Raw genomic sequence first — 223859 nt, forward strand, 5'->3', positions numbered from 1 at the left:
GGAAGATCCACACTGGAGAGAAGCAGCACACATGGTCAGTGTGGGAAGAGTTTTTACATATGTAAGTGGTCTTAAGTCACATCTGCATTCTCATTCTGGAGAAAGATGATGCTACAGTAGATGAAAGAAGCAGTATAAATTGACCAGGATGTGAACTGAGCCCAACACAGGAAATTCCAATCCTCTTAATTAAAAAGCCATAAAAGCCTGTGATGTGGCACCCAGCCTAGTTTCAAATAAAGGGACAGTTGTGGAAATAGCACAAAGTAGATATTATCAACGGAAGGAACTCCTCCAGCATGGTCCGTTTAGGCAGTTAACCCAAGATAAATGGAACTTTGTGAGGAGATGAAAACATGGTTACACCCCGAACAGATGTGAAAATCTGAACAAAAACTCAGCTCTGCCACTTTGATGTATTTACCAAGTGCAGATGTAAGATTAACTGTCATATAGCTTTGTAACTAACTTCTGCTTTTCATTGTGTTGCTCTTGCAAGCCAATAAAGACAGAAAACTCTTTTGTTTTTAATTTTATTAAATTTTTATATTTGTTCACACAGACTACTCATTGACTGAACTTGTAACTCATTTTATCATACATTTTATTGTAAGGAAAAAATTAGAGACTGGTGAAAAACCCTTATTTTGAGTTTGCTTGCAGTTTTGATTTCCCCCAAGAAACTTTGTTCACTTGCTGCAGAACTATTACAAGTGAATGCACAGTTCCTCAGGGTAACACAAAACCTTTGCTAGCAAACATGTTTATACAAAAAAAGCATTGTCCAAAGTTGTCAAGTTCATCTAGAGGAACAGCGGTTTCAACTTTCATCCATAAGTTAGTTAGTTGGTCTTTGCTCTTTAATAATCGAAGGCTTATATGGTGGGCACTCAGGTTGATGTCAAAGTTCGGTTTGTTTGAATAATGTTAACGCTGTTTTCCGAACTCAGGTGTGCACCGTAGGACCGAAGCTGAGAATGCATGTAAGAGGTGGTCTGAATTTGTTTGCAATGTAAAGAAGGTGTTGGTGAACTAAGTTGTCATGTTGGGTGCTTCTCAAATGGAAGGCTGCATATCTTGGCCACGTCAAAAAACTCAAACTCAAAGTAAAATCTCAGTTTGAAGGTTCCTTATAAGTAGGCAGTCTTGTTACACATTCTTGATGTTTGAAAGGAAGCATCCAGTCTAGGCTAGACTTCCAGTCTTTCATTAATCCAAAATCCTTTTGCTCAGATTCAAATTCACAAACAAACAATAAATATAATAAAATAATAATAATCTGGAAATGATTGACACTTATATTATTCAATTCCATTTCATTGCAAGATTGCGGTGCAAGACAAAAAAAAGACAAAAAAAAAAAGGTAAATGAATCACTGCTAAACAGCACAATGTAAACAACTTGGTTGAAATGACCTGTAAGTCATTAATAGAAAGACAGGTAATGTAAACATTTTCAATATATTATAATTTTACTAATATTCTCGTTCCGTGACCGTGGGGAGGAAACATTTATGACACCAGACAGTCTCATTCAGGACTCGAACCTTGAAGCCAGATAATAAACCTAACATTACATTATTTAAAATTGAACTAAAGCATTACATTGAAGATTTACAAGATCTAAGAAATAAAAAGCAAAAAGGATATGTAGAATTATTGAATCCTTTTCCTATAGAAATGTTTTGTAAGTTATCCCCTGTAGTTTTTGTTGTTGTTTGTTTGTTTTTTGTTACGTTGATGCTATGAATGTAAGTGATAATAGTTGAATACAAGGTGATCCTCTATATATGTGTGTTGTGTTACGGTTCCTGTTATGCAATAAAAAATAAAAATAAATAAATAAAAAACCTTGAAGCCAGAGGGACTGCAGCCTCCTTCTGTTTGACAAGCACCCTCTTTTTCTTTCTGTTGGTGGCGGTAATGCACCTAAAGCTGGCCTGCAACCGCAAATGAACAGAACAGAAGAAGAACGCGGTGAATCTTCTGAGGTAAGGAGAACGGTTTACTGTGCTTATATTTATACAATCATAAAAACACAATTTGAGTAACATTTTCGAGGCCAATTGTGTACTGGTTTCTTAAGATATAGCGCCATTTGTGTGTCTTTCCTGGCGTCTGCTGACTATAAACAGTCGGGAGTAAGACCTGCAGGGAGTCGAATTATTGTTTGAATGTTTGATTCTATTCTCGTTTTTCTCCTGTTCCCTTTTTTAAAATACCTTTTGCAAAATAAATTTCAGTTAGACACTTTACGTCCTTTAAATGAATATATGTATTGTAATTACAATACTCAAATAGCTTTTTTTCAAGATATTCGAAAAACAAATCTGTGGTTCATTTACAGAAATGGTAGTTACTGCTATAAAGAGGAAGTCAGAAGTATTTTATTTAACTTTGAATGTCAAAGAAGAAAGAAATTTAAATTTTGATGCAAACAATCAACGTGTTGTTTTTTTTTTTTAGCGAAACAAAATGAAAAATATTCAATAAAATTAATTCAGTCAGTCACTCAGTCAAGTAAGTATGTTACTGAAACTCTTCTAGAGGTCCCACCCAACCACCCTCTGTGCAGCACAACTAAATATGATTCATATTCAAACTATATTCGTAAAGTAAATAGCAGTTCTTTTTAAGGCATCATTTTGATTCTATTTACTTTCTGCATTGTTCTCTTAGGAATCTCCTCCCTTTTGTGTTTATCCTTAACCAAAAGTTTCATCTTTTATATTTATTTTCATGATACATTATAACTACTATTTTTCTGCAAAAACATCAGAAAATATACAAATGTATGTAGTCATTGCATTTTAGAACACTAAAAAGTTCTAAAAAATAATACAAAGCATTTATTTAAAATGCTTCTTAAAGAGATCTTGTATAGATGTCACATCAGTGGACATAATCTGCCACTCCAAAGGATATTTCAGCCTTTTGTGTCAATTTATGACCTTGCTATTCTTAGCTGACCTGTCATTAGTAGTTAGCAAGACACATTTGCATAATTATCCATGCTTATGTACCTTAACACAGTTTTTAATTAAAAACATTACAATTTTCAAGCGGCACCTGAAAACTCATCTCTTCCGTCATCACTTGACTTCATATTAAAAAAAAAAACAACATCTGTGCTTTCTTTCCTTAAACCTCTCCCTGTCTAGCTAGTATTTACGCTGAACAATGCCTGAAACTTTGTATTGCAAGCACCACTTCCTGTGTCTATCTGCTTCTTTATAACGAATCGCTTATTGTATTCCCATTTGTAAGTCACTTTGGATAAACACATCTGCTAAATGAATAAATGGAAATGGAAAAAATTAATTAATGGTTGTTGTCGCACCAAAAGACAACAAAATGTAACACTTTTATAATGGTTCCAAAAAAAGTTAAATATTTGAATAATTCTGAGACAAAACCTACCATGTTAACATAACATGAGCCTCAAAGAGGGCTTCAGCAACATGACCTTGAATGGAGTACTTCAACTACTTAAAGTTGTCTGTGGAATTGCCCGATTTAAATAGTGTTACACCAAAGGACATGGTTTTCAGTGACTGGTGTTCAGCACTGGTTCTTATAGCACATCGGCCGGTCAGAAAAACTTATCAGCCTATGCCGATATTTTAAAATGCCAAATACCAGCCGATGTGGTGATATATCAGTTGACCACTCAGCTCTATTCTGCTGTCTGTTTGTTCTGTTGTCAGTGTTTCTTTGTGTAAACTGCACACACACTGCTTGGAATGATTTTTTTTGTATAATTTATAAAAATTAATCATAATTTTGCATAGCATTTGTCTACTTATATCTTTTATGTCTTTATCTTCACATTTGTGTTTGAATTTTTCTTTTTCTTTAAATGAAACCTTTTTATCTTTAATTTTAGACCTGATGGAGGAGAAAGAGGAGAGTAAATAACCCAAAACGTCATCATGTCAAAACTGGAGAAATCTTTGAAGTGTTCACTGAAAAGAAGAGCCAAAGAACCTTTCATCTGCCCTCAGTGTGGAAAGAGTTTCCCAAATAAAAGAAGTCTTACACCTCACATGAAAATCCACAGTGGAGTGAATCTGCACACATGTGGTCAATGCAGGAAAAGTTTTGCCCAAGCAAACACTCTTAAATTACATCTGCGTTCTCATTCTGGAGAAAAAACATTTAACTCTGATCAATGCGGCGATGAAATGCTTAAGGCAGAAAACCCGAAGAGGTGCCTGAAAGTTCATACAAAGAAGAAGCTTCACGTGTGTTCTCTGTGTGGAAAGAGTTTTACTCGGCTGGATAATTTAAAATTACACTTGAAAAGACACAACGGTGTGAAGGATCACATTTGCTTTGATTGTGGGAAGACCTTTACTAGATCTGATGCACTGAAAGGGCACCAAAGAGTTCACACTGGAGAAAAACCTTATAAGTGTTCACACTGTGACAAGAGATTCAGTCAGACTGGGGCTCTGAAAATACATGCGAGGACCCACACTGGAGAGAAGCCTTACAAATGTGATCAATGTGGTAAATGTTTTACACAAAAAGGAAGCTTTAATGATCACCTGAAAATCCACACTGGAGAGAAGCCGCACACATGTGATCAATGTGGGAAGAGTTTTGCATACACAAAAACTCTTAAATTACATCTGCGTTCTCATTCTGGAGAAAGACCATTTAACTGTGATCAGTGCGGCAAAACATTTCTGAGGGCACAAAACCTGAAGAGGCACCTGAACGTTCATACAAAACAGAAACCTTACATTTGTTTTTGTGGAAAGAGTTTTTCACGAATGGATTATTTAAAATTACACCAGAGAAGTCACAGCGGTGCAAAGGATCATATGTGCTTTGATTGTGGAAATACTTATACAACTGCAGCTGTATTGAATCGGCACCAGAGAATTCACACTGGAGAAAAACCTTACAAGTGTTCACACTGTGACAAGACATTCAGTCAGTATGGAAATCTGAAGAATCATGAGATGATCCACACTGAAGAGAAGCCACACACGTGTGATCAGTGTGGAAACAGTTTCAAACTAAAAGGAGCCCTTAAGTCTCACATGAAAATCCACACTGGAGAGAAGCCACACACATGTGATCAGTGTGGGAGGTGTTTCACACATGCATACACTCTTAAATCACATCTGCGTTCTCACTCTGGAGAAAGGCCATATAACTGTGATCAATGTGGTAAAAAATTTCCTAGGGCAGAACACCTGAAGGTCCACCTGAAAGTCCATACGAGGGAGAAGCCTTACATGTGTTCTTCATGTGGAAAGAGTTTTAGTCAGCTGGGTAATTTAAAAGTTCACCAAAAAATGCACAGAGGTGTGAAGGATCACATGTGCTTTCAATGTGGGAAGACCTTTACTGCAGCCGCGACATTGAAAAAGCACCAGAGAATGCACACTGGAGAAAATGAGAGGGTCCAAACTGGAGAGAAGCCTTTTACATGTGATCAGTGTGGGAAGAGTTTCACTCAGTTAGGATCGCTGCACCGTCATACTAAAAACAGCTGTCTGAAATTAAAATAGTTTATGTTCAGATCAAGCAAATATGACCCAATAACGCATTAATCAAAGCTCTCTTTCATATAAATCTGTCCCAACCAGCCTCATTAAAACATCATTAGTATAAGATGTTACAGTTCATCTCAAAGACCAGCTTTGAGAAACATTTCTAAAAAAAAGTTTTCTGCAGAAAAGCTGTTTTTGTTGTTTTTTTGGTTTGCACTAAAGCTGAATGTAATTATTGTGGACAGAGTTTCACATGGACAATGTCTGAAAATGAATTTGTATTTTCACTGTGGTCTTTCATCTGATTTTTGTAGTTGCTTAAGCAATTAATTTATTAAATCAATTTCTTATTTGATCAACTTTTGATTGTTTATTTTTTTTTATTGTTTGCTGATTCATCTTTCATTGAAAACAGTATCGTAATATTTGTATTTGAAAGCCATGAGGCAGCACAATTGATTTTTGAGATTTCTACCCAGGGGTTAGAATTCATCCCCCCCCCCCCCCCCCCCCCCCCCGCCCAACCCAACCATGTCATCGATGCGATCCTGCGCAATAGTCTTCTGAAGTGAGTTTCATATATTTACCATAAAATACACTTTACAGTTTAATTTTCAGCATCATTTCTTTAATGTTTTCTGGTGTCTGCTGATTGAAAAAAAAAAGTTTTGAAAAGTTTTCATCATTGCCGGTTTCACATACAAAAGAGAATTTAATAATTTATTTATTGATAGTTAGAAAATTTATCCATATTTCATAAGAAAATATGCTTCTTTTTTTTTGGTAATTGTGGCATTTAATAAAACTGTTTTAGATTGTTGTTGTTTTTTGCTGATGATCCTTTGTAAGGTTTAAGGATTGAGAGTATTAACAGATACTGCTAAAAAGCTTCAATAGTTCCTGTTTTTACCTCATTGTTTATGCTAATTTGTTTAAATCACCTGTAAACTGCCACTTTAAACTTTTTTTTTTATTTGTCATTAGAATTATACAAACCATACCATCAATATAAATCAGCATTTCATTATATTTTGTTATAAACCATGTTTCATAAAAAAAAAAAATTTTTTTTTTTTTTTTTAATGGGGATTCTTTTTATTGTGGTTATGTATAATATTTGTCTATATTGCTTTATCCAAATGTCCATACTGAAGATCGAAGAATGAAAATATATAAAATCATCTTAAAATTTGGAAAAATCATAACATTTTTGAAAATAAAACCTCAGATAAACAACAACACATGACATACCAAACCTTATCATTTATTTAACAAAAATAAAGACAATATGGTAAAACCATGTGTGAAAAACTAAGGACACAGTATGATTCGATTGCTTGTAGACACTTTTAGCAGCAATAATATGATGTAATCATTTTCTGTATGATTTTATCAGTCTCTCACATCGTTCTGCAGGAATTCTGGCCCACTCTTCTTTACAGTGTTGCTCTAGTTTATCGATGTTTGTTGTTTATGCACAGCTCTCGCCACAGCATTTCAGTCAGGATGAGGTCTGGACATTGACTGGGCCATTGCAGCACCTTAATTCTTTTCTTTTTCAGCTGTTCTGTTGTAGATTTGCTGTTGTGCATGCTAGTATAGTTTATCTCGAACAAGCCTACTCTTTTTTTGTTGTTTGTTTTGTTTAAAGTAAATTTAGTAGCAGAGCTACTGCAAGTGATTTTCAGTAGTGGAAATCTGTTTATCCTTTGTCACAGACCCAGTAGCTTCTGAGGATATGGCAAGAGTACTGTACATGAAGAATTATTACTCAATCTTCTTGTGCTCGCTACTGATCACATTTGGCTGAAGTTTCAGTTAAGGTGCATAGCAATATTAATCTAACAAAACGAGGAAAAATAGAGAATCAGTTAGAAGAGAAAATCCTGGAGTATTGGAGAAATGTAGCACAAGGCTCATAAAATATTTCCATTTCTTTATCTAAAATAAATGAGCTCTTGCTTGGCAAAGAAGAGGATATCCAATGCATGACTAAATATCTATCTGAGGTGACACTCACCTCTGCTGGTGAAAATTAGTTATTGGTTGTGGTTATGATATGACAAGTCTACAATATTGTCGGATATCTAAAAAGCAGGAGCATAAACATTAATGTATAAAATAATATTTCTAAAGACGTTTTTATTTGACACCACTTGTATACTTGACCCTCAAAGTGGTACAAATGAAATGAAAGAAGCCAAACAGACATGCAAGAAAACTGGTATGATAATTTGTTTTAAAAAGTTATTTAGCTCGTTTAGCTCCAAAACACTAATAATGGTCAATTAGCATAGTTGGTGTTGCTTAAGACCACCATAAATGCACTGCATTTATCCAATAACAGGGAATTTTTCCAAACGAGAACAAATATGTATTGAAGAGAAAATTGTGTGGACCACATATGTTTGTAAGTGTAACAAAGTTCGTGGAAAGGAAGGAGGCGGGAACCAGCAAACATTCAAAGATTTAATAACAAAAACAAACAAACGTAAAAGTACAGCGGCAGCCCCTCACGGACGACTGCCGCACACAAAACACAAACTAAAATCCAGGCCTGGTCCTCTCTCGTCTTCCCCTGTCGTCCCTCCTCCTTTTATCCTTCGTGGGACTCGAGACCGGTGAGTGTCGCAGGTGTCGTTCATTATCATTATCTCCACCGGCCCCGCCCCACTCACCACAGTAAGCTATTCAGTTAGACGAGCTTGCGCAGAAAGTGTGTTTAAATTGTATATGTATTATATTAGATATGTTACAAAAATACTTTACACCTTTTTTAGTATTATGTTTGTTTCATATTGTTGTGGAGCTTGTTATTGTCTTCTGCTGTCCGTTTATGTGAATGCAGTTTGAAAAAAAAACACTTGCATTTGTGAGGTAGAAATAATTGTGACATTTGATATTTTGATTAAGTTTTATCTACTGCTGTATTTATAATGTTGTGGGCCTATATTTCTGTTGGAGGTCCAGGACATCTTGTTTAGACACATGGCATCTTTGATTTTATCAAATACCAACAGATAAAAAAATCAATAAGTGACTGAATCTGTTAGAAATCTTATAATGGGCCATGTTTGGATCTTCCAACCGTACAATAATCCAAACACAAACCTCAAAAACAACACAAAAATGGGTCACTGAGCACAAAACCAAGCTTCTGCTGTGGCCAACCCAGTCCTCTGACCTGAACCCTGTAGAAAATGAGTGAGGTGAAATGAAGAGAAGAAGCACCGTCATGGAGCTGGGAATCTGAAGGATCTGGAGAGATTCTGGATAAAGGAATGGTCTCTGATCTCTTGTCAGGTGTTCTCTAAATTCATCGGGCATTATAAGAGAAAATTTATAGCTGTTAAACTGGCAAATGGAGGTTTAAAAAAGTATTGAATAAAAGGGTGCTTTTAATTGTGGCCAATGTGTATTAGAGAAAAACATTTATTTCATAATGATATTTCCTCCCATTTTAAATTCTTCTTATCCAATGAAATGTTAGATTTTTGTGAATTTTTTCAAATAAAAGATCAAAAGGATTAGCAATGCAGGTTAATTTTCACAGCATTCTTTGATCATATTTACCAAGGGTGCCAATCATTCTGACCACCACTGTATATATAGAATGAAAGAATAATACGAAAGAATAATGACAAATATAAATAATAATAGCATACAAATAATGAAAGAAAATGAAAAACTGTATGCAAATTAGAAAAACAATTAACAAAAAAAAATTCTTCAGAGTATAAAGATGCAGTGCAAGTAACAATAAAGTGACGATTTTAAAGTGTCAAGTGGTGATAAGTGTCAGTGTAAATTCTAGTGTTTAAATTGCCCATGATCAGTCTAATGTGTTATGAGGTGAGTGTATGATGGTCCAGCAGGTAAAGTGCAGAGTGCCATTGAACAGACTGAATTTACCTTGTTGATACAGGTGGAAGTGGCAGTGGGTTTTGACTATTTATCAGTCTAATGGTCTGGGGATATAAACTGTTCTGGCCACAGTGCTCCAGTACCACTCGCCAGACTTCATTAGGGTGAAAAAATTGTGGATGGCATGGATGGTGTCCTTAATGATGTTGCAAGCCCATTTTCAGATCCCTATTGTAGATGTCCTGCAGTGAGGGGAGATCTGTCCCTGTGACTTCCCATGCCAGCTTTATCACCCTCTGTAGTGCCTTTCTGTCATGTGTTGTGCTTTTGCCGAACCACACTGCAAGGCAGCAAGTTAACACACTCTCCTGTAAGAAAAAGTGAAGAGGACTTTGAAGATCTTGAAGAAATTTATTGCAGCATAGCAGTGACAAAGTACATGTAGTACCTTGGGTTCAACGGAGTCGGAATGAACCCAGAACATCATAAGTTCATACCTTTTATACATTTCCAGTTTACTACTCTACATGTAAATGAAGTTGCTCCTTTTGTAACAGCTGTAGTCTGTATGTTAATTAAGTTCTGACATCCCTTTGTCTGAGGTGGTTCTCAGTGTCCCACACCTGCTCCCATTTTACAATTGGTCACCTTTTGCTCAGGATGTGATCATCCCAAATGGTCTACAAACAACGGTTGACTTTCTTATTCTCTATAATAATTAAGCCATTTTGGGAAATGAGCATGATCAAACATATTGTGCAGTGGAAGTTGGGTCGAGGCAGACTATAGATTCTTACAGTCCACAATGCATCTGTAGAAGTTATGGAGTATTTGTCATGACATGTCAAAAAGTCTCCTCAGGAAGTACATTCTTTGATTGGCCTTACTTACTAGTTTCACTGTTTTCTGTCCACTTGAGGTCCTCACAGATGTGTACACCAAGGAACTCAACCTCAGCATCTCTGATCAGTAGAGGCTAATAAACACGCTCACTCCTCCTCATGTCCACAACCATCTCCGTGGTCTTGCTGATGTCCAGTGTTAGATTGTTAGCCTCACATCATGTGACCAGTTCAGACACTTCTTTCCGGTATGACCAATGACTGTGGTGTCATCTGCAAATTTTATGATGACTTTGTTGGGATGGGTAGCAACACAGTCATGTGTGTACAGCATCAGGCTGAGTGCACAGAACTGAGGAGAGCCTGTGTTCATAATGATGGTGCTGGAGGAGTGTTTTCTGAGGCGGACATGTTGAGGTCTGCTGATGAGGAAGCTCAGTATCCAGTTACACAGTGCAGAAGGCAGGCCCAGGTTGTACAGCTTGTTTATGAGTTTTGAGGGGATGATAGTGTTGAATTCCAAACTGTAATTAATGAAAAGCAGTCTGGAATAGCGGTCTTTATTTTCCAGGTGAGTTCGAATTTTGTTAAGGACAAATTAAATGTCGTCCTCTGTTGATCTATTAAACTGTAATGGTTGGTACACTGCTTAGAATGTTTCTTGATGAGACTCTCAAAACACTTCATGAGCACCAGTGTGAAAGCCACTGGTTTATTCAGACTTGAAACTATGTTTTTTTGGGACAGGGATTGTCACAGGGTAAGCCTGTGACTATGCACGGACTGAATACACACGCACATTTCATACATACACCGGCGTCATGTTAACACGGTCTGTTTGCCGGCACTGACAATCATGTATACACAGACTTGTGTAGAATTTGATGTTATTGTATGTTTAAAGGTGTTGTGGTGTATTATGTCCTGTATGTTGGTATTACCTGGTTTACGTGAGTTATATGGGGAATCAGTGGCTGTAACATCAGTGTATATAACATGATAGGATTGTTGTCTTATGTACAGAAATAAATCACCTCACCATTATTATTTGGTTTATATGGTTTATTAAGTACAGTGTTAAGAGTGATACAAATATACTTACGGCATTTGACGAGTCATTTGCCAAACCTGTTCAGTTAAAAATCCGGGCTATTTATACATGGTGTTTGCGCCATCTTGGTAGTCCGTGTGTGTGACGTCACCGGGGGTTCCATCCGTCATAGCTGTACAAAAGAAATGTTTTATGAGTTATTTGTATTATTATTTGTGTGTACATAATGTGTGTGTTATGTGTGTATCTGCAGATATGAGTTGTTATTATTATATGTATATGTGATTTATGTGAAACATAATTACCTTTTCAAATGGTATGTCCCGGACCAGGGGAGGAGTTAGGCCTATAGAAAGGCTCCAGAAATTTAGTATGGGGATGGGAAGTGCTGTTTGTGTCGTGCGGCTGCACGTACAGTGACTCATCGTGTGGCGAATAAAAGGTATTCTTGAACCTGACCAACAGCTTCCTCTGTCAATTTGGGCCTCCATCTGCTACTGCTATCTTAACAGGGATGATAGAGGTGGACTTGAAACAGATAGGCACTGTAGCCATTCTGAGGCAAAGATTGAAGATGTCAGTGGTTACGCTGGTCAGCTCTGAAGCACAAAGCCTTAATGCTAGGGGTGTGAACTGGCACTGGTTTCACAATTCAGTTTGATTATGATTATCATGTCAACGATTCAATTCGATATCACGATGCGTTCATTGCAACCTCAGTTTTCAATAATCCTGCACATGGCTACATTTTCATCAGTGAATAGTCTACAAGCAGTCAGATAGGCTATATGAACTCTTTGGAGCATTTAGAACTAACAAACACTAGTAAATACTAAAGGCACATGACACTGTCAAGTATAAAGGCATATAAAGTGCAGTGTACTACTTCAAAAAGTATTTAAATGTTAACAAATGTATAAAAAATTATTTAAATTATAACCCAAAATAAATAGTACAGTCTTCAAAAACAAAACTTTCTGCAGAGCTCTAATATACAACATACAATCCAATAAATATAAAATAACAGCACTGGCCACTTCCTGAATGTAGCAAACATTAAACAAATTTAAGTCTGCACACAGCAAACAACAGGAGCATTTAGAACTAATAAATACTTGTAAACACTGCAGTGCTCTAACATACAAAATAAAAGCAAATAACAAATATAAAATAACAGCACTGGGCGCAGAGTACTTCCTGAATATGCCAAACATCACAAACATGAGTCACTGCTTTGGGAATTGTTCTGTAAGAACACTAATTGCTCTGGTTTTAGAGTACTTCTTTTAGCAGTGACCGAGGGGTGGTTCTGGGGGGTGTTTGTCAACAAGCTTGACCCCCCTTTGGTCCCCTAAGTATATATATATATATATATAAAGAAAATCATCACCAGCAGCTAAATTCAAATCTGCGTTCACTGGCTGACACACAGCCAGAGATACGCACATTTTTAAAGCACCTGTGCATTATAACCAATCACATACGATTCTGTTGAGCTTATGAATGCAAGGACCAATGCTGTTCCTTCACCGCGTGCGCTGGCTTACTGAATTCTCTGACTAACGTTAATTCTCTCAGAATTCTCTCATCAGAAACAACAAAGTGAAGATGTACGAATGTAAGTAAGACATTTCTTAAGACATTCATTTCACAGTGTAAACAGCTTTAGAGATTATTATGGCAGTTTTTGAGAGTGCTTGAACTCGCTGGACTGAAGTAAATGTTCTTTGATAATGTAAACGTTCTTTGCTCTCTTTTTCTACAAATTAAGTGTCATAGACTAATTAACTTACAGTGTTTTGATTAATTCACATTAAATACAAAGTCAGTCTTATTAAAAGTATTTTATGGCATGACACCCATATCTGGTACTTAAGAAAAAAAGACAGGCTTTTATGCGTAGTTAATAGATTATAGTATTATGCTACTTTGCCTATCGCCCATTACAGACCAACTAACATTATCTATAAAGGTGCAAAATGCATTTACTTACACATATTTAAGAATCAAGATATTTCATGATATATTGTAGGGATATATTGAATAAAATAAATAAAAATAAAACCCCTGCTAAAAAAACAAAAACAAACCAAAAAAAACAATAGACACCATTACAAAATTAGTAATGTTTTTTCTGGTTATAATGGGACTTACACTGGCATGCGAAAGTTTGGGAACCCCTTGCAGAATCTGTGAAAATGTGGATAATTTTACCAAAATAAGAGAGATCATACAAAATGCATGTTATTTTTTATTTAGTACTGTCCTGAGTAAGATATTTTCCATAAAAGATGTTTACATATAGTCCACAAGACAAAACAATAGCTGAAATTATTAAAATAACCACATTCAAAAGTTTGGGAACCCTTGGTTCTTAATACTGTGTGTGGTTACCTGGATGATCTACGACTGTTTTTTTGTTTTGTGATGGTTGTTCATGAGTCCCTTGTTTGTTCTGAACAGTTAAACTGAGCACTGTTCTTCAGAAAAATCCTCCAGGTCCTGCAGAATCTTCAGTTTTCCAGCATCTTTTGCATATTTTAACCCTTTCCAGCAGTAACTGTATGATTTTGAGATCCACCTTTTCACACTGAGGATGATTGAGGGACTCAAACACAACAATTAAAAAAGGTTCAAACATTCACTGATGCTCCTGAAGGAAACACGATGCATTAAGAGCTGGGGGGTGAAAACTTTTGAACAGGATGAAGATGTCCAAATTTTTCTTATTTTGTTGAAATATCATATTTTTCCATTTAGTACTGCCCTTCTGACGCGACAGAAGATACTTGCATGTTTCCTGGAAGACAAATGAAGTACAATTTACCTTGATCTTCAAATTCAAAAAGTTTTCACCCCCCGGCTCTTAATGCATCGTGTTTCCTTCAGGAGCATCAGTGAATGTTTGAACCTTTTTTAATTGTTGTGTTTGAGTCCCTCAATCATCCTCAGTGTGAAAAGGTGGATCTCAAAATCATACAGTTACTGCTGGAAAGGGTTCAAATATGCAGAAGATTCTGCAGGACCTGGAGGATTTTTCTGAAGAACAGTGCTCAGTTTAACTGTTCAGAACAAACAAGGGACTCATGAACAACCATCACAAAACAAAAAAACAGTCGTATATCATCCAGGTAACCACACACAGTATTAAGAACCAAGGGTTCCCAAACTTTTGAATGTGGTTATTTTAATAATTTCAGCTATTTTTTTGTCTTGTGGACTATATGTAAACATCTTTTTATGGAAAATATCTTACTCAGGACAGTACTAAATAAAAAATAACAAGCATTTTGTATGATCTCTCTTATTTTGGTAAAATTATCCACATTTTCACAGATTCTGCAAGGGGTTCCCAAACTTTCGATCCCCACTGTATATTGTTTTTACTGGAAACTGTAATGGACTCTCACCAAACCCCCAACTGCTCCCCTGTGTTCATGTGTGTGTGTGCACATTGAATGGGTTAAATGCAGAGCACGAATACTGAGTATGGGTCACCATACTAGGCCGTATGTCACGTCACTTTCACTTTCAGTTGATGCATATTCATCAGTATTGACTGTGGAGTCCTGTTGTTATTGCTGATGTTCTGAATACATCCCAGTATGCTTTCGGTGTTTTTTCGGCTGTCTCAGACCACACTCTGATGGTTTTACTTTCTAGAGTACACTGTTTCCACATCTGTTTCTAAGTTGGGTATAAAAAAAATTGTATAGTGGTCTGAACGGCCAAAATGAGGTGCTTTGAGTTTTAAGCTCCCTTTAACTTTGTACACATGATCCAGTGTGTTATGTTCTCTAGTAGGAATGTTGATGTGCAGTTGAATGCAGTTTACTGATTAAAGTCCACAGCAATAATAAAAACAACGCCTGGATCTATGGTCTCGTTTGTGCTGATAGTTTCGTGAATAACACTGCTGTCTGCGTCACAGTTGTTGTTTATGGTGACTAGAATGGGACATGTTCATTTCACTTAGTTTTGTCATGGCCACAACATATTAACTCTTGGGAACGTGGTAAAATATCATGGTCATGAGATAATTTTGTCGAGGTAATGACATCCTTATGTTGTGGCCACGCAATGTGAAGTCGTGGCATGGAGATCCTATGTTGAGGGAACCACATCCATTTCTTATGTCAAGGGAATAACATAAAAAAATAAAAAAAATAACGTTTTCTCGTCTTGTAAATCAGTTAACTGATCGTGTCTTTTTATTTGATATTTGTATATTATTATTATTATATAACTATAATAATATTATAATATGTGACCCTGGACAACAAAACAAATTAATTTTTTTTTTTTAATTTTTGAAATTGAGATTGATACATCATCTGAAAGATGAATAAATAAGTTTTCCATTTATGCATGGTTTGTTAGGATAGCACAATATTTGGCCGAGAGATAACTATTTAAAAATCTGCTATCAGAGGGTGCAAAAAATCTAAATATTGAGAAAATCACCTTTAAAGTTGTGCAAATGAAGTTATTAATCAAAAATTAAGTTTCTATATATTTACGGTAGGAAATTTACAAAAAATCTTCATGGAACATGATCTTTACTTAATATCCTAATGATTTTTAGCATAAAAAATCAATAACTTTGCAAATGCTGTAAATGCCTGAAAATTATGCCAATAAAGTTTTGACTTTATGATTATTTACACCCATATATGAAGACAAATGAGCATATTGTGTTTTCATTTACAAATGAAACTACGCAAATAATCCATAATCCTCAACGAAACAGATAATATTTATAATTATACAGTCTATTAGCCTAAATAAGCATTGGATCATGAGGCCACAACATAAGGATGTTGTTATACCTTGACAAAATGATCTCGTGGCCACAACAAAACGAAGTGAACCGAGCCCTCCCGGTCACCATAGTTCTTCATTTTGAGGCAAATAATTAAATAAAAACAGTTGTAAACTTAAGCGATTAACTATGTTCAGGAGATCACACATGATTTTCCACCTGTCTGGATTTTTACTAAATTACAGTTCATGTATAATGCAATTTATATTGTTTCTAAAGGAAATTCTTTAGCATTAGAACATATAATGTTTGATATTTGCTAGTACATCTGTAGTTGACTAAAATGTAGTTATCTGTTTGTACACAATGAAAAAAAACAAAAAAACAACAACAACAAAAAAAAAGCACTTTTTAGACGGTCCCTCACTAGTTTTCCACACTACGTTAGACATTCTGGAGTCTGGACACACGGACGTTCGCAAGTAAGTAATTTTATCGTTAAAACAATGCTTAGCCATTCTGATCGATTGTGAACAATGTAGTAGGTTATAATTGACAATAGTTAGTCATTATCATGTTTTTCAATATCATGTCGCTGATTAGAATTTTGAAACATTAACTTTATTACACATATAATTAGAAAGTTCCTGAACGAGGAGAAGTTTGTGCGAATATAAAACCAACTTTACCCAAGTTTTTCGGATAGAGGAGTCAATAAACCCCAGCGAATATGTTCTATTAAACTTCTTACATTTACATTTAGTCATTTTGCAGACGCTTTTATCCAAAGCGACTTACAATTGGGGAATGCATAAAGTGATTCATCTTAAAAGAGGCAAGCAGACAGAGGCTGTGCTCTAACACCAAATCTCAGGCATTGCTCAAATAAGTACAAGCTCGCAAGGGAAGGGAAGATATTATTATTATTATTAAGTTTAGGATGAAGTCAAGTAATGTCGAAAGAGATGAGTTTTCAGTTGTTGTTTGAAGATTGACAGGGATCCAGCATTCCGGGGTGTATCGAAATCCGACCCCAGTGGAAAATCTTACCCCCCTCGCGTGCACGCGCATCACACATTAATAGAGGTATTCTATAGTCTTTGATAGAGTCTGGGAATCCACGTCACGCCGCATCTTTTAGGTCCCGCTCAAGCGCTCTCAGTCTACATCGCCTATTCTGGAATTGCTCTTACACAACATCATTTTGGTCTGACATTCTTGACTTTATCAAATGTTATGTGAATCCTAATTTTGAGTTTACTTATAGAAATGTCTTTTTTGGCTTTCGTGAATGTGAAAAAAGAAATTAGGTTTATTTTATAAACCTTATTTTCCTGTTAGCTAAATATCATATTCATAAATGTACATTTTCTAAAAGCAAACCTCTTTTTTAAGATTCAAAATTGAACTGAAAATGTATTTTGATTCAATTGAGTTCTCTAAGAATTTAAAAGCAATGAGAACGGTGGCTTTGCTGAAGGACTTGGCGCTTCCCTTGGACTGAGAGACCCTGGATTGTTGTTATTGTGAGTTAACAATGTTGACAATTGTTATTGTTCTTTTTCAAGTATTCAATAAAAACTTTTTTTAAAAACACACGCAAATCACCACAGAAAAAAGCTGACAGTTTACTATTAATATTTTTTTGAAAATCATCTTACATACTCTTAGAATAAAACTGACTAATATGTAAATCTCTTTAAAAAAATGTCTCTGTGGTTTGTCTGAGAGGCTGCAAATCTTCATTATTCAGTCTCCTTCACTACAGTGGTACTGATACAGGCTAACTGCTATAACACTTTGGTTAAAGTAGCAAAACCATGGCTATTTTTTTAAATGGGAGAATACATAGCTAGATCTTAAAGAATTAAGCCATTATAGAGATAACAGAACTTACTATAAGCTGCTTTGAAACGATGTTGTGGATGCTATGCAAATAAATAATGAACCAAGTTGAAGATTCATTATTATTAGAGATGCCCAACAATGATAAACGATCAAATAAATGAATGAATGAAACTTAATCCTTACAAACAAGTGGCCGGGGATCAAAGAGCTGCCACAGATAATATTTCCATATGATTTTCTTTTATTTGTAGTGTGAGGGCTTACAGTTTAATGCAAATCACTGTAAATTAAATCTACAGAGATCAATTATTAAGCCATATCTTATTTGAGTTGTTACCGAGTTTCAGTTTAACTTTCATCGGAGTTCAGTAGTGAATGTAGACATTATATAGACTATTATTTTATGTTTATGTGATTCAACTTAAGATCACGTTGAATGATTAACGCTTTATCAACATAGCATTAATAAAAAGCAGAGGTATTTCATGCAGACACTGATAAGGGCTATGGCATCTATTAATGTCTGCAGGAAATACCTCTGCTTTTTCAGCTTTCTTCGGTACAACGCCTTTTAGGGGTGCAAAGATCATTCAGGAATGGTGAACGAGAATATTCTGGAGAGTGATTTTGAGCCTCTCTGTGATGGTACCATGAGGCATCGCTCACTAGCAGATCTCAGACTTCTGGAGGGGATGTAGGTTCGTAATAGTGAGTGGAAGTAGGCGGGTGCTAAACCTGTGGTAGTTCTGTATGCAAGCATCAGTGTCTTGAACTTGATGCGAGCTGTAACTTCTTAAGGTTCTGTTACTGTGATTTTGGTTTGTTAAAGAAAAACAGCAACGCATCAGCGGCCATATGACTAAATAGCATATACATATTATATCGAGTACCTACGTCATAATTACTGGAAAAATTAAAACATTATTTTGAGATCATTTAAAGTTAAGTAAATTGTGATATAATGGTCAAAGTGAAAAGGACTGATACAAGAATTTCATAAAAAAAACTGAATAAATTAGTGTCTATTACTATATGTACTGTTTTTTCCCTACTTTTTTAATTTTAACACTGTTTAATCTCTGCATAGTAAACATATAGAGGCCTGTGTTGTGAGGAGTGATTGGATTCTGAAGTGATCTGAAGTAAACGGACTCCCCATCTGAGATGAGTCTCTCCGAGAAACAGAGGTAAGACTGCTTTATAGCCAGTCCTAGATTTAATAGCTAACTATCATGCAGTTCTTCTAATATGGCTGCAGATAGATGATAATAATAATAAAAATAAAAACATCTTAACCTCTTCAAAATCTGAAGATGTCGATAAGAACGGGGAAAACCTGAAACTGAGTTTAGTTTTAGTTATATAGTTGAGGAATGCATGACATAATTGGTGTTTTTTCCTTCATGATGGAAAGGCCGTTTATATTGTGGCAGAACAAAAAATAACAAGAGATCAGATTGGTGCATCTGGAGCAGGGCTGTACTTTGGGCAGTGCAGCTGGTGCGGTCGAACGGACCGATGGGGGTGATAACATTTGGAGTAATGGTGGTGGCAAGAGAACAAAGCAATGCCAAAGAAAGCTGTTTTATTATACATAAGTGAAAGTAAGGGTATATTACCAAGTGTTAACAATGAAAAATGAACAGAATATATACATATATTTACAATTCAAATCAATAAACTACATTTTAAACACAGGAGAAAAAGGGATGCAAGTGACACCAAAGAAAAGAAACAGAAAACAGAAAAATCTAATCTAACTCATAATTCAGCTTCTAACCAAATTAACAAACAAATAAAAATAAAGCAATTCTTCAGCACCAAGAACCCTAAACTTCCCTACTCTAACTAGCAAACAAAACTTACAAAGAGTGGCATTCACTTTCTTACACGGTGTCGAGTTGCACTGTGTAAGTCACGTGACTTCTCACCTATCTCTGTTTCCCTTGGACAGAGCAAACACCATCAAAACAATAAAAAGGAAGGGGGAAAAAACAAACAAAAAAAAGGGAGGGGGGGGGGGGTAGCAAAATAATAACAAAGTGAGAAGGTAAACTAAAAGTGGTAGGGATTAAAACTGTCACCAAACAAATGATACTAGCTCAAAGAACAAAAACACAACACAAGGCGGACAAGCAGGGGAGCAAGGATACTCTCTCTTTCATTTCAACATGCTTTTTAAATGCTGCTGGGAAACTTGATTGGCAGCGGAGAAGTTGACATCATGTCGATTTAATGACAGCATCCCAAACCTACTGGAATTCAGAAAAATTACAGAGAGCGAGGGAAAGAGAGAGAGACACAGACATGTAACACATACACATTATAATTTAAGGCTCCTAAGACATTTTAATTCCAGAACAAACATCTTGATCCCATCCCACTGAATCTATGTGGAGTGACAAGATTTTATTTTGATTTCCATTGAATCAAATATCAAACACAGAAAAAGTAATGTGTCCAAAACATTACATCTGTTAAATTTCTCTTCCTATGGTTAAGATGAGAATGATAAGGCTCAGTTATTGTTGAAAGTCAAATGTATTTAATTTCCCTATTTGCAACATCAAACGTCTTCATATGAGATTGATGAACCTCTTGTCGTAAAATATTTTTCTCTCTTTGTTCGTTGTGTCATTAGTGTGAGATCAGGATCACGTGTGTCCAGCTCTGTATCTGCGAAGAGTGCCAGTTCAAAAGGAGATGGCACACCGAACTTCAGTGAGAAAAAACCATCATCTGTTAAAAGGTACTTTATTTCTTTTACATGTATAACACTGTAATAGCTAATTTATGCACTGTTCTATATGTAAGACAACTTGATTAAATAAAGCAATACATCACAGAAAGACATGTCATGTAATCTGCTTCTCTCTTTATTGAACTCTGACTGGAGTTTCTTTCCAGTAATTCAGTTACACAGAAAGTCACTAGGGTACAGATATACATCCATCTATCCAGCCATATTCATGATCAAATTCACATTTACTGTATACTATATTTAATTATTGTATTTAATTCTTTACTGAGGATCCTCCTTTAATAAGGTGTGTTTTCTCTCTCTGTTCTTTGTGTTATTAGTGTAAGATCCGGCTCACATGTGTCCAGCTCTGTGTCTGTGAAGAGTTACAAGTCTCATGATCTTCCACCAAACTTAAGTGGGGAAACACCATCATCTACAAAAAGGGATTTTGTTAGTTTCTCCAACATTAGTAGTTTGTCAAGGTAGGTTAGCAAAGACTGTTTTTTTTTTCTAGCTGTTCAGTAGGCGAGACTGAACAGTGGAGAATCGGAAATCTGGGTTCCAAACCGTATGTAAGATGGATAAAGTGTCTTCTTTCTCTCTCTGTTCTTTGTGTCATCAGTGTAAGATCAGGCTCACATGTGTCCAGCTCTGTGTCTGTGAAGAGTGACCGGTCAATGGGTGATCCACCGTACTTCAGTGAGAAAAAAACATCATCTACTAAAAGGTATTTTGTTAGTTTCTCCAACATTAGTAGTTTGTCAAAGGTAGGTTAGCAAAGACTATATTTTTTTCTAGCTGTTCAGTAGGAATTGGAACAAGGGAGAATCTGAAATCTGGGTTTCAAACTGTATGTAAACTGGAATTTTTTTCAGGAACATGTTTTGAACAGATGTTATGATCAAAAATCAACTGCTCTATTTCTAGGTCAATCATTATATGAGTGACAATGACAATCAGGGGCGTCGTAGTTGGGTGAAAAGTGGGACTAAATTACCAGGGCCCCAAGTGGGGGGAGGGCCCCTGAGGAGTGAAATTTTATTTTCCTTTAAATATAATTTTAAGATCACAATAAATGTTGTTAACTAATGTAAATACTAATATTTTGGGTAAAGGCATCAGTTGATTGATGTATTAAATGGTGTCCAAGTACATATAGTGTCTGAGGACAGGCAACCTCTCCCTTGCATGAAATGGTTTAGTCCACCTTCACCGGACTTTATGACTAGGCGCATTTGAAGCGGCGTTCATTCTGCTGAAGCGGCAGACGGCAGTGCCGAACTGTGCAACGGAAGATGATATTAAACAAAGCAAAATTCGGTTCTCAGAAAAGAAAAGAGAGGTAGGAATGAGATAGAAAAAGAAATGAGGGAAAGCAACTGCTAACGGACTTCTTTTCCAAGAAAGGTGAGCCCAAAATGTGAGAGCAAATAGTCTACAAATGAGCTCCTGCTGTGGTTACAAAACACTTCAATACCCCCGCGATTATCAGTGCTAATATAACACAACGGCATAACACAAAATGAGAAATTACATGATGCCTTGTTTGCATAGCCTACACCATTTCAATAGTAACGTTATACTAATTCGAAAACTAAATTAATATTTGTTATTGGACTATAATAGTCTAACTTTGTAGGCTCAATGTCATATAGGTTCATGAGGATATCGGTCATATTAGTGGCAAAGCTAACTTGTGAAACGCATGGCACTCAGTTTCAGAAACTGTCTGTCACAGAGGGTGATGCAGCAGCAACAGACCCCTCATCATCTGATACTGTGGACTTATCACTTATTAAGTGAGCCTATACTGTAGTTTAAAATGAAAGCACATCATTTTAGCTGTTTATACTATAATGTGTTTAGCAACATGTCATGCTCTGCCTTTTACTGTAGTCTAGCTGTTTGGCTATAGAGACTATTTTTTTGACACATCCATAAGAAAAATAAAATGGCACTTAGTTTTTATTAAGTGTTATACAAAATATTTAAATGTTAATCAAGTTCAATCACATCCATTAGGCTACATTGGACTTTCAGTAAGATGAAACTGGTTAAAAACTACCTGAGATCAACAATGAGTCAGGATAGATTGAACAGCCTTGCCCTTCTTTCCATTGAAAGTCAGTTGGCAAGAAAACTGGACTTTAAGGACCTCATCAAGGATTTTGCCACCAAGAAGACCCGTCACTGATGGCACTAACTGGGGTATAAATTTCAGTGTTTAGCACTTTGTGGAAGTTTTTTTTTTGCCCCTTATTAATGGAAATTGACAAGCGAGTTAATTTTTTTTTATTATCTTTCACTGTAAATTAAGCATTTTGTAAGCATTAAAAAACTGTTCTCTTCAGCCAAATGAAAAAGTGTTTAAATTTTCATGCATGCCTATAATGTTAGGCTACCTTTGGTGGCATGTTAGCTTTTAAGCATTCTGCAAATAAAACAGAAATTCAGAGAAGTTGTGTAATAAGGCTTTTTTTGTTATACATATAAGAGTTCTTAGATTAGTAGTAAGGGTAGTTGTAGGTAGCTGTCAACCTCGAGCTTACGGGGGCCCATGGCCACTGCTTGTGCATAGGGCCCAGAATTTGGTGCTACGCCCCTGATGACAATCATGTGACTAATTGTAGATCAGATCTTTCTTCCACTGAAGCAAAAACGGTACTGTGAATGTCTATGACAGCGCACTGCTGATTTATAGCCAAAATAATTCTGAATTCACAAACTTAACTGTGGTTGCAAACTTGCTTATTTCTGTGGATGACAGGATAGCAAGTTCATGTGCAGATATCAGTCATGAAAACCTTCTGTAAAGTAATCTTCTGCAGTTTTCTTTCTGTTCTTTGTGTCATTAGTGTAAGATCAGCCTCACATGTGTCAAGCTCTGTGTCTGTGAAGAGTGACTGGTCAAAAGATCAACCACCAAACCTCAGTGAGACAACAATACCGACCAAAAGGTATTTCATGTGTTTTTCATTTTACCATTGCATTAGCAAATTTCTCAACTGTGGTGTATATGATAGAACATGGCTAAATAAAACAATGCCAGACTTCATTGAGAAAACACCATCACCTACCAAAATGTATTTTGTATGTTTCTCCAGCATTAATAGTTGTCAAAGGCAAAGTAAAGACTATATTTTATTCTAGCAGTTCAGACAGAATATGTTGTTGTCCTCATTAGAAATCTGGGTTTCAAAACCCAGAACCTTTTAAGAACAGTTTCATAAAAAAGGTAAAACAAATGTTATGTACTAAAATTAAGAAGAAAAAAAAATCCACTATTTCTAGGTCCTTAATCAACATTAATCATGTGACTATTTGTACAGTAAATCAGACTTTTGTCTTCCACTGAAGCTGAAGATACTTTTTGGATAATCTCAAATTGTGCTCAAATTTCACTCCAGTCCTGCTGTCGTTAAAGAGCCATAACAAATACAATGGTTTATAGTCAGGAGAAAGCACATTGTTTTATGTAAGTGCAAAACATTATCTCAACAGTTTTTGGTTTCCATTTTGTTCGGTGAGTGTTAAGGTTTTTTTCACCTACAGACAGTCCCACCACAGAGAAATAAGAGCACATAAAACACATAAGAGTAAACACAGTTAGAAATTACAACTGGACAAAGAATCTGCAATAACATTTTCAACATTGTGCTGCTTCCATCGTGGCTGATGAGAATTTAGCATTGAGGGACTCAACATTGTCCTCTACAACAAGATTTCTACCAGACATTATTTAAGCAGAAATTATATTCAGCACCAATTATTTTGTGTAGTGAAAATGAAGGCAGATGCAGTCAAACAGTGAAACTTGTGAGACTTTCTCAATCCAGGACAGTTCATTTATTGACACAGTCAAACTAAACCTTAGCAGTGGGTATCTGTATACTGAAGCACATTCATTAATAGATGTTAGAAACTGGATAAACATGTAATTTATTTTAAGTATCGGGTGGTGATGGCGCAGTGGATAAGACACACTCTCTTTGGTGTTCGAGACCCGGGTTCGAATCCACTGTGAGACACCAATGTGTCCCTGAGCAAGACACTTAACCCCTAGTTGCTCCAGAGGCGTGCGACCTCTGACATATATAGCAATTGTAAGTCGCTTTGGATAAAAGCGTCAGCTAAATGAATAAATGTAAATGTAAGTAACAGCTTTGTTGCAGGGACATTGCTGCTCTCCATTTTCTTTAGTAAAAAATATTTCTGTGGAGGACGAGAGAGTGTGTGCAGCTATCAGACACGAGTCGTCTCCTGTAGTAAAACATGTTTTTCTCTCTGTTCTTTGTGTCATTAGTGTAAGTTCAGGCTCACATGTGCTCAGCGCTGTGTCTGTGAAGATTGACCAGTCGAAAGAAGAACCACCGAAATTCAGTGAGAAAAAAACATTACCAAACAAAAGGTATTTCATGTGTTTGCATTATAGCACTACATTGGCTAATTTCTCTACTGTGGTGTATATGATAGAACATGACTACATATAATAATAAAACACAATTCAAAATGTCTGGCAAGCTGCTTCACTATTTATAAGAGTGTAGTGAGTGTGTGCATGTGTGTGACACTGTGGGTTTCACCAGAGATAGCAAAAAGTATGTGTAATAGATGTTTACAGGCTTTACACAACATTATTTAAAATACTACTAAGGTCTATGTTACTATTACATTACCCAGTTAAATTTCAGTCAGGTGAATGAATGAAATACACTTACAAAGCGAAATTTGTGTTGGACTCATGCACAATTCCATGCTAATTATGGCTTTTGTAAATGAGAAATGATATTTAAGAATAAACCATCACAAAAAAATATGAATAAAAACAAAGCAAGACCCATCAGTTAACTATAAAATCTATATACATATCTTAAAATGATTATGCCTATACACTAGTAACCTGTTGCCTACCTGGACAAGAAAAAGTAGACTTACACTTTATATTACTGTAAGTGTCTTTAAATACTATGTACTTACATTTAAATTAATCATTTAATACAATGCACTTACTCTGCACATACATGTATGTACAGTGTATAATATACAGTATATATATATATATATATATATATGTGGATAGTTAGACGAAAGTGAAGCGAACGTGGAGAGAGAGAGAGAGAGATGTATACTCATATGTGATGAGGGTACAGCGAACCAGTGTTGCCAGGGTCGTGGTTTTCCTGCACAATTGAGCTATTTTGAAAATAGTTGTGGGAAAAATTACAGAGCCGTGGGTTGCGATTTTTTTGGGCTACATTTATAATGTACCACAGCCGGCCAAAGTGTATATATATACACATGTGATCGCAAAAAGGAAGTTATTACAAACACTCGATGGTGGTTTAAAGTGAGTTCTGAGTAAAAGTGTACTATTAATCTCATAAATTGTCTATGAAGCATGATGCTAATGTTAGCTCTAATGCACCTGCAGAACAGGTCCAATTCTTCTTCATAATGCATTTTATCATAATACTTCATGTAAGGTCACAAGAAAATGTTTTGTTGTATTTATTTAGAAATACTTTTGATAATAGTTGGGTAAATGTATACTGGGATTGAAGCGATGTGGCTTGGTAAACGTTTTATTTGCCAGTATAAAGGCTGATAATGGCTGAAAAAAAAGAATAATAAGGATTATGTCTCATACCTAGCGGAGATGTGAAAGGTTATGTTTCCTTAAACTAGTTTGTCATGCATGCCTTTATTTCAACAGATTTACAGGTAAATCCTAGTATTTTAAATTTGCGATTAATCGTGATTAATCACAGTCCATGACTGTGATTAACGCGATTACAATTTTTAATCGATTGACAGCACTGATATATATATATATACAGGTCCTTCTCAAAAAATTAGCATATTGTGATAAAGTTCATTATTTTCTGTAATGTACTGATAAACATTAGACTTTCATATATTTTAGATTCATTACAACACAACTGAAGTAGTTCAAGCCTTTTATTGTTTTAATATTGATGATTTTGGCATACAGCTCATGAAAACCCAAAATTCCTATCTCAAAAAATTAGCATATTTCATCCGACCAATAAAAGAAAAGTGTTTTTAATACAAAAAAAAAAGTCAACCTTCAAATAATTATGTTCAGTTATGCACTCAATACTTGGTCGGGAATCCTTTTGCAGAAATGACTGCTTCAATGCGGCGTGGCATGGAGGCAATCAGCCTGTGGCACTGCTGAGGTGTTATGGAGGCCCAGGATGCTTCGATAGCGGCCTTAAGCTCATCCAGAGTGTTGGGTCTTGCGTCTCTCAACTTTCTCTTCACAATATCCCACAGATTCTCTATGGGGTTCAGGTCAGGAGAGTTGGCAGGCCAATTGAGCACAGTAATACCATGGTCAGTAAACCATTTACCAGTGGTTTTGGCACTGTGAGCAGGTGCCAGGTCGTGCTGAAAAATGAAATCTTCATCTCCATAAAGCTTTTCAGCAGATGGAAGCATGAAGTGCTCCAAAATCTCCTGATAGCTAGCTGCATTGACCCTGCCCTTGATAAAACACAGTGGACCAACACCAGCATCACTGACTGTGGGTACTTGACACTGGACTTCAGGCATTTTGGCATTTCCCTCTCCCCAGTCTTCCTCCAGACTCTGGCACCTTGATTTCCGAATGACATGCAAAATTTGCTTTCATCCGAAAAAAGTACTTTGGACCACTGAGCAACAGTCCAGTGCTGCTTCTCTGTAGCCTAGGTCAGGCGCTTCTGCCGCTGTTTCTGGTTCAAAAGTGGCTTGACCTGGGGAATGCGGCACCTGTAGCCCATTTCCTGCATACGCCTGTACACGGTGGCTCTGGATGTTTCTACTCCAGACTCAGTCCACTGCTTCCGCAGGTCCCCCAAGGTCTGGAATCGGACCTTCTCCACAATCTTCCTCAGGGTCCGGTCACCTCTTCTCGTTGTGCTGCGTTTTCTGCCACACTTTTTCCTTCCCACAGACTTCCCACTGAGGTGCCTTGATACAGCACTCTGGGAACAGCCTATTCGTTCAGAAATTTCTTTCTGTGTCTTACCCTCTTGCTTGAGGGTGTCAATGATGGCCTTCTGGACAGCAGTCAGGTCGGCAGTCTTACCCATGATTGCGGTTTTGAGTAATGAACCAGGCTGGGCGTTTTTAAAAGCCTCAGGAATCTTTTGCAGGTGTTTAGAGTTAATTAGTTGATTCAGATGATTAGGTTAATAGCTCGTTTAGAGAATCTTTTCATGATATGCTAATTTTTTGAGATAGGAATTTTGGGTTTTCATGAGCTGTATGCCAAAATCATCAATATTAAAACAATAAAAGGCTTGAACTACTTCAGTTGTGTTGTGTTGTAATGAATCTAAAATATATGAAAGTCTAATGTTTATCAGTACATTACAGAAAATAATGAACTTTATCACAATATGCTAATTTTTTGAGAAGGACCTGTATATATAGTATGAATCATTTTGTCAGTTTGCTAGAAGCAAAATTCAGTACCTTGCAATAAGAACTTATATTTGAGTAAAATATTTGTGACCCAATTGGCAAAAAGGTTGAAAGTGAATGTGTACCTAAATATTTAGTATTTAAATAAACAAAACTTAAGTACTTCCAGATATAAAACCCTATTGGTAATTCTGATTATTCTTTACTTTGTTTAACATGATCAGTAGTCAGATTTATTTTGCTGACAGGGTTCAACATGAGAAATTTGACACAAAGGTTCAGAAGAGCCACTTCCACAAGAAGTTCATAGAAAATCTCCACAGCATATTCCAGGTAGGAAAAAAAAATTCTTCTAGATGACATTTGTTCTATATGTAAATTATTTATATTTTAAGCATTTTTGATGTATGAACGTACAATTTGGTTATTTTTTGTTCTATATTTTTTCTTTTGTTCTTTTGTTTTTCTTGCTTATTTTTAGGAACTTGAGAACAAAATAATAAAATTTTTGAAGTATGAGCTGGAAAAGTGTAAGAAAATATTAAGAAAGGAAAACACACAATACTTTGTGAGAGATACAGAGGACATGTGCAGGATCAAAGAAGCAGCACTTGATCTCACACTCTACTTCCTGAGAGAGATGAAGCAAGATGAAGCTGCTGATACTCTAGAAGGTCAGAGTCTTATGAATGTAGACTGTCAGATTGTCACTTATAAATGTGTAAGATTTTATTGAAAATATATTTTTTGTTCTTGTGTTTAGATAAGCTGGTCTTCATGCATCTTAAATCAAACCTAAAGAAAAAGTATCAATGCGTGTTTGAAGGAATTGCTAAGCAAGGTGATGCTACGCTTCTGAATAGCATCTACACAGATCTCTATATCACTCAGGGTTGTACTGAACAGGTCAATACTGAACATGAGGTGAGACAGATTGAAGTTACTTCCAGGCGTCATGAATCACAAGAGATACAGGTTGAATGCACAAATTTATTTCAACCTGGAAAAGACAAGAAGATTAAAACTGTTCTGACAAAAGGAGTTGCTGGCATTGGAAAATCAGTCTCTGTGCAAAAGTTTGTTGTGGATTGGGCTGAAGGAAAAGAAAATCAAGACATCAGCTTCATATTTCCTCTTCCATTCAGAGAGATGAACTTAAAGGATAAAGAAAAACAAAGCTTGATGGACCTTATAACTCAGTTTTTCCCAGAGACAAAAGGACTGAACCTTGCAAAGAGGAATATGTACAAAATCCTGTTCATCCTTGATGGATTGGATGAGTTTCGTCTTCCTCTGAACTTTGAGGGTAATGAGACGTGGTCTGATGTATCGTCACCAGCCTCTCTGGATGTTCTCCTAACAAACCTCATCAAGGGAAATCTGCTTCCTTCTGCTCTCATCTGGATCACCACCAGACCAGCAGCTGCCAGTAAGATTCCTCCTGACTGTATCGACCGGGTGACAGAGATACGAGGATTCAATGATGCACAAAAGGAGGAGTACTTCAGAAAAAGATTCAAAGACGAGAATCAGGCCAAAGAAATCATTGATCATGTTAAAAAATCAAAGAGTCTCTTTATCATGTGCCACATCCCAGTCTTCTGCTGGATTTCAGCCACTGTTCTCAAGAACATTTTGGAAATGAAAACAAATTATGATCAGAAAAACAATCAGGCTGATGATGCCTCCAAAACACTGCAGGAATCAATTACTGAAGACACTCCCAAGACTCTGACACAAATGTACACACACTTTCTCCGCTTTCAGATCCTGCAGAGCAGACGAAAATATGATGGAGAATACACACCAGATATTTCCTGGGATATAGACGCCATACTTTCACTGGGGAAATTGGCATTTCAACAACTGGAAAGAAACAATGTGATCTTCTATGAATCAGATCTGGAAGCTTGTGGTATTGACGTCTATAAAGCATCAGTGTATTCAGGCATGTGTACCCAGATCTTTAAGGAGGAAAGAGGGATCATTCTTGGTACCATGTATTGCTTTGTTCACTTGAGCATTCAAGAGTTCATTGCAGCGCTTTATGCACATCTGTTTCTAGACATAAATAAGAAAAGTGTGTTTGTTCATGAGTCTACAGAACAGGACAACAAAAATGAAACCATGATTGATTTGCTCAAGACTGTAGTTGACAAAGCGCTTGAGAGTGACAATGGACACCTGGACCTTTTCCTTCGCTTTCTTCTTGGCCTGTCAATCCAGTCCAATCGGCTACTCTTACAAGGTCTGTTGACACAGCAAGACGACAATGACCAGAGCAAAAAGGAAATCGTTCAGTACATCAAGCAGAAATTTGAAGCTAATCTGTCTCCAGAGAGATCCATCAATCTGTTCTACTGTCTGAATGAATTGAATGATCAAACTCTGGTGAAAGAGATTCAGACCCACCTCAGCAAAGGAAGTCTTTCATCTGTTGATCTTTCTCCTGCCCAGTGGTCTGCTATGGCCTTTGTGTTGTTGACATCAAAGGAAGAGCTGGAGGAGTTTGAGCTTCAGAAATTCAAGAAATCAGACGAGTGTCTCATTAGATTATCAGCAGTCATCAAAAACTCCAAAATAGCTCTGTAAGTCATTTAATACATTTTGTTTATTTAGCGGTTTTTATTTGTTAGCAGCAGAAAAACATAACATTTATTATAAACACATCGTTCCACTGTTATTTTCACTCCACTATGAAGTTATTGTTAACTTCAACTTCCTTATTTAAGTCTTCTTTTGTTTGATAACACTTCTCAGTGTTCGAATAATTAACCTCCATATATTCCACCTCAAAAGACAATGGAGTGCTTTCAAATATTAAACTCATTGCCAATAAAGCTATACACCTTTAAATTATATTCTTGTTTGGTTTATGTAGCAAATTTGTCAGTTAATCAAAATACTAATGATTTTGTTGTTGCAATGTCAGTCTAGCCCACCAGTCTTACAATATTTTTAATGATCATGTTAGAGTAATAGATGGATAATAATAATACAATTAATGTTTGTGTTTAGCTCATGCATTTTACTATATTATACTGTATGTATTCAATCTAATGTGACTTGTTTTCCTTGTAGACTGAATGATTGCGACTTAACAGACAGAAGCTGTTCAGCTCTGGCTACAATTCTTGGTTCAGATACCAGTCTGAAAGAAATGAACATGAACAATAATACTCTGCAGGATTCAGGAGTGAAGCTGCTCTGCACTGGACTGGAGAACGTAAAGTGTGAACTGGAGATACTGAGGTAAGTTGTGTGATAACAAGACAAAAACTGATCTCAGGCAAACCTAAAGATTATGATTTTACATATTCTTTTCAAAATGTAAATTAAATAGACAAATTATGAATTTCACAGTTTACTATCTCCCTTGTTAAAAAATGTGGGCGTTATGCAAAATGATACATTTAAATCTCCTTTTGTTTGACTAATATGTCTAACTTTCATTATCAAGGTGTTGAAAAGCCAAATTTCGTAATATACGCTAAAAGCAACCATTAGATGCAGCTCTAGGATTGAGTCAGAATTCAGATCCATTTATTAATTTTGAGCTGGTTAATCCACCACAGAAAGGAAGGCTTAAATGTTTTAGCTCAGTGAAACGTGTTTGCTTTCCAGCTAAATTTGTATGTTCCTGGTCCTTCCACCCTAAAAGTTTGGACTTTAATTAGGCAATTCCAAAACTTAAATTTTGTTTTTGAACTATTCTGACATAGAGTTACTTGTATGTTGTGGATCATTCAGATGAAAGACTTTCACACCTATGGAGTTTTAGATAATTGAAACATTGGAAGTGAAAGTAAGATTATCAAGTGAGTTGATGTCTAACCTTTTTAAGGTCTCTGGGCCTTTTGCTTGCATATGTACTTTGCTTGCATATGTACTTGGTAGATCAGTTTTCACTTTTCATTGTAGAAGATGTCTTTAGCGATTTATATTTTTAACTCTTTCCCCGCCATTGACAATTTATCTTGTCTTTCATGAGAAAACGCTTCCCGCCAAACATGAGATTTTATAGCTTTCCGTGTTTTCACTGTTATATGCTCAGTGACGCTATTATGCATCTCTTAAATGAGACCAGAATCTCCCAATCAAAAACACAGACGAGGAAGATGCAGAAACGAGCGATCTCATGTGTAAGCAGATGCATATTAAAAATAATGTGATCATCAACAGTAAACAGCATATAAAGCAAAACTACCTAATGTTATAGAGTAAAATGTCAATCCAGGAAGTGGTAAAGGACTGTGAAAGCTTTCGGAGTGCTGATGGAAGCAATCTGCTTCCTCTATGCTTTGATCATCGTACTGAATATGATCCAGATGCAGTCTATGATAAAAACATGATTTTTTTTCAGCTTTTTGCTCAAAATGTTGCTTTTTTACAAAACTTACCTACATTCAAGTGTTGATAGAAAAACATAATTTTCTTTAAAATTAGAAGCTCTGTTCTTTATTTTTATGTATTGCATGTTCATATGTTTATAAAACTATAATTTTCGAGGATAATGGAATTTTAGTGAAAAATATCAAAAACACTGGCGGTGTTAAAAGAGTTAAATTCTAGAATAGCTGATTAATGATTTGCATTTTACATTTTCATTCCTGTTCTAGACTTTCAGACTGCAGTATCACTGAAGAAGGTTATAAAGCTCTGGCTTCAGCTCTGAGATCAAACCCTTCACACCTGATAGAGCTGGATCTCACAGGAAATGATCCTGGACAATCAGGAGTGAAGGAGCTCAATGACTTACTACAGGATCCAAACTGTCAACTGAAACTGAGGTGAGAGATGGTGACATAATACAAAATAAATGAAATGCAGGTGAATTATTTATAGAAATATTATTTCACTAATACAAACCTACTGCATTCAAGTAAATTCAAGATAAACTATTTCATACTTTTGTGAAATAACCATCTTATTTAAATGTTTTTTTATTTGGGAATTAAATTATATCCTTCTTCGTCTCTTCTGCAGGTTTTTGAGTCCTGATGCAGAAGAAGCCTGTCAGTATGTGACTGGAGTTGTGGGTAAAAACCCATTACTCCTGAGAGAACTGAATCTGAGTGGACATGAACTAGGAGACACACGAGTGAATCAGATCGCTGCTCTACTGCTGGATAAACACTGTCAACTCAACACACTACAGTAAGTTTTTTTAAATGTAGTTTTTATTGCATATTTAATCTATGTTAAAGAAATCAGGTGATCTAAACACAGTTCTCAGTAATCACTGAATGTTGGAATCAAGCACTTTGTGTTTGTAAATTCTCCCTCTCCTGTTGAACATTTTAGGCTGTGTGATTGTGGTCTAACAGAGGAAAGCTGTTCAGCTCTCGCTACAGTCCTGAGATCAAACTCCAGTCTGAAAGAGCTTGACATGAGCAACAATAATCTGCAGGATTCAGGAGTGAAGAAACTCCAGAACGCATTAGAAAATACAAACTGCACACTGCAGAAACTCAGGTGTTGTTATTTTAATAATAACAATAACTATCTCTTTTGAGTTTTACAAATTATTTATTTTGATCAAAGAAAAATTACTGTAGTAAACCAAAGAAGAGGGAAAGATATGCTTGTGTCAGATGATGAATCATGTTTCTCTCGTCTGACCAGAAGAGGAAAGAATAAACAAAATACATTAGACATTTTTTGATATTACCCGTTTTTGTAGTAACATTAATTATATAATACATTTGATTGTAATAAAACCTCTTCTGTAGACTTTCAGACTGCAGTATCACTGAAGAAGGTTATAAAGCTCTGGCTTCAGCTCTGAGATCAAACCCTTCACACCTGATAGAGCTGGATCTCACAGGAAATGATCCTGGACAATCAGGAGTGAAGGAGCTCAATGATTTACTACAGGATCCAAACTATCAACTGGAGACACTGAGGTGAGATGTGATGAAGTATTACAAAATAAATAATGTGCAAGTAAATTATTTATAAAAACATTTGTGTAAAACAATTTGTTGCAGTAAAGTAAATCAAGTTTAGTAGAAAACTGAATTGAATCCTGCTTCATCTTTCCTTCTTTAGGTTTCTGGGACCTGATGCAGATGATGCCTATCAGTATGTTACTGGAATTGTGGGTAAAAACCCGTTACTCCTGAGAGAGCTGAATCTGAGTGGATGTGAACTAGGAGACACACGAGTGAATCAGATTGCTGCTCTACTGCAGGATAAACACTGTAAACTCAAAACACTAATGTAAGTTTTTTTATATATATATTTGTTACAGTGACTCTTAAAATCTTGCTGCTAGATGTGTTTTATCTATCTTTTATAAGAGAGTGCTGACTGAAAGACCATATAGGACTTTTGTAATGTGCTTATCATCATCATCATCATCCCTACCAGCAATTTTCAACTGTCAACTAATGCATACTGGGATATATTAAGATGAAACTAAATCTGTTTTCTCAAATCTGCAGTCTGAATAACAGCGATATCACAGAAGAAGGTTGTCATGTTCTGGCTGCAGCACTGAATTCAAATCCATCAAATCTGAAAGAGCTGAATCTGAGTAAGAATAAACTGGGAAACTCAGGAATGAAGACTATTTTGACTCTGTTTGAAAATGTACAGTGTAGACTGGAAAAGCTGAAGTAAGTATTTTAAAAGTGTAACCCATTAATTACTCTGCTTATAACGGGCATTTGGAAGGTTCACATAATTTTACATTAGCAGAATTTCCAACATTTTTGTGGACAGATGTTTACAGCATTTCACCAGATTTGTAGCAAAGTGTTTATTACAGTGGTCGAGAGAGCTCAATGTGCTGCAACTTCAGAAAACAGATGCAAATAGAAAAAGCACCAGCAAATCAAGAAAACATCTTCATTCGGTTTGACAGCAGGTGCTGCAAATGCTGACAATACAAACTAATAAAGAAACGCGCTGCAGATACTCACAACACAACCAAATAAAGAATTTTATTTGCAGTGTGTTTCTTTATTTGGTTGTGTTGTTAGCATTTGCAGCACGTGTGTTGTCAAATTGATGAAGTTGTTTTCTTAATTTGCAGGTGTTTTTTTCTGTTTTCAGTGCGTTTGTTTATTTGGTTGTATTGTGTGCATTCGCAGCACGTGTGTTGTCAAATTGATGAAGCTGTTTCTTAATTTGCAGGTGGTTTTTTTTCTATTTGCAATTTTGCAATGCATTGAGCTCTCTCAGGCACAGTAGTTTATAGTCCTGATGTGAACTACGGAGACTTAAAGGTCCCTGTGCAGTTTTTAGCAATGATAACTCAATCAGGGTACCCTGCAGGGAGGCAGGGTATTTAATAATTTAACAATAAACTTAATTATCCAAAATGAGCCTGACATCGGTGCACTTAACAGTACACTTCACATCACTTATAAATAACTTTAAGACACAAAGCATCAAGCAACAAGCTACTGCCAGTCCAACAGGGGCAGGTTTGTGCAGGAAGCACAGCTTTTCCAAGCATAAACATCTAAAATGAATAGTAATGAATAATATATATTTTTTCCACAAATTCTGTGTTGTGTATTTTCTGGTAATCAAATGAACATGCAGAAGATGAGGATTCGTATTTAAATAGCCTAGTATTTTGCAGTTTAATATTCACAGACACTATTGCAATTTGATTTAAGTATACTGACCTGTTCTTTATTTATTCATCACAAATATGACACATTACGTGAAATTCCGCGTTATACAGTAAATTCCGCTGTTATGACTGGATCCGCACTTCCGTCCACGTTTTCTGCATCGAGGTTGAGGAAATCATAGACTCTACTAATGAGCAAACGAGTATGATATGCTCATTTTGAGAGTAAAAGACAGGGACAATTTTTATTTACTTTATAGCATTGGTCTCAAACTAAATTCCTGGAGGGCCACAGATCTGCACAGTTTAGCTCCAACCCTAATCAAACACACCTGATCCAGCTAATCAAGCTCTTCAGGATCACTATAAACTTCCAAGCAGGTGTTATTTTGGTGCTGGTTGGAGCTAAACTGTGCAGAGCTGCGGCCCTCCAGGAATTGAGTTTGAGACCAATGCTTTATAGCATAGCATCTTACCAACTAGGTGACAATGTAGCCTTAAATCACCATTCAACAGACACAAGCCACCACCGCATTGCCGTCTATTGGACTGCAGAAAGATACTAACTTTTCAATCTGCTACGTTACTGACAAACTATGCTTTGTAAGCATGAGTGATATCACGATGTAATAAGCATGAGTTCTGGGACATGGCGCGACTGATATAAGCACAAGCACTGACTGCCGTTATCAGCTCCGGTGGCCACAAACGCGTGCATTGATGCGCAGATCAGCTCTAATGTCTGCTGTTAAAAATGAACTATCTGTTCATCATATAATCATGCTAAACTAAGAATTAGAATCATTATAATGTGAAGATCAAATATAGGTGGGGTGGGTGACAGACGGACAATTTGAAGCAGCGGACTCGCGTGAAGTTTGAGCTCATCCGCGCATCTCTACACTACACTGACCTGGGTTGCCAGTAGCAAACAATGGAGCACGCTCTGCTGGGAAACTAAGTAAATACACCATTTATAAGAATTTCATCTGTGTAATGGCGGTGCACATCGTTTACTCAAGAAAAAGGTCTATATGTTCTGTGGGGAAAAAAAAAGTTAATATCGGCGGCATATTCGCATATACCGATATATCTGTGACAGGCTCATATCAGCCGATAAAATCAGCAAAACTATATATTGGTCGGGCTCTAATATATATATATATATATATATATATATATATTACCAAAAATATTATCCAATATATATATATATGTATATGCTACTTTACAGTATGATTATCATGCAAATCTCATATTAGTGGATAAAAGTAATCGCTAAAACAATTAGTTGCGTAATTGTGTGTATATGTATAGATTTGTTGTTCTCTCATCTACAGGTTGAACTGCATCAGTATTACAGATGAAGGTTGTGCTGCTCTGGCATCAGCATTTAATTCAGACCTCAGAGAGCTGGATCTGAGCGAGAATCAACTAGGAAACTTAGGAGTAACAGAAATCTCCAGTGTGCTGAGAAATTCACAATGCACACTACAGATACTCAGGTCTGAATTTGGTTAATTGAAACATGAATGAGTGTACAGCTAAAGCAACTGGTCTGTAAACCGGCATTGTGTAACAAGGAACAATTCATTAATGTTACTTACAGTAGTGAAAAACATGTCTGATTTAGAAAGTATTGACAAACAGATTGCATTTTTGAGGTGCTGGGAAATATAAGTATCCAATTGGTGTGAGGAATGCTAATAGTAATGATGAAGTCATGTTTTGAACTTTGTTTTTTACTTGGTTGTTTTTGTCTTTCTTCAGACTTTCAGACTGCAGTATCACAGAAGAAGGTTATACAGCTCTGGCTTCAGCTCTGAGATCAAACCCTTCACACCTGATAGAGCTGGATCTCACAGGAAATGATCCTGGACAATCAGGAGTGAAGGAGCTCAGTGATTTACTACAGGATCCAAACTATCAGCTGAAGACACTGAGGTGAGACGCGATAAAATAATACAATATAAATGACATTATGCTGAATTATTAATACAAATATTATTTCACTGAATCAATCCTTTGTGTCAAGGTAAATTCAAGATAAACCATTTCTCACTGTTTCCCATCAGAATCAGATGCTATTTTTATTGCACCCAAGTTTAGTTTAACTGAATCCTGCTTCATCTTCTCTTCTCTAGGTTTTTGGGTCCTGCTGCAGATGAAGCCTGTCAGTATGTTAATGGAGTTCTGGGTGAAAACCTGTTACTCCTGAGAGAGCTGAATCTGAGTGAACATGAACTAGGACTCTCAGGATTTAACAATCTTGCTGCTGTACTGCAGGATAAACACTGTAAACTCAACACACTGATGTAAGTTTTATCATTATCATGAGAATTTTTAATACTTTTGAACTTGCTTCTGGGTGTTATGAATCGTTTACCAGAGCGTGTTGAATTTTTTGGTAAATATTTAGTTGAAACTGTTTTTATTTGTATCTGTATTTTCTGTTAACAGTCTGAATAACAGCGATATCACAGAAGAAGATTGTCGTGTTCTGGCTGCAGCTTTAAATTCAAACCCTTCAAATCTGACAGAGCTGAATCTGAGTGGGACTAAAGTCAGAAACTCAGGAATGAAGATCTTCTCGACTCTGTTTAAGAATGAACAGTGTAGTCTGAAAAAACTGATGTAAGTATCTTAGTCAATGTGTACAACAAAGTCCAACTAATAAAAATATTTATCATGCAAATCTCATGTTGGTGGACTAAAATAGTAACATACACAATTGTATGTAATGCTTATTTGTTTTTCTCTTTTCTACAGGTTTAATTGCATCAGTATTACAGAAGAAGGTTGTGCTGCTCTGACTTCAGCATTTAATTCAAATCCTTCAAACCTGATAGAGCTGGATCTGAGTGGAAATAAACTTGGAAACTCTGGAGTGACTGAAATATCCACTTTACTGGGAAATTCACAGTGCACACTGCAGATACTCAGGTTTGAAAATGGAGAATTTAAACATGAACAGAAAATTTCTGTCAGTAATATATTTTACAGTAGTAAAAACCAGTAGTATGCTTTTGTCTAAAAACGTTTTGGCAACATTGGCACATGTTGCATTTTTTGGGCACAGACAATTATAAATATCATAATCTGAAAAATGAAATCTTGTTTTTACTCAATGAGCAACTGAATACATTTGAGACATTGTTTTTTGTCTTCCTCTAGACTTTTAGACTGCAGTATCACTGAAGAAGGTTATAAAGTTCTGGCTTCAGCTCTGAGATCAAACCCTTCACACCTGATAGAGCTGGATCTCACAGGAAATGATCCTGGACAATCAGGAGTGAAGGAGCTCAATGATTTACTACAGGATCCAAACTATCAACTGAACACACTGAGGTGAGACGTGATAAAATAATACAATATAAATGATATGCAGGCTCAATATTCATACAAAATATTATTTCAGTAATACAATAATCTGCAATTTGGTGCATCTAACTGTTCTGTGCTATTGGGGACAAATGTCAGCACAGTTTAGTTTTGGTTCAAGCTACAGCACAGTTTAAATAGACATTATAGCTGTGCTGATATTGCAGAAGGGTCTGGCTGCAGACTTGCACTTGCACTCTTAATACTTGTACTCTCCGACACTTGCGCTTCCGCGAGTGACGTCAACATTGCTCAACATTTTACAACAGTAGCCAGGTGGTGAAGACAAGAAAAAAGAAACTAAATTACAATGTCACTCGCAATCGCACTACCTGCGACGTCACTTGCATTCGACACAAATCGTGTGCGTTGCCAATGGAGACAAGACGCTGTGGTGCTTAAACGATTAAAACCAAAATAGTACAATAATGAACAGGGTCCTGCAAGTCATCTGTAGGAGAAAAAGACAAGACCCGCAAATCCGTGGCAGAACAGCAGAATATGAACGCAATGCAATTTAACGCATTGCATCCTTTTAATATCACTTAATGCATTTCATAATGCAGTTCATATCTGCTGGTCTGTATCTTTGTGTCAATAAGACTTATATGCTTATGAATTGTCTTTATCATCTTAGTCAAAGACTACAGAATACCCTTAAGTCGCTTATTATTATTATATTATTATTAAATTTAGTCCATTATGCCACAGTAAGCATTTTGCTGTGTGGGAGGACAAGTAAAAATTTGCATATTATGTTCATGGCCGTCTGCTTGCCTTGTAGTACATTTAATAATAATTATACATCGAATTTGATCTTTTAATTGCACTTACTGTATCTTAATACATTAAGCCATATTAAGTGTTTATGGTTTTCTACAAACTTTGCGCATTGCGTTCATATTCTGCTGTTCTGCCAAGGATTTGCAGGTCTTGTCTTTTTCTCCTACAGATAACTTGCAGGACCATGTTCATTTTTGTACTAAATTGGTTTTAATCGTTTAAGAACCACAGCGTCTTGTCTCCATTGGCAACGCACACGATTCGTGTCGAATGCAAGTGACGTCGCAGGTAGTGCGATTGCGAGTGACATTGTAATTTAGTTTCTTTTTTCTTGTCTTCACCACCTGGCTACTGTTGTAAAATGTTGAGCGATTCAAACAAAAATCAATAAATAGAACAAAATAAAAAATTAAAAAGACTGCAAGTGACATCACTCGCGGAAGCGCAAGTGTCTGAGAGTGCAAGTGCAAGTCTGCAGCCAGAACCTATTGGGATATTCAGTAGTTTGGTATTACATTTTTCTGAACGCATTTAATTTCCATCAAGCCCAGATTCTCAACACTGTATCACTCTGCAGCAGATCTGTGAGTCTCCAGTTCTTCTCAAACATGCAGAAACATGTCTAGAGCATGTCTAGAAAGATATTGAGACCAATCAGAATGCTAACGTCACTGCCCATATTTGTACTGAAAATCAATCTTTTGCCCTTCTACTTCTCAGGCCAATTGGTCTGTTACACTTTTTAATTAAAATAAATATTTGGACTTCAAAAAGTCATATTTTTTATTATCAAAGTAAAACTGTAACTAGAGCTTGTCAGTAGGAATAATTAGGAATTATGTCTTAACAACATGTTTTGTAAGGCACTGGATATTTATTTCAGAAATAAACTGAATCCTACTTTTGCAGGTTTTTGGGTCCTGCTGCAGATGAAGCCTGCCAATATGTGATTAACGTTCAGGGTGAAAACCCATTACTCCTGAGAGAGCTGAATCTGAGTGGAAATGAACTAGGAGACACACGAGTGAATCAGATCACTGCTCTACTGCAGGATAAACACTGTAAACTCCACACACTGACGTGAGTATCTTAAATCATTTAACATGTATTTGATAATACTATTTTATCATTTGTTTGAGCCATAGGTGTCACAATGGGTTCAGTATTCAGTATGGTATTAAAATTAAACAGGCCATTAAAAACACAAATAATTATAAAATGGTATTTAGCTTTAAAAGTAGGCCAAGTCAGTTTGATCTTGGGTAGTGTTGGGCAGTAACTAATTACTAGTAATTTAGTTACTGTAATAATATTACTTTTTGCATTAACTAGTAGTGTAACTAATTACTAATAAGATTTTATTAATAATATTACAGTTACTATCCATAAAACAGTTTAGTTACTTAGTTACTTTTGATGCCTCAACCCCGCTGATTTAAAATCTAACAATCAAATAATGATTACCAAAACAGAGATGTAAAAAGTACTCAAAACTTTTACTCAAGTGAAAGTAAAGATACTCAATTAAAAGTACAAGCATCTGGCCAAAAACATACTTGAGTAAAAGTAAAAAAAAGTACAACTTTAAATTGTACTCAAGTATTAAAAAAGTAGAAGTACTTTTTTTTTCTGACAGACATACAGAAGTTTGGTTAAAGGGAGAAAATGAAACAAAATGTAATGGAACAGGTCAAACACGTATATCTAGTGCAGCAATGACAATTAAAATGCAGCACAGTGGAACACACACACAAAAATTGCAAAGAAAGAGATTAAAAGGAAACTCCATCATAAACACCTACATTTCACTGCTGGTTATACTCTGTATAATTGTGTATGTGACAAATAAAAACTCTTGAACTCTTGAATCTTGAACATCTGGGACGACATGAGAATCTTACATTTTGGGTGAACTATCACTTTTAATAACAGTGTGATGCAGAGGTTAGAAACATATTCCAGACAGAATGCCAGAATGTGTTAAATTAATGAGGAGAGTCATAGAATTAAAACATACAACATTAATGTTTTGAAAGGCCACTTTTTTGTGTGTTGTCTACGTCACTGTCTTAAAGGATAATTTTGTTTATTTAATAATAATAATGTTTATTTGGGGCATTTTTTTTGGGGGGGGGGGGGTTGTTTTCTCAGCAAATATTGCTACATAATTTTTGCCACTAATTATATGAACTAATGAGCAAATCATGTAATTATGAAGATTAAAAAATATTAATTGAGAGTCAAATTCCTACTCAATGCGTTATATAATAACATTATTAATACAACTTATCCACTACCTGGTAAGAACATTACTAAACATGAATTACAATTAAGTAAACATACAATGTTCATTTAAACACTTTTTTGGAGATCTGTAACATTTAATTAAAAAAATAATTCCCACAAAAATATTAATTATATTTAAATTTGTATCACTGCATTTATAAAAAATATTGTGCATTCAGCTAATATATTACACAGCTAATGGCTCTATCAAAACAGAAAGAATACAGAAAGAAAACAAAAAGGTAGCAACTTTGCTACCTCAACATGCTTCCTCAGATTTGATGGTGAACTTTTGAAGCCAGACATTTACCTGATGGAAGTCATAATTGAAGTATAACTGTGTTTGTGCTTGATGTGTGAAAACAATGATCATTAGTTCTCACATCAAGCACACACTTTTGAGCTTCCATTTCTCATATTTAATGTGCATAAGATAAAATAAAAATGTAATGTACTTTTTAAGTTTAAATAAAATTGTAAGGAGTAAAAAGTACAGTTTTTTCTTCAGAAATGTAATCAAGTAAAAGTTCATATAGTCAGTTTAAATTGTACTTGAATAAAGTAAAAATCCACCACAATAATACTTAAGTACAGTAATCAAGTAAAACTACTCAAGTATTTTACAGGCAAGCTTGGAATATAGAAAAGCTTACATTCAGCAGATAGAAATATTGTATTATATTGATTTTGTCAGGAAAAAAGATGATTTAAACACTGATGTGTAAGTTGTGGCTTTACTTTACTCTGGCATTATATCCCACCCACATCCCTCTGATCAGCATGTACATTATATTACTATAATTGAAAATCTTTTTGGAAAATTAAACAGTTTCTTACAAACTTATGATTTTATAAAATACATAATGAAATATAATCGTATACATGGGTAATGGAAAAATTACTTCAAGCCTCACATGACGGTTAATGAGATTAATACAACACTTCTGCTTGAATGTCAATATCAATCACTATTGGGTGTTTGTAATAACTTCTGACTGCGATCCAATGTGGATTTTGGTCAAATGATGAGGAAGAAATATCTTATTAGTAACGTTCTAGAAGAATTTTATGTGTAAGATACACAGTTACAACTTCTGTGGGGCGTGAAGGAAAAGTAATGTAACTAGTAGTGCAACTAATTACTGTTGCCAGAAAGTAATAAATAAAGTAACATTGAGTTTGAAAGGAGTAACTTGTAATGAGTAATTACATTATTTGAGTAACTAGCCCAACACTGATCTTGGGTCAGTATTTAAAATTAAATGTCGTCGTGACGTATTGTCAAGTATGGTGACCCATACTCGAAATTGGTGCTCTGCGTTTAACCCATCCAAGTGCACACACACAGCAGTGAGTAGTGAACAAATGCACACACACACACACCGTGAACACACACGCGGAGCAGTGGGCAGCCATGCTGCGGCGCCCGGGGAGCAGTTGGGGGTTCGGTGCCTTGCTCAAGGGCACCTCAGTCGTGGTATTGAGGGTGAAGAGAGCGCTGGACATTCACTCCCCCCACCTACAATCCCTGCCGGCCGGAGACTCGAACCCGCAACCTTTCAATTACGAGTCCGACTCTCTAACCATTAGGCCACGACTTCCCCCATGATGCCCCCCTCCGGAAGGCGTATTTATTTCATTTACTGAAGAGGGAGAACAATGGTTTTCTTCCAGAACTTACAAACTCCTCAAAACAGTTTAATGCCCAGTTTAGAACAAAGCAAATTAGTGATCTACCAACTGATTGGCCACCAGTCTTTATCTGACGTTCACACTAATCCTTTAGTCCTGCTTAAATTCAGGGACAGTTTTTATTCAATTATTTTTGCAGCAAGCACACATATTAAACTACTTTAATGAATGAACACTGGATCAGATTAATCTTGGTGTCACGCTGTACTGGAGCAAGGAGCGAGGAGACACAGAGAATTCCAGTAGCCTGGTTTATTGAAATCCACAACATAGAACATGGAGCTTCGGGAATAGACGAACAATACAGGACACGGGAGACAGGGAGACACAGGGCTTAAGAACACTAGGAAATCAACGAGGAAGAACAGAAACAGGTGGGGAGTAATTAAACACAGGGCTAGGGACTAATCAACTAATGAACATGGAACGAGGACAGGAACAGGAAGGCCAAATATGGACACGAGAGGCGGGGAAACATGAGACACAGACTGACATGATGCCCCCCTCCGGAAGGCGTGTCCTCACGCCATACACCATCCAAAGGGGAGGGGGGGGGGGGGCGCTCTGGAGGCCTCCAGGGATCAGGGGGCAGGGCTACCGGCCTCCAGGGCGGGGCCCGTTCCGGGAGCCATGGCCGGACAGGAGACTCGGGAGGCCAGGGTGGATCAGGGGACCCGGGAGGCCAGGGGCCAAGCGGGGCGCTTCTGAGTGCCCCCCAGTGCTCTTGAAGCGCAGACACTTGGGGGCACTCTTGAAGCGCAGACACTTGGGGGCGCTCTTGAGGAGCTGAGCTGGACGGGACCAGCGGAGACGCAGGAAAGCTGGACGGGACCAGCGGAGACGCCGGACGGGACTAGCGGAGACGCAGGAGAGCACCTGCGAGGCGCAGGCACAGGAGGGCGCTCTGGAAGCACGGATTCGCAGGGGCGCTCTGGAAGCGCGGATTCGCGGGGCGCTCTGGAAGCGCGAGTTGCAGAGGGATTGGGGAAGCCACGAACGGCAGCGGGCTGGCTCGGGCCCGGACGCTTCCCAGACACCAGTAAATCCCCTCTCTCCAGCTCAGGCCGGTAGTGTCTGGGAGGTCCACGGGACGGTGGTAATTAGCCCCGAGCCAGAACAGCTTATTTAGAGTGGTCATCCAACGCCGCCACCGCGGCGATCTTGCAGAAGCCCTCTGCGAACTTGTAAAAGGGGAGATCCCTGCGGATCAGGGCGGCGAAGCGGGAGGCGGCGTCCATGCCGCGGAGCAAACACTAGAACAAATAAAAACACTTTTTCAAAAAACTAAAACAAAAAAAAGGTTGGACGCCGCTTACTGTTGTTCAGTCCTGTATTACTGTCACGCTGTACTGGAGCAAGGAGCGAGGAGACACGGAGAATTCTAGTAGCCTGGTTTATTGAAATCCACAACATAGAACATGGAGCTTCGGGAATAGTCGAACAATACAGGACACGGGAGACAGGGAGACACAGGGCTCAGGAACACTAGGAAATCAACGAGGAAGTACAGAAACAGGTGGGGAGTAATTAAACACAGGGCTAGGGACTAATCAACTAATGAACATGGAACGAGGACAGGAACAGGAAGGCCAAATATGGACACGAGAGGCGGGGAAACAAGAGACACAGACTGACACTTGTTGTTTTTTTCATGTTAGTTCACAGTGCACAATGTTAAGAGATACAACTTTTTATTTGAAAAATGCTGTAAAGTATTTTTCATCGTTAGTTCATGTTAACTAATATAGTTGTTTGTTTTTATGTAAAGCACTGTGGGTAACCCTTGGGGTTCTTTTAGTAGTGCTATATAAATAAATAAACTAAACTAAACTAAATTGGTTAACTAATGAAACCTTACTGTATATAGCTGGGAACAGCAGTCCTAAACATTTCCCCCATTGAGCCGAAGGGTGACATTAACATAGAAGAACCAGTATTAAAATTGCTGTCAAGTGAATGCACCTGGAATAGAACTAATGTTTCATAAATGCTGTTCAAGAGAATTTCAAGTGTGACTTTCAAATGACAAATTACAGTCATGCAAATGATCTAAATCCTCCAAAACCTTAGATGATCTTCATAGATGTGATTCATTGTTCTTTCTCTTTTTGTCTTCAGTCTGTGTGGATGCAGTATTACAGAGAATCAGTGTCTCATCCTGACTTTAGCTCTGAAATCAAACCCATCACACCTGAGAGAACTGAACCTGAGTGGAAATAAAATAGAAAACAAAGGAGTGAAGCACATATGTGATCTACTAATTGATTTCCGCTGTAAAATCGAGAGATTGAGGTCAGTAACATTTACATACAAGAAACAAAATGCTCAAAATCACTTTGTATAAAGTGACACTTTATACTTATCTTGTAAAGAAAATTTTGTGAGAGAGTATTTTGTGATCTAGTGAAATAAAGATGATCCCTCTTCATTTGTCTTTGCAGAATGTTTTATTTTATGCTTTTCTTCTTTTCCTAATGTAGGTTCAGAGGCTGTGATATGACAGATGAAGGTTGTTCTGCTCTGACTTCAGCTCTGAAATCAAACCCATCACATCTGAGAGAGCTGGACCTGAGTGAGAATAAACTAGGAGATTCTGGATTTGAAAACATTAGCAATCTACTGATGAACCCACAATGCAAGCTGGAAATACTAGCGTTAGTATTATTATACTGTACAGGAGTTACAGTGTGATTAAAAGTCACTGTTTAGCTAAACAGGTCCAGTTTACAGTATTTGAACCCTAACACTGCATATGTACTTCAACTGTATTTCTGTCACCTTTAATAATAGGTGTCTTAATAGGAAATAATTTAATTTAAAGTATTTGATCAAATGTTTTGGTTGTGTACATGTTCTGCAGAAATATTATGAGATTCACATTTGCTGCAACAATGGATAAGAGACAAAAAATGTATGTCTGTAGTTTAAAAAAAATGAATAAGAAGAAAACAGCAGATTCTTCATTCAAAACTTAAAAATCAATTAACAACTCAACTATAGACTATATGGAAGATTTGTCTACTGTTGCAGTTTTTATAAGACAGTCGTCAAGGATCTGAACCATTGTCCTCTGTTTTTGTCTTCAGGCTGTGTAAATGCAATATTAAAGAGAAGCAGTGTGTCTTTCTGGCTTCAGCTCTGAAATCAAACCCATCACACCTGAGAGAACTGGACCTCAGTGGAAATGTACTTAAGCACAAAAGAGTGAATAAATTTTATGATATACTCAAGGATTCACGTTGTAAACTGGAAAGATTGAGGTGAGGAACATTCACGTACAACAACGAAATTTGTATTTTGGTATTTTAATGAAACAAAATTAAAAGTTTATCTCATTTCTCTGAATGCAGGTTAAGGTACTGTGCTATAAAAGCTGAAGATTGTTCAGCTCTGGCTTCAGCTATGAAATCAATATCATCACACCTGAGAGAATTGGCCTTGAGTGGGAATGAACTAGGCCAGTTGGGAGCAACAAACCTCAGTGATCTACTGATGAGCCCACAATGCAAGCTGGAAAAACTAGAGTTAGTAACATTGTACTGTACAGCAGTTACAGTGTGATTAAAGTTTATAACGCTATTAGCTGATGGACTGATGATTCATGTGTGTCAGTAGAAAAAAATTAAAACAAACTTCGGAGGATTTGAAATTTGGCTGTAAAAATTTTTCATATGCTGAAAAAAAACAACAACAAAAAAAACAGACGAAAAACCTAACGTGACATGAATGACAGTAGATTATATTGACAGTTACATGGCTTTTACAGGACCAATAGTTCTTTTCACTAAATCAGTTTTTATTAAGCACAATTTGTATGGTTTCTTGGTTTATGGTCATATAATTAGGTTTTCAGGTTTTTACTGGTGTATTAGTGACAGTATGGTTAGGGTTACTAACCATACTCAAGGTGCATTCATGATGCATTTAACTCACATGTGAACTTAATGTTTTTGCACTTGTCTTCAGTCTGTGTGGATGCAGTATTGCAGAGAAACAGTGTCTCATCCTGACTTCAGCTCTGAGATCAAACCCATCACACCTGAGAGAACTGGACCTCAGTGGGAATCAACTAGGAGACTCTGGAGTTGAAAACCTTGGTGTTCTGTGTGGCAATTCACAATGCAAACTGGAAAAACTACAGTTAGTATCATTACACTGTTCAAAAACTTGCATGACAATAGATTATTCTGACAGAGTTACACTGATGGTGCTTTTCATGAAATCTAAGAGGTAATTAAATGCATGTTTCTGGAGGATTACTTATGAAGTAAACACAAACTACTGTGATTTTATAATAGCAAAAGTAACAAACATGCAGTAAATTTAATATAACTTTGCTTTCTTCACTTAACCCGTTTAATCCCAATTTTTTTCCAGACATGAAAATATCCAGATGATGTGTCATTCGTAACTCTTTGAAATAATCAATAATTATTTTTTTACATTTTAAACAGCTATTTTAAACAGTTTGATCATATTCTAAGGTTACTATTATGCATAAAAACACGTATATAACATTGATAGGAATACTGAGATAAACAACAACAAAAATACAACCATCAACATATTTAAAAATTGTGATTGTAAAATATATAATAAAATTGTTATATTAGTGCTACCACTATTACAACATCAATATTGTAACTTATTTGTAACATTTGAACTTAAAATTTAGTGCAATATTTTGTCATTGCAACATTTTAGTGCAGCCTAACTGTTATCCCACAGTCCCAATTTTGACCATCAACATGTTTACTGATTTTATGACAACACTCAAAAAAATGTAATAATTGTGAATTCATATATTAGCACCAGACACCTTAAAGATAATTTGGACCAAAAATCTTTATCATATCTTTAACATACTTTACTAGCCTTTTGTTTTGGAGCTTTGATGCAGTCACTAGGTGTGTTCGACTTCATGCTGTGCTGCACAGATTGATCACAATCTGACTTGAAGCAGTGCATGCTGGTTAGAAGTTTTGTCTGATTTGAGATGGCGCTGACGCCACGTCACTGTCACGTGTGGCATCAAAGTACCACGATGGCCCTCTGAGAACAGCCGGCTGACTCTAAATTTATTTATGGAAATAAATATGTCTGCTTGAAAGAATGAAGAGTTGCATTCACAAAAGTTGTTTTAAGGAATGCATAATTAGCCTATATAACCATTAGTGTTTCATTGAAAAGACCATGTTTTTGTTCTTTATGAGAAGTGGTTTTATTTCATTTTAATATAAAGGCATGTTGTGTGTCACCACAATTAAATCCGTGACTATCATGATAAAACCTTAATATCAAACCTATATAATGAGTTTGGAAATATTAGAGAAATGCAGTTTAAATGCATAGCACTGTGTAACGGTCAGTGGTTGTAGTCACAGAGGCGCAAGACGAAGGTATAAACAAAAAAGGAATCTTTAATAAACAGCTTCAACACACTTAAGACACTATATTTACTCAAGATCGGACAAACACAGAGGGAGAACTGAGGACTTATAAAGGGAGAGGAACAAATGAGGAAACAAGATGATTAATCAAACACAGGTGAAGAATATAACTTAATTAACAAAACTAGGTCATGAACTAAAACAGGAAAAACCAAATAAGGGCAGAAAGGAAACTAAACAGAAATGTTACAGTATCTCCCCCTCCCGGAAGGTGCGTCCCGCACCGTAACAGTAACATCGGGGAGGGGGGGGCGGGCGTCCTGGAGGCTGGAGCAGGACCAGGATATGACAGGGAAGCCTCCAGGACGGATCAGGAGCCTTAGGAGGCCATGGCAGGACTGGAGATTCGGGAGACCATGGCGGATCCGGGGCCTTGGGAGGCCATGGCAGGACTGGAGATTCGGGAGGCCATGGCGGATCTGGAGCCTTGGGAGACCATGGCGGATCAGGAGCCTCGGGCGACCATGGCGGATCTGGATCCTCGGGCGGCCTTGGCGGATCGTGGTCCTCGGGCGGCCTTGGCGGATCGGGGTCCTCGGGCGGCCTTGGCGGATCAGGGTCCTTGGGCGGCCTTGGTGGATCGGGGTCCTCGGGCGGCCTTGGCGGATCGGGGTCCTCGGGCGGCCTTGGCGGATCGGGGTCCTTGGGCGGCCTTGGCGGATCGGGGTGCTCCGTGGCCTTGGCCCTTGGCCTGGCCACACAGACTGAGACTATATGGCCCCCCCCCAAAATTTATTTGGGAAAGTTCCCCTCTGGGGGCCACATTGGAGGAGCGGACTCCTGGGGGCGCTCTGGAGGAGCGGACTCTTGGGGGCGCTCTGGAGGAGTGGACGCTTGGGGGCGCTCTGGAGGAGCGGACGCTTGGGGGCGCTCTGGAGGAGCGGACGCTTGAGGGCGCTCTGGAGGAGCGGACGCTTGGGGGCGCTCTGGAGGAGCGGACTCTTGGGGGCGCTCTGGAGGAGCGGACTCTTGGGGGCGCTCTGGAGGAGCGGGCACTTGAGGGTGCTCTGGAGGAGCGGGCACTTGAGGGCGCTCTGGAGGAGCGGGCACTTGAGGGCGCTCTGGAGGCGCGGAGCTGGACGGAACCAGCGGAGACGAAGGAGAGCTGGACGGGACCAGCGTAGATGCAGGAGGGCGCTCTTGCAGCGCGGACACTTGAGGGCGCTCTTGCAGCGCGGACACTTGAGGGCGCACGGGAGGCGCGAAGCTGGATAGAACCAGCGGAGACGAAGGAGGGCTGGATGGGACCAGCGGAGACGCAGGAGGGCGCTCTTGCAGCGCAGACATTTGAGGGCGCTCTTGCAGCGCGGACACTTGAGGGTGCACGGGAGGCACGAAGCTGGATAGTACCAGCGGAGAGACGAAGGAGGGCTGGACGGGACCAGCGGAGAAGCAGGAGGGCGCTCTTGCAGCGCGGACACTTGAGGGCGCACGGGAGGCGCGAAGCTGGATAGAACCAGCGGAGACGAAGGAGGGCTGGATGGGACCAGCGGAGACGCAGGAGGGCGCTTTTGCAGCGCAGACATTTGAGGGCGCTCTTGCAGCGCGGATACTTGAGGGCGCTCTTGCAGCGCGGATTCAAAGGGGCGCTCTTGTAGCGCGGACATTAGAGGGCGCTCTTGCAGCGCGGACATTAGAGGGCGCTCTTGCAGCGCGGACGTCAGAGGGCGCTCTTGCAGCGCGGACGTCAGAGGGCGCTCTTGCAGCGCGGACGTCAGAGGGCGCTCTTGCAGCGCGGACATTAGAGGGCGCGCTTGCCGCGCGGACATTAGAGGGCGTTCTTGCAGCGCGGACATTAGAGGGCGCACGGGAGGTGCGGGGCTGGACGGGACCAGTGGGAAATCAGGTGGGCTGGACGGGACCAGCGAGAACTCAGGTGGGCTGGACGGGACCAGCGGGAACTCAGGTGGGCTGGACGGAACCAGCGGGAACTCAGGTGGGCTGGACGGAACCAGCGGGAACTCAGGTGGGCTGGACGGAACCATCTTCGCCGCGGACGGCGTAACGTTCATCGCCATTTGCGGCGGTATCCTCTTCGCCGCGGGCGGAACATTCATCGCCGTCGAAGGCGGTGGCTGCACTGTATAAACCTCCTCCACGATGAAAGAGGACCCCGCGAGGGATAGCACCAACTCCAGGTATTGCTACAGGGAGCCCGGGGTAGAGGCAGGTGGTGCCTGGAGGAACAGGTTGTCATCAAGGCCGCTCCAGACGACAACCTTCAGCATGCCATCGTTCCATGGCACGCGGTGGGCGAGCTGGAGGAAATCTTCCAAATACTCTTCTATGGAGCGGCCCTCTTGTGCGATCTGGAGGAGTCTTTCTTCGGGAGGCAGGTAGGCGCAGTCCATATTCTGTGTTGGTCCGATCTTCTGTAACGGTCAGTGGTTGTAGTCACAGAGGCGCAAGACGAAGGTATAAACAAAAAAGGAATCTTTAATAAACAGCTTCAACACACTTAAGACACTATATTTACTCAAGATCGGACAAACACAGAGGGAGAACTGAGGACTTATAAAGGGAGAGGAACAAATGAGGAAACAAGATGATTAATCAAACACAGGTGAAGAATATAACTAATTAACAAAACTAGGTCATGAACTAAAACAGGAAAAACCAAATAAGGGCAGAAAGGAAACTAAACAGAAACAGATATGTTACACACTGTAACTAAACCCATTACATTTTAGCCGTCTAAATGTACTGTAGATTTAGTCGACTAAAACTAAAAACAATTTAGATGACTAAAATATGACTAAAACTAAATCAAAATTTGCTGTCAAAATGAACACTGGGGGGTCATTTTCATTGCATGATTTAGAAAAACCCAGCAGTTTGAAAACACCCACAAATTCAGAAACGCCCACCTTTGCTCTGCAGAGATCTAAATATCGATTCACTGCATGACAACGATCACGTCTGTCTCTGGTTTATTCTAACATCCTCAAGTCCAATAATGCTCTTTTACTGTAGTCGCAATGTAATATAGAGTCACGTTTATCATAAAACACTGATAAAAGCATATTTACCCCCACTTTGGAATTTAAAGAGTATATGTTTATGTTGAACTTTATTCTTGAACAGATGGTGCTGTATTAAAGGATTACTCCACCCCAAAATGAAACTTTTGTCATTAATCACTTACCCTCATGTCGTTCCAAACCTGTAAAAGCTTTGTTCATCTTCGGAACACAATTTAAGATATTTTGGATGAAAACCAGGAGGCTTGTGACTATAATAATAATAATAATAATTCATTACATTTATATAGCGCTTTTCTGCTTTTCTAAGCACTCAAAGCGCTCTACATTGTGAGGGGTGGTGTCTCCTCGTCCACCACCAGTGTGCAGCATCCACCTGGATGATGCGACGGCAGCCATAGTGCGCCAGAACACCCACCACACACCAGCTTATTGGTGGAGAGGAGACAGAGTGATGAAGCCAATCAGTGTAAGGGGATGATTAGGAGGCCATGATGGTCAGAGACCAATGGGAAATTTGGCCAGGATGCCGAGGTCACACCTCTACTCTTTTCGAAAGACATCCTGGGATTTTTAATGACCACAGAGAGTCAGGACCTCGGTTTAACGCCTCATCCGAAGGAAGGTGCTTTTTGACAGTATAGTGTCCCCGTCACTATACCAGGGCGTTAGGACCCACACAGACCGCAGGGTGAGCACCCCCTGCTGGCCTCACTAACACCTCTTCCAACAGCAACCAGGAGTTTTCCCAGGAGGTCTCCCATCCAGGTACTGACCAGGCTCAACCCTGCTTAGCTTCAGTGGGCAACCAGTCTTGGGCTACAGGGAGATATGGCTGTGGCCATTGATTGTCTTGGCCCAGAAAAGTCTGAAAAAGACATCGTCAGAATAGTCCATCTGCCATCATCATTGGTTCAACCGTAAAGTTATGAAGCTACAAGAATACTTTTTGTATGCAAAAAAACAAAAATAACGAATTTATTCAACAATTCGTCTCGTCTGGTTCAGCGTAGCACCATTTTGGAGAATATTCACTGGACGCAAGCAATGTACGCTCTTCTGCGTCAGCCGCACTACCGGATACACTGTTTTCCTTCAAATAAAAGCGTAAATACACGTAGAAGACATATCTGGTAGTGCGGCTGAGTGATAATTGTCCAAACTTGGTTTGAATCTAGTATCCTCAAATCCTTGCTAGAAATTTATTTATGGTTCTGTAAATAGGTTTTCATGTTTTCTGGTGTATTGTGCTATATGACATTTAGTTATGATGCATTTAACTCACACAAACTTAACATGGATCTGATTCATTGTCTTTTCTCTTTCTTCAGTCTGTGTGGATGCCGAATTACAGAGAAACAGTGTCTCATCCTGACTTCAGAACTGTGTTCAAACCCATCACATCTGAGAGAGCTGGACCTCAGTGGGAATAAAATAGAAAACAAAGGAGTGCAGATCCTGTGTGACATACTGAATAATTCACACTGTAAACTGGAGAGATTGAGGTCAGTGACAAAGAAAATGCTTAAAATCATTTCAACATTGCAATTTAACAAACGCTTTTACTCAATATCTCACAACGAGTCTGGGTTCACATTATATTTGTGGAAAATATTTCCTGTTGTGGTTTGTGATCTTATGAAAGCAAGATGTGAAATAAACACCTGAGATGTAACAAACTAAATTTCATTACAGATTAGTTTTAAAAGTGCAGTGTGGCACAAAGAACCTCAGTAACACTAACATCACTAACAGTCACGAAAAAATGTGTAAGTATAAGACACTTAAAAAAGTGGCAGAGGCCACAGAGCGAACAACAATGGGGTAACTGTTTCAGCAAAGTACATGTGCCTCAACCCAGACAGAGTGTAAGCAAAGGAGCGCAAAAAAAACATTTGATTGAATATTAGTTTAATGTAAGAAATTATGTTTGTGATAAGAGTAACTGTAATGGTAAATAACATTAACAGAAAATAATATTGATAAGTGGCAGAAGAGTGAATGTGTTCCTGCAGAACCTTCTATCTCTGACACTTTGATTGTACTTTTATTTGTGTTTTCTAGTTCCAAGCATGTTTGCATCAGACAACAAGGAAAATAAATGTAGGAATTAAGTGTTATTTTGTGAATTTTTGCACAAGATTAACACAAAGAGACATATGATAGTACTTAAATGTTGTGTTATGTTAGGATTTACATAGCTTTTTGTTATGTTGGTTTTGTAGTGTTTCCATTGTGGTGAAGAGTAGAGCCTGTGGTTAGGTTGAGGATGGACAGCAAAACTTCAAGACTATATATGCTCTACTAACTTAAAAAAAAAATTGAGTTTCTTTACTCAAATGTTTTGATTATTCTTAACTTATCAGGTTTTACAGTGCACCACAGTGAATACAAAAAGCTGAATGGCTGTTTGAAAACACGTAAATACTGTTTGACTTCCTTTCTTCTCTGTGAAACATGCCTGTCAGAAACAAAAAGTGCAGTCTATTTTATTTATGGGGTTTTTGGGGAAAGCGCTGTTCCTTGAGCACCATCTACTGTCAGAGAGTGAACAGCATTTTCATTCATCTTGTCTCGTTCACTCACGGTGGTTGACTGAGTGGGAGAAACGCATGTATTGCTGAAGCAACAGTGCAAGTGCACATGCGTGACTGTGCCCTCTGGGTGAAAGTAAAAATAATTTTTCTTCCTCTGTCTCTTTATCTTTCTCTTTCTAGTCTAAATGACTGTGCCATTACAGATGTTGCTTGTTTGGCTCAGTCTTTGGCTGAAACAAAAGCACTGCAGTTTTTAAAAGAGCTTGATCTGAGTAACAATAAAATAGGAGACTCAAAGCAGCAGCTCAGTGACATGCTGCGAGACTCAAACTGCAAACTGAGGTGAGTAAACATCCATTTATTGCAGTCACGTTAACACAAACAAACATCTTGTAAATTGTTTTAAATGTATTATATTTCAAACAAATATTGTAAAGTTTAAAATCAGTTACTAAACTGATTACAGAAATGTAATCTTTGTTACAGTCTATTTTGTACTCAAAGTAATTGAAATATACTGTAGTAACTTGTTCTACTCAACACCGTTGTTCTCTTCTGATTCCTCTTTACAGCCTGGAGAAAGAACATTTGCTCAGCTGGAGAGCTGGTGTGAACTACATTGGTAGCTTTGGTGGGTGGTTAACATCCTGGTCTAAAGCTCAGGAGGAACCTGTGGAATCAACTGAACAAGAAAAGGTCACCGTCAGCTGAGGAATCCTCAGAAGTTCTCAATTTTGTACTGTAATAAATCTATATGTGGTGGTAATTTTGCCGAGATATTGCTAAACTGCAATTAAAAAAACAAAAATGCTAAACTTACAACTACTACAACTTCAAATAGCTGCTTAACATATCGAAAGTTTACAGATGAAAAAGACCTTCAAATGAAATAATGCAGTATTAATAGAAGCACGTGAATAATGTTAAATATTTATTGTTCGTTTAGTATTCAGTTTAAGGTCTACATCATAAAGATGCTTGGATTCATTAATTAAGCAATTAAAATATTGCTCATAACGGTGCTCAAAACTGTTCAAATTATGAAATGAATGAATTATTTGTTAATTATTTCTTAATTATTGTGTGCTACATATACACAGATTCAAATAAGTATAATATAATCAATATATTATTTTTTATTTCTTTATAAAATCATTTTATACCAAATTTTACATTTGTTTTGCATATATTTTGTTTTTCTTACAGTCTATATACAAAATATATTTATTTAAATTTGTATTAAGTTATGTGTCATTCTGTCTCATAATGGACAAATAGCCTGTGTCTGTACACAAGACAAAGCTTTGACTGACGTAAGATGCAGTCTGTTCACTACATCAGCCACTAAGCAGTCTTTAGTATTGCCAGTTGACAGCATTTATTGAAGTTGTTGTTTTCACAGACAGCAGTCTGGATAGTATTATGCTTTTTGTTTAACAGTTATCATCTTTCTTTCTGCCATTGTTTTGTACTGTACTGTATTATGTATTGGCATATTGTAAATGTTGGATCGTATATACTTTTATTTTCAGTCTTTTTTCTTCTCATACTGTGTAACATATAATCATAGTTTTATATGCAAGGCTGAACTACCTCCTATGTTTCTGTTAAGAGCTGATCAACAAGTACATGGTGCATCCAGGAACTGGGAAGTATGCTAATGCTTGAGCAGGCACAGAGGGAGATATATGTAGTAGTGATTTCTGTGTTCTGGGCCACTTCTTCTCTTCTCATGAGCCATTTCTTATCTGACACTTGACTAGTAAGAGACATTAATAAAAGACTCTTCATCTCCACCCCAGGCTCATTGTCTCTTCTTTTCTGATCCAACAAACTACATGTCATGGCTGGGGGAATGCCTGTAATTTAATTGTGGTGTTTGGACAAACCATAGAAAATTAGGAATATGTGGTCATTAAGTTATTTAATTTTTTTGGTGCATGTTCATAGTGCTTAAGTATAATATCTCTATTTTCATTAAACAGATATGAATTTTACAAAGAGAAATATTGTGCATTGAATGTTCCTCCTCAGGACTGAGAGTTGATCACACAGGCTTCGCGACCTAAGTTAACATTGGAAGTCTCTCAGTTTGTTCTGTTCTTCGTTATTTAAAATTAATCAGTTAATCCAAGAGAAATGGGTCCAAAAACGAGGTCTATCACATGGAAATTTGTGAGGAGAGGAAAACATGGTTACACCACAAACTAAATAAGTTATTTAAAAACGGTTGAGTGAAGATCTAAGTGAAGTGAGTATAGATCTGATATTGTCTGAAGACCTGTGAAAAGATATATGATGAGGGTAATTTATAACACTGTTAACTGTTCAAATGAATTTTATTTATATAGGCATGCACATTGGTTGGCATCAGAGACGTGGATGTTAAACTTACAATGTTGCATTTCTTAAGTTACTTTGTATACTGCATGTTAAAGCTCATTTCATTGGTGTGAACAGCTGAAGCAAACCACACCATCACCATATCTTCATTCTAGTCTGATAAACCACGTTTCATGTAAAAACAACCTAAAACTAAGAGCCAGTGAACAAAAACTCAGCTCTACCACTTTGACGTATTTACCAAGAACAAGCCAATAAAGAGAGGAATCTCATTTGTTTTTACTTTTATTTAATTTTTATATTTGTTCACAGACTAATCATTGACTGAACTTAGAACTCATTTTATCATCAATGTTTTATTGTAGGACAAGGAAGAATTAGAGACTGGTGGAAAACTATATTTTGAGTGTGCTTGCAGTTTTGATTTCCACCAAGAAACTTTTAATTTTGCGCTCCCTTTATACATTTTTTTGCTCACCTGCAGAACTGGATGCACAGTTCCTCAGGGTAACACAAAATATTTGCCAGCAAACATGTTTATACAAAAAAAGCATTGTTCAAAGTTCTGAAGTGAACAAAGTTCATCTTCTGGACCAGTGGTTTCAATTGACAGAAAAACTGAGATGGAGTTCCTCCCAAAAGAACAATATCTAAGAAGTTATATTTTCATATGAAAATATGTATAGCTTAGTTAAATCATTATGCTCATTTACTCTCTTTTAAGAGGGAAAGAATACGTTTTAACTAGGAAGTAAATAAATTTTAAACAGTAAAAAAAAATATCTGCAGATCTTCAATTTCAGGAAACAGACTTTTGATTGTAAGTACAACTTCAGTAATAAGCAGCAGTGTGATCTTGTTTTTACTTATAGCTGACCTTGACAGATTGAAGAAATGAAAAAGACTTCCATGTCAAAAAAAAAGGGGGTTTGAAAGGGTTTAACAGCCATTGCAAACTTTTGGAACAACTGAAATAAAGTCCAAATTGACTTTTTGTCCAGATTTCAGAATGAAATCCCCCCCCCCACACACACACACACACTCCCCCCAATCAATTTCACTTAAGGTATATCAGGGCCTTAGCACTTTTAAGTGAGACATTTATCTGGTATTTCCTTTTCATGTTCTTTGTCTTTTAAATCTGGAAAGTTTTGTCTCAACTGTTTTCACATCATTTTTGTGTCCATGAACTTATCATTTAATCTTGTTACTCATTTAATCAACAACTTTTATTGTCTTTTTTTTCTTTTGGCTCATTGAATCTGTTTGTACCAAGAATAATTTCATTTTTTTATATATATCTGAGCAATGATTACATCTATATCATGATTACTTTTGGGGATTTCTATGTTTTAAATCTTTTAAATGCCTAATAAATAATATTTTACCCCAAACATAGATTGAATGAGGTGTCTGGGATTGTAGTGTTATTGTCTAAATGATTAACTATTTTAATCTTGATATCCAGTATCACAGACCCAATATATAGCTTCTGAGGATATGGCAGAATGGATAATCATAATCAATTGTCTTGTGATCGCTACTGATCACATTTGGCTAAAGTTTCAGTTAAGGTGCATATATTAATCTAACAAGGAAACAAGGAAAAATAGAGAATCAGTTAGAAGAGAAAATCCTGAAGCATTGGAGAAATGTTGCACAAGGCTCTTTAAATATTAATTTCTTTATCCAAGCATAAATGAGCTGTTGTCGATGATCAGATCTGAGGTGACACTGACCTCTGCTGGTGAAAATGAGTTATTGGTTATGACCAGTCTGTAATATTATCAGAATCAGAATTGTCTTTATTCGCCAATATGTTGTTTTTTAAGGTGATATTATAAGGTATTTAAAAAGATAGACAACTGGAGCATAAACATTAAAGGAAGACGTTTCCTACAGAAAGAATCGATGATGTTGTTTCTTGACGCTGCATCACAGCAATCTCACATATGTTAAATTAAATATTATATTACATGTTTAAATGGCCTAATACAAATTGTACTTTTATTTTATTTAATTTGAGAAAACCTTAACTTTATAAAAATGACAGGAGGTGAGCACCGGGCGACAACAATATTTTTCATTCAGGTTCAAATGAAGTTTGGACGCTTTCAGGGTCACTGGCTGAGTAAAAAAAAAAGTGTGTTAAGTAGAAAGCATATTGCTTTGCTATACTTTAATATCATGATGATTGCATTGGTCATTTTCTTAAATCATCCATAAAATACACACTGGCTAGTACCCCAAAGCGGATGAGTTCTGTCGGCGCTGAGAAGAGCTCCGTTAAACCTCGAAACTGTAATGTTACTCCGCGAGACCGTAATTTAGGAAAGGCTTGGAAAATAAAGACGCAGGATTGGCTGTCGTTGCTGTTCATCGTTCACAAAGTCTAGGAACACATAAACAGTTTATGTCTCCATCAACTTTGTTTTGTAATCGTACCACGTGACAAGCAACAAGCGCAAAAGACAGAAAAACATTGAAAGCCTTTGCATGTAAGTTTGAGCACCTCCTCGATTACAGTTATTTGGCGAAGCAGACGGAATGTAATATACTGATTTAGATTCGGATTAGAGTAGCCTGTTTTTATTACGGATGAGAACCTGATGGGGATTAGTTTACTTTTGTAGGCCACGGATATTAAAATAAAAATTTTAATTAAAACGATGCTATTTCTCTGAATGTGTTTCCCCTCTATTTCCTCATTCGGTTTTTATTAGGCTGTTGTTTTGTGATTATGTCAAATCCAAAGTAAATCAGACCGTTTGATTTGGACAGACGAACCTCAATATATAATGAATGTGCTTGCATGTAACTGGTCTTGTCAAAGAAGCATGTAACAAAAAAAAAAAAAATCAGCTTTGACTAAATGGAATGTTTTGCAGTATGTCAAAGGAGCGAGGAAAAGAGTCTCCCTGTGAGATGAGTCTCTCAGAGAAACAGAGGTAAGACTGTCACATTTAATAACATACTGTACTGATTTTCCATGGCTGTAGATGTTTTGAGAAGTTTTGTTTTGTTCCCTTTCTCAGCCACTCATTCACAAGTACATTCAGTATTAAAGGCTACTGATAAAACTAGTTACAATGTTTTTAGTATTTTAGTTGATTTTCTAAAAACACATCTGGACTCTTTCAGGTTTTGTGGTTAAATTGAAATTAGGTGCAGTTATTAGGATGAAGTCTCCAATCAAGACATATTGTGTGTTAAACTCTATAAACCAGGTGAGACTCAGTGATGTTGGAGAGAGGGGAAAAACCTTAAAACTTAGTCTAGTTTGTGTGAGTTCATAGATGAATTCAGTTCATGGAATAAACACTCAGGAATGATGTAGGTGGGAAATTTAGGAATGCAGGAAATAGTTGGTGTGCCCTTTTGCCTTGTTCTACTTGCGCAGATTGACAGAAGGGGCCGTTTCTATTGTGGCAGAAAAAACATGGAAAGATTTGAGCAAGGTGCCAAGTGTTTTGAAACAGGGTGAGCTGCTGGGAGAATGCAGTTCATGAGTCTCATCTGTGACTTACGATTAAGTGGAAAAATCTTTCAGGACGAGAAACCAGCATGTTACTAGCCTTGTTACTGTCTTTAGATTTGGCCACAATTTAATTTGCAACATCAAATGTCTTCAAATGAGAGTTAAGTATCTCCTGTAGTAATGTGTTTTGCTCTTTGTGTCATTAGTGTACGATCAGGCTCACATGTGTCCAGCTCTGTGTCTGTGAAGAGTGACTGGTCAAAAGATCATGACCCACCGAATTTCAGTGAGAAAAAAACATCATCTACCAAATGGTATTTCATGTGTTTTACATTACAGTAATGTGTCTTTCTAGGTCGCCACTAGGGTGCGTAAACTTACCGAGACACCAGGCAAGCAAACAGAAATACATCATCTTGAGACATGAGAAGGACTCAAGATGATGTATTTTGATGTGTGTATGAATTATAATGTATGAATATATTGACTTTGTGTCATTAGCGAAAGATCCAAACACTGATATTATTTGAAGTGAATTATATTTTTTGTAGTACCCATTTAATTCTTGTTGAAGTGCTGCACAGCAGGTTAAAATACCTGTTGTCAACACAGCAGTTATACACATATATTTGCAATTATACACCAGCCTCTGTGTTTTTTGCTTATTATAATAAGAGAGTTTTAAAATGCATAGTTCAATCAAGTTATTCATAGTTCGCTCATGTTATTCCAAAACCAAGACTTTTGTTCATCTTCAGAACGTAATTGTTCATTGATCAATGTTTATATGCAAATAATTAAAACTAAATTAAAATTGTTCAATCAAATAAAGCTCAACAAAATGAGCTAAAAAAAACAAACAAAAAACAAATTAGGTACCCAGATCTTACCCTTTAAGAGATTTCTCTACTATTATGCCTAAAATTTTGTTTTCTTTCCTTTACCAACTAGCATTCTATATGAGACATTAGGTTCAGGCATCCAGACTCACAGGAACCAAAATAATTTCAAAGAAAATCTCCTGTGGATTTTCCAGGTAGGAAAACACATTTATGTTAATAGCTTATTGAATCAAGTGCTGCATTTTAACTTGGATTTTGTGTGTGTGTGTGTGCAGTATCTGTATCATATATATTGTGGCGGGAGGAGCAAACGACAGACACAGTGGGTGTGGCGTCAGGCCTCGGAGAGGTTTTTATTAAACAATAATCAAAATAAAGTGTCCAAAGGGGGGTAAAACAGGGGATCTGGTGTCCTCTTCGTGCTACGGACTTGTGAAGGAGGGCAGTGTTCTGGAAGGAAGGGTCCAGGTAAGGGGCGGAGTCTGGTGGCCGCACGCGCTCCCCTCTCGGGACCGGGGCGCGTGGGTCGGCGGCTTCTTCTGAGCGGCATCATCCATCCTTTGCCCGCGGCGCTTCCGGGAGATAGAACGGCCCGGCATCCTGGCCCGTCAAACGGGTCCGGTGTTGTGCCGAATTCTGCACCCCTGCCAGATTATGCACCCCTTCGTTGAAGTCGCTGCCTGATTGCCTAATCGCAACCCCACCCCTAATCCTAACCCCTCCCCCACACCTACTCCTAAACCTACCAATACTAGGGGGTGCATAATCTGGCAGGGGTGCAGAATTCGGCACAACACCGGCAGCTCACGTCTCCGGTGGTGCGGGAATCCCTCAACGCTCCCTTCCTGGACCCACGAGGACACCAGCGTGCATGCACGGGGAAGAGACCGGTCTCTCGAGGAGAGGCGTGCTCAGCATTTAAACAGCGGCGGTGATGAGGCTCTATTCACATCAGGTGCGCCTCATCACACGCCGCCAGCCCTAGCTGTATTAGCGCCCCTCCTCTCTCACACACCCACTCCCGTCGGGAGCCTGGTGAAGGGCAGCGAATACGGGACGGGGTGGTGATGATAATAAGGGGGGAGGCAGCCGACTCGTCACGATATACTGTATGTATATATATATATGTATATATGTATATATGTGATAATGTACACACACACACTCAACCAAAGTTAAAATGCAGCACTTGAGAGATATATATATATATATATATAGATAGATAGATTTGGTATATAATTTGTTGTTTTGTCCCTCTTTTTTTTCTTGCTTTGTTTTTAGGATCTTGAGAGCAAACTAATCACATTTCTGAAGAATGAGTTAGAAAAGTTTAAGAAAATATTACAAAAAGAGAATACATTATACTTTGTGAAGGACTTTAATGAGAATAGATGCAGTATCAGTGAAGCAGCTCTCGATCTCACACTCCACTTCCTTAGAAGTATGAAGCAAGATGAAGCTGCTGATACTCTAGAAGGTAAGAGACTCATGGCCATCTGTCAGATTGTCACTTATAAAATGGAGAGAAAATTAGGATAAAAATGTTTTTTTTCTTGTTTAGATGAGCTGTTCTTCATTCATGAGCTAAAATGCAATCTGAAGAAAAAGTATCAATGTGTGTTTGAAGGAATTGCAAAACATGGTGACTCAACAGTTCTGAATAACATCTACACAGATCTCTATATCACTCAGGGTTGTAGTGAACAAGTCAATACTGAACATGAAGTGAGACAGATTGAGTCCTTTTCCAGGCATCATGAATCACAAGAGATACCACTTGAATGCAAAAATTTGTTTGAAGCACCTGAACAAGACAAGGAGATCAGAACTGTACTGACAAAAGGAGTTGCTGGCATTGGAAAAACCATCTCTGTGCAAAAATATGTTCTGGATTGGGCTGAAGGAAAAGAAAATCAGGATATCAGCTTCATATTTCCTCTTCCATTCAGAGAGATGAACTTAAAGGAGAAAGAGAAACAAAGCTTGATGGGTCTTCTAAATGAGTTTTTCCCAGAGACAAAAAGGCTGAACCTTACAAGAAGGAATCAATTCAAAGTCTTGTTCATCCTTGATGGTTTGGATGAATGTCATCTTCCTCTGAACTTTGAAGGTAATGAGACGTGGTCTGATGTATCATCACCTGCCTCTCTGAATGTTCTCCTGACAAACCTCATCAAGGGAAATCTGCTTCCTTCTGCTCTCATCTGGATCACCACCAGACCAGCAGCTGCCAGTAAGATTCCTCCTGAATGTATCGACCGGGTGACAGAGATACGAGGATTCAATGATGCACAAAAGGAGGAGTACTTCAAAAAAAGATTCACAGATGAGAATCTAGCCAAAGAAATCACTGATCACATTAAACAATCAAAGAGTCTTTTTATCATGTGCCACATCCCAGTCTTCTGCTGGATTTCAGCCACTGTTCTCCAGAACATTTTGGAGGAGAAAAGAAATAATGTGAAAAACGATCAGGCTGATGATGCCTCTGAAACACTGCAGGAATCAAATACTGAAGACACTCCCAAGACTTTGACACAAATGTACACACACTTTCTCCGCTTTCAGATCCTGCAGAGCAGACGAAAGTATGATGGAGAAAACAGACCAGATGTTTCCTGGGATACAGAAGCCATTCTTTCACTGGGGAAACTGGCATTTAATCATCTGGAAAGAAATAACCTGATCTTCTATGAAAAAGACCTGGAAGCCTGTGGTATTGATGTGTATAAGGCATCAGTGTATTCAGGCATGTGTACCCAGATCTTTAAAGAGGAAACAGGGATCATTCTTGGTACCATGTACTGCTTTGTTCACTTGAGCATTCAAGAGTTTATTGCAGCCCTTTATGCACATCTGTTTCTAGACATCAACAAGAAAAGTGTGTTTGTTCATAAGTCTTCAGAGCACAAAAATAAAAATGAAGCCATGATTGATTTGCTCAAGATTGCAGTGGACAATGCGCTTCAGAGTGACAATGGACACCTGGATCTCTTCCTTCGCTTCCTTCTCGGTCTGTCACTCCAGTCCAATCGGCTACTCTTACGAGGTCTGTTGACACAGCAAGACAGCAATGACAAGTGCAACAAGGAAATAGTTGAGTACATCAAGCAGAAATTTGACTCTAACCTGTCTCCAGAGAGATCCATCAATCTGTTCTACTGTCTGAATGAACTGAATGATCAAACTCTGGTGAAAGAGATTCAGACCCACCTCAGTAAAGGAAGTCTCTCATCAGCTGATCTTTCACCTGCCCAGTGGTCTGCGTTGGCCTTTGTGTTGTTGACATCAAAGGAGGAGCTGGAGGAGTTTGATCTACAGAAATTCAAGAAATCAGACGAGTGTCTTTTTAGACTATCAGCAGTCATTAAAACCTCCAAAAGAGCTTTGTAAGTCATTTAATAAAGTCATGGTTTTGCACTCATCTGGAAAACATATTTATCTATAGACATTGGTATGATTAAATTATTTATTTATTTATTTATTTATTAAAGTGTAATGCTAATATTTTATTAGGTATATATGCACAGTGGTGTGAAAAAGTGTTGGTCCCCTTCCTGATTTATTTTTTTGCATGTTTGTCACACTTTAATGTTTCAGATCATCAAACAAATTTAAGTATTAATCAAAGATAACACAAGTAAAAACAACATGCAGTTTTTAAATGAAGGGGTTTTTTTATGAAGGGAAAACAAAATCCAAACCCACATGGCCCTGTGTGAAAAAGTGTTTGCCCCCGACCAAAATTACCCCAAGAGCGCAGCGACGACTCATCCAAGAGGTCACAAAAGACCCCACAACAACATCTAAAGAACTGCAGGCCTCACTTAACCTCAGTTAAGGTCAGTGTTCATGACTCCACCATAAGAAAGAGACTGGGCAAAAATGGCCTGCATGGTAGAGTTCCAAGACGAAAACCGCTGTTGAGCAAAAAGAACATAAAGGCTCGTCTCAGTTTTGCCAGAAAACATCTTGATGATCCCCAAGACTTTTGGGAAAATACTCTGTGGACTGACGAGACAAAAGTTGAACATTTTGGAAGGTGTGTGTCCCATTACATCTGGTGTAAAAGTAACACAGCATTTCAAAAAAAGAACATCATACCAACAGTAAAATATGGTGGTGGTAGTGTGATGGTCTGGGGCTGTTTTGCTGCTTCAGGACCTGGAAGACTTGCTGTGATAAATGGAACCATGAATTCAGCTGTCTACCAAAAAAATCCTGAAGAACAATGTCCGGCCATCTGTTCGTGACCTCAAGCTGAAGCGAACTTGGGTTCTGCAGCAGGACAATGATCCAAAACACACCAGCAAATCCACCTCTGAATGGCTGAAGAAAAACAAAATGAAGACTTTGGAGTGGCCTAGTCAAAGTCCTGACCTGAATCCTGTTGAGATGCTGTGGCATGACCTTAAAAAGGCGGTTCATGCTGGAAACCCCTCCAATGTGGCTGAATTCCAACAATTCTGCCAAGATGAGTGGGCCAAAATTCCTCCACAGCGCTGTAACAGACTCATTGCAAGTTATCGCAAACGCTTGATTGCAGTTGTTCCTGCTAAGGGTGGTTCAACCAGTTATTAGGTTTAGGAGGCAAGCACTTTTTCACACAGGGCCATGTGGGTTTGGATTTTGTTTTCCCTTCATAATAAAAAACTTAATTCAAAAACTGCATGTTGTGTTTACTTGTGTTATCTTTGATTAATATTTAAATTTGTTTGATGATCTGAAACATTAAAGTGTGACAAACATGCAAAAAAAAAAAAAATCAGGAAGGGGGCCAACAGTTTTTCACACCACTGTATGTGTATTATGTAGAAAATTCTATAGAATACTATTATTTAGAAGAGAATAAAACAGAGAATACTATTATTTTAAGAGTAATGCCAGTACCGTTCATGTGTAAGTAATAGGTGAAAAAATTTATTTTAATATTTGTATTTAGCAAATTAATTGTCTAATCCTGCGATGTGATTTAATTTCTCTCATAGACTGAATGATTGTAACTTAACAGACAGAAGCTGTTCAGCTGTGGCTACAGTTCTTGGATCAGATAACATTCTGAAAGAAATGAACATGAGCAATAATAATCTGCAGGATTCAGGAGTGAAGCTGCTCTGCACTGGACTGGAGAATATGAAGTGTGAATTGGAGATACTGAGGTAAGCTTTTTGTTAAGATATGATTTATAAAGTGCATATATGGGATTTTTTTGTGTGTTTTAAATGACAAATTATGAATTTTCCATTTTATTTCTTAATTAATTTTATCTCTTAAAAAATGTTTAAAATATGGATAGTATGCAAAAGACTTTGAGGGACAGTTCACACAAAAATGAAAATTCTGTTTATAAATTACTCGCCCTCACGTCATTCCAAACCCATCATTCAAGACTTCCTTTCATCAACACAGACATTTTTAATGTAATCTAAAAGAGACTTCAGTCCCTTCACTGAAAGTCCATGCAACCAAAACTTTGATGCTTCAAAAGCATCAAAAAAAAAAAAAAAAAAAAGAAAAATTGTAAAAAAAGTAATCCATATGAATCGAGATTTTAATCTAGGTCTTCTGAAGAGGAACTAACACTTTATATGATAAACAGATTTAATGTAGTCAAATACATAGAACACATCAGATAAGATAAACGGAAGCTCAGCTGCATTTGACTAACTTTCTAGAATAACTGATTATTCTGCTAAATGTTACTTTTTTCATTCCTTGTCTAGACTCTCTAATTGCAATGTCACTGAAGAAGGTTATAAAGCACTGGCTTCAGCTCTGAGATCAAACCCTACACACCTGATAGAGCTGGATCTCACAGGAAATGATCCTGGACAATCAGGAGTGGAGCAGCTCAATGATTTACTACAGGATCCAAACTGCCAGTTGAAGACACTGAGGTGAGATGAAACAAAGACAAAATAAATAATACACAGGCAAATTATTTATAGTAATATTATTTCATAAATTCAGTCTGTTACATCTAAATGAATTCAGGATAAACCATTTCACATTTGATTTCCCCATCAGAATTGGCTGCATTTTTTCATTACACTAAGTTTATTTTAGAACCGATTTGAATTCTGCTTCATCTTCTCTTCTGTAGGTTTTTGGGTCCTGCTGCAGATGAAGCCTGTCAGTATGTGACTGGAATTGTGGGTGAAAACCTGTTACTCCTGAGAGAGCTGAATCTGAGTGAACATGAACTAGGAGACACACGAGTGAATCAGATCGCTGCTCTACTGCAGGATAAACACTGTAAACTCAACACACTGATGTGAGTATTTAATATAATTTACCAGAACTTGGATTTTAGGTAAATGGGTAGTAATTTCACTTATTACTACAATCAAAGTAAAAAAAAGTCGTGACGTATTGTCAAGTATGGTGACCCATACTCGAAATTGGTGCTCTGCCTTTAACCCATCCAAGTGCACACACACAGCAGTGAGTAGTGAACAAATCCACACACACACACACACCGTGAACACACACCCGGAGCAGTGGGCAGCCATGCGCCCGGGGAGCAATTGGGGGTTCGGTGCCTTGCTCAAGGGCACCTCAGTCGTGGTATTGAGGGTGGAGAGAGCGCTGGACGTTCCCTCCCCCCACCTACAATTCCTGCCGGCCGGGGGCTCGAACCCGCAACCTTTCGATTACGAGTCCGACTCTCTAACCATTAGGCCACGACTTCCCAAATATTCAATATTCTGTGCTATAAACATAATGTCTTTTCTAGCTGAGTGCTAAAATCACAATGCATTAAGAACTGGGATTTAGAACCTTTTAAAGGGATCCCCGGGTATTAAGACATGTATAGCTTAATATAACGTAAATGATGTCTCTTATTTAAATATGTAGTAGAAAACCCATGAAAATGTATGTTATTTTTTAAAAATCAACATCATTTTTGTACTATGGGGGGGCACCATTATTTTATGTGCACAGTACATTCTGCATCGATGGCGTCAAATGGTTGTACTCAGTGAGCTACTGACGCTTTTTACCGCAACACAACTCCGAATACACAACTAAGAAAATAAAATACTGATACGATACCACATTGGGTGGCTTTTGGTTGTAATTTTCAGTCAAAGGGCAACAAGAGAAGCAATGTAAGACTTCACTGCTTTCCTAGCAATAAGAAGAGGAGAAAAGAATGGGAAGATGCCTGTGGACGAATAAAACTTCCTAAAGACCCGCTTCTTTTTTCTCTCCACTTTAGCCCTGATGGCTTTGAGTCTTTTAGTAGACCACAGCTACTGAAAGAGCTTACAAACGGCTGAGACAAGAAATGCTAGATGCCATCTGTTAGGATATAAACATGCCGACGCTAATCATGACGCGCGGCCACTAGAGGAGTTTCTCAGCGCGGATTTCCCTTGATATCTGGGGTGTTTAGTCTCCTTGTTGGGAAAAATCGATGGTACAGCATTTGGTTTAAACCTATACTTATATCCATCGCCACTTGTAAGCTCTTTCAGTAGCTGTGGTTATCATATCAGTATTTTAATTTCCGAGTTGTCTATTCTGAGTTGTGTTGTGGTAAAAATAGCAACAGGTAGCGGCAGTAGCTCACAGTGCAACCATTATACATCATCAGAATAATGGCACCCCCCATAGTCCAAAATACGTATAAAACAATGTGATTTAAAAAAAAAAAAAATAACGTCAATCTTTAATGGGGTTTCTACTACATATTTCAGTAAGAGACATAATTTACATTATATTAAACCATACAAGTCTTAAGGGATCCCTTTAAAAAGGGTGAAGATTTGTGAAAATGCTACCTTGCAACAATTAGTGTCTGTTTCTGAACAAATCAAATGAGCTACCTTTCCAAAACATGTTTGGATTAAACATGTTATGGATAAACACATTTTCCCCAGTGAACAAGCCAAGAGTGACACTGGCAAGAAAAGAAAAACTCTGTTCTTGATGTGAAGTGAAACTAAACGCTGTTTCACACAGAGCACAATGCGAAAAAGTGAGGGGAATCGCTGACAAACGGTACTTTCACACAGAGCGCAAAGAGATTGATCGCTTTCTGCCAATTCACACCTGCACACTAGGTGGCATTGACTAACAATGTATTTTTCCTCAGATATGTAGCTTGTATATGTGACCCTGGACCACAAAAATAAGGGTACATTTTCGAAATTGAGATTTATACATCATCTGAAAGCTGAGTAAATAATAAGCTTTCCATTGATGTATGGTTTGTTAGAATTGGACAATATTTGGTCGAGATACAACTATTTGAAAATCTGGAAAATCGCCTTTAAACTTTTCCAAATGAAGTTTTTGGCAATGCATATTACTAATCAAAAATTAAGTTTTGATATATTTACAGTAGGAAATTTACAAAATATCTTCATGGAACATGATCTTTACTTAATGTCCTAATGATTTTTGCCATAAAAGAAAAATCAATCATTTTGACTCATACAATGTATTTTTGGCTATTGCTACAAATATATCCCAGCGACTTAGGACTGGTTTTGTGGTCCAGGGTCACATATGGATTTAACATCGTCCGCTGCCCAATGTACAGCATTAAATTAAGATAAATAAAGTTTGGTTCTACACCGTAAGCACAAACTATCTATAATGCTTGGAAGAATACATCTCAAAAATAATAAGATGTATAATTAGCATCAATCTACACTTGAAAATGTATGTGATTTATTAATGTTTTTGCTTAAAACCCACTTTAAACCATCATTGAGTGCTTGTTATAGCTTCCAGTTGTGATCTATAGTTGATAATAGGAAGACATGCACTCTTTGTATGTTTTATAATTGATTAAATGCTACACCTGCTTCTCATTTGTCACAAACATCCTTTATTGGTATGAAATAAAGAAAATGCCATGATCTGAATAAAAAGCATACAGAAAATATATTGTCACAATCATGTCTATTTGCTTTCATATTTCATGTGTAGAAAAATGTTTCTCTTAATTATTTTTCATACAGAAGGGTAGGAGATACTGCTTGACAGATCTAGAGTGAATGCGCTCTGACTCAAACACTCGTGCACATGTAAGAAAATCAATAGTGCTCTTCAGACCACATAATTCAGTGGAAAATGAATAGAAATTATATTTTGTATAAAGAACATGTAACAAGAACTCAGCATCCACTTCTCTCAGAATACTCTTCTTCTGTGTTTGATTACACTAGTTTTCGAAACCACGCCACCACTGTCGGCCTTTTGTGCAACAGCAGCTGCCACGGGCATGTGATCTAAGTTCAAATCTAATTGGACGGCCCGTTTCATCGTGGCACAACAGGGGTAAAAATGAACACACAGGATGAAAGAAATCCCTGCATTTTTGCGTCGCGAATGATCGAGCTAGGTGTGAATAACCCCATAGGAATCTATTGTTTTGATTCAGAACATGCCGAATTTTCACGTTCAGTGTGAAAAGGCCTTAACCAGTTGTGTGGAGCTGTCTGAATATTTGCATTAGTATTCTGCTGCTCAGCTGTTTTGAACTTATTTTTACACCCAAACAAAGAATGATTATATGCTCAATATCTCAGGGCCTTTGTACTCAATGACTTGTAAAGTCATTTTCACCTTAGTGATTTTGTGATTTGGATAATAATCTTGTTCTCTGTCTGTTTGTTTGTTTGTTATGAAGATGCTATAACTTTACAGAATGAAGAGTTTGTTTGTCTCATTTCTTCCAATGTAGGTTAAGATACTGTTATATGACAGATGAAGGTTGTTCTGCTGTGACTTCAGCTCTGAAATCAAACCCATCACACCTGAGAGAGCTGAACCTGAGCGGAAATCAACTAGGAGACTCTGGACTGAAAAACATCAGTGATCTACTGATGAACCCACAATGCAAGCTGGAGAAACTAGCGTTAGTAACATTATATTTTTACAGCAGTTAAAAGTGTGATGTATCATAATGGATTTGAGTCATTGTTCTTTTCTCTTCAGGCTGTGTGGATGCAGTATTAAAGAGAAACACTGTTATCTTCTGAGTTCAGCTCTGCGTTTAAACCCATCACACCTGAGAGAGCTGGACCTGAGTGGGAATGAACTAAAAAACACAAGAGTGAAGCACTTGTGTGATGCACTGAAAGATTCACACTGTAAACTGGAGAGATTGGGGTGAGGGATCTTCACATACATGGAAAAAAGTGTTTTGATATTTGAGTGAAACAATGAAGTGTTTGTTTCTTTTCTCCCAATGCAGGTTAAGATACTGTGATATGACACATGAGTGTTGTTCTGTTCTGACTTCAGCTCTGAAATCAAACCCAGCACATCTAAGACAGCTGAACCTGAGTGGAAATAAACTAGGAGACTCTGGAGTGAAAAACCTCAGTGATTTTCTGATGAACCCACAGTGCAAACTGGAAAAACTAGAGTTAGTAACATCATACAGCAGTTGCAGTTAGATTAAAGTTTATTGTTTAGCTGTTTATTTTAAGACAACAAGACCCAAAGATGGATCATGTATAGCACTGCACTTTGTTGCGTTTCACAATATGAAGATACACTGATAATTCACAAATGTTTTAAACTGTGTGAAGATGCACCAGACTTGGGTTGTAACTAGTATCCTCAAATCCTAGTTATGCTACTTTCTTGGTTTATTGATTATAATGGTTTATTACAATTACATTTGGTGGTGTATTAGTGACTGTATGGCATTTGCTCATGATAACTCACACATGAATGATCTGATTCATTGTCTTTTCTTTTTCTGTCTTCAGTCTGTGTGAGTGCAGTATTACAGAGAAACAGTGTCTCATCCTGACTTCAGATCTGAAATCAAACCCATCACATCTGAGAGAACTGGACCTCAGTGGGAATAAAATGAAAAACAGTGGAGTGAATCACTTATGTCACGCACTGAAGGATTCACACTGTAAACTGGAGAGATTGAGGTCAGTAACATTCATATACAAGAATCAAAATGCTTCATTTTGGTGGTTTGATAGTATGAGCATCACATTTTAGTGAATGAAATGCTTCTGGGATGCAGAACTGCACAGCTCATGCTCCCAGTGTGAATGCTGTATTCTGTTAATATAAGTGACGAAAAGAAAACATGCTTCTTACTAGAGGTCTTCACGGGTCCAAAGATTTGCTGCACAGAACCGACCCAGACCCATATTTCATTTGAAAGTGGGACCTGAACCCGTCTGGGATGACACAGACCCGACTGCACCCGATCGGCACATATTGCACAGCAAACTGCTATTAAGTCAATAACAAGTTGTGAAAAAAAAAAATCCCTTACTACTGTTAGTAGCCCTCTCCCTGATTACGATGCATACAATCCTCCTTGCCAATAAACTTCCATCCATGTTAGGCTGTTCCTCTCTCTTGCCGGCTGAAAGAGCTTTCTTAATCCACTCATTATTCCAGCTTTAAAAGTCTACTTGCTGTCACGGTTGGAGACGGATGACTAATGCAACTTCGCAGTTTTTGTTTTGTTTTGTTTTTTCTCCATCTCGAGTCAACTTCGACTGTTGCGTTTACCCTACAATAACGATACTTTTTGTTGGTTGTAATAAAGACTCGGCAAAAAAACTCACAGAACAAGAAGTGCATTACACTTTACTGCGTGTGTTTTAATAACAAGTGCATCTGTTCAGTTTTGTTTCAGCTTTTTTTTCGCATCACTCATAAAGGAATCCATGATCACCGTCTGCTTGCAGTAGCCTACTACATTAACTCCGCCCGCACTCTGCTTCTGGTGACTGAGGTAACGCGTGTTTTTTTCACCTTATTTCCCACTCACACTTTTCTCATCCTAATTTTACAAACTGCGAGTTACAAAAAAACGTGCATGCTGACTGACACTGATCACTGGAGGGTGCGGTATTCTCAGATCGACTCAGGTATTACACACAAAGTTAAACAGACCCGGGACCCGAAGTAATAGACTGAGACCCAACCCTGACCCGGCTGACCATTTAAAATATAGACCTGATCCCGTACGGGTCCCTGGTCCTCGGGTCTCGGGTCCTCCGTGAAGACCTCTACTGCTTACACTCAATGCTCTTCTACAACACCACACCCAGCAGGGTGGGAAACATCTGAATATTTGCATCAGTATCCTGCTGCTCAGCTGTTTTGAGATCCTTTTTACACCTGAGAGAAGAATGACTCAATATCTCAGGGCCTTTGTACTCAATATCTTGTAAACAGCCTGAGTTCACATTATATTTGCGGATGATTTTTCACCTTAGTGATGTGTTTTGTGATCTGGTGAAATAAAGAATCTCCTTCTCTGTTTGTTTGCCAGGAAGATGTTATAACTTAAAAAAATAAAATAAAATACTCTCATTTCTATGTAGGTTCAGAGGCTGTGATATGACAGAAGAAGGTTGTTCTGCTGTGACTTCAGCTCTGAAATCAAACCCATCACACCTGAGAGAACTAGAGCTAAGTGGAAATCAACTAGGAGACTCTGGAGTGAAAGACCTCAGTGATCTACTGATGAACCCACAATGCAAGATGGAAATATTAGTGTTAGTAATGTACAGCAGTGAGATTAACGTTTATAATAGATTGATAGCTCAGTATGTGTATCGTTAAAAAAGCATTAAACTTTACAGCTATAAAGTCGCTTTGGATAAAAGCGTCTGCCAAATGACTAAATGTAAATGTAAATTTTCACATGCTGAAATCTGACAAAAATATTTGCTGTAAAACATGACTGAAGTGGGAACAGACTAAAAACTTGCATAACGTGAATGACTAGATTAATTTGGCATAGTATAATAGTTTTTACAGGCCTAATGGTACTTTTCAGTAATTATACTTTTAATAAGCCAAATGTGCATTTAGTGATGTAAATTCAACTCTAAAATGACTAACTAAATAATGGTTTGTGTGCAAAATTGATTTAGTCACATTACGAATCTAAATCATTATTCTTTCTCTGTCTGTCTTCAGTCTGTGTGGATGCAGTATTACAGAGAATCAGTGTCTCATCCTGACTTCAGCTCTGAAATCAAACCCATCACACCTGAGAGAGCTGGATTTGAGTGGGAATGAACTGAAGAACACAGGAGTGAATCACTTATGTGACGTACTGAAGGATTCAAAATGTAAACTGGAGAGACTGAGGTGAGGAACATTCAAATACAAGAATCAAAATGATTAGCAATCCTTCAACAGTTTAAACTAAGACATTTTAAACTCTATCTCTTCCTTTGAGATGACTGATTTTGGCCACAACACTTTGCTTAGCAGAGGTAAATGATTACGCCTTAGAAAGATCATTTTGGACTTTAGGTGAAAATAATATTATCTCTCTTCTGTCTTTCTGTTTGTCTCTTTCTAGTCTAAATGACTGTGGCATTACAGATGTTGCTTGTTTGGCTCAGTCTTTGGCTCAAACAAAAGCACTGCAGTTTTTAAAAGAGCTTGATCTGAGTAACAATAAAATAGGAAAATCAAAGCAGCTCAATGATGTGCTACGAGACTCAAACTGTAAACTGAGGTAAGTAAACATCTAGTTGTCGTAGTCACGCTAACACCAACAGAAAAAAAACAATAAAAAAGTCATTACTAATTTGATAAAAGTTGCTAATTTGAAACGTGTTCTCTTCTAATTCCTCCTCATAGCCTGGAGAGAGAACACTGGTTTAGCTGGAGAGCTGGTGTGAACCTCATTAGTAGCTTTGGTGGATGGATTACATCCTTTTCTAAAGCCCAGGAACCTGTAAAATCAGCAGTACAGGACCAGTCAGCATCAGGTGAGGATCTTCAGAAGAGCTTTACTATAGTACTGTGTCTACGAGGAGAAATGAATATGATGATGTGACGTCTGTAACCAGAATCTAAAATGTTCATCACATATTCAATATGAACTCTGTTCTCTGAGAATATAAGCACATAATAAAAAATGTAAGTTTTAAATCTTTGAGAACAGTAATGTTTGAGAACGGGGATTTTTGGTGAGATGTTGCCAAACAGAAATGTTGGCTAAGTATTCACACAAATTATAATTTTTTTATTTACAGGTGGAGCGGAGGAGGAAGAACAGCCTTCATCAATCACGTAGTGGACAGCAGGCAACAGGACGGTAACTCTCAAAACCCACTTTCCGTTCAATGGTATAGAAAGTTTAACGTCGGTGTGATCTGGATTCTGTGGTTAAACTGATTCCTTTTGTCCTCAGATAAGACCAATGTAAGGCTGAGTTTCATAATAAACTGAACTCAAAAATCTTCATCCTGCAATAAAACAATAACACCACCTACTGGGATGGAGTGTGTAAAGTGTTGATGTAGAAAAATCAGTCTTTTTTTTTTTTTAGGTATTCTAATAAAGCTGTGGTCACATTGAATTATTGTTCAATACATTATTTAATGTTAACCTGTTTATTCCTACAGATACAGCCTTAACCTCTTCTATAAGCTGAGATCTTTCTTTGTTTCAACCTAGACATTTTGGTAGAACACAAAGCTGTTTCCAATACAAAGTTGAGGAATTTGGCACAAACTTCTCTCTTATATTTAACTTATATTTCACGTTGACTCTGAATTATTTTAATATTCTTTTTTTAATTTTATGTTTCATGCTGATCAGATATGCAACCTAATTTCTAAATTTTACTGTCAATTGACTTAAATAACACACAACATACAAAACGTCACACACATCTTGCAAAAGCAAACACTTGAATACTGTTTTAACTTTTTTTTTAAATTGTATTACATAAACATAAACATAAAATAATTAGCCGCATACACGCCAAACTACACACAGAAGTGAAAAATGTAAAACACTACTGTCATGCGTCTTTTGCTTGTTCAGAGCACAGTGGAGCACAGGAGTTTGTCATAGCACTGTGTCATAGTATGTGTCATATCACATACTGTACATGATAAAGACGGAAAAAACTGAAGTTTTTCTCATGCTGAGAGATAAGCAGATGTATGTGTGTGGGAAAGTATCATATGTGGTGTTAAAACAATAAATGACACAGCAGATGATAAGAGCTCATATTCTCTGTTTTTATTTAAGCTAGATGAGGCATGTTCGGAGCATTCTCTTGCTGTTTACTGTTACTGTCAGGAACTATTTTTTAGCGGAAGGACATCATTCAACGATCTTTTCAATGCATACATTTTTGGTTTCGATATTTTTTTTTTATTGTGTGGTAACCGTTTTATAAAAGCTCCGCTCGTGCCTAACAACGCCCTTCAGCCGTGATTTATTCACCATTACAGCACGGCCTCTCGTACCTTATTGCTTACGTCACCAGAGGTCAGCACAGTCACCAAATTTGTCCACAAAGCATCAATTAAGGGCTGCACGAAGGGTTAAACTGATACTATCATCTTTGATAAAATCTCATAAAATGCTACGCAACTGTTTAGATCTGTGAAATATCTCTGCACATCGTTGCACTGACATGTAATTCAGTGCAACAAAATTATGTAATTTAATATAAAATGTCCCTTGAACATCTTGAAAATTGCAAGATAGTAGCATAGTACACAGAAGTTCACACAGAAAAACTCACTCTCTCGCTCTCTTTATTATATTTTATTTACTTTATTATACATTCTGTCGCGCATTTTCGGTCTCTCTCGCGCACACTCGGTCTCTCTCGCGCACTCTCGCTCTCTCTCGCGCACTCTCGCTCTCTCTCGCGTATTTTCGCTCTCTCTCCCGCACGCTCGGTCTCTCTCGCGCACACTCGGTCTCTCTCGCGCACTCTCTCCGTGTTCGCTTGACTTTTGTCAAGCCCGGTGCCTAAGTTTCCAGTGAACTCAACTCACTGATTCAAACGATCCGTTTAGAGCGAGTCTCCGGTGAACCGAACTCACAAGTAAACACTGGAGATCTTGTGAGCGCCCGCGCGCGCAACTGATGCTGCTAAAAGTAAGTTATAATGTCGAATTTTAGGATTAATTATTGTAACTGAAAATCATATCTAAGTCAAAACTGTCAGTTGTTTGTGAACTAAATCTGCTATAAATAACTCATGCACGTTCATATTCCCCGCTGCTGTGAAGTTAGCAGTTATATTAAATTGCTATGCATTTAGCCATGTGACGTCTGTTTTTATATTGTTTAGATCATCGAGCCAAGCAGACAGATATGAATGTTTATTCAACCATACTGAAAATAAGTAAATATTGTTAGCTAATGCTAACTGTCTAGCTAACAAGCTTGCTGGTGCTAAGTTGAGAATTTTTTTATATAAAGTCCAAATATTTTTATTCAGCCACCTAGATAGATTCCATCTGATGTAAAAAGAAAGGATGTGATGTTCAGAACACAGTAACTACAGTAATTATCAAAGTGTGAAGTGATGCCCTCTGGGGGCATTTGGCCAGGGGTGTTTTTACACCAGAAAAAAAATCATGAAAATATAATTATATTTTCCTTAAAATGTTCTTCCTAACTTCAGGCCTAATTCTCATGTCATATAAGTGAAGTGAAGTGACATTCAGCCAAGTATGGTGACCCATACTCTGAATTCGTGCTCTGCATTTAACCCATCCAACGTGCACACACACAGCAGTGAACACACACACACCGTGAACACACACCCGGAGCAGTGGGCAGCCATTTTATGCTGCAGCGCCCGGGGAGCAGTTGGGGGTTCGGTGCCTTGCTCAAGGGCACCTCAGTCGTGGTATTGAGGGTGGAGAGAGCGCTGGACATTCACTCCCCCCACCTACAATCCCTGCCGGCCCGAGACTCGAACCCGCAACCTTTGGATCACGAGTCCAACTCTCTAACCATTAGGCCACAACTTCCCCAATATATAACTGACGTTCTGAAAAACAAGAAGTTTTAAAACACTTATCTTACTGGGGAAAATTAGACTGTCAAATCAGTTTTCTCTCAGGTACATCGCAGTGTAAGCTTCACAGTGAACATCACTACATCACTCTTATCAACGTAGTGCATATCAACAACAAATATATATATATCTTGACTACATATAGTGGTCATTTTGGGAAAATTACAGGTATTTTGGGCAGTAGGATTATAAAAATGTGCTAATATAAAATTAAATTAAGTAGTCTACATAAAATTGCTAAATAAATCTATCAGTAGGCTACTTTTTTACTTAAGTACATAAAAAAATGAGTACTTTTGTACTTTCACTCGAGTAAAATTTAAAAAGCAGTACTTTGACTCTTACTGGAGTAATATTTTATTATACGTATCTGTACTTTTACTTAAGTACTTGATCTGTGGTTCATGTTTGCGGCAGGTGCCAGAAAGATGCTCAAGGAGACCTATAGTCACTAAAGCAGCGCATTCTGTTCTCTTTATTTTTCAAAGGCATGACATTTTGTAGTTATTTTGAACGTAACGTTACACAAATAAAAGTATACATTTTACCATAAGACTATAAATGACAGAGTATTGTTATTTCCCCTCGATAGGGAAAAAATCCAAGTGAACATCAATCAGTACTCAATATTAAACTGCTTTAAATATGACTGCTGCTTATTTCCTGTGCACTTCAATACTGGTCTGCGCTTGACTGTAGTCGCGTCTGTCTGCTTATTGAGTTTATTTAACCCATTGCAGTTTATTGGATTTGGAACTGTGTGAACTAGTGACTACAATCTGTAATGTCCTTCTAAAGGCTCATTACTTAATTAACACAAAAAATGTCCTGCTCGCACTTGCCAATGAGAATGATGACTTTAGGTTTTTGTTGTTTTTGGGGGGTCTTTTTTTGCACATCTGGCGTAAAATAATCCCATGCATCTCATGGAGTATATTCCAAGCATTATGAAGGCATACTGTGGGTTTGGTGAGAAACAAACTGAAATGGCGACTTGCGTTGCAGTCCTGTGTGCGCAGCAGCTCACGCCGCGCGCAAGTGCATAACCTTTTGAGATGTCAATTATTTTCAATTTAATAAAACACAATACTGCATTATAAGTCTGGACTTTGCCCCGGTGTGACATGTGTCGAGCTGTTGATTGGTCTGTTTGTTTGATGAAAGGATGAAGATGCAATGAAAGTGTTAAGAATCCGTGCAACTGCAGCAGCGGAGGACTATTGGACTATGGTGTGGAGGTCGAATATTCAGGCTGTTTGTTCATTTTCAACCCCTGAACTGAAAACGAAAGTTTAAGCTGAATTCTTGTTTTTCGTGTTTTGGAAACAAACTAAAAATGAGCCTTTTTTTATTTTTTATTTTTTAATGCTTTCAATATTAAATAAAAAAAACAAATGAACGAATGATACATGGATTGGTGTGGTTTGTTTGTTTTTGGTTCGGTTCGGTTAGGTTTTGTTTAATTTAGTTTTGTTTGGTAATCAAGTTTTTTTGTTTTGTTTGTTTTGCTATTTTTAATCATTATTTTTTAATCAATTTAAACATTAGCTAGGGCAAAGGGGGCAACAAACTTGAGCTTCTGTCTCTAAAACCTAACAGTCATAGCAAAAGACACAAACACACAAAATAGAGCAAGATGCAATAGCACACAATTAAAAAAAAAAAAACACTTCACCATGGTTTCAAAAACTACAGTTACCACAGTTTTACTCCAGCATTACTAAAATATTACAATGGTAGACCATGGTATCAAAACCTTAGTTTTGATACTAGTAGAAAACAAACAAAAAAACTCTCATTACTACAGTTATGATTACTAGTTTTACCATTGTAAAAAAAAAATGCATGTTTCAAGGTTACAAAAAAAAAAAAAAAAAAAATCCTTTAAACAGCCCGTGGTGCCTGTAACTCAATAGGGAGAATCTTCTGGCAACAAATTAATGTCTATATGTCAATAACGCTAAGTTATGTGTTCAAAGTCATGTTCAGTTAAACAGACAAACATTAAAGGGTAAGTTCTGTGAATTTAAACCCACTTTATACTGTCACAAAGTCTGTAATATGTAAATAAACAATGTTCGGATAATGCAAAACATTATTTGGCTGACAAATAAATGGGGATATTTCATGGAACTCAGAGAAAGATTAAACATTGTTTGTTCACATATGTTACCATAGTAACAATACAAAGTGGAATGAAAATCACTCAAGGTACGGGTACTCAAGTTCAGAGGCCAAGCGGGCCGCATTTAAACATAAAATGCGAAGGGCCACAAATTACAATTTGCTTCATCAGACTTTATTTAAGACAATATTTGCAGATTTACTGATTAAGAAATACAGCTTATTACTTATCTAAGTCTTGCTTGTCCTTGTCCTATTTAAAATAACACAGAGCATGGATAGATTATATATATATATATATATATATATATATATATATATATAGGGCCTATATATTTTTAAGAGTAAAAATCTGGAACAAAAATTGGATTAAAAGTTTGTTTTGCTATATTGATGCAAAAAAAATGCATATTGAACAAACTCAAAATGCTAAAACTAAAAACATTCTTGAGCAAACAGTTCACACATTTCTTTAGAAAGAAGTATTATTTTTCATATTTATATTAACTCTATTGTATCAATATTTTATTTTTAAAACAGATACCACTTTCCTCCCATGATTCTGAAGAAAAAAGACAACTAAACATAACAATTTACTAGAGTTTGTAGAGAAAATTGCTGCAGTCTATTTATAAAATACAATATTCAATGAATTGATTAAAAAAGTTAAACAAATTATTCATAACTCATAACTTCATGACTTGCTCATAAAGACTTCACTTGTTTCATTCCTGAATGAATCAATGTTTTTTGAACGCGTCTCATTTTTTACTTGTCTCTACCTGTTGGCGTTATTTTGTAATTGACACTATTTATTTGAAGCATCCTCGTTTCATTTAGGTGATTTATTCTATGTTGATGGCTTCTGTAGACAGCAGTGTTTATATTCGAACTATAAACTTGTATTCCAGTACTTCTGTGATTATTTGAATGTTTGTAACACAGAAATAATGATAAAAAAGATTTTGTAAATGTTTCATGTACATAAACTGCTCATATTATTTCATGCAAAAGATGATCATGTGCATTTATTACTAGAGTATAAGGTTATGAGATGTGTTATGTGAATGCTTGGCTAAAAGATGTGTTTTTAATCTACATTTAGCTCCAAACATTATCAGATCAGCGTGCACAGAGTTAGGACTTGTCAAAATAATCTACAAATAGACTGTGAAGAAAACACAGACATCCTGAAGGAGTTTGATGATGTGTTCAACGGATTGGGGTGCATACCAGGTGTACATCACATCAAGATTGATCCAGCCATGGCACCTGTGATACATCCACCCAGAAAAGTCCCGAAAGCACTAAAAGACAAAATAAAGACAGAATTTAACAGAATGGAAAGACTTGGAGTCATCAAGAAATAAACAGAACCAACCGATTGGGTCAATAGTATGGTGACTGTTGTAAAGCCGAACAAACTTTGCATCTGGATTGACCCAAAAAACTTCAATAAAGCTATAAAAAGAGAACACATTCCACTCAAGACAGTTGAAGAAGTTGTGAGTGAAAAGCCAAAAGCAAAAGTTTTCTCAGTGTTAGACACCAACCATGGATTTTGGCAAATCCAGTTAGATGAAGAAAGTTCCAAGCTTTGCACGTTCAATACACCTTTCGGAAGGTACTGTTTCAAGAGGTTACCTTTTGGAGTATCCTCAGCTCCAGAAGTGCATAGCTTAAAGACTTGAAGACCTGGAAGGAGTTGTAAATATCATGGATGATATACTCATATGGGAAGAAAATGTGGAACAATGTGCAAGGCTTAGGAAGCTCCTGGAGAGAGTAAAAAGTATCAATTTGAAATTAAATCGGGAAGAGTGCAAAATCAGAATGGATGACAAAGTACACCAAGAGAAGATCAAAGCAATTGTGGAGATGCCCAAACCACAAGACAAATCTGCTTTAATGAGGTTTCTTGACATGGTTCAATACCTCGCAAAGTCTCCAAACCTGTCTGAGACCAGTGCGCCGCTGAGGAAACTTCTGGAAAGTGGAGTGGAGTGGCACTGGGAAACATCACAGCAAAAGAGATTTGAGGCACTTAAGTCACAGCTGAGCAATGCCCCAGTTCTCAGATTCTTTGATGTCAACAAGGTCGTGACTCTGTCTGTTGATGCTAGTTCGGAGGGTTTGGGAGCTGTTATCCTGCAGGAAGAGCATCCTGTAGCATATGGTTCGTGATCACTGACTGACTGTCAGAAAAGGTATGCTCAGATTGAAAAAGAGCTTTTAGCCATCGTGTATGGATGTGAAAAATTCAGCCTGTACCTTTATGGGAAGACAGTAAGAGTACAGTCAGACCACAAGCCACTGGAGACAGTGTTCAAAAAGCCTCTTCAGAAAGCCCCACCACGTCTGCAGAGGATGTTGATGAAACTCCAGCCCTATGACTTGCAGGTAACCTACAAATCTGGAAAAGAGTTGAAAATAGCAGATATGCTTAGCAGAGCCTACCTGGAGGAACAATCAGAACAACTAATGGACAGAGACTTGGAAGTACACAATTGTCAGAATGTCTGCCCATGTCGGAAGAGAAATTGAGAGCTGTCAAGGAAGCTACTGTAGCAGATAAAGAACTGCAGATGGTGATGGCAGTAGTCAAAACAGGATGGCCTAAACAAATCAGAAGTGTGCCGCCTGCAATAAGGAGATACTGGACCTTCAAGAAAGAACTGACCCTCTCAGAAGGACTGTTGTTCAAAATTACAAGACTGGTAGTGCTGCAAAGCCTGCAAGCAGAAATGCTGGAGAAAATTCATGAAGCTCATTTAGGTGTAGTGAAGTGCAAAGAGAGAGCGAGAGATGAACTGTTCTGGCTGGGAATGGGAAAACAAATTGAAGATATGGTGTCAACGTGTGCTGTGTGCAATACCTTCAGAAGGAATAACACCAAAGAACCTCTCGTCAGTTATGACTTACCAGACAGGAGTTGACCTCTTTCACTTCAACCAAGCCGACTACCTGCTATGTGTGGACTACTTCTCGAAATTTCCTGAAATTGCTAAATTATCACAGACAACAAGCCAACATGTGATAACAGCATTGAAACAGCATTGAAGTCGATTTTCGCAAGACACGGAATTCCGGACGAAGTTGTCTCAGATAACGGACCACAGTTTGTGAGTGCACAATTTAGAAATTTCAGGGATGGGAGTTCAGACACTCAACTTCAAGCCCCAGATATCCTCAGTCGAATGGTCAAAGTGAAAGAGCTATACAGACCATTAAGAATCTGCTCAAGAAAGCACAAGAAAGTCATGGAGACCCGTACATTGCTCTTCTTGAGTACAGGAATATGCCCTTGGAGAAGTTAAGCTGTCTCATGCACAACTGCTCATGGGCCGCAGACTGAAAGATTGCCAACAGCAAGTAATTTGTTACAACCACAGCTGCATAAAGGGGTTCAGAAAAGCCTAAAAGACAGGCAGCTAAAGCAAAAGCTCTACTGTGATCGAGAGATCAAGGATCAAGAGGCCTACCTGCTCTGAAGGAAGGAGAAAAGGTGAGATTGACAGCTGATAGTAACTGGCAGCCAGCTGTCGTGGTGGAAAAGCATGAAAAGCCAAGGTCATACCTGGTTCAAACGTAGGATGGAGAAATTTACAGAAGAAGTCGAAAACACCTGCTCAAGATTAAAGAGACAAGTTTCCAGAATTCACACATTTAGGATTCATTTGATCCAGTGATAAATGACTGTGTCCCAGATGTGGTGTCTGCAATGCCAGTGTCACTGCCAATAACAACACCTGGACTGTTGTCTTCAACACCTGAAGTTGTTGCAGAAGAGACTGTAAAAGTGACTCGTTCTGGCAGAACAGTTAGGCCACCAAAACGTTATTCATGCTAAAGTTCTAAGGACTGTAGTAAAGTAATTTTTTGAGAGTCATTTGTCACCTGTCATTTGGTTTAGTGACATTGAGTTCAAAATTTAAAGTGTTGCAAAACCAAATGTTTGAAAGAAGTTTATTGTAGTGTATAAATGTTGTTGTTTGAAAAAAAAAAAAGAACGGAAGATGTGATGTATGCTGGTTCTTACCACTAAGTGGTGCCCTGTATTCAAGTATCCTGGGAGTCAGAGAACAGAACATGATCAGAATTAGAAACACAGTCGGTGTGAACAGTTACTGTGTGTGGTGTATTTATTAATATCTTTGGACTCTTAATCTAGTAAGCCTAAACAGCTAACGAGAGTTACCAACAGGTATCTATATATATATATGTCTTTACTATTATCATAATATATTATTACATTAACCATTTGCACACACGAGCATTATCCGATCGGCTCCTCCCGACCGCAGACGCAGGTTTACAAGCCACTTTTTCCAGCGTTTTTCAGTCAGTTTCTTGACTTTCCCTCCTTATGAACAACATATCTTCGTAGACGATAAAAGCTGCTTGTTTTCTCAGTTTGACCGATTTAAGCATTCATAAACAACGCAAAACACAGGCATTTTGAGTTTCTGCTACTGATTCCTATGATCGAAAAATTTTACGATCATTCAAAGTATTTATTGCATTTAAAAACGTGCTTGCAGTTTTATACTAAACTTTTGTTAATAATTATAACTCACTATTTTTATTCAGTGCTTCAGATACCTTTTAACTGTAAAAATGTAAAACATAAATGTAAATATATACGTGTGTGTGTGTGTATATATATATATATATATATATATATATATATATATATATATATATATATACATATATATATATATATATATATATACATTTACATTTAGTCATTTGGCAGACGCTTTTATCCAAAGCGACTTACAATTGGGGAATACAAAAAGCGATTCATCTTGAAGAGGCAGTCAGACAGAGGAAGTGCTCGTAACACCAAGTCTCAGTCATTGTTCAAATAAGTACAAGCTAGTAAGCGGAGAGAAAGATAGAGGGAAAGTTTTTTTTTTTTTTTTAGTTTAGGATGAAGTCAAGTACTGCCGAAAGAGATGAGTTTTCAGTTGTTGCTTGAAGATTGGCAGGGATCCAGCATTCCGGATAGGGGTGGGAAGATTATTCCACCAGCCAGGAATGGTGAACGAGAATGTTCTGGAGAGTGATTTTGAGCCTCTCTGTGATGGTACCACAAGGAGTCGCTCACTAGCAGATCTCAGACTTCTGGAGGGGATGTAGGTTCGTAATAGTGAGTAGAAGTAGGAGGGTGCAGAGCCTGTGGTAGTTCTGTATATATATATATATATATATATAAATATCAAAGATGTCATGTAAGAGCTCAGTAGGACAGACCCTCCGCTTGGTGAATTGGAATTAAAAAATTGTGAGCTAAACAAAGAGATTCAAATCAAGCAAAGGAAATCGGAATGGGCAGTCAAAATATTTATTTATATTTTAATTATTTTTCCAAGATGGAATCGTGTCGTGACAGCAATCACAAATCGAAAGTGTTTCAAAAAAGAATTCTGGATTCTGTTCCTGCTGCACAAGACCGCCTGAACTACTGCAAGTAAGTTTAAATACGTCCGTGATTACATTTGTTTAGGGGAATTATGAACGGATTTCATTTAAGTGTGATTTAAATGTTAAGTTATAATATAATGTGGCTTAAATTCCTTTAGAAACAATGATGTTACCAGCTCCTTGTTGAGAAAGATAATGTAGCTCTTGAGCGATTAAGCTATTTTATTGATAAAATGGCGTGGCAGAGCTAAAAAGTTTGTGTTGCTTGCTGAATGTCTCTGTGCGGCCGTAATGTGATCTGTTTGAGTGAATGTGTTTAGACAGTGAAGACAGCACATTAGCTTACTCTTCTAATTTTTATTTTTATTTTTTAAATGTAGAGAGTGCGTTAATTTGTGCAATGATAACCTACCAGCAATGTTAAGATGATTTTTTTAAATATATTAATATGAGTATATTACAATATGTATTAGAATGACTACATTATCATTTATGGGCTTAAAAAAAGATACAAGCAACCAGAATATTTTACCTGGTGGGGAGTGTCCAATGTAAACATGAAACATATCCCATTACCTATATTGTACTGTAGTACAGACCAGGGGCGGAGCCAGACGATGTAAACATTCGGGGCTTAGCCCAAACCTAGGGGGGTCCGGGGGAGATTTTTTTCCCATTTACGTCAGCTAAATGCACTATTTTTCAGGCTGTTTGAGATAACAGAATGCCTAAAAATCTATACACTATATGGGAAAATTATGAATGTTACTCAGTAAAATAAAAAAATCACCCAGTAGAGCCTAAAACCTATTTTGTATTTAATTGTTCTCCAGCTGTAGTGAATCCAAAACACCAAAAATGTTAAGGATGACTCATTTTCATCCAATTATAATTATAAACGCAGGGCTCTATACACTTATATTTTTGAAGGAGCACTTCTGACATACACAGCACTTACAAATTGCATAAATAATCTTATGAGGCTAATGTATCAAATATAAAATTTGGAATACAGAAATATGAAATGATGAAAAAAAATTAGAATGGTACTTTGCCACTAGGTGGCGGCAAGCCACTGCCTTAATGAGTGAGTCAGTCAGTCATTTAATCAATCGATTCGTTCGAAACAGATGATTCATTCAGAAAAAAAGTAAGCAACTGTTTTTATGAATGGGTCAGTGAATCATTTACTCACGCAAATTTATTCAGTCAACACCGCTGTGTGTTGCTGCAGAGCACAACAACATGCTTTGTTTGGAACCATTTCCTTAGCGAAATATGTATTTTTTTATTATCTTGTTTATTGAATTGTTGCCCTGACACGAAAAGTCTGCCACAGACCATGCTAACCCAACATTATAACCGCTCTGTGTGTGTGTGTGTGTGTGTGTGTGTGTGTCCTAAAGACTGTGCTGCGCAACCGTTAACTGTTAGATGTTTAAAATGTAACGTTAAATCAGACACAATCTATCGTATCACAGCCCTAGTGGATAGTATGCACATTGAGATGCAGGGCTGATGTTTTATTTAGGCGAGATGAACATCACTAAACACTCCGTGCAGTGCATGTTTCATTCATACTCTAAGCCGGAGGGCTCTCTCGTGCAGAAAAGGAAATCCCTAATATGGACAAAAGTGTCTTGCTATTGCTGAATAAAAACAGTTGTTTTCACAGACAACAGAAACGTTTGGAAACATGAAGACATTAAACATACGATTGTGACAATATATGTTTTTTTGTGTTTTTCAAGTCATCTCCAGGTAAGAAATAAAGTATATGAACAATGCAGTGCTAATTGACATATAATTGATTACAGTATATACAGGGGCATAGCCATCATTTCAGAAGTGAGGGGGACAGAAATGTAATATATCATCCAAAATAATAGTTTTTGTTTACATAATCTATGTGTGTGTACTGTGTATATTTATTATGTCTATATAAATACACACACATGCATGTATATATTTAAGACAAATCTGTTATGTTTATATATTAAATATATTTATATATGATATAAATTATATGAATATAAATATATACATGTAAATATTTTCAAAATATATGCTGTACGTGTATGCATTTATATATACATAATACATTTACACAATACACACACATATATTATGTAAACCTAGACAGCCATCGGGACAAGACTACGGGAACCAAATGAGTCAGAGGAGAACTGGTCCCCCGACTAAGCCTTGTTTATCCCAAGGTTTTTTTCTCCATTCTGTCACCGATGGAGTTTTGGTTCCTTGCCGCTGTCGCCTCTGGCTTGCTTAGTTGGGGACACTTCATTTCCAGCGATATCGTCGACCTGATTGCACAGATACTATTTAAACTGAACTGAGCTGGATGATGACATCACTAAATTCAATATGAAATGCCTTTAACTGAAAATGTAATGTTTAATCTTGTCATTTTACATTATTGACACACTATTTTCCTATTTTGATATTGTGAGGTTGCTTTGACACAATTTGTATTGTTAAAAGCACTATATAAATAAAGGTGACTTGATTTAAACAAAAACTTTTATTTTGGATGCGATTACTCGCGATTAATTGTTTGACAGCAACGTAAAGCAGATCCTGCCTGTATACCAGGAAACGGGTGGCCAGAATCTCTTTTCTGAAGTGATGGTCCAAGTCAATCCTTCAAAACACTTCTCAATGTCAACCCTATCAAAAGCAGTCCTCATGACACCCTGTGACATTTATTATTGCACTATATATATATATATTACATTTCTGTCCCACTCACTTCTGAAATGATGGTTATGCCCCTGGTTGTATCAGTCAGACAAAAGAAGCAAAAACAGCAGCCACCTCATAAAGTTTGCTTCAAAACAGGTTTATTGAAACAGTCTAAAAGAACAATGTCATACTTCCTACGAATGACCACATCTCCAATCCACTTTCTGTTCAATGCAGAAGTGTGTGTGCCTGTGTGTGTAAATTAGACTATAAACAAACCTCCTTAACGGTATTTATGTTTAGCTTACTGAGCACTCAACTCCAGTGTACTGAGGTAAAGAATATGTAGATCTAACAAAAAACTTTGTAAATTTGTGTGTGAGATTGTGACTATGTATGAATCTTCTCAATCAGAGTCACAATGGTGACAAACCAATGTTTCTAACCCAAGCGTGCAGGCTTGGTGGATCCAGAAACTGCATAGGGCACATTTTACCCACACTTCCTTTGGCTTTGAGCTACCAAAAAATCTCCATAGACAACATGAAAGTTCTCAGTTCTATGCAAGGGAATGCTAAAATGTGTTAAAACTTACCCCACCCCTGTCATCCAATGTTTGAAATTAGCAGTTTAAAAATGCATCAAATTTTGCCTGAGATTCTACAATTAATTCTAATGTAAGTTATAGGATTTTATCAGCAACCATTTAAGTACTAAGTAAAATATAGTTTTGATCAAAAAAAAAAAAATTTTCCCATGAAAATCTTTTTTTTTTTCTTGATAAAATCTACATATACCTATTTACAGCCTTGACAACCATTCATATAAGATATAAGTGGAAGTGGGTAAATAATGAAATTATCATAGGAGTCCTATCTTATCACTGATATACAGTATACAACCCGAATTCTGGAAATGTTGGGACGTTTTTTTAAATTTGAATAAAATGAAAACTAAAAGAATTTCAAATCACATAAGCCAATATTTTATTCACAATAGAACATAGATAACATAAAAAATGTTTTATGCACAAAATGAGCTCATTTCAAATTTGACGCCTGCTACAGGTCTCAAAATAGTTGGGATGGGGGCATATTTACCATGGTGTATTTACCATTAATTATAATTAAGTTTCACTATTTATATACATTTCCCTATTGAGCTAATTTATTACATTTTTACACAGCTGTTTACAATTTTACTGATCAGACATCTGATTTGTTAACACTGTTCCATTAACACTTGAGCACATAAATGTGTCTCAGCAAAAAAAATCGATCTTCACTTCCTCACAGAAACAGACTATGCACTGCATTTTATTCATCATCAGCTCATTTTAATAAAGACCGCAAAAGGAGAGTGTGTGTTCAGCACTGATGTGAGAACTAAGTCACACTAACTTTAATGAAGATGACTGTGTTTTATAGCCTACTCCAGGATGCAACAGCACATTTTTAGTTTCATTTGCGGAAATTTGTGCGCCTGCTTGCTGCAGAGAGATGTTCATCTCCGACTGGACGTATCTGGAAATACGTGTTCCGTTTTGGGAGGAGTAAACCACATCTGACACCCCCACAAGTTTTCGATTTGTGTTAAAGTTCACCTTTCCATCTTTTTAATGCAAATTTTGTTTGGGGGGGGGGGGGGGGGGGGGGTGCATTCCTTTAACACTTGACATTCAAAACTAGTATTTGGAAGAAAAACTAATTCCCCACAAAAAAAAACTCATTATATAAAAATAAATGCTATTATTTCAGTCCTTTCTGCCACTGTCATGACGAATGTAAATAGAGCAAAAACAATGGTGAGCACTTTCCAATGGAGTTGCAATTTCTTACAACTGGCAGCATTGCAATCTTATTTGTCTCTCCTGTTTTACTGGCAGCTGACAGACAGTGTTTCTCCCTAAACCGTGACTGAATATAGAGGCAAGGGTCAAACATCTTGAGATGGAAACATTATGAGAACATAATTTATGTTATTGATGATATACTTGCTGGATAAGTTAATTAGAATATTGCACAGAGACCTACAGAAGATACATTTCATTGATGCATTTTATTTTGTTTCAAAAACTAATTTACCTTGAATGTGGTTACATAACTGCATAGTAAAACATTTAAATTCACCTAAACATGATAAACTCTATATTTTAAGAACAATTACAGAAGAATACAATAAAGCACATTTTGTTAGCTTTTGAAACTGAAAAGGGTTAAATTTGAGCACATGATTTTACCATTGTTGTCATCATCAAAGCGCACTTCCACAGTAGCTACATTCAGCATCTGCCTCATATTCACGATCTCAATTCTCAAAACTATCGTTTTCAGTGACTTCAAAATCAATATTTTGATTACTGGCAGCTTATTCACCACATATATTCATCATCATGTACATAAATGAGTAAAAACTGTTTTAGCCTTGGCTTGCATAGGTTACTGATTCATGTTTTGCTCTGCTGTGTACCTGAGATGACTATAATGAATATTAATAATAATCCGTCCACTGGAAGAGTTTTTACAGGAACTGAATATTACACAACACTGGTTGATATGAATTCAGACAGGTAGATAAACTCAAACACACTGATGTTCCTTGAAACCATTTACATTAATATTAAAGAATACATCTAAAACAAATTTCAATATTTCGGTTTTATTGCATAAAAACATAATAAGCAATATAAAACAAAGTAATTGTTTTACCATCAATGTTTTCTATCACCGTGTAAACATAATGGGTAGCGCTTCAGAATAAGGTCCATTGGTTAACACTAACAAATGCATTAACTAACATTAACAATGAGCAATACAGTTGTTACAGTTTATTAATCTTTGATAATGGTACATAATAAAAATACAACTTTTCATTGTTAATTCATGTTAGCTCAGGTCAATTTTATATATATATATATATATATATATATATATATATACCTACAACTTTGGGTTTTTAATAATATATTAGTTAATGCTGAAATTAACATTAACAGATTATTAAAAATTTATTTTTTCATTGTTCGTGTTAACTAATGTTAAAAAATGGAACCTTATTGTAAAGTGTTACCACATCAAGATTACTTTCATAATAATATAGGTACAGTATATTTAGATCCATATGTTCTGTGGAGTGATCTGAAAAATCTGAAATCATCAGGATATCAAGATTTCATCAAGGTCACAATATTTGTTTGTAGCCCATTGTTTATATATATTTTTATTTGTTATCTCAACATTCATCCATCTAAATTGACATGTTATTCATTTCAGTAACATATTGTCATTTCCAGGTCATGCTGAACAGCTGATTGTTTTCACAAGCCAGTCTATTTAGCTGCAGTATGTCAGAGCAGCGAGGAAAGGACTCTCCAGCTGAGATCAGTCTCTCGGAGAAACAGAGGTAAGACTGGGTCTGTGTTTAGATAACTGATAAACACTTTCTGTGAAGAATAAGACACATCAAAAATAGAGTCCTTTTCTTGCTGTTGCCATGTCAAATGCTTTGCAAAACTTCAGTTTAGACCTTCGTAAAAAGCCTTTAGAATAGATCGTTCAAGGTTAAAAACAACTCAAAACTGGTCTAATGTTTATTACTACTGAAGGGGTGGAATTCAAATCCTCTCCTCGTTTATTTAATAATGAATAAGTGATCATATTTCTAAAACCATTCTGGTCTGGTATTTGTTACAAGCAATGTCTGTATTTAGTATCTGAGAGGCGACTGACTCTGTCAACTTATTGAACTTCAAATTTGACTTCTGGTCTCGATTGAGCATTTTGGTCACTCTATGGTGTTTGACTGTAATATGTTTAATTTATCATATATACAATTGATTGCATTACAGTTTTTGGGGTTGCATATTTATTGGGTGTTAAATGTAAATAATGGGCAAATTAGAATTACTTTAAATTAGGGCTATCAGTTGATTAAAATATTAATTAATCTAATCAATCACAAAATTTATTTGACTGTGAAAATACCCACAATTTAAACCTATTTTTGTGTTAAAGTATTAAGTAGACATTACAAATTGTAGCTTTAGAAATAAATATATTGTTTGATTCAACATAAAATGTATTAAACATAAACATTCATGCAAGAACGACCTAACATAAACTATGGAACATAAAAGCAGTGGTGTTATATAAGCAGAGTTGGGTATAACACCTTACTCAGTAATGCTTTACTGTAAACTATAATTAATTTTCCTGGTAACGCAGTAAAGTAATGAGTTACATTTTAAATTGATGTAATTTGACTACAGTTACTTATGTTACTTATGGGGGTGGTGATGGCGCAGTGGATAAGACACTTGCCTTTGGTGTGAGAGACCCTGAGCAAGACACTTAACCCCCTAGTTGCTCCAGAGGCGTGCGACCTCTGACATGTATAGCAATTGTAAGTCGCTTTGGATAAAAGCGTCAGCTAAATGAATAAATGTAAATGTAAATGTATGTCAATAAAATTACGTTACTTAAGTTGCAAATGCAGTGTTAAAAAAAGGGGCGTGTCAGTATGCCCTTTAATAAATCACAGGAGAATGCGAGCTAAAATGAGAGTCCTAGGCCGTTTCTCAATACCAAGTTCGCAGAGTCTGGACTTCCGTCCTTTCGAGTTTGGACTTGCCAAGTTCGACTCAGAAGAACGAACTCTCGAGGACGGGAGGACGAACTGAATTCTGGGTTATGGCCCGTATCAAGTCCACACAAGTCACCTCTCGATGCATCCTCGGTAAAAGGGGCGGATCAAGAACACATCCGGGGATTTGAACTGGACTTGGCTAGATGTGAACTTTGAATTGGAACAGTACTTGGGCAGCAACTGATGACGTTTCACAAGTCCACAAGAACACAAGTACAGACAAGTACGCATATTGAGAAACGGCCCTATACAACATTTAGATGCAAGGTTGCCCTGCCCTGCCCCTTTTCCCCTTGATGCCCAAAGTGCCCTTTTGTCAAGGATTTTTTATTTATTTTTTTGTAATTAAACGCCCTTTTGTGAAGGCCTGACCAATCTGACTATTAATTAATATTAGTTTAGCCGTAAATTACATTATCCACATGATGACCTTTCACCTGACGATCTCATCCGGGATGATCCCTCATGTTCAGACACCTTTAGGGTGCTTTCAATAACGTCCGCGGCTGCAGGTAAGTGGCGTTCTCAGCGGAGCAGTGTGCTTGTAAACTTATATTATTGAATTATTATTATTTTACGAGAACGGCGTGAAGAGATCGTGCACAGCTGTTGTTTATATTGCTGTGTGTAGCCTGTGGAAACAATATTAGCTGCAGCAAGGGGCTACAATATTTGTGTTCTTCCTAATGACAATTTTATGATTGGTTTATAAAGGCTACTACGAACGCTCTTTTCCCATTTTTATCACAGAATAATTCCGGAAATATATTTTATAGTTTCTATACTAAATGATATGTCAATCAGTACTGCATTTTTCATATAGTTTATTTATTTACCTGAAGATAACTTGAAAAACAGACATAGACCATATGTTTTCACAATCATCTGTTTATTGTCTTCACGTTTCATCAGTAAAAACGTTTCTGCTTTTTATTCAGTTCAGCTAACTTACAGCGATAGGTGTGAGTTTGTCCATATTAGGGATTTCCTCATAATTTCTGCGCCCTCTGACTTCGCGTATGAATGAAACCTGCACTGCACGAGTGTTCAGCTCTCATGATATTCACATCTCCTCATTTTGGATAGGAATAAAACGTCAGGTCATGTCTCTTAATTTAAATCTAGATTTAACTCTAGAAACCTCTATGAGAAAACACCTGCTCCAGCTCGACTAAAGTGCAGGGGACGAATTTACATTTTATTAAAATTAATATTAAATATTAAAAATGCAGCTAACGTAGTTCTACACACAACAATAAAAACAAAGGTGCTTTTTCTCTTTCGTCCTTGCTGTTTAATTGGGAAAGGTTTAAAGCGTGTCAAGGTGTCTTGCCTTTTAATATGTTATCTGACTAAAAACTATTAATACTTTGAAATATTAATATTTATTTTAAAAATGTACAGTCCTTTAAAAATAATTATCTCAACGCTGGTAAAACAGGCAGATTTTCTTGTCCTGAACAGAATTCTATTTTAAATAAGAGAGCAATATTTTTTTCTATAACAACAACAGTAGTGTTTACAACAGCAAAACCTCCATACCTTGTAAACTCAATAACAACAACAATAATAATAATAATATCATTCCAGAGTAATTAAGAGGTGCAAAAAAATGTCTTTAACATTTAACAAATAACATTTATTTTCTGTTCTGTGTATCTTTTTCAAACCTGCGTCATGGCATTTGCTGCGGTATCAATACAAAAGCATCCATTTTGATACACATATCAGCAAGGAGCACAGCCCTATTAAAAGCTGTGTTCCATGTGCCCCTTTTATATTTTGAGCACCTGCCCCTCCAAAGGTCTCCACACGGCCCAGCTCATCATAATGAGATCAACCGCTGGATTAAACCGCGTCAGCATCCCAATTCAAGACTTATTCCTCACTGCGCGTCTTCTTCCAAAAACGAAAAGTAAATGATGAACTTGAATCTTTCTACAGAGGTGATGTGAGCTTTTACATGTTCGTGCGTCTCAATCCTGGTTTCGCGGAGACTGAGAATGCAGAAAGCGCACCCTATTTGTTTTCTTTATTTTACAAAACCAAAAAAAAAGAAAGTCAAGTTTTGTTGATATTGGGAGTGAATCAGGGTATACAAATAATAGGCCTACTTATATATTTTTCAGTTAATATGAAATTAATCAAAGAACTATGAGTTTTAGTGTATTTTGGTTTGGTAACTTGAAAAGTAAAGTAAACTTGAAAGTAAAGTAATTAGTAATCTGGTTACTTTTTAAATCAGTAATGTAATCAAATTACATTTTTAAAGAAGTAATTTGTAATTTGTAGTGGATTACTTTTTTTTTTTTTTGTAACTCCAACACTGAATGTAAGTAATAATACCTTGTTACAGTGCTTAACTATTTTTTGGGAGTATCTGTACTTTACTTGAGTTTTTATATTTCAGCCAGCTTTCACTTTTACTCCACTACATTTCCTAATTAAAATGTATACTTTTACTCCAATACATTTCCCCGAAGCATATTCGTTACTTAGGCTACTACAAAACAAAGTCAGAAGAACACAGACTGCAGGAAAGCAGGTTTGAGGAATCAGTGGTCTGTCATTTGTCAATATTAATGTATACAATACATTTATTACACACTTTATTAATCTTTGTTAATGTTAATAAAAATACAGTCGTTCATTGTTCGTGTTAGTTCACAGTGCATTAATGTTTACAAACACAACTTGTGATTTTAATAATGCATTAGTAAATGCTGAAATTAACATGAACTAAGATTAATAAATGCTGTGGAAGTATTGTTCATTCTTATTTCATGTTAACTAATGTAATTAACTTATGTTAACTAATGAACCTTATTGTAAAGTGTTGCCATATTAACCTCTAAATTGATACTTTAACCTGTTAACTTGTGTATCCGTATTTTAAGCTCTTTAACCTAGCCCTTTCACACATACAGAGTTTTCCGGAAAATTACCGGTAAATTGCCGTAAAGAGATCATGTGTGAACAGGAAAAATACCGGTAAACTCGTTCTGGCAATTTACCGGTATGAGAAGTTGTAAAATTACCAGTAAATTGCCGGAATTCTGCTGTGTGTGCACGCAGAAGGAAAATTACCGGTATGAGCACGTACAAGTTCAGAACGCGCTGACGTAAGACTCTACTCCGGGCCAATCATAACACACTGACACAGATGACGCATTCACTCCACACTTCCCCATGTATCCGTCCATGTCCGTCGCACAGACCTCTGCATTTGTGTAACATAAGTGTTTTTTAACTGTTCACATTTACTTAAGAAAAAACCTGGATACTCGCCAGGACAGCCATTTTTGCGAAATTTTGTGTGTATTTCGCCACTTAAGTACAACAGATAATCTACGTAAAATAACTCAATATGATACTCGCTAGGCGGCTTTGGATGTGACTGTGAGCGCTCAGCCTTGAAACAGCCTCTGGAGAGCGCGAGTACCTATTGGCTTTAAAAGACGTGCAAATTATACATTTTTGTGACGATGCAACAATGACCCGATTAAGCAAGTGACAATTTTGTCAACTGTCCTGAAATGCAAGCGAAAGTCTTGGATTGATGTGAAGCCGCTTTGAGAGAGAGAAAGAGAGAAGACCCGGACCAGCTGAATCACTCACACTGTTTTCAAATGACTGATTTAATCTGCTAGTTTGTGTGGATTTATTTACTCGTATAACCCACTTGCTATCTTGAATAAATGTTTGCAGGAATTTCCCTCATTATAAACTTGACATCTGCGGGGATGAGTACAACTATGTAGCTAATATACACACAATCCCCCACGAAATTCTGAACATGATTAATCATAACTAAAATTAGAAATAAAATGTCATTATTTTTCAGTTTCCCCCAGGCCTGGAAATGGCTGTTTTCAAAATTTAATAAAAGCAACTGATGCACGCTGTTAATCACTTAAGCTGGCCACCAATGTGATCGGCTGAATGCTCCGTTACCTCTCCCTCCTCTAATCACATGCCGTATCCATCACCCCGCTTTGTTTCCGGGACCTCGAAATGTTCAAATTAAACACTGGTTTGTAGTCATCTATTACGATGTCTCTGGGACAAAAGCAGCTGCATGAATGCAAAAGTTTGAAACAAAAATGAAACCATCAACAAAAAGACTGACTGCATACCTTCCATGTTTACAAATACAAGCGCAGCTATTGGAGGTTAATGATGTCACGGAATTTACCAGAATTTTGGAATGGATGTGTGAATGGTGCTTTTCCGGAAAAAAGACGGAATGTCGTTGCCTGTGTGAACAGCGCATTTTTTAATTTACCGGTAAAGTCGTTCCGGTAATTTTGCGGCAATTTACTGGTATTACTGTGTGAAAGGGGCACCCGCGCCACTGAAGTCTCTTTGTGTTTTGTTAACGTTAAATGAATAGTTCCCCCAAAAATAAATATTCTGTCATCTGTCTGTCAATTCTGTCATAATGTTTTTTTTTTATACCATCAAAGTTTGTTTTAAACCTGAATGAGTTTCTTTCTTCTGCTGAACATAAATGCTATTTTGAAGAAGGTGGGAAATGCTGGTCCTCAGTGACTTCCATAGGATTTTTTCCTGCTATCAAAGTCAATGTGGACCAGCAACTGTTTGGTTACCCTCATTCTTCAAATTATCTTATTTTGGGTTCAGCACAAGAAATTAATAGAGGTTTGGGACAACATGTGAGTGAGTAAATAATGACAGAAATTAAATTTTAGGGTGAACTATCCCTTTAATGACAGTCGACAGCATGTTTAGTGTCCTGTCTCTTTAAGACCTGCACACATCTAATATACAGGCACGCATCCATTTATCACTTAACTATTCACTTTCATTTTGGAGATGACCAACTGAGTCTGTATGTAAACCTTGTGTGTGTTTGACAGTATTAGCGCAAAAGATAACTTAGTTGAGCAATCAGGCGCTGTTAGGGTTTTTAGTGCGTGTGCTTCAGGTGTATGCGCTCAGAAAAAGCGCACGTCAGACCAGCGCGCGAATGAAACATTTAACCAGCAAGGCTTGTGTGCAAATAATGTACTTTTGCGATCGTGAATAAGTGCAGTGTCCTGTCAGAGTAACTCTACTGCTGTATGTCGTGTTGTACAGTATATAGTGATGGAGGCCAGAACTGTTTTGACATAATGTGTGCTGTAGCGCGATACTACGATATTTCTTAAAAAGCAGAGAGACATTTTTATCGTCCACGATCAAAAATCGTCATATCGCACATCCCTATATCAAAGTCTTATTTACTGAACTGCTAGTATAAAATCACATTTAAACTCGTGATATTCGGGACAAAATCAACGATCGTGTGATATTGCTCTCACTGCTGGCAGCTGGTGTGTTAAGTTATCACATTAATCTGACATTCCTACTTTAAATGAATATAAATGTACATCAATCTCTGCTTTACAGTCTAAATCAGTGGATATTTTTACAGGGAATGATTTTTGTCTCTTTCTCAGACTTGATCACTGGACACATTATTTATTATAGATATGATGTTAATTTTGTTTTAGTATGTTCTTATCAATAGGGCCAACAGAATTTGTTTACTCAACTGATTTAATATGGTTGTACAAATTTTTCTCTGTTCTTTGTGTCATTAAGATCAGGCTCATATGCGTTCAGCTCTGTGTCTGACCATTCAAATGATGGCCAGCAACCAAATTTCAGTGAGAAAAAAACATCATCTACCAAAAGGTATTACATTACAACATTGTGTTAGCTATTTTTTGCCACTTACAACATTAAAACTTAAAAATTAGACTGGAGTACCTCCTGTAATATTGTTTCTTTTTTCTCTCTGTTCTTTGTGTCATTAGTGTAAGATCCGGCTCACATGTATTCAGCTCTGTGTCTGTGAAGAGTGACCGGTCAAAAGATTGGAACCCACCAAACTTCAGTGAGAAAAAAACATCATCTACCAAAAGGTATTGCATTATAGCATTGTGCTATTTTTACCACTTACAACATTAACACTTTAAAAATTAGACTGGAGTACCTCCTGTAATATTGTTTCTTTTTTCTCTCTGTTCATTGTGTCATTAGTGTAAGATCAGGCTCACATGCATTCAGCTCTGTGTCTGTGAAGAGTGACCAGTCAAAAGATGGCCAGCAACCAAAATTCAGGGAGAAAAAAACATCATATAACAAAAGGTATTACATGTGTTTCTTATTGTTGTTTGCACATGGACTGTTAATAAAATATTTCTAAAACTAAAATATTTCTTTGAATATTTATCCTGAAACTACAGTATATTGTTCAAATATTTATTAGAGTTTTCATTAAGATGCTAAGGGCATCATCAAAGAAGATTAAAATAATTTGGTGTGACCTATATACTGCATTTTGTAATCCTCATACATTTTGGTGTCTGTATTGTCAATAGAGAATATATTATTTTTCACCAGCCGCTGTGTTATTCGCTTGTAGGACAGATAATTTTACAATCAGACCTAATATTTATCTACAATTATACTCAAATAGATCCTATACTTTACCAGTGGGAACTTAAACAGCTATTGCTTTCTATTTGTCTTTGTTAAAAAATATTTGCAAGCTATTTCTTTAATATTGTCCCTGAAAGCAATGCAATAACTAGTTTTATTCACTAATAGGCTTCAGTCTGAGACATTAGATTCTGATGTCCAGACTCACAGGAACTACGAGAATTTCAAAGACAATCTCCTCTGGATCTTCCAAGTAGGAAAACACATTTCAATAATGTTTATATTTATAACAAACAGATAGTTTACTGAACAACGCTTGCAAAAATTCAATATAATTTTGATTGCTGGTTTATCTTGATCATTTACGTTTCCTTTTTAAGAACACATAAAAATGTATAAGGAAAAATTTGTTTTTTGATTTTAGGATCTTGAAAGCAAAATAATCATATTTCTGAAGAATGAGCTGGAAAAGTTTAAGAAAATATTACAAAAAGAAGCCTTACAATACTTTGTGAAGGATTTTAATGAGAATAGATGCAGTATCAAAGAAGCAGCTCTTGATCTCACACTCTACTTCCTGAGAGAGATGAAGCAAGATGAAGCTGCTGATACTCTAGAAGGTAAGAGACTCATGACCATCTGTTACTGTTTACATTCCACCGCAAGCGCATGTGAGCACAGCTTTACAGAAACTCGCTGACCTGATCACAGAGAGTGAACAACAACACCCGGACTCTGTTTTAATCATTCTCGGGGACTTTAATAAAGCAAATCTCTCCCGTGAACTGCCAAAATACAGACAGCACATCACATGTTCCACCAGAGACAGTAATATATTGGATCACTGTTACACAACAATAAAGGACGCATATCACTCGGTTCCACGAGCAGCTTTAGGACTCTCTGATCACTGTTTGGTTCATCTTATTCCATCCTACAGGCAGAAACTTCTGCAAAAAAGTCTGCAAAGCCTGTATTAAGATCTGTTAAAAGATGGACTAACGAAACAGAGCGGGATTTACAAGCCTGTTTCGACCTGACTGATTGGACTGTTTTTGAAGCTGCGGCAAATGATCTGGACGAGCTCACAGAGACTGTAACATCTTATATCAGTTTCTGTGAGGACATGTGCATTCCTACCAGGACTCATCTATTCTACAACAATGACAAACCATGGTTCACTGCCAAACTCAGACAGCTCCGTCAGGCCAAAGAAGATGCTCACAGAAAGGGGGATAAAGTCTTGTACAAACAGGCCAAATACACACTGGAAAAGGAGATCAGAGTGGCAAAGAGGAATTATTCTGACAAGCTCAGGAACAAATTCTCTTCCAGTGATCCTGCTTCAGTGTGGTTAGGATTGAAGGACATCACCAGCTACAAAACACCACCCCCCAGCACTCTGGAGAATCAACACCTGGCAGACGACTTAAACAAGTTCTTTTGTCGTTTTGAACGATCACCCCACACCCGCCCAGAACACCCCTCCACACAACCATTCACACCTCCAGCAACCCCTCTCTCCCCCACACCTACAATTCAAATCAGCGAAGATGATGTGTGCCAGGTCTTCAGGAAGAACAAAAGAAGGAAAGCACCTGGTCCAGATGGTGTGTCACCAGCCTGCCTAAAAATCTGTGCTGAGCAGCTGGCCCCCATCTTCACACAGATCTTCAACAGATCACTGGAGCTGTGTGAAGTCCCCTCATGCTTCAAACGCTCCACCATCATCCCCGTCCCAAAGAAACACAAAATTACTGGACTTAATGACTACAGACCTGTGGCCCTAACGTCTGTAGCCATGAAATCATTCGAAAGACTGGTTTTGGCTCATCTGAAGGACATCACTGGACCGTTACTGGACCCCCTGCAGTTTGCCTACAGAGCAAACAGGTCTGTGGATGATGCAGTCAACATGGGACTGCACTTCATTCTGCAGCATCTGGACAGACCAGGGACTTATGTGAGGATCCTGTTTGTGGACTTCAGCTCTGCTTTTAACACCATTATCCTGGAAACCCTTCAAAATAAACTAACTCAGCTCTCCGTCCCCACCTCCATCTGCCAGTGGATCAACAGCTTCCTGACAGACAGACAGCAGTTAGTAAAGCTTGGCAAATTCACATCCAGCAGTCGAACCATCAGCACTGGAGCTCATCAGGGCTGCGTACTCTCCCCACTGCTCTTCTCCCTCTACACCAACGACTGCACATCTAAAGACCCCTCTGTCAAGCTCCTGAAGTTCGCAGACGACACCACACTGATCGGCCTCATCCAGGACGGTGACGAGTCTGGTTACAGACAGGAGGTTAAGGAGCTGGCTGTCTGGTGCAGTCTCAACAACCTGGAGCTTAACACGCTCAAAACTGTGGAGATGATCGTGGACTTCAGGAGAAACCCCCCTGCTCTCCCCCCACTCACCATCATGAACAGCACTGTGACTGCAGTGGAGTCATTCAGATTCCTGGGCACCACCATCTCTCAGGACCTGAAGTGGGATATTCACATTGACTCCATTGTCAGGAAGGCCCAGCAGAGGTTGTACTTTCTTCGCCAGCTGAGGAAGTTCAACCTGCCACAGGACTTACTGAAACAGTTCTACTCTGCCATCATTGAATCCATCCTCTGCACCTCAATAACTGTCTGGTTCAGCTCAGCTACCAAATCTGACCTCAGAAGACTACGGAGGGTAGTCCGGACTGCTGAGCGAATCATTGGTACAACCCTCCCCACTCTCCAAGAACTGTACTCATCCAGAGTGAGCAAAAGGGCTGGTAAAATCACTCTGGACCCCTCACATCCAGCACACAACCTCTTTGAACTGTTACCGTCTGGTCGACGCTACAGAGCTCTGAGCACCAGAACGACCAGACACAGGAACAGTTTCTTCCCTCAGTCAATACATCTCATGAACACTCAATAAATAAACGTAGAACACACAACTAATTCATTATCCATTCACCACACTCACTTATTTTATTTTTATTTTCTCATTTCTAATTTGCACATACTTGACCTGTACATACATAGTCGCCTATATTATATATTATATATTGTGTATTTTTTATTTTTTTGCTGCTTTGTACATTGGTTATTGGCTATTTCTTGTTATTTTGTTTTATTACCTGTGTCCTGTCCTGTTACTGTCTTTCTGTTGCACTGTGGAGCTTCTGTCACTATAACAAATTCCTTGTATGTGTAAACATACTTGGCCAATAAAGCTCATTCTGATTCTGATTCTGATTATTGTCATGAGTCCGGGCTCGGCAGTTCTTCCCGTTTCCACCAGAGGTCACCATCCCCCTTCCTCCCAGACTAATCTCCGTAATCACATACACCTGCCACATCACATACACCTGCTTAACCACACACACCTGTACACTTCACACTCCCAGCTGTTCTCCATTTGCCACAGACTATATAGTCACCCCTCTCCCACCACTCTGCCTGGGTTCGTTAGTTGTTATTTGATGTGTTTGTATTTCTAGTTTTGGCTCTGGTCTGGGATACATGCACTGTGTTGCCGTTTGTATCCCAGTCCTTTTCTGTTTTGCTTTTTTGTGCCGTGTTGGCCTTTTTGTTTATTATTAAAAGCACCTCACCTGCATCTGGACCCTGACTACGTCTTTTTCACGGCGCTTCTTCGCCGTGCCGTGACAGAATGAACCCAGCAAACATGGGTCCAGCAGGGAGGTTGCTCAATATCCGCCAGGGAGACCGGAGCATGGAGGAGTATGCCAGGGATTTCATTGGAGTGGCTCGGCGGGTGGATATGGAGAAGACCTGCCTCATGGTCTTCTTTTACGGAGGCCTGGCCGAGCCCTTTAAGTCCCTGGTGCCATACTGGGACCCCGAGGAGTCGCTGGAGGACTACATTGACCTGGCTCTGCAGGTGAGCGGCTCAGCCTTCAGGGTGGAGTTAGCTGCGGAGCCTGTTCACAGTTCTCCCGAGGCAGCGATCCGGGGGGCAGCGGAGGCCGCGCCCAATGCCTCGCGCCCGCTTCCGGATCATCCTGGGCTGATGCGCAGCGTGCGGGAACCCCCGCTGATGTCGGTGCGAGCGGCGTTGACCGCTCACATTCCTCCCGAGACAGCGGTGCCCGCTCACGAAGCTCCCAGGACAGCGGTGTTCACTCCCGAAGCTCCCGAGGTGATTGTGACCGCTCACGTTCCTCACGAGACAGCGCAGCTCGCTCACGAAGCTCCCGAGGCGATGGTGACCGCTCACGTTCCTCCCGAGACAGCGGTGTTTGCTCACGTTCCCTCCGAGGCAGCGGAGCTCGCTTCAGGCTTTCTTAAAGCGGCGGAGCCCGCTGATGTTGCCCCCGAGGCCGTGGAGCTCACTTCATGCCTTACCGAAGCGGCGGTGTCCGCTGATGTTCCCCACCCTGATGTGCCCCCCGAAGTGGTGGAGCCCGCCATTGCCCGCTCCAGGATGGCAGCTCCACACACACCGCTGTGGTGGCCGCTGGTTCTGCCCTGGGTTTCCATCCCGTCGGCGCTGCCTCAGGCCCCAGGTCCCCCTCCGCTACATGGGCCTGGCCCACCATCCCTCCCCCGGTTCCACCTCCCTCCGGACTTTTGGGGGGTTTTGGTGGAACGTCTGGAAGCCGTTCCTTAAGGGAGGGGTCATGTCATGAGTCTGGGCTCGGCAATTCTTCCCGTTTCCACCAGATGTCACCATCTCCCTTCCTCCAGGACTCATCTCCGTAATCACATACACCTGCCACATCACATACACCTGCTTAACCACACACACCTGTACACTTCACACTCCCAGCTGTTCTCCATTTGCCACAGACTATATAGTCTCCCCTCTCCCACCACTCTGCCTGGGTTCGTTAGTTGTTATTTGATGTGTTTGTATTTCTAGTGTTGGCTCTGGTCTGGGATACATGCACTTTGTTGCCGTTTGTATCCCAGTCCTTTTCTGTTTTGCTTTTTTGTGCCGTGTTGGCCTTTTTGTTTATTATTAAAAGCACCTCACCTGCATCTGGACCCTGACCCTGACCCCTATGTCTTTTTCGCGACGCTTCTTTGCCGTGCCGTGACAGTTATATTGTCAATTATAAATGTATTAGAGAAAATGGTAAAACTAAATTGCTAAACTAAATCTTTTTTTTTTGTCCCTGTATTTAGATGAACTGAACTTCATTCATCAGCTAAAATCTAACCTAAAGAAGAAGTATCAATGTGTGTTTGAAGGAATTGCAAAGCAAGGTGACTCTACACTTCTGAATAACATCTACACAGATCTCTATATCACTCAGGGTTGTAGTGAACAGGTCAATACTGAACATGAGGTAAGACAGATTGAAGTTAGTTCCAGGCGTCAAGAATCAAAAGAGATACAAATTGAGTGCACAAAGATGTTTGAAGCTCCTGAACAAGACCAGAAGATCAGAACTGTACTGACAAAAGGAGTTGCTGGCATCGGAAAATCAGTCTCTGTGCAAAAGTTTGTTCTGGATTGGGCTGAAGAAAAAGAAAATAAGGATATCCGCTTCATATTTCCTCTTCCATTCAGAGAGATGAACTTAAAGGAAAAGGAAAAGCAAAGTTTTATGGACCTTATAACTCAGTTTTTCCCAGAGACAAAAGGACTGAACCTTACGAGAAGGAACCAAAAAGTCTTGTTCATTCTTGATGGTTTGGATGAATTTCGTCTACCTCTAAACTTTGATGGTAATGAGACGTGGTCTGATGTATCATCACCTGCCTCTCTGGATGTTCTCCTAACAAACCTCATCAAGGGAAATCTGCTTCCTTCTGCTCTCATCTGGATCACCACCAGGCCAGCAGCTGCCAGTAAGATTCCTCCTGACTGTATCGACCGGCTGACAGAGATACGAGGATTCAATGATGCACAAAAGGAAGAGTACTTCAAAAAAAGATTTAAAGATGAAAATCTGGCCAAAGAAATCATTGATAATGTTAAAAAATCAAGGAGTCTTTTTATCATGTGCCACATCCCAGTCTTCTGCTGGATTTCAGCCACTGTTCTCCAGAACATTTTGGAGGAGAGAAAAAAATATGTGAAAAACAATCAGGCTGATGATGCCTCCAAAACACTGCAGCAGTCAAATACTGAAGACACTCCCAAGACTCTGACACAAATGTACACACACTTTCTCCGCTTTCAGATCCTGCAGAGCCTTCGAAAGTATGATGGAGAATATAGACCAGATGTTTCCTGGGATAAAGATGCCATCATTTCACTGGGGAAACTTGCATTTCATCATCTGGAAAGAAACAATGTGATCTTCTATGATACAGACCTGGAAGCCTGTGGTATTGATGTCTATAAGGCATCAGTGTATTCAGGCATGTGTACCCAGATCTTTAAGGAGGAAACAGGCATCATTCTTGGTACCATGTATTGCTTTGTTCACTTGAGCATTCAAGAGTTTATTGCAGCCCTTTACGCACATCTGTTTCTAGACATAAAGAAGAGAAGTATATTTCTTCATGAGTCTACAGTACAGGGAAACAAAAATGAAACCATGATTGATTTGCTCAAGACTGCAGTGGACAAGGCACTTGAGAGTGACAGTGGACATCTGGACCTTTTCCTTCGATTCCTCCTAGGTCTGTCGCTCCAGTCCAATCAACGACTCTTACGAGGACTGTTGAAGCAGGAAGACAACAATGGCCAGAGCAAAAAGGAAATCGTTCAGTACATCAAGCAGAAATTTGAAGCTGATCTGTCTCCAGAGAGATCCATCAATCTGTTCTACTGTCTGAATGAATTGAATGATCAAACTCTGGTGAAAGAGATTCAGACCCACCTTAGCAAAGGAAGTCTGTCATCTGCTGATATTTCACCTGCCCAGTGGTCTGCTTTGGCCTTTGTGTTGTTGACATCAGAGGAGGAACTGGAGGAGTTTGAGCTTCAGAAATTCAAGAAATCAGACGAGTGTCTCATTAGATTATCATCAGTCATCAAAACCTCCAAAAGAGCTCTGTAAGTCATTTAATACAATTTGTCATGTTTTGTTCTCATATTAAAATTTCATTTATCCACATTGATACATAGCAGGTTTGGACACCCATGATCTATAGTGATTATTATAGGGTGACCAGATTTCTCATGGTTCAATACGGGATGGGGGGGGGGGGGGGGGGTAATTTTGTTCTATGACAAGCTTAGTTACCTTTGATTAGGTTGTTCTCGCGTGACAGAACACTACTACTACTTGCTCTGATCACCCAGTCATAAAGAAGTGTTGAAATGCTGGACAAAACATGTTTTTGTTTTTTCAAAATAAGTCAGGACACTAAAAATAAATCTGAAATACGGGACAAAAAATGGCACAAATTCTTAAATATTTTCATAGTCATTTATTATTTTCCTAATTATTAAGGATTTATCACATTCTTTAGTATTGAGTTATAGGATGAACATTAATTCTATATTTACATACAATAAATTATAGTGCTCGGAGTCATTTTCTCACACTTTATTTTTGTATTCTTTTTCATGAGGTCCTACAAGTCAATACGGGATGGGGGGGGGGGGTGATGGTAATTTTGTTCTATGACAAGCTTAGTTACCTTTGATTAACATGTTTTTTTTTTTTTCAAAATAAGTCAGGACACTAAAAATAGATCTGAAATACGGGACTGTCCCGGGAAAAACTGGACATCTGGTCATCCTAGATTATTAATCATATACCAATTATAAGTGTATATCTCTTTTAGGGTTAAATTATAACACATTTTGTTTTTTCTTTGGAATTACAGTATAATGATATTATTTTATTAGATTTACATGGGTTTATGCTGAAATTTCTTTTTTCAGCAAAACAAGCTGTTCAGTTCGCTGCAAAAGAAGCACATTGCTATTATAAAGCACATTGTTCCATAGTTATTTATACTCCAATATGCAGTTCAGCTTCTTAAACATCTGCTATAAAGCAGAAATACTCTTGCATAAAATTTAAATGTATAACTCATTGCCATTAATGCTATAAACCTATTATTCATTTACATATTGTCACAGTTATGGATGTTTTGGTTTCATTTCCCCCGTGTTTGTTCCTGAGTTTCCTTATATGGTCTTTTTCCTGTTCTTGTTTAGTTTGATTGTTTAATGATTCCTCGTTTAGTTAATATGATTCTATGCACCTGTTTTGTTAATTATCTGGTGTATATTAGTTCCTGCCTGTTCAGTTCTCTTTGGTCTGGTTTACTTGTTATGTTCCCTGTGTGTCTCAGCCCTGTCTTGTTTTATCCCTGTTAGTTTGGATTAAAGACTGTTAAAGACTTAAAGTTATTCCTCGTCTATGTGGTTCTCATTCCTCCCCACTATGTGCACTGTGACACATATTTTATTAAGTTTTATTCAAGCATGCTAGTTTGTTTTATCTAGGAAATTTTAATCAATAAAATTCTAATACATAGTAATATATTATAATATGCAGTATATTTACAGTTCATGTAAAAATAATCAGTATTAATTTAATTTTTGTATTTAAGAAATATATTACATGTATCTAATTGTGTGATTTGATTTAATTCTTGTAGGCTAAATGATTGTGACTTAACAGACAAAAGCTGCGTAGCTCTGGCTACAGTTCTTGGATCAGATACCAATCTGAAAGAGCTGAACATGAACAATAATAATCTGCAGGATTCAGGAGTGAAGCGGCTCTGTACTGGATTTAAGAATATAAATTGCACATTAGAGATACTGAGGTAAGTTTTGTCACAATCCCTATTGTTTGGTTAGAATTCAGATCCATCAGTTAACATGGAGCTAGACAATTTGCCACAGAATAGAGGGCAGAACTGCTTCAACTCTTTAATTCCAGCATGAACTCTACATTCCCAGTCCTACCACAGCATTTCAATGGGGTTTAAGAATGGACTTATGTTAGGCCATTTCAAAATTTAAATGTTCTTGTTTTTTAACTATCTTGTGGTTGTTTGTATGTTGTGGATCATTTAGATCAGCAGTCGACAACCTATGGCATAGGGATAGTTATTGGCACACGAGCAATAGGGAAAACTGCATACTGACGTACATTTTGAGGTAATCATTCCTCAAACCGCTGTGCATATGAGGCACTTCAGATCAGCGCTCTAACAGCGCTCATCAATTTCCAAATAATTGAGATGGCCAATCAAATCAAATTAGGCAGGGTTTACTGTTCATAGAAGCAGAGTGCGAATTCCAGCACGAAGCATTGGTTTAATGTTGATAGAGAGCAAGGTAAGATGGAAGTTGCAAATCATTTAATAAGGCCTATTAGTAAACTGTTTTATGATTGAAATGTTAAATGACGGACAGATATATCCAGTGATGGAAGCTGCTCATGCTTTTTTCTCAAATATAGTCATTTTGCGAGAGAGAGAGAGAGAGAGAGAGAGAGAGAGAGAGGGAGGGAGATTAAAGTTGCATGTGTGAATTACCTGTCTGTGTCTCTTTGTACAAACAATGAGTTTACTTACTTCAAAAACTATGATTTTTACCCCCTTGATGCTAAGAAACTAGGACTGAACGATTTTGGAAAATAATCTAATTGCAATTTTTTTCTCAAATATTGCGATTTAATATGCAATTATTTTTTAAAGCTTTTTATATTCTGTATTATTCAACAAAGACAAGTAATAAATCATTGTATATTATGCAGTGTTGGGCACGTTACTTTAAAAAAGTAATTAGTTATATTACTAGTTACTTCTCACAAACAGTAACTGAGTTACATCATTATAAAATAAACTAATTACCAGGGAAAGTAAATATTGTTCCTTTTTTTTTTTTTAAATGTTCAAATATGTCAAATAACTTGGATGCCCCCAATTTTAAATATGTTAAATGAATGAAATGGTCACTAAATAGAATAAATTATTATAAAACATTGTACACTAATCTACACTATTTTAATGTTTCTGTGGGACAATGTGAGAGACACCTATCAAATTCAATTGATTATTGTAAATATTATCAACCCTCTACTTGGCAATAGAATCTCCATTGGCTTGTAATTTTTTTTAGTTTACTCACCAGACTAATATTAATTATCTGATATACTAATATATGTTTGGAAAATGGCACAGTTTTTCTTTTTTTAAATATCTCACTTAGCATCAGTCAGTCAAACATTATATGATATTATGATAATTTAGCATTAAATGATGATAGAACTTTAGTAATTAGAATAACCATGAATGCATATTTGTCATGTTGACTGAACTTAGTTCTGGTGCTTAAGATATTGTTTGTCATTTAGTGTTTCTATAAAAACGGGGGAAAAACTACTAGGGCTGTCAACTTTAGTCGTTTAGTCGACTAATCGGTCGATGCCGTCTTGGTCGACTGACATTCTCATTGGTCGACCAGTTGCATCATTTTTTTTTTTTTTTTTTTTTCACCAATAAAGAAATTTTCATTGATTTACTCCTTGATATTTATTCCTTTATTAACAGTTATATATTACTGTATTCTAAATATAATTATGTTTTATCCCCAACTTTAAATGCTTTAATTTAGGTTATTTTATAACAGCTCCACAGTTTAGCGCACCACGAACACTCGGGAACCACGCCTGTGGCTGGCTGCACTGCTGCTTCGCACTCAGTAAGGAATATAGGTAGTTTTGCTGTATTCATTCAGTTAGAACACTACTTGTTTTGGGTTTAGTCAACAAAATGTCCAAGAAATCTAAATCTTTTGTCTGGCTGCATTTTACAAAATATTTGACCCGTTGGCAAAAAAACAGAAAACGGCAAAAAGAGAAGGAGATAGCAATGCTTCTTTGTGGACATGGTGCAGGGGATGACCCTGATGAGCCAAGCGCACAAAGATCCTCTTGCGACGAAATGAAAGATTATCTTCAGGACAGAAGTAAAGTGGACACTGCTGGGCCACTTGCGTGGTGGAAAAATAATGAGGAGAGATATCCACGACTTGCTCGGGCAGCCAAACGCCTGCTCTGCATCTCTGCAAACGCCTATAGATCGGCTGGACAAAAGTTAACCCATAGCTTTGAAAGTAAAGAAGAATATACAGCCTGTATAAACGAGAGCCTTTGTTAGGATCTTTCATTATTTGGCAGTTTTAGCAGTTATATTTTTTGTAGCGTGTGGTGTGGTCAGGTGCGCGATTGTGGCTGTCACTATAGACCTAGGACAGAGCTCCTTGCAGAGCTTTGCAGTTTAAAATAATCACTTAATTTTCAAAGAATTGTATTATTATTATTATAGTTTTATTTATTGATGTTTTTTCGTTGTTGTTTTATAAATACTCTATGAAAATTGTTTAAATGTTCAATCAAAATACAAAACATCGCGTCTGATCGTTGCACAGGACAGGACTTTGGTCGACTAAGCATTTCCTTGGTTGACTACAGCCCTAAAAACTACAAATAATACTGATAAGATAAAACTACTACGAATTCTACTACTGATAAGAACAATATAAAACGCACTAAGGATTATTGAGCTGCTGGGTTCATGAATATTAATCAGGTTGTCTGCGTTTGCTTGAACTGATTCGCTGAAATCAAAACAGGGAGGATAATAGGTGAGGGCCAGCCAATGAGATTGCCGTTTGTGCATTAGTCCCACCCACTACCGGAAAACCCGGCAGTTCTTAAAAGCTGAATAATTCCAAAGGAACTCTTCAGGTTATTTTGACAGGAAAATACTACAAAGGATATCATTTACATGTAGCGTGTCAATTGTGCACGATATGTAAGACCACAAACTGCGGACTTGGCAACATAGCGTGCCAACTTGATGCTTCCTCTGAAGACTGCTTAGATGTGTTCGACTTGAAGCAGCGCAGCTAGACCGATCGCTGTGTGTCATCAAATACTGCGAGAGCTATAAGAGAGCAGGGCCGTCTCCTTATGCTTTCTTTCGCAGTACTTTGATGTCATACACCATCACCGTCCTGAATAAGGCCAATCAGTGTGGTGTCGTCTGCAAATTTCAGGAGCTTGACAGAGGGTCTTTAAATGTGCAGTCGTTGGTGTACAGAGAGAAGAGCAGTGGGGAGAGAACACAGCCCTGAGGAGCTCCAGTGCTGATGGTGCGGGTGCTGGATGTGTATTTTCCCAGCCTCACTAGCTGCTGCCTGTCTGTCAGGAAGCTGTTGATCCACTGACAGACGGAGGTGGGCACGGAAAGTGGAAAGAGTTAGTTTGGGCAGGAGGAGGTCTGGAATGATAGTGTTAAAGGCCGAGCTGATGTCCACAAACAGGATCCTCACATAAGTCTCTGGTCTGTCTAGGTGTCGCAGTGTGTAATGCAGTCCCATGTTGACTGCATCATCCACAGACCTGTTTGCTCTGTAGGCAAACTGCAGGGGGTCCAGTGATGTCTTTCAGATAAGCCAAAACCAGTTTTTCAAATTACTTAATGACCACAGATGTTAGAGCCACAGGTCTGTAGTCGTTAAATCCTGTAATCTTGGGTTTCTTTGGGATGGGGATTATGGTGGAACGTTTGAAGCATGAGGGGACTTCACACAGCTCCAGTGATCTGTTGAAGATCTGTGTGACGATGGGGGCCAGCTGGTCAGCACAGGATTTCAAACAGACTGGTGTCACACCGTCTGGGCCTGGTGCCTTCCTTCTCTTGTTCTTTTTGAAGACCTGGCGCACGTCATCTTCTCTTATCTGCAGTTCAGGTGTGGGGGAGAGGGGGGTTGCAGGAGGTATGAATGGTGTTTTTTCAAACCTACGATAGAACTCATTAAGATCGTCCTTTATCGCTGTGTAACAGGGATCCAATATATTAATGTCTCTGGTGGGACATGTAACATGCTGTCTGTATTTTGGCAGTTCGCGGGAGAGATTTGCTTTATTAAAGTCCCCGAGAATGATTAAAACAGAGTCTGGGTGTTGTTGTTCTGTGTCTGTGATCAGATCAGCGAGTTTCTGTAAAGCTGTGCTCACGTGCACTTGCGGTGGAATGTAGACACTCATGAGAATGAACGAGCAGAACTCCTGCGGCGAATAGAAAGGTTTACAGTTGATAAAGCGTTTCTAGATCTGAACAGCACATCTTCTTTAACAAAGTTACATCTGTACATTGATGTAGAAGCATGTCCCACTGCCGCGTGATTTCCCCGTTGAATCCGCGTCGCGATCTGCTCTGATCAGCGTGAAATTAGGCAGATATAAGGCGCTGTCTGGAATGGTGTCGTTCAGCCAGGTGTCTGTGAAACACAGAGCAGCAGAGTTTGAAAAGTCCTTGTTAAACCAGGAAAGCAGAAGGAGTTTGTCCGTTTTGTTGGGTAGAGAGCGGAGATTCGCTAGATGGATGCTAGGCAACGGCATTTGAAATCCACACTGTCTGAGCTTCATGAGCACGCCGGCTCGCTTGCCCCGTCTGCGCATCCTAAAGCGTATAAACAGCGGTGCAGCTCCGCCCACTACTATGTTCAGCAAAACATCAGAATAATCGAAAACCAGTTGGAGATTTTGTGGAGTGTTCTGCTGAATGTTCTGTAGTTCTTCCTTGGTGAAACTGAACGTATTACACAAACAAAAAACAAGAAAAACAAACAAAAACACTAAAACAACTGGAGAGCCAAGCACAATGGCTGCCATGCACTGCGCCATCTTGCAATCAGAGGCCATAAACTAACACGGAACAAAAGTAATTCACTTTATGGTTTAATATTGTAAAGGCAATTTCTAGAATTGCTCAGTAGTCAGTTGACTGTTACAATTTAATTTCTGTTGTAGACTGTCAGACTGCAGTATCACTGAAGAAGGTTATAAAGCTCTGGCTTCAGCTCTGAGATCAAACCCTTCACACCTGATAGAGCTGGATCTCACAGGAAATGATCCTGGACAATCAGGAGTGAAGCAGCTCGATGATTTACTACAGGATCCAAACTGTCAACTGAAGACACTGAGGTGAGACGTGATGAAATAATACAAAATAAATGATATGCAGGTGAATATTTTTTAACTTACATAATATGTTGAACAACCTGTTGCTGGATCAGAGCGAACAAAGTAACTTCAAGATTTAAAAAAATAATAATAAAACGCTAAAAAATAACAAATTGGGGGCTTTTAAGCAATATCTTCAACATTTTCCCTATATGTAAAAGATGATAAATGAATTGAATCCTGCTTCATCTTCTCTTCTCCAGATTTTTGGGTCCTGCTGCAGATGAAGCCTGTCAGTATGTGACTGGAATTGTGGGTAAAAACCCATTACTCCTGAGAGAACTGAATCTGAGTGAACATGAACTAGGAGACACACGAATGATTCAGATCGCTGCTCTACTGCAGGATAAGCACTGTACACTCAACACACTGATGTGAGTATTGCACATGCATTAATACTACCATTGTGGAGTGGGAATAACTAGGATAACTAGACTAAGGAAGATCTGTTGTCTGAAAATCCACAATGCAGTTTGGAATAAATTAAAAGCTTGTTGTTGATCGTTGTTATCAAAGTGTCCCTCAATACCGGGAATTTGTGAGAGAGAAGGGAGTGCTGTTCTATGTGGGTTAGCATGTAGCTTAGCACGTAGACCACCTCTCTTGCCCCGCTTTTGCCTTCGCTCCCTTCTCTGCCTCCAGTGCCACTTAAGCGGGATGTTGATAGCTTCAAATGTCCGCTGAATCTCTGGTGGTATAAAGTCCAGCTTTATAGGTGTGTAAAGTTGACATCGTCTCCCAATAACCAAAAGTTCAGCTCTTCCAAATTGAATAAGAGCATTCAGTTTACTGTTTTAAAAATATATATTTTTGAATTATACAAATATGACAGAAAAATAAAATTATACTTTTAAATGCAGAGCACGAATTCCGAGTATGGGTCACCATACTTGGCCGTATGTCATGTCACTTACACTTTCTCTTTCTCTTTCCGAATATCATTCTTCCCCACATTCTCGATTGACTCGATTTACAGTCTTGTGCTTCATCAGAATGTTCTGAAGTTCTTTGTTCACATCAGAGACGGTTGCTTGAGGAAAGCAGCATGTAGTTGTAGTCCTGCTACTGATGTTTCTGATATTAGAGTCACCCAATATCAGAGTCCTGGGCTCAGCTGCGCTCTGAGCAGAGTGCCGCTGTCTGCTCGACCTTGAGCACCTGTTAGTAGCAATGTTAGCTGCTGGCTGATTCGACCCATGTTTTGTCACATTTGGGGATTCCTCACCCACATTCATTAATGCTTCAAATCTGTTCTCAAGATGTATAGGGGGTGGTAGAATACCAGTGTTTGCAAGCCTTGTCATAGCCGTATCTGGGGTAGAGGATGCTACCGCAGCAATACGAGATACTCGTGATAATCTGATGTCTCGAGTGCCTTTTGGGTCTCTCTCCCTATTTGTGCCATTGATTAGTCTGTCGATCAGTTTCGGCTTGTTCCTCTACACTTGGTATAAACTGTTGAGATTCACTAGATTCACGGGACTCACCGGCTGTATGCTGAGGGGGTCCGTGATGACCGCCTGCTGTGTGCTCCGCCTGTTTTGGAAGTCCAGCAAGCAATTTTGTTTCAAGAACCTTAATCCTTTGTAGAAGTCTGTGGCAGTTAGAGAGGCAAAGATTCTTCTTTTTCGTCCAGTCCCAAAAAGTTTTTAGTTTTAGTCAAAAATGTGTTGTTTGAGCACTGTGCTGATCTGCTGAAGTTAAAATCTTAGAAAAATGTATAAGCAGGGAGCAAAGCGCAGAGCAGTAAGCAAGAGCGTCTGAACAGTAGCAAAGCTGGAAGTAAAGATAAATTAATGATAAGTGTGCATTGATCTCTCTTTTTGAACATGTAATCATGTTTACTAATTGCTGGGATGGATTATTTTTTTTTACAGAATAACTATTCATAAATGGTTTTAATTTAATGTTTGTTTCACAAAATGTAAAATGTCTCATTTTGTTGCAGCATATACTGTAACTTGTAAAAACTGAACACTGGCATTTTAAGAATCAGTGATCAGTATCTGCCTTGAATTTCCTACTCGGTGCAGCACTAATGCAAATGAACTGCCATTTCCAAAATTTGTTTGAATGTGTTCAGTTTTAAGAAAGACTTTTATTCCGTAAATTAAAACGTGCAAAGCATAACCTTTTTAATAAGCAAACTCTGTTTGTCTCTGACTTGTAATTGTTTTGTCTACAGAATGTTTTGAACATTGACCTGTGAGACTACAGTGATTTTATGACAATAGTAATTAGACAGTAACAATTTAATTTCACATTAGCTATGAACAATATATTTTGACATTGTTTATTAATCTGTTAATGTTAGTTTATAGAATTATTCAGTGTTCATGTCTGCTCACAGTGGATTAACTAATGGTAAATGAAAACTTTTGAATTAAAAAATGTATTAGTAAATGTCAAGACATAATTAAGATTATTAAATGCTGTAGTTAGTTCTTTTTAACTAATGTAGTTAATGTTAACAAATCAAACCTCATAAAGTGTTAATCAGTTGACAGTGTGTTTGAGAAAAACAGACATAAACAAATGTGGAACTAATTTGGATAAATAGATCACATCTTAATTGGTAAGTTTGCTGATTTTCAACATTGTCATACCTTTGTAAACTTTGTGTAGTTGGTAGTATATTTAAATGAACAATGTGTAGTCTTTCTCCATGTTACCAGCATCCAGATATCACAGTTTATTTGTAGCAAAAGTCTGCAAAAAAAATCTTAGATCTGAGTCATTGTCTTTCTCTTTCTGTCTTCAGTTTGTGTGAATGCAGTATTGCAGAGAAACAGTGTGTCATCCTGACTTCAGCTCTGAAATTAAACCCATCACACCTGAGAGACCTGGACCTGAGCTGGAATGAACTAGGAGACTCTGGAGTGAAAAACCTCGGTGATCTACTGATGAACCCACAATGCAAGCTGGAAAAACTGAAGTACAATTAATGTTTATTTAACAACAGGTCTTATGTTATATTGTTTATAGCAGTACACTGATGTGCACTTTTTTAATCTTGCAAGTAATTGTTTAATTTCCAAGCATTTGATGCAATGTACTGAGTGTCTACATGCACAAATCAGCCTTTTATCAGAGAATAAAGAATAGAGGAATTAAATAAATAGTTAAAAGTTGGGAGGAAAGAAAGGAACGACCTTCCAGCTACATAATTAAAGTGGCTCAAAACAGGCTATTGGAAACTAAATGCCTGCTGTAGTTCTTTAAGGCGGTCATCACAGATCTGAGTTGTTGTCTTTTCTCTTTCTGTCTTCAGGATGTGTGAATGCAGTATTACAGAGAAACAGTGTCTCATCCTGACTTCAGCTCTGAAATTAAACCCATCACACCTGAGAGAGCTGAACCTCAGTGGAAATCAACTTGGAGACTCTGGAGTTGAAAACCTCAGTGATCTACTGATGAACCCACAATGCAAGCTGGAGAAACTAGAGTTAGTAGCATTATATTGTTCAGCAGATAAATGAAAGAAAGAAAGAAAGAAAGAAAGAAAGAAAGAAAGAAAGAAAGAGAGAAAAATTGAGAAAGAGAGAGAAAGAAAGAAAAAGAGAAAGAAAGAACAACAGTTTCCAGCATACAGAACTAGTGACACAATTACAGACAGATTATGGGAACTACAAACTATATGACAGACTATACGCCTACTATTGTTTGTATCATAATGTAAGACAGTAAACCGCCACATGTGAAACTGATGATACATTTATTAACAGAGCTCATGTCATAAACGCACTCATCACATCAACATAACTGCTGTGTGTTCACAGCAAACACAATGAAGAGAGTGAAGATGGGCCTTACAGTCTTAAAGAGCCAGACACTTTTAGAAAAGTGAATTGACGCATGGCCAAGTATGGTGTCCCATACTCGGAATTTGTGCTCTGCATTTAACCCATCCAAGTGCACACACACAGTAGTGAACACGCGCGCACACACACACACCGTGAAAACACACAATATTGCTGCGGTGCCCGGGGAGCAGTTGGGGGTACGGTGCCTTTCTCAAGGTATTCACCTCACATCAGTTATGGTATTGAGCATGGAGAGAGCGCTGGTTATTCACTCCCCCACCTACAATCCCTGCCGGACCTCAAACTCGAACCCGTGACCTTCGGGTTACAAGCCCGACTCTCTATCCATTTGGCCACGACTGCCCCCTTTTAGACTGCAGCATGTTAGAATGAACAAATCATATTGCGTTTCTGTACAGACCACTTATCATAATGATTTACACCTACTGTAGCTCTTCAATAAGATGATTGTCGTAGATCTATATTTACATTTACATTTACAATTATTCATATAGCAGATTCATATATTACAATTTAGGAATACAAGAAGCAATTCATCATAAAAAAGCAAATAAACACGGAAAGTGCTCGTAATACAAAATTTCAGACATCATTCAGCTTAGAACAAGCTAGAACAGGGAGAATTAAGGAAAAGTGAAATCAAAGTTGTTGTTTTTTTAACGATCATTGTTGTTTCTCTTTCTGTCTTCAGTCTGTTTAATTGCAAGATTACAGAGAAACAGTGTCTCACCCTGACGTCAGCTCTGAAATCAAACCCATCACACCTGAGAGAACTGGACCTGAACCAGAATGAACTAGGAGACTCTGGAGTGAAAAACCTCAGTGATCTACTAATGAACCCACAATGCAAGCTGGAAAAACTAAAGTTAGTATGATTATACTGTATAGCAGTTACAGTGTGATTAAACGTTTTAGTTTAAGACCGCTGGGCTCATGTAACATCATTTCTAGCGCTCCATTTCCTGGCATTTCTCCATCTGAAGAAATATTCAGAAATACTATGTTATTATGTGTATCTGTAGAAACAGTTAAAACTTTCTGAAATCTGACATTTTTGCTGTGAAACAAAGCAGAAGTGACAACAGACTGAAATACAGTCTAACAAATGATAGTAGATTATTCTGACAGTTAGATTTATACTATAAACTAATGGTTGTTTTCACATTTTTTTTAATTAAGCTTAATGTATATTTATTATATTTGTTTATTATATTTAGATATCATATATACTACACTCTAAAATGGCTTAAAAAATATTTGTTTTGATTAATTTGATGATTTTCTTGCATTAAAAATGTGAAAATAGACCATTTAATTTTTTTTATTGTTTCTATATTGATTCTATATATTAATTTACATTGGAAAAATTCACTTATTTGTTGACTGAGGGTGGGTACAGAATTGTAACTGTCTTTTTGACAATTGTAACTTTTTACTGTTTCCTCAAATACTCCTCTCAGTTTGTTCATTCATATAAGTTTCCATGATTTTGGTTGTGTATTAGTGACTGTATACACTGTAAAAAATCAAAAGTTGAGAAAACTTAAAAGTTTCAGGCAACTAGCTTCAGGACATTTTTGATTTTTCTTATTGTATTCAGTTTATACAACAAAAAGTTGAGAGAACTTTCCTACAAAAACAAGGTGAGAATACTCAAAAATATCCTGAAGCTGTTTGCCTTAAACTTTTAAGTTTTCTCAACTTTTGATTTTTTTTTTTTTTACAGTGTAGCATTTACTCATGATGCATCAGGGATATGATTCATTGTCTTTTCTCTTTCGGTCTTCAGTCTGTGGAGATGCAGTATTACAGAGAAACAGTGTCTCACCCTGACTTCAGCTCTGAAATCAAACCTATCACACCTGAGAGAACTGAACTTCAGTGGGAATCAAATAGAAAACACAGGAGTGAATCACTTATGTAATGTACTAAAGGATTCAAAATGTAAACTGGAGAGATTGAGGTCAGTAACATTCACAAACAAGAATCAAAATGATTAAAATCACTTCAACAGAACACTTTATTGTATACTCAATGGCCCAGTTTCACAGACAAGGCTTAGCTTAATCCAGAGGCCCATTCTTCATACTTAGCTAACTAAATTAGCTGGATTTGATTGTTGACGATTTGGCATGATCTTGGATTGTTTGGTTCTTTGAAGCTCATCCCAGAGTTGCTGTCATTGCAACAGGTCCATAAGCTTAAAGGGTTACTCCACCCCAAAATTAAAATTCTGTCATTAATTACACGCCCTCATGTTGTTCCAAACCTGTAAGACCTCCGTTCATCTTCAGAACACAAATTAAGATTTTTTTGATGCATTCTGATGGCTCTCTGACCCTCCCGTAGACAGCATTGTAATGGAAATGATCAAAGTCTCTAGGCTAATAGACATAGTCAGGTTTACTCATTAAAAGATTTATTTGTCATAAAATAATTACTTCATAATTTTATTAGTCTTATCGAGACACACATGCTATACAGATATTGTAGAATCGTGCATTAATTTGAGTGATGACAGCTATTAGGAGTGGCTTGATGGAGTGCATGGGATGCAGATAACGTGATCTTGACCCTTAAGAAAGTTTAATTAATGCTGTCACGAAACAAATCTGTTTCAAAGATAAAATTAACATATGATATCATCTTGGATGTGTCAGTTGTTCTCAGATGTAATAAGGGACGTATGAAGAATGGGCCCCAGAACTAGGCCTAAGATATTGAAGCAGCTTTTATAAAAATGCCTTAGAAGAAAATGTTACAGGTGTGCATCTTAAAACAGAACAATGGCACTGACATTTTAAAATATATCAGATATACAAGATATATAAAGGCTATAAAGGGTTTGCTCTTATTTGTGTCCAATCTCAAAAAAAAGCATTGTGCTTTTGTAAAATAAAGACGACAAACGAGATGTGCTTTCTGTCCTCTCGGTTTCCAAGAACTTACATATTATTTGTCACACAGTTTTTTTGTTTGTTTTTCTTTTATTTTGTTAATTAAGTAAAATATACTTTGCATTTTTATTCCTTTTGTATATATGATTTTATTCTATTTGTCTCCGTTCACAGAAGCGCTGCAGGTGTGTGATGTGATGAATCCTAATGTTCTGCTGTTTATGCTGCATTTTGCGAATGTAAAACTAAACACCTGAAAAACAAATAATTATTTTTAATGGGTCACAGACACTTATCGATTCAAATCACAATCTTGTCGTTTGGTTAATGGTTAATGATTAAGTTAACAAAGTTGTCGGTTAGGGAAAAATAACTGAAATGAACATACCTACCATGGTCTTTTTCCTCTGTTTTATTTGTTTATGAAAATTATGTAACTTATTTTATTTTTCTTATTTCCTGCTCTCCCTCTTTCTGCCAATGAAGGTTAAGAGGCTGTTATATGACAGATGAAGGTTGTTCTGCTCTAACGTCAGCTCTGAAATCAAACCCATCACATCTGAGAGAACTTGACCTGAGTGGAAATCAACTAGGAGACTCTGGAGTGAAAATCCTCAGTAATCTACTGAAGAACCCACAATTCAAACTGGAGAAACTAGAGTTAGTAACATAATGTTACTAACATTATATTGTACAGCAGCTACAGTGTGATTAAAGTTTACAGTGTAGTTTATTTTAAGACAACTACATTATTTCTAGCACTGCATCTTCTGTTTTTCCTTCATTTGAAGAAAGATTCAGCAATACTATTAGTAAATGAGTTTGTATGTGTAGTAATAGAAAGAGCATTAAACTTGCTGACATCTGACAAATCTTTGCTGTGAAACAAGACAGAAGTGAAAAAAGAATAAAAACAAGTGTCACGGATGACAGTCGATTACTCCGACAGTCACATTTATACGGGATTAATAGCACCTTTCACTAAATCTCCTTTCATTCAAAATGACTATTTAGAGATTATACACTCTAAAATAACTTAAAATAATTTATTAATGTATAAAGTTTTCTTGCATTAGAAATATGAATTTAGTGTTAATGACCTTTTAAGTGTTAATTTTTCTATTGCGTCTACATTAATCCTATCCATTAATCTACATAAATAAAATGCACTTGTTGAGTCTGGACAAATCTAGACTTGGATTGTAACTAGTATCTTCAAATACTCCTGTCTTGGTTTTCATATTATTAAGTTTCCATGATTTTGCTGGTTTATTAGTGGCTGTATAGCATTTGCTCATAATGCTAGATCTGAGTCATTGTTCTGTCTCTTTCTGTCTTCAGTCTGTGTGATTGCAGTATTACAGAGAAACAGTGTCTCACCCTGACTTCAGCTCTGTGTGCAAACCCATCACACCTGAGAGAACTGAACCTCAGCTGTAATGAAATGAAAAACACAGGAGTGAATCAGTTATGTGATGTACTGAAGGATTCACACTGTAAACTAGAGAGATTAAGGTCAGTATCATTCACATACAAGAATCAAAATGTTTAAAATAACTTAAACAGTTTAAATCAAAATACATTATACTCAATATCTTCAAAAATTATTCTTAATGATTTGGCTGTAAGATGATCTCTCTTCCTCTGTTTGTCTCTTTCTAGTCTAATCTACTGTGGCATTACAGATGTTTCTTCTTTAACTCAGTCTTTGCAAAACACAAAAGCACTGCGGTTTTTAAAAGAGCTTGATCTGAGAAACAATATGATTGGAGACTCAAGGCAGGAGCTCATTGATGTGCTACAAGACTCAAACATTAAACTGAGGTGAGTAAACAACACTTTGTGATATTAAAGCGATCTTAAATTACCTCTGATAAGTGGACAGATATATACTTTTACATATTTATAAAAGGAGATTATGAAATCTCCTTTTACAAGTATTTAACTGTTTGGTGCAATAAAGTCAAGCTTTATTGCACCAAAGGGTTTGTGACAATGAAAAGTTAAAATGTTTAACACAAAGGAGTAAAGAGAACAAAAGCACACTGTCACAGCTTTATACAACATTACCTTCTTTATTAATTACATCAGTAGAAGTGAATCATTACAGACTGAAAATAGATTTGGTCAGATTGTTGGAAAAATCAGTGAAGATTCCAGCTTCAGCTTGCAGTCGTCCAGCATCACATGATCAATGTCTCTGTCTCTTCTGTGTTTTTACTTTGACAAGCAACAAGTCACATTACTTTACATTTACTTTATATAAGGGATAATGTACATCCAGTCAGTTGTTATCACAGAATAAACCCCGACATGTTGATCAGGACTTGTATCATCCTGAAGGAGTTTATCTTGTGCTAACAACTGGCTGCATGTATAGTACTTTGCAATATTCTTTGGCTATTAGCATTTCCACCAAAAAAAGGTTTTAAGACAGTGTCTCATTAGGAAATATGAGTTTGTATTTCCAAACACTAATAATATAATCCAATTAGATTTTTGTTTGCACAATAGCCAGTGCTCCACACAGAGATCTGATCTCAGCATCATCCAGTCTGTCTGGAATGACATGAAGAAACTGAACAAGCTGGGACAGACTAAATCCAGAAGAACTGTGGCAACATCTCCAAAAAGCTTGACAAATCCTTCCTGCAAAGCAACCTAAAACAAACTATGCACAAGTGTACCTCAGACAAAAGCTGCTTTAAATGCAAAAGGTGCTTACACCAAATATTGATTTAATTTAGTTCAGTCAGGACCACTCTGTTCAAGTCATAAAATTCTAGAGGTCCTGAACTTTATATTTGGCGGCAGGCTTTGCTCTGAAGGGTTCAGATTCTGAGCTATCCACAGGCAAACCTCACTAAGGTTTGAACCCCCCTGAAGCCTAAGCAATTGCCAGATATGTTAATATGCACAGTTATATATACCATAACTGGGGGTGGTGATGGCGCAGTGGATAAGACACATGCCTTTGGTGTGAGAGACCCGGGTTCGAATCCACTGTGAGACACCAATGTGTCCCTGAGCAAGACACTTAACCCCTAGTTGCTCCAGAGGCGTGCGACCTCTGACATATATAGCAATTGTAAGTCGCTTTGGATAAAAGCGTCAGCTAAATGAATAAATGTAAATGTAAATGTAAATACCAAGTAGAGTAATGCCGTACTGTGGACAATTTGAGCAACATGAGTGCACTCTCTGAATAGTTAGGAGAGGTGGCATGCCCTAATATTTAAAGAGAGTAGCTTTACTCTGCAGAGATTTTACCATTATCAGATCAGGTCACATGTTGGCACGATGGGCAACAAGACGTTCCATGGCCACAATATCCACATCTTCCCATTGGGTGCCAATGTCTTCAAGGTCTTCTTGGAAAGCCTGTCTCTATGTCTCCATTGATATTCCTTATTCAGCTGTTGATTCAGCCTATGTCCCTCCATCAGTGGCCACTATGCTCACAAGATTGGTAAACTGCTGCACTTCCTCAATCAGCTGTCCTCGAACCATCAGTGGACTTAGGTCTGTGTACCTCCCACTCTCAACGATTGGTCTTCTCTGTTCAGCTTCCCAGCCTCTGTGTTCAGGCTGATTGTCACTTTAGTGGATACGCTCGTCTTGGCTGGTGGAGATGGCATATTTCAATAATGATCAGCAATGCTGTTCTCTGGTGAGGATAAAACTAGAAATTGATATATACCAGACATAAAGATGAATAACTCCATGAGAGGAAGAAATGCTTGAGTTATGAAGTACCAACAAAATGAAGTAACACAAATCACAAAATTGCCTTTCCTCACGCTGACCAGTCAATGCTTATGCACTGTCTTAAATGTGCATCTCAGAGCACCGACCGCCACCACAGCAACTGGAGCCTCTAACAGCAGCTGAAGCAAGTTAACCCATCAGCAACTGACTCATAACTTAGAAGGCGGACCTATCGGCCACTCTGCATGCTGCACTTTCTTCCATCAATGTTAACAAATATGCAACTTATTGCTGGATAACGACTTTCAGACCCTTTAGTGACTTTTCCAAGTGCCTAGCTACAAGCAATGTCTTATGTATAGAGATTTTGTCAGACAACATCTGGATTATAAATCAGAATTTAACAGAGCATTTCAGTTAATATTTCAACTGTCTGAAGGCAACAGAATATATATATATGGTTTATGTAATGTGCTGTATTAAATCCATTATGTGAGCACAGAGAGTAGCAGAGATGTAACAATAAACTGCTGACACTAGGTAGAATGCAATGCAGGTAATGACTATGCTAAACAGTGTTACCCGATAGGATGGACGATTTCCAGCCCAAAAGCTCACAAAAACCCTCCCAAAACTTGAACTGTCAAAATAATGTGATAGAATGTAAATCAAGCCATTTTTAACTCCTTAAAACAAAATAATGGCGATTAAAATAATATAAATATGATGCTAGATAAATTTCCCATGGATCAAATCGGGGGAAATACATTAAAGAGAATTACTAAATATGATTAAAATATGCAAGCTAGAAGACACTGTCAAAACGGCAATCAAGAAATTAGCCGATACCCTCGAAAAAACACATGAATCATTTTCAAGGTCAACAGTCAGAATTTACATGCAAAAAAGTGCCCAATATAAGTGATCGGAATAAGCAACGTAAGGTATTTCACACTTGTTCATGCACACACCATGACAGTCAAAACTATGTCATTCATTGATGCATACTGTATGATCATCCGACAATTAAAAAAAATTAACAATTCTCTTACCTTCGTATCGTCTTTCATGAAGTTCATATTGAACATAATACAGAACTTTGCACAGTCAAAACTAACAAGTCCAGCAGCTTTCAATGATATACCAATCTGGACCGTTTAAAAGATAAAAGTTATATATAGATTTTGATTAAATAATTTAACTGTGCTCTGATTTCAGTGTTGCAGTAATATAGCCTTCGAGTCAACTCTCCCTCAACAGGTGTAATTCACGTTTTGAGAGTTAAAATGCTCTCCATTCTTTAACATGTAACTTATATGTAGCCATTATGATCACTTATACAGTTTCAAAATCAGATCCATTATTTTAGCTGCGACGTCTGTGTGTGTGTGTGTGTGTGTGTGTGTGTGTGCGTTTAGTAACGTCGTGATGACTGATTGGATGCAGTATATGCCCACTTGGGCTTGTATGTTTGAAAACCGCCAAACTGACCCCAAAGCAGCCCATATTTTGTCCACCCGCCCAAGCTAATATTTACCCGCACAATCAAATTCAAAACCCACCCAATCTGGCAACCCTGTTGCTAAATGGCATATAACGTCATCTAGAGATATTTAGCAACTCAAACAGCTTTAGCTACTTCACTGAAAATAGCTACTTCACATGATTCCACACTACTCCCAAATGGAAATAACCTATATAAACATATATGTTTTAATATAGGTTTTGATATATGTTTTTAATATATGTGACATATATAAAATTGGCCGTTTTCCTATAATATATGTACACATATATGCGTACATATATGTACACATATACGTGCATACATGTACCTATATAGGTACATATATGCATGTGTATATATGTGTGCATATATGCACCTATATGTTTACCTATATATTAGTAAAATTATTCAAATTCATAGCTGCTAGACAACATAAATAAAAGCCCAAAATGTCGAAATTTACATTTACATGTACATATAGGGCTTATATGTGGATATAAAGAAGCAATACAGGAGACCAATATGGCCTTTATATGCACATATATGCACCTCAATTTTGCCTATATGTGGCATATATACGCATATATGCAGCATATATCTTATCATATATGTGCATATAGGTTTCATATATGTGCATATATCCTCGTATAGGTTCTTTCCATGTGGAGAACTCAAACTGTTCTTAAGCAATGATATGTTTCCTGTGCACCAGAGAGTATATACATACTGGCTATATCTAAACAATTGCAACATATATGTTGCTAAAACACAGCTAGCCTTAACAAGGAGAATGATCCCAATGATAAACATAAAATCCTGGTAAAATTCCAAATAGTGGAACCAAATAGCTTTTAAGCAACAGCAGTTTCCAAACAAGCTATGGCCAACGAGATCAGAAGACTATAGCGACAGCATGTACTGAGCAATTAATCTTAGCAACAAGCATGTTGCTAATACCTCATAACTTTAAGCATGAGTATGAAAAAGAAACTTGGCACGTTCGGATGAATGGAGAATGAAGTATATCCACATCTGTTGAGGATGCTTGATCTTCTTAATGATGTTGGCTACAACTCCAAGCAGGGAGGGCCGAGCTCAACTGAATTCTTCCCAAGTCATTTCCAAATCAAGCCGCTAATACTGATCGATGCAGCTATTCATGTTCAAAACACGGCCGGAATCTGAAGCAAAACTGTATGGTCAACATCCTTTCGCTTCCATCCAATCCGTTTGAAAGCTGTCCAGAGCGAGTGTTTGTGATGAACTAGAAGACTGTAAAGCGAGTATATGTTGGATAGCTACCCCCAAAAAACTATTTATTTATATACACAAAAATGAAACATTCAATTAATACATTTGTTTTTACAACAAATCACAAGTCTTAATCACAAAAAAAATTAAAATAATTATATATATATATATATATATATATATATATATATATACACACACAAATGCACCAGTAACAGAAACAACCAGTAGGAGAGAAATTGCCAGCAGGGGCCTTTTGGATTTTCACCTCACACAATATCCACAACACACAATTGTGAAAGCAATACAATTGGTTAAGCACAGCACTCCATGTGGACCCGCCAAATGACCGCAACCCCCACTTAAAAAAAATTGTACTCTTAAACAATAAAAAGGTTAACTGGTACAAACTTCAAAACAATTAACATTCAAAAACAGAAAATCCTCACTTTCATTGTACAACAGAACAATCTACTCCAAATGGAGTGCGCACACACACAAATTCAACGACTACTTGAACAATCAATGGAAAACAAAAAGAGAAACAAGTAAAAAAGAGCAGTCATATACACCAGTGGAAGGAACGAAATGGCCGACCAAGGCCAAATATTTTCCTTGCCTCCCAGCTAAGTTGCACTCAAGTTAATGAATTGCTGCTCATAAAATAATAATAAAAAAAAACATCCAAACAGGATTTACCAAAATAACAATACAATTTAAGATCAGGACAAAAAAATGAAGTTAAAACAGTCACCCAACAAAAACTAAAAACAAAGCAGCAGGGTTGTCACATTACTGATGTGCATTCATCTCCAAACAAGTTACTGGAAACCCCTGGATGTGCAATTACACCGAGAACGATTCACCATGTAGCATTATGCATGCTCGCTCACCGTGCAGGACCACGGCCACTAGCATACTGAAAATGGCCTAACTGCTAAAACACAGCAAATAAGGAGGATGCACGAACACCAGCCCCATCCCTCGTTCATAATGACATATACTTCCACAATAGTCCAGTACCAAGGATGGTGCATTTTGAGCAATCAAACCCTTCCCTTTTTAAATTCTTAATGTCAGCACTGATAGGTTAATAGGATTTAAACAATATGAACCACTCACAAAGGAGTACGTACACTGATAGGTTCACAGTCTGGCATGACATCAGCCAATCATACATGGGCTATACCTTACCTGGCTACACCTGTCTTGCTTTGACTTCTCATTACATAAGTGGAGCGGTTTTACCAAATTGTTTGCCATTGTTTTCTGGGAGTCACAACCAGGAAGTTGTAGTCAATCCCAGCATATCAGGAGGTGTCCTAACTTCCCCAAAACACAACAATAAATGTGTAGAACCAGGGTCTCTTTTCCCAAGCAAAATCCTTGAGTCTCCTGCACATCTGCCACACCTTCTCCATATCTCAACTCACATGCACCTGAGCCCTCATGCCTCTAACTAAACCAATAACGTTCCTAAATATCCCCACCCAGACACCTCCCTCCAATCAGTGTAAAAAAATAACACTAATTACTTTTATAACAGAGTAGCATCAGCACTAAAATATTTATTAGAAAATAAACCTGAAATCAATTTGAGGGGCAAATATTGAGCCTTAGCAGTGGCTGACTATCTGCTTGTTAAGTCTGATGTCACGCATCACAGGTTTTGGGTCCAAATGCTGTATCTGATGCCACAAGAAAAGGCTTAGACCTGGAAACAGCATTCCTTATGTCACAACATAACAAGCAGAGCATTTTGCTGTGTGAAACTGAAGAAGAACGTTGACAGTACGGTTTGATCTTTAGTTGACCAATCAGTGGAAGGAGGCATTTTATTCCTGCCCACATAGATTGGATATTCCAGGTGTTTATATATTTGGTGCATTGGATGATATAGTTTTTATTTTTTTCATGAGAGGGGTCAAATATTAGATAAATGAACGGTTTCTTCATTTTCCCGTTTTAAAGACAAACATAAGAAAACGATTTATAAGAAGGTACACGGACCTAACACTCTAGATAATCTTATTATTCTAATTGAATTGATTGATTACATTTAGGAATTTGGCGTAAGCGAATGACACGTTCATTTTATAGGGTTAGAAAATCTTCCCCCATAAGGTTTTTTTTTTTTTTTTTTTTTTTTTTTGGGTGACTTTACTAAATAAATGGGTTTATTTTATGCTCTCTTTCTAATGCTTTTGTTCTTTCTATGTTAAGCTGCTGTGAAATAACAGATGAAGGGTGTTCTGCTGTGACTTCAGCTCTGAAATCAAACCCAGCACATCTGAGAGAACTGGACCTGAGTGGGAATGAATTAGGAGACTCTGGAGTGAAAAAACTCAGTGATCTACTGATGAACCCACACTGCAAGCTGGAGAAACTACAGTTAGTAACATTATAATGTACAGTAGTTACAGTGTGATTAAAGTTTACTAATTTTAGTTTCTTAAATGTACAATTTTTATTTTTTTAATGGAATATTGCAGTGTTTATTATAATATATTTATCTGTGCATATCATTGATTTCTTCAATTTCATGTGCCCTCATAATCTTATTAATTAAAATAGCTTCCCCTCTCTCTCACGGCAACATTAATTTTCTGATAATGTGAGGGCGGGGAAACCTGTAATCACATGAGATCACAGCAATAGCAAATCAGTCCACCAATCCAATCAATTCTTAATGGCCCTGATTAAATCCTGTCATACAGTATTTTTTTTTCCTCATTCACTCAGACATATGTCACAACGGGGGGGAAAAAAAAGACAAAAAAATGTTTTTAGTGATGGTAAACTACACTCTTTAAATGACTTCAATTAAAATTGTGTGCAATTAAACTCCATTTTGACATCTTTAAAGTTATTTTTAACTGGTTCTATAGTTAATCCTATATCTTAATCTACACTGATAACATTCATAAACATTTTCATAGTATTAATTCTGAGTAAAAATGCTCCAGACTTGAAATGTAACTAGTATCCTCAAAATTTACAACACCAATGATTTGTACATACACTATATGGACAAAAGTATTGGGACAACCCCTTCTTTAGAACAGAAAAAGGCACTTCCAAAACTGTGGTAACGAAGATGGAAACACAATTTATTTATTTAAAAATTGTATTTCCATCTCTGTTGCAACAGTTTTGGAAGTGTCTAAAATGACTGTATCCATATGTGTCATTGGTGTTTGGTGATGAGTTTTCGGCTCAAGGTCTGCATTTAAAGTCACACCAGATGTGTTCAGCTGGGATCAGGACTTGGCTTTCTGCAGACCAGTCAAGTTCTTCCACACTGACTCAATCATGCATGTCTTTTTGAACCGTGCCTTATACACAGAGGCACTGTCATGTTAGAATAGAAAAGGGTTCTGTCCAAACTGTTGCTATAAAATTAGAAGCACACAATTCCCTAGAATATCTTTATATGCTTAAACATTAAGATTTGTACTCATAGAAATGACTAAAGTAGTCAAACCTGTTCATTAGGTGACCCAATACTTTTGGCAATATATTATGTGTGCAGTATTAAGTAACTAATGTGAATTTCAAGGACTGTGCGCGCAGATCTATGGCCAAAGTTGAATCCAACGTTTATATTTTTCTACGAATCTTTGAGTTAACATGCACTAAACATGAGTGGAATGAATTTGCACCGCAGCGCCCCCACACCTTGATGCTCTTGACAAGAATAGTGAATTAGGTTTAAATCGCCGTCATGCATGAATGAATGATATTTTTGCAGTTTTACACATAATAATCCACAATGATCACATTACAAAAAACTGAAATTGCACATCAGAATAACACATTGTCCCCCCAAAATTTCACAAATCGCATTTTCAGGGGAGCCCATGTCTTATTAAGGGGAGCCGAGCTCCCCCTAGCTCCCCCGTAGTTTGCATCCTGATAGTAACCAATTTACAGTTCTTTACAGCCAACACTGATTATTTATTCTGATTCCTCCTTACAGACTAGACGGTGAACAGACTGCATTGGTAACTGCTCTAAAGCGCACTGGTAGACGGTTTTCATCCTTGTTTAAATCTAAGGACCCTGTGAAATGAACAAGAGCATCATTATCAGGTGAGGATCCTCCGAAGAGCCTCACTATACTCTGTCATTAAAGTACTATGAGGATAAATGAATATGTGTAGTGATGTGACGTCTATAACAGAACTGAAAATGTCTATTCAGTTTTCAAATAAGAACTCTGTTATTAACTGAGAAATAAATAAATGAATAAATAATATTAATCAGTGTTTATAGCAGTTTTAAAGTTTTAGGAACAGCACAGTCAGAACAGAGATATTTATATTTTTCTGTAGCTATTACTAAATTTAACAGATTTCTACACACATGCATTTATTTTATAGCAAATTTAAATGTACTATTGTATACAGGTTGGAAGATGTTCAGACTTAAAAATAAATAATATTAGAAACATCCATATGCTCGAGTGATTTTGAATGTTTGTTGTTGGTTTAGTGCTGATATAAATGATGATTTTGTTTTATTCACAGGTGGAGCAGTCAGTGGTCAGAGTGGACAGGATTCTGAGTCTTCTGTATAAAGCCTTTTCAAATTGAGCACTCAGATATATTTTACATTTACGCATACAGTAAATATTTTTATATAATTCCATGTAGACCATATTATACCATAATTTATACCAAATTTCATTTTGTAATTTACATTATTCAAACCCACGTCTCAGTGAGTCAACTGCTCTTCTGTCCTGAATGAAAATAGTCGGGCACACAGATTTGTTTTAAACTAGATTTTTAAGTGATTTCTGTTTTTATCCTCTCTGTCATCCTTTGTCTTTGGCTCTGTCACTTTTACTCCCACCTAAACTTGTATGTTTTGTACATAATATATAAAAATCATTTAGTTAAAGATGAATGAAAAATTCCCAATTTTTCATTCATTTTCTTAAAATTAGTGTATCTTTTCTGTTTTTTATGTTACAAACAATGTCTGTATTTGGTATCTGAGAGGTGACTGAGAGTCTGACCGCATGTCAGGAATGCAATAACAGTGCTTACTCATGTAGCCCAGCTTCCAGAGAACAAATATGTATTTGTTTTGTAATAAATCATTTGTTTCATAGAGAGAGAGTTGTCAGTTTGAGCCGAGCTTCTCATGAGAGCCGTTTGAGGCATGCGGAGACCAGATGTGTTAAGAACCATAATCTAGTCGATTACTACCGTGCGACTCCACCGGGCAGGGACACCGGCAAGGGATAGTAGTAGCTTTTTATTTAATTTTTTCATTGATATGTTTATTATTGAAATGTTGTTGTTATATGCATGTGTTAATTTTATTTAATTTCTTTATTTTCTTAAATATGTGGGTAGATAGTATTTATAGAGTTGTCACTTTTTAGTTTTAGTTACTTTTTCTTATTTGTAAGTCGCTTTGGACAAAAGCGTCTGCTAAATGACAAAAGTAAAGTAAGTAAGTAAAGTAAGAACCATAAAGGTCACCCACACACCACATGTACCCACTAAACCACTTGCCAACATTTATTAAAATAACATATTTTATGTTCCATACACAAAAGAAAGGAAGAAAGATGTAGAAAAAAATAAAGCAGGTTACATACACATGAGGGTAAATAAATGATAACAGAGTATTTATTTTTCAGTGTGATATTTGATGATGAGGATGAAGGATTTTGAGGACAGTGACAAAGACAGGAATGGGTAGGTGAGCTGGAAACAGAGGATAAAGAGAATGAAGTTAAAAAGACAACTGTGGTATTTGATACAAAATTGAATTAAGTACAAAAACAAATGTCAAAGTGTTGAATAAGAGCACAATAAACTGTGAATGAGAATCTCAAATCATTATTCAATCTAATATTTCCTTCAATGTAGGATTTAAAATACAGAAATTATATAAAATTACTTTTATCCACATGACAAAAATGTTTTTTTTTTTTTATATATATATATAAAACATGACAAGTGTGTCTATACAGGCTCTCGGTTTGTGTAGACAGAGTTGAAAGCAAAGTATGAGTTTTTCTGATACAGTAAATAGCCTGCATCCTTAGAAAGACCCTTCAAAAACAGCTATTATTCGCCATCAACATTTGTCACCCAGTTTTCAAGCATCAGGTGAGTATTTATTATTTTTATGAAATGTGTTTTTTACTGATTTATCACTGATTTATTAAACTCCATTTTGACATCTTTAAAGTTATTTTTAACTGGTTCTATAGTTAATCCTATATCTTAATCTACACTGATAACATTCATAAACATTTTCATAGTATTAATTCTGAGTAAAGATGCTCCAGACTTGAAATGTAACTAGTATCCTCAAAATTTACAACACCAATGATTTGTACATACACTATATGGACAAAAGTATTGGGACAACCCCTTCTTTAGAACAGAAAAAGGCACTTCCAAAACTGTGGTAACGAAGATGGAAACACAATTTATTTATTTAAAAATTGTATTTCCATCTCTGTTGCAACAGTTTTGGAAGTGTCTAAAATGACTGTATACATATGTGTCATTGGTGTTTGGTGATGAGTTTTCGGCTCAAGGTCTGCATTTAAAGTCACACCAGATGTGTTCAGCTGGGATCAGGACTTGGCTTTCTGCAGACCAGACCAGTTCTTCCACACTGACTCAATCATTCAAGTCTTTTTGAACCGTGCCTTATACACAGAGACACTGTCATGTTAGAATAGAAAAGGGTTCTGTCCAAACTGTTGCTATAAAATTAGAAGCACACAATTCCCTAGAATATCTTTATATGCTTAAACATTAAGATTTGCACTCATAGAAATTACTAAAGTAGTCAAACCTGTTCATTAGGTGACCCAATACTTTTGGCAATATATTATGTGTGCAGTATTAAGTAACTAATGTGAATTTCAAGGACTGTGCGCGCAGATCTATGGCCAAAGTTGAATCCAACGTTTATATTTTTCTACGAATCTTTGAGTTAACATGCACTAAACATGAGTGGAATGAATTTGCACCGCAGCGCCCCCACACCTTGATGCTCTTGACAAGAATAGTGAATTAGGTTTAAATCGCCGTCATGCATGAATGAATGATATTTTTGCAGTTTTACACATAATAATCCACAATTGATCACATTACAAAAAACTGAAATTGCACATCAGAATAACACATTGTCAAAATTTTTTGAGACCCCCCAAAATTTCACAAATCGCATTTTCAGGGGAGCCCATGTCTTATTAAGGGGAGCCGAGCTCCCCCTAGCTCCCCCGTAGTTTGCATCCTGATAGTAACCAATTTACAGTTCTTTACAGCCAACACTGATTATTTATTCTGATTCCTCCTTACAGACTAGACGGTGAACAGACTGCATTGGTAACTGCTATAAAGCGCACTGGTAGACGGTTTTCATCCTTGTTTAAATCTAAGGACCCTGTGAAATGAACAAGAGCATCATTATCAGGTGAGGATCCTCCGAAGAGCCTCACTATACTCATTAAAGTACTATGAGGATAAATGAATATGTGTAGTGATGTGACGTCTATAACAGAACTGAAAATGTCTATTCAGTTTTCAAATAAGAACTCTTGTTATTAACTGAGAAATAAATAAATAAAATAAATGAATAAATAATATTAATCAGTGTTTATAGCAGTTTTAGGAACAGCACAGTCAGAACAGAGATATTTATATTTTTCTGTAGCTATTACTAAATTTAACAGATTTCTACACACATGCATTTATTTTATAGCAAATTTAAATGTACTAATGTATACAGGTTGGAAGACATATAACACATTATTAGAAACATCCATATGCTCGAGTGATTTTGAATGTTTGTTGTTGGTTTAGTGCTGATATAAATGATGATTTTGTTTTATTCACAGGTGGAGCAGTCAGTGGTCAGAGTGGACAGGATTCTGAGTCTTCTGTATAAAGCCTTTTCAAATTGAGCACTCAGATATATTTTACATTTACGCATACAGTACATATTTTTAATATAATTCCATGTAGACCATATTATACCATAATTTATACCAAATTTAATTTTGTAATTTACATTATTCAAACCCACGTCTCAGTGAGTCAACTGCTCTTCTGTCCTGAATGAAAATAGTCGGGCACACAGATTTGTTTTAAACTAGATTTTTTTAAGTGATTTCTGTTTTAATCCTCTCGGTCATCCTTTGTCTTTGGCTCTGTCACTTTTACTCCCACCTAAACTTGTATGTTTTGTACATAATATATAAAAATCATTTAGTTAAAGATGAATGAAAAATTCCCAATATGAGCAAAGAGATGTTTTGCTGTCAACAGAGACGTGATACAATTCAATTTCAGGTCAGTTGTATTTGATTTATGAATTTCGATATGAGTTTGAACTAAAGACTAAATTGTGTGTCATGTATTTGTGTCACTGTCCTTGTCAACTGTCCGAGAGAAACATGCAGTGATCCCACATTAGTTTTATTGACAGTATAATTAGTTTTATTGTTGTATTATGACACAATGCTGCAAAGAGATGGTGAAATCAAAAAACAGTTAGACGTGAGCTTTAGATACTGCTTTTGGAATATATGAACTTAAAGGGTTCAATAATGTTATGAAGATTTTTACATAAAAAACCCATAATTTAAAAGTAGTAGGCTATTTTCTGTCCTGTTTTGACCCCCCTCATCAGAACACTCTATTTGAATAGGTGTAACACAATCTATCATTTTGGCAGATTGACTTCAATATAGGCTCTTAGACTAACTTACAGGATGTTTTTATAGCATAATGAACTCCTATATGTCAAAAGATCAAGGAAATTTTGATTTCTCAATTCATGGCCCATTTTTAGTTATATGTCCATCTATCTGATATTGCACATACAGTATTGTCTTGAACAATATTGAAGAAACATCTAAGTATGTTTCATTGTGTTTAGTACTTTATACTCTGTATGTAAGACAATAAAGCTATGACAAATGAGGTGTGGATGGACTTGCTTTTTCTCTCATTTTTTGCCATTTTATTTAGCAATGTTAATCTTCACTTTTGCCACTATTGAATTGTCACATTGTAAATAAGTGAAGGGTGGATTTCCAATCCCCTTCTTTAATGAACAAGTAAGCATAGTTTTCTTAAAATTAGTGTATCTTTTCTGTCTTTTTATGTTACAAACAATGTCTGTATTTGGTATCTGAGAGGTGACTGAGGGTCTGACCGCATGTCAGGAATGCAATAACAGTGCTTACTCATGTAGCCCAGCTTCCAGAGAACAAATATGTATTTGTTTTGTAATAAATCATTTGTTTCATAGAGAGAGAGTTGTCAGTTTGAGCCGAGCTTCTCATGAGAGCCGTTTGAGGCATGCGGAGACCAGATGTGTTAAGAACCATAAAGGTCACCCACACACCACATGTACCCACTAAACCACTTGCCAACATTTATTGAAATAACATTTTCTGTTCCATACACAAAAGAAAGGAAGAAAGATGTAGAAAAAAAATAAAGCAGGTTAAATATACATGAGGGTAAATAAATGATAACAGAGTATTTATTTTTCAGTGTGATATTTGATGTTGAGGATGAAGGATTTTGAGGACAGTGACAAAGACAGGAATGGGTAGGTGAGCTGGAAACAGATGATAAAGAGAATTAAGTTAAAAAGACAACTGTGGTATTTGACACAAAATTGAATTAAGTACAAAAACAAATGTCAAAGTGTTGAATAAGAGCACAATAAACTGTGAATGAGAATCTCAAATCATTATTCAATCTAATATTTCCTTCAATGTAGGATTTAAAATACAGAAATTATATAAAATTACTTTTATCCACATGACAAAAATGTTTTTTTTTTTTTTTTATAAAACATGACAAGTGTGTCTATACAGGCTCTCGGTTTGTGTAGGCAGAGTTGAAAGCAAAGTATGAGCTTTTCTGATACAGTAAATAGCCTGCATCCTTAGAAAGACCCTTCAAAAGCAGCTATTATTCGCCATCAACATTTGTCACCCAGTTTTCAAGCATTAGGTGAGTATTATTATTTTTATGAAATGTGTTTTTTACTGATTTGCATTTTTACGTTCTCACAGGCAGTTTTAGAACTTAGGACTGTTCTTAAATATGTTTAGATAAACGTTTTGATCATAATACTTGTCGAAAACAGCTAATGATGGATGTTGCTGGTGACTAAACATAAAATAAATTTCTTACCAGGTCATTATTACCAGGCCATTACACTCACCAAGTCATTAAACCGATTTACAGTAATAAGCCTCCAAACCTAAATAAAACCCATATTTTGTACCATGAACAAGACCTTTTGACCCACTCCAGGACCACGTTGAAACACTTCGAAATCTTATGACGTAACGCACCAGCGTTCGCAGAAATCACGTGACTTGGGTCTGTTTGACACCAGTCCATGATCAGAATCACTGCATCATTCCGTTTAGATGCGATCAGAAGCGACACAAAATCAGAAGCGAAGGAACCTTTCCTTCATTTGTTGGATCTTATTACTCGTGCACGGTAAGTCACATTTATTTTTATTAGGCTATTTTATTAATATTCAACACTTTCGGTTTCAGTATAAGCCGTAAACAGAAAATGCGCATTTGCTGTTTATCTTCTGACTTTAATATCTCCAGTGTTTTAATACAGTGTTTTACTTTTCAACAAATAGACGTTGTGATAAATCACACAGGACCAATGTACGCGTATTTCGAGAGTAAGGTGTGTGTGTGTGTGCGTGTTTGGTGATTCTAGACACTAGAGGGCGCTGGCGGCAAAAAAAACGTATGATCCCAACTCCGAATCAACATACAAAACTGCAAAATTATCCTTATATTGTAATCATTATGATCACAATCATTGCCTAAACATGTTTGTGCTTAACTGAATGATGTTCACTACCCAGATCCAGCCCGTTTCCAGTCCTGATGGTGGATCAGCACCTAGAGAAGACCACAACATCTCTGAATGTCAGTGGAGACCATGTCAAGTAGATGTGCCCTACAGACAGATCCCCTGCGAAGACCTCTTCACCTCGACAGTCATCAGCACAACTAAACTGAGCACTGAATCAACGATGAACTGACTTTAACTGATAAACTGACTGTTTACTATTGCCCACATATTAGAGCTGCTTTACAGCTGAATTGAACTTTCTTTGCATTGACACGCTATTTCAGTATTTAACACTGTTAAGCTCCTTTGACACAACCTGTATTGTATGAAGTGCTGTATAAATAAAGGTGACCTCACTTGACTTGACAGACCTCTATTATAAAACTGTACATTTCTGCAATATGGACATTACATCGACAGTCATTTCTGACATAGCAGACTTCTCTTCATACTAAAAAAAGAAAAAGCATTTTATGTAAAGCTGCTTTGAAGCTATGTATTATTAAAAGTGTGTGTGTGTGTGTGATTTTGCTTCAATACCTATGTATATTGAACAGTTCCTATTCAGGATAATTCACTGCATCTTATGTGTCACCAACTCGAAATTATATGCATAATGCAAAACTATAGCTTGTTTATCACGCATTCTTTAGCAATATAAATAAAGAAAATTAGATGCTTGACTTTCCTTTGACCACAGCAATATTGCTGCTCAAGTTCATTTACACAAATTAAGTAATATTTTTGAACAACTGCCTACACACGCGTTGCAAAGAAACAAAGTAACACCTTATTTAATGCATTTCCAGTTGTCATTAGAAAAAAATAATAATAATATATATATATATATATATATATATATATAGAAACGAATATAGGAGCCTAAACAAATTAATCTGGGCGTGGTCAGGGACGCAACTTGAAAAATTTCCCTTAAACCACGTCAGATACATTGGAATATCGACAGGGGAACAACAGAGGCCACTAATGATACAAACATTCACAAATAATGTGGAAAGCTTTGAAATCTGTTCCGTTTAAAATTCCCTGTGACGAATCTGTAGAGGTCCAACATCTGCTGGAAACTCGGGTAAAACGTTTAGCGTGCACGCGCATGTCCTCAGTTAAAAAGAAAAAGCCTATAGCATGTGAATGGCTTGTAATCGATACTACTGCAGTACAGTTTGCCACTTAAGCACAAATTAACAGGTAGCAAAAAGTATTTTTGTAGATTCTAATTACAGCTTTCGGCAAACGACATGCACAGTCAGCATAAAGATTTTAAATAAAATAAACAGTAAGGGAATTAATCTTCCCTACTAGCAGATATTTATTCTAAATGACAGAAAGAGAAAACTGGTGTCTGACAATCGCTTGATTTATTCTATAAACTACTAATACAATTTCTTCCAAATTCCAAGTAAACATATGGTCATTTAGTGCATTTATTTTACCTACATCCCCTCCAGAAGTCTGAGATCTGCTAGTGAGCGATGCCTCATGGTACCATCACAGAGAGGCTCAAAATCACTCTCCAGAACATTCTCGTTCACCATTCCTGGCTGGTGGAATAATCTTCCCACCCCTATCCGGAACGCCGGATCCCTGCCAATCTTCAAGCAACAACTGAAAACTCATCTCTTTCGGCAGTACTTGACTTCATCCTAAAAAAAACAAACAAAAAAAACAACTCTTTCCCTCTATCTTTCTCTCCGCTTACTAGCTCGTGCTTATTTGAACAATGACTGAGACTTGGTGTTACGAGCACTTTCTCTGTCTGATTGCTTCTTCAAGATTAATCGCTTTTTGTATTCCCCAATTGTAAGTCGCTTTGGATAAAAGCGTCTGCCAAATGACTAAATGTAAATGTAAATGTATTTGCAGGAAACTGATCAAAATAACAAAAACATGCAGTGTTTTCACAATACTAATGTTTTACCATAGGAAGAGTTCAGAAATCAGTATTTGGTGGGATAACCCTGAAGGGATCACCCAATGCTTTCTTGGCATGCTCTCCGCCAGTCTTTCACATTGCTGTTGGGTGACTTTATGCCACTCCTGGTGCAAAAATTCAAGCAGTTTGGCTATATTTGATTGCTTATGACCATCCATCTTCCTCTTGATCACAGTTCACTGTTTATTCCAAACACCACGCAGTAAATTTTCCCGAGTAAAATTGACTCAAATTGAAGAAAATTTTACTCTAAGCCAGATAACATTTGGTCCCTCTCTGAAACGAGTAAAAGTTACTCTTTTGATAGAGTTGTTTTTCCAGAGTTAATTATGCTCCATTTAGAGTTATTATTTTACTGTTGTACTATTTTACTCAGTTCAGAGCTACATGAAATTGACTCTGCTACTTTTTAACTCTGTTCAGAGGAACTTCAAATTTACTCTACCACAATTTACTTCCCCTCTAGAGTTTTTTAATCATCAGTTATGAGTGAGCTACAAAGAATAACTAACTCTATCCAGAGTTATTCCTCTGAATTACACCATTCATATTTTACCCTCAAAAGCCCTAAAATGAAGAACTTGCTTTTCAGTATTAAAAGAAAACCAACAAACTGTATACTCATGTCTCAATTTTATTTTTCAAGCTCCTCTTCAAACAACATTACACACTTAATTCACTTGTCATTGTGAATGTCATCGTGTTGTGATTGTGAACAAAGATAAAAAAATAAATAAATGAAAACAATACTAAAATAAAAAGTAGTGATAATATAATGGAGATGAAAAAGAATTACATGAAACTATATGGCACAATAAACAAATCAGAATCACAACCATAAGACATCAGAATGTCCTTAATCTCCAAAACATAAGGTGCTTCTGTGGTATGTGCAACTTTGTAAGCATGGATATGCTCATCTAAACATAACGTTTTCAGTGTAGTTGTTATTAAGTGCTGAATTAGTAATTTCATCTCAAATTGAGCAACCCCCTCTAAAATGTCGTGCATAATATCGACTGAAAACTTTGCAGTGGTTTGGAAATATATTGCAACAAATTTAAAAGGCAAGACTTTATTACTCCCATTACATAAGGTAGACTGGGATTGCTCTGCATTCTCTGGCAGTGTTCAGCATTAAGTTCTTTAGTTCGCACTGTCACCTTCGGACTATCTTCACTGAACACTGTCTGAAAGTCCTCTTTCTCTAGTAGGCAAAAGCGGCAACAGTACCTAGCACTAAATGATTCCACAAAACCAAACAAGGAATGGATGCCAAGGTTGTCACCAGTAACCTGGACAATGGTTCCATAAACTGTATATGATCAAATAAAGGAATCTGAATTCCATTGGTTTCCAGAGTTGAGATATCCTGGACAAGCGGCTCTAGTATTTTATCAAACCCATAGGTTTTGATATCTTGTGCATGAAATAAAGTGACTAAATGTATATTTAGTAAACTTGAGTTGTATTTAGGGGAAATATTTCTAAGGGTAAAATAGATAGCTCCTATGTATTCCTCGTTTTGATCCAAGGGGGTTTGAGCATTCAAATTCTTCCAAAAAAAGCTGGATCTGAACTGCATGTCTTTGTTTTGAGGAGAGTGCATGATTCTTAAAGAATTCTCCATCATGTATGTCGTAAAGACAGTTTGGTCTTTGTTGTGAATCTCTCACCATCATATCTGTAATGTTAGGGTGCTTATAAATGGACTGTAATGTCTCAAGAATTGGTATATATACAAATTTATCCTTAACAATAGTTTGGGCAAAAGTTCCAGTTGTTCTGTTACGCCGTGTTGCAAATCTTGTTCCGAGAACATATTCAACAGGATCTATTTTTCCCCGATTGTAATTTAATAATTAATTAATTAATAATAATAATATAATTTGTTTTTATTTGTCACATACACAATTTATACAGAGTATAACCAGCAGTGAAATGTGTGCTCTGCATTTAACCCATCCAAGTGTACACACAGTAGTGAGCATACACCCGGAGCAGTGGGCTGCCAACGCTGCGGCGCCCGGGGAGCAGTTGGGGGTTCGGTGCCTTGCTCAAGGGTCTCACCTCAGTCGTGGTATTGAGGGTGGAGAGAGTGTTGGTTATTCACTCCCCCACCTACAATCCCTGCCGGACCTGAGACTTGAACCCACGACCTTCGGGTTACAAGTCCAACTCTCTATCCATTAGGCCACGACTGCCCCAATTGTCTGAAAAGTACCGCATTCTCTTGCTCTTAGTGTTTAATGCCGCAAAAGGATTTAGCATTTTTTCAAAACACTGATCAATTTGAGACTCAACAACACTTTTTACGGGCTCCTCCTCTAAGGATAGGCTGTTTTTCACAGATTCTTGAGTTTCACTATGAATATCTCCAATCACTTCTTCTAGAGCACCAACAACATAGTTAATAGTTGTCTCTGCGACACCAGCAACTTTAAGTTCAGCTACCACTGTTGCACAACTGTTAACTATATTTGTTTTTAAGAGTGCAGATTCACAAGGTGGATTTTGATTTGATAAAACACTGACATCATCTAATGAAATGTAGTTGGCGGTGGATGAGCTTTCACCAGAATCGAGGCATGAACGGTCAGTTGCACAACACTTGCTGAGATGCTTTCGTAATCCAGAAAAACTATGGTAAACATGAGAACAACCTCTTTGAGCATATTTTAACTTGAGACTTTTTCCTGGACAAAGGCCATGAACTAACTTGAAGTGCCTTATAAGCACATTGGTATTAGCATGCCCCTTTTTACAAATGAAACAAATCATCTGCTCACTGGAGGATTCTAGCTCTCAACTCGGCCACTCTGGGATTCACTTTGGTGGTTTCAACATCTATATCATAGACATTCGGAAATGTTATGTTAGCTATTTGCTTTAAAGATAACTTAGTCTTAGTTCTAACTTGGCCTAACTTAGTGCTCAAGCTAACATGAGAAAGCGATCTCTATAATATGCAAAAAACGTGGCAAAATGATCTGAGCTAAAAACAGAGGTGAATATTATGAAAATGAATAGTAAGACTTTGAAACTTTACTTACTTTACAATCCAGCAGAAGCGCACATTCTTTTCTCTTCTCAAAGCGGCAGCGGTCGATGGCCGTCAGTAACAGTAATGGCGGATAAACCAAACTTTGGGAGGAGAACGGTTATGGGAGGAGTCACAGTTACTCTGTAATTTTGCTCCCACTCTACTGACACATTTTACGCTGTACACTCAAAATAGAGCAAAAACAACTATTTTTGAGGAAAAAAATATTGACTCTGGAAAAACTACTCCATTTTTCCTGTGAATACCCATTGTATAGAAGGTATACACACCAGGATGAAAGGCCCTTTTCTATTAATATATATATAAAAAATTAATTATCATATTACAATTGTTTAATTAGCCTACTTTCACTGTTAAATCAACACGCTTGAAATATAAAATATTGCACAATAAAACAAATTGGAAGCCATAATGAACACAACCATTATTCACTTACTGTGCTCAATGGTATAAACATCATTGAAGACAAGGAATGCTGTGACATACTATGTCATACTATGTTATGTATAATTAATATAATATTCGTTTTACACAAAATTATAATGTAGTAGTGTATACTGTATATAATACAATAATTACACGGTTCTGCACAAGCAACTGAAATATAATATGTAAAAATAAAACGTAATATATACATGTTAAATGTCCAAACATTTCAATTATTACAACTATGCAATATATATATATATTACATTTATGTTTTACAGTTTTACAGTTAAAAGGAATCTGAAGCACTGAATAAAAATAGTGAGAGTTGTGCACTATTTTAGTTTGTGATCTGCCGTTAGAAGGAAGGAGGAGAAATCAATTGTGGTGGTGCTACTCCTGTCCAGTTGGTGGCGAAGATGTATTAAAATTGTTTAGCAAACATGATTTTCATGTGAAAAAAAAAAACATTGGTGAAGGATCAGACGTGCATTTTAACAGGATTACGAGGTTGGATTCTGTTCCTGGTGCTCAAGATCGTCTGTAGGCTACACCGAAACTGTACGTTTGAATACTTTCATGTTTACAGATATTTGAGGGAATGATATGTAAATTTCATATAGGCTATATGAATGATTTAACCACAATTTTAGCTGTTGCGGAAGTTTGAAAAAGTTTGAAGTCGATGCGTATGTTAAATTATTATTATTATTTATTTATTTAATAATATTAATATTTCCGTTGTCGAAATCGAACGTTCTTTCGGATAGAGGAGGCAATAAAGCGGAGCGAGCTTCAGTGTTTAATCTTTGCATAATAATAGAGGCCTGTGTTGTGACTTGCGAGAAGTGATTGGAATGTTCTGTAGTGATTTTCACACCATTTAGTAACAGCAAATGGCAGTATTTGTACCATATTTTATTTTCATATTTCTTGTTGATAACTCAACATTCATAATTATTTTTTTCATCATGCAGCCTATTCCTCTGAAATGTCATGATATTCATCTCAGTGTCACATTGTCATGTTCAGGTCATCATGAGCATCTTCTGATCGTCCTCAGTGACACAAAGATCCCAGAGCTGTTTAGCTGCAGCCTCAGAGGAGCGAGGTGATGAGTCTCTCACAGAAACAGAGGTAAGACTGCTTTACAGTACCAGAGTTAATAGCTAACTATGCAATTATTCTATGGCTGCAGAAGAAAAAGATGCCTAAACCTCTTCAAATGAGATTGAAGTGCCTTTGTCTGACGATGTCAATGAGGAGGGGGAAAACCTGAAACTGAGTCTATATAAAACAGCTTATAGACGATTTATCATATTATTACACAAACTATTGTTTTGACACTGTTGCAGTTAATGCTTTAATGCTGAACATTGATACTTCATTACCTTTTCGAAATAATCCATTAAACACGTAGCGATCTGAGGAGCATGCAATATTTTCAGTTCCCTTCGTTTGCGCGTTGTTTCAAGGACACGCCCACAACAGAGGAATGACTGTTCATTTGACTATTACACAACACCGGTCTTGTCACGCCAACTGAGTTTGAGATATGTATGCCCGTATATAAGGCATCAAGCGTCCCATATGAAAGCTAATCTATAACGCATTCGCCGGCATAACATTAAATCTACCCGAGGAAAGATATGTTAAGTTAATGCTGTTAAATAGAGCGAGAGAGAGAGAGAGAGAGAGAGAGAGAGAAAACATATGAAAAAATTTAGCTTCTAGCGTAGCCTATTCTTAAACTTGAACCTCAGTATAGCCTATTATTGAAGTACAAATCCAAGCAACAGAAGCAGCCCGCACTCTCTTAATTTTTCTTTAATTGAAAAATATTCATTAATTCATTCATATGGTTGCAATAATATTTTAGTTCAGAAATGTAAGTGCCATTGTTTAAAAGATGTTTTATTGACTGATGTTTCATAGACCTTCATATCATTGATACTAAAATAAATATAGCAAAACTCTTGCTCAATCAGGGCTCTAGACTCATTCTTCCCACTGGTCGCACTTTTGCGACTAACTTTCTCAGTTGGTCGCAATTTTGTTTTTTTGTTTTTTGTTTTTGCTATATCATTTGATTAATCAATGCATGCTGATGAACTTTGATCATAGCAAAAGTTTTAGCTAAGACTTCTGACTTTTCTTTTGTTTTGGCCATTTTCCCTTCCCCTTCACGCATCATTCTCCATACTACATGCATTCCAGTCTCTCTCCCAATTGTGTTACAGAATTCCTGCCAAGCCTTTCTCTTTGCAATAATTGATTAATAAGGGGAAGGGGAGGGGGGAAGTGGTGTGTGGCCAAGTATAGTGACCCATACTCAGAATTAGTGCTCTGCATTTAACCCATCCAAGTGTACACTCAGTAGTGAACACACACCTGGAGCAGTGGGCAGCCAATGCTGCGGCGCCCAGGGAGCAGTTGGGGGCTCGGTGCCTTGCTCAAGGGTCTCACCTCAGTCGTGGTATTGAGGGTGGAGAGAGTGTTGGTTATTCACCCCCCCCCCCCCCCCCCCACCTACAATCCCTGCCGGACCTGAGACTCGAACCCACAACCTTCAGATTACAAGTCCAACTCTCTATCCACTTATCTGCTCCATAAATAATTCTATATAGCTTATCTGAATTGTTTAAATGTGTAGAATCCACATAAGCTTGTTTTTCATCAACCGGTTAAAATTTACAGCAGGTCATGCTAATTTTGTGCGTTTTTTGGCCAGACAGAAACTGCACACAGGTTGAATGTAAATAAGTGTCTGTAAATCCAGTCTCTGACAGCAGGTGGTGCTTTATATGGAAAAGCTGAATTACAGCTGATTCCCGTGAACTCCGCGAACAAAGCAGTATTGTGTTTAAGAACACTTCCTTTAGGTATTACATGGAGCTGAGATGAAAACAAAATGCCATCGAATCGTTTCTGAAGACAGTCAGATCCTTCAGAGGTACATTCATATAATTAATTCACTGATATATTAATTTGTATAATTCCCTAAGCACTCTTTTAAAACCTCCCAGTTTTCCGCCCTGTTTTCACTCAGAATGAAACTCTGCTGCCGTGCGCTCGTGACACTGTTACACTCTGCTTTATGCTGGACAGTATTTATTTATCGTGAGTTGTTCAAATCGTGGTAATCGAATACGGTTTTAATGATAATTAAAATATGAAACGTAATACTAACTGTGGGGAATTTTATCATGATTTATCGTCAAACCGGTAATCGTTACATCCCTATTACCGTCCGAATCGGGCTATAGCCGCCACTCTGAAATGCATGGTCAATCTAACCGCCGCGCGTTAACCGCCATTACAGTGCCTGTAAATTTTGTGTACTACAGTTGACTGAAAAGTTGGTTATATTTCTTATAGGAATTACAAAACCATGTTAAATACAATCAGGGACATGTGATCAATAAGAAAATGCTATTTGTATCAAATACATTTATTAGGTAACCATTCTAACATATTCAAATTTGTCTGTGACAGGGCCTTTAATGGGTGAAATGCGTATAAAAATGTATTTGTATACATCTCATATACAACTTGTTTTGCTTAGCATTTCAGATAGCTCTAAAAAGGAAAGTCCCTGAAAGTACCACAGACTATAGTTTCACTTCAGATTGATAGTAGACCTTCTCAGGTTGTCATTCACCCAAAACCAGGTAAGTCTGATGGCTGATGTTCTTTACAAAATAAAAGCCCCATATAAAGAGTGTTTTACTTGGCTCCAAAAAGGAAAGTCCCTGTTACCTCAGACTATTTTCACTTCAGATTGATAGTAGACCTTCTCAGGTTGTCACTCACCCCAAAAAATTGTATGCAGCAATGCAGTTTTTTAAACCTTACAGTTATGAGGCATGGTCAAGGCTCCACATGTGCTTATTATTTTTGATGTTTTGAGGAGTAAAACTCAAAAGAAAAAGACTGCTTATGAGGACAGTTTCAGCCTCAGATGTCACGCCCACGGACCGCTGCCTGAACGTCTGATGCATATGGCACACAAAATTGGAAACGCTTCAGGAGACTCGAAGTCGTCGTCTGATTGGTTGAATTCTACAGGATTTCCAGGAGACGTGCATGTCGCAATCTTTACCGATCCACCTGGAAACAAAGTGGCACCAAACCCCTCATGGAAAAAAAGACATTGTGTTTACAAATGTGACATTGAGCAATGACAATGTATGTCAGGATCAAATGAATGCTGGATTTTGCATTTTGCAATGCTGAAAACTATTTTAAATGTGTTACGCTTGCGGCATAAATACTTTGAACACGTCCAAGTTTTTTACACCGGTCTGTTATTGTCGAAACATCATCTTTACTTTTATACCCCCCTAAACATGATGCTGAACTAAACAAATTGTGATTGGTTGTTTTACTTTTCAGTCAGAGGGCCTCTTGGGTGGGCTTGTCCAATGAAAGCTGCGATAGAGTCCACGCGAGACTAATGAAAACATGAAGAACTAAATGTGAATAAGGAAGAAACATTGAAGAGCAGTGTTTGACAGACACCGTTTTTGAGGCAATGTGGACAGTGACAATAGTTTTAATATCTTAAAATATATTATTTTTAGTGTTTCAAATGATGTAAATGTATTTACACATCAGTGTTACATAGCTCAATGAAATTTATAGTTGCCAAAGTAATGTCCACCACAGAGAGATTTGTGTCCAAATGTCCAATGAAAACACATTAATAAAAAAGGAGTAGGAAACAAGTATCTTATGGGCTTTGTTGACAACTGAGTGGATGTAATTGTCCAAATTCAGAACATGACAGACATGGTGTAAGCTCTGTCAGCTCCACTGCGTTGTGCATTGTTGTGACTGAAAGAGAAAAACAGAGAGATTAATTTTATTAATCATCAATAACAGACGACAGCACGTGTACTGAAGTCTTTAAAAGCCCTTAATTTTTTGTTTATCCACATCAGACATTCCTGAAATTATGCTATCTGAAGTTATCTAAAACGATAGGCAAAACAGGTTGCATATGAGATTTTGGTATGATATGATACTTTTATTTTGTAATGCTACATCAGACTTACCTGATTTTGGTGAGTGACAACCTGAGAAGGTCTACTATCAATCTGAAGTGAAACTAGTCTGTGGTAACAGGGACTTTCCTTTTTAGAGCTATCTGAAATGCTAAGCAAAACAAGTTGGCGACAAGATGCGCCGCTGTGTTTGGACGCCGTTCGGGTCGCTCTGCTGAGATTTTGCTTTAACTTTCTTTTTTTACTTACTTTTACTTTCTCTTTTTACACATTTCACGTCGGCACTGATCACCTACAACATAGAAACACTTTTGGACATTGGAAACCGCTACACTAACCTGCTTCAGGACACTTTATCCACGAATCCTGCGTGGCCTCTGGAGATTCTTCGGAACGCGGAGATGAACAATAACCCCCCGAGGCGACGGATCAAGAAACAACGCGGGAAGCGCGCTGGAATTCGAGTCAGACTCAGGAAAAGGGCTCATAGTCCTCCTCTTCCAAGCATTCTCCGCGCTAATGTCCAATCCTTGGAGAATAAGATGGACGATCTTAGAGCCAGGATTAGTTTCCAACGGGACATTAGGGACTGTAACATCCTTTGTTTGTCAGAAACGTGGCTTTCGTCCTCGGTCCCGGACACTGCTGTAATGCCGAGTGATAACTTCTCTGTCTTTCGGACGGACAGAACAGCAGAGGCCGGTAAATCCAGGGGTGGAGGAGTATGTTTCATGATCAACAAGAAATGGTGTGATCCCAGGAATATCTCCATTCTGTCACGTTCCTGCTCGCCTCATCTGGAACATCTTTCCATTATTTGCCGCCCATTTTATCTGCCCCGGGAGTTTTCATCGATCATTGTTACTGCTGTGTACATTCCACCACAGGCGGACACCGGCTTGGCTTTGTCTAAGCTTCACAATGTGCTCAGCGGCTACATTAACAAACATCCTGACGCTGCCTTTATCATCGCGGGGGACTTTAACAAAGCCAACCTCAGGCAGGTCATGCCGAACTTCCATCAACACGTATCCTGTCCAACTAAAGGACCAAACACACTGGATCATTGCTACACTGAGTTCAAGGATGCCTACAAAGCCCGCTCACTACCGGCTTTTGGCAAATCGGACCATGCCGCCATTTTTCTAACACCGGGATACAAACAAAGGCTCGTTCAGGAACCTCCGGTGCAGAGAGTAGTGACGCGCTGGTCCTCCCACTCAGAGACTATGCTGCAGGCGGCGCTTGATGACGTCGACTGGGACATGTTCCGGGCGAGTTCTTCTGACGTCAGCGAGTTCACGGATGTAGCATTAAGCTTTGTAAACACGCTAACCGAGCAAGCTACAGAAACAATAACTATAAGGACATTCTCCAATCAGAAACCGTGGGTGGACAGAACAATCCGTGCTGCGGTTAACACACGCACTGCCGCTTACAATGAGGCTCTTCTGTCTGGGAATACGAGCAAGTACAAAGCATCGTGCTATGCTCTCCGACACGCAGTAAGAGCCGCCAAACACAGATACAGAGAGAGAATTGAGTCTCATTTCCAGCTCAACGACTCTCGACGGATGTGGCAGGGACTGAGGACCATCTGTGACTTTGGAAACAAATCCTCCGCGGAGGTGAGAGCAGATCCGTTGCTGGCCGACGAGTTAAACATCTTCTACGGCCACTTCGATGGCAACGGCGGCGGCGCGTTTCTGCCGACCAGCGCGTCAGGAAGCAGCAGGCAGAGCAGCGATGATCCTGTAATCACCGTGTCGGAGGATGAGGTTCGGAGGGCGCTAAAGAGAGTGAACGTCAGGAAAGCAGCCGGACCTGATGGGATAACCGGCCGTGTTCTGAGGTCCTGCGCCGATCAGCTCGCTGGTTTGTTCACTTCCATCTTTAATGAGTCCCTTGCTACCTCCGTGGTTCCCACTTCATTCAAAAAATCTGTCATTATCCCTGTGCCAAAGAACAATAAACCCTCTTGCCTGAATGACTATCGCCCAGTTGCCCTCACATCTATAGTCATGAAGGTTTTTGAGAGACTTGTAAAGAGCCACATTTGCTCCTCCATACCTGATACTCTGGACCCTCTTCAGTTTGCCTATCGCCCAAACAGATCCACGGACGATGCCATTTCTCACGTTCTCCACTCTTCCCTCACACACATGGACAGCAACAATGGGAATTATGTAAGGCTGCTATTCATTGACTATAGCTCAGCTTTCAACACTATAGTCCCCGTCAAGCTGGCATCTAAACTCACAGACCTCGGCCTAAACTCCTCACTCTGTGACTGGATTCAAGACTTCCTCACCGGCAGACCTCAAGTGGTGAAAGTTGGCCAGTTCACCTCAAACTCCATCACTCTGAACATAGGTGCCCCACAGGGCTGTGTCCTGAGTCCCCTTCTCTACTCTCTCTACACGCATGACTGCGTGTCCTCTCACAGCTCCACATCTATTGTCAAATTCGCTGATGATACTGTGGTTCTGGGCCTCATCTCCAACAACGATGAGACCGCATACTTGGATGAGGTAGAGAGTCTCACATCATGGTGCCAGGACACTCTCTGAATGTGAGCAAAACTAAAGAGCTGATCATGGACTTTAGGAAGAGACAGCAGCAGCCCTACACTCCTCTTATGATCAGTGGGACCCCTGTGGAGAGGGTGAGTAGCTTCAAGTACCTCGGTGTAAACATCTCCGAGAACCTGACTTGGACTACACACATCCAAACACAGGTTAAGAAAGCCAGGCAAAGACTGTACCATCTGCGACAGCTGAGGAAATTCAGGGTCTCACCAGCAATCCTGAAAACCTTCTATTCAGGGACCATAGAAAGTGTACTGACTCAGTGCATCTCAGTGTGGTATGGAAACAGCTCCAATCAGGACTGCAAAGCACTACAGAGAGTTGTGCGCTTAGCTGAGCGCATCTCAGGGTCTGCTCTCCCCTCTCTGCAGGACATCTACCTCAAACGCTGCAAAAATAGAGCTGTTAAAATCTTCAAGGACTCAAATCACCTTGGTAACCATCTATTCACTTTGCTTCCATCTGGTAAACGCTTCCGTAGCCTGATGGCAAAAACTGAGAGACTTAGGAGGAGCTTCTTCCCCCAGGCCATCAGGCTCCTAAACTCTAACTCTGTGTCATAACATCACATGACTCCATGTAAATATCACAATATCAATAAGCTTTTTTGCACATTCCTCTTATTACTATTTAAGTCAACAACATACTGACCTGCACATTTATATTTATATTTTTTATCTTATCTTTTATTTTATTTTTTCTACTTTTCTTCTTCTTAATATTTGTCTATATAATTGCACTGTCCTTGGAGCGGACCTGACCTACATTTCACTGCTAGTTATACTCTGTATAATTGTGTATGTGACAAATAAAAACTCTTGAATCTTGAATCTTGGATATGAGATTTTGGTGGGCTTTTATTTTGTAATGTGACATCAGTTATTTAGATTTTTTTTACCTTAATTATTAGATTGTTACTTAACACTTTTAAACTATATTATTTTATCAAGCCTATTTTAAAAAAAATTTTTTAGAGATTATTATAATAATATTACACACAGTTAATCTGATATTACTTTAATTAGTATTATTAATTATCTTAATATATATTAACCTTACACTTATTTCCCTGTTCTTGTTTGTATGTGTAAGTTAAGCACTAAAAAATCACAATAATCAAAATAATAACCAAGCGAGATGGCACACTATAAATGGTAAATTAAACTGTCACCAAACAAACACACAAGGCAAACAAGCAGTGAATCAAAGATCCTCTCTCCTTCATTTCAATCTGCTTTTGAATGCTGGCGGGAAACTTAATTGGCAGCTGAGAAGTTGGTGTCATGCCAGTTTAATAAAGACTGACAGCATCCCAAACCAACTGGAATTCAGAGAGGGCGAGCCTAAGAAAAATTACAGAGAGCGAGGGAAAGAGAGAGACATGCAGCCATGTAACACCTTATAATTTAAGACTCCTAAGACATTTTATTCAAGAACATCTTGATCCCATCCCACTGAGTGGTTAAAGTGAGAATAATAAAGCATGGTTACTGTTGAAAGTCAAATGTATTTACTTCCTATTTGCAACATCAAATGTCTTCATATGAGATTGATGAACCTCTTGTCGTAAAATGTTTTTCTCTCTTTGTTCGTTGTGTCATTAGTGTGAGATCAGGATCACGTGTGTCCAGCTCTGTATCTGCGAAGAGTGCCAGTTCAAAAGGAGATGACACACCGAACTTCAGTGAGAAAAAACCGTCATCTGTTAAAAGGTACTTTATTTGTTTTACATGTATAGCACTGTAATAGTTTCTGCACTGTTCTATATGTAAGACAACTTGATTAAATAAAGCAATACATCACAGTCATGTCATGTAATCTGCTTCTCTCTTTATTGAACTCTGACTGGAGTTTCTTTCCAGTAATTCAGTTACACAGAAAGTCACTAGGGGGCATACATTCAGCTTGGAAAGACATCAGACAACCAAATACACATCCAATATATACCATCTATCCATTCATATTCATGATTGAATGCACTTTTACTGTATACTATATTTAATTATCGTATTTAATTATTTACTGAGGAACCTCCTATAATAAGGGGTGTTTTCTCTCTCTGTTCTTTGTGTCATTAGTGTAAGATCCGGCTCACATGTGTCCAGCTCTGTGTCTGTGAAGAGTGACTGGTCAAAAGAAGGTGGAGGACTGAACTTCACTGAGAAAAAAACATCATCTACTAAAAGGTATTTTGTTAGTTTCTCCAACATTAGTAGTTTGTCAAGGTAGGTTAGCAAAGACTATATTTTTTCTAGCTGTTCAGTAGGCAAGACTGAACAGTGGAGAATTGGAAATCTGGGTTCCAAACCATATGTAAACTTTTTCTCTCTGTTCTTTGTGTCATTAGTTTAAGATCAGGCTCACATGTGTCCAGCTCCGTGTCTGTGAAGAGTGACCGTTCAAAGGGTGATAGACCAAACGTCCGTGAAAAAACACCATGTAACAAAAGGTATTTCATGTGTTTCTCAAAGTGTTTTCCAGTGATCCAGTGTTTAATTATTATTAATCAATAGTAATTTAATAATATTATTCAACATTATTAAACAAGCCAAGCCCTATCTCAATCCCATAATCAAAGTGAGTGATACAACAATGAAGGTACCATAGATTCTTTGTTCATACAGTGAATTGAATACTGTATGTAAGCTGTTATGTGAATGCTTGACTATGTAGCTGGAAGAATCTCCTCTAATAGTGGTTTTCTCTCTGTTCTTAGTGTCATCAGTGTAAGATCAGGCTCACATGTGTCCAGCTCTGTGTCTGTGAAGAGTGACCAGTCAATAATTCAAGGACCAGACTTCAGTGAGAAAAAACCATCATCTACCAAAAGGTATTTTGTTAGTTTCTCCAACATTAGTAGTTTGTCAAAGGTAGGTTCGCAAAGACTATATTTTTTCTAGCTGTTCAGTAGGCATTGGAACAGTGGAAAATCAGAAATCTCGGTTTCAAACTGTATGTAAACTGGATTTTCTTTTTCAGGAACAATTTTTGAACAAATGTTATGATCAAAAAGAAATTCTGCACTATTTATAGGTCAATCAAATATGGTTGACAATGATCATGTGACTAATTGTAGATCAGATCTTTCTTCCACTGAAGCTCAAGAGGTTAACTGACCAAAACGGTACTGTGAATGTCTATGACTCACTGCGGATTTAAAGGCAAAATAATTCTGAATGCGCAAACATAACTGCGGATATAAACGTGCTTATTTCTGTGGAGGACAAGATAGCGAGAGCATATGCAGATATCAGACATGAAAACCTTCTGTAAAGCAGGTTTCTTTCTGTTCTTTGTGTTATTAGTGTAATATCAGGCTCACATGTTTCCAGCTCTGGGTCTGTGAAGAGTGACCGGTCAATAGGTCAAAGACCAAAGAAAAAAACATCATCTACCAAAAGGTATTCCATGTGTTTTTCATAATCCTCAACTGTGGTGTATATTATAGAATGTGACTAAATAAAACAATGCCAGACTTCATTGAGAAAACACCATCACCTACCAAAAGGTATTTTTTATGTTTCTTCAAAGTGTAGGTGATTTTAAGAACATTTACAGCTATTCTTAACCAACGATTGAAAGAAAAAGCACATGAGGCATGGTATACATCAGTTTTGGAAAATAATAAGTGATATAAGTCAGAATACATTCACAATGCAAGTCTTCTTTGATACAAGAGAGCTACATTGCGTCTGTGTATAATATGCAGCTCGTACAAACATTGTTCCTTATTAGATGTTCAAGTCATCATCTTGCAATACAAACAGGCAGATGGAGTAATACACCAATGGCAGAGAGAATCTGTAGTTATTGTAAATTAACATCAAATATTTTTGTGATAGAAGATGAGAAGCATTTTTTGTATGATTGTTCCTTGTATGAGGATTTGCATAAGAAATACTTAGGTGACCTTGTGCTTGTTGGTGATGTTTGTATTGATGTGTCAAGTGTTTGTAATTCGGGGTATGCATGGAGATTGGCATTGTATATATACCATGGAATGAAGAAAATATTATCTGCCATGTTATTATGATTTGTGGAACTATGGGCCGAGAGGCCATGTATTCCTGGAATAAATTTGAAACTGAAACTGAAGACTAATTGTAGATCAGGGCCCGTATTCACATAACATTTTATCTTACCTCTACGAGTTCTCTTAAATAGCAGTAAAAGATTTTAGCTAAGAGTTTTCTCTTAAAACCTATTCACAAAGCTGCTGAGACAAACTTTTACTAAGAAATAGAGAGAAGGGTTGACCTCGTTGCTATGGTGTCAGCGTGCTTACTAACTATGCACACAGGGATTGGCTGATAGTCTCTGTCAGAGATTTATTCATGGGAATATTGTAGAGCACAATATTATGTTGCCATATTCAAATAAAGATTATAAAAAGCAGGATATGTCAGATCTTTCTTCCTCTGAAGCTCAAGAGGTTAACTGACCAAAACGGCACTGTGAATGTCTATGACAGTGCACTACGGATTTAAAGCCAAAATAATTCTGAATTCGCAAAATTATCTGCAGTTGCAAACACTGACAAGATAGTGAGACCATATGCAGATATGAGACATGAAAACCTTCTGTAGTAAAGCATTTTTCTCTCTGTTCTTTGTGTCACTAGTGTAAGATCAGGCTCCTTTGTTTCCAGCTCTGTGTCTGTGAAGAGTGGCCAGTCATGTGATCCTCCAATAAACTTAAGTGGGGAAACACCATCATCTACAAAAAGGTATTTTGTTAGTTTCTCCAACATTAGTAGTTTATCAAAGGAAGGTTACATTAGCAAAGACTATATTTTTTTTCAGTGGAGAATCAGAGGGTTTCAAACCCTTCATATAAGTTGGATTTTTTTTTTTCAGGAACATTTTTTGAAGAAATGTTTTGATCAAAAATTAAGGGGTTAGTTCACCCAAAAAATTAAATTGTGTCATTAATTAATCACCCACATGTTGTTCCAAACCTATAAGACCTTCGTTCATCTTCGGAACACAAATTAAGATATTTTTGATGAAATCTGAGCTCTCTGACCCTCCCATAGACAGCAAGGATACTACCACGATCAAGAACCTGAAAGGTCGTAAGGACATCATTAACAAAGTCCATGTGACATCAGTGGTTCAATCGTAATTTTATGAAGCTACGAGAATACTTTTTGTGTGCAAAGAAAATGAAAATAATGACTTCGTATACACATCGCATGCTTCGTATACACTTATACAAAAATATACACCTATACACTTTTTACAAAAATATACTTACACTATTACACACCCTCTCTAGCGACACTATACACTTTTTACAATAAATTAATTAGAAAACGGACATTCTTTTATATTTTAATATTTCTTTTTTGTTATATTGTTTATAATGAATAGATTAGAGGAATACTAAGAAAGTTGATGTCTAACTTTAAAAATTGAAGGAGGGAGAGGGTAGTTAATGACGTCTCGGGTCGCTAAAGATCTGAGGTATGCATTTAAGGGTTAACTGTGGATGCAGACGCACATTTCTGTGGAGGACAAGATAGCGAGAGAATGTGCAGATATCAGACATGAAAACCATCTGTAGTAAAGCGCTTTTCTTTTGTTCTTTGTGTCATTAGTGTAAGATCAGGCTCACATGTTTCCAGCTCTGTGTCTGTGAAGAGTGACTGGTCAAAAGATAAACCACCGAAATTCAGTGAGAAAAAAACATCACCAAACAAAAGGTATTTCGTGTGTTTGCATCAGCGACCAAAATGTATTTAATGTGTTTTGCAGTATACTATTGCATTAGCCAATTTCTCAACTGTAGCGTATATGATCGGACGTGCCAAAAAACAAAAACAAAAAAACAACTTCATAGAGAAAACACCAAATCACCAAAAGGTATTTGTATATATTTCTTGGTCATTAATCAAATATGAGCAGCATTGATCATTTCTTTCCAGTCCTGCTGTCGTTAAAGAGCCATAACAAATACAATGATCTATAGTCAGGAGAAAGCACATTGTTTTATGTCAGTGCAAAACATTGTCTTTTTGGTTTTTGGTTTCCGTTTTGTTCTGTGAGTGTTATTTATTTATTTTTTCACCTACAGACAGTCCCACCACAGAGAAATTACAAAACAACCATAGGGTTGTAATATCCCCACACATAAGAATAAACACGTCATGGCATTTTGAGAATGAGAATTTTGCAGTGAGGAACTAGACATTGTCTTCTAAAACTAAGAGAGGGGAAGCAACATTTCTACCAGAAATTATTTTCATCACCAATTATTTTGTGTAGTAAAAATGAATGCAGATGCAGTCAAATGCAGTGAATCTTGTGAGACTTTCTCAATTCAGGACAGTTAATTTATTGACACTGTCGAACTAAACCTTAGCAGTGGGTTTCTAGATACTGAAGCAAATTATTCTAAAGTAATGACTTGAACATAATCTCTGTTTTTAAATCAGACTTTCATTGACAGATTCTAGGAACTGGATAAATATGTAATTTAATTGAAGGAACAGAGCTTTATTGCAGGGACATTGCTGCTTTCCATTTTCTTCAGTAAACAAAAGCTAAATGTATTTCTGTGGAGGACGAGAGAGTGTGTGCAGCTATCAGACACGAGTCGTCTCCTGTAGTAAAACATGTTTTTCTCTCTGTTCTTTGTGTCATTAGTGTAAGTTCAGGCTCACATGTGCTCAGCGCTGTGTCTGTGAAGATTGACCAGTCGAAAAAAGAACCACCGAAATTCAGTGAGAAAAAAACATCACCGAACAAAAGGTATTTTGTGTGTTTGCATTATAGCACTACATTGGCTAATTTCTCTACTGTGGTGTACAGGTCCTTCTCAAAAAATTAGCATATTGTGATAAAGTTCATTATTTTCTGTAATGTACTGATAAACATTAGACTTTCATATATTTTAGATTCATTACAACACAACTGAAGTAGTTCAAGCCTTTTATTGTTTTAATATTGATGATTTTGGCATACAGCTCATGAAAACCCAAAATCTCAACAAATTAGCATATCATGAAAAGGTTCTCTAAACGAGCTATTAACCTAATCATCTGAATCAACTAATTAACTCTAAACACCTGCAAAAGATTCCTGAGGCTTTTAAAAACTCCCAGCCTGGTTCATTACTCAAAACCGCAATCATGGGTAAGACTGCCGACCTGACTGCTGTCCAGAAGGCCATCATTGACACCCTCAAGCAAGAGGGTAAGACACAGAAAGAAATTTCTGAACGAATAGGCTGTTCCCAGAGTGCTGTATCAAGGCACCTCAGTGGGAAGTCTGTGGGAAGGAAAAAGTGTGGCAGAAAACGCAGCACAACGAGAAGAGGTGACCGGACCCTGAGGAAGATTGTGGAGAAGGACCGATTCCAGACCTTGGGGGACCTGCGGAAGCAGTGGACTGAGTCTGGAGTAGAAACATCCAGAGCCACCGTGTACAGGCGTGTGCAGGAAATGGGCTACAGGTGCCGCATTCCCCAGGTCAAGCCACTTTTGAACAGAGAAGCAGCACTGGACTGTTGCTCAGTGGTCCAAAGTACTTTTTTCGGATGAAAGCAAATTTTGCATGTCATTCGGAAATCAAGGTGCCAGAGTCTGGAGGAAGACTGGGGAGAGGGAAATGCCAAAATGCCTGAAGTCCAGTGTCAAGTACCCACAGTCAGTGATGCTGGTGTTGGTCCACTGTGTTTTATCAAGGGCAGGGTCAATGCAGCTAGCTATCAGGAGATTTTGGAGCACTTCATGCTTCCATCTGCTGAAAAGCTTTATGGAGATGAAGATTTAATTTTTCAGCACGACCTGGCACCTGCTCACAGTGCCAAAACCACTGGTAAATAGTTTACTGACCATGGTATTACTGTGCTCAATTGGCCTGCCAACTCTCCTGACCTGAACCCCATAGAGAATCTGTGGGATATTGTGAAGAGAAAGTTGAGAGACGCAAGACCCAACACTCTGGATGAGCTTAAGGCCGCTATCGAAGCATCCTGGGCCTCCATAACACCTCAGCAGTGCCACAGGCTGATTGCCTCCATGCCACGCCGCATTGAAGCAGTCATTTCTGCAAAGTATTGAGTGCATAACTGAACATAATTATTTGAAGGTTGACTTTTTTTGTATTAAAAACACTTTTCTTTTATTGGTCGGATGAAATATGCTAATTTTTTGAGATAGGAATTTTGGGTTTTCATGAGCTGTATGCCAAAATCATCAATATTAAAACAATAAAAGGCTTGAACTACTTCAGTTGTGTTGTAATGAATCTAAAATATATGAAAGTCTAATGTTTATCAGTACATTACAGAAAATAATGAACTTAATGATCACTGAGTGAGCAGCGATTCAGTGGACGTGCTGTAACATCAGCTCTGCACTGGATATTAAAATCCAAAATATAGTGAAAACACTATTTAATAGCACAGTAACAAGATCGGCAGATTAAGACATTAACTTGTGAGCACAAAACAATCTAAGACATGTAAACTAATCTAACACACGAACACAAGCATTCACACGTTGCAGGAAAAGAGAAAGTGAGGAAAGGATGAGTTTAAGAGAATGAAAATGTGATATCCCAAGTTTACAGCAATATGTGCTATTGCGTAGACCTGAACAACCATCAATCACTTAATTAACCTTCGCATTGAGATTCTCAGTGAGGCTAAAATTTATATTAAATGCACCAGCTCAGCAAAATTCTGGAAGTTACTTGCTTGCGTTGCCTTTGTGAGGGATTCCCTTTTGTTGTAGTCATTGCAGGAAAGGGGGTTCCCCGAAGTTGCTGATTGGCTGGAAGTTCAATAGTCTTTGAAGTGACGTCTTGGGCATTGGCTGAAGATGCGGAGTTGGTCTGGTTGAAGTTTGAAGCGAGTACAGTCGGAGCTGAACTTTGCAGCAAACTTACATTAGAACACAAAACTCCACGGAAATAAAAGAGACGTAATGAGGTAAAAGATGTAATGAGACTAGGTGGGTTTTCTTCTCATCGCGTTAGCAGCTGGCACGTAGGGCAGAGCTTGCTCAAAGAGCAGCGTCAAAACGCAGTAGCAAAAGCAAACAGAGAAGAGAGAAAAGAAAGAAGAGAGTTTGATGATTTCCCTAGTTTTTAAACTCGGCTTCTGGACACATCCCATCTGGTGTCTTGACCAATTAGACAGGCTATTATCTTAGCTAGGGGTGTCCCTTCCATCATAAATTAGCATGCTATCAGTCACATGGTCTGAACTTTACACACTCTTGTAAAGTATAATTTTGGACATGATTTCTATAACAAGACTATGATACATTTGACAAAAATGTTTAAAGAAACATTTAAAGCATGATTTTTCAAACTCATACCAAACACGCATATGACCCTTTAAAGTGGTTCAATAGTTATTAAAAAAACATACATAATATTTGATTAAAACATGATAGTCTAATGTTTGGGTTACATACATAATATGGGGTTCTGCATAGAAAATAAGTCCTTTTAAGATGCTTTTAGGTGCATATGGAAAAGAGTCTCTGTGAACAAAGGAATTTCGGTCTGGTTCTTTGTCTTCTATGTGCGGGGGAAAAGTCAATCTAAGGAAGCTCGTGAATTCTATCATGGAAGACATGTGACGGCCATCTCTTTGACCATCAGTCTTGGTTACTTGCCCCAAATTTGACAGTTTCCTTTCTGAATTGGAATTATCAATAAGTGTTCTTTTGTCTTAATGTTGCAAGCTGTTTTGCGAAAGAGGCTTGGTTAGGCTTTCTTCAGACGGGCTGGAGCTAGGAATCTGATTTATGACGTCATGTTACAGCTTTGAGGCCCCTCTGGAATTTCAGCGCCTCATGTTTCAATGTTCTGATCGAATCTTAAATTTATCTGATTCGGTCTCTGATATCCTACATTTGTCATGTGGCCGGAGTGCTCCATAACAGCAGGAAAGATTAAATATTAAACAACAATAATTACGTGTTTGCAGAATCAATAAGTGCAATTCACCTTTATTCCACAAAGTGGCACTGTTTAAAACATAATGATGACGTGATTTTTCACTTATCATTACCACAGGCATAAAACAAATAATCATCTGCAAATATTGAACTGGCTTGAATGGCTTTACTGCAGAGGAATTACTGTACATAATGAAATCAAAATCGCGATCAAAATGTTGTTTTTGAAGATGTTGAAAACAATAGTTTTGAGAATATATTGAGGTCGTGAATATGAGCCAGATGCTGAATCTATACTGGGGAAATGTGCTCTGACGATGGCAATGATGGTAAAATCATATGCTCAAATCGAACCCTTCTAAGTTTCAAAGGGTAATATAAAGGAAATATGCTTATTTTATTGTTTTGTAATTCTTAAAATATTAGGAGAGCTTTATGCAATTGCAGCAGTTAGTGATCCATCCGTGTCAGATATAAGTCTGGGTCGCTAAAGACACGAATATGTAATAATAATTGGCGAAATATTCATCCAGTTTAAAGTCTTAATGTCAACAATTTAAATGATGGGGTCTTAATTACAACAATAAACGTCAGCATGTTATCTCGGCCATACTGAACTAAAAACAAAGCCATTTTCTCTGTCCCGCTTTTTGTGGAATAAAGTCCTGGTCAGATGGATTAGAGTAGCTGTTAACTGTTCCTGCAATAATGTCTTTAATTACCCACTATAATCCTAGCTAAAATTAACATCTGCACTGGACAAAATATTTAGCATTGCCTTTAATGCCTAACTTAACCAAGAAAAATTATTTGTCCTAAAATATGAAATAAATGTGATAAAGAAAGCATTAAAGTTACCTTTCTCGTACATGTTGACACATTGTTAGAACACTAATTTAGTTTTAAAACAAATTATAAATAAACTATTTGTATTTCTTGAAAATTGTTGCTTCAGTTAATGTTTTGCAAGATAGAACCTTATAATTCCAAGCGGAAAATGCCTTTTTAGAATTAGAAGGTTCTATCTGCATTTGACCTGTTCCAAAAATCCCCATTTATATTTGTACATTTAGAATACATTTAGGGTCTTTTTCATGTAGGAAAGAGACTTGTTCCCCATATCATTTTTGGTACATGGAATGCAAAAGCATTGAAGCTCAAAATCTCCAAACCACTCAGAATACAGATAGAACCTTATAATTCCAAGGCGACAATATATATATATATATATATATATATATATATATATATATAAATGAATGTACATTAATATATTAATGCTACAGGAATTTCATATTATTGTGCTTGTTGATATCTCTGAGGAGGAATCTCAGATTACAGTGCCGTGTTCCATGCAGAAAGTGAATGCATAGCTCATTTTTGGGCTGTTTAGTCCCCAGTCAGTCAGAACTAAGGCTACGTCCACACGAAGACGGGTTTCTCCGTATCCAATCTTTTTTATGCCTCAAATTCCGTAAACACAGAGTCATCTCAGGAAATATCTGCGTCCACACGGAATCACTGAAACCGACTGAAAACGATGTAGTACACATGCCAGACCAATATGTGGCGCTGTAATTCTGCCACAGAGCTCCACAAAAAAACAGAGAAGAAGACTTGGACCATGTGCGTAAACCTTGCACGCTGAATATAAACTAACACACAAAGCAGAAGATTTTGCTTTAATAAAACTAATGAGCTCAGTAGGTTCTGCAGCACGAACACAGGCACGTAGTCTGACATTGTTGTTGTTGTTGTCGCTGTTATGTGACGTAGCGATGTCTGATTAGGGGCGAGACGTGGGCTGATGACGTCATCGTTTCAGAAAATATACGGATTCGCCGTCCACACGAAAACATGAAAACGGCGTTTTCAAATTTATCCACCCTGGGACCCGGTTTCAAAAATGATCGGTTTCACTCTTCGAAAACGCCGGTTTCGTGTGGGCTAAACGCCTATACGGTAAAAAATTTATGCGTATACAGAGAAACCCGTCTTTGTGTGGACGGGGCCTAAATCTGATCTCTGAAAATGTTACACACTTTAGTGTTTTGTGTTAATAAAGAAATCCCTGAAGATCTTGACTAACTCCTGAGCCTGAACTGCAAGAATGTAAGATGATGTCTGTGTATCACAGTGAAATACCACATGGAGGTACGCTATAATGTGAGGAGGAGGTTTTCTTTGATCTCTGATAGACCACCACATTCTCTTTAATTTGAAAACCTTTAATTCTGTCTAGTCAAGTTTCATATGAAAGTGTCCCTTTACAGCAGATGTAAACATCCCTAAGACCAGAATGTAAGAGCGCAAGTAAACATGCATACACTCACATAACGGAAACTTACAGACACCATTTTGTGCACCTAGCCAATTACACAGGTCACCCTAAAAAGATATCAGACAACCAGATATACTGTAAATACATCCATCCAAAGTTGTGAGGACAAATAAATCACTATACAGTATTAAATTACATTATATCTTCAAATGAGACTGAAGTACCGCCTAGAGTGTTTTTCTCTCTCTTTTTTTAAATGATATACATTGTGCCTTCTGAAGCAAATTTGACCATGTTCAGTGACCTATTAAACGGAAATATATATTAATAAAAGTAAGAATCATTTTGTCAATTTGTTGGAAGCAAAATTCAGTACCTTGCAATAAGAACTTACATTTTAGCAAAATACTTGACACCCCATTGGCAAAAACATTGAAAGTTAATTTTTTAATGTTGTTAAAAAATAATAATTCCTTACGTACTTCAAGAAATAAACCCCTATTGGTAATTATGATTATTCTTTACTTTGTTTAACATAATCAGTGGCCAAATTTATTTTGCTGACAGGGTTCAACGTGAGAAATCAGATACAAATATTCAGAAGAGCCACTTCCACAGGTTCAGAGAAAATCTCCACAAGACATTCCAGGTAGGAAAGAAATTCATAAATGTTTAATATTTTTATCAAACAAATAGGCGTTATTAGTTAAAATGGCAGCCAATTAATGATTGTCCTTTATTAAGAAATACTTTAAATAATATTTATAACGTTAGTAAATTTCTTCTTGATGACATTTGGACATTGGTTCTAAATGTAAATTATATTTTAAGCGTCTCTGACATGTAAACGCACATTTTGGTTTCATTTTGTTCTAAACCTTTTTTTGCTTCTTTTTAGGATGTTGAGAACAAAATAACAACATTTTTGAAGAACGAGCTGGAAAAGTTTACAAAAATATTAAAAAAGGAAAACACACAATACTTTGTGAGAGATACAGAGGACATGTGCAGGATCAAAGAAGCAGCTCTTGATCTCACACTCTACTTCCTGAGAGAGATGAAGCAAGATGAAGCTGCTGATACTCTAGAAGGTTAGAGTCTTATGAATGTAGACTGACAGATTGTCACTTGAAAATATAGAAGATTTTAACGAAAATATATTTTTGTTCCTGTGTTTAGATAAGCTTGTCTTCATTCATCTTAAATCAAACCTGAAGAAAAAGTATCAATGCGTGTTTGAAGGAATTGCTAAGCAAGGTGATGCTACGCTTCTGAATAGCATCTATACAGATCTCTATATCACTCAGGGTTGTAGTGAACAGGTTAATACTGAACATGAGGTAAGACAGATTGAAGTTACTTCCAGGCGTCATGAATCACAAGAGATACAGGTTGAATGCACAAATTTGTTTCAACCTGGAAAAGACAAGAAGATTAAAACTGTACTGACAAAAGGAGTTGCTGGAATTGGAAAATCAGTCTCTGTGCAAAAGTTTGTTCTGGATTGGGCTGAAGGAAAAGAAAATCAAGATATCAGCTTCATATTTCCTCTTCCATTCAGAGAGATGAACTTAAAGGAGAAAGAAAAGCAAAGTTTGATGGACCTTATAACTCAGTTTTTCCCAGAGACCAAAGGACTGAACCTTGCAAAGAGGAATATGTACAAAGTCTTGTTCATCCTTGATGGATTGGATGAGTTTCGTCTTCCTCTGAACTTTGAGGGTAATGAGACGTGGTCTGATGTATCATCACCAGCCTCTCTGGATGTTCTCCTAACAAACCTCATCAAGGGAAATCTGCTTCCTTCTGCTCTCATCTGGATCACCACCAGACCAGCAGCTGCCAGTAAGATTCCTCCTCACTGTATCGACCGGGTGACAGAGATACGAGGATTCAATGATGCACAAAAGGAGGAATACTTCAGAAAAAGATTCACAGATGAGAATCAGGCCAAAGAAATCATTGATCATGTTAAACAATCAAAGAGTCTCTTTATTATGTGCCACATCCCAGTCTTCTGCTGGATTTCAGCCACTGTTCTTAAGAACATTTTGAAAATTAATACAAATAATGATCTGACAAACAATGAGGCTTATGATGCCTCCAAAACACTGCAGGAATCAAATACTGAAGACACTCCCAAGACTCTGACACAAATGTACACACACTTTCTCCGCTTCCAGATCCTGCAGAGCAGACGGAAATATGAATACAGAGAATACAGACCAGATGTTTCCTGGGATAAAGAGGCTATCCTTTCCCTGGGGAAACTGGCCTTTCATCAGCTGGAAAAAAACAACTTGATCTTCTATGACACAGACCTGGAAACCTGTGGTATTGACGTCTATAAGGCATCTGTGTATTCAGGCATGTGTACCCAGATCTTTAAGGAGGAAAGAGGGATCATTCTTGGTACCATGTACTGCTTTGTTCACTTGAGCATTCAAGAGTTTATCGCAGCCCTTTATGCACATCTGTTTCTAGATTTGAACAAAAAAACTGTGTTTGTTCTAGACTATACTGAAGAGGAAAACAAAAATGAAGCCATGATTGATTTGCTCAAGACTGCAGTGGACAAGGCACTTGAGAGTGACAATGGACACCTGGACCTTTTCCTTCGCTTTCTTCTTGGTCTGTCAATCCAGTCCAATCGGCTACTCTTACGAGGTCTGTTGACACAGCAAGATGACAATGACCAGAGCAAAAAGGAAATAGTTCAGTACATCAAGCAGAAATTTGAAGCTAATCTGTCTCCAGAGAGATCCATCAATCTGTTTTACTGTCTGAATGAACTGAATGATCAAACTCTGGTGAAAGAGATTCAGACTCACCTTAGCAAAGGAAGTCTCTCATCTACTGACCTTTCTCCTGCCCAGTGGTCTGCTATGGCCTTTGTGTTGTTGACATCAAAGGAAGAGCTGGAGGAGTTTGAGCTTCAGAAATTCAAGAAATCAGACGAGTGTCTCATTAGATTATTGGCAGTCATCAAAAACTCCAAAAGAGCTCTGTAAGTCATTTAATACAATTTGTTTATTTAGCAGCTTTATAGTTAGCAGCAGAAGAACAACATAACATTTATTACAAACACATCGTTGTATTGTCATTTTCACTCTAATATGACGTTACTGTTAACTTCAACTTGCTAATTTAAGTTTTATTTGCTTGACTGATAATTATAACTTCTCAGTGTTCTAATAATTAACCTCCATATTCACTCCAATAGAGTGTTTTCATATATAAAACTCATTGTCAATAAAGCTATAAACCTTAAAATTATATTCTTGTTTGGTTTATGTAACAATTTTTTTGTTTAATCATAAATACTAATGATTTTGTAGTTGCAATGTCAGTCTAGCCCACCAATTTTACCATGTATTTACTGTTCATATAAGAGTAATAGGTGGAAAATACATTTAATTTTAGTATTTAGCTCATGCATTTTGATGTATTATACTGTAAGTGTTCAGTCTAATGTGACTTGTTTTCCTTGTAGCCTGAATGATTGTGACTTAACAGACAGAAGCTGTTCAGCTCTAGCTACAATTCTTGGTTCAGATACCAATCTGAAAGAGCTGGTCATGAACAATAATAATCTGCAGGATTCAGGAGTGAAGCTGCTCTGCACTGGATTGGAGAAATCAAAGTGTGAACTGGAGATACTGAGGTAAGTTGTGTGATAACCAACAAAAAAACTGATCTCAACCAAACCTAAAGATTATGATTTTGTTTTACATTATTTTCATCAATTCTTTTAAAAATGTACACTCTTAAAAATAAAGGTGTTTCACGATGCCATAGAAGAACCTTTTTTGTCTAAATGGTTCCATGAAGATCCTTTAACATCTGAAGAACCTTTCTGTTTCACAAAAAAAAGGTAAGCAAGAGATGGTTCTTTAAAGAACGTTTGACTTAATGGTTCTTTGTGGAACCAAAAATGGTTCTTCTATGGCATCGCTTGAAGAACCTTTAAATATTGGCATATGCAAAATTATTAATTTAAATCTCCTTTTGTTTGACTTACAATGTCTACCTTTCATTGCCAAGGTGTTGAAAAGCAAACTTTCCTAATATACACTAAAATAAACTAGTAACTTTTATCATTGTTACAATTTAAATCACATATATCCAATATGTAATTGGATGTAGAAGGCCCTATATATATAGACATTCTTCCAAGTTAACATTTATTTTGTGCTTTTGTTTTATTTAATTATACAACCATTAGTTGCAGCTCTGGGGTTGAGTCAGAATTCAGATCCGTTAATTAATTTTGAGCTGGTTAATCCACCACAGAAAGGAGGGCATAACTGTTTTAGCAGTTTTTAACATGCAAAATTTGTATGTTCCTGGTCCTTCTACACCAGAAGTGTGGAATTTAATTAGGCTATTCCAAAACTTACATAGACATCAAATCACCTGAATATGATAAAGGTCTCTGGGCCTTTTGTTTGCCTATTTTCATTGTAGAATTCACTGTAGAAGATCACTTTACGGATTAGTATTGTTAACTCTTTCCCTGCAATCAACAAGTTATCTCTTCTTTCATGAGAAAATGCTTCTTTCATGAGAAAATGACAAGATTTTACAGCTATCCGTGTTTTCACTGTTATATGCTCAGTGGTGCTATTACACATCTTCTGAATGAGATCAGAATCTCCCAATCAAAAACACATGTGAAGAAGACACAGAAATGAGCAATCTCATGTGTAAGCGGATGCATTTGGAAAATATTGAAATCATCAACAGTAAACAGCATATAAATCAAAACTGCCTAATGTTACCGAGTAAAATGTCAATCTAGGAAGTGGTGAAGGACTGTGAAAGCTTTGGGGGTGCTGATGGAAGCAGTCTACTGCATCTATGCTTTGATGATCGTACTAAATGTGACATGCAGTCTCTAATAAAAATGTGATTTTCTTAGCTTTTTGCTCCAAGTGATGCTTTTTTATAAAACTTATCTACATTCAAGTGTTGATAAAAAAAAAAAAAAAGAATGCATGAAGTAGAGGCTCTGTTTTTTATTTTGATGAATTGCATGTTCAGATATTCATACAAAAATATTATGGGTGCCATGAAACTAGTGAAAATTATAAAAAATGCTGGCATTAAAGGATTTGTTAAAGGATTTAAGGTAAATACAAGAATAGCTGATTAATCAGTTAGATTTTATATTCTCAATTTGGTTCTAGACTCTCTAACTGCAGTATCACTGAAGAAGGTTATAAAGTTCTGGCGTCAGCTCTGAGATCAAACTCACACCTGATAGAGCTGGATCTCACAGGAAATGATCCTGGACAATCAGGAGTGAAGGAGCTCAATGATTTACTGCAAGATACAAACTGTCAACTGAAGACACTGAGGTGAGATGTGACGAATGTAATACAAAATAAATTAAATGCAGATTCATTATTTATAGAAATATTATTTCACAGTAAATTCAGTTAATTAAAGATAAACTATTTAACACTTCTGTCCATCAGATTCGGATGTTGTTTTTCGTCAAGTAGATTTAGGAATTAAACTATATCCTACTTCATCATCTCTTCTGCAGGTTTTTGAGTCCTGATGCAGAAGAAGCCTGTCAGTATGTGACTGGAATTGTGGGTAAGAACCCATTACTCTTGAGAGAGGTGAAACTGAGTAAACAGAAACTAGGAGAGACACGAGTGAATCAGATCGCTGCTCTTCTGCAGGATAAACACTGTCAACTGAACACACTACAGTGAGTATTTTTAATGTAGTTTTTATAGCACATTTAATCTATGTTAAAGGAATCAGGTGACCTAAACACAGTTCTCAGTAATCACTGAATGTTGGAATCAAGTACTTTGTGTTTGTAAATTCTCCCTCTCCTGTTGAACATTTTAGGCTGCGTGATTGTGGTCTAACAGAGGAAAGCTGTTCAGCTCTCGCTACAGTCCTGAGATCAAGCTCCAGTCTGAAAGAACTTGACATGAGCAACAATAATCTGCAGGATTCAGGAGTGAAGAAACTCCAGAACGGATTAAAAAATACAAACTGCACACTGCAGAAACTCAGGTGAACCAGTGTTTGATTTTAATTAGGGATGCACCGATACCACTTTTTCCAGTACTCGCCCGATACCGATACTTTAATTTTTAGTACTTGCCGATACCGAGTACCGATACCGATATTTTTATTGTATTTTTTTATTTTTTAAATATTGGGTAAAGAAAACAAATTAGTATGTAAAATGTTAGTTGATTAACTTCATTTATCAAATAGATACTGTCAAACCAAAATTTATTCAGACACCTTCAACATTTCTCACATTTTATTCGCTATAGTTTAGAAAATGCTAATAAAATATTACAAGAACTCCAAGTTAAACTGTGTCAGAACAAATTTAGCTTGATAATACCTTTCTATCAATCAATCAAAATTATTCAGACAGCTGTTGGTATGACAATATTTAAACAACTATCAATACTTTGTCGGGCCACCCTTAGCCTTAATGGCAGCCTGTAGTCTCCTGGGCATGCTGTCAACCAGGTTCATGAAAGCCTGAATTTCAATTTTTTCCATTACTTGGTCTGAATAATTTTTGGTCTCACTTTTGTATCAATTTTACTGGTAGTCCACTGTATGAAGAATTTTGGGGTATAATTTGTCACAGTTTACTTTATTTTGCTATCCTCAGTTACTTAAATTAACTATAGTGTCCTGCACCCACTAGTAAAAAAAAAAAAAATTATATCTGGTCTCTGAATAATTTTTGGTTTGACTGTATATCCTTCGGTTATTTTTCACACTTAATTAAGCCCATTAAAATGTAATTTACAATTTTTTGTTACTTTCAATTTTTTTATTTATTTATTTGCTCTATGGTACATCATCTTAAATAGCATTAGAGCTGCTCCATTGCAGCGGCTCAGTGCTGTAACCACGCTTTTTGCGGTAATTATGCAGGGAACCACTCGTTATAAATCAATCATTTTCAGATATAGAATTTTATTTTTATTTTTTCCATCTGAAACATTTAGATTTCAAAGCCATATAATTGCAGAAACACGCATGAAGCAAGGAAGCACGCACAGCGCGCGCACTTATGTGTACCGGAGCAGATGAAAGGGACAATTACAGAACAGCATAGCGCATTTCACACAGGCTGATAGTTTTACTTGTGTTTCACTCGTGTTCAATACTTAAGGTTAAAAATAAATGATGTTTAAAGTGAATGAATGCCCCTATATGTTGTCAGATATTTACGATTTAGTTTTAATTCAAATGATGCGTGCTGAGCGAACATCAATAAAGATCACACCACAGAAGTGTGCGCGCTCTCTCTCTATCCCTACTGTTAAGTAACTTGTGCATTGTTTTACTTACTCCTTTTTGACATTTCCGACCGAAGTACAAACTTTCCAGTGATATCTGTGAGAAAGGGATATTCACTCGACAAGCTCGCGCATCTGCGCCGCCGCGCGCTGGATCCACATCAGCTTGCTCACATCAGCTATACAGGCATTAATACTGAATGTTTAACATTATATTCATTGCATTTACATTTTTAGACATCCTTAATCTCTAATAACTACATTCTGCTGTCTGTTTTTCTGTTGTTGGTGTTTCTTTGTCTGAATATGGCACTGATGCACCGATACACACATGCGTGGTATCGGCGTTTAGTATCGGGGCATTTTAACGAATACGAGTAGGAGTACATGAGCTCAGTATGGACCCGATACCAGTATCGGTATCGGTGCATCCCTAATTTTAATAATAACAATTATCTCTTTTGATCAGAGATTTAATAATTATTTGTTTTGATCAAGGAAATATTACTGTAGTAAACCAAAGAAGAGTGAAAGACATGCTTGTGTCAGATGATGAATTATCTTTTTCTCCTCTGACTAGAAGAGGAAAGTTTAAACAAAATACATTAGACATTTTATATTAAATACCTTTTTAAATACCATTCTATAATAAATACCTTTTTTTTTTTTTTTTTTTTGAAGCAGCATTAATTATTTAATAAATTTGATTGTAATAAAACCTCTTCTGTAGACTTTCAGACTGCGGTATCACTGAAGAAGGTTATAAAGCTCTGGCTTCAGCTCTGAGATCAAACCCTTCACACCTGATAGAGCTGGATCTCACAGGAAATGATCCTGGACAATCAGGAGTGAAGCAGCTCAATGATTTACTACAGTATCCGACATGCCAGCTGAAGACACTGAGGTGAGATGTGATGAATGGCAATGGCAAATTTATTTATATAGCACTATCAATTACAACCCATGGTTGTCCAATGTACTTTACAGCAAGGGAAAAATAGAAAACTAAAAAAAAAAAAACATACACAACGTGCAGTAAAACAATAAAATGTAAGACAGGACAGTATTAATACACATTATAAGCCTTATCAAACAGTTGCGTTTTTAAGCTAGACTAAAAAGCAGATACAGAGGGAGCAAGTCTGATTGTGACAGGTAATTCATTCCAGAGTCTGGGGACAACTACAGAAAATGCATGGTCACCTCTACACTTATACTTCGACCTAGGAATGAACAACAGTCTCTGGTTAGACAACCGAAGTGATCTACTGGAAAAATGTTCAATCAATAGGTCAGAAAGGTAAAATGGGGCCATTCCATTTAGAGATTTGCACACTGAGTATTATTTTAAAATCAATTCTGTAGCGCATAGGCAACCAGTGAAGAGAGCGTAAAATTGGAGTGATGTGGTCCCGTTTTCGAGTACCTGTGAGCAGTCTGGCTGCTGCATTTTGAACTAACTGTTATCGGGAAAGAGCTGATTGGCTAATCCTAAAATATAGAGAATTACAGTAATCTAGCCTGGACGATATAAAGGCATGGATTACTTTTTCAAAGTTTTTGAAGGAGAGAAATTACTTTTGATAGCATTCACAGCTGAAAAAAGCATGATTTCATGACCAAGTTTATCTGCTTATCAAATTTCAAAGATTCATCAAAGACAACACCCAGGTTTTTCACCGATGTCTTCACACAAGAAGACAGCCCACCAAGATTTGTTTTGGGATTTTGAATTGAATCTGAAGAACCAAAAACTATTATTTCTGTTTTACTTTCATTAAAATTCTGAAAGTTTAGAGACAACCAGGACTTTACATCTGACAAGCAAGCCATGAGAGTGTTCAAACCATTTGAATTACGTTCTAAGGGGAAATAAACTTGGGTGTCATCAGCGTAGCAATGGAATGACAGCCCATACTTCCTGAAAATAGAGCCAAGTGGGAGCATGTATATTGAAAAAAGAATGGGAGCCAAAATGGATCCCTGCAGAACCCCACATGATAAAAAAGCATCACTAGAAAAAAGGATTTAAACCAATTTAAGGCAGTACCCTTTATACCTGCGCATTGCTCCAACCGAGCAATAAGAAATTTGTGATCGACCATATGAAATGCAGCGATCAAATCTAGGAGCACAAGCACAGCATAGTTATCAGAATTACAGGTTACTAAAATATAATTTAAAACTTTCAACAATGTAGTCTTTAGTAGAGTGATGTTTTTTAAAACCATATCGAAATATATCAAAAATCTAGAAAACCCTGCAATTGCTGTAGGACAATTTTCTCCAAGATTTTAGCGATAAATGACATATTTGAGATCTTGGGTCTAAAGTTGGCTAACACTGTGTGGTCTAAATTCAGTTTTTTAAGCAGGGGGTGTACAGTTGCATGTTTTAACAAGTCAGGTACAATACCAGTTTCTAAGCAGCGATTAATCATAATCAAGAGATGAGGCCCAACTATGTCAAAAACTTGTTTAAGAAAGTATGGAGGAATAATATCAATACAAGAGCCCGAAGGCTTAAGCTGATCCACTATTTCTTGAAGATGAGTGCCAGAAATGGGTTTAAAATGACTAAAAACAGCACCACAGACAGGAGTAAGAGAGGAGTCGAAGGAAGAGGGAGTTATCCCCAGTCTAAGATCTCTTATCTTATTGACAAAAAAATGAAGAAAAGCTTCACACATAGATGAAGACATTTCGGGAAACAAACACACAGAGGGGTTCATAGTAGTATTGATGATAGTGAAAAGTGTTTTCGGCATGTGACAGTTTTTAGTAATGATTTCTAAAAAATATCTTGATTTTGCTGCTTTGACTGCTTTCTGGTATTGCAATAGCGAATCACTTAATATTTCAAAAGAGACCTGGAGTTTGTCTTTTTTCCATTTACGCTCTGCTCTTCTACAACACTTCCTGAGCTAGGGTATGGTCTCATCTATCCAGAACGCAGACCTAGGTTTTTATTGTAAGGTTTTTAAAGGTGCCACAGAGTCTAAGACATTAGCAGAGATAGAAATCAACCTGGATGGGAGCTCCTCAGCACTCAAATCTGTTTGAGAATCATCCAAAGATAGAGTGGCTTCACAGAAAGCTAAGGAAAAAGTATTTTTGGTGGTAGAAGTAATTAGCCGGGACTGGCGAGCAGATGAAGTATGATTAGAAACATTTAAAACACAAGGAACCATAAACATAACAGTCTTGTGGTCAGAGAAACCATTTTCACACACCTCAAGGTCACAGAGAGAAAAGCCATGCGATAATACTAAGTCAAGTGTATGTCCATGCTGATGAGTAGGGACATTGACCTGTAGAACTATATCAAAAGCATGTAATAAATTTATGAAATCCTTAGCTAAACGGTCATCAGTGCAACAAACATGAACATTGAAGTCTCACAGAATCAAAATTTTATCATATTTTGGTATAAATTACTCCAGTAAATCTGCAAAATCAGTTAAAAAAAGTCCTTATTGTATTTTGGAGGATGGTAAATCACTGCTATGAGGAATGGATCAGAAAGTTCCAGATCAAATAACTGCAATTCAAAACTGCTATATTCATTAAAAGGGACAGAGTGACAGGAAAAAGTATCTTTATAGATGGAGGCCAAGCCTCCACCCTGGCCCGTAGTATGTGGAGAATTGAAGAACGAACAGTTTGTTGGTAGCAGTTCAGAAAATGGGCTTTAAGTCCCCAGTCGTGAGCCAAGTTTCAGTAAGAAATACGAAATCCAAATCGTGGGAAGAGATAAAATCATTAATAATAAAAGTCTTGTTTGCCACCGATCTGGTGTTGATCAAGGCCATCTTTAGCCATAGGGGGTTATCGCTGGACTCCACTGACTGCATTGCCCACGGTAGCGTGCGGAGATGTCCCGTTTGCACTCCTCCACAGCGAAAGAGGGGAGAGCAATGACCCGCGCATGAACCTGCGGCAGTCGGAAACAAAGGAATAATCCACTCGTTCCAGAGAGCGCCGGTGAATGAAACGTTTCCTGTACGAGCCTTCCGCATTGAGGCCCATTGAAGATTGAACCTCTCGCTGGTGTGCCAGGAAAATCTTCAGCTTAACAGCTAGGCCACCCCGTTTACTGCGTCGTCTCCTGCGCTTTCTCGCTGGAAGGGAGCAAGGCCAACAGCGAAGACAATCAGGAATGGACATCAGTAGGGGTGGGGGAACGTAATGAGAGCTGTTTTGTGCTTGATTGAGCAGTTTTTGAAACCGTTTTGTTTGAAATGGTTTGAAGGTTTAAAAGAGATAAACGGTCATAAGTCAGTACCAGCGAAGTGCAATTTGTCGAATAAAACATTACAAATAAAATAAACAAACTCAACACGACAGACGGCACACCACACACAACGGCGCCATTTTGGATTATGAAGTAATACAAAATAAATAATGTGCAGGTAAATTATTTATCTAAATATTTGTCTAATACCATTTTTTACAGAAAAGTAAATCTAAGACAAACCCTTTCAAACAGTTTCAGAATCAGATGTTATTTTTCACTTAGTGAAAACTGAATTGAATCCTGCTTCATCTTCCCTTCTGCAGGTTTTTGGGTCCTGCTGCAGATGAAGCCTGTCAGTATTTGAAAGGAATTGTGGGTAAAAACCCATTACTCCTGAGAGAGCTGAATCTGAGTGAATGTGAACTAGGAGACACACGAGTGAATCAGATCACTGCTCTACTGCAGGATAAGCACTGTAAACTCAACAAACTGATGTGAGTTTTTTTTTATTATTTGTTTTATCTTTGTTACAGTGAAACTTAAAATCTTGCTGCTAGATGTGTTTTATCTATCTTTTACAAGAGAGTGCTGACTGAAAGACCATATGGGACTTTTGTAATATGATTATCATCATCATCATTCCCACCAGTAATTTTTCAACTGTCAGCTAATACATACCAGAAAATATTAAGATTAATTACAATTAATTAAATCTGTTTTCTCTTTATGCAGTCTGAATAACAGCGATATCACAGAAGAAGGTTGTCGTGTTCTGGCTGCAGCTCTAAATTCAAATCCATCAAATCTAAAAGAGCTGAATATGAGTAAGAATAAACTGGGAAACTCAGGAATGAAGTTTATTTTGACTCTGTTTGAAAACGTACAGTGTACACTGGAAAAGCTGAAGTAAGTATTTTAAAAGTGTAACCCATTAATTTCTCTGCTTATAACGGGCATTTGGAAGGTTCACTTAATTTTACATTTGCAGAATTGTTTTTGTGGACATATGTTTACAGCATTTCACCAGATTTTTAGCAAATAATTTATAGTCCTGATGTGAACTAAACACAGAGACTTAAAAGTCACTGTGCAAATTTCCACCAAAATAAAAGTTTGAGGGTTTAACATTGGAAGATAAAGAAATAAGGGTAACACTTTACAATAAGGGTACATGAATAATCATGTACTAATGCATAAATTAATACTTAATTCATCACATACTAATGAACTATCCTTAACTATGACAGGAGTCATATGGATTCATGCAAGAATAACGTCAGCCTTAACTACATGTTAGTACATGTTTGATAGTTAATGCATTAATTAACATTTATTGGTAAACTAAATCAAACAGCCTCTCTAAGAAGGAATAAGAAATACTTTGAAATTCATTTTAATAATTTAATACTATCATAATTTAAGCATTTGACATCTTCAGCTTTGTCATAAATATTATTGGGTGGCAATGGATTAGTTGATCCTCCTCATCAAGTGTACAAAATACTAAATACACTAATGACTGATCTTGTCTGTTTTATGTTATTCTCTTTCCCTTTAAACTCACCCTATTGTGACTTATACACAGATTAATAAAAAATTAAAACCCACAAAGAAAATTTGTAAAACAATTCCTAAAGAATTGCTCAAACTGGAAAGAGTTCACTGTCCATCCAGACACAGCCGTGATGATCCTGTTCCTCCGCTCTCTGACTTCTTGAAAATCCACACAGCATCTCCTAATCGGGCTGAATACTAACTGTGTTAGTACATGTGTGTTTGATAGAAAATATAACATAAATCATGAGCTGAGTTCAGTAAGTAGTTAACAGTGTATTTATTATGATTGGGCCATCTCAAGTAAAGTCATGTCAAAATCAACTTTAACATGCCATTAGTTGATGTTAGTTCATGGGTAGTTAATAATGAGTTACTGATGTTGGGCCCTCTCAAGTAAAGTCATGTCAAAATCAACTTTAACAAGTCAAAATCATAATGAATTCACTGTTAACTACTTACTGAACTCAGCTCATGATTTATTTGATACTTTCCATCAAACACACATGTACTAACACAGTTAGTATTCAGCCCGATTAGGAGATGCTGTGTGGATTTTCTGGACCAGCATATTCGCGGGGTGTTAGGATCATGCCATTTTGGCTATATGGGGGTGCTCAAATGTCTGATTTCACATAGAACTACCAGGTTTTCTCCCAATAAGTTAATATACACTTATTAAGATAATGCTGTAAATAAGAATCTGAAAAGAAAGAAGCTTTAAATAAATATTTTAACGTGCGTGAATAAATCCAACCACCCTTATAGATTTAAGTTTCACTTTCCATAATCCGTGACCGACAGAGGCGCATTTTGGCGGCAGGGATTTAAATCTTTAACAAGACTCAAACTGACATAGGCAGAGTGAAAGGATTTTTTCGATAAGGTAGGGTACAAGTGATTTCAAAACATTTCAGCCGGTTTATATATGTTGTGTATATATTATTTATCTCGTATCAGATGCATTTGATTGAGTTACGCTGCAGTAAAGCCGTTTTGCTCGTTGCATGAAGAACGCATCCACAAAAGGAGTTCTTTCAGAGCCGTGCAGACACGTTCATTCGGGGCATTTTGTGCAGATAGCCTATAAATCGTAATATAACGTTATGTTGTATTAATAAAGAAGCATATTCTGTATGAGATAAATGATGAGTTAAATCCCATTGATTAAAAACCTGCTATCAAATTGCTCATTCTACTGGTCATCGTCAGCGATCGCAGCTCAAAACATTAATGCAGAACATTAATAACTACTGTCATATACATAAAGTTATAATGAGAGCACTGTTGTAAAAACAATTGTGAATTCTTAGGGTTTCGCTGACGTTTAATGCTATCTTTTACTCAAAACAAAAAACATTATTTGCGAGGCGTTCGTTACTTTCCCTGTATGTTAAAGTCAATAATTATGGCTGTCGAATGTCTGACTTGACTCTTGGTAATGTATTTTGCCCCGCCCCCAAACATATGATTCGACTGTCGGCAAGATTCGAAAATTGCGATTCGGCTATGACAATCGTTAGTCGGGACACCCCTAGTTTATATACAGAATCTTAATTTTGAGTTGAGTGTCACCTGAATTATGGAGCTTCAGCATCTGCATAAACCCACGTCTTCTCAGTGGCGCAATGAGATGGATGACAGGCACCTGACCCAGAGATTGTGTGTTCTAATCCTGTTTGGTACAACTTTATATAACTTTTGTGTCCTTTGGAGCCAATTGCTGCAGTTCTACCTTCAAAAACTCAAGTCTCTGTAAAATTAAACAAAACAACAGCATATGAGTGGCATGCTGTGTAAATGAAAAGGCAGCACTTTACATTTATTCATTTAGCTGACGCTTTTATCCAAAGCGACTTACAATTGCTATATATGTCAGAGGTCGCACGCCTCTGGAGCAACTAGGGGGTTAAGTGTCTTGCTCAGGGACACATTGGTGTCTCACAGTGGATTCGAACCCGGGTCTCTCACACCAAAGGCATGTGTCTTATCCACTGCGCCATCACCACCCAGCTTTGAAGATTCTATACAAATTCAGTGTGTAGCAAGTGTTTAACCATGGAAACATGTGTTATGTTTAAAAGTATCCAAATAAAGTCCAACCTTCAAATAGGCCAAAAATGTCCAAATAGGGCTTGGCCCCGATAATTGCTGCATGCAGCTATATTTCAATGTAGGTTCGTAAGCATGGTTTATGCTTAAGTATTGTACTGTAAAATACAAAATATTACTATATTAATTTTTTACTTTACAGTATGTTTATCATGCAAATCTCATATTGGTGGATAAAAGTAGTAGCTAAACCTATTAGTTGTATAATTGTGTGTGTATATAGCTTAATTTTATTTGTTCTCTCTTCTACAGGTTGAACTGCATCAGTATTACAGGTGAAGGTTGTGCTGCTCTGGCATCAGCATTTAATTCAAACCTCAGAGAGCTGGATTTGAGCGAGAATCAACTTGGAAACTTAGGAGTAACAGAAATCTCTACACTTCTGAGAAATTCACAATGCACACTACAGATACTCAGGTCTGAATTTGGTTCATTTAAACATGAATCAGTGTACAGCTAAAACTCCCAACTGGCCTGTAAACTGGCATTGTGTAACAAGGAACAAGTCAGTAATGTTACTTACAGTAGTGAAAAATGTGTTTGTGTAGAAAAATATATAAAGTATTGACAAACAGATTGCATTTTTGAGATGCTTGGAAATATAAATATCCTATTAGTGTGCTGAATGCTAATACTTGTTTTAATGTTTGTTTTTTATTTGGTTGGCTTTCTGCAGGCTTTCAGACTGCAGTATCACTGAAGAAGGTTATAAAGCTCTGGCTTCAGCTCTGAGATCAAACCCTTCACACCTGATAGAGCTGGATCTCACAGGAAATGATCCTGGACAATCAGGAGTGAAGCAGCTCAATGATTTACTACAGGATCCAAACTGTCAGCTGAGGACATTAAGGTGAGACTTGATAAAATGATTTGTGAGACAAAATAAAATACATGCGTGTGAATTGTTTATAGAAGTAGCTTCACTACAGAGTTTTGAAGTCTTTCCCCGCCATTGGCAGAATTTTCCAGCTTTCTGTGTTTTCACAAAATATTCTGGGGGCCATTAAATTTTGTGAAAATGATTAAAAAAAACAAATGCTGGCAGTGGCTGGCAACGTAAAAAAATAAATAAAAAAAAACTTGCCAGGGAAAGAGTTAAGCTATATTTTCTAGAATATAAAAGGTTAATTGAATCCTGTTTCATCTTCTCTTCTGTAGGTTTTTGGGTCCTGCAGCAGAAAAAGCCTGTCAGTATGTGACTGGAATTGTGGGTAAAAACCCGTTACTCCTGAGAGAGCTGAATCTGAGTGAACATGAACTAGGAGACAAACAAATGAATCAGGTCACTGCTCTACTGCAGGATAAACACTGTACACTCAAGACATTTCAGTGAGTATCGTACATGTTTTAATATTAAACATGCAAAATATTACATTGTTTGATGTTAGATATTCGGTAACTGGTTCAGATTAAGACCGTCATTGCTGTTCGTTAAAGGTTTTGTGATAAACTGGAGAATGTTTCTGGTCTTTGTTTTCTTTCTGTACAGGCTGAATAATAACAGTATTACAGAAGAAGGTTGTGGTGCTCTGACTTCAGCATTTAGTTCAAATCCTTCAAACCTGATAGAGCTGGATCTGAGTGGAAATAAAATAGGAAACACGGGAATGAAGAAGATTTGTTGTCTGTTGGAAAATCCACAAATCAGATTGGAAAAACTAAAGTGTGTATTTTACTTATTTACATTTCTACATGCTAATATACATTTGTATATGTCAATTGTAAGTAATGCCATTAAAGTTGCACAATTTTTTTTCATAGTTAAAAATTGAGAAAATCAGCCAGCGTGTCAGTGATCTAAACTGTCCACTTGCCTTTCTTCAATTCATTAATATTACAACAATAATATTTTAATAATGCTTTATAAATTGAGCTGTCAAGTTGCAATTTATGGATCTATGACTTTATTTGTCTTTCTGTGGTTATCTCTGACTGTATATATTTTGTGTGTACTGAGGTCACTACAGTGTTTGCATCTTGTCTTTACAATAATTGATTAGAATATTAACTAGTCATCTAGCTGCCTACTTGATATAAACACTGGTAACCATAGAAATGTCAAACAATGAGATTCATCTGAGATCAAGTAGAGTGCATAACTGATGGTAAATAATTCAAGTGATGTGTAATTTTTATTATTTATTTATTGTATTTGTATTATACGTAATTCTTGAGTTATAAGGAAGAATGTCATCTTTTTTAGACTTTCAGACTGCAGTATCACTGAAGAAGGTTATAAAGCTCTGGCTTCAGCTCTGAGATCAAACCCTTCACACCTGATAGAGCTGGATCTCACAGGAAATGATCCTGGACAATCAGGAGTGAAGCAGCTTAATGATTTACTACTGGATGACCCCTGGAAATTAAAGGCCATTAGGTGATAAACCTTCAAATGTTTAAAACTAAACTTCAGTTGTGAAATCAGCTGTATTAAATTAGATAGAGGTGTTAAGTAGGCCATTGTGGAATAGGAATGATGTAAGCTACAATTACATTACAGTTCAGAGAAATTCATTACTGACACACAACTGAATTTGTGACAAAAAATTATATAAAAACATCAATTATCTAAAATTCTTGTCTGCTTCCTGTAGGTTTTTGAAAAGTCCTGCTGCAGAGGAAGCGTGTGATTATCTCACTGACGTACTGGGTACAAATCCATTATTACTGAAAGAACTGGATCTGAGTGAAGATAAATTAGGAGATCTGGATGGAGAGAAGCTCTCTGCTCTTTTGATGGACTCTCATAATAAACTGGAAAAAATGAAGTGAGTGGACTTGGTTTAATGTTTTATAACTTTTGTTTATTCAGTGGAAAAGACTGTCGGTCACTTGTATGAGCAGATATGAAGATCTGTTTGTCTGATGTGTGTTGAATATGTGTTGAATAATATAATACATGCTGTTTTTATGTTTAGGCTGAATAATTGTGAGCTGACAGAGAAAAGCTGTTCAGTTCTAGCTACTGTTCTCTCCTCCAAAACCATCCTGAAAGAGATGGACCTGAACAACAGCCGTCTGCTGGACTCAGGAGTCAAAGAGATCTGTGAGGGACTGAAGAAACCTGTGTGTGAACTGAAGATACTCAAGTGAGTACACTTCATCATCAGCTACAATCAAAACTGCTAGGCCTAAAATGCTAAGTAAATGTGAAGTCTGACAATAAATATAATTAACATATTACAGAACCCCGCCATCTCGCGGTTTGGCTGGGTGGTTTCAGAATGAAGCACAGATGCAGACACAAGATGCACAGCACAGGCTTCACCATTTAGCTGAAGTTGCACTCTGATTTAATTCTTGATTTATTATTTAGCGGGGGGGCCTTTGGTACACCATGAGAATTTTTGGTTCTGTTTGAATATTGTTACACTCCTAATAATTTTATTGACAGATTCAGAGAATCTGGAGAAATCTCTTTGTGCAATGGATAAGGGCGAAAATTTATAGTGGATACCTGTGATGTTTGGTCGCTCAGGTGAAACTGCATTAAAAAAAGGCATATTTCTGTAATATAAATAGTTACATGGGCTCAGATAAACCTTCAGAAATCACTAACTGTGAACACAGTTCACCTTACCAACCACAAATGCAGGTTAAAGGTCTACCATGCAGAGAAGAAGCCATATGTGAACATGATCTAGAAACATTGCTGTCTTATTTTGGACAAGCTCATTTAAAATTGACTGAGGCAAAGTGATTTAAAATGCCTTGGTTTTATAAATTGTTCAGTAGTTCATGTCTGTTCAAATGTTAGCCACTGGGGTTATTATTCAGTGGATTTTGTTGAGGAACAAGTTAAATGCAAGTAAGAGAGATGCGGTTAATGGCCTTAAATGTTAATGTATTAGGGAGCCTTGTCAAAAGAGCTAGAATGATGGCCAAATTGAAAAAGGAAAAAAGACCAATTATTTTCAAGAAACACACCAATCAAAAGAAGAACACAAAAAGCTCATAACATTTGGCTTTAAATATGTATTTTATAGTTCTTGTCTAAATAGTTGTAAGAGAAGAGTTGCAATTTTAACTCCAAATGGTTCAAATTTTGGCTGTCATAAAGAAATAAAGGATAAGGAAGGGAAATATGTTATTGTTAAAGGAGCAGTTGATAGTTGTGTGGTAACCTTGATGGAATGTATATGCCCCACCGGAAAACAACGAGCAGTTTTTCAATGCACTATTTAATATTATGACAATGAAAATGGAGGGGGTTTATTACAAAATTGTTCTACTCCAATTCATTGTTGAAATAAAATAATTTATAGAGTGGCTTTCGTAACATTTTCATGACCAATTTATTTAAACATAAACATTAAATAATTAAGAAAGTAAACCATAATGAATGTATAGAATCAGAATCAGAATGAGCTTTATTGCCAGGTATGTTTACACATACGAGGGATTTGTTTTCACGACAGAATCTTCCACAGTGCAACAGAATGTCAGTGACAGAACAAAAACACAGATAATAAAAGAATTAAAAAAATAAGGAATAACAATATACAAATTGACAATTGTATATACAGGTATATAACAATAGATGGTTTTGTATGTACAGGTATATTATGTGCAGATTGAAATGTAGACTAATATGTGTGTTAGATAAATAAGTGTATAGGTGTACAGTATCTCACAGAAGTGAGTATACCCCTCACATTTTTGTAAATATTTTATTATATCTTTTCATGTGACAACACTGAAGAAATGACACTTTGCTACAGTGTAAAGTAGTGAGTGTACAGCTTGTATAGCAGTGTAAATTTGCTGTCCCCTCAAAATAACTCAACACACAGCCATTAATGTCTAAACCGCTGGCAACAAAAGTGAGTACACCCCTAAGTGAAAATGTCCAAATTGGGCCCAATTAGCCATTTTCTCCCCCCGGTGTCATGTGACTCGTTAGTGTTACAAGGTCTCAGGTGTGAATGGGGAGCAGGTTTGTTAAATTTGGTGTTATCGCTCTCACTCTTTTATACTGGTCGCTGGAAGTTCAACAATGCGCCTCATGGCTCTGGATCTGAAAAAAATAATTGTTGCTCTACATAAAGATGGCGTAGGCTATAAGAAGATTGCCAAGACCCTGAAATTGAGCTGCAGCATGGTGACCAAGACCATACAGCAGTTTAACAGGACAGGTTCCACTCAGAACTGGCCTCGCTATGGTCGACCAAAGAAGTTGAATGCACGTGCTCAGCATCATATCCAGAGGTTGTGTTTGGGAAATAGACGTATGAGTGCTGCCAGCATTGCTGCAGAGGTTGAAGGGGTGGGGATCAGCCTGTCAGTGCTCAGACCATACACCGCACACTGCACCAAATTGGTCTGCATGGCTGTCATCCCAGAAGGAAGCCTCTTCTAAAGATGATGCACAAGAAAGCCTACAAACAGTGTGTGGCTGTAGCTTGCTCGGTTAGCGTGTTTACAAAGCTTAATGCTACATCCGTGAACTCGCTGACGTCAGAAGAACTTGACAAAGCCAAGCCGGTGTCCGTCTGTGGTGGAATGTACACAGCAGTAACAATGATCGATGAAAACTCCCAGGGCAGATAAAATGGGCGGCAAATAATGGAAAGATGTTCCAGATGAGGCGAGCAGGAACGCGACAGAATGGAGATATTCCTGGGATCACACCATTTCTTGTTGATCATGAAACACACTCCTCCACCCCTGGATTTACCGGCCTCTGCTGTTCTGTCCGTCCGAAAAACAGAGAAGTTATCACTTGGCATTACAGCAGTGTCCGGGACCGAGGACGAAAGCCACGTTTCTGACAAACAAAGGATGTTACAGTCCCTTATGTCCCGTTGGAAACAATCCGAACAAGTCCGAACAAAGCGGCGCCATCTTGGATTCATGTTCCACAAATATTGTCAAATGTTCATGAGATGGATTGCCTGAGGGAAGAATCAGTTTCTTTGTCTGGTCGTTCTGGTGCTCAGAGCTCTGTAGTGTCGACCAGACAGCAACCGTTCAAAGAGGGAGTGTGCTGAATGAGAGGGGTCCAGAGTGATTTTGCCAGCCCTTTTGCTCACTCTGGATTGGTACAGTTCTCGGAGAGAAGGGAGGGTTGTACCAATGATTCGCTCAGCAGTCCGGACTACCCTCTGTAGTCTTCTGAGGTCAGATTTGGTAGCTGAACTGAACCAGACAGTTATTGAAGTGCAGAGGACGGATTCAATGATCCGTCCTCTGACGGCAGAGTAGAACTGTTTCAGCAGCTCCTTTGGCAGGTTGAACTTCCTCAGCTGGCAAAGGAAGTAAAACCGCTTTTTTAACAATGGAGTCTATGTGAATGTCCCATTTCATGTCCTGGGAGATGGTGGTACCCAGGAACCTGAATGACTGCACTGTCGTTACAGTGCTGTCCATGATGGTGAGTGGGGGGAGAGCAGGGGGGTTTCTCCTGAAGTCCACTATCATCTCCACTGTTTTGAGCGTGTTGAGCTCCAGGTTGTTAAGACTACACCAGATCTCTGTAACCTCCTGTCTGTAAGCAGACTTGTCACCATGCTGAATGATGCCTATCAGTGTGGTATCATCTGCAAACATCAGGAGCTTTACAGATGGGCCTTTAGATGTGCAGTCAATGGTGTAGAGGGAGAAGAGCTGTGGGGAGAGAATGCAGTCCTGAGGAGCTCCAGTGCTGGTCGTACGGGTGCTGGATGAGAAGTTTTCCAGCCTCAATAGCTCAAAAGATGTGGGCACGGAGAGCAGAGTTATTTTGGACAGGAGGAGGTTTGGACTGATAGTGCTAAAGTCCACAATCAGGATCCTCACATAAGTCCCTGTTCTGTTTAGATGTTGCAGAACATAATGCAGTCCCATGTTGACTGCATCATCCACAGAGCTGTTTGCTCTGTAGGCAAACTGAAGAGGATCCAGCAAGGGTCCAGTAATGTCCTTCAGGTGGGCCAGCACCAGTTTGTTCATTTTCCAAATGACTTCATGACCACAGACGTTAGAGCCACAGGTCTGTAGTCATTTAGTCCTGCCATTTTGGATTTCTTTGGGAGGGGGATGATGGTGGAGCGTTTGAAGCATGAAGGGACTTTGCACAGTTCCAGTGATCTGTTGAAGATCTGTGTGAAGATGGGGGCCAGCTGGTCAGCACATGATTTCAGACAGACTGGTGTAACACAATCTGGGCCTGGTGCTTTTTTCCTTTTCTGCTTCCGGAAGACCTGGCACACCTCGTCTTCGCTGATCCGAAGTGTAGGTGTGGGAGAGAGGGGGGTGCTGGAGGTGTTAATGGTTGTGTGGAGAGGTGTTCAGGGCGGGTGTGGGGTGTTTTTTTCCAAACCTGCAATAGAACTCATTCAGATCATCTGCCAGTTGTTGATTCTCCACAGTGATCACTGAATGGTGATCTCTTTCAGACCTTTCCACACTAATGCTGAGTCGCTGGAAGTTAACTAAATCCTTATTTCTTCAGAATAATTCCTTTTTGCCACTCTGGTCTCCTTTTCCAGTGTGTATTTGGCCTGTTTATACAAGACTCTGTTCCATTCCTGTAAGCATCTTCTTTGGCCTGACGGAGCTGTCTGAGTTTTGCAGTGAACCATGGTTTGTCGTTGTTGTAAGTTAGATGAGTCCTGGTAGGAATGCATTTGCAGCAGCTTCAAAAACACCCCAATCAGTAAGATCGAAACAGGCTTTTAAATCTTGCATTAGTCCATCTTTTAACAGTCCTTAAAACAGGTTTATCTGATTTCAGTTTCTGCCTGTAGGTCAGTATAAGATGAACCAAACAGTGATCAGAGAGTCCTAAAGCTGCTCTGGGGACGGAGTGATATGCATCTTTAATTTCTGTGTAATAGTGATCCAATATATTACTGTCTCTGGTGGGACATGTAACATGCTGTCTGTATTTTGGCAGTTCATGTGAGATATTTGCTTTATTAAAGTCCCCGAGAATGATTAAAACAGAGTCCAGGTGTTGTTGCTCTGTCTCTGTGATCTGATCATGAGTTTCTGTAAAGCTGAGCTCACGTGTGCTTGCGGAAGAATGTAAACACTCACGAGAATGAACGAGCAAAACTCCAGTGGCGAGTAGAAAGGCTTACAGTTAATGAAAAGCGCTTCCAGAACGGAGCAGCACATCTTCTTTAACACTGTTACATCTGTACACCACCTTTCATTGATGTAAAAGCATGTTGATTCTGTTGATTCTGCATCGTGATCCGCTCTAAACAGCTGAAAACCCGGCAGACATAACGTGCTGTCCGGAATGGCGTCATTCAGCCAGGTTTCCGTGAGACACAGAGCAGCAGAGTTTGAAAAAATCCTTATTTATCCGGGAGAGCAGAATGAGCTTGTCCGTTTTGTTGCGTAGAGAGCGGAGATTTGCCAGATGGATGCTAGCCATCTTGGCACTGCTAATAGGCTAATATAGTGCATGTATAGGCTAATATAGTGTATGTATTTAGCAAAATTCTCTACTCTAGGGTTAAATTTGTCTAGCAAACAAATGTAAAGGTAACGCTTCGTAACAATTTAAGTTGTTTAAATGGCCTCTGTATAAATGGTGCTGATGGTTTTATTCAGGTGGTTAACTGACTCTTTTCATAGCTTCATTCTCTCGTTTCCTGATGGTTTCATCCATCAACTCTCATTTGCCCTTTTCCCATGTATGAGTGATTGTATGTTTGTTTGTTTGTTTGTTAGACTAGTTTGCGTTAGTGTTTAGTTAATAAAACTCTTGTGCACAAATTACATGAGTTTCTGATTCCGCCTTGCAATTTAATGTCCCTTTACGATTTTTTTATCCTTACTACATGCTCTAATGTATTAATACTTTGGAAAGTATTTTCTGTGGCCAAGAAAATATCCTTTCTTAGAGTTGCTATGAACTTACACCGAATGTTCGCTGGACGAACAGATTAGGTGATGGCAATTTATTTCTACTACAGTTATTACTGTCAGCCTATATAAATATTTGTAATTAATCATAATTAATTGTAATTATTTATATACAACTCCCTTTTAAGCTAATTTGCTACACCTATTTCCACAGTGTTGTATCATGTTTATTTGATGCCATAATTAGTAGTAAAAAAGAAGGAATGATCGTTTTCACTCATTAGCACTACATTTCTCCTTTTTATATAAGATGCACACAGTTAAAATGGGGACGGTAGATCGAAACTTAATGCACATGAGACACAGTGTTAATTTGAATTCATGTTTTTATCTGTTGTAGACTTTCAGACTGCAGTATCACTGAAGAAGGTTATAAAGCTCTGGCTTCAGCTCTGAGATCAAACCCTTCACACCTGATAGAGCTGGATCTCACAGGAAATGATCCTGGACAATCAGGAGTGAAGGAACTCAGTGATTTACTAACGGATCAAACCTATTCTCTGAAGACACTGAGGTGAGTGTCCTTAAAATAATAGTCTTAAAAAAATTTATATGTAGGGGAATGAAACTATCAAAAATACATTTGTAAAAGCTTTCAAATGACTAAGGACCCTTTTACAAGCTTGAGAAAATAAATCATTGTATGTTAATGTAAATGTACTTCTCCTGTGTCCAGGTTGTTGCAAAGTCCTGATGCAGAAGAAGCCTGCAAATATCTGACTGAAGTTTTTTACATTAAAAACCCATTACTCCTGAGAGAGCTGAATCTGAGTGAATGTGAACTAGGAGACACACGAGTGAATCAGATCGCTGCTCTACTGCAGGATAAACACTGTAAACTCAACACTCTGATGTGAGTATTGTCAGTTTATTATTGTAGATGTAAATTATGTTTGTTACCTAATTATTATGTTACCTAAACACAGTTCTCAGTAATCACTGAATGTTGGTATCAAGTACGTTGTGTTTGTAAATTCTCCATCTCACGTTCATTTTAGGCTACATGATTGTGGTCTAATAGAGAAAAGCTGTTCAGCTCTCTCTACAGTCCTGAGATCAAACTCCAGTCTGAAAGAGCTTGACATGAGCAACAATAATCTGCAGGATTCAGGAGTGAAGAATCTCCAAAATGGATTAGAAAGTACAAACTGCACACTGCAGAAACTCAGGTGAGTTCAATGAATAAATATTTAATTTCAATAATAACTTTTATTATGTGTTTGTTTTGTTTAATTTAACCCTCTCAAGAGGACAGAGGCACTGGTACAATCACATGTGTTTTTGTCTTATGTCAGTGGCAAGCACTTGCAATACATGTCATTTGTACAATGTCATACATGATCAAACAGATAAAAAAAGAAACTGGGAGAAACTGTAAATCAACATCTTTTTTTAGACTTTCAGACTGCAGTATCACTGAAGAAGGTTATAAAGCTCTGGCTTCAGCTCTGAGATCAAACCCTTCACACCTGATAGAGCTGGATCTCACAGGAAATGATCCTGGACAATCAGGAGTGAAGGAACTCAATGATTTACTACAGGATCCAAACTATCAGCTGAAGACACTGAGGTGAGAGATGATGAAATAATATGAAATAAATCACATTCTGTTGAACTATTAATTCAAATTATTATTTCAGTAAAACAATCTTTTGTGTCAAAGTAAAATCAAGATAAACCATTTTCTCACTTTTGCTATTTTTATTACATCTAGTTAAATTGAATCCTGCTTCATCTTCTCTTCTCCAGGTTTTTGAGTTCTGCTGCAGATGAAGCCTGTCAGTATGTGAATAGAGTTCTGGGTGAAAACCTGTTACTCCTGAGAGAGCTAAATCTGAGTGAATGTGAACTAGGACTCTCAGAATTGAACAATCTTGCTGCTGTACTGCAGGATAAACACTGTAAACTCAACAAACTGATGTAAGTTTTATCATTATCAATTTTAATACTTATGAACTTGCTGCTAGATGTTTTATATATCGTTTACCAGAGAATGTTGACTTTTAACTAACAACTAACTCTTGGTAAATATTTAGTTGAAACTGTAACTGTGTTTTCTCTTAACACAGTCTGAATAAAAGCAGTATCACAGAAGAAGATTGTCGTGTTCTGACTGCAGCTTTAAATTCAAACCCTTCAAATCTGACAGAGCTGAATCTGAGTGGGACTAAACTCAGAAACTCAGGACTGAAGATTTTCTCGACTCTGTTTAAGAATGAACAGTGTAGACTGGAAAAACTGACGTAAGTATCTTAGTCAATGTGTACAACAAAGTCCAACTAATAAAAACATATGTATCATCCAAATCTCATATTGGTGGGCTAACATAGTAATAGCCAAGGCTACTATTTGAATAATTGCATGTTAAGCTTATTTGTTTTTATCTGTTCTACAGGTTTAATTGCATCAGTATTACAGAAGAAGGTTGTGCTGCTCTGACTTCAGCATTTAATTCAAATCCTTCAAACCTGATAGAGCTGGATCTGAGTGGAAATAAACTAGGAAACTCTGGAGTGACTAAAATCTCCACTCTTCTGGGAAATTCACAGTGCACATTGCAGATACTCAGGTTTGAATTTGGTGAATTTAAAAATGAACAGAAAATTTCTGTCAGTGATATATTTTACAGTAGTAAAAATCAGTAGTACACTTTTGCCTAAAAATATTTGTATAAATATTAGCAAACATACTGCATTTTTAGGGCACGGACAATTATAAATATAATATGAAAAATTATGAAAATCTTGTTTTTACTAATTGAGTAATTTAATACATTTGAGACAGTTTTTTTGTCTTCCTCTAGACTTTCAGACTGCAGTATCACTGAAGATGGTTATAAAGCTCTGGCTTCAGCTCTGAGATCAAACCCTTCACACCTGATAGAGCTGGATCTCACAGGAAATGATCCTGGACAATCAGGAGTGAAGGAGCTCAATGATTTACTACAGGATCCAAACTGTCAACTGAAGACACTGAGGTGAGATGGGATAAAATGATACAATATAAATGATATGCAGGCTACATTTCCATACAAAATATTATTTCAGTATTACAATAAGCTGCAGTTTGGCGAATTTCTTTACAAATTGTATTATTGGTGACAAATGTCAGCACAGTTTAGTTTTGGTTCAAGCTACAGTACAGGTTAAATAGACATTATAGATGTGCTGATATTCAATAGTTTGGTATGATCGTTTTCTGAAAACACATAATTTCCATCAAGCCCAGATTCTCAACACTGTATCACTCTGCAGCAGATCTGTGAGTCTCCAGTTCTTCACAAACATGCAGAAACATGTCTAGAACATGTCTAGAAAGATCTTGAGACCAATCAGAATGCTAATGTCACTGTCCATATTTGTATTGAAAATCAATCCTTTGCCCTTATGCTTTTCAGGACATTTGCACTGTTACACTGTTTCATTAAAAGAATATTTAGACGTCAAAAAAGCCATACTTTTTTGTTCAAAGTAAAACAGTAACTAGAGCTTGTCATTAGGAACAATAATGAATTCTGTTTTAACATGTTTTGTAAGGCAATGAACATTTAGTTCAGAATTAATCCGAATCCTACTTCAACCTTTGCAGGTTTTTGGGTCCTGCTGCAGATGAAGCCTGCCAATATGTGATTAACGTTCAGGGTGAAAACCCATTACTCCTGAGAGAGCTGAATCTGAGTGAACATGAACTAGGAGACACAGGAGTGAATCAGGTCACTGCTCTACTGCAGGATAAACACTGTAAACTCAACACACTGATGTGAGTATCTTACATCATTTAACATGTATTTGATAATACTATTTTATCATTTGTTTGAACCAGAGGTTTCACAAAATTAAACAGGCCATGAAAAACACAAATAATTATAAAATGGCATTTAGCTTTAAAAAGTAGGCCAAGTCACTTTGATCTTTGATCAGTAATTATTTCATTTACTGTAGAGGGAGAGCAATGGTTTTCTTCCAGAACTTACAAACTCATCAAAACAATTTAGTGCCCGGTTCAGAACAAAGCAAATTAATGATGTACAAACCAATCGGCCACCAATCTTTATCGGCTGATGTTCACCCTAATCCTTCACTCACACTCAGTGCATTATCATTGCATACCGTTTTATAACGTACTACAATACTGAGGTGCAGATAATTGCCACTATTTGCAATAAGTTAAGCTATTTTAACATATTGTAAATATAATCTATAGCTATTTACACTAAAATAGCATCTATCACTAAGAAAGTATGCTATTTTCCCTTAGTGTAAATGGCCTCTATCATTATTTACACTTAATGCAACTAGTCACTGCCTTATTTTTTTAAATTGCAGCAAGCACACATACAACAGTTTAATCACTGTTCATGTTTGTTTGTTGTTTGTTCACGTCAATTCACAGTGCGTAATGTTGAGATACCATTTTTAATTTGAAAAATGCTGTAGAAGTATTGTTCATCATTAGTTCATATTAACTTATGTAGTTAGCTAAGGAAGCCTTAGTGTATGTAGCTGGGAACAGCAGTCCTAAACATTTGCCCTGTTGAGCCAAAGGGTGATATTGACATAGAAGAACCAGTATTAAAATTGATGTCAAACGAATGCACCTGGAATAGAACTAATGTTTCATAAATGCTGTTTGAGATCATTTCAAGTGTGACTTTCAAATGACAAATTACAGTCAGGCAAATGATCCAAATCCTCAGATGATCTTCATATATCTGATTCATTGTTTTTTTTCTCTTTCTGTCTTCAGTCTGTGTGGATGCAGTATTACAGAGAAACAGTGTCTCATCCTGACTTTAGCTCTGTGTTCAAACCTTTCACACCTGAGAGCCCTGGACCTGAGCGGAAATAAAATTGAAAACAAAGGAGTGAAGCACATATGTGAACTGCTGATTGATTTCCACTGTAAACTGGAGAGATTGAGGTCAGTAATATTCACATATAAGAATAAAAATGCTCAAAATCACTTCAACAGCTTTTAAACAAAGATGCAATATATTATCAAAAATACTCAGTATTAGAGGTTGACAAATGTATCGGTTTTGCCGATAAATCGCCACCAATAGTTGATTGGCGGAAATATCGGTTATCGGCAAAAATCCATGCCAATATTTTTCCAGGGTTGCTGGAGGGGCTGAGAAGGCTCCCCTGTCATTATACCTATGAGAATGGCCTCTAGAGACGGAAATCACTGACAACACATGGTGTTTGTTTAGACACGTGGTACTGCATGCTGAACAGAGCAAGACACTTCATTTGTTTTTTTATTAATATACATACAAAGAATATAAAAAAATCTAGATACAGACTAAAACACCACACAACATAAAACAAGCTACGTACAAAAGCACAAAAAAAAAAAAAAAACATTTATGTATAGGTTGGAAGTGTTGAGTATTGTGGGTGCTGAGGGTGAACTATTTTCTCCTTCTCTCCTCCTCCCTTCCCCCTCCTCTTCTTCCCAATAATAATAATAATAATATTTCCCATTGACAAGGACAGCCACATACAGATCCTGAGCGAGACGCATACCGTTACATTAACTGCCGGACACGGAGGTAGGTGTAAAAGCACAGTGAGTTTATTTACAGGATCAGTGGAACCAGTGAAAGTGAGGGGAGTAGTGATCTTCAGATCTCTTGCTGGTGACGAGTCGTGCTTCTAATTGTGGCTTTGGTATTTACAGATACTTGACGTGGAGATGATGTGGAGCGCTGGAGAGCAGGAGTATCCACCACAGCATAGGATGGTCTGGAGACGGGGAAGACAACGAGGAGGAGAACAGGAGGTAAGTATCAACAGGTAAGGAATTCAGAGATGCCAGCCCTGGATGTCAGTGGAGGACAGGGACACTGGGCTGGCATCCAGGGCGGATCAGGAGACTCGGGAGGCCGTGGCGGGACTGGAGACTCGGGAGGCCGTGGGCGGGACTGGAGACTCGGGAGGCCGTGGCGGGACTGGAGGCTTGGATAACCATGTAGAATCTGAGAGCCATGGTGGATCAGGGAGTTTGGAAGGCCATGGCGGATCAGGGAGCTTGGATGGCCCTGGTGGATCAGGGAGCTTGGATGACCAAGGAGAATCTGTGAGCTTGAATGGCCCTGGAGGATCAGGGAGCTCTGTGGCCTTGGCCCTAGGCCCGGCCACGCAGGCCAGGGGTATATAGCACCCCCCCAAAATTTTTTTTGGAATGTTCCCTTTAGGGGGCAAACTGAAGAAGCGGGCTCTGAGGGGTGCTCAGGAGGAGCGGACACTTGGGGAAGCTCAGGAGGAGCAGACACTGAAGGACGCTCTGGTGGAGTGGACTCTAAAGGGCGCTCTGGAGGAGCGGGCTCTTGGGGGCGCTCTGGAGGAGCGGACACTGGAGGGCACTCTGGAGGAGCGGACTCTTGGGGGCGCTCTGGAGGAGCGGACAGTTGAGGGCGCACGGGAGGCGCGGAGCTAGACAGAACCAGCGGAAACGAAGGAGAGCTGGACGGGACCAGCGGAAATGCAGGAGGGCGCTCTTGCAGCGCGGACACTTGAGGGCGCACGGGAGGCGCGGAGCTGGACAGAACCAGCGGAGACGAAGGAGAGCTGGACGGGACCAGCGGAGACGCAGGAGGGCACTCTTGCAGCGTGGAAATTTGAGGGCGCTCTTGCAGCGCGGATACTTGAGGGCGCTCGGGAGGCGCGGAGCTGGACGGGACCTGCGGAGACGCGGGAGAGCTGGACGGGACCAGCGGAGACGCGGGAGAGCTGGACGGGACCAGCGGAGACAAGGGAGAGCTGGACGGGACCAGCGGAGATGCAGGAGGGCGCTCTTGAAGCGCGGACTCTCGGGGATCGGGATCGGCATTCCTGGCCGTGGCTTGAGAACTGAATTCTTGGGATTCGGGATCGGCACTCCTGGCCGTAGCTAGAGAACTGGATTCTCGGGGTTCGGGACCGGCACTCCTGGCCGTGACTTGAGAACTGGATTCTTGGAGTTTGGGATCGGCACTCCTGGCCGTGGTCTCAGGCGAAGAACTAGACCGACGGGGAAAAAAATTCAGCGCTGTTGGAAACCCACTTTCGGGCTCGTGGGCACTTATAGATCGCCTCCGACGGCGAAAGCTTCATCGCCGCAGGCGAAGTTCCGGCTCGAGGTCGGAGACTCTCCAGACACCTGATTACTGTCTCTCTCCAGTTGAGGCCGGTGGTGTCGGGGAGCTCTAGCCGCTGATGACTGTTGATCCCAAGCAGGAACAGTAACTTGAGGATTTCTCCTTCCAGGGAGCTGGCGAGGGCGAGCGGAACATATGCTTGCACATATTCCAGAGGGTCCCTGGTGGAGTTGGCTAACAGGATGAATTGATTGCGTTCATCCATATTCGGTGTTGGTCCGGTCTTATGTTACATTAACTGCCGGACACGGAGGTAGGTGTAAAAGCACAGTGAGTTTATTTACAGGATCAGTGGAACCAGTGAAAGTGAGGTGAGTAGTGATCTTCAGATCTCTTGCTGGTGACGAGCCGTGCTTCTAATTGTGGCTTTGGTATTTACAGATACTTGACGTGGAGATGATGTGGTGCGCTGGAGAGCAGGAGTATCCACCACAGCGTAGGACGGTCTGGAGACGGGGAAGACAACGAGGAGGAGAACAGGAGGTAAGTATCAACAGGTAAGGAATTCAGAGGTAATACTCAACAGATGGAATCCGTAGGGAGAGAGTCCACGTTGCAGGAACGAGATCGGACAACTGGGTGAACTGAGGTGAGTGCTCTTATGTGGTTCTTGATGATGGTGGTGATGAGGTGCAGGTGCAGGTGATCAGTAATCAGGTGCAGGTGAAAGTGATCGTGATGACGCTGGAGACAGGCCATTCTGTGACACTTACAGAGTGAGACACTTCAAATGTGGATTTAAAACACAGACAACAAACTATAGTGCTATAGTATACTATAGTGCATGTTTTCATATCATTACTTAGTAATTACTTTGTTGACTAGATGCAACATTAGTAGAGAAAGGATAGCAGTGTATTTGCTATCAATGTTGAGAGGATGCCAACATTAGCAGCACCTCAAATGTGACCAAAACATGCAAGTCCAACCCAAATGTTTAATGTCATGATTGTTACCATCTATATGCATTAGTTTATATCTAGCTGATCACATGAATGCATTTGTTAGCCAGTGAAGTTGCAGATTTAAAGCGAGTGAGTGAGTGTGACATGAGAAAATAAACCGATATGTTCATTCAGTCGACAGAAATCCTGCCATGCTACAGAGCGCCATTCACACAGTTTTACATTAAATACATATCTGTCCTAAATCAATGTAAATGTGCATAAAGACTTCACCTTGGGCTGCAAGATTGTTTACTGTGCATTTTTTTTTGCGAAACGTTTGTCTTTCTTTGGTTCTAATAAAGTCTGTTTGCTTCATATCAGACTTTCTCTTTCCATGTGCTCTGCTGCTTTAAACACTGAACTTCAAACTCATATATGCAGCTTTTTGATCATTCTTGAAGTAAACTTATGCAAGCTTGTTGATTAAATGAACAATTTTAGACCGCCACTTTAACTGAACGTGACGCGTCCGGTGTAAGTGATAACCGATATGAGTTCTCCTGGACACGGCACTGCACTTTTGCCTGGTGTGTGACTAAGATATTTTGTTATTTTGATTAGATATTCATGAAGTATTCTAGAATAGAAGCAGTTAAACGGTGAGAGTATAAATGCAAAACCCATATATACGTAATTTAATTAATATATCTTCTAAAGAAACTGAATATTTTGTGATCTTTGAAGTCAAGATGATCTGTCTTCCTCTTTCTTTCTTTCTTTTTTTTTTTTTTTTTTTACAGAATAAAGAGTTAGCTTCTTCTCTTTTATTTTCTACTTTCTCTTTTCCCATTGTAGGTTAAGAGGCTGTGATATGACAGATGAAGGTTGTTCTGCTGTGACTTCAGCTCTGAAATCAAACCCATCACAACTGAGAGAGCTGGACCTGAGTGAGAATAAACTAGGAGATGCTGGATTTGAAAACCTTAGCAATCTACTGATGAACCCACAATGCAAGCTGGAAATACTAGCGTTAGTATCATTATACTGTACAGCAGTTACAGTGTGATTAAAATCACTGTTTAGCTAAACAGGCCCAGTTTACAGTATTTAAACTGTAGCACTACATCTGTAATGCAATTGTATTTTGGTCGCATTTAATAATAGGTGTCTAAATAGGAAATAATGTAATTTATTTTGTGTACATGTTCTGCAGAAATATGAGACAAAAAATATATATTTTTAAAAATGAATGAGAAGAAAACAACAGCTTCTGGCATTTAAAACTCAACAACTCAACTATGGTGAAGACTATATGTCTTCTGTTGCTCTTTTTACGAGATGGCCATCAAGGGTCTGAACCATTGTCCTTTCTGTTTCTGTTTTCAGGCTGTGTAAATGCAGTATTAAAGTGAAGCAGTGTGTGTTTCTGACCTCAGCTCTGAAATCAAACCCATCACACCTGAGAGAACTGGACCTCAGTGGAAATGTACTTAAACACACAAGAGTGACTAAATTTCATGATATACTGAAGGATCCATGCTTTAAACTGGAGAGATTGAGGTGAGGAACATTCACGTACAACAAAGAAATTAGTATTTTGGTATTATAATGAAACACTTATTTGTCTCATTTCTCTGAATGCAGGTTAAGGTACTGTGCTATAAAAGCTGACAATTGTTCAGCTCTGACTTCAGCTCTGAAATCAAAGTCATCACACCTGAGAGAACTGGCCTTAAGTGGGAATGAACTAGGCCAGTTGGGAGCAACAAACCTCAGTGATATATTGATGAACTCACAATGCAAGCTGGGAAAGCTAGAGTTAGTATAATGTACAGCAGTTACAGTGTGATTCAAGTTTATTATGCTGTTGGCTTCAACAGCCTTGTGGGCAGCACGCGACACACAGCACCGTTGCGCTACAGGTGTCCCGAGTTTGAATCCTGCTTTGTGGACCCTTCTTGATCCCACCCCCCTCTCTCTCCTGCTTCCAGACTTGGGTCGTAACTAGTATCCTCCAGTCCTACATATGCTTCTGTCTTGGTTTATGGTTCAATATTTAAGTTGCCATGTTTTTGGTGGAATATTAATGACAGTATGCTGTTTATTCATGAAGCATTCAACTCAGAAATGAACTTAACATCATTTTTTCTCTTTTCTTAAGTTTGTGTAGATGCAGTATTACAGAGAAACAGTGCCTCATACTGACTTCAGCTCTGAAATCAAACCCATCACACCTGAGAGAACTGGACTTCAGTGTGAATCAACTAGGAGACTCTGGAGTTGAAAACCTTGGTGTTCTGTTGGGCAGTTCACAATGCAAGCTGAAAAAACTACAGTTAGTATCATTACACTGTTATATCACGGTTATCGTCAGTACCGGTATATCGCGACACCCCTACACTGTACAAAAACTTGCATGACAATAGATTATTCTGACAGAGTTAAATAGTTTCTCTAACACCGATGGTGCTTTTCATGAAATCTGAAAGGGGTAATGAAATGCATGTTTTTGGAGGTTTGCATAGCAAAGTAGAGACAGCCTACTGTGATTTATGAAAGCAACAAACTACACTGACATGCAGTAAATTTAACTTGACTTCACTTTCTTCACTTAATATATTTCGTAAATTTAATTAAATTCAATTCACATTTATTTGTATAGTGCTTTTCACAATTCAAATCATTGCAAAACAGCTTCACAAACATTTAAAGTTTCTACATTAAATTTAGGAATAGCTTATTTTAGGATTATTGTGAATATGTCAAGGTGATGTCCATTCAGCAGAAATGTACAGTAAAATCATGCAGTTAGTTAATCAAATTTGACCCTGGACCACAAAACCAGTCGTAAGTTGCTGGGGTGTATTTGTAGCAGTAGTCAAAAATACATTGTATGGGTCAAAATTAACCATTTTTCTTTTATGCCAAAAATCATTTGGATATTAATTAAAGATCATGTTCCATGAAGATATTTTGTAAATTCCCTACCGTAAATATATCAAAACAAACTAAACCTAATAAACCATACATCAATGGAAAGCTTATTTATTCAGTTTTCAGATGATGTTTAGATTACCTTGGGATGCCAGTCCCGTGCCAGAAACAGAGAAGCAAATAGAGAAAAGTTAGCATTGCTGCTGTTCCAACCAAGCAAAAACAATGTGTTCAATGCAAGCAAGTCAAGTCAAGTCGAGCTTTGTTGTCATTCCGCTACATGCGTGGGACGACTTGAAATGAAAGAATGGTTGCACTTTATTTTACAGTACATGTACTTACTTGTACTTACAGTGTAAGAAAGTACTGGTAATATAAGGTGGGGGTAACATGGGGTAGGGTTAGGTTTAGGGGTAGTACTAATTATTACCTTGTTATCGTAATTACTACAATAAGTACATAGTATGTACATGAGGAACAGGACTATAAAATAAAGTGCTACAGAAAGAGCATTAAACTACATTGAAATTATTTTGAATTAAGTTTTTGATTTTCTCATATTAAGAATGTGAAAATATTTCTTTTTTTTAATATTTCAATCAGTTTTACAATTCCAAAAATTGTATATCTATATTTACAATTCACAATTTATTGGACTGAGTGTTGATTGTCTAAACTTGCTAGGAATTCTATAGCTAGTAATTGGTTTATGGTTCTATAATTACATCATGTTTTTCTGTTGCATTATTGTGCTATATGACATTTAGTCAAGATGCATTTAACTCGCACATAAACTTAACATGGATCTGATTGACTGTCTTTTCTCTGTCTGTCTTCAGTCTGTGTGGATGCAGAATTACAGAGAAACAGTGTCTCATCCTGACTTCAGCTCTGTGTTCAAACATTTCACACCTGAGAGAACTGGACCTCAGTGGGAATAAAATAGAAAACAAAGGAGTGCAGATCCTGTGTGACATACTGAATAATGTACACTGTAAACTGGAGAGATTGAGGTCAGTGACATTCACATACAAAAAAGAAAATTCATAAAAACATTTTATCATTGCAGTTGCAGTCAATATCTCACATGACAGGTACCAAACGCTGGTGAAAATTACATTACCGATTAGCTTTAAATGTGCAGTGTGGAACAAAGAACATCAGTAATATCCCTAACAGTCATGAAAAATGTGTAAGGATGACCCCCGGGGTCTGCACCGCCACAACTCGTTCTTGTTCCTAGTGGGTCTCCGGTGCGGGAGGCGGGCGCTCTAACAAGGAGGCTAAAGGCCACGGCCTCTAGCGTCAGTCGCTAGAGCGCCTCTTTTTGAGATCAGGGGAGTGAGGTTTACACGCAACAGCTCTCCTGGCCTACGTCGGTTACATATGTATAAGACACTTTAAAAATAAATGGTCACAGAGCGAACAACAGCGAGTTAACTGTATCAGTCCATGCTGTGAATTTCACTGTCAAATTTAAATGTAAAATTAAATGTTTCAAGATTAAAATGCGAAAATTTAAGTAAAAATAAATATTTGAAAATAAATATTAAGTATTTAGTGTTGTTCAATAAACATCATACAGACTACAAAAAGCTGAATGGCTATTTGAAAACATGTAAATACTGTTCGACTGCCTTTCCTCTGAAAAAACAAAGTGCAGTCTATTTGGTTTATGTGGGTTTTTGGGGAAAGCGCTGTTCCTTGAGCACCATCTACTGTCAGAGAGTGAACAGCATTTTCATTCATCTTGTCTCGTTCACTCACGGTGGTTGACTGAGTGGGAGAAACGCATGTATTGCTGAAGCAACAGTGCAAGTGCACATGCGTGACTGTGCCCACTGGGTGAAAGTAAAAATAATTTTTCTTCCTCTGTCTGCTTGTCTTTCTCTTTCTAGTCTAAATGACTGTGGCATTACAGATGTCGCTTGTTTGGCTCAGTCTTTGGCTCAAACCAAAGCACTGCAGTTTTTAAAAGAGCTTGATCTGAGTAACAATAAAATAGGAGACTCAAAGCAGCAGCTCAGTGACATGCTGCGAGACTCAAACTGCAAACTGAGGTGAGTAAACATCCATTTGTCCCAGCCACGCTAACACAAACAGACAAACATCATGTAAACTGTTTTAAATGTTATTATATATATATACATTTTTTTTATAAAATGTAAATATAATAATTTAAATAATTTAAAATCAGTAACCAATCCGATTACAGAAATGTAATCTTTGTTACAGTCTATTTTGTACTCAAAGTAATTGAAATATAGTAACTATTTTAAACTTATTCTACTCAACACCGTTGTTCTCTTCTGATTCCTCTTTACAGCCTGGAGAAAGAACATTTGCTCAGCTGGAGAGCTGGTGTGAACTACATTGGTAGCTTTGGTGGGTGGTTAACATCCTGGTCTAAAGCTCAGGAGGAACCTGTGGAATCAACTGAACAAGAAAAGTCACCATCAGATGAGGAATCCTCAGAAGGTTCTCCATTTAGTACTGTGGTAAATCAAAACGTGTGTTGGTAATTTTAGTGAGATATTGCTAAACCACAATTAATAAATACAAAAATGCCAAACTTACAGCTACTAAAACTTGAAATGGCACTGCTTTAAGAAATCTTAAGCTTACAGCTGGAAAAGGCTCTGACCTTCAAATGAAATAATGCAGTATTAATAGAAGCACGTGAGTAATGTTAAATATTTATTGTTAGTTTAGTATTCAGTATAAACTCTGCATCATAATGATGTTTGGATTAAATATCCATAATGAAGCAATTAAAAAAATGCTCATAATTGTGATATCACATGATACTGAATGCCTAAAATGAAAATGTAATTATTGTGAGATGCATATACACAGATGCAAACTAGTTCTATCAATGTTATTTTTTTATTTCTTTATACTGTAATCTTATACGAAATGTTAGATTTGTTTTGCATAATATAATATTTTCTTACATTTTATATACAAAATATATTTCCTTTTATTATTTTTTTTAAGTTTTGTATCCTTATGTGTCATAATGAACTTGTCTTTTGCCAGTTGACAGCATTTATGTGCCCAAAATCCCTCACATTTGACGTTGTTGCTTTCACAGACAGCAGTCTGGATAGTATTATGCTTTTTGTTTAAGTTATGATCTTCTTTTTGCCATTGTTTTTGTACTGTACTGTATTATGTATTGGCAAAATTGTCATAAATGTAGGATCATATATACGTTTATTCTCTCTATTCTTCTCATACTGTGTAACATATAATCATAGTTTTATATGCAAGGCTGAACTACCTCCTATGTTTCTGTTAAGAGCTGATCAACAAGTACATGGTGCATCCAGGAACTGGGAAGTATGCTAATGCTTGAGCAGGCACAGAGGGAGATATATTATTTCTGTTGTTCTAGGCCATTTCTTCTCTTCTCATGGGCCATTTCTTATCTGACACTTGACTAGTAAGAGACATTAATAAAAGACTCTTCATGTCCATCTTTGACTCCCTGCCTCTTCATTCCATGACCAACATTCATGATCTAACATTCATGGCGTCAGAGACGGAATGAAACCAGTGTGCTTCGTCTGCGCATTGCTGTTTTCCAGAGGAAGAGAAGGCAGAGAACTTTGTCTGAACAGGAACCTCATTGGCATGTTGTGAGTACATGTGTAGTGAGTACAACCGTTAGCTGCTGATGTAGGATCATAAAGAATGGGGGAATCTGATTACTGTTAAGTGCAAAATGTGCTGTTGAAATGTTTAGAACATCTAGAAAAGAGTTTAAACATTTAGAAACATGGAGAAGCCATTAAAGTGTTTTGAGATAGATAAATGTTATAGGGAAGCTTGAACAGTTGATGAACTTGAAACCATGAAAAAGAAACCTTAAGATGAGGTTGTGACGAGCAACAAAAGACAGTATTGAAAGAATCCTATGATAGGGAAATTCAAAAGCTGCAATAGGCTATAGATTTGCTTACAGGTCGATTGAGAGTGCTAAATGGAAAGCTCAAAAGTTTGGAAAAGCAAGAGGATACCGTAAATGAACAAGCACTTTGCGCTTCAGACCCAAAGTCCATAAGCCTGCTCCCAGACTTCTCCAGGCCTGAATTTGATCCACCGAGCAATTCAGACACACATGCAGAAACTAGCATTCAAGTGATAAGTGTTCCAAGGTTATGTTCGAGAGATTTTAAAAGATTTTTCAATGACAATTTATTTAAAGCAGATTCCCCTCAAGTAGGCCTGAATTTGTTGATCCACAGAGCAATTCAAACACAGACACACAGATGCTGGGAATTGTAGTTCCCTTTTCTGGTACTGTTTAGAACCATCTTTCTTAAGAGTATTGAACTCAATGTATAATCACTGTGATCGTTAGGAGGCTGCTTTCTCATTTCTTTAATTTTCCATCCTCATCTACCTTCACCCATGCAAGAACGCATGGTGCTTTGCAAGCATTGAGTAATGCATGCAAGACATGGGCTATGAATAAATTGTGAAACATTCCACAGAGATATACTTTCATGATATTATGGAAATGTTCCACTTTGTATGTTTAAAAAACAAATAAATAAACAAAACCTTCGCTAAATAAAACTATAAAATACTGAACACATTTAGGCCCACATAACAAGCGATCTTGACCCAAATGCTTGGCCTCAAGCTGGCCTCCTGTCAGCAATGGCATGTACCCGTTCAGCCAGAGCTAATGACAGTTTTTATTTTCCGTTGAGTTATCTGATGATGATGATGATGATGAAGATTTTGAGGACAGTGATAAACACGGGTAGGTGATCTGGAAATAGAGAATAAAGAGAATAAACACAGTTAAAAAGACAGGGTATTTGAAACAAAGTTGAATTAAGTACAAAAACAGATGTCAAAGTGTTGAATAAGAGCACAGAATACAAATAAATTGTGAAGACTCAAATCATTATTCATTCTAATAGATCCTTCAATGCAGGATTTAAAATGCAGAAATTATATCAAACTATTTTTATATATGTTGTACAATGACAAAAATGTTATTATAATACATATTTGAACTTGTCCATATGTGCTGGCAGTTTGTTTAGACAGCTGACGCGGAAAGCAAAGAATGAGCTTTTCTGATACAGTAAGTAGCCTACTTCAAAAATAGCTATTAGCTTCAACATTTGTCACCCAGTTTTCAAGCATCAAAATATATAAAATGTGTTTTTAATGATTTGTGTTTTAACAATACGTTCTCATATGCAATTTTAGAACTTAGGACTGTTCTTAAATATGACAGTTTTGATAAACGTTGGGATCATAATATGTAACTTGTCTAGAACAGCTAATGATGGACGTTGCTGGTGACTAAAAGTATAATAAAAAATAAAAAAATCATACCAGGTTATTTTATTAAATGGCCCCTGGACACTCACCAGTTTCTAAAAGTCATTCAACTGAATTGCAGTAATAAGCCTACAAGATGATTACAACCGGAATAAAAACCTATTTAATACCATTAACAAGTCTCTCTGTGAATGAATATGTTTCACTTTTGACCCACTCCAGGATCACGTTGAAACACTTCGAAATGGTATGACGTGACGTAACGCACCAGCGTTCGCAGAAATCACGTGACTTGGGTCTGTTAGACACGAGTCCATGATCAGAATCACTGAATCATTCCGTTTAGATGCGCTCAGAAGCGACACATAAGTATGAGGAACCTTTCCTTCATTTGTTGGATCTTATTACTCGTGGACGGTAAGTCAAATTTATTTTTATTAGGCTATTTTTATTAATATTCAACACTTTCGGTTTCAGTATAAGCCGTAAACAGAAAATGCGCATTTGCTGTTTATCTTCTGCCTTTAATATCTCCAGTGTTTTAATACAGTGTTTTACTTTTCAACAAATAGACGTTGTGATAAATCACACAGGACCAATGTAAGCGTATTTCGAGAGTAAGGTGTGTGTGTGTGTGTGTGTGTGTGTGTTTGGTGATTCTAGACACTAGAGGGCGCTGGCGGCCTGAAATATTCTGCGTCTGTTTAATGAATAACTATAATTCACTCTGGTCGTAGTGTAGGTTTTGTCACTAGCATTATTTGTACTTTGTACACCGTTTACTCAGTTTATTTGTATGAGATAAATATGACAACATCAGCCTATATTCAAGTCTGAGACATGCATATATTTTTTTATGTTTCTAATGTGGTATTATGTTAAAGCTTACAGTAATATGACATGTTTGCTTCTTTCCGCTATATACTGTCGAGTCACCACTATAAAATCCAAATACATTTTTCCTTAAATGGACAGCACTGTTGTTTGTGCTGGTGCAATAGCAGGATATAAAGAAAAAAAAAGTCCAAGTTTGTATAATAATAATGCATTATCATATTTATAGCAAAAGCTGATCTGAAGCTGTGAAAAGAAACAAATCAGTTCTTGTGTAGTTTATTTCTATTCTCTTGTTCCAGTTTCTCCATCTGGTCATGTCGAAACCAGTGATGAATACAACATGGCAAGGATAGAGCAGTATTCTGGCATGAGTATGTTTTCCCTTCCCTTTAATTTTTACTAGATATAAAGGATAACGCCTAGTATAAGCCTAGGCTTATTTATCTGTAATATGCCTCCCATGAAGGGGCTATTGTTGAAATTGATTTATAAAGTAAATTTGTCTGTGAAAAAAATGCATTATAATAATAATAGACAGCACAAATATGAACAATTTCTCTTTGCAATACTGCTCCTGTTTGTTCTGCAGATGTGTTCGTTGCTGTGGCAGATGGAGTGAAGACGGTGATAGTGATGGAGGGAGATTCTGTCACTTTAAACACTAATGTTACTGAAATAAAGAGAGATGTTACCATACTGTGGATGTTTGGAGATGATAACTCTATCATAGCTAAAATGAAAGAAGCAGATAGAATTTTCGATGACAATCTTGATGAGAGATTCAGAGACAGACTGGAGCTGGACAAACAGACTGGATCTCTCACCATCAGTAACATCAGAACTGAACACACTGGACCTTATCAACTAAAGATCAGGAGTACAACTGAGATATCAAAGAAATTCAGTGTTACTGTCCGTGGTGAGTAACTTGTCTCATAATAATTGTAAACTGATAATTACCTAGATTCAAGGTGCAGAATGCTATTTCTGAGAAACGGTGTTGAAAGAGGATCGGACCGAACACCAAAACACTTGTAGCCAATCGGCAGTAGTTGTCTAAATTGTGAGCAAGACACAAAGCTCACTTCACCCCGACAACTTGTGTTTATTTCTAAGGCTGTTAGTCACATTATAGTTTATTTAGCCTAATTTGTTTGCGCTCTGATCTCAGAAAAGTTTATGCAATGCAGTGTCACTGTGACAAGGTTTATGCGCACACTGAGAGCTTTATTTATATATTAAATGCTCCTTGTTGTGGTTTAATACTTCTCCCCAGACCAATTAGCTTATGGCTTAAATGAACGGCTAACGGTCGACTAGGAAAATCTTTAGTCATGGGCAGACCTAGAGATTTTAAGAAAGACTAGATAGAGAGATGGCTGGGAGACATTACAAAAGAGAAAATGTCAGGGGAATATCACTGAAAAAAGAAATCTTGTGATCAGACAAAAGCTTTAGGAAGTGTGTTACTATTGGAAAAGTTCACAGCGCTGAAGAGACCTAAGCAGGAAGGCCTGAAAACAGATGCAGAGATTGCATAGTTTCTGCTCAATATGTGAGAAACACTGGTTTTGCTATGTTTCACAGAACCAATATATGCTGTTGTTGTAATTTTATCAACAGTTTTTGGGCTCGTTACTTAAAAAATGTAATTTATTCCTCATTACTAGTTACTACTTTCAAAAGTAATATTACTTTATGGCAACTGTAATAAGGTACACTACTAGTTACATTACTTTTCTTTCACGCCCCACAGAAGTTGTAATTGCGTATCTTCCCCACACAATTCTGACTGCAATCCAATGTGGATTTTGGCTAAATGATGAGGCAGAAATATATTGTTAGTAACATTTTAGAAGAAGTTATTGCAAACGCCCAATTGATAGTGACGTTTATGTAAAAGTGTTGTAGTTTGGTGCTAATTGTAGCTATAATTTCTCTGTAACCCATATACTATTCTATTTCATGATGTATTTTATCAAAATAAATTGCATAAGTATATATGAAAATGTTTCATTTTCTAATACAATTTATTTCAGGATCAGAGGGATGTGGGTGGGCAAGCCATGTAATGCGTAAACTAATGCCACAACTTACAAATCGATATTCAGATCATCTTTTCTCCTAACAAAATCAATGTAATTGCAATATTTCCATCCCCTGAATGCAAGATTGTCCATATCCCAAGCTTACCTGCTGTACTGGTGGCTTCATGTGCCTGTCAAGTCATTAAAATTATGAAAATAAATCTAGGAATTATTGGATTGTTGGATTTCAAATCAGTAAGGGTTGAGGCATAAGTACGTAAGGAGCTGTTTTAGAGAAGGTAACTGTAATAATATTACTGAAATTGTATTAGTAATAAGTTACACTACTAGTTACAGCAAAAAGTAATATTATTACTTTAACTAGTTACTGCCCAACACTGGTTATCAATAGTAATAAGACAGTTTTGAGTGTCAGTGTTTGTCTGGAGCTTGTGTGCAAATTCTTGCTTGTATACATGCTAATTTTTTCCAATTCATGTTAAAGAGACATCCACACTCTCATTACGTGTTTGTGCATTTGGGGAAGGAGCAATGTTACTTCATTCATTCTGTTCATTCAAGACTATATTCAGTGTTTCTCAGAAATCGCTTGGTGCACCTGTAATTGAGAACAGTTTAGCTACTGTGAAATGATCAGGTGTCACCTTTTATAGTTTGATTTGTATATTTCATCTGTAAAATAAATAGTTAAAAATAAAAACAGCAAATGGCAAAGACATTCAGAGTACAGTGTGCTTATTCTGAGCTAAACTTGTAATAGAAAAATTGTAATACAAATAATATTATCGGGTAGAATAGAACTTTAAAAATAAGATTTATTTTATAACAGTTTTCAATTCAGGTAATTGACTCAATGCAATCCAGCCACGCAGTAAGGTTATGTTCACCAATTAGTAGCAAGTACTGTATACAAGTATATATACAAGTGTGGAAATTACTAAAAGCAATTTTAACTGAATCTCTTTCCAAAAACTGTTCATGTGTTTGTTGCTGTGATAGATGATGTGCAGTCAGTGTCACTGATGGAGGGAGACTCAGTCACTCTACAGACTGGTGTTACTAAAATACAGGAACCTGATCAGATACTGTGGAAGTTTGGAGATCAAGGCACCATCATTGCTCGCTTAACCTGTTAACAGTCGCCCCCACTAGTTGAGCTCAAACCCAAACATGACCTACACAAACTAAAACAGTCACAGTTCATGAACCCTCTGGACTACAGACATAACTGAGGGCTCTTTAGAAAGATACTAGTTAAGAGTTTGTTGCTCAAGTATCCAAAATGATTATTGCAATGTAGACATAAATTAAGAGAAGCTTAACTATTTTGACAAGTAATAGTTCATGTATTTACATTAAAGATATTTAGGAGTAAATATATGAAAATGTGTCAGAGCAACTTAAAAAGCAATGAAGACAAAGCCACAATTCTGACCAAGTTATAAATGAAATTAGAAGATGGAGTCGCTGACAATTAGGCAAATCTATAAGCTTTTCTTCTTGAAGAATGCAACGTTTAAATAGTGCTCCTAATACAAGTATTTTAAAAGTAGCTGTAACTCACATTCAGTTCAGGCTCCAATTCTCATATGGAACACACTTTTTTACCATCTAATCAATTCAATAAAATCAGGTTGTGTAAAATCATTGAATATCCTATTTCACTTCAGTTCAAATCAGTTGCAATGAAATGGGTTGCAAAATTTGTTTCACATTGACTTTAAGAATTAAAGGTGATGTGTTCTCAGTGTTAAAATATCCTTTTATCTCCCAGTTTAATAAGCAGAGTTGTAAGTGAGACATTCATAGAATTTACTGAAAAAAAAAATTACATTGCGCTGTTCTCAAACCTGTTTGAACATCATAATCGGACTGAAAAAGCAACATTGACTCAACCACTGGATTGAGATTAGGCTAGGATTAAACTACACAGTTTAAATGTTTTAGGCCAGGACTAAATGTTTAACTAACCAATGGAAGATGAGGGGAGTGCTTGAAAAACCTGTTCGAATACAGTTGCTAAAATTTACTGTATTTTTATGATACCAGTGGCCTATGAATTACAGTAAGAATAAAAACAGTAACATTCTCAATTACAAATTCTATGCTTAAAAATCTACATATGGCTAATTGAGGAATCTAAACAATCCATATAATTCTCTGTAATCGTTTGTTGGCTGTTTTATACACCCGTCAAAAATTGAACAAGCGTTACATTGACTGACTGTGCACAGTGAAGACTGGGTTGGGAAGTTTTGGAGGTTACACTGTTAGACTGTTTTGAAACCCTGACCAATCAGTGCTGCAGAAAAAACGCTGTTATTCTGTTCGTAAGACTCTAACAAATATAATAATATAGGGTTTTATTACTGAAACAACCTCAGAGTGCAACATTTAATGTACAATAAAAATAAATGTAATGCTCCCTCGAGATTTATTACATAATCAAACCGAATGTCACATCAATATTTGTCTTAAATGTCTAAATTTTAAACTAAAAAGTCTAACTGATTTTGTCTTCAGATAGTTATCATGAAAGCTACACTGACGTTTGCATGATTGAAATTTTCTGTCATCGTCACTGGACAAAAACAGTTCAAAAGTCCCCGTTTCAATGTTGCGTGTATTTATACGAACTCCTAATACAAATGAAAAAGATATTATTGTTATAATATCACGATCATAGATTTAGAATCCTGAGCCTTTAAACTGTCGAAGGACATATTGTAAGTCTATATTACTTCAGACTTTGACAGTAAAATCATTCAGTAAATGTAAACTTACAAACCTCGGAACCGTCGATGGTCTCGAGCAAGTTAATGGATTAAATGGCACTACTGATGCTAAATGGAAAAACATGATCAAACTGAATGATCTTACTGGAGACCTCACCATCAGAAACATCCAAACTGAACACTCTGGAGACTATGATTTGGAGATCAACAACAGCAGCATGATCTTACACAGGAAACTCCATATTGCAGTTAGTGGTGAGTGGCTCAAACTTTCCTATCATCTGTTGTTTTTTTATAAATCTATTGGGTTCTACAATTTATCATTTTGTTATAGTTATCCTACCATTCCGAGAACAGTTTAAATGCTCAGATTCACACCTTATTTCACATTAATGCAGACAAAAATGTATTGTTAAATGTACAGTCAACAGTGGGCATTTTATTTCTCTTAACTGCCAATCCCAATTTCTCAGCATTATTATTCAGGTGTAAATGACAGTTGCTAGCTTACAGGATATTTCACCTAAAACATGAAATGTCTGTCATCATTTATGCACCCTCATGTCATTCCAAACAGATATTACTTTCCTCCTTCTGTGGAACATAAAAGAACATTTGAGCTTATTTTTGTTTGCCAGAAGAAAGTAAGTCATACATGTTTAGAGGCTGAGAAAATGATTACATAATTTTCAATTTTGGGTGAACTTTTATAAAAAAACATCATGATATTTCAATGTGACAATGAAGGATTCCTTTGTGCGTCAGTCACCCCCTGGAAGATGGACAACTTTGAGTTGGATGCGTATTATCTAATCAACAGTGGTGACATTAGGGTTCTTTGAAATGAGCAAGATTTCTTTGCCTCTGTAAACATATAATGTCATCAATAGCAGGAGTACATAATTAATATCTTTGCTGATCTATTACAGAGCTCCCCCCGAATTCACATTGGCAGACGACTGGTCCAGTGTTGGGAGTCATTAGTGGGATCTTAATCGGAATCGTAATCGGAATCGGTTTTGGGATCAAGAAGGGTTGTTTTGAAGTGCGTTGGCCATGCAAGAAGAGTAAGTAAAATGAGTATAATTCAAGCATGATATTAAATGTCAACCTGACATATTCAATTCACAGAAAATGTTTGGTTAATAGGGGGAAGCTAGAGATTTCTTGACTCAGGTGGTAAATTAATGAGTAGTTTTTTTCAACTGGAGTCCATCTGTTCTAACTCCGCATTAAATGCTTAAACAAACAGGGCCGGGTTTCCCGATAACAATTGATCTTAGCATTTTCTACGAGTCATTTTACGACTGTTCGTTATTGTTTCACGTGCGTTTCCACAATCGCACATAGCCGTGCTTTAAGTGCTACTTAGGAGTCGCTATCCGTTGGTCAAATGCTGAAATTTATAGAATGGCTCGTATTTGTAGTACACGCTCGTTTATAGAAATGTTAACCTAATGCTGCGTTCCAGACAGCTCGGATATAATAAAATAATATATTATAATGTAATATAATAAGTATAATATTAATCTACAGTCTCTACAAATATTATAATATATAGTATAATATTAATCAACAAGTATAATATATATATATATTTATATATATTACTTGTAGATTAATATTATACTATATAGTATATCTGTAGAAACGTTATTTCTATACATGGCGGGTTTTCGACAGAATTGTTTTTTTTTTAAGTTTTGTTTTTTTATTTTTCCCAGTCTTTCAAGCATATTTTCTTTTACTCGTTTTTTTTTTGCCATTTTTAATTAATTCATTTATAAATTCATAAAAAAATAAAAAAAAACAAGTAATAAAGTGTACAATCAAAAACTTTAATTATAATCACATTGTACTAGAATAAAGTTAAAGGTGTAATCTGCAGACTGTCCTGCAGGTGACCTCATAAATCTGTTTTCTTACGATGCACGTAGGGATTTACGATTACTCCAGAGCACTTGTAGATCTACGAAGATTTTCAAGTACTACTTAAGTTATGATGGTTTTGGGATATGGTCCGCAAGTCTAAGATGGTTCGTGCGATCGTTTTTACGATCAACTTAAGTTTCAATGCTTTTGGGAAACGCAGCCCAGGTCAATGTTTCGATCAGTCGCAGAGCCAGAGTTTCAGAAATTAACCTATCGACAGCTTATTACTTATAGTCATCTCTGCATATTGAACTGGGATAAGTATTTTAGCATCAAAACACTGCACACATCTCCTTTGAAGTCTCATGTATATTGATTTTACCATTTGAGTTCACCTGTTAGAAAAAAAAAAAAAAAACTTAAATACATAAAAAGACGCAAATGGAAATTAAACAAGATGAATAACTGTAAATGTAGATCAGCACTATATATCTGTCTCCTTTGTAACTCTTGTGATTCTTTTCTTTATTTTATTATAGGTAATGAGACGTACTGAGTGTGATACGATGTAGCAATTGAACAGCTATGACCAACAGCAGTCAGTACACATTAATAGAGTTTGAAAATCAACCATTTTGCACTGTAAAAAGGAGTTAAGACTTTCATTTTATTTGAAAAAAAAAAGAAAAATAGGCAAAGGTGCTTTAATTTATTATAAGGTTGATGCTTGTCATTCAGATTCATTCATTCGTTGCTTGTCATTCTCTTTTGAGAGAGAAAACAAACACTTTTTTTTTCGTCCCATGCCATTGTTTTTCCACCACTATATCCCTTTAGGACAGGGGTGTCAATCTCAGTTCCTGGAGGGCCGCAGCCCTGCAGAGTTTAGTTCCAACCCTGTTCCAGCTCACATACCGTGTAGTTTTCAACTTGATTAGCTGCATCATGTGTGTTTAATTATGGTTGCATCTAAAATGTGCAGGGCTGTGGCCCTCCAGGAACCGAGTCTGACACCCCTGCTTTAGGAGCTCCATACAAAAGTACATTGAATATCTGGGATTTAAAAAAAAAATTAAAACATGGAAAACAAAAGCATTTGAAAAGTGTTGAAATGATCATGTTAACTCATTTGTAGACAAAGTCAGCAAGATAAAGCATCAGTAGCATCAAAGGAGGAGCATGAACAAGATAATTCTCAAATCATGTATTATCAAAAATAGTGTACTGTCAGTGTATTTACTGATTTTTAATGTATAATGTAATTTACTGTATGCTCAGTAAGGCCTACATATGTATTAATACTACATCCAGAATGTTGACATTGTCATGCTGTGGTGCCTGCAGATATGGCTGTATATTTTGAGTGCTCCAACTGACTTGAGATACATTTTCAACAAATATGATGTGTATCCAGTATTTCTGACATCTGTTCAGAATTGGGGTATGTTTACATGACAACGGTGTACTAAAATCAGAAAAGTTTTCCTGCATTATGCATGCCAGGCCAGTAGCTGGTGATGCCACTTTGTAAAGAAACACTACATGTTTGATTTGTTTGGACTGCTTTCTCGCTGAATAGTTCTATTCAATTAGAATATAAAATGAATGCTGTAGAGTTAAGGTTCATCTTCATTGGAATTACTGGAATAACCAAGCTCGTTCATTAGAAAATGGTGTCCGCATACTCTGTGCTGTATATATTCCAAATATACATGATATCTTCTGTGTTGTTCTGTCCAGTGTGATCCAGTGCCAGACTGGTTGTGTTAAGTATGTTGAATTGTACTGTACATATACACTACTGTGGTTTGCATTTGAATAAAAAAAAAATGTTGATCATTTGAATGATTATTCTATAGCAGACATGAAGAATGAATTTTTACCTAATTTATGCCTAATTTATATACAGTACATGCACAAATATCATGAAGATAGTAACATTTATATAATAACAAAAAAGTTTAAACAAGCCCAGTTATAGAATTGCATGACTGAGCAGAAATTTTAAACTTGGTTGGGCAACATAATCTTGTTATGGTTCGTGATTCAATTTAGACAGAATCTTAAAACAATTCACTGTGAATCATAATGAAATTTTATTCGATATCAGATGTTCACTGTGAAGGAAGAAAGAAGCAAACGGTATCAGGACAATGTGCGTCTATTTTATGTTTTGGCAAACTGGTGGTGAAATCATGCAACCTGTTTATACCCTACTGAGGGTTATGTTTAGGACAAAAAACAACAGCACTTGTGCAGCTGTTACAATTCCTGTGAAATGTGCAATTTAATGTTACCAGTGCTATGGCAATGTCATTATTATTATTTAATTTTATTATATATATATATATATATATATATATATATATATTACCATGCAAATAAAGCTACTTGAATCTTAATAGCAATACAATTATTGCTCAGCTATGCAGATTTATTTATCATGTAGTTCCATGTGTTGTTTTTGGACAAGTGACAGTTGGCACTTTTTTTCTATGAGTGTGAGACTAATGTCCCTAACGCTAATGGTGCTAAACGTGTAATTCTTTTACACCATTATAAAATTTGCATTTGATTTTAAATTACGTTCCTTATAAGTATTTAGCATTTAAAGAGTATAATCTACCATTATCATTGTGAAAAAGAAAATACATTTGATCTTTTATTATTTATAAAAAAGAAAAACAAAGAGAGAGAATCAAAAACTGTTTTTTTTTATAATTTTGTCATCATTTACTGCCAAGGTAATGTAACAAAATATAGTTTTATAATTGTGTATTGATTTTTTTTTTATGAAAATATAAAACAAATTAACTATACTTGCAATGTTGATAACTAGAAACACAATCACAGTCTGTGAAAAGGCTTCATTATTGTTTTAGAATATCTGATCCATCATTGGTGTGTCTCCTGTTCAACTTTTCTGGATCTGATGTCATAAACTAGCACAATGAAAGCAGCCACAGCAGCCAGACCCACCAGAGCAGTGACGACCAATCGGATCACAGCTTCAGTCCCTCCACCATAATGGGCCTCATCTGAAGAGGAAACTTAAGCACAGGAAACAACATTTTCCAACTCAGTAAATATACACTAATATCACAATAACGCTAATAATGCACAAAAACTGCTAACATACCTGAACACAAACGACAGAGATCGGTAATGCAGACATGTTTGGTCTGGTTTCTGATGGGATTGTTGATCACACAGCTGTATGTGTTTTTATCCTGATATTCCACCTCCAAAGGTAGAGAGAGACTGATGCTGAGATCAGACACACTGATGCTGGACAATAAACTGTTTCCTTTGTACCAGGAGAGAGTTACACGACCCACATTCATCACTGAACACAGCAGTGAACATTTTGAGCCTGATGAACACTGTGAAAAGTCACTGGTAACGACAGGAATGGATAGTGGAGCTGCAACACATGAAATAAGATGAAACCTGAGTACAAGAGGAATGTTTCATTCTTAGTGTTTTGAGTGTTGCATAAGTGTTTACTATGACCTGCCCATTTTGTAAGTCTCCCTCACACCGTGTCTACACCGGACGCGAGCGTAGCGATGCAACAAAAGCACAAAAGCAAATAGAACCCCCCCCCACGCACACATACACACAATAAAGAGGCTTACAGGCTACATATATATGCTTTCCAGATCAAGAGATCTTTAACAGACATCTTGTAGACGTACGTGTGCTTCAAATATTAAAACAATCCTGAAATATCACTATTATGAGAATGATATAGTAGCCTACTGTTTGCATTATGAATATGAAGAGGACATATTATACTCTACTCACCATAAACAGTAACACTGAATCTCTTAGTTGACTCCTTATTACTTATAATGGTACTCAATTTATAGACTCCAGTGTCTGTTATTCTGCTGTCTTTGATTGTGAGAGATCCGTTTCTGTCCAGCTTCAGTCTGTCGTTGAATCTCGCATCATCATGATAGGTGGGGTTGCCCATAATAACGTTAGCTATGAGAATGTCATTAAACCTCCACTCGATCTCTTTCTTCTGCTCGATTTCTGAAGCATTAGAGTCCAGAGTGACAGAATCTCCTACCATCACTGACACTTCCTGTGACTCGACGTCAAACACACCTGCTGAACAAAATCAAACGAGGTAAATATTTAAACGTTAATGTTAATTTTCTTACTTAATGATGTACTATAACTTACCAACCAGACACAACAAAAAGAACAAATCAAATGTGCGAATCATTTTCGTAAAGCCTCAGAAAACTGAAACTCATGTGACATTATTTTAAGGTAATTAATATGTTCATTTTGCGTAAAGCTGTAAAGTTGTGAGCCTCTCATAGAAACCCTACAGAACTCTGACAGTCTTGTGCGCGCGCTTGTGGAAAAGATCTCTTCCAGGCGGCAACACGGTGACGTGCATCTGTTCAACCAATAGACTTTTAGAGAGGTTGGTCCGGTTGTGCTTTCGGAAGTGTTGCCAAGTTCGTGGTTTTGCCGGGTTGTTGCTAAAAGAGATGCAGCCGCAGCGGGAAAGTAACAATAAATAAAATTTGCTACCTATTAGATTATGTTTTATTAACGTCTACACCTATCCCTTACAATAATGTAAACACAGTATTTATTGTTGGACAAAAATGACCCAAGATTGATGTGCTCTCTCGCGGAATTGGGCTGCTTGTAAACTTAGTGTTGACATTTATTTCTCGTCGTTATAAAGGTTTGACATATTGCATAATTGACTTGTGCATTATTACATACGTATATTGCATATTTTGACTTTGTAATTGCATCCAACTTTAATTGTGCATTATTACATAGGATATTTACAGTGGTCACGGATGGTCTCCGTCCAACTTCAGAATTGCCTACTTCAATCCATTGATTGTGACTTTAGACACTTCTAAAATCTAAACTTGCGTGTGTTATTAAGTGAAATATATAGGCCTACTGAATTTTAAGTAGTATATGTGGGTCATTCTTCAATTGCAGTGGCAAGTGGTGTCCCTCTACTTTACAACAGTTGAAATAAACTTGAAATACAAATGAATTATAAAATGTTTGCATGTTTGTATTCTGTAGGGTAAACACAATTTGTGCACTATTAATAGTTACATTTTTGTTTTAAAATACATATTTAATTGAGTTTGAGAGATTGCATTTGTAACAAAATATGCATGTTCCGGCTGCACCTTAGAGAGGTATCATGGAATGTAATCGCAACAATATAACATTTTAACACAAATTAAGTGGTTATATTGTGAATATAGATTTTATTTAACGTGCAATTTTATTAAATTGTTTTAAAAATACATATTTTGTTATATTTAAGAAAAATTTGTCCCCCAAATTCATGTCTGTGGTGTTACCACAATGGATTTTGCCCCTTTAAGAAAAGGGGGGGATTTATTTGGACTATTTCCTGTGTGTAAATGTCCCTGCAGGTGCTGGCTGATCTGAGGGGTGCATGGGGAGTACATTCTTTCTTATTAATTTTCTTAAGTTTAGCTACATTTCTGACAATTTCAAGTGCCGCACTTTATTAGTGTCTATGGTGTTATGTTAATAACTTGCAGATTTTACATATTTTAATCAAAATTTTGCTAAATACATACTTATTAGCAAGGCACCGAACCCCCAACTGCTCCCCGGGCGCCGCAACATAAATGGCTGCCCACTGCTCCGGGTGTATGTTCACTTAGGATGGGTTAAATGCAGAGAAAAAAAAAAAATGATATATATATTTTAAGGCAGTCGTGGCCTAATGGATAGAGAGTTGGACTTGTAACCTGAAGGTCGTGGGTTTGAGTCTCAGGTCCGGCAGGGATTGTAGGTGGGGGAGTGAATAACCAACACTCTCTCCACCCTCAATACCACGGCTGAGATGAGACCCTTGAGCAAGGCACCGAAGCCGAAGTGAAAATCTGACTTAAAGGAAAATAATGTCTTTACAGATTATTCATCAGTCAGCCGCACACATGCAATAGTAAACAGGAGCAAGACGTTTGTCCACTCAACAGAAGCCACATTCATTTTCTGCCACTAAACTGGCCTGAATTAAACTCAGACCACAGCAGGTTTCACTTTGACTCGGAAACTGAGCTGCTAGAGCGTCAAGAGCATACAGTGGAATCAATGTTTTATCTCGCAAGAGAGAGACATAGAGAGAAAATCTTTAACTGTTTTATTCCACAGTAAAGCTGCTTTGAGGGAAGTCATATCATGTGATTCATGTCAGCAAGACGCTTTATATGCATTAAGCATACAAGCTCAAGACATCAGGAAAAAATTTTAACTTTTTTTTGTAATAGGTCAGTATTTTTCAGTTCTTTATTTCAATTCTCATTTCACTTTTTTATCACTTTGAATTTCAGTAGTCCAAACAAACCAGAACCGTAATTATGTTTACAATTAATGTTTTAATATTGAGATTCTGTACTCACAAGTCATCTTAAAAGGAAATCGGTTCTCTGATCTAAAGCTAATGTTTGCAGATAGTGTCTGTTCTTGTGGTTTATTTTGAGCATCTTCTGTTCACTGCGGTTACAGACCCTGTCTAGGGAACAACAGCATTAACAAAACCTTTCCGTTGTTTCCAAACCTATCCAGCCAAAACTCTTTATCAATGATATTTTAGTATGTATATACATATCAGGGCTCAAAATAGCTTTGTTATTATTTTCATTTCTCATTTCATACTGACTGAACTTTATTTTTTGTTGCTTTGAGTTCCAGTAGACCACATCCTGTAGAGAGGTTGAGTGTTTAGTCTGCCCCATATTTAATGTCATAAGACAAAGGTTATTATCAGGACAAACTCTTAAGGACTTATTTTATAAGATGGACCCAGAAAAATGTGACAAATTGTTTTTCTAATGTATAGTCTTCGGTTGCCATGAAATAGCCTGTGAAGCTGATGTGGCAATAATCTTAAATCAAGTAAGTAAAATTCTGAGAGTGTATTCACTCCATGCTAATATTTAATTCAGTACTTTGCATGGCACTCATTTTTCTAATAATAGCCTACATTATTTTATTTTTCAAGGAAACTGCCTTGTGACTTAAACTTTTGTGGAATTTTGTGCAGTTTTGTTATTTTTGTTGTCTTATTATATTTGGTTATTTCAAATAATATGTAACTACATTTAGTAACTGCACTGCATTCAAACACATCTCAGATTGCAGGGTATGAAACATATAACGCTCCTAGCGCCCTCTAGTGACTAAACATGAAAACATACCTGTCATCTTCAAGAAACCAGTTTGAGAAGATAAGAGCTTTGTGATGTGGCCTGCTATCTTTCTGAAAGTAGCCTAGTTAACAAAAGATGAGTGCACTGTGGTCATAAATGGATGGACATGGTCAGCAACTATACTCAGGTAGGCTGTGCCATTTAAATGATGCTCAATTGGTACTAAGAGGCCCAAAATGTGCCTAGTATATACCCCCATACCATTACACCATCAGCAACAGCTTGAACCATTGATTCAAGGCAAGACGGATCCATGCTTTCATGTTGTTTGCTTCAAATTCTGACCATCTGAATGTTGCAGCAGAAATAGGGACTCATCAGACTGGGTAACCGTTTTCCAGTCATATGGTCCAATTTTGATGTGTCAGTGTGAACTGAAGATACAGATTCTTGTTCTTAGCTAAACATACTCCACAACTGGCACTACACATTTTCAGCACATTTTTCAAATGCTAACATGCTAAGTGGTGCAATGAACAAAAATGTTATTTCTTAATTAGAACGGGTCTGGGGTGCGTTTCCCAAAATCATCGTTAGCTCCACTGAACTCTATTGGTAACGACGGAACCCCAGATTGGAAACGAACCCCAGATGAGGAGATGATGGAGGAATTAGACGGAGGAAATAAACTGGAAAAACACTGAAGGAAAATAATCCAGAAGGTGGCGGTAATTAAAATCTTCGGACTACGTAACAAGCAACACGCGTAAAGTACAGGGAATGAGTGTTTTAAATACTTCTTTATTTAGTGCACACGATTGCAAGTAAATGTTATCTCGATTGCAGATATTTGTGTGAATTAAAAGGGATTTCATAGCGTATGTGCTTTAAATTTGAAGCTGCAAATTCTGGAGTTTTTTTCTTTTCTTGTTCTTTTTTTTAAGAACAAAAATATATAATAATGTACCAAAAAAGTAAATACACAACTCTGTAACTCATAACAAACATTATCGACAACATAAAATATGAGTAGACAAAGAACCTGGAAAATAAACATTGTATCCTGAACCAAACACTGGGCCAGGGGTTCCAAGAAGTAACGTTAGCTATAACGTTTATTAGTGATTAAAATATTTGTAGAGCAAGGAAGGACCGCACAATTTTCCTTAACCCAATACAATATTAACGTTATATCTTTATGAAAGATTTACTGAATCTTTCAATTCCAGAGAAAAGGACTGGAAAAAAGCGTAAATTCAGGGTAAAAGGGAAAGAAAGGGTAAAAATTCAGTTTTTTAAAAGTGTAATAGCTTTACTGGGGATGGCATCCATTATGGTAACGTCTCATGGGGTGACAGGAATACAATGTTTAGTTAAGAATTCATTATTACTAAACCAATCTGGAAAAAAAATGCAATTGACTGCAATTGTGTTTGTTAATCAAGTGCCAGGCCAAAAGCCTGGAACTTGAAAACTTCATTATCTTGAATGTATTTTTTGGAAGAACAACAGTCTAGAAAATGTAGACCTCAGAGTTCAATGCTGTTTATGACAACATAAACTGTGCATGTCTACATGCACAGAAAGAGCATTTGAAAATGAGATATGTTGTGAACTTAAAGTCATGACCAAATTAATGGCAAAAGAAGAAGTGATTCAACACATTAATAAACTAGAGTAAATAGGATTGTAAAATTATATTAAACTGCAATACAAACAATAACAATTTTTCCACTCAAAGGTTTAATCAGTCTTTGTAATGTCCATTTCCAAATGAATATGTCATTTAAACTCATTAAAATAAATGAACTTAAGTTTTACTTATTCTACATGAGAATGTATTTGGTTGTAACCTGCATTATTTAATACACTGGGGGGTTTTACACGCTTGAATTTTCTTGAATAATTGCCATCTTATTTGTCTCATATTAAAATATTGTCATCTTCAGGTCATACTAAACGACTGATTGTTTTCACAAACCAGTTTGTTTAGCTGCTGTATCAGAGGAGTGAGGAAAGGACTCTCTGTCTTGAGATGAATGTCTTCAAGAAACAGAGGTAAGACTGAAGGTTTTTTTTTTTTCTCCTGTTTTGTATTTACAAAATTTCTGTTTTAAACTTACTACATGTTTTATATAGATATAGGCCAAAAATAAACATCTTTCTTAGAAATTGTTTTTTTTTATGGCAATATATATTTTATATGTCACGGTTAAAATGTAAACAATATACAGTGCTGCTATCGTGACTAGATGTTTTGGGAATATCAGTTAATGATTGTAATTGACTGATTGAGGTAATATACTATGAATGACTAAAAAACACACACATTAAAAAAGGCAATGGATAATAAGAATGTAAACTCATTAAGGCAATAATTTAGAATCTGAATCAGATTTACAGTCTCTCCCTCAGCAGCTTTATTGCCCTCGCAGCAGTAGTTTTTTCAGCAGGGTAATATGAGGGTTGTTATATTGCAGTGCTAAAGTAGTGTTAAAAATGTACATTGATTTCTAAAATTAAATTATTATTATTTTACATTTTCACATTTTCAAACCTGCACACAAGTAGGGCAAAGGCTCTCCAAATGTTTTTGCTTCAGTATCGACCTGGAGAGCCTTTGCTCTACTTTTTGTGTTCGGATCCTTTTTCTTCTTTGACATCTTAAAGAAACTGGTAAACGAATGTGAGCTAGTAAACAAGAATGATGTTAACTTTTAAACCATTAATGTGTGTTTCTTTGAATGACTAAAGAGCATTCTTGCCAATATCAGATACAAGTAGTTCTCTTCTCTTCTCTTCTCTTCTCTTCTCTTCTCTTCTCTTCTCTTCTCTTCTCTTCTCTTCTCTTCTCTTCTCTTCTCTTCTCTTCTCTTCTCTTCTCTTCTCTTCTCTTCTCTTCTCTTCTCTTCTCTTCTCTTCTCTTCTCTCTTTTCTGTGTGTCATTAGTGTCAGATCAGGCTCACATGTGTCCAGCTCTGTGTCTGTGAAGAGTGACGATTCAAAAGGTGGCATGCTTCCATGAGGCAAACTTCCGTGAGAAAAAAAACATCTATTAAAAGGTATTTCATATGTGTTGCATTATAGATTTGTCAGCTAATTTTGTATGAAAGTATGAAATTGAGTATGAAAGAACCTGACTAATAAAATAAATCATAAAACGCGATCTTTGAAATATTTTGTTGAACTCTGTAACAGTTATACAATTACACAGGTAGCCACTAGGGGGCATAAATTCATAATTGAAAATAGATCATTCAACCAAACATGAACTTTGTCCTTTCTTATATGCTCAGTCATAGATGGACAAATGCACAACTATACTGTATTTAATTACCATTTGCACAAAATCCTTTTCAAATGAGACTAGTCATTTTTTTCTGTCATTAGGAAAAGATCAGACTCACATGTGTTCAGCTCTGTGTCTGTGAAGAGTGACTGGTCAAAAGGTGATGTGCCGAACTTCAGTATGGAAACTATCAAAAGGTTTTTCATGCGTTTCTTTTCTTTTTCTTGTGTGTGTGTGTGTGTGTGTGTGTCTCAGTGTTAGAGAGGATTTCATTGAATGCTTATCATAAAACTTTATAAATCAAATATATATATATTTTCTCTTTACTAAAAATCTTTACAAGAGATTTCTGTCATTTGATTTTCCTTCGAAATGCAGTATTTTGTTTCATTGTATTTGTTAACAGGTCTAAACACAATACAATAGATTCATACTTCCAGAAACTCGGGAACCAAAATAATTTCAATCTCCTAGGGGTCTTCCATGTAAGAAAACAGATTTTAAGTGTTTGATAATAATATAATACTTTGTCTTTAACCTATGAAATAAAAATGTGAAAATCGTGTATTTATTTATTAATTTTAACATGGCCGCTAATTAACCAGTTTGTCACAGTATATATACTGTGTGTGGTGTGTGTGTGTGTGTGTGTGTATATACACATACATACAGATCAGGCATAACATCATGACCACTGACAGGCGACGTGAATAACAGATCGGGTCTTCATCTGTTAGTGGGTGGGATATACTAAGCAGCAATTTAAGATTTGGTCAGAGCATTTCCAAAACTGCAGCTCTTGTGAGGTGTTCTCGGTCTGCATTGGTCAATATCTATTAAAAGTGGTCCAAGGAAGGAACCGTGGTGAACAAGCGACAGGGTTGTGGGCAGCCAAGGCTCATTGATGCACGTGGGGAGCGAAGGCTGGCCCATGTGGTCTGATCCAACAGATGAGTTACTGCAGCTCAAATTGCTCAAGAAGTTAATACTGGTTCTGATGGGAAGGTGTCAGAATACACAGTGCATCACAGTTTGTTGCGTATGGGGCTGCATAGCCGCTGACCAGTCCATAGCCAAAAGTGCCAACAATGGGCATATGAGCATCAGAACTGGACCACAGAGCAGTGGAACAAGGTGGCCTGGTCTGATGGATCATGTTTTCTTTTACATAACGTGGATGGCCGAGAGCATGTGCATCATTGACCTGGGGAACACATGGCACCAGGATGCACTATGGGAAGAAGGCAAGCCGGTGGAGGCAGTGTGATGCTTTGGGCAGTGTCCTGCTGGGAAACCCTGCCATCCATATGAATGTTACTCTGACACATACTATGTACCTAAGCATTGTTGCAGACCATGTATACCCTTTCATGGAAACGATTTTCCCTGGTGGCTGTGGCCTCTTTCAGCAGGATAATGCACCCACCCTGCCACAAAGCAAAAATGGTTCAGGAAAAGTTTGAGGAGCACAAGTTTGAGGTGTTGACTTGGCCTCCAAATTCCCCAGATCTCAATCCAGTCAAGCATTTGTGGGATGTGCTGAACAAATAAGTCCAATCCATGGAGGCCACACCTCACAATTTACAGGACTTGAAGGATCAACATCTTGATGCCAGATACCACAGCACACCTTCAGGGGTCTAGTGGAGTCCATGCCTCCACGGGTCAGGGCTGCAAAAGGGGGACCAACATAATATTAGGAAGATGGTCATAATGTTATGCCTGATCGGTGTATATTTCCTGTACATTATAAGAATATGGTTTTATAATTCTGCTAAATTGCTGTTCTGCTTTTTTCTTGCTTTGTAGGATCTTGAGAGCAAAATAATCACATTTCTGAAGGAGGAGCTCAAAAAGTTTATGAAAATATTACAAAAAGAGAACACGCAATGCTTTGTGAAGGATTTTAATGAGAATAGATGCAGTATCAAAGAAGCAGCTCTTGATCTCACACTCTACTTCTTGAGAGATATGAAGCAAGATGGAGCTGCCAATAGTCTAGAAGGCAAGAGATTCACAACCATCTGTCAGATTATGAATGTAAGAGAAAATTTAGACAAAAATTAAAAATTTAAGTTACAATTATTTTTTTCTGTTTAGATGAGCTGTTCTTTCATTCATCAGCAAAAAACTAACCTGAAGAAATATCAATGTGTGTTTGAAGGAATTGCAAAACAAGGTGACTCTACACTTCTGAATAACATCTACACAGATCTCTATATCACTCAGGGTGGTAGTGAACAGGTCAATACTAAACATGAGGTAAGACAGATTGAAGTTACTTCCAGACGTTCTGAATCACAGGAGATACAGGTTGAATGCAAAAATTTGTTTGAAACACCAGAACAAGACAAGAAGATCAGAACTGTACTGACAAAAGGAGAGTTGCTGGCATCGGAAAATCAGTCTCTGTGCAAAAGTTTGTTGTGGATTGGGCTGAAGGAAAAGAAAATCAAGACATCAGCTTCATATTTCCTCTTCCATTCAGAGAGATGAACTTAAAGGGGAAAGACCCGCACAGTTTCATAGACCTTACAACAAGTGCAGGAATCACAAAGTCGCATGTCATTTAATAAATAAATATATATATATATATATAAATATAAGGGAGAATTATTTAAACTAGTTAACTACAAATGAAATAAGTTCATTAATAATGCTATAACAATTACATAATGCATTAAATATTTTGAAATATTTTTAGATTTAATTTAGTAACTACATTTTTTAAGTTTTATCGTTAACTGTAAAAGCTGCTAAATATATTCAGCAACA

The 223859-nt window shown here is 37.4% G+C and overlaps 8 protein-coding genes across 10 annotated transcripts in view; 7 read left to right on the top strand and 1 right to left on the bottom strand.

Moving 5' to 3' along the window:
- Positions 1 to 56535, top strand: part of LOC306874981 (NACHT, LRR and PYD domains-containing protein 12-like) — a 123303-nt gene extending 66768 nt beyond the window's left edge. Inside the window, exon 26 of the mRNA XM_079425323.1 lies at positions 55319 to 56535. Within this exon, the coding sequence (XP_079281449.1) occupies positions 55319 to 55457 (139 nt within the window). The 3' untranslated portion in view covers positions 55458 to 56535. The remainder of the gene's footprint in view (positions 1 to 55318) is intronic.
- Positions 1959 to 5858, top strand: LOC306875006 (uncharacterized protein). The gene is made up of 2 exons (XM_079425360.1): positions 1959 to 1991; positions 3887 to 5858. Exon 2 carries the CDS (start codon positions 3933 to 3935, stop codon positions 5523 to 5525), a length of 1593 nt encoding a protein of 530 aa, XP_079281486.1. The 5' UTR covers positions 1959 to 1991; positions 3887 to 3932; the 3' UTR covers positions 5526 to 5858.
- On the top strand, positions 16204 to 55092 carry LOC306874567 (NACHT, LRR and PYD domains-containing protein 3-like; the record flags this gene model as incomplete). The annotated part of the gene is made up of 21 exons (XM_079424710.1): positions 16204 to 16508; positions 17462 to 17552; positions 18962 to 19061; positions 20516 to 20623; positions 20956 to 21099; positions 21240 to 21344; positions 23473 to 23574; positions 24921 to 25025; positions 28297 to 28381; positions 28530 to 28722; positions 28812 to 30636; positions 31130 to 31300; positions 33035 to 33205; positions 33353 to 33523; positions 34495 to 34668; positions 36977 to 37141; positions 37781 to 37951; positions 38097 to 38270; positions 38406 to 38579; positions 53541 to 53714; positions 54927 to 55092. The coding sequence occupies exons 3-21, from the start codon at positions 19039 to 19041 to the stop codon at positions 55090 to 55092; spliced, it is 4401 nt and encodes a 1466-aa protein (XP_079280836.1). The 5' UTR covers positions 16204 to 16508; positions 17462 to 17552; positions 18962 to 19038.
- Positions 56536 to 59332: 2797 nt separating the features above from the next.
- LOC306874984 (NACHT, LRR and PYD domains-containing protein 3-like) lies at positions 59333 to 76396 on the top strand. Of its 3 annotated transcripts, XM_079425329.1 has the most exons (19): positions 59338 to 59587; positions 59978 to 60037; positions 60774 to 60881; positions 61519 to 61603; positions 62691 to 62886; positions 62971 to 64798; positions 66398 to 66568; positions 67133 to 67306; positions 67513 to 67683; positions 71110 to 71283; positions 71364 to 71537; positions 71623 to 71796; positions 72146 to 72319; positions 73739 to 73912; positions 74340 to 74513; positions 74731 to 74889; positions 75015 to 75145; positions 75413 to 75474; positions 75571 to 76388. In XM_079425329.1, the coding sequence occupies exons 2-18, from the start codon at positions 59979 to 59981 to the stop codon at positions 75451 to 75453; spliced, it is 4167 nt and encodes a 1388-aa protein (XP_079281455.1). In that variant the 5' UTR covers positions 59338 to 59587; position 59978; the 3' UTR covers positions 75454 to 75474; positions 75571 to 76388. The 3 variants fall into 3 exon arrangements, with proteins under 3 accessions (XP_079281454.1, XP_079281455.1, XP_079281456.1); XM_079425328.1 differs by having other exon boundaries at positions 59333 to 59587; positions 75413 to 76396; XM_079425330.1 differs by having other exon boundaries at positions 59443 to 59587; positions 63085 to 64798; positions 75413 to 76396.
- A 9084-nt stretch (positions 76397 to 85480) lies between these two features.
- LOC306874980 (uncharacterized protein) lies at positions 85481 to 201287 on the top strand. The gene is made up of 36 exons (XM_079425322.1): positions 85481 to 85813; positions 91760 to 91869; positions 98719 to 98811; positions 98934 to 99041; positions 99160 to 99267; positions 99730 to 99814; positions 99986 to 100181; positions 104701 to 106525; positions 108088 to 108258; positions 170817 to 170990; positions 174646 to 174816; positions 175055 to 175228; positions 178241 to 178405; positions 178665 to 178838; positions 179147 to 179317; positions 179478 to 179651; positions 180192 to 180365; positions 180583 to 180756; positions 180907 to 181077; positions 187188 to 187361; positions 187524 to 187700; positions 187846 to 188016; positions 188244 to 188417; positions 188597 to 188767; positions 188917 to 189090; positions 189243 to 189416; positions 189651 to 189824; positions 190436 to 190606; positions 191594 to 191767; positions 195731 to 195904; positions 196262 to 196435; positions 196520 to 196693; positions 197037 to 197210; positions 198649 to 198822; positions 199708 to 199869; positions 200136 to 201287. The coding sequence occupies exons 2-36, from the start codon at positions 91811 to 91813 to the stop codon at positions 200329 to 200331; spliced, it is 7329 nt and encodes a 2442-aa protein (XP_079281448.1). The 5' UTR covers positions 85481 to 85813; positions 91760 to 91810; the 3' UTR covers positions 200332 to 201287.
- On the top strand, positions 143450 to 169486 carry LOC306874569 (NACHT, LRR and PYD domains-containing protein 3-like). The gene is made up of 17 exons (XM_079424718.1): positions 143450 to 143558; positions 144030 to 144134; positions 152196 to 152303; positions 152670 to 152777; positions 152939 to 153040; positions 153308 to 153421; positions 153897 to 153992; positions 155240 to 155317; positions 156191 to 156295; positions 157239 to 157343; positions 163356 to 163437; positions 163687 to 163879; positions 163968 to 165795; positions 166282 to 166452; positions 167978 to 168148; positions 168340 to 168510; positions 168657 to 169486. Exons 2-17 carry the CDS (start codon positions 144112 to 144114, stop codon positions 168829 to 168831), a joined length of 3630 nt encoding a protein of 1209 aa, XP_079280844.1. The 5' UTR covers positions 143450 to 143558; positions 144030 to 144111; the 3' UTR covers positions 168832 to 169486.
- A 2093-nt stretch (positions 201288 to 203380) lies between the features above and the next one.
- On the top strand, positions 203381 to 212425 carry LOC306875065 (uncharacterized protein). Its single transcript, XM_079425451.1, has 7 exons — positions 203381 to 203533; positions 204253 to 204324; positions 204543 to 204872; positions 207001 to 207125; positions 208826 to 208991; positions 209666 to 209803; positions 211148 to 212425. Exons 1-7 carry the CDS (start codon positions 203488 to 203490, stop codon positions 211162 to 211164), a joined length of 894 nt encoding a protein of 297 aa, XP_079281577.1. The 5' UTR covers positions 203381 to 203487; the 3' UTR covers positions 211165 to 212425.
- A 649-nt stretch (positions 212426 to 213074) lies between these two features.
- LOC306875093 (uncharacterized protein) lies at positions 213075 to 214995 on the bottom strand. Its single transcript, XM_079425495.1, has 4 exons — positions 214803 to 214995; positions 214416 to 214727; positions 213748 to 214032; positions 213075 to 213658 (listed from the first exon to the last, which is right to left on the bottom strand). The coding sequence occupies exons 1-4, from the start codon at positions 214843 to 214845 to the stop codon at positions 213504 to 213506; spliced, it is 795 nt and encodes a 264-aa protein (XP_079281621.1). The 5' UTR covers positions 214846 to 214995; the 3' UTR covers positions 213075 to 213503.
- Positions 214996 to 223859: the final 8864 nt, after the last annotated feature.

The sequence above is a fragment of the Barbus barbus genome (genome assembly GCF_936440315.1).
Source record: "Barbus barbus genome assembly, chromosome: 9".
In the NCBI taxonomy this organism is placed as follows: Eukaryota; Metazoa; Chordata; class Actinopteri; order Cypriniformes; family Cyprinidae; genus Barbus; species Barbus barbus.

Bases quoted from the DNA above. Each gene is read 5' to 3' on its own strand.
- LOC306875006 (XM_079425360.1), top strand. From the start codon at position 3,933: ATGTCAAAACTGGAGAAATCTTTGAAGTGTTCACTGAAAAGAAGAGCC.
- LOC306874984 (XM_079425328.1), top strand. From the start codon at position 59,979: ATGTCAAAGGAGCGAGGAAAAGAGTCTCCCTGTGAGATGAGTCTCTCA. The intron at 64,799-66,397 runs GTAAGTCATTTA...TTTCTCTCATAG, and splicing joins AAAACCTCCAAAAGAGCTTT to ACTGAATGATTGTAACTTAA. The intron at 74,514-74,730 runs GTGAGGAACATT...GTCTCTTTCTAG, and splicing joins TGTAAACTGGAGAGACTGAG to TCTAAATGACTGTGGCATTA.
- LOC306874980 (XM_079425322.1), top strand. From the start codon at position 91,811: ATGTCAGAGCAGCGAGGAAAGGACTCTCCAGCTGAGATCAGTCTCTCG. The intron at 108,259-170,816 runs GTAAGTTTTGTC...CCTCTTCTGTAG, and splicing joins TGCACATTAGAGATACTGAG to ACTTTCAGACTGCGGTATCA. The intron at 198,823-199,707 runs GTCAGTGACATT...TTCTCTTTCTAG, and splicing joins TGTAAACTGGAGAGATTGAG to TCTAAATGACTGTGGCATTA.
- LOC306874569 (XM_079424718.1), top strand. From the start codon at position 144,112: ATGAGTCTCTCACAGAAACAGAG. The intron at 152,778-152,938 runs GTATTTTGTTAG...TTGTGTCATTAG, and splicing joins AAAACATCATCTACTAAAAG to TTTAAGATCAGGCTCACATG. The intron at 156,296-157,238 runs GTATTTCGTGTG...TTGTGTCATTAG, and splicing joins AAAACATCACCAAACAAAAG to TGTAAGTTCAGGCTCACATG.
- LOC306875065 (XM_079425451.1), top strand. From the start codon at position 203,488: ATGAGGAACCTTTCCTTCATTTGTTGGATCTTATTACTCGTGGACG. The intron at 203,534-204,252 runs GTAAGTCAAATT...CTCTTGTTCCAG, and splicing joins GATCTTATTACTCGTGGACG to TTTCTCCATCTGGTCATGTC. The intron at 207,126-208,825 runs TTAACCTGTTAA...CAAGTTAATGGA, and splicing joins AAGGCACCATCATTGCTCGC to TTAAATGGCACTACTGATGC.
- LOC306875093 (XM_079425495.1), bottom strand. From the start codon at position 214,845: ATGATTCGCACATTTGATTTGTTCTTTTTGTTGTGTCTGGTTG. The intron at 214,728-214,802 runs GTAAGTTATAGT...GATTTTGTTCAG, and splicing joins CTTTTTGTTGTGTCTGGTTG to CAGGTGTGTTTGACGTCGAG. The intron at 213,659-213,747 runs GTATGTTAGCAG...CCTGTGCTTAAG, and splicing joins TCTCTGTCGTTTGTGTTCAG to TTTCCTCTTCAGATGAGGCC.